The following is a 237,239-nucleotide window of genomic DNA, read 5'->3' on the forward strand; positions in this document are numbered from 1 at the left end:
AGGGACTGCCTATGGGCCCCTTGGCACACCTCTCCTCCTCCCCCAGCAGGACACTGGGCATGGGAGGCTGTCGGGGGGGTCTGCTGAAGGTGGCTGTGGGCCCCTCTGCCCACACACAGGGCAGACCTGCATGCAGGCCCTTGGAGCCTGGGCTCACCCTGGACTGCCCCTGCCGGCCCGTCCCCCGACTCCACCCAGGGGCCAGCCCTCAAGGACCGGGGGTCTCTGCTGGCCTCGTCTCCAGGCCCCGCGACGCCTGTCCAGTCTGGTCTCTGTGTTTCTCACACTGCGGCGGCGCGCCCACCCTGATGCCACAAACCACACAGGCCCCGGGTGATGTAAAGAAGCCTTCATTCATTGTGCGAGTATAATGTCCTTCCTGGAGGGCAGGAATGAGCCACCCACTGGGGCCCACCACCTCCTGGCTCCAGACTGCACCCAGGGAGTCAGCATGTGCCCCAGAGGCGGGGTGCGCCGGGCCCCTCCAGCTGCTGCATAGGGAGAAGTGCAGGACGTGCCAGCCTGGTCTGGGTACTGGGATTCTCCTTGAGTGAGTGAGCACGTGGTGGGGGAGAGAAGGATGGTTTACCAGAGGCCCCCCCACCCACGTGGCCTAGGGCCCAGGGCAGCTGCCCGGCTGGGGGCTCCATCTGTGCCACCTGGGGCGGAGGCTGGCCAAGCTGCCAGGAGGCCTCCTGCAGGGATGGGACAGGCCAGGACAGGTCAGGGCAGGCTGAGTCGGGTGACACCGGCCCCTGTCTGTTCCTGGCCCTGGAGGACCTTGAGCCGAAACTGCGGACGTGAACCTGTCACAGGCTCACCACGCCCAGGCCCCTGCCCCGTGGCCTCGTGGAAGGAGGGAGAAGAGGGATGCTCGAAGGTGGATGGGAGGAGGAGGGATCCTGAGCAGAGAGACAGCAACAAGATGCCGCAGGTTCAGGGAGCCGAAGTGGGGAGAGAAGCCTCGGGCAGCAGAAGAGCATGAGCAGGAAGCGGCCTGGTGGACGGGCCTCTCAGGCAGGGTGCAGGCCCGAGGACTTGGGCTGCGCCCTGCGGGCTGCCAGCTCCGACAGCTTCTTCAGCCGCTTCTTCAGCTCCAGCGGGAACTTCTCGTAGCACCGCTTACACACGGGCTTCATGTCAAACTCCACAAACTTGTTCCTGGGGAGGATGGGCAGCGGTCAGGAGGGTGGGATCTCCTCTGGGCCCCAGCCCTGCGCACACCGCCTCCCACACAGCAGCCTGTCCCCTCCTGGGTGTGACTTTGTGATCAGAGGTCACGGTAGACCTCTGGAGGTAGGAGATGGGCCTCCAGGCCTCCCTTTCTGCCTAGAGACTTTTCTTGAATGCTGACACTCCAGAACCTTCCATGGCTCCCTGCTGTCCTGGAAACCAGGCTCCAGCTCTGGCTGTCCTGCCCCTTTCATTCTCCTAGAGGAGATCTGCTTCCTTTGGCTCTGAGTGTGCTGCTCTGGGCCCTTCCTTCCCCAGAGCTCAGTGTGACTCTTCTTCCCACTGTGTTCTGAGGGTCTCTGGGCCTCTCTGCTCGGGGTTGGGGCTGCCCCTGTGCCCACTGCATCCCCAGGGGCCGATCTCAGTGGGCGTTCAGGGAAGGCCCAATGAAGGGGAGAAACCACGGAAAGCCAACTCCAACGGGAGTCCCCAGCAGGCTCCAGGAGCAGGAAGGGGAGGAGGGGGTGCTGTGTAGGTCTCCACCCACTGCGGTGCCTCTCCCGCCCAGGGCAGGGGGACTGCGGTGGGGGGTGGGCACGCCACTTACTTCAGGGTGAGCCGGCTGTTGCAGGTGGAACAGGAGAAACAGTGCACGCACCAGGCCTTGTTGAGGGCTGACACCACTGTGAAGGGCAGACGCAGGCTCGGTGACCCCACAAGTCAGCCACAGGGCTCCCTGGGCACACAGCTGCAGGACCCACAAGCCCAGAGAGTGTGGGGGACAGGGGCTGGGGCAGGAAGCGGGCACAGGGACGGGGGGCCTCACCATCACCCTCAATCACGTGGCTGCAGGTATAGCAGACATCCCCAAAGAGCTGTGGACAGAACAGGGTGTTAAACATGCTGCGGGCATTCACGCCCGGCCCTGGGCCAGGGGTGTGGCCCCACCCCGCCCCAAAGGGCAGTCCTGTCATCCACCCGGGCCTCCTGGGCCTCCTGGACTAGGGCACAGTCTCGGGCCTGAGGGCTTGTCAGAATCACTGCCCCCCAGGAATCACAGGTGGAGGTGCTGCCCCCTCTGAGGCCTCTCTGCTGCCCTGGTGTCCTGAGGAGCGGTCAGGGCGGGAAGCCATCCCCTGGGCAGTTTTGCAGGGCCTGGTAGGAGGGAGGGGACTGCGGCACGTGTCACCCCGAGAGCCCAGGACCCCACATGCCATCTCACGCAGTCCCCGCGACAGGCCTGGCCACAGGGCACATCTCCCAAACGGGGACACTGAGGTCACAGGGGCTGCCCAGGTCCCGAGACGCTCAGCACACAGGCCTGGGGCACAGCGCCCGCTCGGCGCCCAGCACGGGGCTCCCGGGGAGGAGGCTGCCCTGCGCCCTCTCCGCAGCCCGCCCTGACTGGCTCCCGCAGCGCCGCGGCCCGCACCTGGTTGTAGTGGGTCTCGCAGTAGGCCAGGCCCTTCTTCTCATAATGCCGGTGCCCCAGGAACGGCTTCTCACACTTGGCACAGACGAAGTGCTGGGGAGGGGAGAGGGCCAGGGGTGGCAGGGTCGGGGCCGGAGCCGCCTCCCCAGGAGACAGCCCAGAGGCTGATGGGGCGGGGGGCCCCCGCAGGACCACAGGAGGGCCGTGGGGCCGACCCCTCTGTGAGCTGCCCCTGCTCAGCAGACCTCGCTCCTCGCTGCTAGGCACCCGCAGCCCAAGGGGTCAGGTGCCGGCGAGGTGCCTGGAGCACGGAGGGCTGCACTCCCGCCGACTCCTGTCTCCACAAGCCCAGAGTCACCGGACACGTCTTCCCATTCAGGGAGGCTTTTCGGTGTGATGACTCGCCTTCCCATGGGGGGCTGTGGGCCAGGGGCCACATCAGGACCCTCACAGAGGGGCCACCCAGGCAGAGCCTGTGGGACACAGAGCTGGCCTGGCCACAGGCTTGCATGCCTCTCTTCCAGGTAGTGACTGTGAGTGCCAGAGCCCCTAGCAGAGGCCTGGAGACCCAGTGGGGCACACCTGACCGTCTTGCCCGCAGGTGGGCTGGACTCCGCTGTTTGCACAGCTGTACACACAGCCACTTCCATCAACCACAATCCCACAGGGCGCCCCGGACCAGTGTCCCCAAGGTGTTCTCATGACTTTGGAATCTTCTAGGCCAGGAAAGGGAGGAAGGGTGGGGGTGTCCCAGGACTTTGGAATCCTCTAGAAGGCCAGGAAGGAAAGGAAGATTGGGGAGTGGTATGCCTGCTTGGCCCTGCTCCATGTGGTCAGGTCTCTGGATCCCATAGACTGACCTGTCCCCAGCCAGGGCCAGGAAGGGCAGCACCCAAGAGGAAGGTTGGTTGTGGGAGCCGGCCACATGGCCTGGGGGTGGGAGGGAGTGTGGAGGGGTTGCAGCAGGGCCAGACTTTGGCTGCGAACATGAGCCGGGGCCCCCACAGTGGGTCCACAGCGGCCTCGCTCACCTCCACATGCCACTGCTTGCCCAGAGCATTGACCACCCGGCCCTCGATGGGCCGGCGGCAGGCCCCGCAGATGGGGACCCCCATCTTGTCGTGGCAGGGCAGGCAGTAGAGCTCGCCCTTCAGCTCCCGGGCCTCTGCGGTCAGCTCCTTCCTGGAAGACAGTGCAGAGCCCCCAGTGAGGGCGCTGCCCAGCTCCCACCCCTCCAGACCCAAAGAAGCAGCTTCCGGACAGCCCCCCACCCCAGCTCTGTCCCTGCAGAGCCCCTCAGGCAGGCGTTGCTTTCATCTCTGCTCTCTTTGGAGACTTCCTGTGCCCCAGACAGGCCTCAGGGCATGGGATTCCCGCTCAGCCCTCGCAGAAGGAGGCCTGTGTTTGGCACAGATCTGTTCCCAGCCCCTCTGCCCCTAGATCAGACTGGGCATCTGGGACAGATCCGAGTTGGGGCTCTGCAGCCTCTCCTCCCTCTCTCGTCCCTCATGCACCTCTGAGTCTCCAGTCCTTCCTGAACGGAGCCCCAAAGAGAGGAGTCTCCTGCACGGTTGCCCTCGGGCCCCCATTCTACCTGCCCCTGCACCCCACTCTCCCGTCACCCCTCTGCCCACCTGGTCTTCCTCTCCAGCCCCATCACTGCCCTGGGCGGCTGTCCCACATCCACCCAGCTCCCGCCCCCTACCCGCAGTGGGTGCAGCTGAAGTGGTCAGGGTGGTAGGCATCATTCTTGAACATGAGGGGCTGCTCGTCGATGACCAGGTGGCAGCGCTGACAGACGTACTTGCCCAGGCCCTTGGCCTTCTCGCGGTTGTGACAGGGTCGGCACAGGTGTCTGTGGGGAGTGAGGCAGGTGTGAGGAACACAGCCTCCCCTCCGCAGCCCCCCACCCCCAGACAGCTGGGCCACCTCCCTGGAGAAGATATCCCCAAACAACCCAGACAAAGGTCTGTCTAGTCAAAGCTGTGGTTTTTCCAGTGGTCATGTATGGATGTGAGAGTTGGACGGTTAAGAAAGCTGAGCACCGAAGAATTGATGCTTTTGAACTGTGGTGCTGGAGAAGACTCTTGAGAGTCCCTTGGACTGCAAGGAGATCAAACCAGTCAACCCTAAAGAAAATCAATACATTGGAAGGGCTGATGCTGAAGCTCCAATACTTTGGCCACCTGATGTGAAAAGCGGACTCATTAGAAAAGACCCTGATGCTGGAAAAGATTGAAGGCAGGAGGAGAATGGGACGACAGAGGATGAGATGGCTGGATGGCATCACCGACTCGATGCACATGAGTTTGAGCAAGCTCTGGGAGTTGGTGATAGACAGGGAGGCCTGGCGTGCTGCGGTTCATGGGGTCGCAAAGAGTTCGACACGACTGAGCGACTGAACAACAACACCTCAGCCCCAGCCCGAACAAATGCCAGGAAGCCTTGGGGGTTCAGCCCAGTGGGCCAGAAAAGCCAGCCAACAATCCTGCTGCTGGGAAGGCCACAGGTGAGCCCTCTGATAGGAGCCTCGGCACAGGACAAAGAGCAGAGGAAACACGGCAGCACGCTGGTGCTGAAGTCTTTGAGCAGCAAGGAAGAGTGGTGCCTTCCTTCTTTGTGCTTTTTCTGAGCCCAGGACATCATGTGGACAAGAGCAGCTCAAAAATTCGCTTTATTTTTCAAATATCTTTCAACACATAAGAGTAACTGTACACTGTGTTACCATCCCACTGCGCCCAGTCAAGGAGCCAAGGAGTGCCAGGCCCGTCGGGCACTCAAGGCCTGCTTCCTCAGGGGTCCTCCCAACAAAGAGGAACCCGGACGTCTACAGGCTCGCTCTGTCTCCAAAGACAAGCACGGTTGTGCCAGAGGGAGGTCCCCAGACCCAGGAGCTGTCATTACAGAGTCTTTTTTGTAAAGACCTCCGAGTAATTTCTGATGGTACTTTCTCCTCTGGGGAACAGCTGCGGCCTCTACTGAGAGAAATCAACATGGTTTCTGTCTCCTTGGGCCTCACAGGTGGCAGGAATTTAGATTCAGGGTCCCTGGGCAAAGACGCATTAATACAAAGGCCCCAGTGCCCTGCTCCCATCCCCCACCTGCCACCTGATCTGCCGGTCTCTCGGCATCTGGGCCTTCCTGCCCTCCTTTTTCCAGGCCCCCAACCCTCCCACCAGCTTCCTGCCCACCTGATACCAGTGTTGGCCTCTTTCAGAGGCAGGTCAGGTAAAGAATCTGCCTGCCAATGCAGGAGATGTAGAGGACTCGGGTTTGATCCCTGGGTTGGGAAGATCCCCTGGAGGAGGAAATGGCAACCCCCTCCAGTATTCTTTCCTGGAGAATCCCATGGACACAGGAGCCTGGTGGGCTACAGAGTCTGACACGACTGAGCATCTGAGCACGCACAAGGAGTCTCCTTGAAAGATTAACTCTCGGACTCAGGACTGTGCCGCTCCCCCCCACACACACACCCACCCTCACCAGGCAGGTGTGGTAGGCAGATCCTAGATGCCAGGGGAGCTAGCTCCCTGCCCTTGACCGCAGCGTTGGCCACTGCATTTGGGTCTGGACTGCCCTCTGCTTGCCCTGAGTGTGTCTCAGGGCTAAAGGGCAAGGGCCCAAGGGAGTGCCCAGCAGCCACCTGCTAAGCTGCTGACGGGCCCCCAGCTGTACTGCTCTGAACCCTGGGTGCCCGCACAGGGCGGAGGCTCGGGAGGCATCTTCTGAGGCGTGAGTACGTGAGCAACAGGGAGGGGAGGACAGCAGGCGCCATCTCCCCAAGATATGATGGCCACTGGGGCCGGAAGGCCGGCTCCTGGCCTGGGAGCCCCGTCTCCCTCTACCCGCCCAGGGGTCACAGGTGTGGCCTGGACTCTAGTCTCCATCTCCTGGGCGAGGCTTTGCCCCCCTCTCCCCCAGATCCCCGAAGCCCAGTGGGCTCCCCCCACCCCACTCTCCCTGAGACACCCTGTGCCCCAGCCCCACCCCAGGCCTCCTGCCACGGCAGAGCCTCCCCACCCCACACCTGCCACCTGCTATGTCGCTGTCTCGGAGAGAGTGTTTATTCCCCACAGCCCCACTCCAATTCTGATTACTCCTCTCAGCAGCAAGACAACATTCAACCCATATGGAAAGATTTTTGCCTCGAAGTTTACAGAAATGAGTGCAACTCCTCAAAATCTGGTTGCAACACTGAGTGCCCTTAAAACCACTGTCATCAATCATCCGACAACAGACATGTGCACTCAGGGAAGCCAGCCAGATTCCCATGTTTCAAGCCACCATGAGCCAGTTCTCCCAGACCTTGGGCCACAGTGGGGAAGGAGCCTCACACCCCCCCAGCTCCACGGCGAGACAGAACTGAGGAACCCTCTCTCTCAGAGGAACCCAGATGTGAAATGTCTTTTCAACAGACCTGAACCCAGCACCAGATCTAAGGACAACCTGCAGAATTTTTCCAAGGTAGAATGAAGATGGAACCTAGGAACTCTGCCATCGAGGTGCAACAGAAGAAGAGAACAAAACACATACACATGCAGCCTAAGTTTCAGAGTGACACAAGCTCGAGTCCAGATCCTGGCTCACTGGTTTGTGGTTTGCCAGTCAGGTCACCTCTCTGAGCCTCAGTTTCCTTGTCTGTAAAATGGGCAGTAATCCCAAGTGCACAGGACTGTGTGAAAGAACACATTTCAGAGAATACTTGTGGGAGGTTCCTCCCAGTGACAGCGTGCATTATCTTTGAACATCTTAACTAAAAAGTTCTAAAGGCTTTTGAAACTACAAATAGTGGTCTGCTGCCCTGTGCTACTGGGTGTATCATTTTGGGAAAGACAGAGAGAAACAACTTTGCTGGAGTAGCCACTGTCGACATCCAAACAGCCACCCGCCCAGACTCCCAGGAGGAGCCTTGGGGGAGCAGTAGGGGCAGGCGGCAGTGGCTCTCTTCCCAGGCCTCCTGTCCAGAAGAGGAGCCCGCACAGACGAGGGCCAGGCCTCTGGGTCCCCACAGGCACAGACAGCGCCCCATTATGAGGCAGCCTGCAGCTGGGCCCCGCCGGAGATAAAGGCCATGATTTACTCCACACACCCAAAGGGGGCCTCATTATACAGGGCAGGACACAAGGACCCTACAGCAAGTGTCCTGAAAGAATCCCCTCTCATTTGACCAAACAAGACTCCTCGGCCTAACACCCTTCCCCATTCACAAGCCCCCCGCCTCTGCCGATGGCCAGTGCAGGCTTGGGCGCCCAGGCCCGTTGTCATGGCAACCAGCCCCTCCCTGGCCCCCTCCCCTCGGTAGGAAATTACCCTGTTCTGAAACGTCCTGTTGTCTGTCGGTCCCCGCCAAGCCCCCCACCCAACCGGCGCCCACTCCACGGCTTCGTAGACAGCCACACACTCGGCCTCTGTGGCGCTCGCGGCCCAGCTGGGGGCTGGCGGCGGGGGGTGCTGGGACACACTGGAATATTCACAGCCCAGAGGCAGCAGAGGCAGCCGGGGGAGTGGCCCGCCACACAGGGGGCCCCTCAGGAATGAAGCAGCCTTTCAGGGCCCACGGGGGGTGCAGCCTCCCCGCCTCTCCTTAAATAGCCAGCTGGCCTCTACCACGGCCACACGGAGCCACCACCCACCCACAGGCTGCAGCCCACCTGCTGCCCCAGACCCGCTGCGAGAGGTAAGGGCAGGGCTGGGGAGCGGGGGACCCGGGTGCGGGCAGCAAGCGCAGGCCCAGCACAGGCAGAGCGGGCTCATCTCTGCCATCCGCTTCAATCTATTTATCAAGGCCTCCTTGGTCTGAATTAGAGCAGCCCATGGGCGGTGCTCCTGCCTCACTGTGGGGGCTTTTAAAGGAAGAGTGGGTGCCCAGTCTGTGGCCCCACGGCTGCAGCGACAGCCCCCACTCTTCTCCTCCAGCCAGGGCACCTAGAGGGACCCAATGAGGAGGCAGGACGGACAGGTGCCGGCGACACCGAGAGACCGCCTGCCACCTCAGCCTCCTCCCACTGCATGCCCGCCCGTGTCCCCTCCACAGAGGCCGAGCCCTGCACCTGCTCCATGGTCGGGGCCCGCAAGCCCCCCAGGTCCAGCCATATTCCGCGCAGCCCAGCCACCCTGTCCCGGGCAGAGCGAGAGTCGAGAGACAGTGAGAGCAGGCATCTCCAGGGACAGGAGAGAAGCGGGAGCCCCCAGGCCCACTGCAAGTGAAGTGAAGTCGCTCAGTCGTGCCCGACTCTTTGCGACCCCATGGACTGTAGCCTACCAGGCTCATCCATCCATGGGATTTTCCAGGCAAGAATACTGGAGTGGGTTGCAAAGTCAGCATCAAAACTCATAACACAGGGGCAGGGTGGAGACCGCAACAAACCTGACACAAGCCTGAAAGCATTCTGAAATCAAGTCTGCACCCAAAGAGAACACGGTGCATGCAGCTTTTAGTGGTGGGAGCAGAAAGCCAGGTGCCAGGCAGCCCACAAGGTGCCACCTGCGCACACGCAGGGCCCCACGCTCAGTCCACTGCTCTACTGCCACCATCTGGAAAGTCTTGCTTCTTGAACAAAGGGTGGTGCAAACTGTGTCTCTGTTCCTGGGGCCAGGCCCCCAGGGGAGGCACTGAGCCTGGGGAGGCAGCTCCCCACCAGCCCTGGCAGCAGGGACCCATCAGCCCCTGGTGGAAAAGCAGGTGGAGGTGCTGGCTGTCCCTGCTGGGTGTTCCGGATCTGGCTTCCTACTCCTGGGCTGTTGCCCTGGCCAAATGACCCTGGGCAAGTTAGTTGATGCTGAGCCTCCGCGTCCTCATCTGTAAAATGAGGCAGTAGACATCTGTGCCTGAGGACTGGTGGGCAGCACCCAGGCAGGCCTGCTTCGCGCTGGGCCGAGAAGGTCAGTACCTGCGAGCAGACCTCGCGGAGAGGCTGGGTGATGACTGTACCACCAGGCGGGTGGGCAGAGTCTGGGCCTCAGGGCAGCCCAGAGTGGTGGGTACCCAGCTCAGCCCTTCCCTATCCCCATCAAGACCCCTCCCTCACTTGGCCTCCAGGCCTCCTCCACATACCCCGCTGCCTCAGGTCACACACACTTGGGAGCAACAAGAAATAATCTCTGTATTAGAATTTTAGGGAACCTGAACCACTCTGGGTCCAGGAGAGATTTGGGCAGGGGGACAGCCCTGGATCCCTTCAAGAATCAAAGTGTGGTGTGATCAGGCGAGCGCCTCTGCTGGCTTGAGAATGACTGGCCAGATGCTCACCACCCCTGACTTCCTCCCGCTCAGCCACCTGTGGGGCAGCGGGGGTACCTGGGGGTGTCCAGGGACTCCAGCGGTAGTTGATGAGGCATGAAGCGGAGGGTCAAGCTGCTGCCTGGCCTGACAGCTCCTCACTACCCACACTGCCCTCCTAGCTGCCAAAGTCTGAACCTCTGGCCCTGCTCCGTGTGCTTCGGGAACCCACACCTGGGGATGGCGCCCAGCCTCATACTCAGGGACTGCCAATGCTAACGTCCTGGCGCTCCCGGAGCACTCGTCAGCCCCCGCCAGGACTATTATCTTGGTCATTAAAAGGAGAGGACCTGAGGACAGAAGTTTACAAGGAACTTGCTCCAGGCCCTCTGCGGCACCTGTGTGTGACTGCTGCTCCCCGCCGCACTCCCGCTGCTCCTGTGAGCCCCTCTCCTGCCCCCTCTGCAGCCCATAGGCGGGGAGTGGGGCTGCTGGGAGGCGGGTTCACTGTAGGCAGAGGTGCCCTGAGAAGAAACAGGCAGCCGCCCCCTCAACCCCACGTGGGGCGGCGGGCTGCATGGGGTCTGGCCTTCTCCTGCCCACACCTGTCCAAGGCCTGGGGGAGGCAGGGCGTTTGCACCTTTCCTCTCCTTTGTGAATCTCCTGAGTCGACCAAAATCAACATGGGAAATCTGTCACTCCCTCTGCTGGGGAGGGACCATCGGTGACCCACTCAGAACTGGGGTCACCAGACAGAAATGGTTTGTTTCCAAGGCCAGCAGGGCTCCGAGCTGCGGCCTGTGGTTTATGCTTAGGGTAAACCAGGCAGGCAAGGCTGGGCAGATACAGGCTGCCTCCCTGGGTCCCGGCCTCTCTGGGGCTGCAGATCTTGGCCAGAAAACCACGGCCAGTTTCTCCGCCTCTGGGACATATGGCTCTTCCTCTCCTGGAAAAGAATCTGCCTTCTGATAGTTAAAGCAACCACATGGACTGTAGCCAATGAGCTTCCTCCATCCATGGAATTTTCCAGGCAAGAATACTGGAGTGGGGTGCCATTTCCTTCTCCAGGGGATCTTCCCCACTCAGGGATCGAATGCAGGTCTCCCACATTGCAAGCAGGTGCTTTTACTGTCTGAACCACCAGGGAGGCTCTAGTTACATTACTCCAGGTAGTAAAATACCCACTGCAGGCCTGGGCCCACAGGCTTTCTAAGACACAAGTCTCCACCCACTAACACACCTGAAGCAGGGCTGGTGGCTGAGTTCGAAAAGCTCAAGACCTTGGGATGCTGGCCCGGACGGCCTTCAGGTGCTGTAGAGAGTGGGACACTGCATTCCTCATGAGGCCCTCCAGGGCTGGCGCCGGGAGCACGGGGGAACCCAGTGGACAGGCGGGCCAGGGAGGCTGAGCAGGGCTCACCCGATGCTGAGGAGGAGTCGGCCGAGCCCCCCACACTGGGCTCTCAGGACTAGGTGCCCCACCCATGAGCAGCAGAGCTCAGGGGGCTCATGCAGCCCACCGGTCAGACAGCACGCTGGGGAGAGGGACAGAAGCTGCGGGCCCCTCCCTCAGCCCTCACACCCCCCAGGGCCTCAGACAGACAGACAGGTCACCATGCTGTCTCTCCCTGTGGTGCTGGCTCTACCCCCCAGGCCTGAGAGGTGGCCTTCAGGGATGCCAGGGCCCTGCCCAGACCTCTCCATGCTCGACAGGGACACGGCCGCAGGGTGGGGAGCTGACCCCAGCAGTAGTTTGGCACCCAGGCCCTGGTTTTGGTTTTGCTTTCTGCAGCCTTCCAAAGCAGGGGGTGCGAGTTCGATCCCTGGTCATGCCTTGAGGTTAAAAAATAATAATAATAAAACATAAAACAGAAGGGGTTTCATCCCTGCGTGGGGAAGAATCCCTGGAGAAGGGCATGGCAACCCACTCTAGTATTCTGGCCCAGAGAATTCCATGGGCAGAGGCTACAGTCCATGGGATCGCAAAGAGTCGGTCACGACTGTGACGCTGGCCCACCGCCAGCTGGACACGGGAGGTGCCCTGTAGCCCCTGAGGCAATGCCGAGCATGGCACAGCCTATCCAGGGGTTAGGGGTTGGCAGGTACTAAAGGCTTCCAAGAGCGCATGTCTGCAGAGGGTGATGCCTCACCTGTCCCAGGCTCTCTGAAGCTGGCCTGTCTGCTTGTTCCCTCCAGGCTCAGTGCCTCTGCCTCTGGCTGAAGCATGAATGGCCTCGAGGTGGCCTCCCCAGGTCTACTGGCCAACTCTTCCCTGGCCCCTATGGAGCAATGCGGCCGAGAGACGCCCCTGGAGAACGTCCTCTTCGCCTCCTTCTACCTCCTGGATTTCATCCTCGCTTTTGTGGGCAACGCCCTGGCCCTGTGGCTCTTCATCCGGGATCACAAGTCTGGCACCCCGGCCAACGTGTTCCTGATGCACCTGGCCGTGGCCGACCTGTCGTGCGTGCTGGTCCTGCCCACCCGCCTGGTCTACCACTTCTCAGGGAATCACTGGCCGTTTGGGGAGATCCCGTGCCGGCTCACGGGCTTCCTCTTCTACCTTAACATGTACGCCAGCATCTACTTCCTCACCTGCATCAGCGCTGACCGCTTCCTGGCCATCGTGCACCCCGTCAAGTCCCTCAAGCTCCGCAGGCCGCTGCACGCCCACCTGGCCTGCGCCTTCCTCTGGGCGGTGGTGGCGGTGGCCATGGCCCCGCTGCTGGTGAGCCCGCAGACCGTGCGGACCAACCGCACGGTGGTCTGCCTGCAGCTGTACCGGGAGAAGGCCTCGCGGCACGCCCTGGTGTCACTGGCCGTGGCCTTCACCTTCCCGTTCGTCACCACGGTCACCTGCTACCTGCTGATCATCCGCAGCCTGCGGCAGGGCCCGCGCGTGGAGCGGCGCCTCAAAAGCAAGGCGGTGCGCATGATCGCGGCGGTGCTGGCCATCTTCCTGGTCTGCTTCGTGCCCTACCACGTCCACCGCTCCGTCTACGTGCTGCGCTACCGCGGCCGCCGCACCTCGTGCGCCGCGCAGCGCGCGCTGGCACTCGGCAACCGCATCACCTCCTGCCTCACCAGCCTCAACGGCGCGCTCGACCCCGTCATGTACTTCTTCGTGGCCGAGAAGTTCCGCGACGCCCTGTGCAGCCTGCTGTGCGGCAAGCGGCTCCCGGCGCCGCCGCCCAGTGCGGACGGGCGCACCAACGAGAGCTCGCTGAGCGCCCGCTCGGAGCTGTGAGCCTGGCCCGGCCCTCCCCGGCCCCACAAGGGCCACCCCGCAGACTCGCCGAGGAGGAGCCCACCTCCCCCAGAAGAGAAACCGAAGCCTCGGCCGGTCACCGTCACCTGCTTCCAGGTCCCAACTCGGCGGCCAGCGCCGTCCTGTCTCGGCCGTCAGCAGGTCCCTGGCGAGGCAGCCCCGAAGGGGCCAGACGGCCGCTCCTCTGCGGGGACCGGGCTGACCCTGCTCATTCACAGCCACTAGACACTCAGTGACTTGGACCCCCACCCCACCCCCGACCCCGGGGAGGGGCAAGGAGGCCAGAGGAACATTCCTGAACAATGAGCGGCTCTCTTTCCCAAGTGCCCCCTGCGAGGCTCCCGGCCTCCTTCTCACAACAGAAACGCCTGGCGGCGAAGCCTGGCAGAGAGAACACAGGAGACAGGGGGAACGGCCTGCCAGAGGAGGGGGCACGGGAGGGGACAGCGCTCGGTGGAGGGTCAGGAGAAGGCGTCTAGAGATTTCCTCTCAAGTGCAAGGTGCTCTGAGTTCCGTTTGTGGCCCCTTTCCCAAAGGCCCCTGCGTTTAGGGGACACAGGCAGTGCATGAGAGCCGAACATTGGAAGCGCATTTCAGGATGATCTCCAGGTGACCTCAGGGCCTGTGGGTCCCTCCTGCCACACACAGACCTGCATGTGCCGACAGTCCCCAGCGCTTCTCGGCAGCTGCCCTGTCCCTTCTGAGTCCTGAGGGAGCACAGGCTGGGGGCGGGGCATCAAGGGGAGCCCAGCTTTGTCACTGCCGGGTGTGGGGGGCCCGCAGCCTGGCCCACGAACCTATCTCCCCCTAACCCAGACCCAGCAGGGGCAGGGTCCCACTCCTCCCCAAGACACCTTCACCTGGCTGGCCAAGCTGTGAGCTGTTTTGCTTAGAGGGTGGCCTGTATGCCCCTCACGGGTCCTTTTATGTACTTGGCTATACTGATCATAAGGGCTTCCCTGGTGGCTCAGCTGGTAAAGAATCTGCTTGCAATGCAGGAGATTGCCTGAAATGTAGGAGACCCACATTCGATTCCTGGGTCAGGAAGATCCCCTGCAGAAGGAAATGGCAACCTGCTCCTGGATTCTTGCCTGGGAAATCCCATGGACAGAGGAGCCTGGCAGGCTACAGTCCAGGTCACAAAGAGCTGGACACGACTGAAGCAACTTAGCATGCATGCATACTGATCATAAACATAACTGTACTTTAATAACTGAAAGTTATTCTGTTTGGTAAATGCAACTCCCTCCCCAGAACTTCTTTTCCTTCCAACCCAAGAACAACAAAGTGGCGGTGCAGGCAGCAGTGTGGGCTGTGGTTCTGGTGGCCCCACAGCCAGCCCACCCCACACAGACTCTGACGTTCTGCCTTGTGGGCTTCAGAGTGCCAACCTGGGCCACAGAGTGCCCCACCTGCCTGTCACCACAGCAACACTTTACTTTCCTGAACAAGTCCAGCCTCTTCTGGATTTTTCCAGCAACACTAGAGCAGGAATCCCAGCGTGAGCTGCAGCTTAGGCTCACACCCGGCAGGTGACCTCAGGGAGCAGCTCGGGACCCCTGCTGCACTGTCTGCCCCCCATGGCCACTCATATCAGCACTCAACACTCAGGCTCCTAGTGAGCACCCTGCAGACACCAGGATGAACAACACACGTCTCTGGTGGAGCAGGCAGACGGACAAGGTCACTACAGCAGCGTTAAGGAAGTAGGGCTCCAACAGGGACAGAGATGGTGCCCAGCGCACAGATAGGGAGGAAGCCGGGGGCAGACAGACAACTGAGGTGTTGCTAGTGAGGCAGGTGTGTGCTTCCGTGAGGCCTGACTGCCAGCAGAGGAGAAACTCAAAGTTGGCTGGTTGGGTTCTGTGGCATTTGGGATGCCTGCCAGACACTGTGGAGATAGCATGTGGGCAATGGGGTATTCCGAGGGAAAGGTCTAGGGTGGAGGCCTACATCTGGGTGGCCCAACACAGACGCGCCATTTGGGCCAAATGCAAAGCCCCAAAGGAGCCCGCCATAGAGAGACGGGTGGAGGAAGGGGAACGGGGACAGGAGAGGGACAGCACAGCCAGGAGGCAGGAGACCACCAGAGCATGGGTTCCTGGGCTCCCGGAGAGAAGCGGGAGTGGCAGTGACGGCTGTGGGAGCCCCGACCAGCTTGGGCGGGGGGAAGTAGGTGGAGGAACTGGCTGGGCACTGGGAAGGGCTGCAGGGAGTCACCGTGCAGCGAAGGCTGACAGGGCGCCTTGAACCAGGGGCCACCACACCTGAGCCATTAGAAAGGGGCCAGCGAGGTCCAGAGCTGTGAACCCTGTTGGAGGAGCGGGAAGTGAGCAGGGCTTTGGGTGCAGGGACACGGCCCCCGCTGTGACAAGGGAGGGAAGCACAGGTGCAGGGCAGGGGGGGTCAGGGCGGGGAGAGGAGCGGAGGTCCTGGCTGGGGTGGGGGGGGGGGCGGCGTGCAGAGACAGTGAGGGGAGGGGAGGGGAAGGAGGAAAGAGCAGGTCTTAGTGAAAGGTGACAGCTTAGCCTGCTAAGGGAAACCGGGCCTGAAGTTTGGAGTGCCCCTGGGCCGCAGCTGTGTGCTTTCCCCCCAGCAGCCCCCAAGGGGTCTGAGGACGGCTGCGGCCCAGGTGGCCAGGCAGGCAGGAGCTTAACTCACAGCTCCTCAGCCTCACACTGCACCAACAGCTCCCGCTTCAGCCCCCTGCCTGCAGGCCGTCTGCCGTCAGCCTGCTCCCAAGAGCAGCCCTGAGCCTGTGGCGGCCCCGATTCCTCACCCTTCACTCTCCAGCCTCCGTCCTCACCCATGAACCAGACAGAGTTCTCCTGCCTGCCTCGCAGGGCCGGCGGGGGTGGCAGCCCCGCTGGCAGCCCAAGGCGCCTGGACCAGGCCGGGGCCTGCGGTGAGGCCCATCTCACCTGCCTGCGTTCCTCACAAAGCCCAGGTCAGCCAGCTCCACGTCGCAGAGCTCACAGCGGAAGCATCCAGGGTGCCAGTTGCTGTTCATGGCCTTGATGACGCGGCCAATGATGAATTCGCCTGGAGGAGAAACGTCCCTGCTGGCCTTGTGCCCTCCCCCTCCAGAGTTCCTCCGCACTGGAGCCCCCCTGGCCCCAGAGCTTGGGAAGGTAATGAGCACAGGGATCTGAAGGCCAGTGCTCAGAGAGACAGGGCCCCCACTCTCCCACCCCCACTTCACAGGCATCGCGGAAGCCTTACCGCAGGACCCGCAGCACGGGGCGAACAGCATCTGGAAGTCGTGCTCGCAGTACTTCCGACCTTCGAACTGCAGATGGGACCAGCAGAGAAAGGACAAGGAAGGCACTATCATTCTCTGAGCTGCACTGCTTGGTGGGGTGAGGACCTGCCCTCGGGGAGGCTGGATAGCACCCCACTTTGTATACCTGCTACCACCACAGGAAGCATGGGTGGGGGGCTTCCCGGAGGAGGTGATAAGGAGTGGAAAGACAGAAGGGGAAGGGGTACTAAGAAGAGGGATTTCCGCACAGGGAGCAGTCAGTGCAAGGCCTGAGGGCGGGATGCGACTGGCCTATTTGACTTGGGGAGAGTGCAAAGTGAGGGACCTCGAGGCAGCTGGCAACTTGGCAAGGCTGGCCCCTCAAAGGGCCACAGCTGTTTGCTGAAGATCTTGGCCGTGTTGGTCCCAGGGGCAGGCTGAGGGCTGGCGGTGGATGTTTATGTCGGGAAGCCCAGGGATCAAGGTTGAATTCTGTGTGTCCCTTGGCCCTGTTTCGTGTGTGAGAGGTCCACTCCCCCAGGGGCGACAAAAGATGTAGGGAAGGGATCCAGAAGAAGAGGCGCAGGAATGGGGTGCAACAGAGCACCCCGAGTCCTGCATGCTGTCCCCATCTGGGCAAGGAGGACCCTTGCACTGGCCCCAAGTGTGGCCAACACCTACCTCTGCCTTTTCCTCCCTTGACGATTTTATCTGGTTTTCCCCTGTTCCCTGAGAGTGTCTGATTAAGCTGCACCTGGCTAGAGCCCTACCCAGCAGGGGCAGCGGGAATTTAAATCATCATAGGCACATCCACAGAGCCCTGTCCCACTCCACCTCTTTACCGCACCTCCGCCACTGGCCAGCAATTCTCAGGAAGCACCGTGGGGAACAGTAGCTCCTGTTCAGTCAGGCAGATCACACACCTCCCAGCAGTCTGTCAGCCAATCCCCTCGGCTTCAAAATCTAGCCAGCCTCTGAGCGTTGCCGCGGTGTGCCTATAAACGCTTAACAGGCAGCCCTGAGGCGACCTGGCAGCATCTGCCCATGTCTGTGGTGTAAATAATCCCACCGCGGTCAGTCTGGAGTGACGCTGACATGGAACTGGGAAGAGGTCAGTAGCCGCCACGGCACTGCGCTGGCAGCACACACACGATAACAGGCAGTGGAACATAACAAAACAATTAGGAAGTGACGTGTTTTGAGTATCTGCTACTTTTGTCTTTAATGAAATTTTGCCTCATTGTATGTCTACGTCATTTAACTTTTAATAATGACTGTATTTAGCAACCAGTATGCAGGATTGCTGAAAAGTTAACAATCTGCTCTCGGGACCGAGGGCAGCTCAGCCTAGGTCCCTTCCCTTCCATCTGGATTACCAAAGAAATAACTGGCTTCTGGTGCCATCTGTTCTCCTAGCTTCTGTCCCCACCCCTGCAGTCTCTCCCCCGCACAGCAACCAGAGAGGAAAGGCCCCATGAAGGCCCGCAGGGTTAAGCCGTTCTGCCTGCCCTCCCTCATCTTCTGCTGCCCCCTCTCATCTCCTCTGCTTCCATCCCACCAGCCTCCTACTGCCCCAAAACCCACACGCCCCAACCTCAGGGCCTTTGCACTTGCTGTGCCCTCTGCTGAGAGCTCTTCCTGCAGGTACACATGTGCTCCCTCACCTCCTTCAGGTCTGCTCAAACGTTACCTCCCTGCTCAACCCCCCACCCCACCAGGATTCCTCATAGCTTGGGCACTTAGCAGCATCAGGTGTGTGTTGGCTATGATTACTGTCTGAGCCCAGGGCCTCCCTGAGATGATAGGATGGACGGTGACTCCTTCAGCACCACGCACACTGGGAGAGCACCGTTCACAGAGGTGAGTGCTGGGCCCCCGCAGAGTGACCAGTGAGGTTCTGGGCTGGCAGGGGCACCACACGGCTCAAGGCCCGGCACATCTGCCAGTCCGTCACTGGAGGACCGCAGCCAGGCGAGGCCCGCAGGCTGCCAGAGGGCAGACCCTGAGCAGGGTCAGGGGCCTGGGCTCCGAGAAGCAGAGGCAAGGGTTAGGGAGCACTCTCACCTCGTAAAAGAGCCCCTCGGGGAAGGGCCGGAAGCACTGTGCGCACACGAAGCAGTGCTCGTGGAACAGCTCTCCACCGCTGTTGACGATCCGCTCAGCAGGGGCGAAGCGCGCCTGGCAGCGCTGGCACACCGCGTTGGCCAAGGCGTTGGACATGTTACTGAGCAGGAACAAGGAACAGAGGTCAGGACCTGCGGGCCGCACTCAAGGGACGCGCTTTCTGGGCCAGCGGACAGCACCATCCTCACCCCAGGCTGGCCGTGGCACCGTGGAGTCTCAGTCATGCAGTCACCCACGCTGCCCCGCACTGGCCTGGGTCACCCCGTGTGGCTGTCACCCATCCCTGTAGCCACCGTGTGCCAAGGATACGCCAGGTGCCAGTGTGTGCCAGGATGTGGTGGCCTTCCCAGATGACACCCCTGCGAGCCCCGCACAGCATCTCCAGCTCACAGACAAACGAGCGGAGGCCTGGAGAGAGTGACCCCCCCAGGGCCAGAGTGGGCAGAGGCAAAGCCGAGATTAGAACCAGTCCCTCACCCCGGAGCCCCGTCTCTCCCCGTACCCTGCAGCCCCCAGTGCCCTCTATGGAGGGGCAGGCACAGGTCAGGCCATCGCTGGGCTCATGCCAGTCAGAGCAGTCAGGGCTCGAGACTAGGCTCCCACTCGTGGTGCAGCCGGGGCTGGCCCTCGCTCTCCAAGCCCAGGCACCCCGCCAGAGAAGGACCCTCATCACGGCCGTGATCGTGTGTTCCGGCCTTTAGATGACAGACACACAAGCTGTCTATGGGGTGCGCGGCCCACCGCAAGCTTGCAGAGGACAGTGTTGTGGCTGTCATTGTCACTGACCTGGCTCCCAAGCTGCTCAGGCGTGGTGCCGGGCCATCTCGCAAGACATCAGGGACCCCCGGGCACTCTCCTGCCCCTCCTGTCTCCCACTCAGGGAACCAGAGTGCCTCGAGTACAGAGCGTCATCCGGGCACAGGGGAGCAGCCTGGGATTCACATACTTACTTCATCCCCGAGGCCACCCTGCTTTTCTAAGACTCAGAGAGATTGAGTAACTTGAGCAAACTCACAGAGCGTATGACAAAGTCCAAATGTGAACTCAGGTTGGACCGAGTTCAATGGCTCTTTCCCCTGCACCATGAGTTAGATTTATCCCTGCCCCACCCCCCTCCAAACACAAAACCACCTTACCATGGATAAGGTGAGACTGTGAATATTTGGGAATGGGAGCAGGATGGGGAGCGACCCTCGTCATCCTTGCGGACAACTGCTGTCCCCAGGGCAAGTGATGGCTGTCTTTATGGGAGGCGTGAAAGCCAAACTGAACTCCAGGGGGAAACCGCCACAGAGACACACGCTGGCTCCAGCCTAGGGCCCCGGTTCAAACAGGAGGAGGAACCTGGCGGTCAGCCACAAGCGCCTCTACAAATTCCCAGCACCCTAATGCCCGCGACCTTGACTACAAGGCGGCAGACAGACTTTGTCTCTTGTCAACTCCGGTGGATTGTTGGTGGCTGCCTGGAAGGGCGGGCACAGAAGGGAGGTCAGGCTCAGCGAGGAGAGACGTGGCCAAACGGCCTTGTCGTGTAGACTCGTGCAGTGGCACCCGGCCCATCTCTGGAGGATGTCTTTCCAGCCTGTCCCGCCTCCCGCCATGCTGAAGCCCACCCATCTCTCAGGGCCACAGACTGTGAGCAGTCTCAAGTGACACAGCTCGTGCTGGAGCCCCCAGGCGGGAGGAGCCCGGGGGGCGGGCGAGGGCACTGCCTCTCAGGGGTGGACTGCACACAGCAGGTCTAGCAGACGGCGCTGCTGCAGACGCAGAAGGGGAGCTGGGCTGGGGCACCCTGGCAGGACTTCCTCTCTGCTCTGCCAGAGGAGCCCTCACGGCAGGAGAAGGGCCAGAAGGCTCTTCAGCAAGCCGACCTCCGCCTGCCGTCAGGTATCCTTGGGGGACCAAAGCCACCTCCCACGTCCACATTTATGCCAAAGGGGCGAGGAAGCAGGACAGAGGCAGGAGGGCTTGGGCAGAGCCCAAGGGAGGCTCTGCATGCAGCGGCCACCACCTTCCTTTCCAGCTCACTGCTGGTCACCATGTAGAGGAACAAACAGAGCAGGGACTGATCACCCAAGCCGCCAGGAGCTGGGCTGGACTCTGTCAGCACAGGCACAGTTTCCTGTCCCAAGGACACCGTGAACCTGGAGGCCTTGTCCTCCCAAAACACACACCCAAGGTAGCTGGGAGGAAGTTCCAATGCCTGGCCACGAACAAGACCTTGGCGGGTCTTGGAGAAGTCAGAAATCAACAGGAAATCCTGTGACTCTGGGCCTGGAATTCCCCACCCAAAGAACCCAGAAAATGCAGCCAAAACTTGTATTCAAGTCCAGCCCCAGGCCTTCAGATTGTTCCAGACATCTGGACCCTGACCAAGTGAGCGTGCAGCAGGCCCATCGTCAGTTTGCCCCTGCAGAGCCCGGGCCTCACCCCAGGGCAGACATTTGGAGACAGCATCTCCACGTGATGGCCACGGCAGCTGGCCCCTAAGAGAGTGCCTGGCTCCTCACTGTGCCTGGGTCCAGCTCCCTGCTGGGGCCCTAGGAGGCTCAGGTCAACAATCTTGGCATCTGTCCCCTACACACCTCTCAGGTAGGTGGGGCACGGGGGAGACCACCCACCTCCCGCCCCGCTGGTTGCCCCAGCCCAAGTCTTGGTCAGCAGCGCCCCCAATGACACTTCCACGTCTGCATCCCCACGGTCCTTGCTTGGAAACACAGCACTCCAACCCACTGATCAAAGACGGGGGATGGACAGACAAGCCCGTGTGCCCGATAACTGGGTCACAGCCCCAACAGAGACGATGCCAGCTGTCCCCTGCAGGAGGCAGCCGCTCTGGGCTCAACCCCACGTGTTTAAATCCTGACAGCTCTAGCCACCTTGTGCCCCTGGAGAAAGGTACTAGCTCCCTGGGGCCTCATTTCCTCATCCGTGAGGAGGTGGCCAGAGGAGCAGTAACTGCCCCCCAGAACTGAAGTAAAGAACTTGCTGCCTACAGCAGACAGCACGCGGAGCACAGGGCCAGGCAGGCCAAGCGCTGGATAAAAGAGCTGTTGTTTCCAGCAGCCCAGGGACCTCCCGCCCAGCCCTGCAGTGCTCCCTGCAAGAGGGCAAAGAGAGGAGGCAGGCATTCCACGTCCTCCTTCACATTCTGCCCGAGAACGGGGAGCGCAGTGTGCCCAGTTAACACCAGGGAGACACCACCGCCCCGCTAGCACCTAGAAGCCAAACCCCATTGCTGCGGGCAGGGTGCAGGGGCGGGCGTGGAGACTCACCCACAGGTGTGCACACTGCCTGAGACGAACGAGCTGGGGCACCAGGGGGCCGGAGGTAGGTGGTCACCCCACCCTGGCCCCCTCTCCGAGCCTCCCCAGCATCCCAGACACCCTCAGTCTTCATACCCAACATAAGGGAATCTGATGCAAGACATCTGGAGCTCTAGCCTGGGGTGTGGTGGGTGGAGTCCTTTCCGAGCCAGGTCCTCATGAGGGGAGGTTGCCGGTTCCAGATAAGGAAACTAACCTACCAAGAGGGTCAGAAACCTGCTGAGGTCACACGGGATTGGATCTGTGCTCTCTTGTCCCCTCAGCTCCTGGTGGCATCATGCAGGCACGACCTTTCAAAACTCTTGATTCTCCTACAACCTCAGACCAACCTCCATTGCAGCCTCCCACCCACCCAACCCTGGAAAGCCAGCGAAAGGGCCTGGGCACAGGCAGGGCCAGCCACAGGGGACTTTCCACACTCAAGGGTGAGTCAGTGTTGGTGAGGCCAGGTCACCAGCCAGAAGCTCAAGGCAATAGGAAGTTGAGGTTGGCATATGAACATGTGTGCGTGCGCGTGTGTGTGGGACATTCCTGATGCCTGATCTTCACTGTCAGCCCCGTCCTCCCTGCATTAGACCAAGTTCTTGTGCTGCGTTCATACCATGAAACCAGCCTCCACAATGGCCTCTGGCCCATCAGTGCCCTGTCACCCGCTCCCTGCCCCATGGCTCCCTCCACTCACAGCTAGGGTCATCCAGAGACCAACCGGTGAGGGCTTCTGTTCACTCGGGGAAGTCGCCTGGCCTCCCAAGCCCCAAGTTCCCCACCGGAGCAGTGGGCTTATCCAGTTCCTGCCCTGGTGTGGCCTCTGGCGAGGGACCTGCAACACTGGTGCGGCTACAAGTCCAGCTGCAACACGTATCTGGTGGGTGCCTCTCTGCAGCCTCTGCTCTCCACTGCCCACATGACAGCCTCTTGCTTGCTGTGTTCTTACTCCCAGACGTCCTTGCGGGCTCACTCCCCTCCCGTCCACCCAGCACAGTGCTCTGTGGCCACCGCTGGGCATCAGTCTCTAAACCTCCTCCTCTTCCTGGGTCCTCCAGGCACCCCACCTCTATGACTGCTGCTCTGTCTCATCCCTGAATCCCTACCCCTTCCTCCCAACCTTCAAGTCCTCCCCCATACTCTGCCCCCACACCCTAGGGTTCCCACCTGCTGCTGCTGCTGCTGCTAAGTCGCTTCAGTCATGTCTGACCCTGTGCGACCCCATAGACAGCAGCCCACCAGGCTCCCCTGTCCCTGGGATTCTCCAGGCAAGAACACTGGAGTGGGTTGCCATTTCCTCTAATGCAAAACACAACAAACCCACAGCCCCCACTGCTCTCTTGCCTCAATTTCTAGCAGAGCTTTCCACCCAGATGGCCCCTGAGATGCTGCAAATGCAAGGAGTCCAGGACCCCCTCCCCCAGCTCCACTTTCATTCCGAGGGCTCCACTATCTATGTGCCCTTCAGACTGTCTCCACCCCAGATTAACTCATCCTCAGAGACACCTTGAGGTGCATCCTGAGCCCCAGAGGCTCCCCCTCCCAGTCCCAAAGGAAGCGTTCATCATTGGTCTACCCCAGCAGTTCTCCCCAGGATAGAGCAGTTCTGGCTTTTGAGTCAGTCCAACCTGGCTTCAAGTCACCGCTTAGCCCCTTTTATAGATGAGTGATGTCCAGCAGGTTCCTTGACCGCTCAGTTCCATCCGCTAGAAAGCGGCCAAAAAGTTTCCAGGAGCCTGAAAGCGGTAGTGGCGGTTACTTCGACAACTTATCTGAGCGCCCCATGCTCAGCGCCCTGCCCAAGAGTGCTGATCCCAGATCAGTAATCCCGGCTGGATGAAGCCGCGCCTTGCCCCAACTCTGGCCGCCAAGCCAGGCGCTGTCCCCACGCCCCGGGCTGCAGGCAGCCGGGCGGCCGCCGCCGTCGGAAGGGCCAGGCGGGGTGTCCGAGGAAAGGCCCGCGGCCGCAGCTTTCCGGCCATTGTCCCCCGCGCCCCTGCCCTGCCCCCAGGGCCACCTACCCTGGCGCCGCGGGCGGCGGGCTCTGCCGGTGCTGGCGCCGCCGGTACAGCCCCGACGCGGCGAGCGCGCCCAGCCGGGTGGCCATGGCACGGGCCTCCCTCCCTCCTGCCGCCCGCTCCGCCGGGTCGAGGGACCCCAGGCTCGGAGGGCGGGTGCGGCGGCGGGCAGCCACCAACGACCGGACACAGCGGCCCGGACGCCCGGCTTGCGGGAGGGGGCTGCCTCGGCACCCACCCCTCTGCACCGGAGCTCACGTTACGCACTGCGATCTCCAAAGGGCAGCGGAGTCAACTCCAAATAGAAAGGATATTGTTCCCGCCGCGGGGGCAGCGCAGTGAAAGCTGAAGCTAGCAGGATTGGGTTCCGACTGGGGAGGGGACGCGCTGGGAAGATCCCAACCAGCACAGAGGTGAGTCCACAGTGGCAGGGCAGGCTGCCTAGAGATCCCGGGCTGTCAGGAGCCCCCGAGGAAATCCTAAGCCCCCTGAGGATGGTATGTCCTCCTCTGAGGAAGGTAGTATGGAGCTGAGTCAGCTTAGGAATCCTGCAGTCAAGAAGCTGATGAGGGATTCACACATGTGCCCACTTTCCGCCTTGGCTCCTTCCCTGAGAAAGTGCAGCCACCTAGGAGCCCCAGGGAGACCCAGCTTCCCTGGTAGCTCAGCTGGTAAAGAATCCGCCTGCAATGCAGGAGCCCCCAGTTCAATTCCTGGATCAGAAAGACCCCCTGGAGGAGGGATGGGCTACTTACTCCAGTGTTCTTGGGCTTCCCTGGTAGATCAGACGGTAAAGAATCTGCCTACCATGTGGCAGACCTGGGTTGCATCCCTGGGCTGGGAAGATCCCCTGGAGGAGGGCATGGCAACCCACTCCAGTATTCTTGCCTGGGAAATCCCTTGGACAGAGCAGCCTGGCGGGCTACAATCCATGGTCTCAGAGTTGGACACGACTGAGCAACTAAGCACAGCACAGGAGACCCAGACCAGGGCAGCCCAGTCCCTGGACCTGGCCAACAAATAACCATCCACTCCAAAAGAAGTTCACACGGTCAAAACCTGGAGGGCATGCAGTCCCCCAACTCTTCACGGAGAGCAGAAACAGCAGGATCTTATGGAAGACCCCCAGGAAGGCATGGTTTCCATGCATTTGTACCTAAAGGTATTTATTGGTGGGGCTACTGTGATCTATGTGCAAACACCCATGACCAGCATCTGAACTGTGGCCACTGATGGCCAAGAAAGAACCACGATCAGCATTTAATAAGGATCCACAGCACTCACAGAAATCTATCACGTTGATTCCATTTCCCTGAAAAACCTCTCTAGTGAGGTCAGAAAGCATGAGCAGTACCTTCCCCTGACTTCCATCATTCCAGACAGCAGGATGCTGGTCTTCTGACACTGGGGAAGGAGGAAACTTTAGAGGGGATCCATCAGCACTCAGATGCCAGGCCTACACATCAAAGAATGAACATCGCCCAATAAACTCAAACTCAAGGAAGTGAGTACTCATTAACCGCTCTGGGAGTCAGCCCCCAAACACAGCCAGGTGACTACAAGCATTGTGAGCAGTACAGTTTGTCAATACACCTTGATTCCAAAGGTACCAAGTACTGATCAATTCAATAAATATTTTCTTAAAGGCACCAGGGGCTAAAAGGGCATAGAGAAGCTGAGCCTGGAACCAACAAGTAGAAGGATCACCTCCTGCCTTCTGATTTAGAGCTGAATGCTTAAGAAAGCTAGGGTATAGAGTTTTCTTAGGGAAGCTTCAAGTTAATGGCCCAGGGCCTATGCCCCTCTTACCAGCCTCCATTCAACCTGACCCGTATGGAAATTCTGATCTCTAGAACCAAGAGCTCTCAACCAGAGACACAGTTACATTTAATGAGGGAACATGTCACAATGGTGGACAGACCTGGGAGGGAGGCTATAGCCACAACTGTTTTGCACATCATCATTTTAAATGAAGTTCAAGTTCAAGATTACCAAACACTAATTGATTCAACAAATATTTACTGTAAAAGGGGCACCAGAGGCTAGAAATTGAGAGAAATTTAGTGACTAATTGAGTCCAAATCCCAAATCTCTGCATAGCCTTGTTTTCCCATTCTGCAGCCTCTCTTTCAGGGTGAGGGTGCTAGTCATGCAGGCCTCCCTGTCCAGCATTCTGGCTCCAGAGAACACAGTTGCAAAAACACAGCAAAAATGGCAGAATAAGGACCTCTGAAAGTCTGTCCTTCTGTAAAAGCAATGAAGGATTTCCTTGGTGGCTCAGCAGTAAAGAATCCGCTGGCCAATGCAGGAGACATGGGTTCAATCCCTGGATTGGGATGATCCCCTGGGAAAGGAAATGGCAAACCACTCCAGTATCCTTGTCTGGGAAATCCCATGGATGGAGAAGCCTGGCAGGCTACAGTCCACGGGGTCGCAAAGTGTCAGACACAACTTAGGTTCTAAACAACAACAACAAAAGCAATGAAAAAGCAGTACAAACTGTCAGAGTCACTTTTTTCAGAGCTCTAAAAATTAACCAAAGACTTGCAGTAACCAGATAGCAAAAAAAAAAAAAAAGCTGAGAAGACATTGGATGACCAAAAGGTACAGGAAAATATGCTCAATATATTATAATCATAATCATTAAGAAAATGTGACTCAAAACCTCAATGGGATATTGCCTGTCACCTGTCAGAAAGGCTATTACCAAGAAGACAAGAAATAACAAGTATTGGTGAGGATGTGGGTAAAAAGGAACCTTTGCGTACTGTTCAAGGGAATGTAAGTTGATGCAGCCACCATGGAAACAGTATAGAGTTTCCTCAAAAAAATTTAAAAATAAAACTACAATATGATCCAGCAGTTCCACTTCTGGGTATTTATCTGAAGGAAACAAAAACGCTAATTTGAAAAGATAGACACACCCCTATGTTCACTGCAGCATTATTTATAAAAGCCAAGGTACGGAAACAACCTAAAGTGTTAATCCCCAATTCCTAACTCCATAGCTGCCTAGAAAAGTAACTGCCGATATTCCCAGTAACGGGAGAGAAGAGGGCTGAAATTCTTTCAAGCCTTCATTCACAAAGAATGACCTGGTCTTCCCCTGAAGATCACACTTGAAGGCTTTTCTTTATGTGACCTCACTCATACCAACCCAGTGCTGAAAGCCTCTCCTAGGGAGAGTTTTTCAAATATATGACTATCATAACCACCTGTGATATCATTGTTACAGACAATGGATAACAGTTGGGCAAACATGACTAACTTAAAGAAGTTTAAAAGGAAAAACCAAGAAACTAGATGTGCTAGGAGCTCTGAAAAGAACTGACATATCCCTGGGAATCTAGAAGGCCATGCACATGCCCAGGGCTGTGTATATGCTCAGAAAGACCTTAGAATGTCCTAAGCTCTCACTTCTGACAGATCCTTTTAGCTCTGTACAGCAGGAAGTGAGGACTAGGGCAGAGTTGTAAAACGTCTGGTTGAATGTTGAAAACATGCCCGAAAATACATTCAGAGCCTTCAGTAAAAGCTGGGGGACACTGACTTTGTCAACTACAAATTTTGGCACTTGCCATCTACCTCTACAAGGGTTAAATCAGGTGCTGCTGTATCTGCTAACTTTCAACACTCTCTGAAAGGAGATTAGGATGGACAGCAGAAATGAGGCACTCTGTGCTCTGAGAAAATCTGGCAGAACAGGTACTATAGTTAGATACCTTCTCATATCGAGAAGTGCACTAAAATCCTTCATGGTGACAGCAGTTACTCATGACTAGCAGAAACCTTTTGCCCCCCCCAAAAAAGTGCTTAATAGCACATGTTCTCCTGTCACCAAAATCCTATGCATACTGTCCTTCCTCCCTACCCCACTGAGAGCAGTTTCTCAGAGCTATCTGAAATGCTATCTCCCGGGGTATAGCCTGCATTTTGACCCAGATAAAACTTAACTCACAACTCTCACACTGTGCATTTGTTTAAGTCAACAGTTTCAGGCATTCAAAAATATCTCTATCCAAGAACTTCCCTAGTAGTCCAGTGGCTAAGACACCAAGCTTCCTATGCAGGGATGCTGGGGACTCAGGTTCAGCCCCTGATCAGGGAACTAAGATCCCACAGGCCATGCAGCATGGTTGAAGAAAAAAAAAGAAAACCTCTGTCCAGTCATTAGCTGGCCACTAAACTAACCAGAAGAGACTGCAGTGGCCACAAATGACAGAGATACAGACTTTACATAATAAGTTCAGGAAAGTCACTAAACAAACAAATCATAAGCAGCACCAACACCACCCAGGGATTAGGGAGAATCTGGTTTCCAGAGCTGCCACACCACATTGTTTTATTTGAGAAGTTCAGTTCTCAGCAAAAGGTAAGATGCATGCAAAGAAACAACGACAAAAAGTGACCTAAATGCAGGAGGAAAAAAGAAGAGCAATCAGGAGAAAGGAAGCCCTGAGGAGGCCCAGACGTGAGACTTACCAGACAGACATCGAATCAGCTAATGCAATATGTTCAAAGAACTAAAGGAAGCCAGTTCTAAAAGCCTAAAGAAAAGCATGAAAACGATGCATTATCAAATGTAGAATGTGAATTGATAGAAATGATAAAATGGAACCAGACAGAAATCCTAGAGTTAAAAGGAAATACCAAAGAGATTTCCTCAGGATGAAATGAAAGGACACTAGACAACAATTCGAATCCACATGAACAAACTAAGAGCAGTAACGGTAACCATAAGATAAATATAAAAGACAATATAAATGTACTTTTTGTTTGTAAACCTTTTCTCCCATTTGGCTTAAAGATGACTGCATAATGACATAATGTAACACAAAAGAAGGCAATGGTGCAGGAACTGAGAAACAAAAAAAGACATGATACATAGAAAAAAAATAGCAAAGTGGCAGATGTAAACCCGTTATGAGTAATTACATTAACATAAATGGATCAAACCAGTCCATCCTAAAGGAGATCAGTCCTGCATATTCACTGGAAGGACTGATGCTGAAGCTGAAGCTCCAATGATTTGACCACCTGATCAAAGAACTGACAAATCGAAAAAGACCCTGATACTGGGAAAGACTGAAGGCAGGAGGAGAAGGGGATGACAGAGGATGAGATGGTTGGATGGCATCATGGACACAATGGACATGAGTTTGAGCAAGCCCTGGGAGTTTGTGATGGAGAGGGAAGCCTGGCATGCTGTGGTCCATGGGGTCGCAAACAGACACGACTGACAGAACTGAATTGAAATATATTAAACTTTCCAATCAAAAAGTTTTTTAACTTTTTAAAAATAAATATTTTAAAACATGATCCAATTATATGCTTTCTACAAGAGACTCACTTTACATTCAAAACCACAGAAAGCTGGAAAGTAAGAGAATATCAAAGATATACTATACAAACAGCAACCAAAAGAAGACAGGAATGGCTATGTGTGCATGCTAAGTTGCTTCAGTCGTGTCTCTTTGTGACCCCATAGACTGTAGCCTGTCAGTCTCCTCTGTCCATAGGATCAAATAGCATCAAAAGGAAAAAATACTTAGAAATAAATTTAACTAAAGAAGTGTAAACCTTAGGTGGCGCAGTAAAGAATCTGCTTGCCAATGCATGAGGCACATGATACGTGGGTTCAATTTCTGGGTCGTGAAGATTCCCTGGAGTAGGAAAAAGCAACCCACTCTGGTATTCTTGGGCTTCCCTGGTGGCTCAGTCGGTAAAGCATCTGCCTGCAATGCGGGAGATGCCGGTTCACTCCCTGGGTCGGGAAGATTCCCTGGAGAAGGAAATGGCCACCCACTCCAGTACTCTTGCCTGGAAAATCCCATGGACAGGAAGCCTGGTAGGCTACAGTCCATGGGGTCACAAAGGGTCAGACACGACTGAGCGACTTCACTTTCACTGGTATTCTTGCCTGGAAGATTCCATGGACAGAGGATGCTAGCCCAAGAGGTTGCAAAGAGTCAGACATGATTGAACCTGCACACATGTTATACATACTGATAACTACACAACATTGTTGAAAGAAATTAAAGAATACCTAAATAAATAGAAAGACATCCCATGTTCATGGATTAGAAAACCTAAAGATAGCAATATTTCCCCCTCCCACACACCACCGATGGATTCAACACCATCCCTATCAAAATTCCAACTGCCTTTTTAATAGAAATGGACAGGGTAATCCTAAAATTCACATGGAAATAAATGCAAGGAACTCAGAATAGTTACTGAAAACAACTTGAAGAAGAACAAAACCAGAGGACTCACGTTTTCCAATTTCCTTACTTACTACTGAGTTACAGTAATCAAAACAGTAAGGTACTGGCGTAAGGACAGACAGATACATCAATGGAATAGGACTGAGAATTCAGAAATAATCCCACACATCCATGGTCAGCTGATTTTTTAATTTATTTATTTTCTTTTGAGGCTAATTACTTTACATATATTGACATGAATCAGCCATGTTTGTACATGTGTTTCCCATCCTGAACCCCCCCTCCCACCTCCCTCCCCATCCCATCCCTCAGCGTTGTCCCACTGCACTGGCTTTGAGTGCCCTGTTTCATGCATCAAACTTGGGCTAGTCATCTATTTCACATATGGTTATATGCATGTTTCAATGTTATTCTCTCAAATCCTCCCACCCTCGCCTTCTCCCACAGAGTCCAAAAGTCTGTTCTTTACATCTGTGTCTCTTCTGCTGTCTCACAAATAGAGTCATCGTTATCTTTCTAAATTCCATATATATGTGTTAATATACTGTATCAGTGTTTTTCTTTCTGACTTACTTCACTCTGTATAATAGGCTCCAGTTTCATCCACTTCATTAGAACTGATTCAAATGTGTTCTTTTTAATAGCTGGGTAATATTCCATCGTGTAAATGTACCACAGCTTTCTTATCCATTTGTCTGCTGATGGACATCTAGGTTGCTTCCATGTCCTTGCTATTATAAACAGTGCTGTGATGAACATTGGAGTACATGTGTCTCTTTCAATTCTGATTTCCTCAGTGTGTATGCCCAGTTGTGGGATTGCTGGGTCCCAAGCCTTTGACTGTGTGGATCACAATAAACTGTGGAACATTCTGAAAGACATGGGAATACCAGATCACCTGACCTGCCTCTTGAGAAACCTGTATGCAGGTCAGGAAGCAACAGTCAGAACTGGACATGGAACAACAGACTGGTTCCAAATAGGAAAAGGAGTACGTCAAGGTTGTATATTGTCACCCTGCTTATTTAACTTATATGCAGAGTACATCATGAGGAACGCTGGGCTGGAAGAAGCACAAGCTGGAATCAAGATTGCCGGGAGAAGTATCAATAACCTCAGATATGCAGATGACACCACCCTTATGGCAGAAAGTGAAGAGGAACTCAAAGCCCTCTTGATGAAAGTGAAAGAGGAGAGTGAAAATGTTGGCTTGAAGCTCAACATTCAGAAAACAAAGATCATGGCATCTGGTCCCATCACTTCATGGGAAATAGATGGGGAAACAGTGTCAGACTTTATTTTTTGGGGCTCCAAAATCACTGCAGATGCTGATTGCAGCCAGGAAATTAAAAGACGCTTGCTCCTTGGAAGGAAAGTTATGACCAACCTAGATAGCATATTAAAAAGCAGAGACATTACTTTGCCAACCAAGGTCCGTCTAGTCAAGGCTATGGTTTTTCCCGTGGTCATGTATGGATGTCAGAGTTGGACTGTGAAGAAAGCTGATCACCGAAGAATTGATGCTTTTGAACTGTGGTGCTGGAGAAGACTCTTGAGAGTCCCTTGGATTGCAAGGAGATCCAACCAGTCCATTCTAAAGGAGATCAGTCCTGGGTGTTCATTGGAAGGACTGATGCTAAAGCTGAAACTGCAATACTTTGGCCACCTCATGTGAAGAGTTGACTCACTGGAAAAGACTCTGATGCTGGGAGGGATTGGGGGTAGGAGGAGATGGGGACGACAGAGAATGAGATGGCTGGATGGCATCACCGACTCGATGGACATGAGTTTGAGTGAACTGCGGGAGTTGGTGATGGACAGGGAGGCCTGGCGTGCTGTGATTCATGGGGTCGCAAAGAGTCGGACATGACTGAGCGACTGAACTGAACTGAAGGCAGTTCTAGTTCCAGTTTTTTAAGGAATCTCCACACTGTTCTCCATAGTGGCTGTACTAGTTTGCATTCCCACCAGCAATGTAAGAGGGTTCCCTTTTCTGCACAACCTCTCCAGCATTTATTGCTTGTAGACTTTTTTGATATCAGCCATTCTGACCAGCGTGAGATGGTACCTCATTGTGGTTTTGATTTGTATTTCTCTGATAATGAGTGATGTTGAGCATCTTTTCACGTGTTTGTTAGCCATCTGTATGTCTTCTTTGGAGAAATGTCTGTTCAGTTCTTTGGCCCAATTTTTTGATTGGGTCGTTTATTTTTCTGGAATTGAACTGCATGAGCTGCTTGTATATTTTTGAGATTAATTATTAGTCAGTTGCTTCATTTACTATTGTTTTCTCCCATTCTGAAGGCCGTCTTTTCACCTTGCTTAGTTTCCTTTGTTTTGCCAAAGCTTTTAAGTTTAATTAGGTCCCATTTGTTTATTTTTGCTTTTAATTCCATTACTCTGGGAGGTGGGTCATAGAGGATCCTGCTGTGATTTATGTCAGAGAGTGTTTTGCCTATGTTTTCCTCTAGGAGTTTTATAGTTTCTGGTCTTACATTTTTAAAAATTTATTTATTTTAATTGGAGGCTAATTACTTTACAATATCGTATTGTTTTGCCATACATTGACATGAATCCGTCCCGGGTGTACATATGTTCCCCATCCTGAACCCCCCTCCTACCTCCCTCCCCATATCATCCCTCTGGGTCATCCCAGTGCACCAGCCCCGAGCACCCTGTATCATGCATCAAACCTGGACTGGCGATTCATTTCACATATGATAATATACACGTTTCAATGCCATTCTCCCAAATCATCCCACCCTCGCCCTCTCCCACAGAGTCCAAAAGACTGTTCTATACATCTGTGTCTCTTTTGTTGTCTCGTATACAGGGTTATCATTACCATCTTTCTAAATTCCATATATATGCATTAGTACGCTGTATTGGTGTTTTTCTTTCTGGCTTACTTCACTCTGAATAATAAGCTCCAGTTTCACCCACCTCATTAGAACTGATTCAAATGTATTCTTTTTAATTGCTGAGTAATACTCCATTGTGTATATGTACCACAGCTTTCTTATCCATTTGTCTGCTGATGGACATCTAGGTTGCTTCCATGTCCTGGCTATTATAAACAGTGCTGCGATGAACATTGGAGTACATGTGTCTCTTTCAATTCTGGTTTCCTTGGTGTGTATGCCCAGCTGTGGGTTGTTGGGTCCTATGCCTGTATGCAGGTCAGGAAGCAAAGTCAGAACTGTACATGGAACAACAGACTGGTTCCAAATAGGAAAAGGAGTACGCCAAGGCTGTATATTGTCACCTTGCTTATTTAACTTATATGCAGAGTACATCATGAGGAACGCTGGGCTGGAAGAAGCACAAGCTGGAATCAAGATTGCTGGGAGAAATACCAATAACCTCAGATATGCTGATGACACCACCCTTATGGCAGAAAGTGAAGAGGAACTCAAAAGCCTCTTGATGAAAGTGAAAGAGGAGAGTGAAAAGGTTGGCTTGAAGCTCAACATTCAGAAAACGAAGATCATGGCATCTGGTCCCATCACTTCATGGGAAACAGATGGAAAAACAGTGGAAACAGTGTCAGACTTTATTTTTTTGGGCTCCAAAATCACTCCAGATGCTGATTGCAGCCAGGAAATTAAAAGACGCTTGCTCCTTGGAAGGAAAGTTATGACCAACCTAGATAGCATATTAAAAAGCAGAGACATTACTTTGCCAACCAAGGTCCGTCTAGTCAAGGCTATGGTTTTTCCCGTGGTCATGTATGGATGTGAGAGTTGGACTGTGAAGAAAGCTGATCGCCGAAGGATTGATGCTTTTGAACTGTGGTGTTGGAGAAGACTCTTGAGAGTCCCTTGGATTGCAAGGAGATCCAACCAGTCCATTCTAAAGGAGATCAGTCCTGGGTATTCATTGGAAGGACTGATGTTAAAGCTGAAATAGTAATACTTTGGCCACCTCATGCGACGAGTTGACTCATTGGAAAAGACTCTGATGCTGGGAAAGGTTGGGGACGGGAGGAGAAGGGGACGACAGAGAATGAGATGGCTGGATGGCATCTCCGACTATGTGGACATGAGATTGAGTGAACTCCGGAAGTTGGTGATGGACAGGGAGGCCTGGCATGCTGTGATTCGTGGGGTCGCAGAGATTCGGACACGACTGAGCGACTGAACTGAACTGGACTGAACTGATGGCAGTTCTATTTCCAGTTTTTTAAGGATTCTCCACACTGTTCTCCATAGTGGCTGTACTAGTTTGCATTCCCACCAACAGTGTAAGAGGGTTCCCTTTTCTCCACACCCTTTCCAGCATTTATTGCTTGTAGACTTTTGGATAGCAGCCATTCTGACTGGCATGAGATGGTACCTCATTGTGGTTTTGATTTGCATTTCTCTGATTATGAGTGATGTTGAGCATCTTTTCATGTGTTTGTTAGCCATCTGTATGACTTCTTTGGAAAAATGTCTGTTTAGTTCTTTGGCCCATTTTTTGATTGGTGGTCTTACATTTAGATCTTTAATCCATTTTGAGTTTATTTTTGTGTATGGTGTTAGAAACTGTTCTAGTTTCATTCTTTTACAGGTGGTTGACCAGTTTTGCCAGCACCACTTGTTAAAGAGATTGTCTTTTCTCCATTGTATATTCTTGCCTCCTTTGTCAAAGACAAGGTATCCATAGGTGTGTGGATTTATCTCTAGACTTTCTATTTGTTCCATTGATCTATGTTTCTGTCTTTGTGCCAGTACCATACTGTCTAGATGACTGTAGCTTTGTAGTATAGTCTGAAGTCAGGCAGGTTGATTCCTCCTGTTCCATTCTTCTTTCTCAATTTCTTTGGCTATTTGAGGGCTTTTTTTGTATTTCCATACAAATTGTGAAATTATTTGTTCTAGTTCTGTGAAAAATACCATTGGCAGCTTGATAGAGGTTGCGTTGAATCTATAGATTGCTTTGGATAGTACACTCGTTTTCACTATATTGATTCTTCCAATCCATGAACGTGGTATATTTCTCCATCTATTTGTATCATCTTTGATTTCTTTCATCAGTGTTTTATAGTTTTCTATATATAGGTTTTTTGTTTCTTTAGGTAGATTTATTCCTAAGTATTTTATTCTTTTTGTTGCAATGGTGAATGGAATTGTTTCCTTAATTTCTCTTTCTGTTTTCTCATTGTTAGTGTAGAGGAATGCAAGGGATTTCTGTGTGTTAATTTTATATCCTGAAACTTTACTATATTCATTGATTAGCTCTAGTAATCAGTGGTGATGTATTTAGGGTTTTCTATGTAGAGGATCATGTCATCTGCAAACAGTGAGAGTTTTACTTTTTCTTTTCCAATCCAGATTCTGTTTATTTCTTTTTCTTCTCTAATTGCTGTGGGTAAAATTTCTAAAAATATGTTGAATAGTAGTGGTGAGACTGGGCACCCTTGTCTTGTTCCTGACTTTAGGGGAAATGTTTTCAATTTTTCACCATTGAGGATAATGTTTGCTCTGGGTTTATCATATATGGCTTTTATTATGGGTCAACTGACTTTTGACAAGCCTGCCAAGACAATTCAATGATAAAAGAATAGTCTTGTCAACAAATGATGCTAGAACCACTGAACAGTCACATGCAAAAGAATGATTTTAAACCTCTATTTCAGGTCATATATAAAAACTGACATAAAATACAAGAATTGAAACTGACTCAGGTACTGAAATCTGAACTATTAAAGAGTTAACACTAAAAACTCCAGGGAAACAAAAGCATATGTGTAAATATTTACAAATTAGGTATATTTCCTAGATATGACACCAAAAACTCAAGCAATCAGAAATAAATAAATAGGGACTTGCTGGGTAAGCATCTGCCTTGCAATATGGGTGCGCAGGCTCCATCCCTGGTCGGGGAAGTAAGACCCCACGTGTGCAGAGAAACTCAGCCCATGTGCCACATCTGGGGAGCTCACTGCTGCTGCTGCTGCTGAGTCGCTCAGTCGTGTCTGACTCTGTGCGACCCCACAGACCACAGCCTACCAGGCTCCTCCGTCCCTGGGATTCTCCAGGCAAGAGCACTGGAGTGGGGTGCCATTGCCATCTCCAGGAGAGCTCACACACAGCAACAAAAGACCCCGCAGCTGCAGCTCAGACTCTAGGCACAAAGAAATAAGTAGGACTTCACCAAAGTTTAGAACTTCTGTGTATTTAAGGACACTACCAAGAAAATGAAGACAACCCACAGCAGAAAATATTTGCAAATTATATATCTGACAAATATCTGGTATCCAGAATACATGAACTCTTACAATCCAGCAATAAAAAGAACCCAATCTTAAAACAGGCACAGAATTTGACTAGACATTTCTCCAGATAAGATCAACAAGCAGCAAATAAGCTCCTGCAAAAGTGTCCAAGATCACAAGTCACTAGGGAAATAAAAGTCAAAACCATAATGTGGTGTCACTTTACACCTACAAAAACAGGTAACGGTAAGTGGAGAAAACGGAACCCTCAGACATTCTTGATGTGAATGTACAATTGATGCAGTTACTTGGAAAACAGCTTGGCAATTCCTCAGTTTAACATAAAGTTATTATAGGACCCCAAAATTCCACTCCTAGTTATAGTCTCCAGATAGTAGACAATATATGTAGGAATATTCACAGCAGCACTTATTCATAAGAGCCAAAAGTGGAAACAAAATTTCCACCACAAATGAATATACAGATAAAATGTGGTTTATCCACATAAGGGCATATTATTTGGTCAAAAAAGGAACAAAGTACTGATTCATACAACAATGTAAATGAACCTTGAAAACATTATGCTAAATGAAAGAAGCTAGGCAGAAAAAAAAAAAAAAGAAGAGGCCACATAATGTATGGCTCCATTTATACGAAATGTCCAGAACAGGCAAACCTGTAGAGGCAGAAAACAGACTAGTGATTGCCAGGGGCTGAGGGAAGAAGGGATTAGCTGCAAATGGATTTTTTGGGGGGTGATGAAAATATTCAGAATTAGTGGTGATGGTTGCATAACCTGGTAAACATACTGTAAACCACTGACCTGCACACTCTGATAGTGAATTTCATGGCATGGGATTCATATCTCCAATGTCAAAGCAGCACACACATAGTGAAGAATGCAACTATGCTGCTTACTAAGAGACAAGGGCCCCAGAAGCAGCAGGGAGCTGGGAGGTGGGGTTGCTATCTCTTTCTGGGCGGTGAGTGCCATCCCCAGGGCAGCCAGCGACACCACCACAGCCTCTCTGCCAGAGCCAGTCTCACTGGGGGGCTGAAGACAACTTGTCCAGATCCTCTGGCATGGCTGAGATGAATGATAATTTCATCAGGACAGTTTGACTGACTGTATTTTCTTACTGTGCATATATGTTTGGTTCTATATACACACATATGAGACATCTCATCTTAGTGAGATACGGTCATCTCACGTGAGCATCTCATTAAGATCATCTTATTAGGTTATCTCGAATGAACAGTCATCATCCAAAATTTAGAAGATCTGAATAAACCGAACAAGGACTGTCAGGTGCCTCCCTCTGCTCCCCTACCTTCCTCCCCAACCCCCTTGGCAGAAATGAAGCCCTAAGGATGGTTTAAGTGTGACTGCACATAGCAGGTGGGAGCAGAGAGTGGCCATGTGGCTGGAGAGGTAGGTAAGCTGCTGTGCAGGGAGAGCCCAGAACCCCGCTCCCCCCGCAAGCAGTACGCCAGCTCACAAGTGCTGAGTGCTCAGTTTTCAGGAATTCCGGGGACTGGTTCACATCACCTTGGTAGCTTGAAGTGAGCCCAAGTAAGAGGTGTTACAGCATGGAACTGCGCACACCCTATAGATCAAGCCCCATAGCACTCCCCTGGCCAGCCAGAGAGGGGAGTCTCCACCAGAAGAAGAAAAGGGAGGAGGTGAGGGCCATGGGTGAGGCCCCATCAGGCCCAGTCTGGGGCTCAGGGCCTAGCTGCACATCCCCTGCCACCTGCTTCACACTTTGCCTAGACCCCTGAGTCCATCACAGCCCCATGTGCTGTCCCAGGTGCTCTGGCTGCCACACTAGCTGCTCCTTGGCAGGCTCCTCCGCTGAGGGAGTCACTGGGCATATTCCTGAGGAGGGTAGGGACCATCTGGGAGCACTGGGGGGATGTGGTGGACAGGGGGAGGGTGCTGCTAAGTGTGAGGACAGGGGTCCGGCAGCCCCGCTCTGCACTGTACCAACTGTGGGGCCCGGCTGTGACCTGGCAGCCTCTGTGGGTGTCGGTCATGTGGCGGGTGGGCCTCCCCTCCAACTGGCCAAGCCACTGAGTCACAGCTGTGCGCACCATGCCCCAGGCTCCCTCTGGAGGACAGCCGCTGACAGGTCAGCTCCCTGGGCAGGGGAGGAAACCCACCCAAGGTTGGAAAACCTTGACGTCAAAGGTCCCTTCAGCTGGGACAAAGACACGGTGTCTTTAAGGCCAGAGTTCTCAGGGCTGCAGCCAGGGCTGAGCCTCTTCCCACAGCACGAAGGCTCCCTGAATAACCACGCCCATGTCCCAGGCCTCACTCACTCTTCTGGCCTAGCTCAGCCCTCTCCTGGGCTACAGGCCCTCATGCCCAGTCTCAGGGTTTCCCCCGAGACTTACCACCACTCTCCAAATGCTTCATCACCCAAACTAGCTCTGTGTCCACTCCCACACCTGCCACCACAAACTGGGCACCTGCCCTGGGTCCAGACTCCACCTCCCAGGACCCCTGAATCCCTCTCCTCTTCTCTTTCCCCACGGCTGCCAAGGCGAGGCTTCATCACTGCTTGCCACCTGGCTGGTCTCCTTCCCTATATCTTCCTCAGCAGCCCCTTTCCTAACAGTACTCAGAGGAGTAGTTCCAAAGTGCCCAGCCATGCATGGCACTCCAGGTCACGTCAGCGGCTCCCCCACTGACCTCCCTCTTGTCTCGCCTGCTTGGAGGGCTGGGGCTGTACACTGTTGGCAGGGAGAGCCCAGAAGGTGCAGGAGGTGTACAAGGAGAGGGTAATTTCCAAAAATCAGTCTGGTCTGGACAGCAAGGGATGATGTGGGGAAAACCAGCATCCAGGTGTGAGAAGCGCCCTGGCATCTCATGGGGGTAGTGGATGTGTAGAGGGCACGGTGGCATGAAACAGAAAGAAAATGAAACTCCACAGCTTCTGAGACAGGGAAAACCTCACCCACCCCAAAAGTTGGGTCGGATGTCCATTCCTCTGCCAGGCTGGCCCCTATGCCTGCGTGTGGAAGGGAGGTCAGCCAGCCCTGGCACGGATGCTACATGCGGTAGGCCAACTTCAAAGGAGCATGGGCTCACAGACCACTCACAGCTTGTGAAAAACAAAAGAGCAGAAGAATACACAAGAAAAGAAGAAAACCACCAAAATGTTACTGAGGGCATTTCTGAAGAGTGGAACCACAGGCTATTTTCTTTCTTTCTTTCTGTTAATGTTTCTGTTCCCTCTTTGTTTCTGGGTTTTTCCTGGTGAGGGAGTGAAATTATTAGTTGCTCAGTTGTGTCCAACTCTTTGCAACCTCAGTGGATTGTAATTCGCCAGGCTCCTCTGTCCAGGCAATTCTTCAGGCAGGAATACTGGAGTGGATAGCCTTTCCCTTCTCCAGGGGATCTTCCTGACCCAGGGATAGAACCCAGATCTCCCACATTGCAGGCACATTCTTTACTGTCTGAGGCACCAGGGGAGCCCCTAACTCCCTAAGATGAGCAGTTTTACTTTTAACCCAACTCAGAGTTTTCCAAGGCTCACTCCAGTCCCTGTGTCATTTGATGACTAGTGTCTTTCGGGCTCAGGGTGCCCACTGGAGCCAGGCAGCAGCTGGAGCAGGCTGGCCCCTGTTCCCACCCTGGCCTGTATTCCCAGCTTCTCCTGCGGCACTGCCCTCTGGCCAGTCTGATTCCCACCTCTCCCTGGAAGACCCCTGGGATTCGGGGGGAAAGAATTCCTGCTGAGGGAACAGAGGTGTGTCTGGGTTTCTGCCTCTCCCCACCCCAGGGCATCAGAGCTGAAGCTACTGTGGAAGCTGACATCCTGCAGCTCGGCCTTACACGATCTCTGCTGGGCCTGGAAAACCACCTGTCACACATCCCAGCCCGACACCAACACCCATCTGCTGCTGCTCCAGATTCTGTCCCTGTTCTCTCCCCCTTTTTTTCCTCTGGAGCTTAGAGAGTGGGGAGTGAGGCAGCCGGCAGGGGTGCCCTGCGAGGGACAGGAAGGCAAGAGCACACTGGGAGGGGTGGGCACTGGGAGCGGCTTTGTTGGCAGACCTGGGCTGGGGCGGGGGTCTGGGAAGTGGGCAGTAAACCGCATGTGAAGCTTAGGACTCCCCAGATAACAGGACATGTGCTGGCTCCTGGGACTGCCCTAGGACTCCAGGCCATGGCCTTCATAGCGATCTGTGTGACCCTGAAGGCTGGGTGACTGCCCTACACATCACCTAGGTTTTGGGGCCACCACTCTGCCCTCTATGGCTGCTCCCCATTTCTGGGTACTGCCTCTCCAAGCTCCTTTCCCTAGCAAAGCCACCGGGTTCCCTCCAGCCTCCAGCCCCAAGTCAAGGGGTCATAAAGAAGAGCATCCTCCTCCCAGGGCTTGGCTAGAAGGGGGCCTGTGGGCCTCAGAGACCAGCCCCTCCCACCCCTGAGTCATGCACTTGTACCCAGCCAGGCTCCAGAAAGGGTTGCTGGGGGCCAGCACTGGCCAGACACTGGTGGACGTGTGACTGGCCTGGTGAGTCACTTGGCCTATGGGGCGTCAGTCATCTCATCTTTGAAATGGCCACAAGGGATATAAAAGTGGAAACCAGGCCAGGCCTGGGGGAATTTCTCGGGTTCAACCCATCCCTGTGCAGCCTGTGTTTGGGGGCAGGTCTGGCTAGGTCCCCAGACCGACCATTGACCATTTTTACCACCCCCATCTTACAGAGCAGGAAACAGAAGGCTCCAGAGGTGACCTGCCACCAGGACCACCCAGCTAGGGGACGGGGAAGCCGGTGGGAGCCGACCGCCTGGGTTTTGACGCCGTGCCTTTCAGTTGGTAGTGACCCTGAGCAAGTCCCTGGCCCCTCGGAGCGCTAGTCCTCGGGAGCAGGGGGCGGGTGTGGTCATGGCTCCATCGTCCGGGACAGGACAGACCCTTCACCTGCCGCTGCCCGGCGCCGGCCACAGGGCTGGACGCGCGGGAGCCGGGCAGGCGCCCCTGACCTGACCCGCGCTGCCACCCGGGGAGCGGCGGAGGCGGAGGGCCGGGGCCTGGTGAGGCCGGGGTGCCCGCAGGGGTCCCGCCCCGCAGCCCCGCCCAGCCTGGCGCCCCAGGTGCCCCCTCCCGGGCCCACGGCGCCCACCACCCAGGGGCGCGGGGAGAGGCAGTTACCTTCCCGTCATGGTGGCCGCGCGCGCGACCCGGGCCGCCCCGGGACCCCTGAGCCGCCGCCGCCGCGCCGCCGAGCGCCCGCCGGCAGGTCCGCGCCCGGAGCGAGGAGACGCCCAAAAAAGGCCGGAGCCGCTGGGCCCGCCGCGCCCCGCCCCGCCCGCCGAGCCGGAGGTGGGGGCTCGCCCTGCAGGCAGGGCGGGGTGGGCCGGCCGCGCGCTGGGGGCGGGGAGGGCGCTGCAGGCGGGGAGGGGTCGCTGCAGGCGGGGAGGGCGCGCTGCAGGCGGGGAGGGGGCGCTGCAGGCGGGGAGGGCGCTGCAGGCGGGGAGGGCGCAGCAGGCGGGGAGGGGGCGCTGCAGGCGGGGAGGGCGCTGCAGGCGGGGAGGGCGCTGCAGGCGGGGAGGGGGCGCTGCAGGTGGGGAGGGGGCGCCGCGGCCCGCGCAGCCTCGCCTCCCCGGACGCCCGAACTCGGCCTGCCGAGCGCGCGGGTCACGTCCTCCGCGCCGGCTTCGCTCGCCACCTCCCGGATTCCGGGCATAGCTTTCCTTTAAAAGGGAGTGAAGTTATAATAAACACGAACGAGCCCCTTGCCCCGCTGGGGCGCCCCGCCCCGAGCTTCCCCCGCCGCGGCTGTCCCAGGCTGCCCTGGAACGCGGACACGTGCGGGGGAGGGAGTAACGGGGGACAGATGCTGAAGCCACCAACCCCGAGTCCCCGCTGCGGCCCCGGGCAGGAGACGGGGTCACCTTCACGCTTTAATTCTGCAGACAGACGCATCTGGACACCGACTCCCTCCCGGGGCACTGGGGACTCCCAGTCCACGGAGTCCCGCTTCCAGGAAAGTCAAGGTCGAGGGGCGCCCCCTTTGAGTCAGGAGCCTCATTCTGCATACTTACAGGCCAGTGCCCTCCCCCCGGAGATACCCAAGTCATCCGAGTCTGTGAGCAGCCCCCTAACCTAGCAGAAGTTACTCTATAAAGATGAACCAAACGCCAGAAGTTGAGGAGAACCAAGGAAAGCTAGAGACGAATATTAAACTGACCTGGAGAACTATAAAAATTTAGGAAACATATTCTGAATAAAAATGTTAAATAAACAAAACCTTTACTCCACCTAAAAGCAGAAATTTCTAGCGTGGCAGTGCAGTGTAGCTCGTAATTCAAGGCAGCCCAAATACCACGGCTGGGATAAAACTGAGCAGCCTGGTCTGTTAAACCAACTGAACACTGCCTTAATTCTTGGAAACAGACAAAAACTATCTAGAAATGGCCATGCAAAGTAGCAACCCACATATGAACAGTGGAATTCAGAGCGATGAGTTGATAGCAGTGTGCAGCATTATACCTGCAGAACAAGCTTGGAAAAGGCACCTGTTCCTAAGTAGCTGATATCTTGAAACTACTGCGGTTTGCAGTTCTTTTTGCAAATATGTCTTGGCTGGTTCTGATTAACTGCAATTTGATGATTAAGTGGAAAGTATGGATGCGTTCTTGGGTCATCCACCTGTTGATAGAGAAATGCTTTTCATAATTGCCGACACAGAGACGCAAATGTGTTTGAGGTTGTGCACCAGCAATGGACCGGAGGCTTAATCGAATGTTGGGGTTTTGTGGGAACCAAAGGGGATGAAAAGTAGACAGCAGAACACCAAAGGGAACTGCTCCCCACCTGGGGATCCCATGCCTGCCCTCCAGCCTTCTAGCCCCGCTTTGTATGGTCACTGAGCAGGAGGGGATCTACCTGTGGCCAAACCATAGCTCTCTGCAGCTTACTTGTCACTCAGAGTGCCTCCTCTCTGGGCCAGGGCAAACTCAGCAAGAGCCGGGTGGCGACTGTGCCATCATTCAGCCCTGCTAGAGAGGTGGAGCCTCAAGGAGCTGTCTGCCAGCCTCCTGCAGTGCTGCCACAGGTCAGATTTGCAGGAAAGAGCTGGCAGTGGCTATTCAGATTTCACTCACTCATCACCCCTTCATTCAAGACTGTTTATGGTTTATGAGCACTGGGGGTTCGGCTGTGAAAAGAGGACCGGGGCCAGGTTCTCACCGAGTTCAGCTGGGGTGCGGGACAAACTGCAAACAAACAAATACGCTTTCAGTCAGGAACAGTATTGCGAAGAAAAGGCAGTGTACAGGGCTGCTTCAGAGTGCAGAGGCACGTGGCGGTGGCGACTGAATGGGGAAAAAGTTGGCGAGCGCAGGGGCTGTGAGGTCAGAAAGAAGCTGATACGGAGAACTCGAGGGCGGGGCATCGGCAATAAGGGAGAGGGCGGGGCCCGAGCCCAGGCGCAGTCAGCGCCCGACACCAGCGTGCGTGAACCCCAGACATGACCCAGAAAGCAGCCTTAAGCCAAAGAGGCCTGCTCCATTATCTCAAGCTCCCTGAGGTAGCCACCATCCTCAATTTTTTCCACCGCCGACTAGTTTTCCTGCTGCAGTCAGTCGCTCCCTGGAATCTGACTCTGCGACCCCGTGGACTCAGGCCACCAAGCTCCTCTGTCGATGGAATTCTCCAGGAAAGAATACTAGAGTTGGTTGCCATTTCCTTCTCCACGGGACCTTCCCCATCCAGGAGCTGGACCCACATCACCAGGGAAGCCCGCGTATCTGAGCATTCGCGGTAAAATTCTTTGAGCTTCGCTGAATGCTTGACTGGGGTGTTTGTGGTGGGTGTGGATGTGATTTCTGTTAGACTCCAGATGATCGCCAGGTTTTCTTTCTCTCCTGCTTGTTGGCCATGTGGCAGGACAGCTGGGCAGGTCAGATGAGGGGTATGTGACACTGAAGATACTTTTGGGCATCCCAGGGAAGGTAGTAGGGGAGTGGGTGCCATGAACCTGGAACTCAGCGAGGTCCCATCTCTGCAAAGATGTGGACGGTTTTGTGCAGAGAGGGTTTCCACCCTGGGGCTCATGAGGTCACTGAAGGTGTCTGTGCTGACTCAGAAGCCCTCTAAGGATGAGAGGTCAGGGGTCCCAGTGAGGGAGGGAAGCCAGGATGTGGAGGTGGGGATGAGGTGTCACAGAAGCCTGGAGAGCACGAGTACTCTCTGCTCCCTTGAGCAAGCTGCTTCAGGTGCAGGTCAGCGAGGGACCTGGGTTTGGTGTCAGGAGGAGACCCATGGGAGTGAGGGGACAAGCTGGAAGGATAAGGCAATGCATGCATTCTAAGTCGCCTCAGTCGTGTCTGTCTGACTCTTTGCAACCCTATGGACCGTAGCCCTCCAGGCGCCTCTGTCCATGGGATTCTCCAGGCAAGAATACTGGAGAGGATTGCCATGCTCTCCTTCAGGAGATCTTCCTGACCCAGGGATTGAACCCATATCTCTTACATCTCCTGCATTGGCAGTTAGGTTCTTTACCACTAGTGCCACCTGGGTAAGGCAGGGCCCTGCAATGCCCTCTCCCAGAGTCCTGTGGTCCTGCAGACAGCGCTCCCTGGTGTGGGGAACACAGCACCCGATGGGGGCAATGGAGGTGGCAGAGAACTTTATAACTGCTTGGAGAAATCCCGCTCTAAAGAGAGCAGAGAAGTGGGCAGTTGTCATGTGAGGGAGGGAGGAGGAAAGGGTGCAGTTCGGAGGCTGGAGTTTGACAGGGAGAGAGCTGCTGACACTCAGAAGTGAGGACTGAATCACCCACTGCATGTGATGAATCACAGCAGGACAGATGAGGCTCTGAGATGTCAGAGGTCAAGGCTGGGCCACAGAGCAAGCGGTGGGCGACGTGAGGACTGGGAGGTGCAGGGTCCCTCTAGGTGCAGGCCCCGTGCCCTCTGGGTCTCCAGTTCTCTGTGAGCACCGCCTTCCCAGGGGATTTCCTTGGCTGCCCCACACCACCCTCTCACTCCCCACTGCCACACCTGAGCTAACTCAGTTCCCTGGAGGTCCCATGGCAGGTGGAGAGGGAGGCGGTCATGGGGGCCAAAGGAGGGGTTGGGCCTCCCTGGACCAGCATGGCCACGTCAGCAGCAGTGAGAACTGGGGCCTCCAGGTGCCTTGAGCAAACCGCCCTTTCACCAGAGCCACGTGGGGGTGCGGTGTGAGTGGAGAGGGAGGCGGTCTCAGGTCCCCCTCAGGAGCAGACTGCCTTCCCAGCAGGCAGGACCAGTGTCATGCCTGGTTAATAACGGCCCCTGTGATGTGAGCGCCCCAGGGGCTCCCCCTCCCTGGAACTGGTCTGGGCATTTCTCTCTCAGGGTGTTGGGGATGGTTCAACACTGAGCCTCGTAGAGTAGAGATACAGAACACAAATCATCCAGCTGCTTCAAGCCTGAAGTTTGTTCCGAAGGGGCCTGTGAGAATCCCTGGGGAAGGGCAGGGAAGCACCTGGCCTGTTCCAGTGGGAGCCTCTCCCCAGGCAGAGAAACAAACAGTGGGCGGCACACCCGCCTTTGTGCACCCACACACAGCAGGGCATCTGTCATTTTAACAAACCCATTTTTCTATTTTAAATATTTCTTTTTGGTTGTGCCATGCGGCATGCGGGATCTTAGTTACCCTACCAGAGATCGAACCCACGCCTTCTACAGTGCAAGTATGGTGTTCTGACCATAGGAAATTCCTAAGTTTTTCTATTTTAAAATGTGAGCATGCCCTCAGAACACAGCATCTGACCAGCACAAAATGTACTTACTTCTTGGACCATGCAGAACTCAGTGAAAGAAGCTGGTGGTATCATAACCCACTAATTCTTTTAACAGTTGTAGAAAAACAAAGTTGTTATTTAGTCGCTAAGTCATGTCCAACTCTTTTGTGACCCCCATGGACTATAGCCCACCAGGCTCCTCTGTCCATGGAATTTTCCAGGCAAGAATACTGGAGTGGGTTGCCATTTCCTTCTCCAGGGGATATTCCCAACTCAGGAGATATTTCCGACCCAGGGATCAAACCCACATCTCTTTCATCTCCTGGAATGGCAGAGCAGATTCTTTACCACTGAGACCCAGAGATGTTTTTCAATGTAAAGAGAACACAGGACCCTTATTCAGAGTCTGGTTTACTCAGGGGTGGAGCTGAACCAAGGAGCTGTACAGCTCATGGCTCTGCTTCCTTTCCAAAGACTGCCTGCCTTGAACTTCGAAGAGAGAAATGTATTTCACTCTTACCTTAGCTCTGGGACAGACTTCACTCAACTCCCAGGTTTGGACCAAGAGTGGCCGAGTTTGGACCAAGAAATGCCTCTAGCTGGCATTCAGCAAAGCCACATTTTTGCACCTCAAAGCATCCTGGCCTCAGTGACCCAACAAGAAACCACCTGTGCACAGCGACACAGAGCTCTTCACCAGCCTCCCCTGCTTCCAAAAGCACCATTCTTCCACACGCTAAGGTTCACATTGCTTCCCCTCTCTCGTGAGGACAACCAACCACTAACCTTCCCCTTGAAGCATCTCCAGCCTGTGTCTAGAACAAAGATTAGGTGCTCCCCAGCCTCCCCCCGCAACCTGTCCAGACTTGCAGGAGGCCCAGCATCCAGCCAAGATGAGCATCCCCGCTGCAGCCGGTCCTTTACCCCAGCAGCAGCATGACCACTTAGAAGCCGTAAAGAGAACGGCAGGGAGAGCCGGGCTGGGCCCCACACACATCTCGAGAGCAACAAGCACCACTCAGTGGGCACTGTGGAATGTCTCTACCTCAGAGGGCTGAGCTGCCCCTCGGCCTCCTCCTGTGGCTCCCTGCCCCGAGTGGAGTGCTGCCAGTCACTTCTCTGGGGAACAGCAGCTGCCCGGCCCTCTTGGGCACGTGGAGAAGCCTGGGCAGCGGCTGGGAGTGTCCAGCCACCACCAGGTACCCAGGCATTTTGGCCCATCTCTCCCTGGACAGGAGGCTGGGCTAGAGCTGGAGGCGGAGCCAGAGGCACTTTGAGGGTCCAGAGAGGATGGAGGAAGCCAAGGAAGGAAGGGCTGGCCTCCCTGGGGAGGTGCCTGCTGGGCGGGCCATTGAAAGTCTATTCCCCTGCAGGCCAGAAGCCAGGGCTGCAGGACAAATGGAGCAACAGCTGCCCTCTGAAATCAGAGGAGCCGGCAAAGGTACAGCAGCCAGGGTGGCCTCCACATGCAACCACTAAACTGAGCGTTCGCTAAACGGGGTTCATGAGCCCCTGGGAAGCCTGATGCTTAGAGCAGGTTCACACCATAAAGCTGCCCCTACAGGACATGAGAAGAGAGAATCTGCAGTCACTTGGAGTAACCTAAGAAAAGTTACTGAGACACCTCCCTGTCAGTTATTGTCCCCAAAGAAGGGAATTCTTAGGATTATTTCTACCTCATCAAATTAATTATAATTTTCTGCTACAAAAATTTCATGTATCAGGAACCACCAAGAGGCAGTAAGAAGAACACTTACCTTGAGCTGCATCACCCAAGATGAGAATGACACTTTGGTTCCAGTCTTATCTGGGTAGAGTAATTTCGTGATCCCTTTGCAGTTATTTTCTGATCCTTTTGCAGTTATTTTGTGATTCTTTTGTGTTCCCAGTTCCACGTTCTGTGTCTTCGTGGCAGATGTCCACACTGTCTGGCCCTGAGCCGGACTGCCCCGCTGTCCAGCGCTGAGCATTAGTCACACTGTGTTGTACAAAAATGCTGCCCTGGGATCTCCCTGGACTCGTGCTGCTTGCAAGGGATGGGCCGGCATTCATGAGCGCTATGTGTACGACTTTTATGAGGATAACTGGTTTTCATTTTTCAGTCAAACGTTACACACCCAACACAGCACCCAGCAGAGGGCTGGCCAGACCCAGAGCAGGCGCGCGGCTATTCACTAGAGCCAGCGATCTTACGCCATAGTGCCGTGTTGTTTAGGATGCCTTGTCTTCATGCCATAAATGTGCTATACACCAGAACGTAAACTCTCCAAGGATAGACTCCTGTTCACCAAGGGCAGGGTTCTACTCAGAGAAGCTGCTCAGCACTATTTTGAATATTCTTGGTCAGTTTTGTACATATATGATAAGCTGCCTAATTGTAAACTGCATATCACATTCCTGTTGCTGGAAGCATCTCAGATACCATTTTACTCAACACATAAATTCCTGAACTGAATTTGTATAAATAAAAAAGTGTACTTACACCTAAGTGAATCTGTAATTTGAAGAAGTCTTGATGGAAAGTATTTTTTTAAAACTGGAATCTGTTTGAAAATGCAGTTGATGCTCAAATTCATCTTACACATGCTGGATTTTCATAGCGGTTCACTGGTCTGCAATTTGTCCCAGGAGAAGCAGGTCTGGGGACACACACCGCACCCCCCCACCAGACAAGGCACAGTCATTTCTGACCAGCGCTAATGTTGCTTCACTGACTGACCAGCTACAGGGAGGGGCAAGGCCTCTGGCCAGTGCCATGCAGAGAAGCTGCAATTCCACCTGCACGTCCATCAGTTAGGTTTGAGTCCATTAATGTGGGGTGGCATGAGGGCAAAGCAGAAGTCAGCTGTACATCTTTTTCTCTAGGGCCACCAGAAAGATGTCCATATGAAGACACTGGAGCCCAAGGATTCTGCTGGGCAAGAAGGGTGCAGACACCTGGGGGGAAAGGGCTAGGCCTGCATCCAGTGGTCACTCTGAAGCTTAGAAATGTTGTAACAAGTGGGCAAATCCATGGTCTTAAGAGCAGTGTGGCTTAGTGACTGGGAGAGCATAGACCACGGAATCAGGCTGCTGCTGCTGCTGCTAAATCACTTCAGTCATGTACGACTCTGTGTGACCCCATAGACGGCAGCCAATCAGGCTTCCCCGTCCCTGGGATTCTCCAGGCAAGAACACTGAGTGGGTTGCCATTTCCTTCTCCCCTACATGGGGTCAAATATTGTCTGGCACTAACTAGCCATATGATGGACAACTGCTTCCCTGCTCTGGGCCTGTCTCCTCACCTATCAACAGGGTTAGTAACTATAGTCCTAATAGAGATATCATGGGGATTAAATAAGCCCATATGTGTAAGTGATTCTTCAAAGTATTGAGGATACCAAAGATACTTAGGTAGCCTGGATATACCAAGGTATAGCAAGGATGCTTTTATTTATGTGGGTCATATCTATCAATATTTACCATATTAAAAATGAAAATGAAAATGTGTGATTAGTTATCAATTCATTTAAGATCAATAAGAATATTGTTACATATTAACACAATATATGTTTATAAAAACTATGTTTTCCAAGACAAAGAATAATTACTAAGACTTCTATGCTCAACCAAGATGAAGTAGCAGGAACCAGACAAAATATGTAGAACAAGAGACAAAATATATGAAACAACTGTTTTCCAGAAACTGAACAGCAGGTAGCAAAGGACGGTGATCCGTAAGAGACAGGAGAACAGACCGGTGGACAGTGGTTGCCCCAGCTTATTGTCTGGAGAGTGCTCCCAAACCCACGCCAGAAGAGGAACCCAAGCAGAGCTGAGGGGATTCCCGTAGACATGGCGTGGAGAGCCCAGGGACACCAAGGCGGCTGCACCTCGTGGAGCTGGACCCTGGGGAGGAACAGAGAACTCCGAGGTCAGAGGGTCGCCCTCAGGTATCCAAACAAGTGCTGACAAGCATGTGTATATGAGAAACAACTCCTTGGGGGGAGAAAAAACACCCAAAAGAGTAGGCAGAAACAGTGCCAGGCACCCACATTGGGCCAAAAGTAATGCCTGTTCCCAGCAGCCAGATTGAGAAAGGCCAGGATAGAGGAGGGTAAACTACCCACACTGAACACAGTTACACTGACAACATGCAGAGCCCCCTAGGAGCCTGTAACACTATCGCAAAATGGCAAAATACTGACCCTAGTACACCATGATAAGTTATGTATACACAACTTTTTAGAGCAAGTACTAAAACATCTATACAAAGAGACACAAACAAAAAAACACTGTAGAGGAAGCAACATGGAATTCTGAAAAAACGTTCAAGGGTTACAGAGAGAGCAGGATTAAAACAAATGATACACACACAATGTGGACATATCTCAAGAGCATTTTTCTGAGTGGGGAAAAAAGCCAGTCTTAAAAGATGACATACTGTGCAATTCGTATAACAACTTTGAAATTAAAAATTGCAAATAAAAGCTATGACACACCTAGACAGCATATTAAAAAGCAGAGACATTACTTTGCCAACAAAGGTCTGTATGGTCAAAGCTATGGTTTCTCCAGTAGTCATGTATGGATGTGAGAGTTGGACTCTAAGGAGATCTGAGCACCAAGCAATTGATGCTTTCGAACTGTGGTGTTACAGAAAACACTTGAGAGTCCATTGGACTGTAAGGAGATCAAATCAGTCAGTCCTGAAGGAAATCAACCCTGAATATTCATTGGAAGGACTGATGCTGAAGCTCCAATACTTTGGCCACCTGATGCGAAGAGTCGACTCATTGGAAAAGACCCTGATGCTGGGAAAGTCTGAAGGCTGGAGGAGAAGGGGACAACAGAGGATGAGATGGTTGGATGGCATCACCGACTCAATGGACAGGAGTTTGACCAAGTCTCAGGAGATGGTGAAGGACAGGAAAGTCTGGCTCACTGCAGTCCACGGGGTCTGAAAGAGTTGCACAGGACTGACCGACTGAACAATAGAAACAACGTTAGGAATGGTTGGAGAGGGGGTACGTGGAAAGACTAGAGATCTCTTCAAGAAAATCAGAGACACCAAGGGAACATTTCATGCAAAGATGGACTCGATAAAGGACAGAAATGGTATGGACCTAACGCAAGCAGAAGATATTCAGAAGAGGTGGCAAGAATACATGGAAGGACTATACAAAAAAGATCTTCACGACCCAGATAATCACGATGGTGTGATCACTCATACTCACCTAGAGCCAGACACCCTGGAATGTGAAGTCAAGTGGGCCTTAGGAAGAAGCATCACTACCAACAAAGCTAGTGGAGGTGCTGGAATTCCAGTTGAGCTACTTCAGATCCTAAAAGATGATGCTGTGAAAGTGCTACACTCAATATGTCAGCAAGTTTGGAAAACTCAGCAGTGGCCACAGGACTGGAAAAGGTCAGTCTTCATTCCAATCCCAAAGAAAGGCAATGCCAAAGAATACTCAGACTACTGCACAATTGCATTCATCTCACACGCTAATGCTCAAAATTCTCCAAGCCAGGCTTCAGCAGTATGTGAACTGTGAACTTCCAGATGTTCAAGCTGGTTTTAGAAAAGGCAGAGGAACCAGAGATCAAATTGCCAACATCCACCGGATCATCGAAAAAGCAAGAGAGTTCCAGAAAAACATCTATTTCTGCTTTATTGACTATGCCAAAGCCTTTGATTGTGTGGATCACAATAAACTGTGGAAAATTCTGAAAGAGATGGGAATACCAGGCCACCTGACCTGCCTCTTGAGAAACCTATATGCAGGTCAGGAAGCAACAGTCAGAACTGGACATGGAACAACAGACTGGTTCCAAATAGGAAAAGGAGTACTTCAAGGCTGTATATTGTCACCTTGCTTATTTAACTTATATGCAGAGTACATCATGAGAAACGCTGGGCTGGAAGAAGCACAAGCTGGGATCAAGATTGCCGGGAGAAACGTCAATAACCTCAGATATGCAGATGAAGAAATAAAGAGCCTCTTGATGAAAGTGAAAGAGGAGAGTGAAAAAGCTGACTTAAAGCTCAACATTCAGAAAACTAAGATCATGGCATCTGGTCCCATCACTTCATGGCAAATAGATGGGAAACAGTGGAAACAATGACTGACTTTATTTTGGGGGGCTCCAAAATCACTGCAGACGGTGACTGCAGCCATGAAATTGAAAAACGTCTGCTCCTTGGAAGGAAGGTTATGACCAACCTAGACAGCATATTAAAAAGAAGAGAGATCCAGCAATCGCACTCCTGGGCATACACACCCAGGAAACCAGAATTGAAAGAGACACATGTACTCCAATGTTCATTGCAGCACTGTTTATAATAGCCAGGACATGGAAGCAACCTAGATGTCCATCTGAAGAAGAATGGATAAGAAAGCTTTGGTACATATACACAATGGAGTATTACTCAGCCATTAAAAAGAATACATTTGAATCAGTTCTAATGAGGTGGATGAAACTGGAGCCTATTATACAGAGTGAAGTAAGCCAGAAAGAAAAACACCAATACAGTACACTAACACATATATATGGAATTTAGAAAGATGCAAATGATAACCCTGTATCCGAGACAGCAAAAGAGACACAGATGTATAGAACAGTCTTTGGGACTCTGTGGGAGAGGGTGAGGGTGGGATGATTTGGGAGAATGGCATTGAAACATATATGTTGTCATATGTGAAACGAATCACCAGTTCAGGGTCGATGCATGTTACAGGATGCTCGGGGCTGGTGTGCGGAGATGACCCAGAGGGAGGATAAAGGGAGGAGAGAGGTGGGAGGGGGGGTTCAGGAGGGGGAACTCATGTACACCCGGGGCGGATTCATGTCAATGATGGCAAAACCAACCAATATAATATTGTAAAATAATTAGCCTCCAAGACAATATGGTACTGGCATAAAGACAGAAATATAGATCAATGGAACAAAATAGAAAGCCCAGAGATAAACCCACGCTCCTATGGACACCTTATCTTCGACAAAGGAGGCAAGAATATAAAATGGAGAAAAGACAGTCTCTTTAACAAGTGGTGCTGGGAAAACTGGTCAGCCACTTGTAAAAGAATGAAACTAGATCACTTCCTAACACCATACACCAAAATAAACTCAAAATGGATTAAAGATCTAAATGTAAGACCAGAAACTATAAAACTCCTAGAGGAGAACGTAGGCAAAACACTCTCCGACATAAATCACAGCAGGATCCTCCAAGACCCACCTCCCAGAATATTGGAAATAAAAGCAAAAATAAACAAATGGGACCTAATTAATATCAAAAGCTTCTGCACAGCAAAGGAAACTCTAAGCAAGGTGAAAAGACAGCCTTCAGAATGGGAGAAAATAATAGCAAATGAAGCAACTGATAAAGGATTAATCTCCAAAATATACAAGCAGCTCCTGCAGCTTAATTCCAGAAAACTAAGTGACCCAATCAAAAAATGGGCCAAAGAACTAAACAGACATTTCTCCAAAGAAGACATAAAGATGGCTAACAAACACATGAAAAAATGCTCAACATCCCTCATCATCAGAGAAATGCAAATCAAAACCACAATGAGATACCATTTCACACCAGTCAGAATGGCTGCTATCCAAAAGTCTACATGCAATAAGTGCTGGAGAGGGTGTGGAGAGAAGGGAACCCTCTTACACTGTTGGTGGGAATGCAAACTAGTACAGCCACTATGGAGAACAGTGTGGAGATTCCTCAGAAAACTGGAAATAGAACTGCCATATGATCCAGCGATCGCACTCCTGGGCATACACACCGAGGAAACCAGAATTGAAAGAGACACATGTACTCCAATGTTCATTGCAGCACTGTTTATAATAGCCAGGACATGGAAGCAACCTAGATGTCCATCTGCAGATGAATGGATAAGAAAGCTTTGGTACATATACACAATGGAGTATTTCTCAGCCATCAAAAAGAATGCATTTGAATCAGTTTTAATGAGGTGGATGAAATTGGAGCCAATTATACAGAGTGAAGTAAGCCAGAAAGAAGAACATCAATACTGTATATTAACGCATATATATGGAATTTAGAAAGATGGTAACCTGAACCCTGTATAAGAGACTGCGAAAGAGACATAGGCATTTAGAACAGTCTTTAGGACTCTGTGGGAGAGGGTGAAGGTGGAATGATTGGGGAGAATGGAATTGTAGCATCTATATTATCATAAGTGACCAGTCCAGGTTCGACGCATAAATTTTCCTCTGTTCATTTCTTTGCATTTGTGCTTTTTCAATAAAAATACTTTTAACTGATGTAAAAAAAATAAATAAAATAAACATGAAAAAAAATAATAATAATTAGCCTCCAAAAAAAAAAAAAGTTTAAAAAAAAAAAAGAAGAGACATTACTTTGTCAACAAAGGTCCATCTAGTCAAGGCTATGGTTTTTCCAGTGGTCATGTATGGATGTGAATGTTGGAGTGTGAAGAAAGCTGAGTGCAGAAGAATTGATGCTTTTGAACTGTGGTGCTGGAGAAGACTCTTGAGAGTCCCTTGGACTGCAAGGAGATCCAACCAGTCCATCCTAAAGGAGATCAGTCCTGGGTGTTCACTGGAAGGACTGATGTTGAAGCTGAAACTCCGATACTTTGGTCACCTGATGAAAAGTTGACTCATTTGAAAAGACCCTGATGCTGGGAAAGACTGAAGGCAGGAGGAGAGGGGACGACAGAGGATGAGATGGCTGGATGGCATCACCAACTCGATGGACATGGGTTTGGGTGGACTCCGGGAGTTGGTGATGGAAAGGGAGGCCTGGCGTGCTGCAGTCCATGGGGTCGCAAAGAGTCAGACATGACTGAGTGACTGAAGTGTGACTGTAAAGGAGTTTTCTGATCGATTAGCATGAGTTGTGTCTCCATTTATCTAGATTTTATTTAATTTTATTTAACAATGTTTATTGTTTTCAGTGAACAAGTCTTGCACTTCTTTATTCCCAAGTATTTCATTCTTTTGGATGTGACTGCAAATGCAATTGCCTTATTAATTTCCTTTTCAGATATTTCATTGTTAGTGTATAGAAATACAATTAAAATATGTATACTGATCTTGTATCCTATAATCCTGTTGAACTTGTGTTTTAATCCTCAAAATTTCATAGAGGATTTCTTAAGTTTTTCCACATACTAGATGTCATCTGCAAATAGAGATAGTTTTACTTCTTCCCTTGCAATCTTCATGTTTTTTATTTTTCTTGCCTATTTTCTCTGGCTGGAACCTCCAGTACACTGCTGAATAGAAAATTTGTTCTTGCTGTTAGCCTGAAAGTATAGTCTTTCTCCATGAAATATATTAGCTCTTATAAGCTAATATAAACCTCCTTTATCATGTTGAGCAATTTCTGTGCCATCTTTAGTTGTTTATGTTTTATCATGGAGGGGTGGTTGGATTTTGTCAAATGCTTTTCCTGTATCGATTGAAAGGATTATGTCATTTTTGTTCTTTATTCTATTAATGTGGTGCATTACATTGATGTTCATATTTTATTCCAAGCTTACGTTCCTGGGATAAATTATTCTTAATTATGGTGTGTAATCCACTGTACATGTTCCTGGATTTGGTTTTCTAATAATCAATTGAGAATTTGTTTATATGCTCAGTTGTGTCCAGCTCTTTGTGACCCCATGGACTATATGGCCCATGGAATTCTCCAGACCAGAATACTGGAGTGGGTGGCCTTTCCCTTCTCCAGGGGATCTTCCCAACCCAGGGAATGAACCCGGGTCTGCTACATTGCAGGAGGATTCTTTACTGAGGTCCCAGGGAAGCCCTTATATATTCATGAGATGTTGGTCTATGGTTTTCTTTGTGCTGTCTTTCTCTGGTGTTGGTACCAAGTACCTGATCTCGTAGTAGAAGTTGGGAAGTGTTCCTTCCTCTTTTATTTTTGGAAGAGCTTGCAAAGGATTTGGTGCTAAATCTTCTTTGCACATGTGGTAGAATTCCCCTGTGAAACTTCTGGTCCTAGGTTTTCCTTTGTGAGTAGTTTATTTGTTTGCTTTTTTTTTCTTTTTTGCCATATAACAGCTTTTTTGAGATAAAATTCACATGCCATAAAGTTCACCCACTTAAAATGTATAGTTCAGTGATTTATACTGTACTATTCAGAGCTGTGCAGCCATCACCACAGCCAATTTCTTAAATTAATTTAATTTTTACTTTTGGGCTCCGCTGTGTAGCATGTGAGATCTTAGTTCCCCAACCAGGAATGGAAATCATGCACCCCTGCATTGGAAGCATGGAGTTTTAACCACTGGACCAACAAGGAAGTCCCTATTACCAATTTTAGAACATTTTATCACCCCCCAAAAGAAATCCCAAAGATAGGAGGAAATAACTTGTAAAGACACTTGGGACTGTGACATCTGGCTGCAGTCCATGGGTTCGCAAAGAGTTGGACACAACTGAGCGACTTCACTTTCACTTTTCACTTTCATGCATTGGAGAAGGAAAAGGCAACCCACTCCAGTGTTCTTGCCTGGAAAATCCCAGGGACGGGGAAGCCTGGTGGGCTGCCGTCTATGGGGTCGCACAGAGTCGGACACGACCGAAGTGAATTAGCAGCAGCAGCATGTATATAGGTGGCTGATTCACTTTGCTGCCCAGCAGAAAATAACGCAAAATTGTAAAGCAATTATATTCCATTAAATTAATAATAATAAATAAAATCAGCCTACTCATACTTCTTAGAAAAACAGAAATTGCACACACTTTAGCAGTCACCCCCTCATTTCCTCTACCACCCCCCACCCCTGGCAAACACTAATCAGACTTCTGTCTCTATGGACGGCCTATTCTCAATTCTTTGCACAATTTATGGGCTCTGGGATTGTCTTCTTTCACTGAGCACAATGTTTTCAGTGCTCACCTGTGTTTAGCAGATGTCAGTACTTCATTTTTTTTTGCTATACTGACTGAATGGATAAACCATCTTTTATTTATCCATTTCTATTTATTTATCTATTCATTATTTAATAAGTTGTTGCTACTTTTTAAATATTGTGAAGAGTGCTTCTATGAACATTCAGGTGCAAGTTTTTGTTTGAACATATGTTTTCAGTTCTTTGGGGCATTTATTTAAGAGTGGAATTGCTGGATCATAGGGCAGCTTCATGGATCACAGCCTTGTCATGGCAAAGGGCCTTGTGTAACTCAGTGAAACTATGAGCCATGCAGTGCAGGGCCACCCAAGACGGACAGGTCATAGTGGAGAGTTCTGACAAATCCTGTCCACTGGAAGAGGGAATGGCAAACCACTCCAGTCTCTTGTAAGAATCCCATGAACAGTATGAAAAGGCAAAAAGATACAGCACCAGAAGATGAGCCCCCCAAGTAAGAAGGTGTCCAATATATTACTGGGGAAGAATGGAGGGCAATTACAAAGAGCTCCAGAAAGAATGAAGCAGATGGGCCAAAGCGGAAATGACACTCAGCTGTGGATGTGTCTCATGATGAAGGTAAAATCTGATGCTGCAAAGAACAATATTGCAGAAGATTCTGGAAGGTTAGGCCCATGAATCAAGGTAAATGGGACATGGTCAAGCAGGAGATGGCAAGAGTGAACACTGACACCTTAGGAATCAGTGAGCTAAAGTGGACAGGAATGGGAGAATTTAATTCAGATGACCATTATATCTACTACTGTGGGCAAGAATCCCTTAGAAAAAATGGAGTAGCCCTGATAGTCAACAAAAGTCTGAAATGCAGTACTTGGATGCAGTCTCAAAAACGATGGAATGAGCTTGGTTCATTTCCAAGGCAAACCACTCAACATCACAGTAATCCAAGCCCAGACCCCAACCACTGATGTGAAGAAGCTGAAGTTCACTGGTTCTATGAGAACCTATAAAACCTTCTAGAACTAACACCAAAAAAAGATGTCCTTTTCATCATAGGGGACTGGAATGCAAAAGTAGGATGTCAAGAGATACCTGGAGTAACAGGCAAATTTGGCCTTGGAGTACAAAATGAAGCAGGGCAAAGGCTAACAGAGTTGTGCCTTAGCAAGCACCCTTTTCCAACACACAAGAGATGACTCTACACCTGACATCACCAAATGGTCAATACTGAAATCAGACTAATTATGTTCTTTGCAGCTGAAGATGGAGAAGCTCTATACAGCTGGCAAAAAGGAAACCTGGCTCAGATCATCGGCTCCTTATTGCAAAATTCAGACTTAAATTGAAAAAGTAGGGGAAACCACTAGGCCATTCAGATATGACTTAAATTATACAGGGGAGGTGATAGATAGATTCAAGGGATTAGACCGGTAGACAGGGTACCTGAAGAACTATGGACAGAGGTTCATAACATTGTACAGGAGGCGGTGACCAAAACCATCCTAAAGAAAAAGAAATGCAAGAAGGCATTTGTTGTCTCCTCAGTGGTTGTTTGAGGAGGCCTTTCAAATATCCGAGAAAAGAAGAGAAGCAAAAAGCAAGGGAAAAAGGGAAAGATACACCTGACTGAATGCAGAATTCCAGAGAACAGCAAGGAGAGATAAGAGAGCCTTCTTAAATGAAAATCCAAAGAAGTAAAGGAAAACAATAGAACTGAAAAGACTAGAGATCTCCAATAAAATTGGAGAAATCAAGGGAACATTTGATGCAAAAATGGGCATAATACAGGACAGAAATGGTAAGGACCTAATAGAGGCAAAAGAGATTAAGCAGAGGTGGCAAGAATACACAGAAGAACTACACAAAAAAGCTCTTAATGATCAGGATACCCAAGATGGTATGGTTATTCACCTAGAGCCAGATATCCTGGAGAGTGAAGTCAACTGGGCCTTAGGAAGCATTACTACAAACAAAGCTAGTGGAGATGATGGAATTCTGGCTGAAATATTTAAGATCCTAAAAGATGATGCTATTAAATAAAGCTCTGCACTCGATATGTCAGCAAATTTGGAAAACTCAGCAGTGGCCACAAGGACTGGAAAAGGTCAGTTTTTACTCCAATCCCAAAGAAGGGCAGTGCCAAAGAATGTTAAAACTGCCATACAATTGCACTCATTTAGCATGCTAGTAAGATTTTGCTCAAAATCCTTCAAGGTCGGCTTCAGCAGTACATGAACCACAAACTTCCAGATGTACAAACTGGACATAGAAAAGGCAGAGGAACCAGAGATCAAATTGCCAAAATTCCTTGGATTATGGAGAAAGCAAAGGAGTTCCAGAAAAACATCTACTTCTGCTTCATTGACTACACTAAAGCCTTTGACTGTGTGGATCACAATAAACTGTAGAAAATTCTTAAAGAGATAGGAGTACCAGACCACCTTATCTGTCTCTTGAGAAACCTGTATGCAGGTCAAGAAACAACAGTTAGAACCAGATATGAAATGACAGACTGGTTCCAAATTGGGAAAGGGGTAAGACAAGGCTGTATATTGTCACCCTACTATTTAACTTACATGCAGAGTATACCATGGGAAATGTCAGCTGAATGAATCACAAGCTGGAATCAAGATTGCCAGCAGAAATATCAACCACCTCAGATATGCAGATGACACCACTCTAATGGCAGAAGGTGAAGAGGAGCTAAAGAGCCTCCTGATGCTGGTAAAAGAGGAGAGTGAAAAAGCTGGCTTAAAACTCAGCATTCAAAAAACCAAGATCATGGCATCCGGTCTCATCACTTCATGGCAAAAAGCGGGGGAAAAGTGGAAACAGTGACTGACTTTATTTTCTTGGACTCCAAAATCACTGCAGATGGTAACTGAGGCCATGAAATTAAAAGACACTTACTCCTTGGAAGGAAAGCTATGACAAACCTAGAAAGTGTATTAAAAAGCAGAGAAGGTCCATCTAGCAAGGTCCATCTAGTCAAAGCTATGGTTTTTCCAGTAGTCAGATACAGACAAATGTGAGAGTTGAACCATAAAGAAGGTTGGGTGCCAAAGAACTGATGCTTTTGAATGGTAGTGTTGGATTCTTGAGAGCCCCTTGGACTGCAAGGAGATCCTAAAGAAAATCCTGAAGAAATCAACCCTGAATATTCATTGGAAAGACTGATGCTGAAGCTGAAGTGTCAATACTTTTGCCACCTGATGCAAAGAAACACCTCATTGGAAAAGACCCTGATTCTGGGAAAGACTGAAGGCAAAAGGAGAAGAGGAGGGCAGAGGATGAGATGGTTAGATAGCATCACCAACTCAATGGACGTGAATTTGAGCAAACTCCCAGAGACAGTGGAAGACAAAGGAACATATTGTGCTACAGCTCATAGGGTCACAAAGAGTCAGACATGACGTGGTGACTGATAACAACAGTCTGTGGGAAGTGGCATCTCCTGTGGGTTTTTTTTTAATATTTATTGGATGCATAGGGTCTTAGTTGCAGCATGTGAGTTCCTCGTTGCAGCACGTGGGTTCAGATGTTTCAGTGCCCTGGCTTAGTTGCTCCTTGGCATGTGACTTCAGTTTCCTGACCAGGGATCAAACCCAGGTCCCCTGCATTGCAAATCTGCATCCAGATTCTCAATGACTGGACCACCAAGAAAGTCTCTCATTGTGATTTTAATTTGCATTTTCCTGATCATGAGCATCTTTTCATGCAATTATTTGTCATTCATATACCTTCTTTAGAGAGATATCTACCCAATACTCCATTCATTCTAAGGTTGGACTATTTGTCTAAGTGTTCTTCATATAGTCTAGACCCAAGTCCCTTATCACTTTTTTCTCTTGTTACTTGTGCACTTTAGGTGTTATATCCAAGAACCATTGTCCAATCCAAGCTCAAGAAGATTTACACCTACGTTTTCTTCTGAGAAAACTTCAAAGTTTTAGTTCTTGCATTTACGTCCTTTATCCATCTTGAGTTAAATTTTATATGCGGTATGAGAGGGGTCCGACTACATTCTTTTGCTGTCAGACATCTGGTTGTCCCAGGACCATTTGTTGAAAAAACTCTTTATTTCCCCATCGAACCATCTTGGCTTCTTTGCTGAAAACCACCTGACCACAAATGTATGAGTTTATTTCTGGTCCTTAGTTCTGTTCCGTTGCTGTGTCTGTCTCTATGCCAGTAACATACTCTTAATCACTGTGGCTTCACAGTGAGCTCTGAAATTTGGAACTGTGAATCTTCCAATGTGGTTCTTCTTTTTCTAGGTTATTTTGATTATTCTGGGTCTCAGATTTCCATATAAATTTTAGAATCAGCTTTGTCAATTTTGGTAAATTAATCAGCTCTTATTTTGACAGGAATTGCATTGAATCTATAGATCAATTTGGGCAATATTGCCATTTTAGTAATATTAGGTCTTCTAATCCACGAATGCAGATGTCTTTCCATGTATTTAGATATTATTTCAGTGAAGTTTTGTAGTTTTCCATGTATCTTGCACTTTGGTTAAATTTATTCCAAAGTATTTTTGTGTTATTTTAAATGTAATTGTTGGGTAACAATTTACAGATTTTTTTCTTGCTAGTTTATAGAAACACAGTTGATTTTGGATAGGAAGGCCATATTTAGCAAATGAAAAGCAAGAGCTAAACCAAATTTGAATTTCAGACAAACAACAAACAATTCTTTTAGTATAAGTATGCCCCAAATATTGCATGGAACATACTTATTCCAAAACACTAATTATTGCTTATCTGACATTCAAATCAGCATCCAGAGCATCCCATATTTCATCTGTAGGCAACCCTGCATCTGGCAAAATGAACCAGGAGGCTCTGGACAGGGCACTGAGGGCCAGCTGAAGATGGGGAAGTTATAAGAGACTATGAGAGTGAAAAATGAAACCCCCAGTGCCATCCCCGTCTCTGCTCCCAGAACCCTGGTTGGCAGGTCTGCACCTTATCCACACCATGTCCGTTAAAAGAGTCCAGAGGGGAAAAAATGAGAAAACATGCACAAGGAAAGTGCCATCGGAATGGCTTCAGACTTCTCAGCAGCACTGGTGACAAGTTTGAAATTTTGAGGAAAAAAGATACCCAAACTGGGTTTCTGTACAGCAACCAGACTTCACACGAGGGTGAAAGCAGAATAAAGACATTTCGGTCACACAGGGTCCCGGGGGCACTGCCTTAGGATGCTCTGGAGGAAGTGAAGTATCCACCCACACCAGGGAACCAACCAGGAAAGAGGAAGAGGAGTGTCTGAGAAGGGAGACATGATGGGCCCTGCCAGGTGAGGAGCAGCCCCAGGAGGGCAGGTAGGGGGCAGGCCTGGAGGGTGCCCATCCCAAGGAGCAAGAGGAACCCTGTATACGAGACAGCAAAAGAGACACAGATGTATAGAACAGTCTTTTGGACTCTGTGGGAGAGGGCAAGGGTGGGATGATTTGGGAGAATGGCATTGAAACATGTATATTATCATACACGAAACAAATCGCCAGTCCAGGTTCGATGCACGATACAGGATGCTCGGGGCTGGTGTACTGGGATGACCCAGAGGGATGGGATGGGAAGGGAGGTGGGAGGGGGTTCAAGATGGGGAACACATGTACACCCGGGGCAGATTCATGTCAATGTATGGCAAAACCAATACAATAATGTAAAGCAATTAGCCCACAATTAAAATAAATAAATTAAAAAACAAACAAAAAAAGGAGCAAGAGGGAAATCTAAAGAAACAAGAAGCAGAAATGCTTGAGATGATCTGCTTTTATCGTACTGTGTGGAGAGGTCTGATAGAACCTGTCAAAGAACATGGGGATAACATAGCAGTCACAAAGCACTTACAAAATCAAATAAGTGAAAATATATGAACTGTTACTATAAAAGAAAAAAGAATCTTAAGAGAGAGGTGGCACCATAACACACTGTTTTGCTTCGCTGTGAGTAGTATGTATACAGTCATTATGAGATCGGCACTGAACTGAATAATCAGCAAAACTGTTACACAGCTACACCGGGATTGTGATGGGGTCGGGGAGGGGCTGTATGGGTAGATGTGAGAAAGAACCTGATCTGCAATGACAGGAACTCAAAAAGTGTCTAATGTTAAAAATCAAGAGTTATAAGCATGTCATATGGAGACAAACACCAGAAGAAAAAGTTAAACGAGTTGATAATGGTTGCCTTTGAGAGGTCCAGTGCAGAATGAGGGCATGGGATTGTCTTTCATTTTAAGACGTGGTGGTTTCAAATCTGTACGTGTATTACTGCCATCAAAATAAAGTCACTACCTTACACATTAATCAAAAACTAAGTCAAGATGGATCACAGACTTAAATGTAAGTGCTAAAACTATACAAGTTCTAGAACCAAACATCAGAAAAAATTCTGGGACCTTGTATTAGACAAAGGTTTCTTAGATGTGACACCAAAAGCACAATCCATTAAAAAAGCACACACAAACTTGATGAACTGGACTTCATCAAAATGAAGAACTTACGCTCTTCAAAAGACACTGTTGGGACTTACCTGGCAGTACAGTGATTAAGACTCTGAGCTTCCAGTGCAGGAGGTGAGGGGTCAGCTCCTGGTTGGAGAAAATTCCACACACTGTGTAGTGCAGCCTTTAAAAAAGGACACTGTTTAGAGAGTAAAAAGGCAAGCCAGAGACGAGGAGAAAATACCTGTAATATTATAGATCTGATAAAGGATCTCTAGCTGGAACTTATAAAGAACTCTCAAAACTCAGCAATAAGAAAATCCAACCTCCCTTTTCTGAAGATTTTTTAAAATAATTTTATTTATTTATTTGTACCAGGTCTTTGTTGCTATGCCGGCTTTTCTCCGGTTGCGGCAAGCTGGGGCTGCTCTCGAGCTGTGGGCCCTGGTTTCTCCGCGGTGGCTTCTCTCGCTGAGGAGCACAGGCTCTGCGGCACAGGGCTTCAGATGTAGTAGCACGTGGCTCAGCTGTTGCGGGCTGGGCCTTAGAGCACAGGCGGAATAGTTGTGGGCTCAGTGGCTCCACATGCACATGTGGGAGCTTCCAGATCAGGGATCGAACCCCGGTCTCCTGCGTTGGCAGGCAGACTCCTTACCACTGAGCCACCAGGGGAGTCCCCCTATTTTTAAACAGGCAAATATTTTTAAAAACCATATTGGATGGCACATATGCACATGAAAAGAGTCTCAATATCGTTAGTCATTAGGAAAAGATAATTTTAAACCACAACAAAATACCACATTAGAATGACTAAAAAAAAAAAAATTTTTTTTTGGCTGCACTGCAAGGCTTGTGTGATCCTAGTTCCCTATCCAGGAATTGAACTTGGAACCACCACAGTGAAAGCACTGAGTCCTAACCACTGGACCACCAGGGAATTCTCAAGAATGACTATAATTTTTATAAGAAATTGACATGACCAACTGCTGATGAGGATGCAGAGCAACATCATTGGTGGGGTCACAAAAGGAAAACAGTTTTGCAGTGAAGCCTATGACCCAGCAATCTCACTCCCAGAAATTTACCTAAGAAAGGCAAAAACTTAGTTTCCTTCAACTTGCACACAAATGTTTAAAGTGGTTTTTCTCATAATTACCTAAAGCTTGAAGCACTCCAAATGTCCTTCACTTGGAGAATGAATTACTGTACAATGAAGCACTACTCTGCCCTGAAGATGATTGAACTATGGAGACTCCTAAAACATGGATGAATCAAAGGAGTAGAAGGAGCCAGTGGAAAAGCCGACACACTACATGATTCCATTTATATGGCTTAATAGATAAGATAAAACTGTGGGGTACAGAAAACGTATCTGTGGTTGACAGGAGCTGAGAGTGGGGGAGGGGCCAACCACAAAGGGCCACAAAGGGAAGTGGGATGATGAAACTCTTCTGTGTCTGGATTGTGGTGGTGGCCACAGGACTGTACAGATTTGTCAAAATTTGCAGAACTGGGGGAGGTCTCGAAACTGGGAGCCACACAGGAAGGCACTGAGGGCCTCTGTCTTGGTCTTGGATGTGACCACCCAAGTCCAGACACATGCACACATCTTTCATGCTATATCCATTACTTAGGGTAAGCCGTACCTGCCTTGGCCTCCTTTGCAGCTATGTGTGACAACAGATTGACTTCTGGCCTGCAAGATATACGTGGAAGTTGCCTGTGCAATTTCTAGAGAGGGCCTTTAAAGGAAGGAATGAGTTTTCCCCTTCCTTCAGCCTGCTGGCTGGAATGTAGATACATTCTACATTCTGCTGGCACTTGAGCAGCCATATTGGACGATGAGGATTCACACATGGCAGAGCAGTAACACAGAAAGAGCCTGGATTTGTGAGACCATGGAGCCTGGCAGCAGCCCTGGAATGGCTACTTCCGGACTCCTTGAAAGTGATGGAAATGAAGTGCCTGAGCGGTTGTAATTTAGGGTTTTCTGTAACAAGCAGCCTAACCTGATCATAAGGGATACAAACACCATGGAGGACAAGTGAGCAGCAGACAGGAGAGTTTCGACCTCTGTGGAGGGTGGACTGGACAGGGCCGTGCGGGAGGAAGGAAGGGCAGTTACTGAGCAATGCATGTGTTCTGGCAGAGGACACTGTGCCCAAACAAGGGCAGTGATGATGGGGGATAGGCCAGAAGACCCCGAGGGGGGTGGTACTGAATGTGGACACGATAACCACAACAGATCAATGAGGGGGGCTCAAATCTCTGAGCCTTTTCCCCACTTTGTGCTTATTCTAGTTTCACTGGCTCACAGAAGGCCACGGACAGAGGCCTCGCATCCCGCACTTCAGAGCAGAGCTCCTAGGAAGCAATGGCGCCGTAAACACCTCAGCTCTGTGTGCCACATGCAGAGACGCCAGATAGGGGTTGTTTTTAAATTACTAATTCAAGAGAGAGGTTGCACCAGGCCAATGGTTAGAGCTCCAAACTTTCACTGTCATGGCCAGGTTCAATCCCTGGTTGTGGAACGAAGATCCCGCAAGTCGTGTGTCACAGCCAAACAAACAAAACACTTCAAAAGTTACTAATTCAGTCTCTTTGTTTGATATGTATCTATTCAGATTTTCTATATTTCCTTGAGTCAGTTTCAGTAGTTTGTTTCTATGAATTTGTCTGTTTCATCTGGATTATCTAATTTATGGGCATAGAACTGTTCATAATACTCTTATAACCCTTTTATTTCTGTAAACTTGCTAGTGGTTCTTTTCTTTCATTTCAGATTTTAGTTATGTGTGTAGGGGGGTGGTTGGTTTTTGTTTTTTTGTCAGTTTGGGTAGAAGTTTACCAGTTTTGTTGATCTCTTCAAAGAACCAACTTTTATTTGATTTTTTCTCATTCTCTATTTCCTCTCCTGTTTCCTTCCTTCTGCTTGCACTCGATTTAGTTTGCTCATGTTTATAATTTCATAAGGTGAAAAGTTAGGTTATTGATTTGAGATCTTTCTTCTTTTTTAATATATAATTTGACAGGTATAAATTTACCTCTCAGAAAACTAAGACCATGGCATCTGGTCCCATCACTTCTTGGCAAATAGATGGGGAAGCAATGGAAACAGTGAGAGACTTTTTTGGGCTCCAAAATCACTGCAGATGGTGACTGCAGCCGTGAAATTACAACACGTTTACTCCTTGGAAGAAAAGCTATGACCAACCTAGATAGCATATTAAAAAGCAGAGACATTACTTTGCCAACAAAGGTCCGTCTAGTCAAGGCTATGGTTTTTCCAGTGGTCATGTATGGACGTGAGAGTTGGACTGTGAAGAAAGTTGATCGCCAAAGAATCGATGCTTTTGAACTGTGGTGCTGGAGAAGACTCTTGAGAGTCCCTTGGACTGCAAGGAGATCCAACCAGTCCATTCTAAAGGAAATCAGTCCTGAATATTCATTGGAAGGACTAATGCTGAAGCTGAAACTCCAGTACTTTGGCCACCTGATGCGAAGAACTGACTCATTTGAAAAGACCCTGATGCTGGGAAAGATTGAAGGTGGGAGGGGAAGGGGATGACAGAGGATGAGATGGTTGGATGGCATCACCGTCTCAATGGACATGAGTTTGAGTGAACTCTGGGAGCTGGTGATGGAAAGAGAGGCCTGGCGTGCTGCAGTCCATGGGGTCACAGTCAGATACGACTGAGCCAATGAACTGACTGAAATTACCCTCTGAGCACTGCTTTTTCTTCATCCTACAAGTTTTTGCTTATTTCTCTTTTCATTCATCTCAACATATTTTCTAGTTTCCTTTGTGATTTATTCTTTGACCCTTTTGTTTTTTAGGACTATGTTTATTTCCACATATTTATAAATTTCCCAAATTTCCTTCTGTTACTGAGTTCTCATTTCATTCCATGTGATTAGAGAACTTATTTTGTATATCAGTCACCTTACCTGTTTTGAGATTTGCTTTATTGGCCTAGCATGTGATCTGTCCTGGAGAACGTTACATGTGCCCATGCAGAGTGTATATTTTGCTGCTTTGGGGTTGAGTGGTCTACAGATGTCTCCTTCTCTTCTCGTTATTACTGTTATACATATTGCTGTTCAGTCACTCAGTCGTGTCCAATTCTGCGACCCCATGGACTGCAGCACGCCAGACTTCCCTGTCCTTCACCATCTCCGTTAGCTTGCTCAAAATCATGTCCCATCGAGTCGGTGATACCATCCAGCCATCTCATCCTCTGTCCCCTTCTCCTCCCGCCTTCAATCTTTCCCAGTATCAGGGTCTCTTCCAGTGACTCAGCTCTTCTCATCAGGTGGCCAAAGTGTTGGAGCTTCAGCATGTCCTTCCAATGAATATTCAGGGTTGATTTTCTTTAGGATTGACTAGTTTGATCTCCTTGCAGTCCAAGGGACTCTCAAGAGTCTTCTCCAACACCACAGTTCAAAAGCATCAATTCTTCACCATTCAGCCTTCTTTATGGTCCAACTCTCCCATCCATATATGACTACTGGAAAATCCATAGCTTTGAATAAACCGACCTTTGTGGGCAAAGTAACGTCTCTGCTTTCTAATACGCTGTCTAAGTTTGTCATAGCTTTTCTTCCAAGGAGGAGGCCTTTTAATTTCATGGCTGTAGTCACCATCTGCAGTGATTTTGGAGGCCGAGAAAATAAAGTCTGTCGCTGTTTCCATTGCTTCCCCATCTATTTGCCATGAAGTGATGGGACCGGATGTCACGATCTTTGTGTGTGTGCATATATATATACTATATATATATGAAGACTACACATATTACCTCCATATATATTATAAACCCAACAATACAGTCTTATAGGCCTATTTTACATAATCCTCTGTCTTGAAGAACCTGTGAGACAAAAGTGGAGCAATTATATATTTAGAGTTTGTTACACTGAATTTCTTTTTCACCATGTCTGATTCTTCTGTGGATGTGAGTTATCACTACCTTACCCCAAAACAGCTTTGCTCCCACCTCCCTCCTTTGTACTGTTATTGTCAGATAACATTTTGATAAAATGTTGACACATTATGTTTCTATAAGTGAAAATCCTAACAATACAATTACATGCACACATCCTAATTATTTTTTAAATGAGAATAAAAGAGGGAAAATGTGCAATTACACTGTCTTTTGTAATTATGCATCTTTACCAACAATTTTTTTTTCATGTAGATTTGAATTACTCTCTTGTGTCATTTGCTTTTAGTCTGAAGAACTTATTTTAGCACTGTAAGTCAGGCTTGCTAGCAATGTATCTTCTCAGCTTCCCTTAATTTTGAAATGTCTTTATTTTTGAAAAATAATTTTGCTGAATATAGAATTCTTGGTTGACAGCTTTTTACTTTAAGCACTGGCGGGTCTCCATTGTTTCTGATGAGATGTCAGCTGTTAATCTTATATGTAATGAACTGTTTTCCTCTTACTGCTTTTTAAGATTTTCTCTTTGACTTTCAGTGTTGTAAGTGTGATACATTTCAGTGTGAATCTCTTTATATTTATCCTAGTTGAAGTTCATCATACTTCTTGGACATATAGATTAATTTCTACCAAAATATTTGGGAAAATTTCAGCCAAGACTCCTAATAATTTTATGCCCCCTTTCTCCATTACGTATATGTTGGTGCACTTAATAGTGTCTCAGATTTTTTTGTGGCTCTGATTATTTTTCTTCTTTTTCTTCCTCTGTCTTTCAGATTACATAATCTCTACTGAATCTGTCTTCAAGTTCACTGATTCTTTCTTCTGCCCACTCAAATTTGTAGAAATCCTCAACGAATTTTTTCATTTTGATTAAGTGTACCAAAATTTTCATCTCCAGAATTTTTTTTAAAAGTTCTCTTTCTTGATAGTCTCTATCTTATGAAGCAATGTCATCAAGTGTTTTTGTTTTTTTGTTACAAGGCGTGGTTTGCAGGATCTTAGTTCCCCAACCAGGGAATGAACCTGGTCCGTAGCAGTGAAAGCACTGAGTACTAACCACTGAACTGCTAGGGAATTCCCACGTTTTCTTTTTTTTTTTTTAAGATTTATTTATGGCTGTGCTGGTTCTTTGTTGCAGTGAGCAACGGTTACTCTTCATTGCAGTGCAAGGGCTTCTTATGGCAGTGACTTCTCTTGTTCCCAAGCATCGGCTTAGTTGTCCCATGGCATGTGGGATCTTCCAAGACTCATGATGTCTCCTGATTGGCAGGCATGTTCTTAACCACTAGACCACCAGGGGAGACCTTTTTAAAATTCTTTGAAAGTGATTTCCTTTAGTTCTTTGCAAATATTTATAATGGCTGCTCCCTGTATGTGTCATGCATTATTGTTGTGTGTCAAATTGATTTTGTTGAAAACTGGATGTTTTAGATATCATGCAACCTTGGATACTATTCTCTTTATCCCTCAGGAATTGATGTTGTTGTTTGCTTGGTCATTTATTTGTTCAGTGACTTGCTAAACTAATTCTGTAATGTCTATTTCCCCTGTAGTGTAAAACTTCTGAAGTCCCTACTCAGATTTTGTTTTTAATCTGGTTTCCCGGGGGTCACCCCTGAGTCAGCATAAGCCACTTACTGGTCAAAGGTTGTACTTAAGCCCCGTTGAACAGTTAGTATTTTTACACTTTACCATTGGATGTATGTATGGTTTGGATGCTGCTATTATAGTTTGAGGATTTTTTCTTGGCCTACGTTCAGCTAGAGACCAGTAACTTGGATTGTCCCTCTCTAACCACCTGAAGAATGTTCAGATTTGGCCATGCAGTCTTCCAAACTTCTTTATGTTAAATCTTGACTTCCTAGGCACTGCCTCTGCATTAGAGTAGCTTATTGTACAATTATCGTTGTTTCAGAACTTCTGCTTAAGGCCCTCATGCCAGTGAGGCTTCCACATTTTGCTTAGTTTGCGAACTGGAAAGTGTTTCCAAGTCCGCTCACATCCTGCTGTGATTGCTCCTAAGTGGTTTCACTCTAAGCCTAATGTTTGTATAACAGAATTCCTGACACCCATGGTTGACTGTAATCCCAGAAGCATTTTTCTTGGCTGTTTCTTTCCTTGGTTTTCTCTATCAAGTATCTGGCTGCTCTGCCATTTTGCTTATTGCTATTAGTATCATAGAGCTATGAGTCCCCATTTAATTGCTTTCAACCAAAATCGCCCTTGTTTTCAACAGCACTCTTAACATGGGATCTTTCACCCTCTGCTCTGAATAAAATCAGTCCCCTCAGACAGATCAGGGAGTTCTTAGTGCTTACAGACTGACTCTCCCCTGGACAGAATCTCTGCACCATTGCACAGGATCTAGGCTTAGGGACAGCAACCCACTTATCTTAGAATCAACACGTCTTCTGTAAAAGTGGGCTCCTGGTCTTCTTGGGTTGCCCCTCTTGGTACAGAATCTCTCCCCTGTAAGCAATTTTGGGTGTGCATTGGGAGTTGGGAATGAGGTCCCAGGATTCTCAGGCTCCTCATCTAGAGTAGATCTTCTGGTCTACAGGTAGAGTCTGAGGGGAATCCCTCTGTTTCCTGGTTGCACCAAGTACGGTGCCTGAAGCAGTTTCTATAAGATGGACTTGGCAGGGGAGGGAGTGTGTTTTAGCTTAGTTGCCAAAGAAATCTTGGTGAGATTTAGATTTTCTTGAATGAATGTTTCTGTTTGCTGTATGCCCTTAGGACAATTTCCAGAGACTTTTAAGAATTTTTCCAGTTAAATGGTTGTTGGGGAGAGTCCACCTGTCTTCACTCCAACATTCTGGAAATAGATCCACTTCTGTGATTTTTTAATTGACTTTTCATCCAGCAATATTGAATGCATAGGCTTTATTGGTCTCTCAGTGTGTACCTCTCTAGTCAAAGCTGCCTGATAACCTAACCTGAAGGTATGCTCTGGTAGTTTTTAGTACCCAATTTTAAAAGCTGGGAGAGATACGATTTGTCTTTCAAATATTTAAATCGTTCAGTTCCTTTCAGTTCTAATAAATTGTTGGTCTGAAAGTGATAATGCAACTTAACTGGCACTATTGGAAAATGTTCTACTGCATAAGTGAGTGAGTCACTCAGTCGTGTCCGACTCTGGACTCCTGCAGGCCAGAATACTGGAGGGGGTACCCATTCCCTTTTCAAAGGGATCTTCCCAACCCAGGGATCAAACCCAGGTCTCCCACATTGCAGGCGGATTCTTTACCAGCTGAGCCACCAGGGAAGCCTGATCTACTGCATAAGACATAACAAATTAAAACTTTAACACTGTGGAAGACAAAATGTGCTGGATAATTAAAGAGATGATTCTGTTCAGCCTTTTGCACTAAGGAAAAGGGTTCATTAATGAGGAACATCTCAAAGAAGTAGAAGGGGGTCTGGGACTTTACAGAGGCAGATAAACAAGAGAGTCATAAGACAGGGTGGAGAGGGGTCCAGTCTGGAAGCACTGGGTGGTCCTTCACAGTTAGCTGTCTCCCAGAACACTAGAGGGTCAGAAATTTCTCAATCATCACTGCTCTCCAGGAGCACAGATTTCAAATAAAATTCAACATGGCTATTCCCTCAAATGTCAGTTGTTGAACTCAGAGGCAATCATAAATCTCCCGTGTAGGTGAAGAGGGGCCCAAATGATTGTATCTCAGGCATTTGTTGGTGTCACTTTATGAAACCAGCTGAACCATCTGTTGGAAGCTGGTGGCAAAGGTCAGTTGTTTTTGGGTCCCAGATATCAGACATCTTAAAAGAGGGAAGCCTAAATGTGAAAGGGGAATATTAATACAGAAACTGTATTAAAGAGCTGCAAGTTGAACCTGAAAGTATCTAGTACAGTGGATTCCAAGAAATCAGTGGAAGAAAAGCTTTCAGCCATGCAGCAGCCCCGCTTATTGAGTTTCTTAAAGCCCCCTTACTAGATGTCAATGTTCTTGATGATAGTGTTGACAATCTCGGTTGCCTCCACATAGGACATGTGTGACACAAGCCTTTTGCCCACCTGTCCTGGGAAATCCAGCTCATGAAGGGTCTCCTGCAGTGGTGAGTCCTTCCAGATTTGTAACAAGTCATCAGGCTTCATTGCACAGGATCTCTCCAGAACCTGGGGAGATGGCCAGGTGACCCAGAGATCCAACAGAGATCTGGCTGTTCAGGTTTTAGCCTTGCTGATGTTAAGTCAGGTAGAAAAGAGGAAAACGGGAAACATTCATTTGGAAGGTTGTGGCCAGATATGCATGCAAACTGAGAACACTGAAAATGTAGTAAGGTTTGACAGTTTGGGAAAGGAAGCAGGATCCAGTTCAGTGTGCAAGTAGGTGCCAAAACTGATTCTTCTACAGTGTTGAAGAGGTCAATTAATCTCTGCCAGGTGAGATAAGGTTCGTATCTCCATCAGCTACCCGTAACTTACAAAGGAGGTGCAAAGTGGCTCAAAGACAATGAACAGGGCTAGAATCTGAATACCTAGAACTATACACTGTGCATAGTTTTCTATTGAAACATATTTTTTTCCCATTCAGTCTCCAATCTCAGTTCAGTTCAGTCGCTCAGTCTTGTCTGACTCTCCACAACCCCATGAATCACAGCACGCCAGGCCTCCCTGTCCATCACAAACTCCCGGAGTTCACTCAAACTCATGTCCACAGAGTCGGTGATGCCATCCAGCCATCTCATTCTCGGTCGTCCCCTTCTCCTCCTGCCCCCAACCTTTCCCAGCATCAGAGTCTTTTCCAGTGAGTCAACTCGTCGCATGAGGTGTCCAAAGTATTGCAGTTTCAGCTTTAGCATCAGTCCTTCCAATGAACACCCAGGATTGATCTCCTTTAGAATGGACTGGTTGGATCTCCTTGCAGTCCAAGGGACTCTCAAGAGTCTTCTCCAACACCACAGTTCAAAAGCATCAATTCTTCGGTGATCAGCTTTCTTCACAGTCCAACTCTCACATCCATACATGACCACGGGAAAAACCATAGCCTTGACTAGACAGACCTTTGTTGGCAAAGTAGTGTCTCTGCTTTTTAATATACTATCAAGGTTGGTCATAACTTTCCTTCCAAAGAGTAAGCGTCTTTTAATTTCATGGCTGCAATCAGCATCTGCAGTGATTTTGGAGCCCCAAAATATAAAGTCTGACACTGTTTCCACTGTTTCTCCATCTATTTCCCATGAAGTGATGGGACCAGATGCCATGATCTTTGTTTTCTGAATGTTAAGCTTCAGCCAACCTTTTCACTCTCCTCTTTCACCAAGAGGCTTTTTAGTTCCTCTTCACTTTCTGCCATAAGGGTAGTGTCATCTGCATATCTGAGGTTATTGATATTTCTCCCAGCAATCTTGATTCCAGCTTGTGCTTCTTCCAGCCCACCATTCCGCATGATGTACTCTGCATATAAGTTAAACAAGCAAGGTGACAATATAGCCTTGACGTACTCCTTTTCCTATTTGGAACCAGTCTGTTGTTCCATGTCCAGTTCTAACTGTTGCTTCCTGACCTGCATACAGGTTTCTCAAGAGGCAGGTCAGGTGGTCTGGGATTCCCATCTCTTTCAGAATGTTCCACAGTTTATTGTGATCCACACAGTCAAATGCTTTGGCCTAGTCAATGAAGCAGAAATAGATGTTTTTCTGGAACTCTCTTGCTTTCTCCATGATCCAGGGGATGTTGGCAATGTGATCTCTGGTGCCTCTGCCTTTTCTAAAACCTGCTTGAACATCTGGGAGTTCATGGTTCACATACTGCTGAAGCCTGGCTTGGAGAATTTTGAGCATGACTTTACTAGCGTGTGAGATGAGTGCAATTGTGCAGTAGTTTGAGCATTCTTTGGCATTGCCTTTCTTTGGGATTGGAATGAAGACTGACCTCTTCCAGTCCTGTGGCCACTGCTGAGTTTTCCAAATCTGCTGGCATATTGAGTGCAGCACTTTCACAGTATCATCTTTCAAGATTTGAAACAGCTCAACTGGAATTCCATCACCTCCACTAGCTTTGTTCGTCGTGATGCTTTCTAAGGCCCACTTGACCTCACATTCCAAGATGTCTGGCTCTAGGTCAGTGATCACGTTATCGTGACTATCTTGGTCGTGAAGATCTTTTTTGTACAGTTCTTCTGTGTATTCTTGCCACCTCTTCTTAATATCTTCTGCTTCTGTTAGGTCCCTACCATTTCTGTCCTTTATCGAGCCCATCTTTGCATGAAATGTTCCCTTGGAATCTCTAATTTTCTTGAAGAGATCTCTTGTTTTTCCTATTCTGTTGTTTTCCTCTATTTCTTTGCATTGACCGCTGAGGAAGGCTTTCTTATCTCCTTGCTATTCTTTGGAACTCTGCATTCAGATGCTTATATCTTTCCTTTTCTCCTTTGCTTTTCGCTTCTCTTCTTTTCACAGCTATTTGTAAGGCCTCCTCAGACAGCCATTTTGCTTTTTTGCATTTCTTTTCCGTGGGGTAGAAAAGATAGACTAATTTTGCCCTTGAAATAAGTCTAGTCTCATTAGATCTGGCCTGGTGTTTTCACAGGTGCAGCAAGGCTGGTCACCTACCATCAGCCTTCCTCAGTTTCCTGGACGTTTTCATACAGAATCTCAGACTACACTTTTCAGGCCTTCTCCAGTTGTGATGAGCAGAGGCTCACGGTGCAGGGGCTCTCCCTGAGGTGGCCCCTCTTGTGGAGCGCAGCTCAAGGTGTGTGGGCTTCAGCAGATGCAGCGCGCGTGCTGAGTACCTGCCTGCCGGCTCTGCAGCACAGGCTCTGTACTTGTGGTGCATGGGTTTCAGTTGCTCTACACCATGTGCAGTCTTCAAGGACCAGAGATCGAACTACTGTCCCTGCACCGGCAGGTGGATTCTTATCCACTGTACCACCAGGATTGCACTTTTAAAAGCCTCTTGAGGCTAGAAAACCAAGCGAAGAATTTGCCACCTCACCTGCAGTACCTGAATACCTCTCTTCTCAAGGTTCCCAAGATATCTTAAGTTTTCTGAGCCTTCCAGAAAGTGACCTTCCTTACTCACTTGTAAAGCTAGGGGACCTGTAAGCCAGGAACCAGCCTGGTGTTTCAAAGGTTTTATAAGTATTGGTTCCATAAAGTCAACCTGAGCTTCTGAAAACTGTCTGGTCATATCTGATTAAATGATCATCATTCTCAAACATGGTATTTCAAGCAACACTTTGGTTTTATAACCAATATTTCCAGCTATTTTATATGATGAAGACAGAATCTTATTGAATTTACAATAACTCACATTGCTATTAAAATAAGAGAACTCAGTAAGAGTTTCTGATTCTGGAGGGGTCAGGTAGGAAGAATAAGATTATTTTATAAATTACATGTTTCTGCTTATTAAATAATGGTCCACTATACTGTTGTGAGTTACAGATAACTGAGAAGAACAGAGGAAGTAGTTCCTTATACATCAGATAATTTTCAAAAGTTAAAGACTGGATGAGAGTTCATTGCCAGAACCATGCAACTGACAAGGAAATCTGATAATTTCTGCAGCATCCAAGACAAGATAATTAAGTGAGCCCCCCCAATCTAGATAAAACAATTATACACATTATTAACCCTATTTCCAAAGAAGAATAAACAAGAACAAATGATTTGTGATTTGCCAGGTATCCTTGGAGAAATTCAAAGACAATTTTAAGTGTAAAAGATATCTTGAAGGAATGGCATTCTCAAATACAACATTCTCGGTGAGATCTTGGAATTTTGCAATTTTTATTTCATTATTCATTTAGGATTCCAATATTGAGAACATAAAAATCGAAGTTGTCAGATTTGAACACTTACGATAGGAATCAATCATGGGTGCCTGAGAAACAATGTTTGGCCATTCATTTCAAAGTGACAGGAAGACAAATAAACATAGACGACAGTATGATTGCAAAGACTTGCTCATGCTCAGTTGCTAAGTCGTGTCTTGACACTTTGTGACCCCATGGACTGTACAGTCTGCCAGATTCCTCTGTCCTTGGGATTTTCTAGAGAATCCTGGAGAGGGCTGCCATGTCCCCATCCAGGGGATCCTTCTGACCCAGGGATAGAATATGCATCTCTTGTGTCTCCTGTCTTGGCAGGTAAATTTTTCACCACTAAGCCACCTGGGAAGCCCTGCAAAGAATATTAACCCATTCTTAAATGAGGAACTTTGGCTCCTAATTAATCAAAGACATGATAAATCAATACAAATTATAGAAGGCTTTTCTGGTAAGATGCACAATTTTTGTTGTTTAGATAGATTAAATAACAGAATAAGTGATCCTTTAAGTTTTAGGTGAAGGTAAACCAGTAAAACAGTAAACCAAGGAAACAAGCCCATGAAATTGAGCAAAGCTAACATTTTAACTTTTCAAATTCTGGTATTATAAATCAAGGCAAATAAAATTCATTTCCAAACTTTTTCTTTCATTGAACTCTGATATTCTGGGACAAACGGGCACTATACTCTAGACCAATCTCAAGATGTCCTAGCTCATGCAGGCTGCTGTAACAAAATACCACAGACTACATTGCTTGCAAACAACAGGAATGTATTTCTCACAGTTCTAGAGGCTGGAAATCCAAGATTTAAGTGCCAGTGTGGTGGGATGAGGACCCTTTTCCAGGTGGCAGACCTCTCCTTATACATGTACATAACTGAAAGGCATAGGGAGATCCCTTGAGCCTCATTTTTCAAACAAATATTTATTTATTTGACCCCACTGGGTCTTAGCTGCAGCACACAGGATCTTTGGTTGCAACATGCAGGACCCAGTTCCACGACCAGGCATCTTACCCAGGTCCCCTGCACTGAAGTGCAGAGTCTTAACCTCTGAACCAAGAGGGAAGTCCCTGCTGCTACTGCTGCTAAGTCACTTCAGTCGTGTCCGACTCTGTGCGACCCCATAGATGGTAGCCCACCAGGCTCCGCCGTCTCTGGGATTCTCCAGGCAAGAACACTGGAGTGGGTTGCCATTTCCTTCTCCAATGCATGAAAGTGAAAAGTGAAAGTGAAGTCGCTCAGTCGTATCCAACTCTTCGCGACCCCATGGGCTACAGCCTACCAGGCTCCTCCACCCATGGGATTTTCCAGGCAAGAGTACTGGAGTGGGTTGCCATTGCCTTCTCCAAAGTCCTTGCAGTCCCTTTTATAAGAGCACTAATCCTTTTCATGAGTTAACCTCCTCCCAAAAGCCCAACCTGCTAACACCATCATCTCGAGAAGACAGGATTTCACCATATGTATTTTAGGGGGTGGATTTTCAGACCACAACACTGGGTGTTCACATGGTCAGAACTAATTTCATAGCCTCACTAAGATATCACTAATGTGCAGCGTGCTCACTGTTGCTATCGTCAAATCAATCAGTGAGTAAGCGTGTCAAAGCTTCCTCAATTTCCAAAACAGGGGATGTCAGTAGTTACATGCACAGAGAAAGGTTCTGGGGTTCCCAATAAGCCTGAAGAGTGCAGGAAGGGGTGGACACTAACAAACATACTTCTTTAGGGTAAAACTACTGGCTTCCTTGAAAAACAGATGTGTGTACTCAGATGAGTTTCTCCAACTTGGTCTAAACTACACATTAATGGCAACTTTTACCAAAGCAACTTCAGTTCAGAGATAGGAGGGGACAACTGTGCCCTGCCTAAGGCACACCAGCGGTTGCAGACCAGCAGAGCCCGTGAGGACACACACACAGCTCGGCACGGCCTCAGCCTCCCACAGTGAGAGATGAGCGGGTATGAGCACACTCCCTGCAGACACAAAGACACAGCTCTCTGCAGCAAATACAAGTCAGAAGCAAAAGAACGTAGATCTAGGTGATTCCCTCTCAGTCCAGTGGGTAAGACACGGCTCTTTCTCTGCTCGGGCCTGGGTTCAGTCCCTGCTCAGCGAACTAAGATACTGCAAGCTGTGAGAGAAGGAAGGATGAAAGGAGTACAAAATCTAAATTACGCTTAGCAACAAGGTCTCAGCATTCTCTTACTAAGTGATGATCTAGGTATGTTTGCTTAACTAATACAATATGCTCTAAATCTAAGGATTTAAGTTACCTAAACATTTTGGCAATTATCTTCAGGAAAAATAATTACTGTTGAAATAAAGTTTGTCAGTATAATGATTTTTGGTTAAATACAAACATGTGTTTTATAATCTTAAACAGTTAACATAAGTAATGCTAGCTTATTTGATCACTAAACTCATACAAATTTAAGAAATATATACCCAAGTAGAATAAAAATGTAAGCACTTAGTGGTCAGAGAAGACATAGCTGTTTTTATTAAACCAAAAACATTAAACTAGTCTCATTGCCTAAATAGTGTGAACTTATTCTTAAAACATTTGAGTTAATTTCAGCAAGAATGCATTCTGTTCTTTGAAAGTATCAGAAGTTCAGTTTCCTTAACTTCTGGGAATTTTAAGAATATTGCATCTATAAGGTGCTTATTTATTTCTAAGTCAATCAAACTAGAGCTCCTTTAATTTAAGCAATTTCATAATATACCTTGGCAATACCACCCAGACAGGAAAACATTACACACAATGAGAATTCACAGCCTTTCTGGATGACCAACACAGACTGAGGGCTTAGCGCTGCCATTCCAACATTTCAGCCCGGGCACCAGTCACTACAGACTAACAGAAATCACTAGTCCACACCAAAGAGCTATTCTCTTCCCAGCGGATATGAAACTTTAACTGATAAGCTCAAAGCAGATGAACAGGGAAGAGTGACAAACAAGACTCCCTGCCACCTTTCACCCAACAGAGACAGGATCTCTATACCCCAAATGGTCAGACCATGAAACCAAACGAATCCAGCACCAGGAACCAGGTGAGCACTCAAAAAGAATCAAAATGGAATCCTCCCTGTGCTGAGGATGGACACGAGTCCAGAGCACAGGAGCAGAAGTCAGATCACGCTGGTCCCAGATCTATGGTCAGGAGTGAAGAGGCTGCTCGTGAGGGTGGAGGAAGCAGGGATCCAAGCACAGGCTTGGCACCAAAACAAGTCATGACTAAATAAGTCATGGCACCAAAACAAGTCATGACTAAACAAGTCATGGCACCAAAACTGTCAAAGACAAAAGGCACTGACACCTAAGGACGTGGCTTTACTTGGGCTGTTGTGCGGGGGTGACTGTTCATTAATGAGGAATGTCTCAAAGAGGAAAGGGTCTGGGGTATTATAGAGGCAAATGGTGGAGGAGGGGTCATGGGGATGAGGGGTAGAGGGGCCTGTGTCTCAGACATAAAGATTGGATGCAAGACCTGGGGATTTCTCAATCGTCACTGCTTCCAGGAGCACAGGGCCGAGACAACACTCAAACATTTTTAAAGCTGACTTCCCTTTTGGCTCAGTGGTAAAGAATCTGCCTGCCAGGATCCTCTTCGACCCACCTCCCAGAGTAACGGAAATAAAAGCAAAAATAAACAAATGGGACAAAACAAAAACAAAAGCTTTTGCACAATGAAGGAAACTATAAGCAAGGTGAAAAGACAGCCTTCAGAATGGGAGAAAATAATAGCAAATGAAGCAAATGACAAAGAATTAGTCTCAAAAATATACAAGCAGCTCGTGCAGCTCAATTCCAGAAAAATAAACGACTCAATCAAAAAATGGGCCAAAGAACTAAACAGACATTTATCCAAAGAAGACATACAGATGGCTAACAAACATGAAAAGATGCTCAACATCACTCATAATCAGAGAAATGCAAATCAAAACCACAATGAGGTACAATTTCAAGCCAGTCAGAATGGCTGCTATCCAAAAGTCTACAAGCAATAAATGCTGGAGAGGGTGTGGAGAAAAGGGAACCCTCTTACACTGTTGGTGGGAATGCAAACTAGTACAGCCACTATGGAGAACAGTGTGGAGATTCCTTAAAAAACTGGAAATAGAACTGTCATATGACCCAGCAATCCCACTCCTGGGCGTATACACCGAGGAAACCAGAATTGAAAGAGACACATGTACTCCAATGTTCATCACAGCACTGTTTATAATAGCCAGGACATGGAAGCAACCTAGATGTCCATCTGCAGACAAATGGATAAGAAAGCTGTGGTACATACACACAATGGAGTACTACTCAGCCACTTGAATCAGTTCTAATGAGGTGGATGAAACTGGAGCCTATTATACAGAGTGAAGTAAGCCAGAAAGAAAAACACCAATACAGTATACTAACGCATATATATGGAATTTACAAAGATGATAATGATAACCCTGTATACGAGACAGCAAAAGAGACACAGATGTATAGAACAGTCTCTGGGACTCTGAGGGAGAGGTCGAGCGAGGGTGGGATGATTTGGGAGAATGGCATTGAAACATGTATATTATCATATGTGAAACAAATCGCCAGTCCAGGTTCGATGCATGATACAGGATGCTCGGGGCTGGTGCACTGGGATGACCCAGAGGGATGGGATGGGGAGGGAGGTGGGAGAGGAGTTCAGGATGGGGAACACATGTACACCCGGGGCAGATTCATGTCAATGTATGGCAAAACCAATACAATACTGTAAAGTAATTAGCCTCCAATTAAAAGAAATTTTAAAAAAAGAATCTGCCTGCCAATGCAGGAAACATGGGTTTGATTCCCAATCCAGGAGGATCCCACATGCTTTGGAGCAATAGGTCAGTATGCCACTATTGAGACTGTGCTCCAGAGCCCACGAGCCACAACTGCTGAGTCCACAGGCTACAACTACTGAAGCCTGCACACCCTAGAGTCCTTGCTCCACAAGAGGAGCCACCGCAATGAGAAGCCTGCACACTGTAACTGGAGAGGAGCCCCTGCTCGCCACAACTTGACAAAAGCCTGCACAGCAATGAAGTCCCAGCACAGCCAAAAATAAATAAAATTGTTTTGTAAAAAAATATTGCAGAATAAGTAAACAATTGGTAGCTGCTTGATCCTTCTTTCCACTTAAGTTCAAGGAAAACATCAGGATTTCACAGACTATTAAGTGGACAATAATGAGATACAGAGATTGTGGCTGGTGTACCGGAAGAGACTTAGGAAGAGCACGGCATGAGCCCTGGACAGACAGAGCACAGCACGAGTCCTGGACAGACAGACAGAGCACAGCATGAGTCCTGGGACAGACAGAGCACAGCACAAGTCCTGGACAGACAGACAGAGCACAGCACGGGTGCTGGACAAACAGAGCACAGCACGAGTCCTGGACAGACAGACAGAGCACAGCATGAGTCCTGCACAGACAGAGCACAGCATGGGTCCTGGACAGACAGACAGACAGAGCACAGCACAGGTCCTGGACAGACAGACAGAGCACAGCATGGGTCCTGGACAGACAGACAGCGCACAGCACGAGTCCTGGACAGAGAGACGGAGCACAGCATGAGTCCTACACAGACAGAGCACAGCATGGGTCCTGGGACAGACAGACAGAGCACAGCACAGGTCCTGGGACAGACAGACAGAGCACAGCACAGGTCCTGGGACAGACAGACAGAGCACACCTCCTGAGATAAACTGAGTGAAGTACCCTAAAGTCACACATTCACACATCAAGGATTTTCTCCTCAGAAAATCCTAGAACACACACAAACGTACCCTTCCATGAGCCCCTTTCCTGGGAGAACTCCTGAGGTCCTCAGACGGCACCGTCCCCTGGCCCCTGCCTCCAGTCACTGGGCGCTCCTCTGCTCCTGACTGGGCCACACCTCCTCCGCCTCTGGGCCCGGGCCTGTCCCAGCCAGGCTACCCCGACAGGCACACTTGTCACGTCTGCAGCTCCCTCATCCTGTCAGCGGGGGTGACATTCTTCGTCCCTGGCACCCTATGCTCTCAGGCCCCGACACAGACCACCCTGCCTCCTCTGCACCCACCAGGTCTCAGGCAGGGGCAGAGCTGTGGCCCCTTCCAGGGCACCAGCTCCCACTTCACCCTGGGGTTCTGAGTGAGAAATGAGCCAAGGTCTAGTTTGGGGATCAGTGCGGGGGGGAGAAGTCTGCTGGACTGCAGTCAGATCAAGCTGCGAGTGACAAGTAAGAGGTCCTGACGAATCCTGAAGGACAACAAGCATTTGACACGCAAGGTCAGCACTGTCACACTGTGGCCACAGAAGGGCAGCAGCGCCCAGGGCAGCTGCCCAAGGCAACAGCACGGGGACGTCTCAGGTCACGCGAGCTGGACATACAAAGCCCTGCGCAACAGTGAGACACCCTACGATGGGCCCTCATGCTGTCATGCGGGGCTCCTGTAAGTCCGCCTGACTACCCAGGAAGCTTGAGGAGACAGCCCAAGGAAAGGACGCCGACTCGGGCAGCCCAGTGCTGCAGCAGCAGTGAGGTGTGCAGAGCTGAGCTGAGAAACCCACCCAGCCAAGACACCTGGACTTTTATCAATGCCTGACCCCACAGGCACCACGGAACAGAGCCACCGGTGTCCCTGCTCAGGTGCACACACACAAGAGCTGTGTGTGTGCTGAGTCCCGTCAGTCGTGTCTGACTCTTTGGGACCCCATGGACTATAGTCCTCCAGGCTCCTCTGTCCATGGGATTCTCCAGGTAAGAATACTGCAGTGGGTTGCTGCGCCCTCATCCAGGGGGGTCTTCCTGATCCAGGAATCAAAACCCACACCTCACTGCAACTAGCACCAGCTGAGAAGCACCCCCATCACGATGAGAACCAAACGCCCGTGTTTCTAACACGCTCCAGACACTTCAGTACAGGAGCCATTGGCCACATGTGGCTCTCATGAATACGACTATATAATGATGATATATAACAAGTTACAGTTTAAATATTATGTATGATAACATATGTAAATTTTAGTATATTATAAATGCAATTCATTACAAATAATGACTTAATTAAAATTTAAAATGAGGTTCTTCTGTCTCACCAGCCACCTGTCAGGCTGTTCACAGCTCCATGTGGCTAGTGGCTCCAGAACTGAACATTCACCAAGAATCTCGCCCCATTTTTAAGCCAGTGAATTTATTGCTGGACTCTGGCTAGACTCCCTGCCCTTGGCCCATAGATACAGCCCAAACCTACAACAGACTCCCTTGTGGCTGCTACAGTTTATTTTTCCCCAAATGCAATTCTTCTGCTGTTCCTGAATAAATTCAATTTCTAGTAATTTGAGCTTGCCTCAGTTTACCCCTTTATTTATATTGACACAAGTGAGATAACAAATTGCAATGTATTTTGAAAAAGCATACTGAAACCAAGCAAGATGTTTCCTGGAACAGACCTCCCCATGTCTCCCGGCCCTTATCTGTAGAAGAGCTTCAGCCTTTCAGGTGTCCCCCAAGTTCCAAAGAGCAAATATAATCAGAGAAATGAGAAAACGCAGAAACAAAGGAAAGGAAGCAAGCAAGACAAAATAGTAAGTTTAACCATTAAAAAGGCTGAGAACCTTTAGTTCTTCAAGGGCTGTAGATAATACCCTGAGCCATATCCTTGAGTTGTTTCGCAAATACTAAGACCCCCACCAGGTGGAAGAAGTTAGCTGCAAGCCCACCACCACCAAGAAGACCCCAAACCAGTAGGAACCAGAAGGCTGATGACTGTACCAACATAAGGAAAAAAATCAAAACCCACAATGTGAGAGCTGTAAGTTTTATTTGGGCAAAGTAAGGACTACAGCCTGGGAACAGTTTCTCAGAGCTATTGGATCTCAGAACACTGAGGATCACTTATCTAAATCATCTCTAATTCCTGAGACATAAAAAAATCTTTGTAAAGGTTCTGGCACAGAAAGAGAAAATCAAGTTTTCCAGGTAGGACTTGTTTCCTCAGGGTCAGAACTCAAACATTTTTCCTTCAAGCTAGTTTTCCCTACCCTTTGGGAATTAAACAAAAGTTGGTTAACCTTCCACTGACATTGTGTACTTAATTGGTGCGACTAAGATCATGGCATCTGGTCCCATCACTTCATGGGAAATAGATGGAGAAACAGTGCAAACAGTGTTAGACTTTATTTTTTGGGGCTCCAAAATCACTGCAGATGGTGATTGCAGCCATGAAATTAAAAGACGCTTACTCCTTGGAAGGAAAGTTATGACCAACCTAGATAGCATATTAAAAAGCAGAGACATTACTTTGCCAACAAAGGTCCGTTTAGTCAAGGTTATGGTTTTTCCCGTGGTCATGAATGGATGTGAGAGTTGGACTGTGAAGAAAGCTGATCACCGAAGAATTGATGCTTTTGAACTGTGGTGCTGGAGAAGACTCTTGAGCGTCCCTTGGACTGCAAGGAGATCCAACCAGTCCATCCTAAAGATCAGTCCTGGGTGTTCATTGGAAGGACTGATGCTAAAGCTGAAACTCCAATACTTTAGCCACCTCATGCGACGAGTTGACTCACTGGAAAAGACTCTGATGCTGGGAGGGATTGGGGGCAGGAGGAGAAGGGGACGACAGAGAATGAGATGGCTGGATGGCATCACCAACTCGACAGAGGTGGGTTTGAGTGAACTCCGGGAGTTGGTGATGGACAGGAAAGCCTGGCGTGCTGTGATTCATGGGGTCGCAAAGAGTCGGACATGACTGAGCGACTAAACTGAACTGAAGGTTCATAATTTTCATAGATAACGCTTTTCCTTCCTTTTTTAAAAAAATTTTATTTATTCATTTACTTTTGGATGCTCTGGGCCTTTGTTGCTGTGTGTGGGCTTTCTTGGGTTGAAAAAACATATTCCAAATGTTAATTACAACTAGTGAGTTTTACATTGTGATATGTGATTCACGACTAACTTTAGAAAATGAAGCTATGAGATCTCTCCTTTTGTTTGTCTGTATGTTTACCTATGCATTTATCTTTGTTTTTACCTCTCTATGGGATTATCAAAATTCACAAGTGAGCTCTATTTAACTGGATTAAAGGAAATTAAGGGCTTATATAAATTCTAAAAAAAAAAATAACAGAGGAAATAACTGGGCACAATTAATTTCAGGCTCATATAAACTGGGAAATATCCAGCGTTAAATTAATAAGTGGAATACAGACATGACTTTAGAGTCATCAACATTAAGTATAGTACTTTTATATAACCTAGATTTAACTTAAATAGTCTTGTAATATCCATAGCAAATTTGTCAACAAAGAATGTAATTTTATGTGAAGAAAGTTTTAAAGAAAGATAATGTGAGATAAGAGCTTTGAGATACTCTGTTAAGAATAATTATGCTTTAGAAATGTTTATCTAAAACAGTCTTTCCAGATTCTGGTATCTTGAAACTCTAGAGATGTGCTAAAATAAGTTAACTGATGGAAGTTTACTGAATAGCTTAATGACCGATAGAAGCTTACATCATTTCCAAATAAAAGATACTGAAACACTGGTTACTGAACACTGGCTTCCTTTTACCTAAAAACAAAAAGTATTTAGGACTATTAATGAGTATGTCTCGTGCCATGTTCTCTATAAGAAAGCAAATGTGTTTAGATATTATCACTGGTATTTATGTTCCCGAAACTACAGAATGCTAATATAAAATCAGTTCATAATTGCTTACTTCTTAGTTTTCACAAGAAATCGAGGTTTTAAGAGCTGAGGATTCTACCATAAGACCCAGCAATCCCACTACTGGGCATACACCCTGATAAAACCACAACTGAAAAGGACACATGTATCCCACTGTTCACTGCAGCGCTGTTTACAATAGCCGGGACATGGAAGCAACCCAGATGTCCACTGACAGACCCATGGATAAAGATGTGGTGCATATATACAATGGAGTATTACTCAGACACTGAAAGAAACAAAGTAAGAGTCATTTGCAGGTGTGGATGGACCTAGAGCCTGTCAGAGTGAAGACAAAACCAAACACCGTAAATTCATGCGTATGTGTGGCATCTAGGAAAGTGATGCAGGTGAACCTATTTTCACGGCAAGGACAGAGCCACAGACCTAGAGAATGGACATGCGGACGTGGGCAGGAGGAGGAGGGTGGGACACACTGAGAGATGGGGACTGACATATACACACCGCCATGAGGAAACGAGCTGGCAGGAAGCTGCTGTAAAGCACAGGAAGCTCAGCTTAGTGGTCTGTGATGACCTAGGCAGGTGGGATGGGGGGGTGGGAGGGGGTCAAAGAGGTCACATAGATCAATACAGTGACTAACTTCATTGTACAGCAGAAACTAATACAACATTTTAAAGGAATTATATTCCAATCTAAAGAAGAAAAAAAAAAGCTGAGGATTCTAATTTTTAAATGTAATTAAAGCTAATAGACAAAATATTTTTGTATACAGTAGCAAAGTAGGATGTATATTTTCAGTAAAGAAGGCATGAGGAATGAAACTGCATTTTATTAAGTGACAAGTAAGTAGGTCTGACTTAGAGCTGGCTGTTTCTGAATGGAAAAATAAAGTGATAGATACAGAAAGTGATAAAAAAAAGCTTTGTGGAATGTGGACCCCGCGCAAAGAGTTCTGTGTATGGTCAGGACTAAGGGATAAATTCATTTGAGTAAATAAATTTTAAAAGTTGGTGCTAATCCTGGGTGTTCCTTGGAAGGACTGATGCTAAAGCTGAAACTCCAATACTTTGGCCACCTCATGCAACGAGCTGACTCACAAGAAAAGACTCTGATGCTGGGAAGGATTGGGGGCGGGAAGAGAAGGGGATGACGGAGAATGAGATGGCTGGATGGCATCACCGACTCGATGGACATGGGTTTGGGTGGGCTCCGGGAGTTGGTGATGGACAGGGACGCCTGGCGTGCTGTGATTCATGGGGATCGCAAAGAGTCGGACACGACTGAGCAACTGAACTGTACTGAACTGAAACTTGAATTTGGCTTAGCTTTTCTCTCTTGTTAAGAGGACAAGTTTTCTTAAAATACTGAACTGCCTTGGGTAATAGATTTTAAGCTTCTTTACCTTTTAAGTGATTTGTTCTGTATTTGAAGTCTTTTATTCTTATTAATACTTTGACCAAGTGAATAACTATTGTTTCACAGTGAACTATGATCCTATCTGACTGAGTGTTCTAAACCCTTTTGATATAGTTTTATTTCTTTGACAAAACTTTCTAAATCAAAGTTAAATGAAGTCCTTTGATCTCTAGCTAACTTTGGGATGCCTCAAATGGTCCCTAACACTTTCCAAAGAGATATATTAAACAGTTTCATTTAGTATGTTAAATTACATAGGAAGCATTGTCAAATGCTTAATAAATCTTCTTACAGTGTATGATGAATATTAATATAGGTATTCTAGAAACTATATAGAATTCCTAAAATTCTGATATGTCGTATAAAATATTGTTATAAATCTAGTTACTATCTTTAAGTGGTGTATGTTACAACAGTAACTAATTTAGTCAATTGGACTGTACTGTAATCAGATTTTAAACATCTCTTAAATCTTCTGTCATAGACAGTTACAGTTTTATTCTGTTGCCTCTGCAAAAATGCTTCCTCCTCAGGAACATTTATAGAAAGGGTTTTTGGATAAATAAAAGTTTCTGACTTTCACACCATAATGCTGAACTTCATAAGAAATTAAAGGGTTTCAGTGAAAAATCTGATGGCTTCATAAAAAGTTAACAAAAGCACTGAGTGAATTGGTGAATAGGGTTATAATTTTTATGGTTTCTATCTGAAAAATTACAGGCTGGAATCTGTGTTTTCCAAGTGTAAAGAAAACTTTTCCCTTTAATTATGACTTACAGTAATTTGGCAAATTATACCTTTGCAAGAATTGAAGCATTTAACTTCTCTGTCTGATCCCTCCAGAGATTAGAAACTCTTAGGTTCCCAGCAGCTTTATCAAATAAATGAGGAAGGCTACCTCTCGAACAGTTACAGAAACCTCAAGGTATTTTGGGGTCCTTGAAAAGGGATGAATTAACCCAAATCTAGTAGGCGAAATCTGTGACAAGCCCTTGGTGTGACTTTCCTACCCCTAAGACGTCTTTTAAAAAGTTCAGTCCAAGAGTCCTCATAAAAGTTTCAGCAATCAAAATGTCTATCTGATCAAGCATACTTATGTAAATCAGGCCAAGTTTACTGAGACCAGACTTATTTGGCAAACGAGCCTTAATCTGGTTATACTTGGTAAAAATGAGGGTAATTTTAGAGAGGAAAAAGAGTATGTTTCAATGAATATTAAATTCCAATTTTGTTAATGGGGATCTGTACTTACTAGACTTACCTCCCAGATAGTTCCTTGCTGTTAAGTTATATTGATATAAAGTTAAATTGAATTATTAAAAGGACACTCTAAGTTTGTTTCTAAAGCGTATCTCAATAATCTACCTTTGAGATGCCCCTGCAACCAGGGGATTATACATATTGGCAAATATATCATTTAAAGGACTCACTACAAGCCAGGTGGGAAGGTTCTTACCAGGCATTCTTAACTAGCTCATGTGCAGCAAAACTAAAGGGAGCTGACTCTTGGGTTCACATTTTTCACTTAAAGAGGGCCTCCGCATTGGGCTGGCCTCTAGAGAGGACTGCTGACCTCAAGCTCACTTTAAAACAACATCCAAGCAGAGGACAAAGCCAAGACAAGAAGACACCGTCAGCAGACAGCTTACCCAAGACGCTGGACCTGATTCGCATAATCATTTACGTTTTCTTAACTTCTTGAACCTTTACATACAAATCACAGGTCTTTCTATCATGGGCATGATCCTATGCTAGTTTTCAAAATCAATCCAATTGCTGGGTTTGTGGCCAATTACCTGTGTCTAGTACTTCTTGGTTACCTTGGTGGATTTCTCACCTCCAAGTCTCTGACTGGCCAGCCCTTAGGAAATTCATTTTAGAAGAAAGTAAGCTCACTCCTCGGAGAAGGCAATGGCAAGCCACTCCAGTACTATTGCCTAGAAAATCCCATGCATGGAGGAGCCTGGTAGGCTGCAGTCCGTGGGGTCGCACACGACTGAGCGACTTCACTTTCACTTTTCACTTTCACACATTGGAGAAGGAAATGGCAACCCACTCCAGTGTTCTTACCTGGAGAATCCCAGGGACGGGGGAGCCTGGTGGGCTTCCATCTATGGGGTCACACAGAGTTGGACACGACTGAAGTGACTTAGCAGCAGCAGCAAGCTAACTCCTGCTGCTCAGACTACTCTTGATATTACTAGATGGGATCCTCTCATCTGGCCAGTTAATAATACCTGCTCTGACCCTGGCCATATATATGAATTTTCTTTTAGGGTCACTCAAGCTCAATCAGAACAAGCTAAGTTTCAATTAAAAGTTGTAACTTTCCATTTATTAGAAGGAAACCTCCCACAATTATGGGATTGATTTTTGTAGTTAACACTATGGCTATGGTCATTTAGTTTAAAAGTTCCTCTCTGGTGGGAACAATTAAATTGTACCAAGGATGATCATCCTAGTAACATTAGGAAATTTGGATGGGTGCCTTATGAACAATGCCTACATATTACTGCCCTTAAAGATAGTGACAGTATGGAACCAAAAAGGTCAGATGACCAGGGATTCACTGGGTTGTACCTAATTGGATTTGTGATACTAGTCCATGGCCTTCCACTGGGATGGACAGGAAGATGGACACTAGGATTTCCTTGGACTCAGGGTCATATATGTAACAATTTAGAGATGACCCCAGCCAATTTACCATTAGTACTAGCCCAGTAACAACCAGTCTACCATTGGTATGAGCCTGATAAGTCAAGAAAACTATATTTCACTGGTATGATTATTTAGCAGCTATTTTTGCACCTTCAGTATGTTACATTCTTCAACAGGACTGGAGAATGTAATCAGCCATACCAAAGCCTTAATAAAATTCACTCAAGAGGTTTTAAATGATAGTAACCAAGCAAAGAATGCTCAAACTACCGCACAATTGCACTCCTCTCACACACCAGCAAAGTAATGCTCAAAATTCTCCAAGCCAGGCTTCAGGAATACGTGAACCGTGAACTTCCAGATGTTCCAGCTGGATTTAGAAAAGGCAGAGGAAGCAGAGACCAAATTGCCAACATCCACTGGATCATAGAAAAACCAAGAGAGCTCCAGAAAAACATCTATTTCTGTTTTATTGACTACATCAAAGCCTTTTACTGTGTGGATCACACCAAACTGTGGAAAATTCTGAAAGAGATGGGAATACCAGACCATCTGACCGGCCTCGTGAGAAATCTGTAGGCAGGTCAAGAAGCAAGTGTTAGAACTGGACATGGAACAACAGACTGGTTCCAAATCAGGAAAGGAGTACGTCAAGGCTGTATATTGTCACACTGCTTATTTAACTTATATGCAGAGTATATCATGAGAAATGCTGGGCTGAATGAAGCACAAGCTGGAATCAAGATTGCCAGAAGGAATATCAATAATCTCAGATATGCAGATGACACCACCCTTATGGTAGAAAGTGAAGAAGAATTGAAGAGCCTCTTGATGAAAGTGAAAGACGAGAATGAAAAAGTTGGCTTAAAGCTCAACATTCAGAAAACTAAGATCACAGTATCCAGTCCCATCACTTCACGGCAAATAAATGGGGAAACAATGGAAATGGTGACAGACTTTATTTTGGGGGGGCTCCAAAATCACCACACATGGTGACTGCAGCCATGAAATTAGAAGACGCTTGCTCCTTGGAAGAAAAGCTATGACCAACCTAGACAGCGTATTAAAAATCAGAGACATTACTTTGCAAACAAAGGTCTGTCTAGTCAAGGTTATGGTTTTTTTCCAGTAGTCATGTGCGGATGTGAGAGTTGGACCATAAAGAAAGCTGAGTGCTGAAGAATTGATGCTTTTGAACTGTGGTGTTGAAGAAGACTCTTGAGAGTCCCTTGGACAGCATGGAGATCAAACCAGTCCATCCTAAAGGAGATCAGTCCTGGGTGATCATTGAAAGAAAGACTGAAGCTGAAGCTGAAACTCCCAATACTTTGGCCACCTGATGCAAAGAACTGACTCATTGGAAAAGACCCTGATGCTGGGAAAGATTGAGGGCACGAGAAGGGGATGACAGGGACGAGATGGTTGGATGGCATCACCGACTTGATGAACATGGGTTTGGGTGAACAGTGGGAGTTGGTGATGGACAGGGAGGCCTGGCGTGCTGTGGTTCGTGGGGTCGCAAAGAGTCGGACACAACTGCGCGAATGAACTGAACTGATGCTCTGGGAAAAACTGGCAGAACAGGTCTTCAGGTAGATGTTTTCAGGAGCCAATTTTATGAGCCCAATTCTTGTGTCCTCTCATATCTAGAAAAGCACTCAAATGGTGCCAACTGCTCATGACTAGCAGAACCGTTTTGCAAAAAAAAAAAAAAAAATGTGCTTGTTTCCATATTTCCCCTTCAGCAAAATCACATATATAATGACCTTCACCTACCTCTCTGGAAGAGTTTCTCAGGGCTATCCGATATACTGTCTTCCAGGCTATAGTCCTCACATTTTGCCCCAAATAAAACTTCATTCACAACTCTCACATTGTGTACTTTTTTTAAGTTGGCAGTTGAGATTCCCATATCACCCAGTTACCTCACCATCAACCAATCAGATAACTGTGCATGAGCTGACCATGCACCCTGTGACACTCTTCCTCACAGTTTCAGAAACCCGTCCCTGAAAGCCACTGGGGAGTTCGGGTCATGTAAGCAAGGTGCTTGGCACCCTACAATAAACACGATACTTTCCTCCACCACAATCCAGGGTCAGCAGATTGGCTTTGCTGCACATTGGGCAAGTGGAACCAAGTTTGCTTGTTCAGTAACAATAGTAAAGATCCAACCAGGAAAACAAAGTATTATAGGGAATAATTTAACAGGGGAAAACTGGTTACACAGGTAACAGGAAAACTGAAAAGTCAGACATGACAACAGCAGGAAATCATTAATACTTATCTTGTCATAAAGGACAAAGGAGGGTCACCAGTCATCAGCTGGAGTTGTGCAGGGGAAGCCAGTACCAAGGGGGTGAGGGGGGCTAGCACAGACAGAAGAAACAGACACAGGGAGACACCCTCTCTTCTCCTGCAGTGCCTCCAAAGGCAGGGACAGAAGAAACAGCCTACAGAGCTCAGCCCTGCCTCCCGTCCCCAGTGCTTCTGGGGCAAGAAAATCAAGAGACCTGTACAAGCACACACTGCTGTAGTACTTAACTGGGTTGCACTTTACATCACAAGAAGGCTTCCATGCCATCATATTTCAATTCACAACAGACACTTAAAAAATAGGTTTTTCAACCGAAGGCTTCTACATCTACAAAGGCTTTCAAGCACCTTTACCGCACTCAAATTGACAGCTGTGTCAATCAGGTCAGCGTTCGTTTGAGCGCCTTTGCTGTAGCCTTCCAGGTCCGAGGAAAAGGGAGATGAAAGAGAACTTGTCCTCAAGCTGCTGGCACTGCCTTGAACAAATAAACGTTCACAACTAGGAGAGATGAGAACTCAGAGAAAGCGCACCTAGGTGAGAGACGTAAACAAGAGGTGCAGCTTACTCTGAATGTCTGCGAACAGGAATTAGCCAAGCAGAAACCAGAGAGAGCAGCGAAACCAAAAGTCCCAGCAGACACCCAGACGGCTGTGACCCACAGAACAAGCCAAGGAACTTCAAGGAGGATCTGAAAAAAGGGCAGGGCTGTGGGAGGCACGTCAGAACAGACCAGAATTTAACCGGACCGTGAACAAGCTCTTCTGAATTATCTGATGGGTCAAGAAACCTGTACCCAGAGGTGTGTAAGAAGCATGACAATGTGGGCCAAAAATACAAATACATGACTTGGGGCTTGAAACAATAATATTGCCAGACCTATGCCGAAACGGGTAAGAAACTAGCAGCACATCAGTGGGAGTGTGCGGTTAACTCTGCTTCGGCTCTGTAGCTTTCCCAAAGAAACCTGCAGCGTGACCTTCTTAATTAAATTAAAAATTAAATGACAGATTAGCATAGTTTTAAGATCGTATAGCCTTTCCCCATTTCCCCCCAATGGCCAAATATTGGAAAACTACAGCACAGAATCACGATACTGATATCCACAAAGTCAAGACACACAAGTTTCTTTCATTTATAGCCACAGGGGCTCACGCCCCTCAACTAACTTCTAATTCTGGTATAATTCACCCAAGCCCTGTCAGCGGCTACAGCGGACACCGAAGAAAAGCGTCCGGACGCTACACGCAGTGATCTGCCGCGGTCCCAGCGCCAGCGCCAGTCAAGACCACGGAGGCCGCGGCGCCACAGGCCCCGCCCCTTCCGTCCCGGCGGCCTAACAGCCGCCCGAGGTCCGAGCCGACCGGGCAGAGCCGGAAGTGGGCGGCAGCCCCGCCCCCACTGCGCGGACGCCTCCGTCCAATATGGCGGACCTCAACCGCCAGCTGCAGGAGTATCTGGCGCAGGGGAAAGCGGGCGGCCCGGCGGCCGCGGAGCCGCTGCTCGCCGCGGGAGAGGCGCAGGAGCCGGCGGCGGGGGCCGGGCCGTGGCTGAGCCGCGCGGGCCTGCGCTGGACGTGGACACAGAGCCCCGCGGAGCCGGCGGCGGGGCAGACGTGCCTGCCCAGCGTGACGCGCACTCAGCGGCTGGCGGCGAGTGGCGTGTGCCTGCTGCTGGCTGCGCTCTGCTTCGGCCTGGCCGCACTCTACGCGCCCGTGTTGCTGCTGCGCGCCCGGAAGTTCGCGCTGCTGTGGTCGCTGGGCTCGGCGCTGGCACTGGCGGGAGGCGCGCTCCTGCGAGGCGGCGCAGCGTGTGGACGCCTGCTGCGCGGCGAGGAGGCGCCCTCGCGGCCCGCGCTGCTCTACGTGGTCGCGCTGGGCGCGACGCTGTACGCGGCGCTGTGCCTGCGGAGTACCTTGCTCACAGCGCTGGGCGCCTGCGCACAAGTGGCCGCTCTGCTGGCCGCGCTGCTGGGCGTGCTACCCCGGGGTGCGGGCACCGCTCTGCGCCTCACGCTCGGGCGCCTGGCCCCGGGCGCCGCCCTCGCCAAGGCGCTCCCCGTTTGAGGCCCGCGGCCCGCGCCGTCGGAAGGACGCAGAATCCGTCCCCAGGATGCGCCACCGAGAGGACAGGGGGAACCGGCTCTAGGCCCAGCGCCAGCCAAGCCAAGGACTGCGCCTGCCCGATCCCAGACCGCATGGGGTAGAAGCTGCTCCTTTACTGTGCCAGCGAACTGTAAACTGAGACACGAGCAGTTGGGGAAGCTCCTCGATTTCAGCATTTTGTGCTACACTCGGCAGCAAGTGCTGTGAAAACCAGATTTTGTTTTGAATTGGTGATACGCTATGAAACATTAGTGATAAATTGCTTTTGCGTTAACCGTGGTCTTAGATTACACTCAGTAAAAAAAAAAAAAAATAGCTTTTCCCATTTGATTGACTGCCCTTATTTTCCCGGATTTCTCTTTCACGTTTTGTCACCTAAAAAAATCCAGTGGTAGATCGCACTAGCTTAGTTCCAGTAAACTTGCTTTCTTTCGCTCTTGGAAGTTTTTTCCCTTATTCTTCAACGTGAGTGTATCCATAGGAGTTAGCAGACTAAATGCTGACTTTAGCCACTGGAATTTTTTCAAGTGCTTTAGTTAATACGGTTTACCTCAGGTTTTTCTTGTTTTAGTGAAATTTGTTAACATGATGTCTTATGTTGGTTCTGAATTACATAAGGAAACCATGGACCAAGAAGCGTGGTATCCAGTAAGGTGCACGTAAATGCTCAGAGGTCCATGGACAGAACTCAGCTAAGGAAACGCCTAGGAGACAGGAAGATAATTCCACGTCCAGTTATCCTATTGGATGGAAACCATGGATTCCTACAAGGTCTAGTTTTTCATTCCTAATTTTATGGTGTGCTTTTTACCATAGTTTACACTTTATATTCTGATTTTAATGCAATTGTAAGGTGCTTTTCATATCTAATTACCAAATTTTCTTCATTTTTAGATTTAGCACCTTGGTCTAGAACTTCCCTTAATTTATTGCCAGAAAGAATGGGTTCAGTATTCTGGTTAAGTCCATAAATAAAACAACGTTTTGTCACTAGCTACATATTAACTAGGAAGTAAACTGAAACTGTATTTTAAAAGTTTTAATTCTATGCCAGTGGTTCTCAGAGGTACTTGAGCCAAATCTCAGTCCAGTCAGAATCTCTGGGCGGGGTGGGGGCAGGGGGAGATTGGCATCAATTTTTTTTTTAAGCTTCCCAGATGATTGATTCCTTTTTCTGCTAAGGTTGAGAAAACTTGAAAGTAATTGTTTCCTGGGACTGGATTAGCATTGCTTAAACAGGTTGTCAGGCAAGAGTTTTGCCTCTTGCTCCAGCCTCAAAATTTATATTTATAGGTCTTGATCAGTGTCCTAAGCCCTGCTCCAAGAGGTGGAGACTAAAGTAGACTTACTCCCATCCCCCTTATTTTGAAAGAAGGCTGCTTTTCCCCCCTATCAGTTAATAGGGTTACCTACCTCAAGAGGCACAACTACTGGGTATTTGTAAAAGCAAATCCACCTTTTTGGGGGAATGATTTATTTTTTTGACTGGAAAATGTACCATTGGCTGCTTTTTCTACCCCCTAGTTAAATCTGTATTTTGGTTCTAAATTTTAGGCTGAAGATTACCACGTTCAGCCCATTTTTATATTGATGCTATTTTTTTAAACTGTTTTTCCAGCATTTTCCCAAGAATTCACTGTTGGGAAACCTGTTTTTATAAAATTCAAAGCACAATATATTGTATGTATGTTGACAGTGATGATTTAAAATGCAGATATATACATTAAGTAATAAATAATGTTGAGTTTTCAGTTTTCTCTAAATGAATTCATTCTCAAAATGTGACCTGGTTATCTGCTTACTGAGGTAGTTTTTTTGAAGTTAAAGCCTTAAAATCTTATATAAAGTTCTTACCACATGAGTCTCAGAAAAAAAAAAAAAGGAGCCTAATCTCTAGAAAAGTCAGAGGAACCAGAGATCCAATTGCCAACATCCATTGGATCATAGAAAAAGCAACTTCTACTTCATTGACTGCGCTAAAACCTTTACTGTGAGGATCACAACAAACTGGAAAATTCTGAAAGAGATGGGACTACCAGACCACCTTACCTGTCTCCTGAGAAACCTGTATGCAGGTCAAGAAGCAATAGTTAGAACTGGACATGGAACAACAGACTGATTCAAAATTGAGAAAGGAGTTCATTAAGGCTGTATACTGTTACCCTGATTATTTAACTTACATACAGAGTAGCATCATGTGAAATGTCAGACTGGTTGAATCACAGGTTGGAATCAAAATTGCCAGAAAAAATATCAACAACCTCAGATACGCAGATGATACCACTCCAACAGCAGAAAAGTGAAGAGGAGCTAAAGAGCCTCCTAATGTGGGTGAAAGGGGAGTGTGAAAAACTTTAAAACTCAACATTCAAAAAACTAACATCATGGCATCTGTCCCATTACTTCATGGCAAATTAATAGGGGAAAATTAGAAACAGTGACAGATTTTATTTTCTTAGGCACTTGCTGCTTGGAAGGAAGGCTGTGACAAACCTAGACAGTATATTAAAAAGCAGAGACACTAGAAAGAAAAACACCAATACAGTATACTAACGCATATATATGGAATTTAGAAAGATGCAAATGATAACCCTGTATACGAGACAGCAAAAGAGACACAGATGTATAGAACAGTCTTTGGGATTCTGTGGGAGAGGGTGAGGGTGGGATGATTTGGGAGAATGGTATTGAAACATGTATGTTGTCATATGTGAAATGAATCACCAGTTCAGGGTCGATGCATGTTCCAGGATGCTCGGGGCTGGTGTGCGGAGATGACCCAGAGGGAGGATAAAGGGAGGAAGGAGGTGGGAGGGGGGTTCAGGAGGGAGAACTCATGTACACCCGGGGCGGATTCATGTCAAAGTATGGCAAAACCAACCAAGATAATATTGTAAAATAATTAGCCTCCAATAAAAAATTTAAAAAAGCAGAGACATCACTTTGCTGACAAAGGTCTGTATAGTCAAAGCTATAGTTTTTCCAGTAGTCATGTCTGGATGTGAGAGTTGAACCATAAAGAAAGCTGAGTGCTGAAGAATTGATGCTTTTGAGTTGTGAGGCTGGAGAAGATTCTTCAGAGTCCCTTGGACTGCAAGATGAAACCAGTCAATCCTAAAGGAAATCAACCCTGAATATTCACTGGAAAAACTAATGCTGAAGCTGCAATACTTCGGCCATGTGATATGAAGAACCAACGCACTGCAAAAGACCCTGATGCTGGGAAAGACTGAGGGCAGGAGGAGAAGGGGGCGACAGAGGATGAGATGGTTGGATGGCATCATTGACACAATGGACATGAATTTGAGCAAATTCCAGGAGACAGTGGAGGACAGAGGAGCCTGATATGCTATAATCCATAGGATCGTAAAGAGTCAGACACAACTTAGCAACTGAACAACAATAAACTGTCTATTATGGTTTTGCTCTCTGGATCCCGTTTTATCCTCTTAGAATTTAATTTCTTTTTAAGCTATACCAGTAGAGGACAAATAAAGAATATCCACAAACCTAAAGCAATCTTGAGCCTCCTAAAGGTGTGTTTAGAGCAAGGTGCTGAAAAATAGGATGTTTTAAACTGCAAGGTAAAGAGAAAATCTCTTAGACGCCTCTAGGTCCTAACACCCTAAAAAAAAAACAGTGTTTATGTGTGGTGAACATTTTATCTGCAGAAGTAACTTAGCTTTTTACCATTTTTTAAATTAATAGAGAACCAATTAGGAGTTTTTATATACTCCAACTATGCCAATATCCCTTTCCTAAGCAACTACTGACACTTTCCAGCACCACTAAATGTGTCAAACAAACCTGTCTCCGATGCCCAACTGAAGTTGTCAAAGTAGTGAGGGTGACCACAGGATGTCCTCTGAAGAATAAAAAAGCCTTTTTATAAAAACAAAGTAAGGGGTCAATATAGAAAGTATCCTGGGGTTATCTCAAACTGAACTTTTGGCTTCCAATTCAGAGTGGGCCAAATGTCCCATTCCTTTAAAACTAAATGAATCTGCTGTGGATGAGACCTTCCTGGCTTACTTTTAATTGAACAATCCTCCACCTTAAACACTGGTGTTTCCACATAGCTAGTGTGGAAGAGGAAGACATTGTTTAAATTTTGAAGAACGATTTTAAGAAAGATTTTGATCCATTCCTTTTCGACTTAAAACCATTTGTGAAATGATTTACAGTATTCAGAAGGTATGTGTAGATGATTTCTAGCTTATGTTCCTCTCATCAGAACAAAGCAACTCAAGTCTAAGGTGTAATTACTAGAAGATGCAGCCGAGGGAGACCTCTACTTGGACATCCAAATTTTTTTTTCTTCGGTGTATAATTTTCCATTTGCCACAGCAGGTCTAACTAATAATGCTTTGAATCTAAGTTCAAACCACATTACAGTTTTGAAGTATTTTTCCCTATGCTACAAAGTGTGACAGAATGGCTAGATAAGAATTTGTTTAAAAACAAAATTCACAGATGAGTTAATTTAGGTGACTTAGAGATCCCCATCAAGGATTTCACAAATGTAAGCAGTAGTTGTACACCCCTCAGCAGACCGGATGCAATGGAAACTAAAGGTTTCCTTAAGGCAAGCACTTGACGACTAGTTGTTTTCTGTTAATTCTTGCGTAAATCACATTCTGTATTCATACAAAAACAACTTAATGTTTTTTCTCTGACAACTGTACATATAGAAACAAATTTCGATTGGACATGAACTTAAATTTGTGGAGGTGCTCCATGTCTCGTGACACTTAAAAAAAAAAAGATTCCAGCTTGTATCTCCACAAACCCATGTGGGATTTCGGGCAGTGAGGGTGGACAGGACACAAGGCCAGCCACTCTGGGTAGCCAGCAGCAGTCTCTTCATCTTGAAGACCTCAGTAGGGGCGCCTGGGATTCAGTTGCCCCAGAGAGTTCAGGGCTACACGGTGCAGGTCTCCTTTGCTTTCTCTTGGAAAGTCCACAAGAAGTTCTTAAATACTGTCCAGAGAGGCCTAGGGGTTCTGAGCCCCAGCTTCTACCGACCCCTCCCACCCCCCCTCGAAGCTCCTCGCCGTGGTGGGCCAGAGTTCATGTTACTCCCTCTACCCCAGTTACTGCCACTCCGGCCCCCTCTTGAAGGGGTACCACTGCCTGGAGGGCCCCCAAAAGGTTCATCCCTGTGGTATCCATCATGGTGGTCTCCATCCAAGGAGCTGGAACGTCCGGACTTAGGCACTCTCTGAGAAGGTCCTGGGCCCCCTCGGCCTGAAATGAAACAGTGGTTTTACATGTGACTTTTATTTCAACTTTTTAATAACTTCTGGTACAAACATTTACTCTATGATGACAGACAGTGGAACATTTCTGGCTTTGTTTGTTTTTTTAAACAGAGTTCTCAAAACATTAACATGGTACTCAGAGCAGTAAACATTGTGCCTCCACTCTTCCTTTTCCCATTCCAGTCTGGCTTGTGGCTGTGCCCCTCAGCATCAGCTAGACACAGTGTTCCCCAAGGCTGTGATGGAGCCACTGGGGAGCCAAGAGATACACACAGAGCCCCTTCTGGGGGTCACAGACCATGCTGGACTGTGCCTACAGTCTACGAGAAGTCTATCTTCACCTTCCTATGCCACCACGGCTGTTCTGGGGGAAGGTTTGAAAAGCACTGACTTAATATAAGAAGCAAGTAAATACAAACTGCTGATGATGTTAATTACAAGTGCTCTACAGAGTAAGTATTTACTATGATTATCCTACAACTATATGGCACTTTTGATTTCTTGTTAAACAGCTAGATAAAATATTCCCTGAAAAACAAAAATACAAAAAGAGAAACACTAGCTTTTAGTGCTTCTCCCAGGGATAGTTTTAGTTGTTTCAGGGTTAGACACACAAACTTCTGCTGCTGCTGCTGCTAAGTCACTTCAGTCGTGTCCGACTCTGTGTGGCCCCATAGACGGAAGCCCACCAGGCTTCCCCATCCCTGGGATTCTCCAGGGAAGAACACTGGAGTGGGCTGCCATTTCCTTCTCCAATGTGTGAAAGTGAAAAGTGAAAGTGAAGTCGCTCAGTTGTGTCCGACGCTTAGCGACCCCATGGACTGCAGCCTACCAGGCTCCTCCATCCATGGGATTTTCTAGGCAATAGTACTGGAGTGGCTTGCCATTGCCTTCTCCGACACAAACCTCTAGGTATCATTAAAATTCTGACTTTTAAAATTTTTTTTTCCTGAGATGACAGCGTTTGGTCACATCTCCCATCGTGCACTATCAGAAAACTATTGGCAACTTTGTCTTAAATTTTTGAATGGAATCTGAATCCAGCTAAGACAAGGTGAGGAAAGATAGCGAAAGGAATTTTGGCTTCTTTTCTTACAAAGCTCAGTCTAGGCCCCCTTATGGTACCCTAGCAGAGAAGCTATCAGTTAGGCTATCACTTCCACACTAGCCATGTGGACTCAGCCTGAGACCTACAAGGTGTGTCCTGAGTGCCCACCCCAGCCAGCAACAAAATGTATATGTGGGTGGGCACTGGTGACACGAAGTTACCTCTGAGAGCTTTGCACTTAGAAGAACCAAACTACCAAGAACAAAAGGCAGAACTCTGTAAAGAAGGGATTAAACAGGAGGCAGGTGAACTGGGGAGTGGAGCACAGGTTGGGGCGCATGGCACTCTTTCCAGCGGCCTCCAAGGTACACTCCACGTCTATCAGCCCAGCCTCACCTGAGACCACAGCTGTGCTTAGCATTCAGCAGCTACCACTCCTGGCTGAAAGTCAGTGCTGCCTCTATAAAGATCCAGAGTTTCAAGCGGCAGAAATAATCCATTGCCCCCCTGAAAAGAAAACCACTTCCAGACCATGTTCCCCAAAGTCTGAGACTCTGGCCACAAGCAGAGCTCCTTCTGGGTCCAAACTAAAAACAAAGGCACAGAACCCCAAAGAAGACAACCCTCCCTGCCACTGAGAACAGCCTCAAGGGCTCAGAGCAGCCATTACAAGGGCACATCTGCCAATCAGAGCAAGATTCTCACAGATTAGCAGAGAAAGTGCTGGGACAATCTGAAAAAGAGCTGGAGTGGAAAACGTGAACAAACCAGGCACTCCTGGAAGCAAGTGGAGGAGACCTGTGCAGAGACTGAGCTTGCAGTCACCCACTGGCTATACCACAATTGGGAACACGTACCTCTGCAGTCTAAGCCCTGGAGGGTAAAGGACCCCTAGTACCCAGTGGGGGGTGCCCCAGTAGGGACAGACAGAACAGGCACACACTGGGATGGGGCTTCCGGTAACCCTGAAGCCTTCTTGGCAGGGCTGTAGCACCCACAGCTCCCAAGCTGTAATCACCAGCCTCACTTACCTTTGCCTCCTCTATCCTCTGAAGGACCTCCTGGGGCATCCATTTCTCTGTGCTCAGAGGTTCCCGGCCCATCATGCCAGGGGCGCTTTCGGGGTGGTAAAGATGCCATGTCCATGCCTTGGAGAGAAGAGGACCGTTCTCTGCTAGCTGGGGAATGACCATCATGAGGGGGATGATCAGGGCGGGGAGCATCACGGAAATGTTCATGTCCTGGCCCTAAAATAGGAAGCACAGATCCACAAGGCTAAGAATCTGACAATCTCATTATATTTAAGTACGTTCATGCATGCTCAGCTGCTCAGTCATGTCCAACTCTTTGCGACCCCATGGACTGTAGCCCGCCAGGCTCCTCTGTCCATGGGATTCTCCAGGCAAGAATACTGGAGTGGGTAGCCATAACCTTCTCCAGGGAATCTGTCCAACCCAGGGATCGACCCAGATCACCTGCATTGCAGGTGGATTCTTTACCACTGAGCCACCAGGGAACGCCATATTAAAGTACAATGTGACCAAAAGAAGACAAAAATTATACTATTAAGTAGCAACTTGAAAACAAATATTCATTCATGCAAGAAACATTTCCTAAATACCCACCATAGGCCAGTGACATCATGAGTACACAGAAAGGTCAAGATTAGGAATCAACATACCCCCTAAAATAAGAGGACTTGGTAAGGTCCAGAAAAGTGGTTCTCAGATTTTTCAGTTTCAGAATGTCTTCACACTCTTAAAAATTATTGAAGACCCCAAAGAGATTTCATTTATGAGAGTTCTAACAACATCTGCCATGTTAGAAATTAAGACTGAGAAAACTTTAGTTCATTTAACTATATTTTCCAAAAACAAAACTTTAGTGAAACGAGTGACATTTTGACCAATCTCTTTAATATCTGGCTCAGCAGGAGAAAGCTAGATTCCCCCACCTGCTCCTGCATTCGGTTCACACTGTAGGTTGAAGATATGAAGACAACCCAGCCTCCCAGGGAGAGGTGAGTTGCTGAAGAGAGAACCCGATCCCTGGGAGAATCCTCAGACCACACTCAGAACTGTCAGTCAGAGGAACCCTAAGGCACAAGCAGCTCTACTGCCTCACCTGGCTCTCTATTTCCATCCCAGGAGTCTGGTTTCCGTCCTCCTTCAAAGCGAGGGAACTCGTCAGGAGTGGGAAGCAAACCCTTCCGTCCTCCTACACAATGAAACAAAACACCACCACACTCACAGACTATTCCAGGTGTGCTCACAACAACCTAACCCTTCATCCCTGTCCTTCCCGGACCCACGGCTCTCAGCTTACCTCGTGGGGTACCCCGACCTCGACCTCTGAGATCTCTTCCTCGGGCTGTTTCGTCAGAAGCATCAAAATTCTCCTCTGGTCCAAAGTCTTCGGGGCCAGGAAAGCCATCTCTTCCTCTGGGGGGAGCACGGCCCTCATGTCTTGGGGGTGCCCCTCGTCTGAAGCTGTTAGGAAAAACAACAGGATATCCATCTAATGTAATACCTTGTAGCTCCAAGTTCATGTTTCAAAAAAGCCTAATTATGTGAGGAAACATGATACAATGTTGAATGAGAGAAAAACAAAACACAATTATGTATTTTTTAAAGTACCCATTTTATAATATGGCAGGTAAAAACGGACAAGAGGGACATGTACTAGAATGTGGGGTTATTTTAATTTTCTTTTAGGTTTTTAGGAATAATAACAGTGAGCATTTTTAAAGTGCTTATCTCATGCCAAGTGCTTTACAGTGCAGTATTTCATTTGTTTTATCCTCACAACCACCTTATGAAAATGACTCTATTCTACCCATGTGTATTTACATAGGACCCAGAGAAGTTAGGTCACTTATTTAAGGACACACGGTTAAGTGTTGGGATTTGATCTCAGCCAGTCTTGACACTCAATGCAGGCTCTTTACCACTGCCTCCCAAATATTTTTCATTTTACCATTCACATTTTTATATACAAACATGACTTACATAATCAGAAAACAAAGGAAGGGGACAGAGATCATTAGGGATCATGCCTACTCACTGTACTTGACTTGCTTGGGGCGTCTGTTCTGCCATCTGCCCTGGCCCACCTCTCTACTCAAGGGCAGGCCTAAGGTCCGTAAGCTGCACCAGTGGCCCCAGCCACAGCTGACTGATGGACAGGAAGGCATCGGGTTTGTGGGTAGCTCACCACTGCCAAGCTGACAATCTCGTGCCTGGGCTAGTGGACCATTTCACCACCTCCCAAGAATTCTGGGACTGGGAAACTAAGTGGGCCAGGAGTGCTCCTGAAGCAGGACTATTAATGAGGGGTGCCAGAGCTGCAGCAGGAGCCTGTGAGGAAGCAGAAAGAGGGGCCGGCCAGCAGGAAAGGCACGTGAGGAACCGAGAGAGGCCACGGAAACTGGAGAAAGGATCAGAGAGGGGCAAGGGCTTAGGGCCCACCAGGCCGTCTGCTTTCTCCTGAGTTTCCATCTGTTTATCTTACACCCCAACATTTTGAAAACTTTCAAATGTAAAGATGAACACAGAGCTACAAATGCCCATACATTCTTCACCACAATTCATTAATCGGTTCTTAAGATTCTGCCACACAAACCCTGTCTTTTCACTATCTATTTACTAATTCACTTTCTAAGCCTTTTCAAAACCAGCTGTGACATATGCTTCACCTCTTCATCCTTCAGCAGATTTCTTCTAAGAATAAGGACTTTCTCCTACACAACAACACTACTAGCATTCTAAATAACATGTGATAGTATTTAAAACACAATCCAATTTTAATTTCTCTATCCTCAAAATGTCCTTTACAGTTGCCTTTATAGTTTTCAATATACACTGTTATTTAGTGGTCCCATCTCTTTGGTCTTCTTTAATCTAGAACAGTCCCCCTCTCCTGTTTTATCTTTTGTGACCTTGACTTTTTAGTTTTTATTGGAATAGACCTTGACATTTTTGAAGGGTCCATACAGGGGTTTTACATAACATTCCACAATTTGAATTCTTCTGATTTTCCCATGACTCGATTCAGGTAAAATGTTTCTGGTAAAACTTATACCTTCACAGTGATGCCAGTCAGTCTCACTGTTTAGGATGTGAAAGTGATATGGCAACCAAATTTCATTGTTGTAAAGGTCCGCTTTCTCATTTGCAATTAAGTAATCTGTGGAGTGATACCTGGGCAGTGTGAAAATACACTGATTTTTCCACAATCCTTTTACTTGATGGCTTTCCGCATCTGCTGATGATCCTTGCCTGAATTATGACACTGGTTGCTTAAAATAAGTGATTTTCTAAGTCTATATCTGTAACTTGCTGTTTTACTGTAAAAAGAGCTTTCCTTTTTCACTCCACCATTCCAACTATCTAGATACGTTCTTAATACCTGTTTTGGAACTTAATGAGCCATACTGCTGCAAGCCAAGGAGGGGCACTCCAGATGGGTGAGGGTGGAATTGACAAGGGGAGAGAAGTGGGACAGGAGTGTCAGCAGAGGGCGCTCCTCCCCCGAGGCAGGTTCAGGGAGGAGCCCCACACACGGCAGGACTCTTCCCTTCTCCAGGCATCCATTATACAACTGCCCTGACTACAAAAGGACAGAGGGAACCTACTCTGCCCTAGTTAGAAAACAGTTCCTGTTCCGGACTAAATGTTTTTGTCCCCTCCACAAAATTCATATGCTGAAGCTCCACCCCCAAAACTGACTCTGGAAATGGACCTCTGAGAGCTATTTCGGGTAGACGAGGCTCTGCAGGTGGGGCCCCATGATGGGATATATGCTCTAAGAAGAAGAGATAGCACAGAGAGCTTGCTCAGTCTGTTTCCATCATGCAAGGACAAGGGGAGACGGTGCCTGTGTGCAAGCCAGGAAGAAAAATCTCACCAGAAACCTACACTGCTGGGCCTTGATCTGGGACTTCTAGCCTCCAGGACTGTGAGAAAAATCAATTTCTGTTGTCCATATTTGTTAGTTGAGTAGTGCACCTGCTAATGAGCTGACCCCTCTATAATCTGTCTCCCTCTGTAACAGACTCATTCATTCAGCAGTCACCGAGCACCCACAGGGTGTCACCACTACTGCTCTCGGTTCTGCGGCCCTTCCTTCAGGAGTGTGTCACGCTTCTGCGAGACACAATACACAGACAAACACATCACTCAATGTCAAGGACTGCTAAGCGCTCTGAAGGAACATAAAGCAGAGGAAAGGGACATGAGGAAAGATCGAAGTGCACTGAGCCACAAACACCCAGGAGACTGTATTCCTGGCAAAGGAAAAAGCAAGGACAACATGAGCAGGACATGGCTGGCATGTCAGAAGAGGAGCACAAACTGTGAACAGCACAAGTGTCCAGGTGTGGGCCTGCTAATGACAGATGAAATATAACACAAACTGAAACAGAGTAAAATCTTAAACTCTGCCCAGACACAGAGATTCAAGAAATCAATCAAAGTTATGTTGGTGCCAAAGCCACTGGAAACAGGGCTCCTGCAGACATAAAAAGCCACTTCAAAGAGTGAATACTTGGATATCATTTAGTGAGCTCTTAAATGTTTTTATTAAAAACTCCCCTCCGAGAGCTGCTTCCCCTGAACCCTCCATTTCACCCTCCCTGGATGTTTTATCAGCCACTCTTTTCTAACATACCCATGAGAATGGAGATCACCAACCTTTACCTCAATTACCTACTAGCAACAATAATAGCGTGATGAGCAAAGACATGGGAGAGATGACTGGCAGGAGGACAGGGGTGCTGGGCAGCACAGCATGGCTCTGCAACTGGATGGCCAGACCGGGAGCTGCTCCTACACGTACCATGCGTGGGACCTTCCAAAGTCAAGCAACTGCTCTCTCAGGGGCATCCCCCACCTGTACAGGCTGCCAGTAACACCTAAACTCACAGCTCACTGCAACAGTCAAATGAAGTAACATCCGGCACACAGTACATACTCAGTTATTATCATTGGTTATTTTGGGTCTCACTTGAGATTTCACTAATTCTTGTTTCTTACTCCCTACTTCCTCTATTCATTTTTTTACCCCAAACAAGTCAAGTGTCCAAGCCTGACCTCAGCCTATTTGAAAAGCAAGATTCTTCTTCAGCTTGATTAGGTTCTGTTAAGATCTTTAAGCAATTACACAAAAACTATCCTAACTCAACAATTCCTTTATTCTCTGTCTAGATCTCTGTCTCATATTTCATCATTCTAACCAAGAGAACCTGGAGATTTCTATTCAAATCCAAGAAACTTTATAGTACACAGGCCCACCTATCTAGTTTAAAAAGACCAAAAAGTTAAGCAAAAAGAAACAGATTTCTAACCTTCAGAGATAATGAAGAACCACATAGCTGTTGAAAGGCATATTACATTAGGTCTAAACACAAAACCTACAGAGGGGAGGCACTCTCCCCCAGTGGAGGAGAGAGAGCCACGTGGACAGAACAGATGGGGAGCTCCAGGGAGGAGGACATGGACCCACACAGTGTCTGGCCCACCTTTCTTCTCTGCGCCCTCGGAACCGCGGGTCCTCAGGGTCCCGGGGGAAGCGGTCGTCTCCAGGTCTGCGGCCTTCCCACGCCCCTGGGGGGCCCCGGGCTGCACCCCGGGCATCCCCCTCACTGAACTCCCTGTGGTCAGGGGGGAACGGAGGCCCAGGGCCCCCACGCCTCCACTTCTCTTCTTGTGGTAAAGGGCCTCCTCGCCCCTCAAATTCTCGTAACCGGTGGCCAAAGCGCTTGTCGGGGTGGAAGTCGTCTGGTCTGCTGAAGTCATCAGGGAATTCGGGGTGAGGGCCGCGCCTATCAGGGGGACCCCTGCAGTCCTGGCTGCCCCGGAAAGGCCCCCTCTCGGGACCGTGCTCGGGGCCGCTGCTCTGCTCGTGCCGCCTCTCTGACATTGGGCCCATGTGATGGTTTGGAGGGCCGCGCGAATCACCTAAAGGAAACAAAACTGATGTTTACCTTGTCTTCCAGAAATCCTGTCAACACAGGTCTGATTTTCAGCATCTTAAAATTTCAGAATGCATTCTTTTATTGAGAGTGTTTTCCCTCCTTGGTTCCCAGCGTACTTAGGAGACAAATGTCTCTAAGACATCATATAACGAAAAGAACAAGGGTTTGCGGGTACAGATTTCAACTTCATCAGTTCACTGGCTAAGCAACTCAACAGCTGCAGTAAAGGCTCATTTACAACACAAGAACATCACAGGTGTAAGGATAAGCCTCCCTTCCTGCCCCTATTCCTTCAGAGTGTTGGGCCCACTGCTCCACACCCAGGGAACTCATGCTGAAGGTCAGCCAGGAAGCCAAGTAGACGGAATTCACCTCTGCACTTCTAACAGCCTGCAAAGCCCACCAGAGGGCCACTGGGCCCACACTGCCCTGAGGTCTTTCCTTTAACTCCTAGTCCATCTAACTTGATTTTTTAACCGATGCTTTGTTTCTTAACAAAATCCTCTGCAGCGTACGTGGAAGCATGGGCCTCTCTAATAACTGCTGGGTGACCAAACAGCCCTGCTGTACTTCAGTTTCAGGGTTTATATAAACACTTTTCTGCCCCTTTCTATGAATATTCTTCATCTATTGTATCATCACCATTCTTCACAGTGTTTGGAAATTAAAGATTTTTTTAAAATATTTTAATATATGCTGTATGCTGCTGCTGCTAAGTCACTTCAGTCGTGTCCAACTCTGTGTGACCCCATAGACGGCAGCCCACCAGGCTCCCCCGTCTCTGGGATTCTCCAGGCAAGAACACTGGAGTGGGTTGCCATTTCCTTCTCCAATGTGTGAAAGTGAAAGGTGAAAGTGAAGTCGCTCAGTCATGTGAGACTCGTAGCGACCCCATGGACTGCAGCCCACCAGGCTCCTCCATCCATGGGATTTTCTAGGCAAGAGTACTGGAGTGGCTTGCCATTGCCTTCTCCGGATAGTTACTGAATAAAAATGGAAAGAGACCAATTACACTTAGTTTATCTCCTAAATGTAAAGGGGTTTGTTTTCCTGGCTACTGAATGATGACTGCAGTCATTGTAAATGTACAGCTCTTTTTTTGTCAACATACAATTTAAATCAAATATTTTTTTAAGGTACATAGCAAAAGGGACACCCTTGCTTCTAACTTCTAAAAATGTCATCCCTGCACTTTCCCAGCTTGAGACTTTTACTGTTTTTTCCCAGCAATAAAGACAAACTTCCTTTCCTTACGTCACAGTCAATCATAATCCTTACCCTCCCAACACCTTCCTCTTTCATTTTTACTCATTTCTCTTAGCCATTTCAATTCTTCTTCATCATTCAACATGGGTAAAAAACTTGAAAATCTCAGTATAAAAACACACCATGAGAAGTGTTTTTCTTCTAAAAACACCATTAGACGAGTCTCTCTTTTCTTTAGCTTTTTCCATCCCCTCTGCCTTCTTTCCTTCCATTAAACCAGTCCTCTTGTGCTGAGGAAAAGTGTCTTCTAAGCTGTCTTTCTGTTCAAATACCCCAAGGCTCATTTCCTCCTGGTAAACAGCCCCTCACTCCCCAGTGTGATCCTGCAGCTAATGGTTCATTCTCTGACGTCACAGACTTCTGAGTGATGTGACCTCAGACACTGCAGACCTTTGACCTGAAGAAGCTGAACACATTCCATTTGGACTTACCCATGAATAACAATCCTCCCATTACCTCTACCTGCTTAAAAGTACCCTGGCTCCTCCAAGGAAAGAAACCCACCACTACAAATTAGAAGGAATGTAGCCGCCGGTGACGGGGCGGCAGCGCTGGTTAATCCAGTAGGGGATGGCAGGGCCACTTTCTCAGCTCCCCCTTCTCCCTTTGGTCCCTGGGAGGAGAAAGAGAGGAGGAAGAGGGAGAGGCGCGGGGGCTGGGGGGGAGTGAAGAGAAAAGGGGAAGAGCAAGGAGGAAAGGGAAGTAGGTGGAGACAGACACAGGAAGGGGAGAGGGAGAGAGGCAGGCTCTCAGTTTGCTGATGGCTGTACCTTGTGGGTAACAGACTTCTTTTCTCAGGGTCCCCAAATCCAGAGATTGGCTCTTGATGCTTTCGTTTTCCCTGGTGGTCACCACTTCCACATGGTAAGACTAAAAGAAACATTCTCCTAATTCTTTTACCTCTCCCTTCCTATTTCTAACAACTCCCATAAATTCACAACTAAGCTTTAAATTCCCAAAGTCCCATCACTGAATATGCTAACAAGGACTCTGCCTAATCAGATCAAATGGGGGCAGAACCCTCACATGTACTACAAGGTGCTGTGGGCTTAGCCAATTACAATGTAAAAGGGGTCCAATTCTCTGCAGTGATGTCTCCACGATATTCAGGATTCTCTGGTATGTTCCTCCCGTGAAAAGGTGCACTGAATGTGCAACTCCATCCATCCACGTCCCTCCCAGCTCCACCCTCTAACTGCCTCCAACTGCTGCCCCTCCCCACTGCACTCCTGTGAAGAGCTGAACACCTTGAAAAACAAGACTCCTGCACGTGCCCTCCTTTGATACTTAGCGTTGATTCTTAACTTCTACACTGACAATTCTTAACTCTGTGCTTTTCATAGTATCAACAACCTGAGGCACAACACATTGGAACACAGCTTTCTTCTTTTCAAAGGGCACAGAACAATGCAACCAGGAAACACTATATGACACAATTTGAGGGGAAGGAGGGGGTAATATTAGAAACACTGCTAAAATGTCTGAATTCTTTATCCCATCAAAAATTCAAACGGAAACAGTTCAGTTTTCTGGCATGGTAAAAAGATACACTTGCATCGGATTAACACAGGAACCACTCCCATTCCCAGGAGGCTGGCTTGCAGCACAGGCCCTGCTCCTGGTGGCTATCCAAGCGGTTTCATCACCCGCCTCTGGTAGTGAGGAGTTGTGCCCTCTAGGTAGCATTCAGGCTAACCAAAGCAAATCTATGAAGACAGCATAAGGCAAAGCTATGACCTGAATTGACTATGCTCTTTATTTTTCCTAGAGGTTCAAATGATCACATTCTATCAATTACTTACCAGTAAAACTATTGAAAGATTTACCCAAAGGAGGTAGAATATAATCTCTTATTCAGCCGAGCAGATATTTACCTTTGTTAGGGCCAGGTCCTTGTCCAGGGTTAAGAGGGGGGATGCGACCTTGTGCTCCCTGCTGCCCTAGTCCTGGTATCAGGGGTGGGGGGCCTGCATTCTGTCCTTCCTGAAAAGATGTGTTTAAAGCGGGGGTGTGAAATCAAAGGCTTATGCTTCATGAACAGCAATTTTATAATGTGACAAGATAAAAACACTAGGTTGCCGCAAATCTTCCAGCAGTACATAAACAGCTAGCAGAACTGTCCTTATATCAAGGGGGAAGAAGATACTTCTCTGACCATAATAAAAGGAAACACATATTTTAAACCTGCTGATAGGTTTATTTAAAGCTAGATCTTTAGTTGTAATCCCAAGCCAAAACCTCAATGCAAAGTCGGAAATCATACCATAAAAACAACACTCTGCACAGAGATGGGATTTCTGGCAAAAGTAAAGACCTGGAGACCTTCCAGGACAGGTAAACTCTGCTCCTGCATCCATGATCCCTTTCCAGCTACAGAAAATAATTCATCCTCTCAAAAGGTTATGACCAGGTTTAAGAGACGGGGAGCAGGAGGGTAGGAAAGGGGTCCCTGATAAGCAAGGCGTTCACTCACTGCTCTCTCACTGCCTTCTCTCTACTGTCTAACTCCGCTGAGCCCAGCACCCACTGCTCGCTCGCAGCTCTGATCCCCGGGACTATGGGTTCCTGGGTTCTCACAGCTTCTGTCTGACATGTACTTGCTGCTCTGATCCCCCTAACCTCCTTGCTCTACAGCCCCAGAGCTCAACCCTAGCTTGTTCCTAGTCCTAATATTCTGTATTTTTACCAAGCCATTTCTAAATTCTGATTCCCCACACTGTCCAATGATCTTGGATCTGGACTCTTGACAAACAAATAATCAAATATACATCTAGTCATTCCCTCATATAAAAAAAAGCATTAGTGACTGAACCTACCATCAATAGCAAAACTGCTTTCACATTCCAAACTAGCTACAAGAGCAGCCTTGACAGGACTCATTTATAGCTCTGCAGTTATAAACTGCCACCAGGAACTCAATACCAGTAACGTCCACACTCCTTTGTTTCCTGTGACTTTTACTGGAGGGCAGCTCTTTTCAACATCTTTCATGTCATTACCTTAACACTTGAAAGCAATTCCATTAAATTTAATCAATTAGAACGACTGATTTAAATAACTGACCTGATCAAGGTGAAGAAAGTCAGATATCAGCATGAGAAATATAAGCAAAGCTTTTCATCAGACAACTTCTGAGACGTGAAATGCCCTCTAATGTATTAACCCTCCATTTCACTCCAGTATTTCTACAGGTAAATTAAATTTTAGAGCCATTTTGCTTTTCATGTATAAAATCTTCTACTATATGATACAATAAAAACATTAAATTCTTCCCACAGACCCGGAATCTGGAATCTGACATGTTTATGTAATTTCAGTCGCAAAGTGATAGCTAAAGTTCATCGTATTTTTAGCCTACAAAATGAAAACTGTTCATTCACTAACATAAGGTTAGGTAGGTAAATATTATAAATATTTATAATATAAATATAAAAACTCTGGGAGTTGGTAATGGACAGGGAGGCCTGGTGTGCTGCAGTCCATGAGGTCATAAAGAGTCGGACACGACGGAGCGACTGAACTGAATATAAAAAATACACACAAATATACACTGTATTACTAAAATATAAAATATTTTTAAGTTTTAGGACAGTTCTGGATGGTAAACTTAGATTTATTAAACATCCTAAGTTCTGAAATGTGCCCAATAAATTCTGGAAATAGATTCGAATGCCATCAAATTCTTCATTGCTATGCCATTTTTAACTTCTGGAAGATGTGCTGAAGAGGAACATAATCTAGTTATTTTAATTCGGTGAATCTACTGGTCACCTTCACATTACAGACACTCAGAGGTGGTGTATGTTCTATGCACAGCATCCACAGCAGGCCCTTTTCCGCGGGAATCAAGTGCTTTCAAAAGGTGAAGACCCAGGGAATCAACAGTGGCTCATTCACTCACTTTGGTCCATGACTGACTTCAAGGACACAAACCAAGTTGTTCGTTCCCAAATAATTCTTTCAGACTATGAAATTCAGTAAAACATAAAAACCCACAGAGCCAAACAGTGTTCAGTCCACTCATGCCCATGCATTTTTCTGTAATTCGGCCCAAGAAAACTGAACTTTCACTACCTCTCAAGCACAGCTCAGCATGGGTTTAAAAAAGCTTGGCTGACAATAATAGAATTCTCTAGAGGGCCAAGAAAACTTCTGCAAAAATACTTCTTGAAAATATTCTTTGTGTGAACTAAAAACAACTTGAATAGAGTTTCATCCAAAGGGTCACCATTTGAAAACGTGCAATTCTGAACTCACATCTCTAAGAGTATTCAATGAAATGAAAATAGTGAGAACATAGTCTACAGTATACTCAAGAGTTAAACATCCCAGACTATCTTAAAAGTAGAGCCGGCAGGCACATCACCAAGTGGCTCAGTTGTCTGGAAGCCCATGAAACACCAGCCTGTGAAGTAAAGAGCCCAGAAAAGGGAGCAGGATAGACCCAGAGCCCCCCATGCTCCCTCCTCAGCAACCACAGCTCTTTTAGAGCCCTGGGACAAATACGAACTGTATTCAATCAGGAGTTTGTCTTTTCTGGAAGAGGCTGAGAGTAAAGATTCTGTTGCAAGATATTTAATGATCTACTTAATTCCTCTTATTTCTTTCTTCAGCCATGATGCTATTCTCAAGCCACTGTCACTACTTGAGATGTCTACACCAGCTGTTTCTTCCTTTCACAGCATTTGGAAGTGCCGCCTCAGCGCAGAGTGTATTTTCCCAAAGCGTAATGCCTACAAGTTGGAAATAAGTAATACCTGGTTGAAGGGGGCCCGGGGCCCATCACCTAGCAGAGCTGTTTTCTGCTGCTGGAATGGTATTGGCCCTTGAGATGGATGTGGCCCTCTTGCCGGGTTCTGCTGTCCCTGAGGTCCAGGGGGCCCTTGCATGCCACCCTGGGGTGGAGGTCCCAAAGAGCCCTGGGGCGGCCCCTGCTGACCTTGTGAGCCTGGAGGGCCCCTCAATTCCTGGGGAGGGCCCAGCATCGATCCTTGGGGTGGAGGGCCCTGCATGCCTCGCATCTCCTGAGGACCTCGCATCTCCTGAGGGCCATGTCCCAGAAGTCCACTTGGAGGATGAGGTCCTCTCATCTCTTGAGGCGGGTGACCCAGCATCATCCCTTGGGGAGCAGGACCCTGGTTCTCTCGGGGGCCTGGAGGACCCTGCATTCCTCTTGGATTCAATCCCATCAGAGGTCCCTGAGACACAGGACCTTGGATCCCTTGAGACCCTGGCCCGCCTTGTATCCCGTGAGGATGGGGAGGTCCTTGCATTCCTCTGGGACCAGGTGGTCCCTGCATACCTTGAGTACCAGGAGGTCCCTGAGGGCCCAAGTGACCCTGGGGACCAGGTGGGCCTTGGGGGCCTATGTGACCTTGGGGGCCAGGTGGGCCCTGAGGACCCATATGACCCTGAGGACCAGCATTACCCTGGGGTCCAGGTGGTCCTTGAGGTCCCAGAGGGCCATGAGGTCCAGGATGCCTTTGTATTCCCTGGGGCCCATGCATGTCCTGAGGCCTCGGCAACCCCTGGGGCGGTCCCTGGGGCCCTTGTGGTCCCATGAATCCTTGCGGCCCCCCACCTCCCTGATGCAGTGGAGGGCCTTGTGGTCCCATTTGTCCCTGTGGTCCAGGGGCTCTAAACTGTCCCTGTGGACCTGGAGGCCCCATTTGAGCCATGTTCATTGACAGCTGCTGAGATGGATGAGGCTGTTGAAAACCTTGAGGAATCTGAGACATTGGACCTTGTCCTGGAAAGGGCTGGGGTCCCAGGAGAGGGGTGCCAGATGAAGGAGGAGGCTGAATCTGTTCAGCCTGTTTCTGTGCAAGTCTTTCAATTTTAAGTTGCTAGAAAGAAAGAGAGAAAAGGCATGCTAATAAATATGACATTATTACTATCACTTATTTTGTTTGGGGAATCTCAAAACAAACATAAGACATTATTGATTGACCTGTTAATGCCCCAACAATAACTAGAATCCATATGATATTCCGATGTTCTGAAGGTACTCAGGCTTCCAGACTCTAAAATGCTTCTTCCAGGTGCTGGGAAACAGCAGCCAGGACTATTTCTATCCATCTTGATCAGGGAAAGCCCAACAAGTTACTAGTGTTTTATCCTGCCAAGGTAGGAAAAATAAGAACAAACCACCTGCTCTAAAGCTAACAGAAAATTCTTTTTATCTATGGATAAATATGTGAATCCAAATTAAAACTGTTGGTTTTACCTTGTCTATTAAAAACGTATGTTCAACTGAGGTCTACTCATTGCTTGACTGGTCTGGTTTTAAAAGTCTTAGAAACAGGATTCTGCTAGAAACTAGCTTCCTAACGTGGCAATAAGAAATGATACTGCTATCTGACCCATGCAAGAGTTCCTTTCCTTCTCCTCAGGAGCATATCAATAAAAAAACATTAACTACTACTTTCTTAGATCATCTTGAATTCCCTCAAAACTGTCACATACCTCCAGAAGTTGTGGGTTAGTATACTGTAACGTGGCCATCTCTTGTTCGATTTCTGCTTGTGTTTTTTTCTTCTCTTCCAATTTAATGTCTTCTTTTCTGTCATTCAATACCTCATTTGGGGCAGGAATTGGAACTTTATTTTGCATCCATGCCTTGAGAATGAAGAGAACATTAAAGTATACCCTAAGTGTGTAAATTGTAATGACAGAATGAGAAAACCATTCTATAATATCACCGGCTCATTCCAACCTGGTGAATACAAGTTTGTGCTGCTGGTGAATTATCTTTATTTCTAACTCTAATTCTCTAATTCTTAGCGACACAGGAATAGACTTAAGCAAAGCACATTACTAGGTAGAAATTGCCAAGTTGAAAAAGCTGCAAGATTTCACATTTTATTAAGATGCAAAGCCTGCCAGCCTCTTCAAAAGGGTATGTGCACTTTTGCACATTGTGTGAGGGAACAAACAAAGTGGAAGACAGAAAAAATATGTTGATGAGGGTCAACATACTCTTTCCACGCCAAGTCTCTTTTCTTCTTCCAATAGCTTGGATAATAACAAGGAGGTGAGAATAAAAGAATATCCAGAGAAGATTCATGGGAAACTCAGCACTAATTGCAAAGCAGCAGATGGAGACTATGACTAATAATGCCTGAAATATGTGAAGAAAGCTCCAGAAAGTCTATAGTACAGACAGACATACCTTCAACAGGTGAGATAACACAAGGGAAACCTATCCCTGCGCCTCAGTGAGACTCACCAGTTCTCCAGCGTGTGAGGAGGGCACGGGGAGGGGATGAGGGTGCACCAGGAGTTACTCACCTGCTGGAACTGAGCAGGGATAGGTTTTGCATACGGAACCTTCTTTTGAGGCACTTTTTTCTGATCCTTCTGCATCACCTCCTCCATTCCCCAGTCTAAACCTGGAATTGTCATTTCAATTTCATTTGATTCATCTTTCCCTGCAACCAAGAAGAGAAGCGGTTAGCCAAGGAAATGAAAGAAAGCGGCCCTCTCATCAGTGAGTGTATTTTTGAAACAACAAATTCTAAATGTTGTACAGCTTATATCACTTTTATCAATGTTTCTCAACATACATCATTTTGACATTTTCAAAATAACTTAATGTCACAATTATAGGAAATAGGTAAAATTAAAGAAAAAGTTAAATTTATAGGTACAGCTTCTCTTACCCATCTGTTCTTGTTCCATAGCTAATTTTAGTTGTTCCGGTATTCCCATCCCTGGAATTACTGCCAGACTATTAGGTTCAAGGTCATCTATAAATAGGAATATAGCCATTGTCAATAGAGATTTCATAAATGTAGTGGGCCAATAAAATTGACACTTTATAAAAATTATTGTTAGAGATTCATAAATCAATAAACTATAAAACTAAAATTCATTATATATAATATTCTCAATACTTAACACTTTTATTATAGAATATCATATTTCAAAGAAGAATAAACATGCAAGAACCTCACCATATTCCACTCCATCTTCAGACATTCCAGGTAATAGGTTGAGGTTGTATCGATCTCGCATTTTATCACCTGGTCGGTTTCGGGTCCAAAATTTGCTGTCAAAATAAAAGTATTTGGAGGGAGGAGGAGAGAAGCAGAGTTTCAGTGTATCTCTGGGCACTTAACAGTAGTACTAAGCAGTCCTCTGGCAAAAACAACAGAGTTTTAAAATGCCTTATTCTAAAAATTTTTAATGTAGAAAGATACCTTTTTAAATTAGAAGGTAAAACAAAATTCAAATAAAAATTCAAATAACAAAATCATATTCAATACTCAATCTCCTTGTAATGTATGTATTTATAAACCACTGAGAACATGTCCTTAAAAGTTAGAAAATAAATAAATACATTCATCTATGAATAAACTAAATATACATTTATCTCCAGCTGCTCCATAATAAACACAGCAATTCCTTGTTACTTTTGACATAAAGCTTACCTAGTATGGTCGTTTGAGCCTGAGCAGAGAATATGTCCGAGGGGATGCCAAGCCAGACTCCAGATCATTCCTTCATGGGCCATCTCCATTCCACCCACTTCTTTCTCTACTCTGTAACAGCACCACAAAATCCAGTCTTTTTCACAAAAGTTATTCAGCTTCTCCTCCTCCAAAGAAGGTACTTTCTTTTAGCATAATACAAAGCTACCAAACTTGGTAACTTTGAATCTGGTCAATTCCACATGTTTCAGAGGTACCCAGTTGTGATCAGTAACATTTTTCCAAAGAGCACCTCAGAGGGGAAATGCCTTAGAAATTACCTTACCACAGGAAACAAGGAGGCTGGCCTTACTCTCCCTTTATGACTTCCATAGCCAGAAAGAGAGGTGCTATGTTTTCTATTCCAAACTGGGTTTACAGATACAGGACATATGAACACTCAGACACAAATACAACACACTATCATTTTTTTCACTTTCGGGTGTGGTCTTCATAAAATTTACAACTTCTTTACGTAGTAAGTGCCACATACCCAACATGCCAAAATAACAAAGAGCCATCAGACCCTCCACTGGCAAAAAGTCCTTCATGAACAGGATGCCAGGCCACAGCTGTAAACAAAAACATAGAGAAAGACAAAATTATTAGGATGTCAGAATTCTACAGTAATAGAATGAGAAGCATATCATAGCCACTGACCTGTAGCTTCTTTCTTATGACCTCGGAAGACTTGAAGCTCTTCTTTCAGATTTCGGATGTCGAAAAGTTTACAGAGGTGGTCACGTGATGCTGTGAGTAGCCAGTTGCCATTGAGATTTAATTTCACTTCCATTACTGTGTTTTTATGGGCATGACTAGAAACAAAGTACCAAGAAAATAATCCTTGGTCAGAATTCAAAACAAGTGTAAATCAATGGTCATCTTTCTTAAAAAGCACATGGTAGTCAAGATGGCAAGAAGTTTAGCCTAGAAGTAATAACACATGTAATATTACAGGACTACAGTTAAAATATACATGAAAGAAATAGGCCAAAGACAGAAATAATGTCCATTATCTAAGCAGTTTTTACTGACCAATTTAAAACAGCAGCAGAACTTCAACTGGGTAGAAAATTTTATCGGTGAAGCAAGGAAAGCACTTGAACACATAAATTTATACTCAGTACAGCTCATTAAATTTCAGAAATTCAATAAGCTGCTCTTATTAAGTCAAACATTAAAAAAGAACTTGAGATAGTTTGAGGGTTAATTTGAACTAAAGACTCTGCAACTGCTGAGGCCAGGACAATACACGTCTGCTAGGAGCACCATTTACAAGGTGTTCTATTTGCTTGTGGCCACTGGAGCTCTGCAACAAGGCAGCCTTGCTACCAGCCAGCTCACTCTGGACATGGCTCAGTTCTCAATCAGAGGGAGTAGGAAACAGCTGCTTAGACGGAAAAAAAAAAATCAACAACATATTAAATGAACTGTGAATGTTCACAGATGAGTCAAAGAGAAAATTTTGCGATGTGGCTGTATTGTAACTACACACCTCAGACAAAAAAATGAGAACTGATTTAAAAATGGAGGGAAAACTTCTCTCTCTGAAGAGCCGCAGGGAGGAGAAAGGTGGGCTGTCTAACACACGGCACACATATCAATTCCATGCAGTGCCAAGTCTATCAATGATACGAGTAATCTAGAGTAGTAGTAATAACCACCTCCTCCCTACCCCTCACCCCCACGGTGCCCAAATTAAATTTATATGTATGTGGGAGAACAAACATCAAGCCTGATTTTATGAGGAATTTAGAGAGAAATCACATTTAATAAATAAAAGGCTTATAGATAAGAGTTTATCTATTGTCTACACTACTTTTTCAGGAATACATCAGAGGAAGGAAGGCTAATTAGTTAACAGTTCAGTCAGCTACGCTCCCCTTTTTTTAAGGATCAAGGTGGGGTTCCTATCACTTACAGTGTTGCAAGACTCTGCCCAGTCTTGGGATCCCAGAACTTGATTGGCTGTTGACTGTCTTTACTTCCTGAAACAACTAACCCTTTCGTTGGATGCCAGTCTACACACTTCACATCAGCACCATGCCCTGTCGGAAACAAGATAAAAACCTAATCAGCATAGATATTTAAAACAGGACTCCATTCTAATTTAAACCAAAGTAGAGAAATCTATTCGGAGAAGGCAATGGCACCCCACTCCAGTACTCTTGCCTGGAAAATCCCATGGACGGAGGAGCCTGGTAGGCTGCAGTCCATGTGGTCGCTAAGAGTCAGACATGACTGAGTGACTTCACTTTCACTTTTCACTTCATGCACTGGAGAAGGAAATGGCAACCCACTCCAGTGTTCCTGCCTGGAGAATCCCAGGGACAGGGGAGCCCGGTGGGCTGCCATCTATGGGGTCGCACAGAGTCGGACACGACTGAAGCAACTTAGCAGCAGCAGCAGAGATATCTATTAAATGTTTTGATCCTAGTGCTCAGTCTTCTTAAACTTTAAAATGCAACCTCCCCTTCAATGCCACAATGCACAGGAACCATTTCTCTTCTGGAACTATTCTCACCTACTTGCTGATAGGCCAGTCAAGACTTTTTGAAAGCTTTACCTCTCAGGCCCCTGTATATAAAGCTTTTCAAACTTTTCATGGTCTTCTATGTATTATCCTAAGTGTTAGAAACAACTCCTGTTTACTTTAGCTTCCCACTTTGCAGTAGTCCCTACAGATCGAAAGTTATAAATTCAGACATCATCACTTTCTAGACGTGACAACAGGAAAAGCATTCCATCTTTCTGATACCATTTCCTGAGATATAGAATGAGAAAAATAATCCCTGCTTCACTCACACTTATGTCAGATGAGATGATAATAAACGCTAGACAATAAAGTGCTCACTGTATGATAGGCAGTGTATGAAGCACTTACAAGCATCACCTCTTTAAATCCTCACAAAATCCTGAGGAAAGCTGTTCTCCTCAACAAGAACAGGAGTTGGAACCTGATTAGTCTCCTGGATTAGGGATAGTAGTTCTCTTAACCACTATGGTTACTTCACAAGCATAATAAAGTAAGCGTACTAAAAATCACTGAAGCAAAAATCAGAATTTACAAAACTGAAAAAAAAAAAAAAAGAGCAGGATTTTCGAAAACTTGGTTGCTATACAAAAAGAGCCTCAAGAGTATTTTATACAGCAAATACACTGAGAACCAAGTGGAGAGAGGTAAACAGCATTTGAAATAGCTCCTTCTCTACCCTGGATCAAATCCGGCTTCTGTGAAGTGGGGAGGAGAGATACAGAAGAACAGAGAAATCAGGAAGGAAGGAAGAAGAGATGGTTCCAGAGGCACTGGAGAGTGAATATGCACCACGCAGAAAGGGAACTCACACCTCAAATAGGCAAGGACTTAACTAGAGACCATCCCTGTGCTAGCAAGCACTCGGAAGATACCACCTATCTGGAGAACAGTTTGGCAATGTGTATGAAAAAGCATGAAAAAGGAGTATGTTCTACAACCCAATAACTCCACGTCTCACAAATGATCATAAGGATATCATGTGTGTCCATAAAATTTGACTTGTAAGGATATTTACTGATACAGTTGATTTTTAAATGCTCTTGAGTAGGAAATATACTACAAATTAAATTTCAGTATGGCACATGTGCTCAATGGAATATGATACACCTGTTATAAATGATTTTATAGATAACAGCATGATTAAAATGACCATGATATTAAGTTTATTAAAGAAAACAACTGTGTATAGCATTCCTGATGCCATCACTATAGAAGGCAAACAAATTAATAACATGAGGGACTGTGTGTGCACAGCTACATAGAGAGAAAAGGCAAGAAGCCTAGATACCAAGCTGTTACAATATTAAACTGAATAGTAATTTCAAGGTAATTATTTCTGTCTTCTGCTTTTATATTTCCTACAATAAATATATATTATTTTATAACCAACAAAGGGAAAGGGGAAAGAGGTTTTGTTGTTCCCTTAATTTTTTTTATTAAGAACTGAGGATGGAAAATTTGGATAGAAATATAAATCAAGCTCCCAGCCCCTTGTTTGCCTTAAGAACTTTAAATGTCATTAACAATTTTATCCTTAAAAGATATGGCCAGAGAATTTTTAAACTTTATGGGTCACTATCACCTAAAATTAACTATCAATAGATATGTATTTTCACCAAATCTGAGTAGAAAGCGCATGAGAAAGCATTTTTTAAATGTGATGCACTATGCAAAAAAAGTTCACATTCTCAGCAGTCACCTTTACCTCACTTTCTCTGAGACAATTTTACTACATAAAGTATATCTGTTTAAAAACGTATATGCAGAAACAACACCCCCCCAAAAAACCCTATCAATCCATAAGAAAGGAACAACACAGTATATTTTAGTTGCTCTACTTTTGTTTTTTGAAGTTTTCTAAAATATTTAAATAGAATTCAAACAAGTGAGAAATCCCATTCATCCCTTTTTGTTAAATGAACTTACCCATATTCATACATATCACTAATATAAGTCAAATTGATCTGGACTGATTCTTGAATATTATTTTATTGGTCACTGTCCCTAATAATAAAAATAATACCACTAGCAAACATATATACTCCTTATGTGTGGTACTACTCTAAGCAGAGTATGTATCAGTTCAGTTCAGTTCAGTTCAGTCGCTCAGTCGTGTCCGACTCTCCGCGACCCCATGAATCACAGCACGCCAGGCCTCCCTGTCCATCACCAACTCCCGGAGTTCACTCAAACTCATGTCCACAGAGTCGGTGATGCCATCCAGCCATCTCATTCTCCGTCGTCCCCTTCTCCTCCCGCCCCCAACCTTTCCCAGCATCAGAGTCTTTTCCAGTGAGTCAACCCGTCGCATGAGGTGGCCAAAGTATTGGAGTTTCAGCTTTAGCATCAGTCCCTCCAATGAACATCCAGGATTGATCTCCTTTAGAATGGACTGGTTGGATCTCCTTGCAGTATAAGGGACTCTCAAGAGTCTTCTCCAACACCACAGTTCAAAAGCATACTGAACCATAATTTTACATGTGATAACAAAGCACAGATAGGCTAACTAACTTGCCCAGAATTATACACTTGCTATGTGGCAGAGCAGATATATGAATGCAGCAAGCTGGCCCCCAAGCCACTGCTCCTGTCGCCTATTCCACACTGCCTCATTACATGTGAAAGGTCAGTTTGAGAGTTAAAGAGGAAAGCAAAAATATGTACCTTCCTACTGAATATTTGCTTTTCTATGCATAAAGACTCACCCAAGGACGGTATATTTCAGACAGGGTACTGAAATACAAGGGGGGCTACGCAAATCTTTACATTATTTTATCTTTGAAAAATGTACATATATTATCTACTTAAAAAAATAAATACAAAAAATCCAAGAATATATGTACAAAAAGTATGTGTAGCTTGCTAACATTTCTGGCTTAAGTAAAGACACACAAACATACACAGAAGACACACATACATTTGCTCAAAAATGCATAAAATGTGTCTGAAAGGATATGCAAGAATCTGATAATATTAACTGCCACAAAGAATGAGAACTGGGTACTGAGAGAACAAGAGTAAGGACAGTTCACTGTATATTATTTGGTAATTTTAAAATATTGAAAACAAATGATCTTCAGAGAAAAAATTTTAATTAAAAAATTTAATTTACTTAACGGATTGATTACCTTTATGAAATCTTTACAAGTAGCATAAGTCATTTTCATAATTTTTCATGAAAAAGAAGAAAATAGATTGAGCTGGCATAGAAGGAAACTAATATGCAACTGATTCCTTCCCCAGGAAAAAAAGTTACTGAATTCCCAATGAAGAGACAGAAACTTCAAATGATGAAATTCTACCCTCTCCTGTCAATATGACACATTTAGATCCAGAAGAATCAAACAAGTAGAAATTTATCCTAAGAAAATAATTTTAAAGGATTTTTTAAAACTTATTTTCAAAACATGGTATTTGAAGCCTTGTTCATAAAAAAGGTATAAAACAGTTTAGCAGTGGAATGACGAAATCAACTGTGCCACAGTCCCAAACAGAACAGACATACAACTACCACAATGAAGCTTCCGGGAACAAAGGAAAACGCTCATGAAATAAAGTGGGCTTTTAAAAAGCAAACAATACATGCACAAACTGTGCATATGCTGTAAGGATGATTATAAACATGCACGCAATCATTATAAAATTGTACACACAGATAAGCAGGAAAGGAAAATTATATTGGAAATTGTGAGAATAAAGGTAAGATTTTTCTATCCACATTTCCTAAAATATTGTGGTTTTAGTCATAAATAACATGGGTAGATTCTGTATATATGAACTTTCTGATATGCCTTTAAAATGAGAAAAAAAATGCAAGCTACTTCGCTAGGTAATATCTTATCCATCAAATTGGCAAAAATTAATTTTGGTGACACAGTGTTAAGATAGTTATTTAGTCACTAAGTTGTGTTCGATTCTTTTGCAGTCCCATGGATTAGCTCTCCAGGCTCCTCTGTCCGAGGCACTTCCCAGGTAGGAATACTGGCGTGAGTTGCCATCTCCCTCTCCAGGGGATCTTCCTGACCCAGGGATCGAACCCATGTCTCCTGCATTGGCAGGCGGCTTCTGTTAATGAGTTATAGATACTTTATACAGAACTGGTTGAAAAGGAAATTAGCACAACTTTCCAGGGGCTTTTGGCCCAATCAAAATGTTATATGCTTACAGCCTTTAATTCTGTAATCCCTCTGGTAGGAATCTACCATATGTTTGCAACTATAAAAAGCACACCAAGATTTATATTTAAAGGTATTTATTGGACCTTATTTGAATTATAAAACTGGAAACAATCTATATCAATAAGGGGCTATTTAGAAAAATTTAGATACATCAATATAATTGAATACAGTACAGCTATTAAAATTGAGGTTGGGACTGAAAGAGGAAACGTTTTGAAGTGATAGACTATATCTTGATTATGGTGGTGGTTACAAAAATGAAGCAGTAGGAAGGAACTTTTTGGAGGGACAAAAATGTTATATATCTTGTTACATATCTTGATTATCAAGCATGATGCTGCTGCTGCTGCTGCTAAGTCACTTCAGTCGTGTCCGACTCTGTGTGACCCCATAGACGGCAGCCCACCAGGCTCCCCCGTCCCTGCGATTCTCCAGGCAAGAGCACCGGAGTGGGTTGCCATTTCCTTCTTCAATGCATAAAAGGAAAAGTGAAAGTGAAGTTGCTCAGTCGTGTCCGACTCTTAGCGACCCCATAGACTGCAGCCTACCAGGCTTCTCCGTCCATGGGATTTTCCAGGTGAGAGTATTGGAGTGGGCTGCCATTGCCTTCTCTGATTATCAAGCATATATTTGTTAAAATTCATAGAACTGTACACCTAAACAGGATAAATGTTACCATACGTAATTTATATCTCAATAAACCTGATTTCTAAAATCTTAAGCAGAAAAGCAAGGTGTAATTTAGCTCCATTTGTAAAGAAGAAAACATAAGCTGTTAATAGGTCAGGGAGAAGAAATGGTATGGGTTTAAGAAGCAATTTACTCTTCTACACTGATTGAAATTTCCAACATGTGATTCTATTACTCTATATAACGGCAACTGCCTCTGGTTTCCTTCTATTCAAAACTCAAGGGACTGACTTGATGCCAGTTAGCACCTGTGGTTGCCAGTACAGAACTAACCAGTGCCTAGGGTCCCAGGGAGATACACTTCAGAGCCTCGGTGGGAATGCAAGTTTTCATTGAAAGCTTTTTTACTTGGTATGACTGAATTAAGTTCAAAGATATTAAAGGCTGTGTGACCTGGCATGCCATATATAAAAACTTAACCTTATGTAAATTATTATCTCATGGAAAAATAAATTGAGTCCCAAACACATGGCTTATCAATTTCAACCATTAACCCTACAGACGCCTTTACAATAATTTTTATCATTTCAAAGATCCAGAATTTCAGGATAGAATCATTCAAAGTGCTTTGTTATCCACAAACATGGAAATTTCAAGAATGCAGTATTTTTAATACTAAAGCAATTAATACATCCACATGACAACTTTTTATTGGCCTAGTGACCTAGATATTTTAGAAACATCTTGCTAATGGCTCAAGGTTTTAGGACTAAAAACTTCTGGACAATGAAAGACCAAGCATTTTTTAAAGTGACATTTAAATGTTTCAGGTTTAAGCTCATAAAAAATACAAAGATAAAACTCTCAAACCTGCTCCAGATACTATAAAGGAACAACGTGTACACCTGTAGGGGACTGACATGAGTCTACAGGTAGACTGTAGTAAACACATGCAATTATCATTAGGATGGCAGAGCTTCAAGAAGCCAGTGATGCAGGCACATGGTTGCCAAATAACAACTCCAGGATCCCTGAGAAAGGTGACAAGCACCTAGGTTGTAGTAGCAGTGTTAGTCGCTCAGCCGTATCCAACTTTTTGCGACCACACAGACCACACACAGACAGAGCAGCCGGCCAGGCTTCTCTGTTCAGGACTTCTCCAGGCAAGAATACTGGAGTGGGTAGCCATTCCCTCCTCCAGGGGATCGTCCTGATCCAGGGACTGAACTCAGGTCTCCCGCAATATTATAGGCAGATTCTTTCCTCTCTGAGATATCAAGGAAGCCCAGCTTGGCTGTATTTGACAGCAACTAGAAATGGAGGCTGTGCTTGAAGAAAGATTTCAATATTGATACTTGGAGGTACAACTGCCAAATTCTAATATATCCCAGTTGCAACTTATCAAATGAAAAATAAGACTGTCATGATAAATCTACACGTGAGACTCCCTTTGAATGCTTATAATACTTAAGAATTTAACTTGCACTGCTCAACATAGTAGCTATTAGCCACATGTGGCTATTTAAATGTTTTAATAGGTTCCTCAGTCACACTACCAACATTTCAAGTGCTCAACAGCCCCATGTGACTAATGACTAGCATATCGGAAGCATAAATATAGAATATTTCCATCACCACAAGAAGTCCTATTGGACAACACTGATTTAGACAGTCATTTAAAAAAAAAACTTTCTTCTTAAAATTCCATAATCACATTATTTTTATTTACTATCTCAGTTACAAAATGAACAGCAACAACAAAAAATTATCTTCAATCAATACTTGAGCTAGTGAAGACCTGCAAAGTTACATATTTGGGTTAGTCCACTGACCACTGGTAGCCAGGACTGCCTCCTTCCCATTTCCAATCTTCCCTTCACCTCACTAAACATAAAACATCTATATAAAGGGGCAAAGAGTTTCTTTTGTTTTTTCAAATTTTGCCTGCACAAATGTAAATGAGGAGGGTGCAGAAGGAAAACTTCTAAATATCTTTCCATCTTGAAAATATGGAAAGAATTTAGGGGTGAAACCTAAACACAAAAATAAGAATTACTTTTAACTGAGACGTAATCACATTGACCTTGAAGATCAAGGTCCTGTTAAATGTGGCAACCATGACTCAACTCCACCCAAAGAAATTCCAAATCAATCTAATCATACTGGGTTACTCTGAGGGCAGTGAGTTCTGCATCATTTCTTTGGTAGCTAAACATTCCTTCAGGATCCTCACTAAATGAATAGTGACAGAATTAGCATCTCTGGAGACAGGTGGCATTTGCTTTGTGGGTTAACCAGTGTCTGACATCCAGAACTGTTTAGCTTATTACTTCATAATACTTGTTTGCAAAAAGCAATCATTAATTGTGCATTGGAATTTATACTGAATGGGGAGATTAACAATAATTTTAGTTATTCCACCTGATTATTCTTTCACACATTCATCTATCCTTCACTTGTTCACTAATTCAAAATAAAAGTGCTCAACAGTACTTATTGGGCTCCTATTACGGGTGCTCAGTCTCTAAAGTAGGTGATCAGCAAACGAAACAGAACTGAACTCGGGATGTATCTGTGGAACCACAAAGTCCAGGCACAAAAACTTTCATGAAAGTTAATGCTTAAAAAAGTTTTCTGAATATAGACGGAAATTAAGCCAGCAAAAACTAATACAGGTTTTTTAGATAGCTGTCCACAAAACAAAGTACCTTTTAAAATAAATGTTACATAACTATCTTGAAATAAGGTACAGAATGCAGGAAAAAAAAAATTTTCCTAATGATAAAATGTTTAGATGCTATTGTTCTTAAACGCTATCCTAGAAATATAATGCAGAGACTCCTTAATAAATCGTAAAATTTTAGGAATAACAGGATAGATGTACTTAGCTATTTGGTGAACAGCTCTAGGCATATTTTTGTAGAAACTGGAGCCTTCCTGTTTATTAATCATTTCCTATCCCAGAATCGTTTAGTGCAGTGAAGGCTAGAAGCCGACAAAGGAACAAGGTCTGTTTTTGGATCTTCCCTTACAGGAGATTCCCTGGCCTCTGTGAAACTGTATGTGAACTCAGTGCCCCTTTGCATTTTTCAAGAACCTCATCTCTCCTTCACAGCCTCACCAGACCCTAAGGGACCTATTAGCCCAAATGGGTAAACAGCCCTGCCTTAAGACAGTGCAGATGTCCCAAGGTTTGGTGAACAGTCTGAAAAGCAAGATACAGAATTTTATTTGAAGGTCAGAAATAGTGTCCATTTTCCCATTTTATTTTTCCTGGATCAGATCATTATACGAACAAATCTTAAGAAAGTTTTCTTTCATACATAGCTTACAAAACACCACGATTTTCTAATACAGGAAGGAAAAAAAAGCAAACAAAATTCAAGTACCACTTTGCACATTAACAGTTGAAGAACTGCTATTCAAGAAAGTGTGTCAAACATTAACAACAAACTCAAGCTACTTTCAGCCACAAGAACAGAAAATATTAACAGATCAGTTTAAGGCAAAGGGAATGTGTAATCATGGTCCATAGCCAGACATTTCAGCAGATCAGCAGAATTAAGAATTTTAAAAATTAAGGAACATTAAGTTACTTGTACACTGGTCAATGAATATGCAATTTATTAGCACTTTTACCTTCCTTTTTTGTAGAATGATTTTAAATTTGATCCAACACTGAACATCAATTGGGAGTAATTACTATCTTTGTCATTTATATCCAGGAAGGTACATTAGCAAAAAAACTAAAATTAAATGGAAAATAAATTTTGGAAAGAGTGCACCTCTAAGCAGTGCTTACACAAAGCATTTTCTAAGCAACAGCAGTGCACAGAATCACGGGTGAAGGGTTTCTCTGGTCAAATAGCTGGGCAATGCCGAATTTTAAAAATTGACAAGTTTCTTTCCATGTCTGAGGGCCTTATAAGGCTTTCAATGTATATGACACAACTGTAGGTGAGAATTTGACCATGAGTCTTTCTTCCTCAGAATACTTCCAAGTCCCTCAAAAGACCAATCTGCAAAATTCTGAAATGCTAGCTGAAATGATGAATGTAAATTCAGGTCAGCAGAGAGTTTTGGAGCAGGAGAGGAACAAGTAAAAGGCCCTTTAACCATATCTGTAATGTGTACTTCTTTTTAAAATTCATAAATATGTAAGCCAAAAGGTAAAGGTTTGACAGAGCTGAATGGGAACACAAAAGTGTTTATCAGGTTATAAAAACTGTGGAAGATATAGTGTCAGAATAGCATCGAGTATACAAACAGAAAAACTCATCTGGAATAGGAGGTAGATACATCTTAAATTTGCCAACCTTCTTAACTTACACATTTGATTTGCATATGTAAGGAAAATGGTTTCTGTACGTTTGTACCATGTGTTTACATAGTACTGACAAAAGCTGACCTAAAAGAAATTGTCAAGTACATTAAAAATTGAAATCAAAATTAATGCCATGTAACTACTTCTGACAAAATGAAAAAAAAAAAGAATATATGACTAAGTGCATAATTTGAGGCCAATTAAAATTTTAAAGTATTCAAAAAATACAAGGCTATTTTGGAGAATATTTATCAAAGAAGATTAAAGGGAAGGAATGCAACAACCAAATATTCTTTCAGCCTCATTGCTGATATACTCCCCCATTGATGAAGGTTAACAATAAATATTACAAAGCACTTCAGTCATTTATTTGTCTAAGACAGGAGATAACCGGTGTCTCATACAATGCAAAAACCAGCAGCAAAGTCCTTTTTAAGAAAGGGTACACTGGTGTGTGTGTGTGTCTGTGTGTAATTAGTCAAAGGTTCTCTAGTAAACATTTCTACGCACATACATAATTCAATAGTAATATACAGATGGTACAATATTCTTTTAAAGGGTCAAGAAAAAAGCATATAGTCATTGCTTGAAAAATTAGAAAGAAAATGTAAAAAAAGAAAAAAAACTTTAAAAGAATCAATAGGACTACCAGAAAGAGAAGTCCTATGCAACATTAATAATAAAGCTATTAGTGCCAGAAGATACCTTGGCCAAGAATGAAGAGAACTCCTAATTGAAGCTCCTAATAAAGAAGAAAAAACCATTTACAATGATACTTTTGGGTACTTCAAAGGTAAGCTTTCCTTCTGAAAACAGGTAAAACTATGATTCACCCAGCTGGACATATTAAAGAGACCATTTTGTTAAAGTTGAAAGTTTAGATAGATAAAAGCAACACATAATCCAGGTCAAAGTACAGTTTATTAACCCCAGGGCAATCATAGCCATTCACAGTATCAACCATCCTCTGAATCTCTTGAGGTTTGCCAGAATCTTTTTGGGAATATTTGCACACTTTTGGTAAATGTGGTTCCCTATATGATTCTGCCCACCTACTATTACTCATGCCTTGGAAGAAAGGAAGGTTAACAATGGCAAAGTTAAAGAAATTTATCTATATCAGAACAAAAAGGTTATGTGAACCCCTAAATACTGCTGGGGTAAGTGTATATCACATGAGTCCCTACAGGCTGTGTAATTTCTAACTATAACTCAGAATTTTTTCTACAAAAGAATATTCAGATACAGCTGTACACTCCAACTGGATCTTGATCATTATTTTCATTTCTATTTCAAAGCAGAAATAAGATGATGGAGAAAACCTCAACTGAAAGCTTGGTCATGTTACCTAGTTTCCATCATAATGAAAACACATTCCAATAAAATAAATATCCATTAGTTCATAGTGATATAAATAAGAGGAGGAGAGCAGCTGAATCACTCATATATGAAAATTCCAAACAACTTAGGTTTACCCTCAAGGATGTGGAGCATAATTCCCAATCCTTTAGGGGTGGGCTGTGTTTCATGACTTCCTTTCAAAGAGAACTGTATGGAGAAGGGGGAAAGAAGTCGCCTTACATTGGAAAACTGACAAACACTGCTTCAACATGGTGATCAAAGTCAACATTAAGTCATACTGACAGTATACACCTCATATTCTGATGTGACAGAAGTGGCACTTTACCTCTGTGATCTTCCTCCCTAAATTCCAGAACACCACACCAAAACCAGTCATGAGAAAAATATCAGATAAATCCCAATTGAGGGCCATTCCACAACTACCATAAAACTTCTCATCAAATCACTGGCAGCAAGAAGACACAGAAACAAAACCTTGATAGACTCATTATAAATGAAGGCATATACTAAATTTTCAGAATTTCACTCACAGATCTCAGAAATAAAAAAAATTAACTATTCCAGAAATGTGGAAACCAAGTAATGCTTATTAGGAAATGCAAAAATACAAAACAGCTCAAAATTAAATGTAACATATTATAAAGAACACCATGATTTCCTCATGGAGATGTTTAAAATTTGCCGCCATCTTGTACTTTGTTGAATGAATGATGAAAAGCCCAGAGTTCAAAAACAAACAAAACAAAAGAGTGTTTTGGGGGAAAACAACAGATCAATGTTTAATTTTGCCTCCCTCTCTGAGCAGTGTCAAGAGTGAATCACAGAACAGATTCTCAACTTCACGTACAATCTACTATATTTACTTCCCTCTGGAAGAAATAATCAAGAGATAAAATGAGATTTGTCCAACAGGCCCACAGGTACAGTGTCAGAACAGTTTCATTTGGAATCAAGGATATAGTAAATATAATTTATGTAGGTACTATGTTTAGTGTTCATGTGCTATACAACGGTTAATAGTGAAAAGATTTGTAGTAAACCATCTGTTTAAACCTCAGATATCATTTACCAGTTCTGGCCTTATATAATTTACATAACCCTTGCTAAACTTTAATATTTTCACGTGTAACATGGATTACTCAATTATTGGGGCAGTTTCAAGAATGAAACGAAATGTATGAAGCACTCAGCACCATGTCTAGCACACATTTTGAATGGTCAAATTATACAAATTCTTACTTTGATCCAATCTCTGCCTGGAAAAAGCTCACCACAAGGACAGAGATTCCCACGTAGAGTTAGTTGTTCAGCAAGAGCTGTCACTACCATGGACAGAGTATGGGAAAGCAGAAAATGGTTCCATTTGAGAGTACTTCCCAGAAGTCAGACTTCTTAAGATTTTCCTAAATTTCAGTCTTCAAATAACCCATGAGTTCTAATTACCAATACCCAACCTAAGTATTAGACTTGACCTAATGCCATTATTCTCTCAGAACTGGAAGACATACAAAATTGAAGTCATCATTGCCTTTATTATTTTGACTGTATTTTAATTAACTAAGAAAAACAGGTACTACTCTTTATGACAGATAATAAAATAAGTAAAATTATGTCCCAAGCTCCTTCCTAAATTACTTTTAAAAAATTTACAGTGGATGTACTTATTCCAAGATTGTCACTGACCACAAACTTTATGAAAATTTCAAAAAACTTCAACCTAAATGTTGACATGTTTCAAAAACAGATGGGTTCAGTGATGAATAAACCAGAGCAGAAAATAAAACCATAACACATAATGGGATGTTAGGGCCTTAAAAAAAAAGGCTCCAGGATAGCTCAGTGACAGAGGCTGTGATGCTATAATGAGGGTAACGACAGAACTCTCCATACAGCAACTTGTCCAGGCCTCTCCTCCTGCCTTCCCACTTATATAGAACAGCAGCATTCAACTAAAGCCAGACAATGGCTTTCTAAACAAAGCAAAAGGTAGTCTGGGAAGAAATCCCAGACAGGACTTAAAGTTGGGGAGGAAAGCGCAAAACTTGTGCCAATGCCACACTATGACCCTGGAGAGAAGAAAAAAGAAAGGAGAAGTGAAAAAGAAAGAAAGGAGAAGGGAGATTCGATAGAAGAGGAGGAGGAAAGGGGAGGGGAAGAGCGGAAGTCCATCCAACCAAGAGTGAAATAAACCGAGTACTCCACCTCAGAACACAATACACTTACTCCGGCAATTGTGGTAGTTGCCTGTTTACTTCAAGATTGTTCTTCCCCATTCAGCTCACTACCCACAAACATACACCCGTGAGTGTGGCACACACAGACAGAGTCTAGAGGGAGGTCTACTATGGACAAAGGAGTGTTTTGGGCAAGTCGACTTACTCAACTGCAAAAGAAATAAGAGACTGTGACTTATATTAACCAACACAAATTTTCACTCAAATATTTGGCCAACCAAGCATCACTGGACATTTGAGAAAAATCAAACAGGAAGAAAGACCAGGAAAAAGAAACAAACTTAAGTGATTCTAGGGAAAACACAGGAAGAACAGACCCAATCAAACTAAACACACATATACAAACACCTCAATTACTATGCGAAGAGTTTTAAAGGGTACATGCATTTCAAATAAATAACAAAACAGACTACCATTAAAAATGGAAAGACCAGAGAACCAACGCGAGGTCTTGGAAACTAAACATGCAGTGGATAAAATAAAAATTTCACCAGAAGGGTTGAGTATCAGATTGGGCATGAATGAAGACTGTATTCTGGAAGATAAAACAGAAGAAATCCCCCAATACTTAGAAAAAGGACAGAAACGAAAATATGAAAGAAAAGGTAATACAAGGTAGATAGCTCCAAGAGGTGAACACTGAGCTCCCTAAGACAGCAGAGATAATGGGAAATGATAATCAAAGACAGACAAAAACCATTTGAATGGAATAAAGATTTGAGACTGCACACCAAAGTGAGCAAAAGAAATGAAATTTAAATTAAAAAAGAAAAAAGTCCACAAAGAAAAAGAGATGATTTAAAAAACATTCAGAAGGGAAAGCCAGGTTACATACAAAATGAGAACTGGAATAGCATATGACTTCTCATCAGCAGAACTGAGGGAAGGCAGTGGAGTCCTTTAAAATTCTGAGGGAAAAGGATTTCAAATTTACAATTCAAAACCCAAACTATGAGTCAAGTATGATGGCAAATTATAGACCTCAGACATAATTTGGTATTTACCTCTCAAGCACTGTTTGAAGGTGGTGAGCAGAGTGTATCTTTAAACTGGGAGGCGGGGAGTGGACTTAATAAGAAAAGGCAAAGAAATCCCAGTGCGTCTGCAGTTGCAGACACAGAAGACAATCAGTCCAAATTAGAGCAAGAAGTCAGAGAACCAGGTGAAAAGTATCTTCAAAAGCAAAAACAAAATATTGACTGTCACTGCAGAATTTAAAAACTTCCTATGATAAAGGCTTTTAGTGCCATTAAGAAAAGAAAGTAATTAGAAATTTAAAAAAAAACTAAATTATGACATTATTTTAACAGTTTATAAGTCAATGGTTAAAACAGACTCTCACTTGATCTTGACATTCAAGTAGGACAACTGTTAACTGCCAACAGTTTATTATAAATCTGATAACACTATTTGTTTCTGAGATCAGTAGGATCATTCATAGTCACAATTCTACTTATTGCTTTTTTTTTTTTTAGAATGTTCAGTAGTTAAAAATCCTTGGGAGTGTTTTTAGTGTTTATTTTTAAATAGACATACAAGAAAAAAAGGTAGAAAGACACTGAGGGCATAGATTTCCTTAGGTAACAAAATAACAAAATGGTGAGTCAAGGAATGTTGTATAAAAGGTGATGGCCCCTAAAAATCAAGAACTAAGAACATTTAAAGCTATATGAGAAACTATCAAAGAAACCATAATTCATAACAAAGGCATGACTGGTGGTGTCAGTACTTGAAATTGTTCACCTTTCATGATAGGAAGTAAACAGGTACTGTGTCAGGCAGATATACCAAGAAATGTATTATTTTAAATTCTGATGGTAGCCACAGGAACAGTTTAAAAAGACTGTCCAAATTCCATCCCTCTATGGTGCTGGAGAAAATTTTACATGTGCGTTTTATTTATAAATTTTAAAAATAAGGTTAGGAACTTCCCTGGTAGTCCACTGGTTAAGATTCTGAGTTTCCACTACAGGGCGAGTGAGTTTTATCCTTGGTCAGGGAACCAATTAAGAAACCACCTGTCTCGAGGCACGGCAAAAAATAACTCCCAAAATAAACGTAAATAAAATAAGCTTACATTTTTAAATGGTAGAAATTTTCTAAAATGTTAAGCCTACAGAATCTATAACTTTTGGCTGGACCATAACATTCTTAATCATTAATGACTCCAGGATGGTGAGGAAATCTCAGAAGTACCTTTCAAAAGAAAGTTTGAATGTTCATACTCTGATCCATTAAGCTGACTGTTAGGATTCTATCAGAAAGGAAAATTTATGTAAGTGGGAACAACCATAAAGGTACAGGAAGCTTGGTGCAAAACTATGTGAAAACTTGCAATTCCTAAATGTCTATCACTGATAATGGTGAAATAAGCTATGATACATTCAAGCTATGAAATGTTATAGAGCAGTTACCTGAGAAGACTGGAATAGTAACATGAAAAGACGATCATGATATACTGTGTCGTGAGGAAAGCAAACAGCCAAACAATACATGTAGTATAATCTCATTTTAGTAGGTTTTCTTCAACCTCTTTTTATATATGCATAAGAGTTGCGGAAACATTCACACCAAACTATGAATGAAATACTGATTACCTCTCAAGACGAGGAGGGGGAAGACACTGACTTTTTACTTCTAAGTGCTTGAACTTTTTATGAACCTTTATTACCTTTGTAAAAGGCAGAAAATTATAAAGAAAAGCTTCAAAATTAATCCCACCCAATTCTTTCCTTACCTTTCCACCCCTCCCTTCCCCCAACACTGATGTATCATAGATCTCAGCCTCCATGTGGCACAGGGTGGGAATGTGTGAATCCAGACATTACAATTCTCTCCAAAGCTCACCTCCATGTGTTACACAGAACATACTTGTTGCCATGTACGACTGATGGAAAAAAATGCATCTTAATGTTGCATGTGGTCTTCAGCCTGGTTGGTTAGGGAATGGTGCTGCTAACGAAGCCAAGGTTGCAAATGATATCCACATGTAGGTTCAGTAAGTGTTATGAAGTCAGCCTGAATTTGTATTCATCATTTGTAATCTTTCTGGTGACAGGACAAGATGTGGAAAAGTCAACATAAACCCATTTTAACTAGTGAGGACACCTCTTAGAAGGTAAATACTGACAGTGGGCTCCAGTCTCTTGATTGTATTTTAGACACATTTGTGTACATGCATAAACACAGTTTATGTATTTCTTTGCCAGCCAACCACACTAAGTTGTATCATCAGTGTTTCCCAGAGAGAAAACGTAGGTTAGCCAGGTATCTGCAGCAACACCGTCTGTCTGCAGTCTGTGGGCCCAGTGTGACAGTGAGGAGTGTGGGACCACGCAGTTCTCAGTTTCTGGTATTTAATTCTCATCTCTAGCCATCACACCAAACACAAATAAAAGCAATGTGGCAGAATGAAGGTTTCTCAACCTTACTGTGCTTGAAGAATGGTTTTTCATTTACTACTAATTTTCAGAAAAGGCAAAAATAGAAGGAGAAAATCAAAGACTGAAGAAAAACAGAATAAGGACTTATAATGTGACCATATTGCTAGTTATATAAATATCTCTAAAACTGGAGAATGTGATTTCGATCTAAAGTAAAACGTCTATTTAAAATGCTCAAATAACTCACACCACAGAGATGTATCATTTTTTTAGCCTTTATATTTTTTCAAGATATTATAATCCTAGTAGTAATAAGGTTGAAAAAGAATATTCTGCTGCATCTACGGAATATCTCAGTATATTTTATATATTCACCAAATATAAATTTACCTAACCAGAACTGAAAAAACCAGCTAGTGATTTGTGTCTGACTCTTTGCAACCCCATGGACTATACAGTCCATGGAATTCTCTAGGCCAGAATACTGGACTGGGTAGCTGGTCCCTTCTCCAGGGGATCTTCCCAACCCAGGGATCGAACCCAAGTCTCCTGCATCGCAGGTGGATTCTTTACCAGCTGAGCCACCAGAGAAGCCCAAGAATACTGGAGTGGGTAGCCTATCCCTTTTCCAGGGTATCTTTCTGATCCAGGAATCGAACTGAGGTCTCCTGCATTGCAGGCAGATTCTTTATCAGCTGAGCTACCAAGGAAGCCCAGTGATTCTCAAGAAAGATTCAAATATAGTATCTATTCAAAAGCCAAACAAGCAACCAAAAAAAGGAAAAGAACAGAACTTTGGAGACAGTGCATGGGGAATAATGGAAGTGAACAACTGCCTTAAGGTAGTGCTGTGGTTCTAAGATGACAGTGGAAATAAAGTATGAGAACTTATATAAATAAAGCTTCAAAAAATAAGTCATACTTCCATTTCAGTAGAATGTTATTTATTTAAATATGGCTTACAATACAATTAATTTTATCAATGACACTTCTAAACCTAAGAATCACTACCAAAATAGGATAATCTTATATAACCCATCCCAATTCTTGATCTAGTAATCGCCTCATAAATAAACCCTTTATAATATCTTTCCTCATCAATTTCAACCTCCTCTTAAAATAACTTAAATGTTGCGTTCTTTATATCCTCCATGCTTTTCCCATCTTTCCTAGCACATATATGATTTAAACAACAAACATTTGCTTCAAGCCTACAACATAAGAAGTGCCTTCTGTGTACTTCTGGGACCCTCACAACAACCCTGTGAGGTAGGTATCATCAGCCCCACTTTACAGAGGAGGAATGCATACAGAAGAGACTGACTTGCCCAGCAGCAGAGCTGGGGTTCAAAGCCAGACCTGCTGCTCTCGAGTGAGTAATGTTTAAGGTACTCTGCAGGAAAACCAAAGACTGCCCAAGTAGAAACTGTAACTGTACCCAGAATTTGGAACAGCTAGAAGGAGGTTCAGTAACATTAATGATTTCTTCTTCCTTGTCCCTTAACCACTGGAAATAGCAATTACACTATATTCTCCTATATTTTAAAGGTTACAATACACAAAGCAGAGAATTTATCCCTCTGTTTTTTATAGAAAAAAAATGATATTACAAATAAGATTTGCACACATCATTGACTATGTAAAGACATAGTATACTTGTACTATTCTGGTACTTCTGGTAAGTGGATAGCTACAAAGAAAACATAAATGCAAATCTACTGGTTACAGTAAACAATAGAAGAGTCAATTTTGTGGGGATCACGAAAGTGGGATGCTGCCCAGATAAATTATAAAAGCTTTAAATAAAGGTTACTTTAAATCAAGAGAACATATTATAAACCTTTGTGTCTAAATTACAAGGAGATATATTCTGACATCTACATGTAACTTACACACAGATTAAAAATGGTACCATAGTAAGTTCCCTATCAATCTTGAAATCTGTGATAACTCTGGAATACTCTTTCCCATGCAAGAATATTTATTGTACTTACGAAATAAAATCTAAATAATAGTTCATTATAGAGTGTTTAAAACCACAATCAAACACATTTTTTTAAAAACACATTTTTTGATGTTTAATGGTCTTGAAGAAAAAAACCTTATTTTGAAAAGCTATCGCCCTTAGTTTGGTCCAAATCAACCATATTTTTTATGCTACTAACTAAAAGCATCAAGATGTCAAAAGTTTTGCAATCTAAATTCTTTCTTAAAGGTTTTTGAGATTCTCATAAACATTCAAAGCGAGCATGACGATTTTAATGACAAAATGTGATTATATTCTTTGTATCTACAGGGAAATTCTATACACCAATGGCAGAACCAGTAATGTCACATGAAGAGACTAATTTACCTACAATGTGTCTTGCTTGTCTACTGGAGCTAAACATTTTTAATTCTATCATGTGACACTATCCAAATGTGCTCTATACTTTTAATAAACTCTTAATTACAAACCTAATTTTTCCAGTATTAAAACTTACTAAGCTATTACCAAATGATAAAAAGATTCGGTGTTAAGGCAAATACTCTTAGTTTATTTTTCAAGGTAAAATACAACAGAAAAAGCCTATTCTGCAGTTTCCGAGGAGGCCAATTTTGTTCTGAAGACCTTCAAATTTTAAAAAGATTATCTCCAGGCTTGCATGAGCAGATGTTCTAAAATATCTGATTTTAAAAAGTTACCACTTTCAAAATTACAAACCTGTAAGAACTACCTCAGGAATCAGAGGGATACTTCTTTATGCACTACGATAATGCAGTGCTTACAGGGAGCTCAAACAGGGACTCTGCAACAGTCTAGAAGTGTGTGTGGGGGGAGAGATGGGAGCGAGGCTCAGGACGGAGGGGACACGGGTGTACCTATGGCTGATTCTTGTTGATATTTAACAGAAAACAATAAAATCCTGTAAAGCAGTTATCCTTCAATTAAAAAACATATTGAAAAAAAGACTTGGAAGAGGAAAAAAAAATGCAGTGCTTGCTTTAGAATATATATGAAGATACATTAAAATATATGCTTTTAAACCAAAAATCTCCAGCTATCACTTGTATTGCTCATGAAAACAGGAATGAATAAATGAATAAATATAAATCTCTTTTCAGTGACCTTCGATGAATATGACTAGAGTGGAGTTATGAAAAACATGGTCCTTTTATTTTTGCCTTGAGAGTTCATAAAGAGTTTTACAATTACTGTAATTATTAATTGTAAGGTTCCAAACAGTGTTTTTAAGTCTTTAAAACCTTTACAATCCCTTTGATGTATATTATGTATTAACATAGACAATACAGAAAATAGACAGTCGACTCTTCCCAGATGTAAGGAAAGAACTCCTGAAGTACAAAAAACTAATCCTGAGATGCTAAATTTAGTAGAGTAAACCCTTAGGATTCCCAGAGAGATTAATAAAAGTTTATTCATCTTATTTCTGAAAAAGAAAATGTTTTCACCCACTACAGGTATCCCCTGCTTTTCCAAAGTTCACTTTACACCGCTTCACTTTTATGAAAGACCTACGTTAGTATAGGCATACCTCAGAGATGTTGTGGGTTTGATTCTAGAACACCACAATAAAGCAAACTACACAAACCTCATGCGACGAGTTGACTCACTGGAAAAGACTCTGATGCTGGGAAAGGTTGGGGGCGGGAGGAGAAGGGGACGACGGAGAATGAGATGGCTGGATGGCATCACCGACTCTGTGGACATGAGTTTGAGTGTACTCCGGGAGTTGGTGATGGACAGGGAGGCCTGGCGTGCTGTGATTCATGGGGTCGCGGAGAGTCGGACACGACTGAGCGACTGAACTGAACTGAACTGAACTGAACACAAACCTCTGGTGTCCCAGTGCTTATGCTCACACACACTGTGGTCTATTAAGTGTATTACAGCGGTGTACCTAAAAACACAGTGTACATACCTTAATGAAAACTGATGCTGTTGGAAAATGGCATGACAGGGCTTGTGCAACACAGGGTTAGAAACAGACCCTCAACGTGTGAAAAGCACTAACAGAAGGAAATCCAAAGAGAATTTCTGCTTTTACAAAAGAGGCAAAAGCATTCAAGTTTTGCAGCAAAGCCAATATAGAAAAGTGGTCTCCCTGAACAACAAAAGTGGTGCCGTCAAGCTCCTTCCTTAGGAACTACACTCAGCATCTCTGCATCAAGCCATGGTAGCTGTGCACTGCAACTTTGAGCATCCATGCTTTGTCTCGATTTATTTTGTACATCTGTTCATAAGCTGTGTCCTACCTTAGGACAGTGGGGGAAACCTATAACTACTTATAACCAGCTGAAAACTGGCAAGCTTCCCAGCTGCTGTTTTATAAAAATATCCCTGTCAATATCATCGCAGCTTGTTCAAGTGACAGACCCAATATGTCACTGCTATTAAATCTTGGCCCCCCCCAGCTGGTTCCTACATAATGAAAGGCCACTTGGACTTAAAATCTGTGGAGGCCGGAGGGCGGAGCAGTCACTTCCACTGAGAACTAACCTGATGCTCACAACTAAGCCTCAATGTTATTACAAACTGACCTGACAATTACAGCTAAACCATTCTGTCCTGTTGGACAATCTCACTAAACATCTATTAAATTAAGTCATTCTGAGGTCATGATGAGGTGAGACAAAAATAAGGTCCTGCATAAATCACAAAATACCAAACGTCTCTCTTATGCGAAAAGAATGACAGCCCTCATGTCCTTAAACCCTCGTCCCAATGATCCAGTCCAAAGCCTGTAATATAACCTTTATAAGATCCTCTTACTGAGACACCTCAAATTCCCTAAGGCCTATGTTCTTTGCTGTGCTCAGTAATAAATACAACTTGTTAAACTACAAACTGGTGGTCTCTGACTGCAGGTATACTTGTCAATACTAACTGCAGAATAAAATCAGACTAGGTCTTCTAGGGTTACAAAATGACTCTCAAACATGGCTTATTAATACTCATTTCATTATTCATAAGGAAGGCCACTTTGGATGATTTTGGTGTAAGATTTCTTCCATTTTGGTTTTAATGTCAAAACCATGATAAAATGTGTCGAACAATTCAGATAAAAAGCATTACTGCCAGTCATACTGAGAAGGCATAGGAGAAACCTGTCTAGCCAAGCTGATTAGGAGAATAAGCAGGAGTTTATCAAGAGTCATTTCAAGTGGAGGCATGCACAAGTGTCTGGGTACATCCAGATTCAAAAGCAGTTTAAAACCAAGGATCCCATGGAAATACACAGCAATAATAAAACCAAAGGTATATATAAGGAAAAGGTGAAAGAAAATAACTCTTGCTTGCTTTTTTTTAAACAACAGTGCTCATCATAACTACTGGAAAAACCTAGATAACAGGTTAGCTATAAGAAGAAAAAGAAGATTTTTAATATGTACTTTCTCACTGAAAGATTTTTTTAAATGTGTGAAAAACTCTCACTTCACAGCTGAATGTTATTTTCATAAGAATTAATCTTCCAACTTAGAACAAACAAGTTTCTACAATAGAAACAAATCTACCACAGACACTAAAATGAGGATTCTGTCAAAAAATATTTTAAAGTTAATCTATTCATAACTATATGTTTAACACAAAAGTTAAAAACTATTAAGTCTTGAAAAACCTGAGGATAATAATAATAAAAAAGAAGTTTCTGGACCAAAGAAAAAAACAGAAAATATCTTTTAATTTGTCAACTATAAAATCTGCTTTTCAAAAAAAAAAAAAAAAGCCCTATATAATGAAACAAACAAAAAAATCACCCATTACTTACTTTCCACATAAAACTGGAAGATTGCCATGTCTAGGGTTGGGGACAGAGGGGAATGCATGCAGTTCCCAGGTGTCTACTGTGTCCTCCCTGGCCACAGAATACATGCCAGGAACTTCAGTCTTGAGGTCTCAAACATGGAAGTCGCTGTCTGCAAAGGCACATCGTTCCTTAGGAACGTGCACTGTGTGGGCATTCTGGTTGAGAAGAAACACTTTCACCACCACTGCGTCTATCCGCGTGCTACACGCGTTACCATCTGATTCCCCTTGTCAGATTCACTTTTTGCAGGCCATGAAAACCCAGTTACTAAACAAGCAGGACAAGCAATGATTTACACTTATCTGAGGGGGTCATGCAGTTAAAAACCACAACTTCTATGTATCAATAAAAAGTGTTCAAAAGCATGTAATGCCAGTGTAACTTAGAGTAGGAAAAGGAAGCTTGTGGTCTCCCTTGAGTCCACATGGTAAATGAGTCCACAATGTTTAGAGAATATTGGTAAATACTCATGTTACATTTTATTTATTTTTATATCCTTTCACTAACATTTGTACCAGAGTATTAGAAGTAATCCAAGAAGGCTGACTGTTCTGCCAAATCCAACCTTCTCTGTAAATCTCTTCTAAATTTAACTCTTTCAAGCAATGTGAATTAATGACCCATTGGATTTTAACATATTTATTCACATGTGACTGTAAAATAATGATGAAGGAAACATCACAATACTGACTACTATTCTTTTTACAGTCTAGACCTTAACTACAGTGCCAAGCCTTGTCCCTTTCAATCATCGCAGTCCTTGGTGAGCTTCCACCAGGACTGAAACTCTCCTCTAACACAGTGAGTCTTTTAATACCCATCATGCCACAGGCTTCAATCTCTAATATCCAATTCCCAAAATCAGAACTGTGTCATCATCTTATTTCCTCATGGTGGGAGGACAGAAAATTTTCCTTTTTAAAAATATGGTCCAAAATATAAAGGAAAAAACTAAAAACACTTAATTGAAAAGGTTATTTACAACAACATCTATGTAACATTTAATGATGTTTTTGCTAGAATTGAATAAACCAAATAACTTGCCTAACATATACTCTTGAATGTTTGTTTTAATAAACCTTTTATTTTTACCCAGAACATCCTTGGTGATTTATATTTGTATGATATATTAAAACATTAAATCTGTAAAACTAGAAATATCCTCAAAAATTAGATTGACAAGCCACTTGGAAACTATGTAAATCAAAGTTCCATAAATCTCTGAGAACTAAATAAAATGACCTGATTTGACCATTACAAAAAATATGCAAAATATTAAAAACACCAAAGTTTTGGTTGAAGTATTTAAAAACATTCAGGGCCTACTATCCAGCATTAGTCGCTCAGTCATGTCTGACTTGTTGCAACCCATGCACTGTAGCCTAACAGACTCCTTGTTCCATCGGATTTTCCAGGCAAGAATACTGGAATGGGCTGCCATTCCCTTCTTCAGGGGATCTTCCCAAACCAGGGATCAAATCAAACTCCCCCATGGCAGACAGACTCTTTCCCATCTGAGTCACTAGGGAAGGCCGAAACTACAGGCATTAGCTGGGAGAGAACACTACAGGGCCTACAGAGAGCATTACAAGTGAGCATTGTACTATGCGACCTCGAGAGAAGCAGGCTTTACACTCATAAATCATGGAACTTACAATGCTCTTTAACTTCTAATATGTCCTATAACATCATCCTGTTTGCTCACTTTATCAGCTGGGCCCATATCTGCTCCACATTATGTAAAGATTTAGTTCCTACCCAGCAAATAAGCCTTACCCCAGCCAGTCTGTTGTCACCTGCCAAGTTGGATGGGACAGGGAGAGAGCATGATCAGGAAGCCCAAACAGACGATACTAGATTTCTGTGTTTAAGTCTTGTCTACTGTGAAAAAAAATATGTGGAATATTCTTTCCCCAAGACTTCTAACTTACTGCTGGTCACATTATTCATCAAAGATGACCAAAAAAGGACATTTTACTAGGGCTATCACTAGCTCGCCCAACTTTATTACGTTGCTAAATGGAGTCTGAAGTTTAAAATTGTGATCAATTTGGTCATTACGTAAAATACCTGTTCTTTCCTCAGAGAAAAATAAATGCTGTCTTGATGAAGCTGTCTAGACACCAATTACCGCAGTCTACTGCAATGTGATAAACTGTGAAGACTGAATAACTTCAGTTATTTTTCAGTTATTCAGCACTCTGAATTGGTTCACCATGGGACTAGGCCGATTTACAAAACATCTGAAAAAATAAAAGAACTAGGGAAATGTTGAAAATGAGGCTTAAGTGTCAAGATCATGCCATGTATCCGCAGAAGAATCAAGCACAGAATCTTGAACAGTGGGTAGTCATTAGACATTCAGTTCATCTAACAAAACAGAACCTTGAAGTGTTTCCATGTGTTCGTGCTCAGTTGCATCTGACTCTTTGTGATGCCACAGACTGTGCCTCACCAGGCTCCTCTGTCCATGGGATTCTTCTGGAAATAATACTGAAGTGGGAAGATCTCCTCCAGGGGATCTTCCTTGACCCAGGGATTGAACCTGAGTCTTCTGTGTCTCCTTCAATGGCAGGCAGATTCTTTACCATTGAGCCCCCTGGGAATCCCTTAAATGTTTCCATATGAGATCCTAAAAAACCCAGTTCTAAGTGCTGACTTTTTTATACCCGAAAACATTAGAAAATCATGACAACTGTGTTTAAACAAGTACTCCTATTTACGGATGACCTGTAAATAAAACCTGTTCTACTGAAACACCAATGACAATGGTTGAAAAACATTTAACAAGAAAAGTAAAATACACTTCTGAAACAACCATTTTTGTCCTTAACTAGGCAGAGCTAGGGAAACAGGTTCTGAAATTAGCTCTGAAACTGACATACAGCATTCACTGAACACTTGTTATAGCACTAGTTAAGTGCTTCTTCTGCTAACCCATTTAATTCTCACAACTTAGTATAAGTCGGCACTATTATTAATCCCCATTATACACATGAGGACATACCAAAGCAATGTGATTCACACAGTTGCTAACAGCTAAAACGGTGACCAACATTCAGATTCCAGAGCCTGTGATTGTGGTAATACATAATACTATCTCTTTATAAACTAAGTTTTGTTATGTAACAGGAAACTAGTAAATGAAAAACTAGTAAAATCAGAAAAAGTAAACAGACATTTTCAAAAGAACAGACACAAATCAAGGAAAGGAAATTAAGAAAGCTGTACACAAGACAAGGTGAGATGACAGAAACTACAAATCGACAAAGTACAGTGGGGAAAAAGGAAAATAACTTAATGAAAATATCTTTGACAGCCTAAACTACTTAATAAAAGGCTTAGGTGGAAAAGAAGCATGAAGGAATCATTAGAATGCTGAAAATTTTGATCTAAGAGGTATGTTGTTGATCTAAGATGAATGTTTAAGTATGTAAAAATACCTCATTACTGTAAACTTAAGATCTGTATACTTTACTATATACACATATGTATAATGATTTAAGAGTATAAATACTTTTAAATATTTTTAAAAACATGAGGTGACTTTGAGGCTCTATTTACTACTTCAAACAATAGGATTAATTAAATGACCTACCGTCTTACCAAAAGTGTTTTCAGAGCAAAGTGGCAGCATCTCCTCATGAGATATACCCTACCCATTTTAACCCTTGATAATGAATGTATTCACATGTTTGACTTTCAGGCTTTTGGGTCTGCCTTAAAACAACAAACTACAGGAAACAGACAATCTAATCCAGGTTAATTATTTTAAAATAGAACCATCCACCCGAAAAGGCAATGCCTTCTAAAATCTCCCTAAGAGCTGGCAAAGCTAAACATGGCAAAATCTCAGCAAAGGAAAGCCTAAAAAAGGATAAAGGATAGCTCACATAATAGCCCATTATCTTATCTTTCTAAAAAAAAAAAAAATTCCATAATTAACTCCAAATATGAAGTCCCAGGGCTTCCCAGGTGACACTACTAGTAAAGAAACAGCCTGCCAATGCAGGAGATGTAAGAGATCCAAGTTCAATCCCTGGGGTTGGGACAATTCCCTGGAGGAGGGCATGGCAACCCACTCCAGTATACTTGCCTACAGAATTCTATGGACAGAGGGGCCTAGAGGGTTGTACAGGGTCCTTAGGGTTGCAAAGAGTTGGCTACTTCTGAAATGATTTAGCATAATGATGATGTCCTAATTTTCTCCCTATCTCCTTAATAGAGCTATATACAATAAATCCAATCCTACTCCCATACAAAAGCCTTTAAATATTTGAAGAAGACAAAAATTTTTCCTCAGATTCTCTTATCCAAGCTGAATACTAAACTTCCCTGTACTTTTCCTCATGATTTCGAGATTCTTCTCCATTCTAATCATCTCCCATAATAACTATGCCCCATCATTCTGAAGGACTTCACTGGTGACTCAGTCGTAAAATCTAACTACAAGCCTGCAATGCAGGAGACATGGGTTTGATTCCCATGGGTCAGGAAGATACCCTGAAGAAGGAAAGGGCAACTCACTTCAGTATTCTTGCCTGGGAAATCCCTTGGACAGAGAAGCCTGGTGGGTTCCAGTCCATGGGGTCACAAAAAAGTTGCACACGACTTAAGAGACTAAACACACACACATATCATTCTGAAACATCCATTTTTTACAAGTGAGGGATGGCATGACACCTCAAGAATTCACACTTATCAGCTAAAACCCATGGTTATTTTTATATGAACTCTCATATACCAATCTAGTAAACTCCAGAATTGAGATGGAAAACCTAAATACAGAACTTTACATTTATCTCTATTTAAAATTTTATACAATAATATTCTATTCACTAGCTTTAACACAACACTATCCTCTTGAATATGGTAAGAGTCAATGGATTCTCCCTAGATGAGAATTTCTGCTTATAGTTGTGAATCACCTGTTAACTTGCAAAAGCCATCTTTAATAAAAAGTATTAAACAGGACAGAGGCCAAGTAAAGGATCTTGCAGCACTTGCTGCATACGTGCCTCATAGAAAACAAACATCCAATGAACTTTTCTGGAAATACCAGTCAGTCATGCAGCTATAATGCCATGATCTACCATGACCTACAGATTAATTCAAAAGACTGACTATGGATTGAAACAATGCCTTTATCTCCCCCTCTGGTAATTCTATAAAACTAGGGTTGCTTTAGCATGTCCTATTTCTATTCCAAACCACTGGTTTTCAACGGAAACAGTAATGTCTCTTCATAAGCATTCTGTAGACTTTTCTTCTCAGAGTCTGTTTGGATGTGCACTAGTACCTTTTTTTAAAAAAAGTTTTATATGTATGGGTTATTATCAATAAATTTCATTTCAGAAGAGTAAAACTATTTATTTTTTAAAAGCAATTAGTGGGCTTTATAGGACTAAGACCAACTACTCTAACCTATGGTGACTCCTGGTATCACAAATTACTTTTGTTTTATGTAAGAAGTTTCTGTTGCAGATAAAATATTGAGCTCCCAGGTATGAAGTCTCTTGGACTCACCTTAGTACTCTTTAGGCTTCCCTAATAGCTCAGTTGGTAAAGAATCCACCTGCAATGCAGGAGACCCTGGTTCAATTCCTGGGTCGGGAAGATCCGCTGGTTAAGGGACAGACTACCCACTCCAGTATTTTTGAGCTTCCCTTGTCGCTCAGCTGGTAAAGAATCCACCTGCAATGTGGGAAACTTGGGTTCGATCCTTGGGTTGGGAGGATCCCCTGGAGAAGCGAAAGGCTACCCACTCCAGTATGCTGGCCTAGAGAATTCCAAGGACTGTATAGTCCACAGGGTAGCAAAGAGTTGGACACGACTAAGCACCTTGCACTTTAGTACTCTTTGGTCTGCATTCATCTTGATTTCCCTCAGTACTTCCCGTTTTAACGTAGCAGAATACTTATGATTTAAACAGCAGCAACTCAGCCACTTTTAAAGTTATATAACCTAAATTGGATCTCTACACGATATCTGTACCTTTGCCTGTTCAGAACTACAAAGGGGCATGCACAGTCAGGACAAGGCTATCATACAGCAGCACATTGGGCTGCACACCGGTAGAGAAGCTCTACCAATCCCTGTTCAAAGGACCTTGTGGTGGCTGGGCCCTTCTTGGGGTTCCCTAGAAACCAATTCAGTAGTTAAAAACATCAAATTAAAGTAGATACACTTCACTGGGATAATGCAAGTAATGTGACATTCTAAAACCAGGCTAAGACGGTAAAGTTCTCTCAGAGAGAACTATATTAAAATATATTCACTGGAAAAGAAAAAAAAAAAAAAGAAGCCTCAGCAGATTGAATCATAATAGTGTGTTTTGGACAAATTAAGACTATTTTATGACAATAAAAAAGGATAAATGACCAAGAAACTACCATTTCTTCCTTCAAATAGAAATTCTTAATCTCTTATAACTAAAGAGATCACAGCACTGTACGTGCTTCTTAGAAATTCTTAAGATCTGATATAAATCAAATTTTAAGATGGCTTTCAGTATATAATAAAAGTGAGTAAAGGAAGAAAGTGACTATGAAAAAAACAATATTTGTTTTGGTACTTAACCTCCTTCACTGGCAAACAACTTACTTGTGGTGATACCATATTTTAATTATACTATTTTTATTAAAGGATCTACCCACTGAAAATGAAGATGCCAAAAGCATATTATACCTTTACTTTTATCAGCTCTTTCCAATGTTCTGAATTTTAATTTTAATAAATATAAAAATCTTGATCAGCCGAGCTCTAGAGGGTAACTAATTCACTGGCAAACAGAAACTTAAGCCACACGCAAACTGAAGCAGACAATTACAGAATATTTACTAAATGCAAAGATAAAAACTGACTGCCTAGATGACAGTCAAAGTGATTTGTTGCTGTCAAAACTTTGGAATCTCTATACACAAAAGAATGTCTGGAAATTAAAATGCTGCTGCTGCTGCTAAGTCACTTCAGTCGTGTCCGACTCTGTGTGACCCCATAGACGGAAGCCCACCAGGCTCCCCCATCCCTGGGATTTTCCAGGCAAGAACACTGGAGTGGATTGCCATTTCCTTCTCCAATGTGTGAAAGTGAAAAGTGAAAGTGAAGTCGCTCAGTTGTGTCAGACCCTTAGCGACCCCACGGACTGGAAATTAAAATGTCTCTTAATTAAAACACAGAATGACTGTAACAGTGTGCAGCCCTGGCATCCCAAGAAAGCCAAGATCTATTTTCAACAAGTTTTTGGAACATATGTGCAATATTTTAAATAAGTACAGAGTTAGAACAAAGCTCAGTATAAAAACCTAAAATGACACTGTAAAACATGAATGGATCACAGTAAATGAATACTTCAGGATCCTACTATACTAATTTCTTCAAACAATTTGCTTTAGACACACATATTAAGTCTTCTTCCCTCTCATGATATACCCAGATAATTATTTACGTAGGAAAACATACCATGATCCAGTCTGTTCAGGGGAGCAGGGGGAAAAGAGCCTTCAATAAACACTTCCTCAACATAAGGAAACACAGGGAAAACAGGTTATCAACCAATATATTTATGGGCCCACGTGAGTGACTGGATGATTATATAAGATGTGCCCTAAGTTCTTTTAATATTAAAACATGCTATGTTAGTGAAAGGAGTTATTCTGCTACAGGCTATTTTAAAGGAAGCTGAGTATTTGCTTTTCATCTTGGGGAGAACACAAAGGATTCTGTGGAATGTCTTGTGCAAATACATAAAGTTCCCTTAATCGCAAACTTCATGGTTTGCCAATCTGAAATAAAACATTACCAATAAAAAAGCATCAGAGACTTTTTTGAACACTCACGACTTTGTAAATATGTCTTCACACAGTTCAGAAACACACTGCTAAACCAAAAGATCTTCACAGAGGGGCTTATCTCATTAAAGAACCACAGTCACATGCAGTCAGGCAGAGATACACAGAGACTTATCAAAAATACTAACAGTACTATTTTTTTATGCTATGTATACTCAGGGGTTCATTTCCTCTCCATGAAAGGTGTTTTTTAAAACTGAAAACAGATCTTACCTCCTGAGTAAGTCTAACTCCTTATGTCCATGTTTATTTATTTTACCCAGTATATAGCTTGTAACTCATTTGCAGTTTGAACTATTCATTGTGATTGAAAACTTATACCCTATATGGACAGCTTTAAAGTAGAATGGCAAAACAAAACTGAGAATCTATAGTTCTCTCTGCCCAATACTTCTCTTCTTTCCCTGCAGAAACCTTTATTCTACAATTCGATCTCACAGCTCAGGAAGACATTATTATATCCATGCTGATGATACTTTTAAAACATAAAATAGGCAGTTTAACATAACGCTTCAGAGAATGAACCCTAGAGTTGAGATAAGAGGGGTTCAAATCTGAGCCTCACCTCTTCCAAGTTACATGACCATGGGGAAGTTCACTTTTTTCTAAAACGTGGAATAAACTATATTTATCTCATAGAGGTATTGGTAAGATTAAATGAACTACTTAGAATAAGTAATGTGTCAGTTACTGTTGCTAAAATCAAGACGGTAAAACAATTCACACTAAAGCTAGTGAATTGGATTCTTCTATAGTATATATTATGCTGGCAGACTACAGTCCATGGGGTCACAAAGAGTCAGACACAACTAAGCACAAAAAAATAAAATTTAGCTTCTCATTAAAATTAACTATTCTTATTGATTCTGTATCTCCAATCTTTATCATTTTCATTTTAGTCACAAATGATCTGTTTCTAACTTTATACTGATAAAAGCACACTTCTAAGACTCTCATTGACTCTTTCCCCCAATACCCAACATTTTAAGTTTGTGAAAACAAACTTTAAGAAGCATGAGGGTAGAAGACATAATACTTTATTTTTTAAAAATGTGTTCTACCTATGATAGCATGAATACAATATATGCTCACTAATAAATAGATTTTAATGCCTCTATTTCACTTGAAGTCAAGTGCATAAATACCTTAGAGGCTCATTTAGACACATATTCTTGGTGCTTAAGGGTTATTTTAATCCCAGTCCCTAAATTGAGTGCTGTAATTCATACTAGAAAAGAAAGATAAATGTGTGTAAATTATGCTGATTTGCATATGCTTTGGAAATGGGTGGGCACGCACATGGTATTTCTCAATGCTGCAATATATTCAACTTCACAAGTGTTTCCTTTTCCCATCTATGAAACAAATATGACAACCTCAAAGTAGCAAATCTGACAACAGATCGATGCTCATTTAAACATTAAAAATACTGATTATTTTCTCTTGTGTAACATCTTCTTTTTCCAAGAAGCTTAAGAACAATCTCAGTAAGGACATGCACTAAAAAGGAACTGTAAATTCTGTACTCAAAAGTGCCATATAATGGCCTCTGCCACACACAGGGACCCTGTAAGCTTACAGCTACAAGACATTAGGAAGATAGGAGAGCTGTCCTCAAGCACCTGAAGGGCTGCCATGTAGAAGAGCTCAGATTTAATTTTTTGTGTACCAGAGGGCAGGACAAGTTATAAGAAAGTAGGCTTCTGATTTAAAGAGAGAACTTTCTGAAAACTAGAGCTATATAAAACTGAACCTCTTTTGAGAGGTTCATGTGAGGTAGTGAATATTGTATGGGTTTCTCTGGTGGCTCAGTGGTAAAGAATCCACCTACCAATGCAAGACAGTCGGGTTCAATACCTAGGTCAGGAAGATCCTCTGGAGGAGGAAATGGCTACCCACTCCAGTAATCTTGCATGAGAAATCCCATCAGCAAAGGAGCCTGGTGAGCATAGGGTCGCAAAGAGTCAGACACAACTGAGCAACTAACCACGCACACATAGTAAATACTGCATCACTAAAAATGTTTTTTGAGTAGAAAAATGGTTTGGGGGAATGATGTAGGAAAGTATTCAATAAACAGTTGGACTATGTGCTCACAAACATCCCCTTCAATCAGAATGTTGTTGGATTTTCTTAACTTAATCCCAAGTGATAGTCTGATGCACAACACTAACATGCCACAGAAGTGTGCTTACCTGCCTGACGTCACAGAGCCTATCGTACCTTAATAAAGGGCAAGAGACATTTTAAAAGCCTCCTATTTGCTTAACTTTGGGATTCAATTCTCTATGAATAGAACTAAATTAAATTCACTTCATTTTTTAAGAATTTCACCTCATCCCTTGAGACAACTTGAGTTCCATAATCCCCTGATCCCCAACCCACCAAGTGAATAGGAAAATTATGACAACAGTGGTTTCGTTACTTTATAATCATGTCTAAAATTCAGAAAATTTAGAAAAATGAGGAATGATAGTTTTCTGTCAGATAATTAGAACCTAAATAAAAACCCATCCACTACACCAGATCCACTATCAGAAGTACTACATAGGTGGTTTAATTAACTTGGTTGACTGTATTTCTATTTCTCATGTACTCACTAAGGTACTTAAGAAAAAAGTCATGACCATAAAGAAAATATAACACTGTTTACAGGAAGACAACAGCATGAGTAAGCTAGAATACAGATCCTAAAAGGGCATGGAGGTTCACTGCATTTTTGTGCATTTTTAAATATTCATAGTAAAAACTTAAAAGAATACCCACATAAAATATAAAATTCAACTCTCAATTAATACAGACATGATACTGGTGTGTTTTTTAAGTTATATGAAGAACAGGTAATGATTCAGCAGTCACGTAATTTTATCCAAATTCACCTGGACTCAAATTTGAAAATATTTAACTGCTAATTAATACCTAACTTACACTCTAAATCTCAGAAGAATCAAGTTCTTAAGCACTGTTTAGAAACAGTTTCATTAATAATACTGAGTAACACTTCATTGGCACTTGGGGTTAAAAACACTATCTTGTATTAGTTTTTCTTCTTTATTTAATACAAGATGCATAGTGGTATTATATCAGACTTCATGGTTATTACAGTCTAGGCCAGTGTAAAATTAACGGTTTTGATCCTTTAGAATTACATCAATATATAAAATTATTTGGTCTCCTCTATATTTCTTAGGATTTTCAAAGTCTAGAAAAAGCTACCATTGTTTAACAGCTAAGACTTCTCATAGTAGAATTAGGATAGGTGTCAAGTGATAGGATGCTAATCCTGGCTCTGAACTTATTTTACCTTGACTGTTCACTTAATCTCCTGGGTCTTGGTGCTCATCCATAAAATAGCGCAGATTAGATGATTTCAAAGGCTCCTTCTAGTTTCTGAAGTTGTCAATATTATGATCTCATCATGAGTATACCCCTTCAATAGGACAGGTACGATATCCTTATGCTAGCTATCACAATACATTACTGTGGATAAAACCCACAAAATGTGCAAAGCCAAGAATGTTTAAAAATTGTGATTAAAAAAATACACTGGCTTGAAATATGGGTTAAATATCAAGAACACTAAACTTCTTGTCTAGAAAGCATCAGCTCTATATGCTGTAAATAAAACTCTGAAAAGGTGTGAGAAACAAGTCAAGCAAGATAACTCACTTTACCAACTCTTGAACAAAAAAGGGCAATCTCTGAATCGTAATTTCTTGACACCCAATGTCTGTGGCACCCATTCTCTCACTATGCATGTGCGTGTCAGAGGAAGATGATACTTTTATGGCAGAATGGAGTCAAGAGTATGGAAGACAATGTACTCTTTGTTAATACCCGAGAACACTACCTTCCTAGTTAATAATAAACTGAGATGGACGTAAATGTTTTTTGTGTCAAAATTTATATTGAATATATAAAACACACAGTTAATTCCTTAACTCTAACACTATTAAATTCACATCAATAGTGCTGATGTACTACTGTGAGTTATTTCAACAGCCCCACCTTAGAAAATTAAGTTAATCCAAGTGAAAATATGGATTTCTTTTCTAGGATAGAGTAATTCACAGATGTTAGTTTATAACTATGAAACCAATAAAAGTAAATAAAAATCCCTCCAATACTTAGTAACAAGTGGGCCATGTAGTATAAATGTGGTATACTGAAAAACCACCTCCTTTCAGAAATACCAATATTAAGAAGTGTAGCTACTGAGACTTTGGTTAATGCCTATTGAAAAAAGGAATGTCAGAAGAATTTGAGTTACATAAATAAAATTACAGTGTCAATATGTTGGAGAAAGCCAACCTGGGTACAAGGCAGGAAAAGGAATATAGCCCTAACAAATGCGTATGTGTTTAATTTATAGCTCAAAATATTAATAGTAAAAATAGACAAAAAGTGATTGTGAACCAGAAAGAGTTCAGGTTTCTTTAAAGAGCCTGGTTGAGATGGCGTGTATGTAAAACAACTGAATGAAGATGTAAGCTGGTATTGTGGTACTGTGATGATTTAAACCACAGATGCCTTCCCTATTTAAATATTCCAATCAGTACTGTTAGTACACGTACCTCGGAGAATTCTTTCCTCATGGCAACGAAGAAAGTCCCAGATTCTAACAGTGCCGTCATCAGAGCATGTAGCAAATTTATTATCCGTGGGTGAGAAACTGTTACATGAAGACACACAGCAGGGGAAAGAAGTCAGCATTTAACAGATTATCTGCGCTTCTCAGACAGGGAAAAATAAAACACTGTGCTGCGTTATAAACAGGAGAGGGAAGTATCCAACAGTGAAGAGCCCTTAAAGAGAGTGTTGTCAGCTAACAAACGTATCTCAACAAAAGAATAATTCAGAGTAGTTGCTTCGTAGTTTTCAATCATCAATATTCAGAGAACTTAATGAGGATATTATTAGTACTAATGCTATCCAGACTCTCCACAGTAAAGTATTTCCTATGGTATCAACAGAAAACATAGAGCTGATTAAGTATAGAACTAAACAAACTCTTTGCAATATTCCTGTAAAGTCTTTTAAAATCACATAGGAATACTGCTCAAAGAAAACGAGCATCAGCTTCTGCTTTGAACTTCATATTATGATAAGCTGAAAAGTTTCAGGCAGGCTGTTTTAAGACTAGTTGTTAAAATATTCCTTCATATGATGTTTCTCACTTATGTAAAGGGTTTGTGGAAAATGTTCACACCTTCTTTCAGGCAAGTTATCCCATAAATGTTACACTTTTTGAAGAAAACTAACATGGGGACATTCCGACTGTTTAAAGCCAAAGAATATGCTGCAAAGGAGGGATCCATTTCTCCCTCCCTGTAAAAGACCATCAAGTTTCTCATTTAACTCTAAGAACTCCCCTGAACTTCTGAACCTTATGCTTAAGAAAGGACCACTTTCGAAAACTCAATGTATAGTCAGGAGAATAAGGAACAGTCTTTGCAGATGTGTGTTTATCCAGTAAGTCGTTGTTAAGATTCTGAAAGTAGAAACAAGTGACTACAGTGGATGATGTTTCTGTAAAGATGTCAGCCTCCTCCCTCGTGTGGGTGGCACAACCAGAAAGAATGCTGCTTGGCTTTCTTCGGAAGCTGCAGCATTTCTTCAAGCTTGTTTCTGAAACTTTTTCTTTTCCATTTCTACTATACATATCTCACTGATATGTAAAAGTATACAACTTAATGAAAATATTTTAAACTCCCACTTATCATACATTTGCATTACTGATGTCGTCAACAGTGAATCAGAAGGAAAGTCCTACAGTCTTCTTGACAATGGTCTGCTTACAGCTTCAAAGCTTGAAAGAACCCGCTCATTAATCCATTAACGTTTGCCAACCCAGAGTTACTTGGAGTTTTTAGCCCTACTATACTTTCCTTTTGAAGTCGTGGCATAACCAAGCCAACCAGGTCTTCACTTAAGCCTTTTTTTTTTCTTGTATTTTGTGAGAGCTCTGAAGGTGTTTTCTGTAGGCTTTAGATTTTATTCAGTTGTATAATTAAAGACTGAATTCTTTATTTGGAATGAAATATTCTTGTCTTACATAGTAGGTAATAAAAATGAATAACGTATACACATTATTAACCATAAATGAAAAGAGAAAACCAGTGCAAAATGCGGCAGACAATACATCTCTAACATATTGCAAAGGCTCATATTGGGACAACACTACTTCAGAAAAGTGCCAGCAAAATGGTGAATGTGTGAAAACAAAGAAAAATATTGTGTTTATATGGTGCAAAAGGTTTCCCAGAATCTGACAGAACCCATGCATCTCTGCACCCAGAATACACTGAGAGAATAATTTAACCATGACAATAGGGACTACAGAAAATGGTATATTGTGTATAAACCTGGCCTCTCTAATCGCCTCCTTATGTGCCTGGAACATCTTGACGTTGTTCATGTTCGACTGCCAATATTTCACATAACCGCCGTGGTCTGCTGTCAACATCCACATGTCATTATGTGACCAGGTCATGGCTCTCACTGGGCTATCATGAGCCTGTAAAAACAGAGAACAGTTATAAACATCGTATCAAAGACTATACGAAGGAAGGTAATGATCTGTCCAATCGTAAGTTTTAAAATGCCATTAACACAGAATGATGCTACCATCTGATGATTACTGTTACCTGTAATATTGTTTCAAAATTGAAAGTGAGTCCATTCCACAAGGTGAACTCCCCACTAGAAGCTCCAGTGACCAACCTTCTTCCTTCTGGAGTCCACTGGGAAAGAAAAAAGGACATTATACAAGGTCACAAATCCACAACCTTAATTAATTTTTAAAACACACAGAAAGGCTATAAAATATCCAACACCTGACATTAAGTGGACAATACTTACACTTCAGAATATGGCTCAGATTTATAAGCAAATACGTAGCCAGAAAAGAAATTAACACAGTTCAAGGAAAGCTCTAGCACTTAGCTCATTAAGTAAATTAAAAAGAGTAAGTGCATTACAATTACCTGTTAAGTTACACACACCTAGGCACCCTAAAGAGCATTTCAAAACAGAATATCTAAAGATCTACTTTTTCTAGAATACACGGAAGATCAACATATTAATAAATAAGATCGTCAGTCACCAGGAAAACTCAGAGACTGAATGAGTGAAAGATCTGGTTTATTACAGCTGCCAGTGGACCATTCAGGCAGAAGAGTTACCAGCGTTTTATGAAAATAACAAAACAAAATAGTATAACGTAAATATCAATTTAAGGAAATCAAGGCTATCAAATTTTTCCTGGAAACTAAATGTACAATACATATAAAGTTCTTCATTCACAATATCAAGCAGTGACAAGTCTCATGCTAATCTAGTCTCAAACAAAAAAAAAGCAATACAACAGAGGCATGACTAACAGTACCCCAGTACTTCAACGCCATAATCTGCATTCTGAAGGAATCTGTGGCATATGTTTATCAACTCAAAACGTAACGTACTTTTTCTTTTATTTTCAAGTTTCTATGACAGATTACACATGTTTTCCACAAGAAATATCAATACAACAATCCTACTTTCCCCTGTAAAAAGTGTGACACAGGGCTGAAAAATACAAGGGTGCTTACAGGATGAGACATACGAAATCAAGTTTACTTGGAAAATTACACAGATACACATGATAAGCCAGCCTTTTACTGCTTACCTGAAGATCACGATTTTGATGATCATTTTAAAAAACCCTTCTACTTTCCCAGTTTCTGTTATCTGCTATGGATCCCAACTCGGTAAAGACTAAAGGCAACCACACTGTAGACACAGGACCCACAGTCTTTATGTCTTTAACACCTGTAATCTGGACTTGTCTCCACTACGTGCAAATTTCCTAAGACCTTACAGCTTGATTCCCAAATGAGAAATTTACCCATCTAACAAGACTCAAGACATGGAATGCTCAGATTCTATTCACCTCAAAAAGGTTTTCTGTGTTATGCTAACAAATTAAAATTAGCTGCACATTGGACTGCAAGGAGATCCAACTAGTCCATTCTAAAGGAGATCAGTCCTGGGTGTTCACTGGAAGGACTGATGCTAAAGCTGAAACTCCAATCCTTTGGCCACCTCATGCGACAAGCTGACTCACTGGAAAAGACTCTGATGCTAGGAGGGATTGGGGGTGGGAGGAGACAGGGACGACAGAGAATGAGATTGCTGGATGGCATCACCGACTCTGTGGACATGAGTTTGAGTGAACTCCGGGAGTTAGTGATGGACAGGGAGGCCTGGCGTGCTGCGATTCATGGGGTCACAAAGAGTCGGACACGACTGAGCGACTGAACTGAACTGAACTGATACTCCTTTTACCAAATCCTCTATCATACAAAATTACACTACAAATTGGTTGGCTCTACTGATGCTAAAGCTGAAACTGCAATACTTTGTCCACCTCGTGCGATGAGTTGACTCACTGGAAAAGACTCTGATGCTGGGAAAGGGTGGGGGCCAGAGGAGAAGGGGACGACAGAGAATGAGATGGCTGGGTGGCATCACCGACTCTGTGGACACGAGTTTGAGTGAACTCCTGGAGTTGGTGATGGACAAGGAGGCCTGGCGTGCTGTGACTCATGGGGTCGCAAAGAGTCGGTCACGACTGAATGACTGAACTGAACTGAACTAACACAAAAGCCATTCAAATAATGTTCCTTTTCTATTGTTTTCTACTGTAATAGGCCTCTGAAACAAAGAGGAGGCCTGGATGACTGTCACATTTGTCTGGAGCTGAAACCAGCATCTCTTCCAGCCCTCTCAGTTCTCTGGGCTGTCTATCACACCTCTCTAATAAGAAGACCTGCTTATTTTGCTCATTTGCCACAAATGTCTTTCCTCTGTCCTATTATTTTTTCAATTCTTATTCGCTCAACTTTGACTATTAACTATCTTACGTTTCTGGACTTGATATACTCCTAACAAACAAGTACTTTCTTACTAGCAAAACACATACACAAAAAGATTATACTATTATCTGTAGGAATATTAGCTGGATGCCTGGGACACAGAGATGGGAAGACTTCTTTATCACAAACCCTTGAAATTTTAATAATTTGGACCATGTCAATGTACTGTTTATTTTAATATTATATTTTAAAAATTTTAGCGAAAATGTATTGAGTACCCACAATGTACCTTCACTGACGACAACTATGGTCTACCATTGAACTTCAGCTCTTCTTGGGTATTTCCCTTCCCAGTAACCCTAAGAGTTGTGATTCACCTTGAGGCGCTGTTTTCTAAATTGCAACAAAACATTTCTATTCAAGAGCAAGTCAGACACCTGCTGCAATATATATCCATGGCTAGCTCAGTGAGAATTCTACAGAAATTGCAACACAAGAGCAATCCAAAAGTACTACCTTACTAAACGTGGATATACTACATAAACTGGATATTCCATCATAAAAATAAAAGCAATATACTGATTTTTATCCCAGTTATATATTTTAAACAATGCTTCATTTTCTTTGTCCTATTAAATATATTTGCAGGCTAGTTTTTCAAAATTAAATTTTCCAAAAAGTATCAAACAGAATACTTACCCTGACAACAAATACTGGACACTTTACTTTATTCGTTGATGTTCGAACAAACTTTGTTGTTACTGCATTCATAGGATTATTCAACATCCCAATAGGTGGAACCAGCTACAAAAAAAGAAAATTAGATTTAAAGAGCTTCTGATCATGCACACGGTATAAACCAGGGACATGGTAAGGTAATCATTTCAACATTTAAAGACAAATTTAGGACCATACAGGACAGTATTGTAATATATTAGTCTATAGTAATCAAATGAAGAAAACTAAAGTACAGGAAAGTTAAATGCCTATTATTTATTACTAAATAAACAATAAAAGCAAGTGCCAGTTTTCCCAAATCACTTCTCAAAGTCAACACACTTGAACATATTCATAACAAGCAAGGTTAAAATTAACTTCTCTGTTACAAAGACTCTTAGGCAGTGCAACCTTTTGCTGAACATTGCTTTAAGCCCCAAATCAAAAGTTCGCCCATCATCAAAGAAAAATTTAAATGCAGGTTAAAAAAAAAAACATGGTTTATGCAGATACACTATCCTTTCAGGAATGTTTTAATTATAAAAAACAAAAATGTAAAAAGAAAAGTCCATGTTTACATGAGAGATCTCATAGTTCCTAAGTCCAAGCAAAGAGGATTTTATTAAGCTAATATGACATATCTTATACTTACATCATTATAATAACCTGCATCAGGCTGAATTGCTCGCATATCTCTCTGGTCTCTTTGCCATATTCTATTCTGTTAAAAATCAATCAATCAATCAATCAATATATAGTCTAATTATACTCAACTTGAAACTTAAGTAAATATTTACAAAATGTAAGCTGTCATCAAATGGGGAAAAAGAAAAAGAAAATTTTTTCACCACGTTCTAAAACATAGATAATAGTGTTTATCTTAAGAGATTTCCCCCTTTTCCTACTGACATTGCTTAGAATTTCCTCTCTTTGCTCATATTAAGCCCAACCAATCATCCAAGATGCTGCTGACCCCAACCCATTCTCACAGACAGACATTCCCAATTCCGTCAAATTCCTCAGCAAAAACAGTGCCTCTTATCCTGGTCTTGGCTTTCTCAACTCCTCCCAAACTCTCTTAGTCTAGTTTTTCAGCTGAAATATCTGACAAAACCTAAATCTATCTTTACCTCTGAATGAATATTTTTCTGCTAAGTCCCTGCAACACACTAATTATGCCCAACAGCCATATAGATCTTTTAGTAATTTGACTCAGGTAATGAAAAGTAGACAAATTTTCTTCATAAGAAGCAAAACAGACCAAAACCTGATTAAAGTGGAGATGGTAATAAAAAGCAAATCAGAGACTTAAAAAAGGTTAAGACAAATAAATAAAGAACTCACAGAGGAGATCTGTCAACCTGAGCCAGGCTTAGGTAGACCCCCTACTCTGCCTCCACATACCCTATCAGAGTTTCACCTGAGAAGACTGTAGCACATGCTCAACGGTCTAAGTAAACAGAGGCCCGTTCCTTGAGGGGCTTGGAGAGCCCCACATACTGGACATACACATCACTATTCTGAACACATGTTCTCGCAGAAATATCCTTATGTTGGTAATCTCTTAACATTTTACATACACTATAAGTTTTTTTACAACTGGAACAAAAGTACTCTCTTCTGATACATGTTGTGAACCTTTAGAACAAAGTGTGTTTTTAAACTAGAGTCTTTAAAATTTTTTGAGATTATGCATGCATTCAGAGGGGAAAAACAAAACAGCCAGTACTCTATTTAATTGAGGTGACTGGCCTCATTTGAAATGTTATTTCATCCTCCTAATGCAAAAAACACAGGTATACTCATTACCCTACATTTTAAAACTTTTCTTCTTTTTAAAAAACTGAAGTTTGGACATCTAAAGCACATTAACTGAACTTACCTCCAAATACTTAATTACAGATGGATTATAGTCTATGGTTTTTCGGTTTACTGCTTTTCTCATTCGTTTTCCATCAAAGGTGAGCTGCTGCATTGCTTGCTGCTGTGCAAAATCTGGTCGCTTATAAAACAGCTGTCGAGGTGCCTGGTGTTGGAACCTTGGCATATGGAAAAACCGAGGCGGAGAACCAATTTCTGTAGCCATGGCGATGTTTTCGTTCTACGACACCTGGGAAAGGAAAAAGTACTTTCACTACAAATATGTCAGCACTATAACACTACCAGAAAACATTTTCAAATGAACATTTTTTTACACTCCTGTACCTTTTTCTAATATGCATCATTTCTATCTTTTATTCAACCTATTTACAAAATGAACTATTTGACTTAATGGCAGAAACCAGTTATAACTGGAAAAAAGGTCAACTCACACATTAAGTGCTAATAAGTATTTGTTGTAGGGGTTTCCCTGGTGGTCCACTGGTTAAGAATCCACTTGCAATGCACAGCACACTGGTTCAATCCCTGGTCCAGGAAGATGTCATATACCATGGGACAACTAAGTCCGTTAGCCACAACTACTGAGCCCACCCTCCAGAGTCCAAGAACTGCAACTATGACTCCATGTGCTGCAATTACTGAAACCCACGCACCCTAGAGCCCGTGCTCTGCAATGAGAAGCCTGAGCACGGCAACTAGAATATCCCCTGCTTGCCCCAACTAGAGACAGCCCATGAAGAGCAATGAAGATCCAGCACAGCACCCCCAAAAAATAATAAATAATTTAATAAGTATTTGTTGTAAAATTTAGCCTGGTGGAAGGAAACATCTGTTTTTTAAGAGCTTGACGCAAGTGTATTTTGTACATGTGGGGTGGCTAAACTGCAGGGGGAAGGAAGGTAAAATCACTGAGAACTGCTCACATTTTTAAAATGAAATTTTCATCAGATGTTTGATGATAAAACAGATCATTTTAAGTTTATTGTAAGGCCCTCATTTTATACAACAGTCATTAAAAAGAACTTAAGCTTCATTTCTATCCTCTTAAATTTCTTAAGTAAAGTGAAGTCGCTCAGTCGTGTCCTACTCTTTGCTACCCCGTGGACTGTAGCCTACCAGGCTCCTCCGTCCATGGGATTCTCCAGGCAAGAATACTGGAGTGGGTTGCCATTTCCTTCTCCAGGGGATCTTCCCGACCCAGGGACAGAACCCAGATCTCCCGCACTGGAGGCAGATGCTTTAACCTCTGAGCCACCAGGGAAGCCCCTAAATTTCTTAGGATGAGTGTAAAAAGTAGAATAAACTATCTTATTTCATATAAATACTAAAAGTATGTCTATCTAATTTCAGGATCAAAGTAACAACCACAGAAACGAATTTCTCAGTATGTACATCTACATTTCTATACAGGCAATATTAGGCTAACATCTGAAGAAAAAAATGTTAGGGGCTTAGTTTTTTAACTTTAGTGCTCTCCAATTAAATTTACATTCCAATAATACAAATTTGCATGAATTAAAAACACATTTCAAGCATATTTTAAAAACCAGATCATGAAAAATACATAAAGGGTGTTAGCATTTCTGCATTTTTGTTTCAAAAAGAGCAACGATTATTTTTCTATATTCTTACATTTGCCTTTCTTAATTCAAGACACTAAATTAAGGGCCTGAAAATAAATCTGTGATTTCCTTTGGATGAAAATCAGTAAAATTAAAAGACGCTTAGTCCTTGGAAGGAAAGTTATGACCAAACTAGATAGTATGTTAAAAAGCAGAGACATTACTTTGCCAACAAAGGTCCGTTTAGTCAAGGCTATGGTTTTTCCAGTGGTCATGTATGGATGTGACAGTTGGACTGTGACAAAAGCTGATCGCCGGAGAATCGATGCTTTTGAACTGTGGTGCTGGAGAAGACTCTTGAGAGTCCCTTGGACTGCAAGGAGATCCAACCAGTCCATTCTAAAGGAGATCAATCCTGGGTGTTCATTGGAAGGACTGATGCTGAAGCTGAAACTCCAATACTTTGGCCACCTCATGAGACGAGTTGACTCACTGGAAAAAACTCTGATGCTGGGAAAGATTGGGGGTGGGAGGAGAAGGGGATGACAGAGAATGAGATGGCTGGATGGCATCACCAACTCATTGGACATGAGTTTGAGTGAACTCCAGGAGTTGGTGATGGACAGGGAGGCCTGGCATGCTGTGATTCATGGGGTCGCAAGGGGCTGGACACGACTGAGCGACTGAACTGAACTGAATACATCCTTGTCACTTTAGTGTCTCCTGAAACCATCTGATAATGCTAACAGAAAGGAAATGGAGGAGGAAAGTGGGGAGTGGGGAGATAAAGTCCTAACTCCCACGATACCAAAAATAAATAGGAACTTCCCTGGAGGTCGAGTAATGCAAGGGACTTGGATTTACTCCCTGGTCAGGGAACTAAGATCCCATATGCCTTGGGGCAACCAAGCCCATGTGCAAGAACCAGAGAAGCCCACGTGTCGAAAAGAGGACCCAGCACAGACAAACTTTTGAAATTCAATGAATTTTTTTAAATTTGAGAAACAAAACATGTTGTTGTGGTTGTTGCTGTTCAGTTGCTAAGTCATGTCCAACTATTTTTAACTCCATAGACTGCAGCACATGAGGCTTCCCTGTCCTTCACTACGTTCCAGAGTTTGCTCAAACTTGTCCATTGAGTCGGTGATGCCATCCAACCATGTTATCCTCTGCTGCCCCTTCTCTTCCCGCCCTCAATCTTCCCAGCATCAGGGTCATTTCCAGTGAGCTGGCTCTTGAAGTTTTGGAGCTTCACCATCAGTCTTTCCAAAGAATATCAGGGTTCATTTCTTTTAGGCTTGACTGGTTAGATCTTGCAGTCCAAAGGACTCTCAAGAGTCTTCTCCAGCACCACAGTTCAAAAGCATCAATTCTTCAGCATTCAGCCTTCTTTATGGTCCAACTCTCACATCCACACATGATTAATGGAAAAACCATAGCTTTGACTATATACACTTTTGTCAGCAACATGATTTCTTTGCTTTTTAATTTGCTGTCTAGGTTTGCCATAGCGTTCCTTCTAAGGAGCAAGCGTCTTTTAATTTAATTGAGGCAGTCATCGCCCACAATGATTTTTAAAGCCCAAGAAAATAAAATCTGTCACTGCTTCCACTTTTTCCCCTACTACCTGCCATGAAGTGATGGACCGAATGCCATGATCTTAGTTTTTTGAATGCTGAGTTTTAAACCAGCATTCTCTCTTTCATCTTTCACCCTCACCAAGAGGCTCCCCACTCCAGTACTCTTGCCTGGAAAATCCCATGGATGGAGCCTGGTAGGCTGCAGTCCATGGGGTGGCGAAGAGTCGGACACAACTGAGGGACTTCACTTCAAGAGGCTCTTCAGTTCCTCTTCACTTTCTGCCATTAGAGTTGCTGGGAGAAATGTCAACAGCCTCAGATATGCACATGATACCACTCTAAATCTGAGGCTGTTGATATTTCTCCTGGCAATCTTGATTATAAGTCAATCAAGACTGTAAGTCATCCAGCCTGGCATTTTGCATGATGTACTCTGCAGAGAAATTAAATAAACAGGATGACAATACAGAGCCTTCACGTACTCCTTTCCCAGTTTTGAACCAACTCATTGTTCCGTGTTCGATTTTAGCTGTTGCTTCTTGACTGGCATATAGGTTTCTCAGGAGATAGGTATGGTAGTCTGATATTCCAATTTCTTTGAGAATTTTCCACAGTTTCTCGTGTTCCACAAAGTCAAAGGCTTTAGTGTAGTTAATGAAGCAGAAGTCGATGTTGTTCTGGAATTCCCTTGCTTTCTCTATGATCTAACGAATGTAGGCAATTTGAACTCTGGCTCCTCTGCCTTTTCTAAACTCAGTTTGCACACCTTGAAGTTCTAGGTTCACATACTGCTAAGGCCTAGCTTGAAGGATTTTGAGCATTACCTTGCTAGCAAGTGAAATGAGTGCAACTGTATGGTAGTCTGAACATTCTTTGGCACTGTCCTTCTTTGGGATTGAAATGCGAACTGATCTTTTCCAATTCTGTGGGCACTGCTGAGTTTTCCAAATTTGCTGACATATTGAGTACAGCACTTTAACAGCATAACCTTTGAGGATTTTAATTGAACAGCTCAGCTGGAATTCCATCATCTCCACTAGCTTTCAGTTCAGTTCAGTCGCTCAGTCGTGTCCGAATCTTTGTGACCCCATGAATCACAGCACACCAGGACTCCCTGTCCATCACCAACTCCAAGAGTTCACTCAAACTCATGTCCATCGAGTCGGTGATGCCATCCAACCATCTCATCCTCTGTCGTCCCCTTCTCCTCCTGCCCCCAATCCCTCCCAGCATGAGTTTTTTCCAATGAATCAACTCTTTGCATGAGGTGGCCAAAGTATTGGAGTTTCAGCTTTAGCATCAGTCCTTCCAATGAACACCCAGGACTGATCTCCTTTAGGATGGACTGGTTGGATCTGCTTGCTGTCCAAGGGACTGTCAAGAGTCTTCTTCAACACCACAGTTCAAAAGCATCAATTCTTTGGTGCTCAGTTTTCTTTATACTCCAACTCTCACATCCATACATGACCACTGGAAAAACCAAAGCCTTGACTAGATGGACCTTTGTTGGCAAAGTAATGTCTCTGCTTTCTAATATGCTGTCTAGGTTGGTCATAACTCTCCTTCCAAGGAGTAAGCATCTTTTAATTTCATGGCTGCAATCAGCATCCGCAGTGATTTTGGAGCCCAAAAATATAAAGTCTGACACTGTTTCCACTGTTTCCCCATCTATTTCCCATGAAGTGATGGGACCAGATGCCATGATCTTAGTTTTCTGAATGCTGAGCTTCAAGCCAACTTTTTCACTCTCCTCTTTCACTTTCATCAAGAGGTTTCTCTTCACTTTCTGCCATAAGGGTGGTGTCATCTGCATATCTGAGGTTATTGATATTTCTCCCGGCAATCTTGATTCCAGATTGTGCTTCTTCCAGCCCAGCGTTCCTCATGATGTACTCTGTCCGTCCGTCCGTTCAGTCGCTCAGTCGTGTCCGACTCTTTGCGACCCCATGGACTGTAGCCTACCAGGCTTCTCCATCCATGGGATTCTCCAGGCAAGAATACTGGAGTGGGTTACCATTTCCTTCTCCAGGGGATCTTCCCGAACCAGGCATCGAACCCGGGTCTCCCGCACTGGAGGCAGATGCTTTAACCTCTGAGCCGCCAGGGAAGCCCATGATGTACTCTGCATATAAGTTAAATAAGCAAGGTGACAATATACAACCTTGACGTACTACTTTTCCTATTTGGAACCAGTCTGTTGTTCCATGTCCAGTTCTAACTGTTGCTTCCTGACCTGCATACAGGTTTCTCAACAGGCAGATCAGGTGGTCTGGTATTCCCATCTCTTTCAGAATTGTCGACAGTTTATTGTGATCCACATAGTCAAAGTCTTTGGCATAGTCAATAAAGCAGAAATAGATGTTTTTCTGGAACTCTCTTGCTTTTTCCATGATCCATCGGATGTTGGCAATTTGATCTCTGGTTCCTCTGCCTCTTCTAAAACCAGCTTGAACATCTGGAAGTTCATGGTTCACGTATTGCTGAAGCCTGGCGTGGAGAATTTTGAGCATGACTTTACTAGCGTGTGAGATCAGTGCAATTGTGCGGCAGTTTGAGCATTCTTTGGCATCGCCTTTCTTTGGGATTGGAATGAAAACTGACCTTTTCCAGTCCTGTGGCCACTGCTGAGTTTTCCAAATTTGCTGGCATATTGAGTGCAGCACTTTCACAGCATCATCTTTCAGGATTTGAAATAGCTCAACTGGAATTCCATCACCTCCACGAGCTTTGTTCACAGTGATGCTTTCTAAGGCCCACTTGACTTCACATTCCAGGATGTCTAGCTCTAGGTGAATAATCACACCACTAGCTTTGTTCACAACAAAATAATAAAACATGAATGTAGTATTATTTCCACTATTCTGGAACAATTCCAGGAGACCCTAACAAATGTTAATTTGAAATGAGATGAGACAGGGCTTCCCTGGTGGCTCAATGGTAAAGAATTCACCTCTAAATGCAAGAGATGCAGGTTGGATTCCCTGGATTGGGAAGATCTCCTGGAGAAGGAAATGGAAACCCACTCCAGTATTCTTACCTGAGAAATCCCAAGGACAGAGGAGACTGGCATGTTATAACCTACGGGGTCACAAAGAGTCAGACACAACTTAGCAACCAAAAACAACAGTGCAATGAGACACATTCTGTCTGTCTTTTCAGGCTGTGTATGTATGAATTAAACAGACTGCAACTGCCTCAATAAAGTTGGTGAGGGAATCTATTTATTCAGCTATCTTATGAATCCAATTAGGTTTCAGCTTCAACTAAAGGCTTTAATTTCGATGCCTCTGTCAATAATTCTAAGAGTGCAGATTTGGTAAGTATGCTTTTAAATTACTATTTTTTCACTTTATAATCATCAAATTTCTGATTTTATTAAAATAAAATTATTCCAATATTCTAGTTTTTATTACTGATATCAAATGAGAATAAAGGTTTTTACACATATCAAAAGAGGCTTAATTATTCAGCCAAAAAAACAAGGGAATGAAGTGCTGACATATGCTACAACATGGACAACTCCCAAAACCACTATGTAAACAAAAGCAGCCAAGGGTAAAAGGTCACATAATATATGCCTTCGTGTATGCTCAAATCCAGAACAGCTTAACACACAGTGACAGAAAGCGCATTAGTGGCTGGCAGGTAAAGAGAGGAACGGGCAATGACTACCTAATGGGAATGGAGCCTCCTTTGATGATGATGAAAATATCTGGAACTAGGTAGAGGTGACAGCTGCACAACACTGTGTATACACTGAGGAGTACTGAATCAGACACTTTAAAATGGCTAGGACAGTGCATTTTGTTATATGACTTTTACCTCAGTTAAAAAATAGGGGTTTAGTCCACTGGAAAAAAATATTATATGGAGTAGAGGAAACACTGGCAGGCTACAGATCACAGAGTCACAGGCGTCAGATGCAACTTAGTGACTAAACCACCAATACCACAGATGACACATTTACAGAAAGCTGATGGTATTAAAGTTGGGTGATGGGTACATGTATATAAAGCACTAATCAAGAGCCAAACCTAGGATCTACTGTACAAATATGAGAAAATATTTGAAGTCAATGCTGAAGTCAAATGCAAAACAATCAATATGTTGTTACTAACACTTTTAAATAATTCACTTGTTAAAGCTAGAAAAAAAAATATTACTCTTTCATTTAAGACATCACAGGTACTTCCTGGCAGTCCAGTAGTTAAGATCCATGCTTCCAATTCAGAGGGCACAGGTTCCATACTTTGTTGGGGAACTAAGACCCCACATGCCAAGACATGTGGCAAAAACAAGACTGAACTAAACTCAGTTCAGCTCAGTCACTCAGTCATGTCCAATTCTTTGCAACTCCATGGACAAATAGAAATAAGAATTTCAAAAAAACTTTACAGAGGGTGGGAGGAAATATATTTCCAAATACTGATCCACTGTTAAAACTTGTTCAGAACTTTCACTTTTCCGTAAATGGTCAAGTACCACTTGTGTTCTAGAAATAAAGGTCCAGCATGAAGTAAAAGAGAAAGAATAAAAAAAGTATATTCCAAATCAAAATCCAGCCCTAAACTAAAACATAAACAAACCTCCTGACAATACAGTAATCAGTCTTCATAAATGCCCTAACACACATCAGGGTCACTTCCTGCAAACCACTACAACTTGTCCAAAGTCAGAAACAGAGCCACTTAGTGGCTGCTACGAGCTGAAGTGCGCCCCTTCACAAATTCCTGTGTGAAGTCCTAACCTCCGATACTTCAGAGCTCTGATCCTATTGACTACTACCCTCATCAGAAAAGGAGATTATGACACAGACATGCACGAAAGGGGAGCCATGTGAAAACAAGGGAAGGCAATAGCCACCTACAATCCAAGAAGAGAGGTCTCAGAAGAAACTAACCCCCTGCTCACATCTGAATCTTAGACTTTTAACTTGCAAACTTGTGCGAAAATTGTTTGCTGTTTAAGCCACCCAGCCTATGGCACTTTGTTCTGGCAACCCAAGCAGATTAACACAGAGGCAGAGCAAAGCCCCTAGACCTCTTGATCCTCCTTCAACATGGGTTGCCAAAAGATGTCTACAATAATGATATAACAGCTCTCTTTGATTGCAACAGCAGAAAACTTGATATATGAGGTTAAAATTGAGTGGCCTACAAAGAAAGAACCATCAATCAAATCACTGAAACTATTCTTTCCAAGCTTCACTCAGGAGACTGTAATTCAAGGAACCATATAACTAACCAAATACAAAAAAAGAAGAGCTTTACCTTTCCTAAAAATAATTACTATAATTTCTACTCATTGCAGTATTCACATTTGAGCTACACTAACAGAAACGACAAATTTAAACCAGTAGTCAGGGTCATCCCCAAAGCGTATTTATCTCCCACTGGGGTGGAGCATGAGGGAGAGATACAGGAAATGGGGGAGAGGAAGGAGGCTGTAGGGAAGACAGAAACTGAGGCAGAATGAGAACCAGAAATCTGCGTATGATCATTAAACACATACCAACAACAGAACCAAACAGCTAAGGAAAAAACTCCACCTGAAACACTGAATTCACACTGACCTTCAACACTTCAAGGAATCGGCACAATCTTACCAAGTGCCTACTTTTTATTATGCCTTGCATCAGGTACAATATATTGTTCTGATTCAACGAATATCCCTTCTAAGTTCACAGAACAGATTTCGTACTTCGTGGTGTCTGGTCCCCACCTCTATTTTCAGCAAATACAAAGGCTCCTGAATCCATAAAACCAAGCAGCATATTCTTAGCCTTCGAGCTTTCTCCAAAATTAGGCAAGTCATGCAACTTGTCTGCATCTGTTTTCTCAACCTGGACAACAAGTTTAATGTAGATAACTCCAAAGATACTTTTTGCTCAAAGATACTATTTTGTATGAAATTTACTATTCTTTTAGCCAATGTACTGATTAGTCTGTGAACAAACTGGAATACCCAGACTTAGTTCTCAGATGCTTGGGCATGCAAATCCATACAAGCATTTTAATTTTGCTTCTTGTCCCAACTGTTACAAAATAACCTCTTTATAACCTTTCAGTTCAGTTCAGTCACTCAGTCGTGTCCCACTCTTTGCGACCCCATGAATCACAGCACGCCAGGCCTCCCTGTCCATCACCAACTCCCGGAGTTCACTCAACCTCATGTCCATCGAGTCGGTGATGTCATCCAGCCATCTCATCCTCTGTCGTCCCCTTCTCCTCCCGCCCCCAATCCCTCCCAGCATCAGATTCTTTTCCAGTGAGTCAACTCGTCGCATGAGGTAGCCAAAGTATTGGAGTTTCAGCTTTAGCATCAGTCCTTCCAATGAACACCCAGAATTGATCTCCTTTAGGATGGACTGGTTGGATCTCCTTGCAGTCCAAGGGACTCTTCAAGAGTCTTCTCCAGCACCACAGTTCAAAAGCATCAATTCTTCGGTGATTAGCTTTCTTCACAGTCCAACTCTCACATCCATACATGACCACTGGAAAAACCATAGCCTTGACTAGACGGACCTTGGTTGGCAGAGTAATATCTCTGCTTTTTAATATACTATCTAGGTTGGTCATAACATATAACCAACATTACAAATGAAGATAGGAAAAACAAAAAACAAATGCTCTTTTTTTTTGGCCACACTGCACAGCATGTAGGATTGTAGTTCCCTGACCAGTGACTGAACCATGCCCCTTTCACTGGAAGGCAAAGTCTTAACCACTGGACTGCCAAGAAGTCTCTACACAAAAGCTTTTCTTAAAGAAGTCATTACAAGTTTCACGCTGTAGAACTGTGCTAAACAATTACTCATTTCACTGAGACTAACGTCTGATTAAAGTAATAAAAAACTATCAAAAATGTAAAAAGAAAAACTGTATAAACAAAAACATGATCTGAAAGGATATATGCACCCCAATGTTCATTACAGCACTGTTTACAATAGCCAAGATGTAGCAGCAACCTAAATGCTCATCAACAGAGAAATGGATAAAGGAAATGTGGCACATATACAATGGAGTATTACTCAGCCATTATAAAGAATGAAATACTGCCGTTTGCAGCAACATGGATGGTCAAGCGGGCCTTAGGAAGCATCACGATGAACAAAGCTCGTGGAGGTGATGGAATTCCAGTTGAGCTATTTCAAATCCTGAAAGATAATGCTGTGAAACTGCTGTACTCTATATGTCAGCAAATTTGGGAAACTCAGCAGTGGCCACAGGACTGGACCCCATTCCACTCCCAAAGAAAGGCAATGCCAAAAAATGCTCAAACTACCACAAAACTACACTCATTTCACACGCTAGCAAAGTGTACTCAAAATTCCCCAAGCCAGGCTTCAACAGTATGTGAACCGAGAACTTCCAGATGTCCAAGCTGGATTTAGAAAAGGCAGAGGAACCAGAGATCAAATTGCCATCATCCGATGGATCATGGAAAAAGCAAGAGAGTTCCAGAAAAACATCTGCTTCATTGACTATACCAAAGCCTTTGACTGTGTGGATCACAAAAAACTGGAAAATTCTTCAAGAGATGGGAATGAATACCAGAACACCTGACCTGCCTCTTGAGAAATCTGTATGCAGGTTAAGAAGCAACAGTTAGAATTGGACACGGAAGAACAGACTGGTTCCAAATCGGGAAAGGAGTACATCAAGGCTGTGTATTGTCACCCTACTGATTTAACTTAGATGCAGAGTGCATCATGAGAAATGCTGGACTGGATGAAGCACAAGCTGGAATCAAGATTGCTGGGAGAAATAGCAATAACCTCAGATATGCAGATGACACCACCCTTATGGCAGAAAGCAAAGAACTAAAGAGCCTCTTGATGAAAGTGAAAGAGGAGAGTGAAAAAGTTGGCTTAAAATTCAACATTCAGAAAACTAAGGTCATGGCATCTGGTCCCACCACTTCATGGAAAACAGATGGGGAAACAGTAGAAACAGTGGCTGACTTTATTTTTGGGGGCTCCAAAAATCACTGCACATGGTGACTGCAGCCATGAAATTAAAAGATGCTTGCTCCTTGGAAGAAAAGTTAGGACCAATCTAGACAGCTTATTAAAAAGCAGAGACATTACTTTGTCAACAAAGGTCCATCTAGTCAAAGCTATGGTTTTTCCAGTAGTCATGTATGGATGTGAGAGTTGGACTGTAAAGAAAGCTGAGCGCCGAAGAATTGATGCTTTTGAACTGTGGTGTTGGAGAAGACTCCTGAGAATCCCTTGGACTGCAAGGAGATCCAACCAGTCCATCCTAAAGGAGATCAGTCCTGAATATTCATTGGAAGGACTGATGCTGAAGCTGAAACTCCAATACTTTGGCCACGTGATGAGAAGAACTGACTTATGTGAAAAGACCCTGATGCTGGGAAAGACTGAAGGCAGGAGAAGGGGACAACAGAGGATGAGAATGGTTGGATGGCATCACTGACTCAATAGGCATGAGTTTTTGAGTAAACTCCAGGAGTTGGTGATGGACAGGGAAGCCTGGCGTACTGTAGTCCATGGGGTCGCAGAGAGTCAGACACGACTGAGTAACTAAACTGAGTGACTAAACTGAACTGAACTGTCACAGAACTTGGAGGGGATCTACACTGAGTGATTGAAAAAAAAAAAAAAAGACCAATAACAAAATAAACACCTTATTCTCTCTTTGATGTCCAATCATTGATAAATATGAATCCTGAACAAGTCAGGAGACATTATTCTGAGATCATTTCATTAAAAAAAAAAAAAAAAACAGGAAACTGTTTAAATAAGTAGTTTATAAAAGTTCACATGATTCTAGACTTGTGGGCAAAGTGGGGAAGGGTCAGAGTGGAACAAAAAGAAAAAGTAACATCAACATATATACACTATTAGCTGTAAGATGGATGGCTGATGACCACGTGCTGTGTAGCACACAGAGCCCAGTGTGGCGCTCTGTGATGACCTGTAGAGACAGGATGAGGGGAAGGAAGGGAAGCTAGGGAAGGAGAAGAGGTATACACAATATGGCTGATTTGCATCATCATACGGCAGAAACAAACACAACGTTGTAAGCATTTTTAAATATATTTACATTTAAAATGGGGACAACATAAAATCAACTCTCCACTAGAAAAATAACTTCACATGACTCTGTATCTTGTTGGTAACTAAACATGACATTAAAAATCAATTTCAGTTAATCCTCAGTGCAGTTTTCCAACTTTTATTGCTTTCAGCCTCAGATTTAACTGTACAATTTTTTGTAACTCGGGGTAAGCAACTTTGTTTGTATACCTAGGTACAAGGTTACTGAGACATTTTAGTGGATATTGCACTGGACCAGCTTAATGAATGTTTCCTGATACTGTATCTGGGCTTTTACATTCAGTTTTCTGTGCTATTTCAAAGGCATAGAAATATTAAAAATAATATGAATATGACCACAAATCTGTCTACTTAATTAGACAGTACAACTTAGTATTTCAAAAGTGTGATTCTGGGATAAGGAACCTGTACCATCAACTGTTTTCAATGGAGATAAAGTCAGTGGTTATTGGGTGTGTTTTTCCCCCCTTGTCATTACCATAGAAAGAGGGTTTTCCCATTATTACAGTTTTTAAAACTGAATTATACATTAATTTATCAACTGTTTAAATCAATAAAAACTAAGCAAACCAATTCTCACTGGATTAGTGAATCATCTTTGCACAAGTAAACAAAAGTTATGCCTCAGCTAAGGTAACCATAAAGTGACCTCCCAAATTAAATTAAAGACAAAGAATTCAAACACTCAAGGATGAGCTGAAGTCAGCAGTTCCTAAGGTTAGACTTTAAGGCTCTCATCTTCATTCTGATTTGATAGTATGGGATATGAACTGGGCAGCTCAGAGATTTAAAAACTTCTAGGTGATACTTTAGTGTGAAAAAATTTGGGAACCACAGAACAAAATAACTTGGATAGCCTAGTTCTAAAACAGCTGCTTGGTCTTTTTTTTAAAAGCCATACTCAGCATCTTGTGGGATCTTCGTTCCCCAACAGGAATCAAATCCAGGTCACAGCAGTGAAAATGCCAAATACTAACCAACAGACCGCTACAGAATTCTCTGAAAAGAGTTTGCTTACAGTAGCAAATTCGTATTTCAGGGCTCCTTTACTTTTAAAAATTGAGGCTTCCTTCCCACCCAATTTTTGTTCACTGTGGTATTTACAGCCATAGATACTTACCATATTAGAAATTAAAGAAATTAAAATTTAAAAATTAGAAAAATTCAAAGTATTTAAACTATTTTAGAACAAAGATAAACTCATTATAATAACTATTTTCCCTTCACCAAAAACAACCAGTGAGAGATGCACTGTGTTTTACATTTCTGCAAATCTCTTTAATGTCTAGCTTAATTGAAAACAGGTAAAGTCTCATGTTTTTTAAGTTGGACCTTTTTAAGAAAATTACTTAGTTTCTGGCCACACTGGGTCTGTGTGAGGGCCCTCTCTAGTTGCGGTGTGTAGGCTCTAGGGCATGGGCTGTGTAGTTGTGGCACATGAGCTTATTAGCTGCTTCGTGGCGTGTGCAATGTTCCCAGGACCGAGAGACAAACCTGTGTCCCCTGAGTTGGCAGGTGGATCCTTATCCAGTGCCCCACCACAGAAGTCCTCTTGTCAGCTTCTGGATTCAATCTGTTACAGTACACTACTTAAAGTACAGGAGAAATGTCTGGGCACACAGAGATATGTATCAGGAAACAGGAAGAAAGTTATAGGTACTCTTTGATATTCCAACAAAACCTGACGAGTGATAGTTTATTAAATATTAACTATAGTGCAACATCAGTAAGTTTTATGTATTGTTATATTAAAATACACTGGTTTATTTTGCACTCTGAAACTTTAAACCATGGGTGATTTTACAACATCATGCACTCATCACTTGGAAAGCAATGGTTCCACAAAATTAGCTATTTCATCTGTCACACTTCTTATAAAACCTATGTAATTTTTATTAAAATCACCACTGACCTCATCATAAAAACTACTAACTACTGGGAAAGTCAACCTCACAGACACAAGATTTCCGAAACTGTAATTCCTGCTTGAAAACTAAATTTTTATCACTGGCAACAAATACTTACATTCATTGTCAAGAAGTCTGAATGCCATAGCTCGTCACCCTTTCCGTTTAAATTTATTTAATACTCTACATACTTTTTAAAATTATAGTTGATTTACAATGTGTGTTAAATTCTGCTATACAGCAAAGTGATTCAGTTATACTTACACATACATACATGCTTCCTAATGTTCTTTTCCATTACACTGTATTACAAGATACTGAATATAGTTGCCTGTGTGACACAGTAGGAACTTGTTATTTACAGTCTGTATAATAGTCTGTATCTACTAACCCAAACTCCCATTCCACCCCTCCTTCTCCCTCAGCAACCGCCAGGTCTGCACTCTGCCTCTGAGTCTGTTTCAGAGACAAGTTGAGTCATAATTCAGAGTCCACAGAAGATACCAGATGCTATCTGTCTTTCTCCTTCTGACTTAACTTCAATGGTATAATAATCTCTAGATCCATCCATATTGCTGCAAACAACATTCCTTTTTATGAATAAATAGCATTCCACTCTATACATGCACAAATCTTGTTTACGCATTCATCTGCCTATGGACATTTAGGTTGTTTCCATGTCTTGATTACTGTATGAACATAGGGGGTGCAGGTACTTTTTGAATTATAATTTTATCTAGATAATATGCCCAGGAGTGGAATTGCTGGATCTATGGCAACTCTATTTTTAGCTTTTGGAGGAAGCTCCATACCATTTTTCCAGAGTGGCTGCACTAGTTTATACGCCCACCAACAGTGTAGGAGAGTTCCTTTTTCCCCATACTCTCTCTGGCATTTTTTAATTTGTTCAGTCACTCAGTCGTGTCCAACTTTTTGCGACCCCATGGACTGCAGCACACCAGGTCTCACTGTCCATCACCAACTCCCAGAGTTTACTCAAATTCAAGTCCATTGAGTCGGTGATGCTATCCAACCATCTCATCCTGCCATCCCCTTCTCCTCATGCCTTCAATCTTTCCCAGCATCAGCGTCTTTTCAAACGACTCAGTTCTTCACACCAAGTAGCCAAAGTACTGGAGTATCAGCTTCAGCATCAGTCCCTCCAATGAACACCCAGGACTGATCTCCTTTAGGATGGACTGGTTGGATCTCCTTGCAGTCCAAGGGACTCTCAAGAGTCTTCCCCAACACCACAGTTCAAAAGCATCAATTCTTCGGCGCTCAGCTTTCTTTACAGTCCAACTCTCACATCCATACATGACTACTGGAAAAACCATAGCCTTGATTAGACGGACATTTGTTGACAAAGTAATGTCTCTGCTTTTTAATAAGCTGTCTAGGTTGGTCCTAACTTTTCTTCCAAGGAGCAAGCATCTTTTAATTTCATGGCTGCAGTCACCATGTGCAGTGATTTTGGAGCCCCCAAAAATAAAGTCAGCCACTGTTTCTATTGTTTCCCCATCTATTTCCCATGAAGTGGTGGGACCAGATGCCATGATCTTAGTTTTCTGAATGTTGAATTTTAAGCCAACTTTTTCACTCTCCTCTTTCACTTTCATCAACAGGCTTTTAGTTCTTCTTTACTTTCTGCCATAAGGGTGGTGTCATCTGCATATCTGAGGTTATTGCTATTTCTCCCAGCAATCTTGATTCCAGCTTCTGCTTCTTCTAGTCCAGCATTTCTCGTGATGCACTCTGCATCTAAGTTAAATCAGTAGGGTGACAATACACAGCCTTGACGTACTCCTTTCCCGATTTGGAACCAGTCTGTTCTTCCGTGTCCAATTCTAACTGTTGCTTCTTGACCTGCATACAGATTTCTCAGGAGGCAGGTCAGGTGGTCTGGTATTCCCATCTCATGAAGAATTTTCTACAGTTTGTTGTGATCCCCACCGTCAAAGGCTTTGGCGTAGTCAATGAAGCAGTCTGGAACTCTCTTGCTTTGTCGATGATGCAATAGCAATGTCATCTCTGGTTCTTCTGCCTTTTCTAAATTCAGCTTTAACATCTGGAAGTTCACAATTCATGGACTGTTGAAGCCTGGATTGGAGAATTTTGAGTAGATTTCTTAATGAAGGCCATTCTGACCAGTGTGAGGTGATACCTCATTGTGGTTTTGATTTACATTTCTCTAATAATTAGCAATGCTGAGCATCTTTTCACATGCTTGTTGGTCATCTATGTTTTCTTCAGAGAAATGTCTATTTAGATTGTCTGTCCATTTTTTTGACAGGAGTTGTATATTGAGTTGTATGAACTGTTTATTTTACAAATTAATCCCTTGTTGGTCACATTGTTTACAAATATTTCCTTCCATTTCATAGGCTGTCTTTTCATTCTGTTTATGGTTTCCTTTGCTATGTAAAAACCTGTACGTTTGAATAGGTCACATTTGTTAATTTTTGTTTTAATTTCTATTGCCTTGACCTAAGAAAACACTGGTACAACCTGTACCATACATACATACATCAATGCATGTTTTGCCTACGTTCTCTTCTAGGAGTTTCATAGTGAAGTCTCTTATACGTAGTCTTTAAGCCATTTAAACTTTTGTGTGTGATGTGAGCATTATGTTCTAACTTTATTTATATGAAGCTGTCCAACCTTCCCAACACCATTTGCTGAAAAGACTATCTTATCCCCACTGTATATTCTTGCCTCCTTTGTCAAAAATTAACTGACTGTAGGTGTGTGTGGGGGTTTCTGGGCTTTCTGTTCTATTCTATTGATCCATATATGCTTTTGTGCCAATACCATGCTGCTTTGATTACTATAGTTTTGTAGTATTGTCTGAAGTCTGGAGGGTGATTCCTCCTGCTTTGTTCTTTTCCCTCATGATTTCCTTGGCAATCCTGGGTCTTTTATGGTTCCATGTAAACTTTAGAATTCTTTGTTCTAGTTTTGTGAAAAACATAATGGGTAATAAATATGACAGGGATCATATTAAATCTGATTGCTTTAGGCAGTATGGTGATTTTAACAATATTAATTCTTCCAATCCAAGAGCATGGGATACCTTTTCATATCTCTGAATCATCTTTAATTTCCTTTATTAGTTTTACAGTTCTCAGCATATTAAGTCTTTCACCTTCCTGGTAAATATACTTTTTAAAAAAGCAGTTTTTAGCGCCACAGCAAGTGAGCAGAAAGTGCAGAATTCTACACATACACACACACACGCACACACACACACACACACACAGTGCCCCTCCCCCAAAATATTCAGCATCAGAGTGAAAGTTAAAATCAGTGTATCAACATTAATGCATCATTGTCTCTCAAAGCCTGAAGTTTATATGAGGGTTCATTCTCAGTATTGTACATCCTATGAGTTTTGAAAGACGTATTCAGATTGGCTTCTTTCACATGGAAATATGTATTTAAACCCCTCTAGGTCTTTTCCAGGAGAAGGCAATGGCACCCCACTCCAGTACTCTTGCCTGGAAAATCCCATGGACGGAGGGGCGTGGTAGGCTGCAGTCCGTGGGGTCGCTAAGAGTCGGACACAACTGAGCGACTTCACCTTCACTTTTCACTTTCATGCATTGGAGAAGGAAATGGCAACCCACTCCAGTGTTCTAGCCTGGAGAATCCCAGGGACGGGGGAGACTGGTGGGCTGCCGTCTGTGGGGTCGCACAGAGTTGGACACGACTGAAGCAACTTAGCAGCAGCAGCAGCAGGTCTTTTCCACAACAGGTTAGCTCATTTATTCTCAGCACTAACATTACATTGTCTGGATGGATCACATTTATCCACTTACCTATAAAGTACAGCTTGGTTACATAAGTTTTGGCAATTATGAATAAAAGTACTGTAAATATTCAAATGGAGGTCTTTTCTATGCACTTACTTTTAACTCATCTGGTTAAACTCCAAGGAGTGTGATTACTGGATCCACTGATAAACAGTATAATTACTTTTGTAAAACAACTAACTGTCCAAAGTGGCTGCACCATTTTGCAGTCCCACCAGCAATGAATGCAACTTTGTGTTGCTCCATATCCTCAGCAGCTGTTACTGTTTTGCTATGAACATTCACAGTAGTTTCTGTGTGAACATAAATTCTCATTTTTCTTGAGTAAATATCTAGGATTGAAACTACTGGGTCATGTAAGTTTAACTTTATGGGAAACAAACTGTTACCCAAAGTGGTTGTACCATTTTTGCATACCCAACAGCAGTGTGTAAAAGTTTCAGTTGCTCTCTGCTGTGTGGTCAGTAGCTCAGTCCTATCCAACATCCTCACTATCACTTGGTAGACCGTCTGCTAAGTGGAGGACAAGGTTGTCTGTTTGGCTTCTAAGTCATTCTAATAGTTGAGAAGTAGTAAAAGACACACACACACACACACGCTAAAGAAACCACCTGCGAAGTAGTAAAGGACACACACATGCACGCACGCGTGCGCGCACTTCTCAGGTGGTTCAGGGGTAAAGAAACCACCTGCTAATGCAGGAGACGTGGGTTTCACTCCTGGTCAGAAGATCCCCTAGAGAAGGAACTGAAACCGCACTCCAGTATTCTTGCCTAGAAAATTCCACGGACAAAGGAACCTGGTGGATTCCATGGGGGTTGCAAAGAGTCAAACACGACTTAGCAACTAAGCAGGCATGTAAATAAAACTACACATATAATTCTGGTTACTTTTGGCTGTTCTGGGCACTCACTGCTATGCAGGCTTTTTGTAGTTATGGTGAGCAGGGGCTACTCTATGGCAGCGGGCTCCTCACTGCAGTGGTGTCTCTTGGGAAGCATGGACTCTTGGGGAGCACACGAACTTCAGTAGTTGCAGCTCCCAAGCCCCAGAGCACAGGCTCAAGAGCTGTGGTGCTTGGCCTTAGTTGCTCCGCTGTATATGGGATCTTTCAGGATCTTTCAGGGATTGAACCCATGTATCTTCTGCATTGTCAAGTCCCAAAAAGTAGTATCTTGCTGAGGTTTAATTTGCATTTCCCTAGAGACTAATGATGTAGAAGTCTTTTCAGGTACTTACTTGTCACTCAAATCTTTTCAGCAGAGCTTCTGTTCAAATCTTTTGCCTACTACAGTTAAAGTGCACTGTTTTCTTTACTTCTTTTAATTTTTGGCCCCACTCCATGGCTTGTAGGATCTTATAAGTTCCTCAACCAGGGATTTAACCCAGGCCCTTGGCACTGAGAGCAGGGAGCCATAATCACTGGACTTCAATGGGATTCCCTGGGGCTGTTTTCTTACTGCTGAGTTTCTAGAGAGTTCTTCCAACAATCTACAAACAAAAGCTTTATTAGATATGTGATCTGCAAGTATTTTCTGTCAATCTAACACTTCTCATTCTCTCCATCTCTTTCAGAGTAGAAGTTTCCATGTTAATGAAACCAAATTTATCAATTGATTTTGTGCTTTTGATTATATCTAAGAAGTCTCTTGAGAAACCTGTATGCAGGTCAAGAAGCAACAGTCAGAACTATACATGGAACAACAGACTGGTTTCAAATAAGAAAAGGAGTATGTCAAGGTTGTATATTGTCACCCTGCTTATTTAACTTATATGCAGAGTACATCATGAGGAACGCTGGGCTGGAGGAAGCACAAGCTGGAATCAAGATTGCCGGGAGAAATATCAATAACCTCAGATATGCAGATGACACCACCCTTATGGCAGAAAGTGAAGAGGAACTCAAAGGCCTCTTGATGAAAGTGAAAGAGGAGAGTGAAAAGGTTGGCTTGAAGCTCAACATTCAGAAAAAAAAGATCATGGCATCTGGTCCCATCACTTCTTGGGAAATAGATGGGGAAACAGTGGAAACAGTATCAGACTTTATATTTTTGGGCTCCAAAATCACTGCGGATGCTGATTGCAGCCATGAAATTAAAAGACGCTTACTCCTTGGAAGGAAAGTTATGACCAACCTAGATAGTATATTAAAAAGCAGAGCCATTACTTTGCCAACCAAGGTCCGTCTGGTCAAGGCTATGGTTTTTCCAGTGTTCATGTATGGATGTGAGAGTTGGACTGTGAAGAAAGCTGATCGCCGAAGAATTGATGCGTTTGAACTGTGGTGCTGGAGAAGACTCTTGAAGAGTCCCTTGGACTGCACGGAGATCCAACCAGTCCATTCTAAAGGAGAGCAATCCTGGGTGTTCATTGGAAGGACTGATGCTGAAGCTGAAACTCCAATCTTTTGGCCACCTCATGCGACGAGTTGACTCACTGGAAAAGACTCTGATGCTGGGAGGGATTGGGGGCGGGAGGAGAAGGGGACGACAGAGAATGAGATGGTTGGATGGCATCACCAGCTCGATGGACATGAGTTTGAGTGAACTCCGGGAGTTGGTGATGGACAGGGAGGCCTGGCGTGCTGTGATTCATGGGGTCGCAAAGAGTCGGACACGACTGAGCGACTGAACTGAAGAAGTCTCGATCTAAGACTATAAAGATTTTTCTCCTGTTTTCTGTGTCAATTTTATTGTTTCACATTTCTCAATTAGTCTGTAACCAATTACAAAAAAGACTCTTTTCTTTTTTTTCTTTTTGGTGCTTTAGAGTTATTTTATTAATTTAAAAAAAAATTTTTTATTGGAGGCTAATTACTTTACACAGACTCTTTTTTCTACTGAACAGCCTTTTGAATTTTCCAGAGGTCTACCTTGACACCCTGATTACTCTAACTGTAAAGAACCCCTTGAAATCAGCTAAATTTCATATCAAATTCTCCAACGATGTTGTTCTTTAGCAAAAGCCTTTTAGCAATCTGTGTTTCTTTGCCATTCTATGATTTTCTAAAAGCAGCTTACCATTCCTTATCTACAAAAAATGCTTCTGATATTCTGATCTGGTGGACCAATTTGAGGAGAAATTACATCTTAATGTTTAGTCTTCAAAACCACAAGCAGGTAAATTCTCTATAATTGGACCTTCTTTAATTTCTTTCATCAGTGTTTTATACTTTTCAGCTCAGAGATCCTGTACACATTTTGCCAAACTTACACCTATTTTTTTGGTGCTACTTAAATTTTAACCAGTTTTGACATAATTCCATTGCTGGTATACAGAAATACAACTAATTGTATACATTGTCTATATATGCTGAAATTGCTAAACTCACTAGTTCTAGAAGCTTTTCTGCAGATTTCTTGGGGATTTCTGCATAGACAATCAAGTCATTTGCAAATAGAGGCAATTTAATTTCTTCCTTTCTGTTCTGAAAGTCCTCTGTACTTTTTTTTTCCTGTCTTATTGCATTGTTCTCAATTTTAAGGGCAAAGCACTGTCTTTCACCATTAAAGTATGTACCATTAAATATGATATTGTGTTACGACACTCAGTTGTGTCTAACTCTTCGTGACTCCATGGATTGTAGCCCTGCCTGGCTCCTTGGTACATGGGATTTTCCAGGCAAGAATACTGGAGTAGACTGCCATTTCCTTCTCCAGGGACCTTCCTGACCCAGGGATCGAACACAGGTCTCCTGCACTGCAGGCAGATTCCTTACTGTCTGAGCCACCAGGGAAGCCCAAATACGACATTAGTCATAAACTTTTTACAGCTGCCCTTCATGAGTGAATGGTGCTTCCTAGATGGTGCCAGTGGTAAAGAATCCACCTACCAATGCACAAGATATAAAAGACAGGAGTTTGATCCCTGGGTCGGGACGATCACCTGGAGAAGGAAATGGCAACCCACTCCAGTGTTCTTGCCTGGAAAATCCCATGGACAGAGGAGCCTGGTGGGCTACAGTCAATGGGGTTGCAAAGAGTCGGACATGACTGAGCACGCACACATTTCATGAGTAACAGAAAACCCCTTCCATTCCTTCCATGGCATGCCAAAATGCAGTCTGTAAGAATGTTTAGCAGCAAAGTATGAAAAACTCTATCAAATGAGTAACCTCTACAAAGATAGCCTATTAATAAGATAAATTACCCCTAACTGATTTTCAAATGGTGAACAGCCTTTCATTTCCAGAATAAATCCCATTTAGTCATGACTTACTATTTTATAACTGGCTATATGTGAATCACTAATATTTTGTGACTTTTGCATCTATGTTTGCAAAGTGTACTGATACATTTTACTTTCTTGTATATCTTTATTTGGTTTTATATTAAGCCTTATACACTGAGTTGGAAAGCGTTTCCTCTAACATTTCCTGGAAAGTCTATAAAGCCTGTATCATTTCCTCTTTTTTTTTTTTAAATTGGCTGCTGGCATGCCAGATCTTAGTTCCCCAATCAGTGATTAAACCCATGCCCTCCGCAGTAGAAGAGCAGTCTTAATCACTGGACCACCAGTAAAGTCTAATGTATTACATCCTCCTTAAATGCTTCATAAACTTCATCTGTAAAATCATCTGAATCTCAAGTTTCCTTTTTTGAAAGGATTTTTAACTAAGAAAAAAAATATGTTTCTTTCAAACATATGGACTATTCAGGTTATCTATTTCTTCTTGAGTAGGTTTTAGTAGTTTGTGTTGTCACTGCAATTGATCATTTTCACTCAAGCTATCAAATTTTAGGGCACAGAGTCTTCCTAGTATTCCCTCATTGTCATTTAGTGTCTGTAAACTCTGTAGTGATAGCCCCTCTTTCATTCCTGATGGTTAATTTAGGCCCCTGCCCTCTATACTTGCCACACTTCTCTATGAACAGCCTGTCATTCTTTCATGTAAAAAATGGGTTCTATGGGAAAAAGTGAGTATGATCACTACATAATTTTCCATCAAGAGAAATGCCATACTTTCCTAAGTGGAAAAACTGCTTTATCCACAGTTCTCATTTCATTACACAGTATGTATCTGTCTGCTCAGGCTGCCATAACAAACTACCACAGACTGAAAGACTTAAACGACGGAATCTTATTTCCCCACAGCCATGCAGCTGAAAACCAGAAACCAGGGTACGAGCACAGGCCAAGTCCCAATGAGGGTTCTCTTCCTGGCTTGCCAACGGCCACCTTCCTGCTGCTCCCTCATAGGACAGAGAAGAGACAGGAAGTTCGCTGATGTCTCTTTTTGTAAAGGCACTAATCCTACTACAAAGGCTCTACCTTCACGATTTCATCTAAACCTAATGATCTTCCAAAGCCCCAATCTCCAAATGTCATTACACTGGGGGTTACTGTTTCAACACACGAATGTCACAGGGACACAATTCTGTCCACAGTACACTACACTGTATTTAAAAACCAACATTCAACAATTAACATTTAAATAAATTTTTACTGCTTGCCAATACCATACTTAAAGCTTTCTTCACTTAGGTGTAAGGTGACAGTAAACATAAAATGACTACTACCACAGTTGGTGCCACCGCCTTGAATCATGTTAAGAGTCAGCATTTTTATCCATTACTGCCTTTTATACCAGAACTGCATATTTCAATACAGAAAAAAAGCCTAGTAATATCTTGAGTGCTAAGTCGCTTCAGTCGTGTCCAACTCTTTGCATCCCCATGGGCTGTAGCCCGCCAGGCTTCTCTGTCCATGGGATTTTCCAGGCAAAAATGCTGTAGTGCGGTGCCATGTCCTCCCCTCCAGGTGATCTTCCCGACCCAGGGATCGAACCAGAATCTCTTACATCTAACCTGCACTGGCAGGTGGGTTCTTTACCACTAGTGCTACCTGAGAAGCGCTAGTTCTGACTTCTCTTTGAGAACTCACCACTGCCTTACAGAGTTGAGTTCAAATAACTAGCATAGAAAAAAAGTTTATAAACTGCAAAAATTGTTAGGAATTTAAGGTATTCACATAGTACTCACAGCAGATACAACTAATACTAAAAAACTGATCCATTCCTAATTCCACTTTCAAATTCACTGATGAAAATGATCAAGTTACACTTTCATCTGATGAAATAAACCTTAGAAGGAAACAAAGTTCTACGGACCTAAAAAAGAAAAAAAAAATAAACTTGGTTGTGATAAAACAATAAAGAAATAAAGAAAGTGGGCTGTTTTATACTATAAGTGAACTCATGTTTTTATAGGATTATATCACTTATAGACAAATACACCAGAAATATTATCAGTGATGACCTCAGGAAGGGAATTAGATAACTCGGGATAAGAAATTTAAACTATGTTCCCTTTAAGTTTTATAGGGTCATATCTTACATCTACAGCTTACATTTTGAGTTTATTTGTGTATATGATGTGAGAGAATGTTCTAATTTCATTGTTTCACACACAGCTGTCCACCTTTCCCAACACCACTTGAAGAGACTGGCTTTTCTCCAATATATATTCTTACCTTCTGTGTTGCAGATAATAATTAGCTGTAGATGCAAGGGTTTATTTCTTGGATCTCTCAGTCCCAGAGATCTATCTATGTATGTGTTTTTGTGCCAGCAGAATACTGTTTTGATTACTGCAGCTCTATAGTATAGTCTTAAGTCTGGAAAGGTTACACCTCCAAGCTTTGTTCTTTTTTCTCAGGATCGCTGTGGCAATTTGGGGTCTTTTGTGGTCCCATAAATTTTAGGATTATTTATTCTAGTTCTGTGGAAGACGTCATCAGTGTTTTGGTAGGGATTACACTAAATCTGTAGATTGCTTTGGGTAGTATGGCCATTTTAACAATATTAATTTTCCAATTCAAGAGCACAGAATATCTTTCCAATTCTTTGAATCATCTTCAATTTCTGTCCTTAGGGTTTATAGTTTTTGGTATATAGGTCTTTCACCTCCTTCATTATATCTTTTCCTAGGTATTTAAGTTTTCTGATGCAACTTTAAACAGGATTTTTTTTCTGACAATTCATTATTAGTGTACAGACGTTCAACAGATTTCAGTGTATTAGTCTTAAATCCCATTACCTTGCCGAAATCATTTATTAGTTCTAATACAGTTTTTTGTGTGAAGACTTTAGGATTCTGTATATATAGAGTATCATGTCATCTGCAAATATTGACAGTTTCACTTCCTCCCTTCCAATTTGGATACCTTTTATTTCTTAGGATTCTGTATATATAGAGTACCATGTCATCTGCAAATATTGACAGTTTCACTTCCTCCCTTCCAATTTGGATACCTTTTATTTCTTTTTCTTATCTGATTGCTGTGGCTAGGACTTCCAACACTATGTTAAATAAAGGTGGTAATAATGAGCATCCTTCTCTTGTTCTGAATTTATCAGGAAGACTAAACTCCTAGAAAAGAACATAGGTAGAACACTCTTTGACACAAATCATAATAATGTTTTCTCAGATCAGTCTCCCACAGCAAAAGAAACAAAAGCAAAAAATTAAAAAAAAAACACACACACACAGGACTCTAATCAAACTTAAAGGTTTTGCACAGCAAAGGAAATCATAAATCAAAAAGACAAGCTAGGAATGGGAAAAAAGATTTACGACTGATGCAACTAACAAGGGATTAATTTCCAAACAGCTTATACAACTCAGTATTAAACAACCCACCCCATCAAATACTGAGCAGAAGATCTAAACAGACACTTCTCCAAAGAAGATGTATATGGTCAACAGGCACATGAAAAGATGCTCAACATCAGCAATTATTAGAGAAATACAAATCAAAACCACAAAGAGGTATCACCTCACACCAATAAGAATGGCCAATGTCAAAAAGTCTACAAATAAAAATTGCTGGAGAATATGTGGAGAAAAGGGATCCCTCATACACACACGGCTGATGGGAATGTAAACTGGTGCAGTGACTGTATATATACATCTGGAAAAAATAAAAATTCTAAAGATTTGAAAAGATACATGCACCCCAACATTTGTAGCAGCACTACAGCCAAGACATGGATTCAACCCAAGCACCCATCAACAGACAACTGGCTTAAGAAAATGTGACAGATTGCCCAATCATAAAAAAAAGAAGGAAATATTGCCATCTGTAGCAACACGGACAGACCTGGAAAATATTAGCCTTAGTGAAATAAGTCAGACAGAACAAATTCTATATGATAAACTTATACATGCAGTCTAAAAACCAATGCAAGTGAATCTATATACAAAATGGAAACAGATGTAAAAAACAAACATGATTATCAAACTTATGGTTATCAAAAGGAAGGGGGAAGGGACAAATTAACAGTACAGGATTAAGAAATACAAACTACTATACAGGACTCCCCTCTTGATCCCATGGTAAAAAAATCCACCTGCCAATGCAGGGAACACAGGTTCAATACCTGGTCTGGGAAGATTCCACATGCTGCTGGGCAACTAAGCCCATACACCACGACTACAGAAGCCCATGTGCCCAAGAGCACATGCTCTGAAGCAAAAAAGCCACCACAATGAGAAGTCCAAACACTGCAACGAGAGAAAGCCCAAGGGCAGCAGGAAAGGCCCATCTCAGCCAAAGACAATTTTAAAAAAATGTTTAAGAACTACGTACATAAAGTAGATAAGCAATGAGGATTACTGTAAAGCTCAGGGAATTATACCCAGGATCTTGTAATAACCTATAATAGAATATAATCTAAGAAAAAAATTGAATCACCATGCTGTGTATCTGAAATTAACACAAATAACACAAATCAAATTTTAAAAAAAAAAAAAGAAAGAAATTCAGTTAACACCGTTTGAATTTAGACTATATATGTATCACCCCAAAAGCAAATGAAATTTCTTTCATAGTTAATATATAATGATTTGGTACATTAAAAGTTCAATTTAAGGGCTTCCCTGGTGGATAAGAATCTGCCTTGTAATGCAAGGGACATCAGTTTGATCCCTGGTCCCGGAAGATTCCATATATTAAGGAGCCACAAAGCCCATGCACCACAACTACTGAGCCCACGCACAGCAACCACTGATGCCCGAACATCTAGAGTCTGTGCTCAATGAGAAGCCACCACAACATGGCAATGCACAGTAGTACCGTAACTACAGAAAGCCCACATGCAGCATCAAAGACCCACCACAGCCAAAAAATAAACATATGCGTCTATTTTTTAAATTCCATCCTCTCACTCAACTTGGGAAATGGAAGACAGAACTTTTATTTTTTTTTTTAATGTTTTTCCATTCCAGTATATGCTATGTATGTCACCGACTCAATGGACATGAGTTAAAGCAAACTCCAGGAGACAGTGAAGGAAAGGGGAGCCTAGCGTCCATAGAGTCGAACAGAGTTGGACATGACTTAGCAACTGAACAATATAATCTTTCTAAAACAAAAGGAGTCTAACAATCTCCTTTAATGACAGGACGGTATCAATTTATGTGACAGAAATATAAATTCAGTTGTGAACTCTCTGTTGGACTGAGTTTTCAATAAAAAAACCTGAGATAGTTCTTACCTGGAAGTTCTGTAAGACTGAAAAACAACATGCATGCCATATACAGAATTAGTCCCTCCAAATGAAGAATTCAGTCCAATATAGGACTGACAATCAGCTTCATTACAACATTATTTTAAATGAGTAAGGCACAAGTCTAATATTTAGAGTTTACCTGAAACATTTTTTACCAAAATTAACTTAAAACAGGAAGTACAACTTTCAAAAAAGTTGTCCTTTCCTACATGCTTAGGCAATACTTTCTATTCCCAAAATATAAGCTACCAATAATATAAAAGCCTCTGGAGATTGATGATTATCACTACAAGGTGAGTAAGCTATAAAATGGTGTGGAGGTTCCCCACAAAGTTAAAAACAGAACTACCATACGATCCAGCAATCCCACTTCTGAGTATTTACCCAAAGAAAACAAAAATATTAACTGAGAAAGATATACGCACCCTCATTAACTGCAACATTATTTATTATAGTCAGATACAGAAACAGTGTGTCTACAGACACACACATGTATGTATCACAATATTATTCTCAGTCACTAAAAAGAATGAAATCCTGCCACTTGTGACACCATGGATGAACCTTCAGGGCATCATGCTAAGTGAAATAAGTCAGACAAAGACAAATAATGTATGATTTCACTTATACGTGCAATCTAAAATACAAACAAAAAACAGAACTCATGCGGAAAATACACTGGTGGTTGCCTGGGGGGGGCATGTGCAGTGCAAAGAAGGTGAAATGAGTGAAAGAGGTCAAAAGGTACAAACTCTCAGTTATAAATGTCATGGGAATGTAATGAACAACACTGTGATGGCAGTTAATAATCCTACAGTGCATACTTGAAAGTTGCTGAGCGAACAGACCTTAAAAGTTCTCATCAAAAGAAATATAACTTGTGACTAAATAAGGTGAAAGACGTTAATCAGAACTATTGTGGTGATAATTCTGCACTGTAAACATATATGAAAACATTATGTTGTACACCTGAAAATAATAAAATGTTATGTCAATTATACTTCAGTTTTTTAAGTTCCAACAGTTATATAAGATAATTTATTCAACTGATACAATTCAATTAGGCAAATTTGGTAAACAGACCTTATTAGTTAAATTAGAGTAAGAATTAGATAATGAGGTAATTATTGCTAATTTCTTGTCTGATAACATCATTATAATCATTTAAGAAAATTTCTTTATTCCTACAGATGATGAACACTGAAATTTTAAAAGTCTGTATCTGTTTATTATACCCAGGACATGGAAGCAACCTAGATGTCCATCTGCAGACGAATGGATAAGAAAGCTGTGGTACATTTACACAATGGAGTACTACTCAGCCATTAAAAAGAATACATTTGAATTAGTTCTAATGAGGTGGATGAAACTGGAGCCTATTATACAGCGTGAAGTAAGCCAGAAAGAAAAACACCAATACAGTATATTACCACATATATATGGAATATAGCAAGAGGATAACGATAACCCTGTATACGAGACAACAGCAGAGACTTGGATGTGTGGAGCAGTCTTTCAGACTCTGTGGGAGAGGGCGAGGGTGGGATAATTTGGGAGAATGAACTGAAACATGTATATTATCATATGTGAAACGAATCTGACGTGGTTGGGGGCTCCCCACCTCAACACTCTGTGGATTCAAGAGGCCGTTCCTTCTTGAAGTGTATAAATTAGCCTGGGATAGAACCTGCACGCTGAATTTGCTAATTAAGAAATGAGAAACCAGAACTATAAAGGTGGCATAGAAATACAAGAAACCATTCTTAAGTAATCTTTTAAAACTTTGAACAGAGTTACAGATTTTACCATTTGTTATAAACTGGTATATATTTTCCCGTAGTCATGTATGGATGTGAGAGTTGGACTGTGAAGAAAGCTGATCGCCGAAGAATTGATGCTTTTGAACTGTGGTGCTGGAGAAGACTCTTGAGAGTCCCTTGGACTGCAAGGTGATCCAACCAGTCCATTCTAGAGGAGATCAATCCTGGGTGTTCATTGGAAGGACATATGCTAAAGCTGAAACTCCAATACTTTGGCCACCTCATGCGACGAGTTGACTCACTGGAAAAGACTCTGATGCTGGGAGCGATTGGGGGTAGGAGGAGAAGGGGACGACAGAGAATGAGATGGCTGGATGGCATCACCAACTCGATGGATATGAGTTTGAGTGAACTCCGGGAGTTGGTGATGGACAGGGAGGCCTGGCGTGCTGTGGTTCATGGGGTCGCTAAGAGTCAGACACGACTGAGCAACTGAACTGAACTGAACTGAAAAGAAAATTAGTATTGTGTGAATTCTGAAGCACTTTCAACATGTTGTAGGAATAATGTGGACTTTCTTGAGTTTTACACATTCATAAGTAAATGGTCTGTATCTCGTGCCTTTGCTGGCTTTCTGTGAGCTGTAGTTTCTGGGAAGTGAGCAGCTCTCATTTCTGTAACTCTTGTAATCCAGTCATTCGTGTGCCTCCTTCATGAGGATTCAGTACGGCTGTGGTGCTGTTATCCCTCTGATAGGAACTCTAACTCGGTGTAAAGCCCCAAAGGTCTGTTACTTATTTTATTTTATATTGTACTATATTTTATTTACAGTGTGTGTTTGTTTCAGGTGTATAGCAAAGTGATAGTTATATATACATATATATATATATGAATTAACAAAAGCAGTTCCCGTCTTTTGATGGGGTGCTCATGGTTTGTAACATAAATGGCATTATTTTGAGAGGGATAACTTAGGTATGGCATTGGGTTTTTCTTTCTTTTTGCAGCCTGAGGCAGTTGTAAAGTAGCTTTTTACAACTGTGTATTCTATAGTATTTTTTCATTTGGTGAAATTTTAACTGTTAATGTTTTTGGCATTGTGCTTTGTACCATTAAATAAAAATTTAAAAAAATAAATAAAATAATACATACTATGTAATAAAAAAAAAGTCTGCATCTTTCAGAGTTCAGGAAAAAAGAAAACTAAACAAATAAATGAAAACCATGCTGCAATACACAGCACAATTTAACCTCTTCCTAATGACTATTAGAAGGCACTTGAAGATCCTGTTTCATCTTAGTGTCAAATTAATACAGACACTAATGATACGTTAATACATATTGTAACCCAAATCTGCACTGAAAGTCCCTCAGTCGTATCCAAGTCTTTGCGACCCCATGGACTATACAGTCTATGGAATTTTCCAGGCCAGAATACTGGAGTGGGTAGCCTTTCACTTCTCCAGGGGATGTGCCCAACCTAGGGATCAAACACAGGTTCAGGTTTGAATGCGGGAGCATTGCAGGCAGATTCTTTACCAGCTGAGGCACAAGGGAAGCACAACCCAAATCTGCATTGCTTATCAACAATTTGCATATTTTTAAACCTTGATCCACTGTGAAACAATATATGGTGATGACAGAAATCTGGAAGAAAAGGAGAAAGTAAGGACAGAGAAAGCAAATCCACAAGTTCTACACCCCCCAGATTCAACCAAGTGTGGATGGGGAAAAAACTTTTTTTAATTCTTCAAAGTTTCAAAAAACTTGAAATTGCCACATAGTAGTAACTATTTCCAAAGCACTGGTCTTGCTATTCATATAGCATTTACATTTTGTATAAGTAATCTAGAGATGATTTAAAATATAGGGGAGGATGTCTGTAGGTTATATGCAAACACTATGCCATATACTAGGGACCAATCCCTCAGAGACTTAGAGACAACTACACAGCACCACTGTTACTCGGTAATTGTACAAGAATCATGGATTATACCTAAATTATTTACTTTTTCCCCCTTAATAATTATACGTTAAGAGTTTTCCATATTACAGAAGGCTTTGCAAATATTTTTAACAACTTCCTAAATGTTCCATTAAATATGACATGATTTACTTAAGACAGTAAAAATGCAGAAAAAGACCAAGCTGGTTTTTTGGGTACCATTTTTTAAGCAGTTCAAATCTAAGCTTAGAAGAAAAGTTTAGCATTAAGTACTTTACCTTCATGGATAAGTTTCAGCTTGCTCTTGCCAAGAGAAGAGTGTCTGAGCTGGAGAAGGCATAATTAGTTTGAAGAATTCAGCCTTTCTGCAAACTTCAGACAGAGTTTTTGTAAATTTCAAAATAGGATTTGATATATAAATGACTATTATGAGATGACACTGCCTCTGTATCTACAATCATTTCACCTGATCTAATCAGTTCTATGAATGTATCCATAAATGTGATTTTTGAAAACCAAATTGCTGTCTCATGACAATTAAGTATCTGTTATTTATGGAGGAAAATATATTAAATTTTGAATTGAGTGTGCAAGTTCCCTAGTCAATGACTTTAACCTTAACTGTGTATGTTCTCCTGCATTAAACATATTAAATAATTTCATCTACTTTGAAAGAAGAGAACAAAGAACAGACAGAAGCTGGGCACTCCTTCATATGCCTATGAGTCAGTAAAGATTGAAATAATGTCCCATGTAGAGACGGTTATTTTGAAATATGATAAAGATTATCATTGAACTGGGCTTCCCAGGCTGTGCTAGTGGTAAAAAAAAAAACCCACCTGCCAATGCAAGAGACATATTAAGAGACTCAGGTTCAATCCCTGGGTCGGAAAGATCCTCTGGAGGAGGGAATGGTAACCCACTCCAGTATTCCTGCCTGGAGAATCCCACAAACAGAGGAGACTGGAAGGCTACAGTCCATACTGTTTCAAAGAGTCAGACATAACTAAAGTGACTTAGCACGCAGGTACGCACATTACTGAGGTAAAACCACTCTATTAACTATAGTTACAGTTGGTAGGCAAGAGGTCAGGAGAACATGGCTGATGAGACAAAACTTCATAGCCCAATATGTTCAGCTTTTGAAGCATTGGCTGTATGATGTCTCGTCAGGAGTTGTCACAATCTCTCGCCAACCATCATTTCTTCAAGCATCTCGACAACTTTTTGCAGGGAAAATGCTTCCACAACCAGAGGGAGGCAGAAAACACTTCCCAAGAGTTCCCCAAAGCATAGATCTTTATGCTACAGGAATAAACTTATTTCTCACTGGCAAAAATGTGTTGACTCTAATGGTTCCTATTTTGATTAATAAAGATGTGATTGAGTCTAGTTATAATGATTTAAAATTCAGTCTGAAACCACAATTACTTTTGTACCAATCTATTAAAAACTAAGGTAATCTTTAAAGGCTTCCCACATGGCTCATTGCTAAAGAATCTGCCTGCAATGCAGGCGACCTGGGTTCAATCCTTGGGTCAGGGAACATCCCCTGGAGAAAGCAATGGCAACCCACTCTAGTATTTTTGCCTGGAAAATCCTGGCAAGGGATTCTCCCTAGCAGGGATCCCTAACAGCTACAGTCCAGGGGGTCAAACAGAGTCAGATATGACTGAGTACAACACAAGGTATCTGTAAACAGAAGCACATATATAGTAAGGATACATTTTGGTAGACTGATTGAACTACTGTCCCAGAGGCTCATAGGAATCTGAAGTTCCTAGGAACAATGGCTCAGTATTTGCCAGTACAGTGTTTGTGGAAACTTCATAGAACACAACTTTGATTAATTAGTTCAGTTCAGTTCAGTCGTTCAGTCGAGTCCGACATTTCACAAACCCAAGGACTGCAGCATGCCAGGCCTCCCTGTCCATCACCAACTCCCGGAGTTAACTCAAACTCATGTCCACTGAGTCGGTAATGCCGTCCAACCATCTCATCCTCTGTCATCCTCTTCTCCTCCCGCCTTCAATCTTTCTCAGCATCAGGGTCTTTTCAAATGAGTTAGTTCTTCGCATCAGGTGGACAAAGTATAGGAGTTTCAGCTTCAGCCTCAGCCCTTCCAACGAATATTCAGGACTGATTTCCTTTGGGATGGACTGGTTGGATCTCCCTGCAGTCCAAGGGACTCTCAAGAGTATTCTCCAACACCACAGTTCAAAAGCATCAATTCTTCGGCACTCAGCTTTCTTTGTAGTCCAACTCTCACATCCATACATGACTACAGGAAAAACCATAGCCTTGACTAGATAGACCTTTGTTTGCAAAGTAATGTCTCTGCTTTTTAATAAGCTGTCTAGGTTGCTCATAACTTCTCTGTCAAGGAGCAACCATCTTTTAATTTCATGGCTGCAGTCACCATGTGTAGTGATTCTGGAGCCCAAAAAAATAGTCCGTTTCCCTATTTGCCATGAAGTGATGGGACCAGATGCCAGGATCTTCGTTTTTTGAATGCTGAGTTTTAAGTCAACTTTTTCACTCTCCTCTTTCACATTCAAGAGGCTCTTCAGATCTTCTTTGCTTTCTGCCATAAGGGTGGTGTTATCTGCATATCTGAGGTTATTGATATTTCTCCCAGCAATCTTTTTGATTCCAGCTTGTGCTTCATCCAGCCCTGCGTTCCTCATGATGTACTCTGCATATAAGTTTAATAAGCAGGATGACAATATACAGTCTTGACGTACTCCTTTCCCGATTTGGAACCAGTCTGTTTGCCCATGTCCAGTTCTAACTGTTGCTTCCTGACCTGCATACAGATTTCTCAAGAGGCAGGTCAGGTGGTCTGGTATTCCCATCTCTTGAAGAATTTTCCACAGTTTGGTGTGATCCACACAGTCAAAGGCTTTGGTGTAGTCAATGAAGCAGAAGTAGATGTTTTTCTGGAACTATCTTGCTTTTTCAATGATCCAACAGATGTTGGCAATTTGATCTCTGGTTCTTCTGCCTTTTCTAAATCCAGCTTGAACATCTGCAAGTTCACGGTTCATATACTGTTGAAGCCTCGCTTGGAGAATTAAGAACATCACTTTGCTAGCATGTGACATGAGTGCAGTTGTGCAGATGTTTGAGCATTCTTTGGCATTGCCTTTCTTTGGGAATCAGAATGAAATCTGACCTTTTCCAGTCCCGTGGCCTCTGCTGAGTTTTCCAAATTTGCTGGCATATTGAGTGCAGCACTTTCACAGCATCATCTTTCAGGATTGAAATAGCTCAATTGGAATTCCATCACCTCCACTAGCTTTGTTCATAGTGATGCTTCCTAAGGCCCACTTGACTTCACATTCCAGGATGTCTGGCTCTAGGTGAGTGATCACACCGTCGTGATTATCTGGGTCATGAAGATCTTTTTTGTACAGTTCTTCAGTGTATTCTTGCCACCTCTTCTTAGTATCTTCTGCTTCTGTTAGGTCCATACCATTTCTGTCCTTTATCGAGCCCATCTTTGCAAGAAAAGTTCCCTTGGTATCTCTAATTTTCTTGAAGAGATCTCTAGTCTTTCCCATTCCATTGTTTTCCTCTATTTCATTACATTGATCACTGAGGAAGGCTTTCTTATCTCTCCGTGCCATTCTCTGGAACTATGCATTCAAATGGATATACCTTTCCTTTTCTCCTTTGCCTTTCGTTTCTCTTCTTTTCATAGCTATTTGTAAGGCTTCCTCAGACAACCATTTTCCCTTTTTGCATTTGTTTTTCTTGGGGATGGTCTTGATCACTGCCTCCTGTACAATGTCATTGAAACTCCATCCATAGTTCTTCAAGCACTCTTGTTTATCAGATCTAATCCCTTGAACCTATTTCTCACTTCCACTGTATAATCGTAATGGATCTGATTTAGGTCATATCTGAATGGTCTAGTGGTTTTTCCCTACTTTCTTCAATTTAAGTCTGAATTTGGCAATAAGGAGTTCATGATATGAGCCACAGTCAGCTCCTGGTCTTGTTTCTGTTGACTGTTTAGAGCTTCTCCATCTTTGGCTGCAAAGAATATAATCAATCTGATTTCGGTATTGACCATCTGGTGATGTCCATGTGTAGACTCTTCTCTTGTGCTGTTAGAAGAGGGTGTTGGCTATGAGCAGTGCGTTCTCTTGGCAAAACTTTGTCAGCCTTTGCCCTCCTTCATTCTTTACTCCAAGGCCTGTTACTCCAGGTATCTCTTGACTTCCTACTTTTGCATTCCAGTCCCCTATAATGAAAAAGACATCTTTCTTTGATGTTAGTTCTAAAAGGTCTTGTAGGCCTTCATAGAGCCTTTCAACTTCAGCTTCTTCAGCATTACTGGTCAAGGCATAGACTTGGATTACTATGATATTGGACAGTTTGTCTTGGGAGCAAACAGAGATCATTCTGTCGTTTTTGAGATTGCATCCAAGTACTGCATTTCAGACTCTTTTGCTGACTATGATGGCTACTCCATTTCTTCTAAGGAATTCCTGCCTATAGTAGTAGATGTAATGGGTTAAATTCATCTGAGTTAAATTCACCCATTCCAGTCCACTGTTAGTTCACTGATTCCTAGAATGTCTACGTTCACTCTTGCATCTCCTGTTTGACCACTTCCAATTTGCCCTGATTCATAGACCTCACATTCCAGGTTCCTGTGCAGTACTGCTCTTTACAGCAATATTGCTCTTTACAGAGCAGCGCTGGAGCGACTGTGAGGAGATACCCCACCTGTAAGGGCAGAGAAGCCCGAGCAAGACGGAAGAAGCTGGAACAACTTTGAGGAGGTACCTCACATCCAAGGGCAAAGAAGCCCCAGCAAGATGGTAGGAGGGGCGAAATAGCGTTTAGAATGGAACCTCACACCATCCAGAGACGCTCAGAGGCTCAAACATGCCTTGCGCACCAGGACCCAGAGCCCCCAAGGCTGAGCAGGCCATGTGTGGGCGCCTCCCGAGGGGGGCAGGCCAGCAGGGCTGCCGCAGGGGCGGGGCGCTGGGTGTGGCATGAGCCCTCTTAGAGGAGGTCGCTGTTAACCCCGCCACAGAGCCAGGAGAACTTACACAGGCTGGGGAAACAGACTCGCGGAGGGCACAAACAGAACCCTGTGTGCACCAGGACCCAGGAGAAAGGGGCAGTGACCCGCAAGAGACTGACCCAGACTTGCCAGTGCTGTGAATAACAAGAATCAACTGGAGTTGGCAGCACTCACTATTCACAAATGAAAAAAAGATGAGCAAGACAAAGAATTCAAAGATGTTCTCAAAGACGTTCTCATTATCTTTTTCTCTCCAAGAACTGAACCGGGCCTGTCAGCACTGAAAGCACTGAATCCTAATCACTGGATCACCAGGAAATTCTCATTTTTTATAAAACTCCTTCAACCGTAGAACCCTTTCTTCAAGTTACATCTTAAAAGTAAGTTCAAGAAGGACTTCCCTGATGGTCCAGTGGTTAACAATCTGCCTGCCAATGCAGGGAACATGCAGATTCAATTCCTAAATGGGGAACTAAGATCTCACGTGCTGCAGGGCAATTAAGCCTGAAAGTGTCACAACTAGAGTCCATGAGCCTCAACGAAAGATCCAATATGATAACTACTGAGCCAATGCAAAGCAACTACTGAAACCCACACACCCTAAAGCCTGTGCTCGGCAACAAGAGAATCCACCGCAATGAGAAGCCTGAACACCACACCTAGAGTAGCCTCCACTCGCTAGAACTAAAGAAAACCCACAGCATCGAAGACCTGGTGCAGCCAAAAATAAATGAAATTTTTAAAAAATATGCAGCAAAGTTGTACTACTGTAATGCTATTCCCAAGTCCTCCACAGAACCCCTAAGCCTTGGGGGAAGGGCATACTGTATCATTAGGTGCAAAGAACAACCAACTGGGGAAGACAGGACTCTATTTAAGGCTCTCCTACCCTGAAGAAATTTGTGACACTTCTGGGTCTTTTTTCCCTTAATTTCGAAAATGAAGGAACAGCATTAAGAACCATTAATACCACCCAATAGTTAAAATTTGTAAAGCACGGAATGACTTCTATCTGAAATGCAAGAACGCTTCTGCAATTTTTAAACCATGCTGTACCTGGCTGTGCCAGGAGTACCTTTATATACTTATAAATCTCAGAGAAACGTTCTGTGATTTAATAGAGATTCACACAGTCAACTAAAAATTTCTTACAACAAAGTTCAGTTCACAAGCATAGTAGCCAACCAGAGTTATGAAACTTTAGATAACCATTAAAATGCTTGAAATATTTTAGAAAATTGCACATGATCTAACATTAAGTGGAAAAATCAGACTGTGCAACAATTACAATTATTTTAAAAGAACTGTACACTTTTCCTCAAAAGCCACAAAATGAGAAGGAACACATAACGAAGATAGAGAGCATGGACTCTTGGGAAAACTTTGTTGTCTTCTTCACACCGTGAGTTTTCCAAGTTGTCCACAATGGACAAGGAGGTCTATATAAGCAGCCAGGAGTGGAGCTTTTTCCCTTCACTTCTGTGTTTCAATGCTATTCTGAAATCTCTAAGTCTGCCACATACTCTCACATCCTTTGCTGGTGTATTTCTATATCAATGTTCTCAATTACTTTTGTAAACTTAGGTTTATTTATTACACTTAAATTTACCCAGCAGTCTGCATTTCCAAAGTATATTATGCCATAATCATGGAAAAGCATACATTATACTAGTAAAAACTATATGTCTGCCTATTTAAACTATAAATTCCTTTTAAGCAAGAACTGAATGTTTTTAATCTCTGTATTCCAGTGTCTTGCATACAGCCTGACACACTAAACATGGTAATAAATATTGGGCTGGCCAAGAAACTCATTCAGTTTTTTCCATAAGCTATCTCTAGGATCATTTAGTTGTCTTTAACTTCATTGAAAACAGTCTTGTTAGCCTGTATTGTGACAGCTGTCATATCAACATGCGTTTAAAAAAAATCAACATTGGTGAATTTCTGTGTAGCTATTTTAATATTAAAGATGAAAGAAAAAAGCAATATTTTAAATGTGCATTAAAAAATCAAAATTGGTGCATTTTTGTGTAGCTATTTTAAAACTGAAGATGAAAGAAAAAAACAACACTTTTAGCATGTGATGCTAGTAAAGCAATTCTCCAAGTCAGGCTTCAGCAGTATGTGAACCATGAACTCCCAGATGTTCAAGCTGGTTTTAGAAAAGGCAGAGGAACCAGAGATCAAATTGCCAACATCCGCTGGATCATAGAAAAAGCAAGAGTTCCAGAAAAACATCCATCTATTTCTGCTTTATTGACTATGCCAAAGCCTTTGACTATGTGGATCACAACAAACTGTGGAAAATTCTTCAAGAGATGGGAATACCAGACCACCTGACCTGCCTTCTGAGAAATCTGTATGCAGGTCAGGAAGCAACAATTGGACAACAGACTGGTTCTAGATAGGAAAAGGAGTACATCAAGGCTGTATATTGTCACCCTGCTTATTTAACTTATATGCACAGTACATCATGAGAAACGCTGGGCTGGATGAAGTACAAGCTGGAATCAAGATTGCTGGGAGAAATATCAATAACCTCAGATATGCAGATGATGCCACCCTTATGGCAGAAAGTGAAGAACTAAAGAGCCTCTTGATGAAAGAGAGTGGAAAAAGCTGGCTAAAGCTCAACATTCAGAAAATAAGATCATGGCATCCGGTCCCATCACTTCATGGCAAATAGATGGGGAAACAGTGGCAAACTTTATTTTGAGGGGCTCTAAAATCACTGCAGATGGTAACTGCAACCATGAAATTAAAAGACGCTTACTCCTTGGAAGGAAAGTTATGACCAACCTAGACAGCTTATTAAAAAGCAGAGACATTACTTTGTCAACAAAGGTCCATCTAGTCAAGGCTATGGTTTTTCCTGCAGTCATGTATGGATGAGAGTTGGACTATAAAGCACCAAAGAACTGATGCTTTTGAACTGTGATGTTGGAGAAGACTCCTGAAAATTCCTTGGACTGCAAGGAGATCCAACCAGTCCATCCTAAAGGAGATCAGTCCTGGGTGTTCACTGGAAGGACTGATATTGAAGCTGAAACTCCAGTACTTTGGCCACCTGATGTGAAGAGCTGACTCATTTGAAAAGACCCTGATGCTGGGAAAGATTGAAGGTGGGAGGAGAAGGGGATGACAGAGGATAAGATGGTTGTATGGCATCACCAACTCAATGGACACAGGTTTGGGTAGACTCTGGGAGTTGGTGATGGACAGGGGGCCCTGGTGTGCTGCGGTTCATGGGGTCACAAAGAGTAGGACATGACTGTGGGACTGAACTGGAACTGAACCCCAACACAAAATGTTTTTGGTGTCAAAAAAAAATTAAAGACAAAAAGGATTTCAATGATCTTCCCACCTCATAATTACAGATAAAATTCTAATATGGATATTCACTTCTTTTTCTAGGAAGAAATATATAACTTTTGTCAGATTCCTATGGGGTTCAAAAAGTATAGAAAGCACTACTGTAGGTAATGATAAATCATTCCACGAACGTACATCACATGAAAATTATCAAAAAGGGTCAAATTAGTGATTTTAAATTACCCTTGTTATTCATGCTGAAAATGACTCATCATTTACTAGGAAGCAACATCATTCAAGAAAGCATAAACTATGATAATAGAAGTGATAGTCTGGTGTGAGAAAAACAATGTCACACATTGACAGTACTCATCCTTTGACCAAGCACTTCCATTCCATGCATTTATCCCTACATGTGTTCACACATGCACAAACACATATCCATAAGGCTATTCAATGGAGCACTGTTTTTAATAATAAAAGACTGGAAACTACCCACATCTATTAATTGGAGAACTAGTTAACATGAAATACCCATACAATACATATTAAGCAACTATTATAAAGAAGGTAGTTCTATTTAGAATCTCCAAGATGTATTAAGTAAAAAAAAAGTACAAAACAGTGTACAGACTACTACCATGGATGTGAAAAGCAACAAAAAAGGAACACACACATGTGTAGTAAATACATCTGCTCTGTGCTGTGCTTAGTCCCTCAGTCAGGTCTGACTCTGTGATCCCACGGACTGAGCCTGCCAGGATCCTCTGTCCATGGGGATTCTCCAGGCAAGAATACTAGAGTCGATTGCTATGCCCTCCTCCAGGGGATCAAACCCAAGTCTCCCACACTGCAGGCGGATTCCTTACCATCTGAGCCACCAGGGAAGCCCATGAATACTGAAGTGGATGGCCTCTTCCTTCTCCAGGGGATCTTCCCAACCTAGGAATCAAACCAGGGTCTTCTGCATTGCAGGTGGTTTCTTTACCAGCTGAGTTACCAGGCAAGTCCCACATTTTCTATACATATAACACAAATTATCTCTGGAAACAATCACAACAAACTGATAACTATAGTTACCGGATAGATGAAAGAGGCCTGGAGGACAGACAGCCCCAGGGAAGAGACAGATCACTGTATATCCTCTCATACTCTTCACTTGTTTTGGTAATGAAGCTAGTGGTAAAGGACCCACCGCCAATGCAGGAGACATGAGAGATGTGGGTTTGATCCCTGCGTTGGGAAGATCCCCTGGAGAAGGACATGGCAACCCATTCCAGTATTCTTGCCTGGAGAATCCCACAGACAAAGGAGCCTGGCAGGCTACAGGCCACAGGTTCACCAAGTCACACATGACTGAAGCGACTTAGCATGCATGAAGTGTAAAAGCCAATGTATGAATGAACAAATGCATAAAGACAAAATAACTTATACATAGCTGCAAATGAGCACTGTGGGCAAAAAAATGTGGGTGGAGAAAAGAAAAACCCCTTCATGTTATAAACTATAACTCGAGAACACCACACGTGTGAGGGAGGAACCTAGCTACTCATTTGGGATGTGGCATGTTTGGATAAAAATATCTATCAAGAGGGGATTCCCCAGTGGTCCAGTGGTTAGGACTCTACGTTTCTACTGCAGAGGCCTCAGGTTCAATCCCTGGTCAGGAAACTAAAATCCCACAAGCCTCACAGCATGACCACATAATTTAATTAATTTCTAAAATATCTACCAAAAAATATTCTGTCAAATACTAGATTTAAAAGTTGAAATCATTGTTACTAAAATAGAAGTACACCAAAGTCCAAGGTGGTAATCAATTTTGAACAAAGCTAGATATAACAACTTCAAGATCACAGAATGATATGATCACTTACTTCCTGATGGAAGATCTTCTTATTTTAGACTTTTCTGGCTATGTAAACTTATAATTTTAGCTCTCTCACGAAGACAGTGAACAAAAAAGCTCTGCAAAGTTACACTGAAATGTTGAGGGGTTTGGGGGATTTTTTTAAGGTGGAGAAAAGAACACTACACAGGTATTCAAGTGACCTGTATTCTTCCACTGAGTGACTTCGAACAAATTTAATCTCTTCAATCCTGCTTCTTTAAGAGTCTAGATCTTACGACCTCTCAAGTTAAAATTATTCTAAAATTTCAAGATTATACAGAGAGCAGATGAGAATTTTCCAGTTTCTCTTCAACTCATTTTTAAATTTAGCTTAACAACTAAACTGAATGTAAAAACATTTAACAAAATACACAATCAATACCAAAGGCAGACTCCTGAGCAGATGGTCCTGAATATTTTAAATTTGTCAACAGCAAGATAAAATGAAAAGCTTAAGGCTGTGGGTGCCTGCTGAGTTTGGCACGGTGATTTTGCTTCTGCTTTTACTACCCACTGTGGCCTCAAGCCTAACTAGTTCCTCAGTCACTGGCATTTGTGGTGTCTTTACCTTACACATACTGTCTTTCCCTTCAAACCAATCTGTCTGGATTTCGAAAATACAGTGGTTATTAAGGATATAATTACTGAGTGTAAAAGTAAAGTTTAAAAAAACTACACCAATGAAACATATGTCCTTTATTTTTTATGTGAATCTCCCCTTCATAAAGGTTCAGTACAGTTAAGTAAAATTGCTTTTATTACAGCTAAAACTAAAGCTTATTAATTTCTAACTGTTAGGTAGTTAGAATAGGGAAAAGGAGTCCAAAATGGCAGTGGCTAAAAGACAAGGAAGAAAAAAGCCCGGGAAAATAGAACAGAGGAAGGTCAAAGGAAGGTCTGAGGACCAGAGTGAGGACCTCAGGCAGAACAGCACTCCTGACTAAGCCCAATTTGCATAGGGCAGGCCTAGGGGGAAGGAAAAACTTAAAAAGAGGAGCCAAAGGGCGCGCTCTCTCTCTCTGTCCTCCCCACCCCCCCCCCACCACCACCACCCCCGCCCCGCGCGCTGGGGCGCTCTTCTCTTGCTCTTCTCTTCGTGTCTTTGGACTGACGTGCCCTCATGCCTGGAAGGGGCTTCCCTGGTGGTTCAGAGGTTAAAGTGTCTGCCTCCAATGCGGGAGACCTGGGTTCGATCCCTGGGTTGGGAAGATCCCCTGGAGAAGGAAATGGTAACCCACTCCAGTATTCTTGCCTGGAGAATCCCATGGACAGAGAAGCCTGGTAGGCTACAGTCCACGGGGTCGCAAAGAGTCGGACACGACTGAGCGACTTCACTTTCACTTTCACATGCCTGGAAGAGGGATTTTCCTGCTCTCTTCTAAATAAAACAGAGGTGTAACACTGATTTGTCTAATAGCTATAACACGGTCTGTCCAAGACCCGAGAGCTGTGACACTTAATGTGACAAAACTGAGGAGCATACACTCGCATGACATAACCATAAAGGCAAAGTCACTAGAGCTTTCTAAACAGTCAAATTCATTTTCTTAGGCATACTCACGGACAACAATCTACATTTTTCGTACAATCTACATTTTTCGTTGGGAAAATCAGTTGTTTGATCAATTACTAACTGCACTAAGTACAGCAAATATATATATTTGTGACTCAGGTTCCGTTCCGTTCGGTTCAGTCGCTCAGTCGTGTCCGACTCTTTGCGACCCTGTGGACTGTAGCCTACCAGGCTTCTCCGTCCATGGGATTCTCCAGGCAAGAATACTGGAGTGGGTTACCATTTCCTTCTCCAGGGGATCTTCCTGACCCAGGGATCGAACCCGGGTCTCCCGCATTGGAGGCAGACGCTTTAACCTCTGAGCCACCAGGGAAGCCCAGGTTAGGTGAAGCCTTTTTAAGATGCAACACCAAAAGCATAATCAACCCAAGAAAAAATGGACAAACTGGACATCATCAAAATTACAACGTTTTTGTGCTTCAATAAAACCATCTTTAAAGTGAAAAGACAGGGCTTCCTTGGTGGCTCAGTGGTAAAGAATTTGTCTCCAATGCAGGAGACACGGGTTTGATCCCTGAGTCAGAGGGATCACACATGTGACGGGGCAACTAACCTCATGTACCACAACTACTGAGCCTGGGAGCCGCGACTACTGGAACCCATGCGCTCCAGAGCCCGTGCTGCACAACACAAGAAGCCACAATGAGAAACCTGAGAACAGCAAGCAGAGGAGCCGCCCCCCACCCCTGCTTTCTGCAAGTGGAGAAAGTCCTCGCAGCAACCAAGACCCAGAACAGCCAAAAAATACAGAAGTATCAAAAGAAAAATAGAAAATGAAAAGACAATCCACATAATTAGAAAAACATTCTGCAAATCATGTATCTGATAAGGAACTGGCATTTAGAGTATATAAAGAACTCTCACAGCTCAATATTAAAAAGACAATATTTTAAATGGACAATAGCTACTTCTCTAAAGATAACAAATGGTTAATAACCACATGAAAAGATGCTAAGCATCATTAGGAAAATGCAAATCAAAACACAAAGGGAAAACACTTGATACCCACTAAGGCAACTAGTCAAAAAGAAGACACTGACAAGGGGTGGTGAGAGTGTGGGGAAACTGGAGCCCTCATGTACTGTTGGTAGGAATGAATATAAAATAGTGCAGCCTCTTAGGAAACCAGTTCAGATTTCCCTAAATTCTAAGGATATAATTACCATAATACCCAGCAATTCTAATCCTAGGTACATTCCCAAGAGAACCAAAAGCATTATATCCACACAAAAACTTGTACATGAATGTTCATAGCAGTATTATTTGCTATAATCAAGAAATGAAAACAAGCAAACATTTTACTTACTAGGTTACCTCTTTATTATAAACAACAGAAATCAGAAAAAGCCAGGTAGAAGAGATACACAAGGTAATGTATGGAGGAAGGGTCTCAGAGTTCTCAGAGCCCACCAGTCTTCTTGAGAATCTTCACGTGGTCACCATTCCGGAAGCTCTCCAAACCACGAGCCATGTTCTTTCAGATGAATGCTTCCTAACCTGGGCATGTTTGACTAAATAACTGGCAATTAATTCAATCTCCAGCCTCCCTCCTCTCCTAGAGGGTGGAACTGAAAGTTCTAATCTTCTTAACATGTTTGGTTTCCCTTCACCCCTAGGTGCTTTCTAAAAGTCACCTCATTAACATAAACTCAAGCATGATTTCAGGGGTTTGTCATGAATATCAAAACACCTTTATCACTCTAATCACTTAGAAAATCACAAGAGTTTTAGGAGTTCTATGCCAGAAACCTGACAAAGACAAAATACACACTTCTTACTATAAATCACATGGGGGATGGGGGAGCACTGAACTGATATAGCATGATTTCTTGGATATATTGTTAGGAAAAAATAAGGGTCCCAGACACAAATGAGAATATAATCAACCTTAAGAACTTTTGTGCAGTAAAGGACAAAATCAACAGAGTGAGCAAGAAATGGAAAAAAACATCTGCAAATCTGATAGGGGTTACTACTCAGAATAAATGAAGAACTCCTACAACTCAACAACAAAAATCAAACCACCCAAGCTTCCCTGGTGGTTCAGTGGTAAAGAATCCTCCTGCCAATGCACAAGAAACGAGTTCGACCTCTGGTCTGGGACGATCCTGCCGCCGTGGAGCCACTAAGCCCACATGCCACAACCACTGAGCCTGTGCTCTAGAGCCAGGGAATCACAACTACTGAGCCCCTGCACCGCCACTGCTAAAGCCCCAAAGTCTCAGACGTCTCAGCAACAAGAGCAGTCACAGCAATGGCAAGCCCATACACTGCAACTAGAACACAGCACCCAAGGCCACAACTACAGAAAAGACCCAGGACAGCCAATAAGTAAATAAGATTATTTTAAAAAAATAAGGTTCACAAGTTTTTATAGTATGCCTCCTTTGTAAGAAAGAGAAAATAAGCATGCAGACAACACACTATACTCTGGATGGGTGAGAAAGGAATGTCTATCCCTTGCTTAGAAGCAAGATTTACAGACTCTTTCAATAGTGTATCAAGTTTTGAGCCATGTAAATATTTACTATGTTAAAAAGTTAAGTAAAGAAAAAAACACACCCAATCATGAACAAAAAGCAAAAAGTCCGACTTGATAGTCAAAACTAATCAAATTGATCAAATAAAAAAGTGTCATTTCAAGTAACTTTTGAACACAGTTCTTTTTTTGGTGGGCGGGGGCTGGGTCTTTGCTCCTGCAGGCAGGCTTTCTGTAGTTGCAGTGATGGGGGTAGTGATGGGCTACTCTCTAGCTGTGGTGCGCAGGCTTCTCAGTACAGTGGCTTTGCATTGCAGTGGCTTCTCTCATTGCAGAGCACGGGCTCTAGAGCACATGGACTTAGCTGTCCACAGCATGTGGAATCTTTCCAGCCCAGGGATTGAACCAGTGTCCCCAATACTGGCAGAAGGATTCTTTTTTTTTTCTTTAATTGGAGGCTAATTACTTTACAATATTGTATTGGTTTTGCCATGCATTGACATGAATCTGCCCCGGGTGTACCTGTGTTCCCCGTCCTGAACCCCCCTCCCACCTCCCTCCCCATCCCATCCCTCTGGTTCATCCCCATGCACCAGCCCCGAGCACCCTGTATCACGCATCAAACCTGGACTGGCGATTCGTTTCACATATGATAATATACAAGTTTCAATGTCATTCTCCCAAATCATCCCACCCTCGCCCTCTCCCACAGAGTCCAAAAGACTGTTCGATACACCTGTGTCTCTTTTGCTGCCTCGTATACAAGGTTATCGTTACCATCTTTCTAAATTCTATATATATGAAAAATATGGAACGCTTCACGAATTTGGGTGTCATCCTTGCGCAGGGACCATGCTAATCTCTGTATCGTTCCAATTTTAGTATATGTGCTGCCGAAGCGAGCACTGGCAGAAGGTTTCTTAACCACTGGACTACCAGGGAAGTCCTGTTTTTTAGTGGAATACAGTCTAAGGAAAAAGGACTGAAAAGAAATCAACTGCACTCAGTTCAATCTACTTTCTTTGTAACAAATCCCAATAATAATATTCACTTTAAACTACCCGTGGCGGATTCATGTCAATGTACGGCAAAACCAGTACAATATTGTCAAGTAGTTAGCCTCCAATTAAAATAAATAAATTTATATTTAAAAATAATAAATAAATAATAAACAGGAATTTAAAATACTAATATAAACAGATGGTTTCTGAAAACATATTTTCTAGCTCTGTCCAATGAAGGAAGCCTAGAACACAGACACTCTAGTAGCAGTGTATATACTACCAAGCACCCAAATCTTAAATTTATAAATATCATTTTCTATCAAAAGAAAATAAGACTTTTTGGAGAAATAGAAAAACATAAAGAACAAAAAAGGAAATCACAGAAAGACGTGGGTTATTTTGTTTTGCTAAAAAAACAAGAAAGAAGCTCTCAAAGTTTAATTAGGTTCAGCCAAAAGGAACACAAGAGAGAATTCCCTGGTGAACACAGAGCTTCCACTGCAGGGGGCATGGGTTCTATCACTGACGTTGGAATAAGTCACGTGGCATGACAAAAAAAAAACAAACACAGGTTGGGGGTGGGGATACAAGAACCAGCTTAAAGAGGGACTCACACTAGCCATGTCTACAACAACTTAAGCATGGAAAACAGTAACAACTACAGCTAACACATCAAAAAAAAACCAAAACAGTAATACTCCAAAAATCAGGAGAAAACAAAACTAGTAGACTAGACTCTTAAAGAAAACTTAGTCATTAAAGAAAGAAAGGCTACAGAAACGACTGAAAAACCAAAGACTTAAAGAGGGCTTCCCTGGTGGCTTGGTGGTAAAGAAATCTGCCTGCCAATGCAAGAGACACAGGTTTGATCCCTGACCTGGGAAGATCCCACACGCCTCAGAGCAACCAAGTCTGTGTGCCGCAGCTACTGAGCCTGTGCTCTAGAGCCCAGGAGCCGCAGCTAGAAAAAAGCTCACTCAGCAACGAAGACCCAGCATAGTCAAAAATGAATACATTTTTTTAAGTTTAAAAAATTTATAAAGACTAAAAAACTATGACAATACAACGTTCAATTCTAGACGGGAACCTAAATTACAGAGGAAAAAACTCTGTAAGGGATGTTATTGAGACAACTGGAAAAACTGGAATATGAAATCTGAATATCAGATATTGTACCTACATTAAGTCCGTCAGTTCAGTTCAGTCAATCATGTCTGACTTTTTGCAACCCCATGGACTGCACAACATCAGGCTTCCCTGTCCATTCCCAATTCCCAGAGCATGCTCAAAACTCAAGTCTGTAGAATCTATTAAAATTCTGGGTATTTAAGAAAATGGTGTTCTTAGAGGAAAGATGCATAGTGGTTATCAAGGACTCCAGATGTTTCAGGAAAAAAACACACGGAATAGGGGGAATTCCCTGCCAGTCAGCTGAAACTACTGAGCCCAAGGGCTGCAACTATGGAAGCCCACATGCCTAGAGCCTGTGCTGTGCAAGAAGAAAAGCCACCGCAATGAGCAGCCTGTGCACCACGACCAGAAAGCAGCCCCTCCTTGCCACAACTAGACACACAGCAACAAAGACTCGGATCATCAAATTCCATAAATCAATAAAAGTTTAAAGACTGTAAAGGAGGGGGAAGCACTTTTTTTAAACAGAAAATAGCCAAGAAATAACAGAGCTGTGAGGATAATTTTTGTAGCAAGTTCACTTATTCAATTTTTATAACTCCAAATTAAATGACTGGGCCAACAATCATCAACCATTAGATGACAGGGGAAAATGTACCTTTTCAATGAAGAAATTCAATGGACACCACACTAACCAAGTAAATCTAGCACTGTAAACAGTGGGGCAAACATGTGGAAATCCTCACCACCTTATTAATAGATCACTAGAAACAGGAGAACCAGAATTCTGTCTTTCCTGATGCAATGCAATGTAAATTACATACTACCATCTACGAAGTATCTGTGCCAAAAATACTGACCCAAATTTAATTAAACCTCTCTAGATCTAACTTTCAATTTATAGGGAATTTAAAAATAGAGTAACAAATTAAATGACATTTTAAGCGTTCAGTCAGAAAATCCAAAGTATGGCATATTCTCTAAAAAGCCCCTGCCAGAGACGTTAGCTGAAAGTGAAGTCGCTCAGTCGTGTCTGACTCTTGGCGACCCCGTGGACACCAGGCTCCTCCATCCATGGGGTTCTCCAGGCAAGAATACTGGAGTGGACTGCCATTTCCTTCTCCAGGGGATCTTCCCGACCCAGGGTTAATGTTAACTGACTACAGCATAATAAAGGGAATTGTTTTTATAGTTTCAGCCGGAGGCTGGTTGGCAATAAAAATATATAAAGTGTAGAAAAATAGCATTAGTTTAAAGAGGTATTTAGGGAACAAATAGCATGATATAAGCATTTAATTTCAACTGGTTGTTGAGGGGAGAGGTATGCTGAGAGTTAAAGCAAAATGATAAAAATGTTAGTAACAGATAAATCTAAATGAAAGGCAATAGGTGTTCACCGCATTCTTCTTTCAGCTTTTCTGCATGTTTGCAATTTATCCTAACACACAAAGAAAAAAAGTTACCAGAACAGCCTACACGCAAATAAAGGGAAACTGCTCCTCAACCGTATCTTACTAAGTGGGGACAGTAAACAGAGCAGGTGGCTATGTAACAGAGTCAGCCTTAAAGCACAGCTGTGCATTGTCAAACCACCCAAGGACCTGCTCAAAAGGTAAGGCATCGTGTCAGGTGCTAAACTAACAGAAGGCAGTCTCACAGACCTTAGGTTAACCAGAGACATAGCTGAAAATAAATATTCACTGAAGACCTCACTAATGGGACAAGATGTAGCTGGACTTTGAGAAATGGACAGGATATGCAGTATGAAAGGAGGGGGATGGGCAAACAGCTCACCAGTAAGGGCAAAGGAGCAGAAATAAACCCAGTCTGTGTGAAATACAGATCTCAGGAGAGTCATGATGAGAATTTTTGTAGAAAAATCATTCACTCAATTTTTATAATGCTGTAGGCTTTACGGAGAAGGCAATGGCAAGCCACTCCAGTACTCTTGCCTAGAAAATCCCATGGACGGAGGAGCCTGGTAGGCTGCAGTCCGTGGGGTCGCTAATGGTCGGACGTGACTGAGCGACTTCACTTTCACTTTTCACTTTCACACATTGGAGAAGGAGATGGCAACCCACTCCGGTGTTCTTGCCTGGAGAATCCCAGGGACAGGGGAGCCTGGTGGGCTTCCGTCTATGGGGTCACACAGAGTCGGACACGACTGAAGTGACCTAGCAGCAGCAGGCTTTATGAACACAAAAAATATATACGGCACTGTAGCATCTGCCTTCTAAGAGCTGACAAAGTCGTGTAGAAATTATGCTCCAATCAAAATACATTAAATAGGAAATCCCTGGTGGTCCAGTGGTTGGGAATCGCCTGCCAATTCAGAGTCCCCGGGTTCCATCCCTTGTCCCGGAAAAAGCCACATGCCATGAGACAACTGAGCCCTTGCGCCACAACTGAAGCCTGCGCACCCTAGAGCCCAGTGCTCTGCAAACCACACCTAGAGAAAACCCACGTGCCCAGAGTAGCCAAAAATAATCAAATAAAATTAAATTTAAAAATACATTAAGAGGAGATATACACAAAACTCTTTAATAACACAGGAAAGGGAGTATTTACTTTACCAGAGGAATGAGGTTGATCCAATCTTTGTTTCCAACAAAGACATTTGAGTTAGTTTTTTAAAAGTAAAAATGGGGAAGGTAGAAATGGACAAAATGGATGAAAGGAGTCAAAAGATACAAATTTCCAATTCTAAAGTAAGTTAAACACAGCAACTACAGTTAACACTATATTGCACATTAAATTTTCTAAATGAGTAGATCTTAAAAGTTCTCATTACAAAACTATTATAACTGTATGGTGATGGACTTATCGTGGTGATCATTCTGCAATACATACTAACAGTGAAGCATTACTGTACATATGTACACCTGAAACTAACATCTCAATTAAAAAAGAAAAAGGACTTCATCAAATTCAAGTCACAAAAGAAAAATGCCAAAATTTACTGAATGCTTACTATGTACTAGACACTTTTTTTTACCTTGGAGATAACTACTATAACTATCATTTTTAAACTGAAGTTCAGCATGTAAGTGATCAAATGTAAAAAAGCTAGGTAGTGGTGGGACTAACCAGTAGATAGACCTTCAAACCTAGGTCTATCTACTGCTAAAACCCAAAGCCTTTCCAATACTACCCAGATCCCGCCGCCAACCTTTCCCAGCATCAGAGTCTTTTCCAGTTCGGGCTCTAATTAATACTACTTTATCTGAAAGTCCTATTTTTTGCTAAGCAACCTCAAAAAGATTACATAAACACATTCTTAGATGAAAAATCTTCACTAATATCTTTGTCAATATATTTGTGACAGTTATAAAACTTTACGTTGCCTTACTTCCTTCATTCTTATTCTGAAATGTGAAAGTTTCAGCAACAATTAATCATTTTTCCCTAAGTAGTGTAAAAAGTACACAGAACTTGTTACCTAGCATGCAAAGCTCTGAATAAGCACCTTAAATGGTTATTAAAAGTGTAATTAAAGCCTTGCTGCTGCTGCTAAGTCACTTCAGTCGTGTCCGACTCTGTGTGACCCCATAGACGGAAGCCCACCAGGCTCCCCCGTCCCTGGGATTCTCCATAGAACACTGGAGTGGGTTGCCAGGTCAGGGTAAAATCGATGGCAAAATCTGCGTTTTTCACCAACCAAAGAATGCAAGTTAAGCCATCAACTTCAGAGATAAGGATTTATCTTTTTCCTAAAGCACTGTGATTTAAGGCCAACTTTCTACTAAAATTCTTCCCCTAAATACCAAAAGTTAAAAATTTTCTCTAAACTTCAAGAAAAAAGGCCAAATACAGAAAGTAAGGCCTCAACATAAATACAAATTGATACAGTATTTTGTTTTCTTCTAGGCAAGGAAACCAATTAAAAAGTGCAAAAGTACTTTACGGTAATAAGAGAAGTCAAATGCAATTAAGATTAGTGGAGGGGGGGGCAGGGAATGCCATCAGGAAACAATGAACATGTTTCTGTTTAACTAAAAGTTTTTGTTTGAATTAAATAGGTCTACCTCTGCATCCCATTCACAGACAAAAAATACTGCGTGCGCTAGATCTCCAAAGGGTACTTAAAAGTCCAGTCAGGCTTCCTAAGAGGTATTCCTTTTACACAGGATTTTTGTTCATATTCTAGTCTTCCAAGGTTCCCGAAACACTCAACATACTGTCATCTGAGTAGAAAATACTTCAAATCATTCATGACAGGTTTTCTAGAAATAATCCATGCTTTTCTGATTTGATTTAAACAGGTCCAATTACCTAATTCCCTATCGACCCGCCTCCTTCTTTCACCGGAAGGACCACCAATTACAAGGGTTTACATGCACATATCAACAGTTTTTACATTTCCTCAAAAAAAAAAAAAGAATGCCTTCTATGATCCTCTCTAAGTGCCAGAACTCAAAATCAGAAATGTGCAGACTTACTAACGGCCGCTTGCAGAGAGCACGATCTAAACCAAACAAAACAGCAATAAAGCTATTCCAAAGGAGCAGGAGCAGGGGTTTTTTGCCTATCTAGCTGTGGACTTATATCTGTTAATTAGACTTCAGGTCACCATAAAAACGAGGCTAAACCTTCGCCGTTTTACAGGTTTCGTATTAACTAACTTCCCATGACCTCTTCAACCAACCACTCAAACCATTCAACTCTCGGCCCAACCCCTTCCACTCCCGCCCCCAATTTCAGTTTTAAGGCGCTTCACTGCTCCAAACTTCAGTGTTCTCCGCGGCCTAGCCTACCTACGTCTTCGCGTCGCCACAGATCCCAAGTCAGGGCCTTAGCCTTACCATGTCCGCCACTCCCTGTATGCCTCAAGCTGCTAGCCCCCTCCCGTAAGGCCCAAACCCGCCTCAAAGAGCCCTCGGGAGGTCGATCCTCCCAGCTCTTCCAACTCGTCCACAGGCACCCCTGAGGTCCCCAAAGCACGCAACGGCCGAGCATGAAAATGGCGGAGTGCGGCCGCCTGCTGCAGGTGAGCGGTCTCATGCCGCCGCCGCACTCACCCTCGGGCGCTGAGCAGAGGTCCTAATGACTGGCGAGCGATACGTTCGTCTTCACAGCCAGGAATGTCTCTCCCGTCGGGCCCCCTCCCTCCTCCCCTCTCAATCCCACTCCTCCAAAGGAGCAGCCGCCATCTTCCCCTATGAGCCACCGAGCGCACGTCCGTGCGTCATCACGCACCGGCGTACGCCTCTGCGTCACGCGCGCCTGGGCCGAAAGGCTCGGTAGGGCTAACTGCGCATGTGCCTAGCTGAGAGGCGGGGTCTGACCGGAACTTCCCGCGGCGTCTCGGAGCGACTTCTTTGTTGCTGGTGAGAGGTGGTCAGCACTCCTTGGGGAGAAGGAAGTAGGGGAGGTGGTGCCGCCCTACTTTCTTCACCCTGTGAGCTAACCCTGATGCTCTTAGAAAACCCCTTTATGGAAAATTTGAATGAGAAATTTGTTCGTGGGCGGTACTGCAGTTGCTAATATGCTTATTCATCCCTGAAATTAGGGGGTCTGGCTGACAATATCTTAAGAATTTGAGGAAACGCACCGAGCTGAGTCAAGCATGTTTGTGTCGTTTGTGCATTCCCAGTGTCTTTTAAAGTATCTCTTTTCTAAATGACAGTGGATGCTGAGTTATAAAACTTTAGCCCTAGGGTACAACCAGTTTAGAAAACTGTTTCCGCAGTGTCAATTAAAGCTAAGCATGCTGCTGCTAAGTCACTTCAGTCGTGTCCGACTCTGTGTGACCCCATAGATGGAAGCCCACCAGGCTCCCCCCGTCCCTGGGATTCTCCAGGCAAGAACACTGGAGTGGTTGCCATTTCCTTCTCCAATGTGTGAAAGTGAAAAGTGAAAGTGAAGTCGCTCAGTCGTGTCCGACCCTTAGCGACCCCACGGACTGCAGCCTACCAGGCTCCTCCATCCATGGGATTTTCTAGGCAATAGTACTGGAGTGGCTTGCCATTGCCTTCGAAAGCTAAGCATGCACTCACCCTAAAACGCAGCAGTTCCCCTGCAAGAGAACTGAATGCACGTGTCCACCAAAGGTTTACACGAGAATGTTCATAGCAGCTTTACTTGTAATAGGGCTTTCCTGGTGAGTCAGACAGTAGAGAATCCGCCTGCGTGCAGGAGACCTGAGTTCAATCCCTGGGTCTGGAAGATCCCCTGGAGAAGGGAATGGGTACTTGTCCCAGTAGTCTTTCCTGGAGATTTCTGTGGACAGAGGAACCTGTGTACCAGTAAATAAATTGAGGTATGGTCATGCCATTGATTGGGACAGTAAAGGGACAAGTGTGCTCAGTCACTCAGTGGTATGGGACTTTGCAGTCCCAAGGACAATAGCCGGACAGGCTCCTCTGTCAGTGGAATTTTCACAGTAAGAACGGTGGAGTAGGTTGCCATTTCCTTTTCCAGGGGATCTTACTCACCCAGGGATTGAACCCTTGTCTCTTGCCTCTCCTGCTTTGGCAGATGGATTCTTTGCACTGTGCAACCATGTAGGTGATTAAATAGTTAATCCCACTAGAGAATTTTAAGTAGAAAAAATAGGGGAGACCCCTGTTAGTTAATGATTACTAAAGAGAGTTGGTTTCCCCTGGAGAAGGAAACGGTAACCCACTCCAGTATTCTTGCCTGGAGAATCCCATGGACGGAGAAGCCTGGTAGGCTACAGTCCACGGGGTCCGCAAAGAGTCGGACACGACTGAGCGACGGAACGGAACGGAACGGAAAGAGAGTTGGTTTGCTTAGCAACAAAACCATGCTAGGGAAGCGGAAGACAGGCCTGAAAGCAATAAAACAATGGTGGCATGAGACCCACATCCTACCCAGTGAGCTCAATAAATTAATGATCTCTAGGACATGCTCTCTGCGCTTATAAAAAACAACAATTTGTGGACCTAACTTGACTATGTAGGGATAAGAAAACCCATGCCCAACCGGTAGAAGGAGCGGATAATGAAAGCATGACTTATACTCAAGACAAAGTTCTCTCCCTCCCCACTTTTCCTTTGATTATAAAACTGTAGCCCACTAAGTTCTCAGGGCACGGCGTCCCCTTGCCCGCCTGTTGTAAACCTCAGGAGCATCCTGTTCTAATCAAGTCACTTCTCATCTACCACTTTGCTCTTGCTGAATTCGTTCTGTACTGAGACATAAAGGACTGTGGTACCAGAGCACTTCAGAGCCCCTGAAGTGACACCTAACAGTTTCAGAAGCAATTAACTTAACCAAGCTGATGCAGGTGATTTTTTAGTGCTTGATTTAGATATTTTGAGTATTTTGGCTGTGTTTCTCATGGTGTAACGTTAATGGTTCTCAGTTACTGCAGCTGGTCTGCCTGACCATGAAGCATCATGCAGCAAGAAAAAATCTCCAGCATGAAACTTGGCCAACCACTTTGACATGTTCAATCAGTCACAGCACCTTCACCATACATTAACCAAATCCTTTTTTTTTGGCATTTCAATTGTGCCTTTACCTTTGTTTAAATAATAAAGCATAATATGCCAAAAAATGTTGCTTTTTTCCTTCCATCTTCAGTATTAAAATGGCTACGCAAAATTCACTAATTTTGATTTTTTTTAATGCAAGGCTAATATGACAGCTATCACAATATAACCTAACAAAATTGTTTCAAATGAAGTTAAAGACAACTACGCACTACTAGAGCCACCTTACAGAAAAAGCTAAATGAATTTCTTGGCCAACCCAATACATACCTTAATTATAAAATTATTATTTCTTTCTTGGTAAAAAGTGCTAACCATCATTTGACAATGCACGAACTTGGAAGCAACAATCAAACACTTAGGAAATCTACACTACTCCAGAGTAAAATTAAACTGAGTAAATTTTAAAGATTTTGACTGACTATTTAATGATTCATGAATCAGGCAACACGCGATCTAACAGATGGAGAGGCGCTCCAAGGAGAGCATAGGCAGAAGGGACAAGGACATTCTCCTAACAAAACGTAGAATGGCGGCCAAGTCACTTTCCTTCATGGGATGAGGTCTGTCACGTAGGTTGCTACTTAACTAGAGCTGTTTATGCGATTCTTGGTTGACTGACTTAGGATTGCATTCCTGGGAGAGCCAAAAGTGTAATTAATTCTCTGCTTGGTGCTGTGAGACTTAGCATGAGTGACTCCATTTGGGGCCTGTTGTCTTGTTTTTATCAATATCCCCCTTTCAGTGAGAGGCTCAGACTAACTGAGATGTGATCAAAGGAATTGGCATTACTCCCAGCTATTGCTCTGCAGTTCTCTAAGTTTTCGCTGAATCTCTCTGTGGTGTTTACAGGCTGCAACATCCGATTCACATACTTTAAGTCAGTAGTTCTCTTCATTCCTTTTCTGATGCTCTGGTTTTAGGGAGATCTTTTGCTAGCTCATTAGTGGCTGCAAACATGCATTTGAAGATTTTCAGAGAACACTGAGCCCTGGGAAGACTACTATGATTACCACAAGCAGGGTAATTCCCAATACCTGGCATGTACTTTGGAGCTGCAGCCCCCAAGACCCAAATAAATCAGAATCAAATAAGTCAGAGAAAGATGACATTGAAGGAGTCATTTTCTTAAGATAACTGGTTTGTTCGCTGATCTTATATAGCCGAATCTTAGCTTCTTCAAAAGTGTCGATCCAAGTGCAACAAGTCACATTAGTCTTAACACAAGCTCCTCCTTACCCAAGAGATAATCAAGATTATTCTAGTATCAAAAGCCACTTCTGCCAGAGAGTCTAGGGGTTTTTAAGAGACAGCTATGGCTTTAGCAGCAGATTCTACAATATCTTCAAGAGTTGAGGAAAGGTTCCTGGTCACAACCTCATTTGCACTTACCCCTAGCCAAGGGAGTAGGAACCTGCCATAGGAAGTGAATTTGAATCAAAAATGCCTCCTGGTAATTGCCATTTGGGTCTGTGACTCAGAACTGAAAAAGTGATGGCCATGGAGCTAAGTAAAATTTTAAGAGTGTGTTAAAGGAGCTTCCCAGGTGGCGCAGTGATAAAGAACCCACCTACCAATGCAGGAGACATCCCTGGGTCAGGAAGATCTCCTGGAAAAGGAAATGGCAACCCACTCTGCTATTCTTGCCTGGAAAATCCCTGGAGAGAGGAGCCTAGTTGGCTACAGTCCATGGTGTCGCAAAGAGTCAGGCATGACTGAGCAACTGAGCATGCACCCACAGACTGCACAGGCAGTTCTTTTCATCCATTCTGGTCTGCGTCTTGTGACTGATGTGTTTAGACCATTCCTATTTAAAGTGTTATGGAGATCGTTGGATTAATATATGCCATGTTTGTAACTAGTTTCCATCCTTCGCTCTTGTTCTTGCGTTCTGCGCTACTGTCCACACCCCTTGAGCTGAGTGGGGCACAGGAAACTTTAAAACAGCTCTGACTTCCTAATCATCACTCATACAAGTCGATGTTTTCCCCAAGATCTGCAGAGTACAAACATGTGAGAATTATGAAAAACAACAAGAATAAGGCTTGATTGTAAATTATGAAGAAGACCCAAGGGTCCTGAGATAAAAATGGGGAGAGGGGTTGAGAGAGGGGTTGAACCTGTTGCACTCAGTAAGAGGACTGCCTGCTGTGTGCCTGAAGGGGACAAGACAAGGGCTTCTGTCTACGGACAAGAGCCACAAACTACCCACTTTTGTGGAAAACTGCAGAGCAGGGGGTGGGAATGCTGTATCTCTGGGTGCCCACTTGCTCCAGTATCACAGAGGTCAGAGCTGCACATGTGTATCTCATTGAAATGGGGCTCATACAAGTTCCAGCCTGGAAAGAACATAGACACGGACTACTTCTCTAGGAAGCGCTATTCACTCAGGCTAGCATTCACCTCTTAGACCCCAAGGAAGGGAGTGGATCCTAACCTGGGGGAAAATGACTTGGCTAGCCCAACGGTTTTGAGTCCAACCAAACCCTGGCAGGAGATGGAACCTTAACAGCAAGGTTACTCCTTGTGCCTGCCTCATAGGCAGGGTTCCTAGGGGTAGAGACTGGGATGAACATGCCCCTAAAGGCAGTCTTGCTGGCAGTGCTACTCGGCTCTTGGCTAGAAGAATGGGGGCTCTACCAGGGCATGCCCCTGGGGATGTGACTTAAGGTAGGGGAAGCAGTGTGTCCAAAAACGGGGTTACTGTTTTTCTAATGCTGGGTCCTGTGGCCACCATGGGGGTTCTCTGACCAAAGAAGCCCCAGGCATGGAGGCCAGAGCTTCCCCCATAGTGGTGTTTTATACACAGCCCCTTGACCCCTTGCCTCTACTACAATTCCGAGTGTTGCAAATCAGTCCAGATCTGGGGTAAAGCCCGTACGTGTTCCTGAAACCCTCAACTTGAAGGAAGCTGGGCTTGTGCTGCCAAGCTCCTGGCACATACTGGCCCCCAGTGCCTTTCGTGGGGGTGAGGGGCAGAGTCTGCCCAGGTAATTGCCCATGGAACACTTGGATGAGGTCAGTCCTCGGATAGAGAACTGGGCTTCAGGCGCTCTCCTTCAGTTCCCAACCTCTCCAGGTGAAACGGGCCCTGTTTGGCCGGCTTCTGGGGTGCAGCTCTTGAGTAAAGGAGCCAAAAACAGGTGCGGGTGCATGAGGCTGCCCCGCGCAAAGGTCCTGCAGAGACAGCGTGTGTGCAGAGGACACTCAAGGACTGGAGGCAGCAGAGCGCAGTTCTCCTCAGACTCTGGCGCTTCCCGGTGTCCTGGGGTCTAAGGGCTGGAGATATTTGCCTTAAGGATAGTGAGCTTATTGGCAAGGCAGTGGCCCTTCTCCCCAGGCCAGGCCCCGGAGCTGTGGGGCAACTAACTGTACAGGAAAGAGCCCTCCGTCCCCACCCAGCAGAGAGCAAACTCGAAAGCAGGTTTCCTGGTTCAGCGCCCTAAGCAAAGTAGCAAACTTGGGATCACCAACTGTGTGTCCTCCTGCCCTTCCCTTGGTGCCCACACCATCCAGATGCTGCTGGTGGGGAGGGCAACTGAAGTGGCAGCCAGGCAGGCGAGGACGGACACGTGCACCACATGTGTCTGTGAGAGGGTAAGGAGCCTGACTTTAAATGGTACTAAATAGCACACACAGATGTCCTAATCACAGGAAAGAGCCACTGCAAACTCAGGAATGACCCAGTGACCTGGACTCACCCCATAGATCAACATAACCTCAGCACTTAAAACTCTCCTACCTTTGGATTCAGTGAAACCGAGCTCAGGCTGAGTTCTGGTCTCTTTCCCTTACTGCAGTAATCTTGAATAACATCTTCCTTGCCTGTTTAACATTCTTGGGTGCAATCTTTGTTTTGGCAAGAGTAAATTGTAGGCCTTATGGCAATGTAGTCTTTTACTCTATTTTTTATGCTTTAGTTGTCATATGTCGGAGAAGGCAATGGCAAGCCACTCCAGTACTGTTGCCTAGAAAATCCCATGGATGGAGGAGCCTGGTAGGCTGCAGTCCGTGGGGTCGCTAAGGGTTGGACACAACTGAGCGACTTCACTTTCACTTTTCACTTTCCACTTTCACACATTGGAGAAGGAAATGGCAACCCACTCCAGTGTTCTTGCCTGGAGAATCCCAGGGACGGGGGAGCCCGGTGGGCTTCCGTCTATGGGGTCACACAGAGTCGGACACAACTGAAGTGACTTAGCAGCAGCAGCAGCAGTCGTCATATGTATAACATCAACATGAATTGAACCCCACCCTCAGATTATGGTATAATATTTTTTTCATGCAAAAGTTATATACATATATTAAAAGACTTTAAGAGGAGAAAATAATTGACTATCACATTTACCCAGATACTACCAATTCTGTTGCTCTTCCTTTGTCCCTGAAGTTCCAGATTCGGGACTCTTGTGTGTTTTCACTTTAATCTGAAGAAATTCCTTTGATATTGTTTTGTATCTAGTTGCCTGAGGGTTAATGCCTCTAGGCTTTTTTCAGCTTCATCAGCCCTTTCTTCTGCCTTCAATTGTAAGTATATCTTTGTGGCATATAATGTCCTAGATTGGTAGTTTTTTCTTCCAGTATTTTAAATATATTTTCTGGCCCTGTTTTCTGTTAAGAAATTGCAGGCCTGTGAATTGATATTCTTTTATGTATAGTGTGTCATTTTTCTCTGACTTCTTTCAAGATTTTTCTTCACCTTTGATTTTTAGCAGATTAATTATGACATGCAAGGTTGAGGGTTTTCTGAGGTTCCAAGATCTGTGTTTTACAAATTGTGAAGTTTTTGCCATTTTCCCTTACCTATTTTCTTCTATGCTAACTTCCTTCCTTCAGTGGAATGGAAATTATACCTTATTTTTTAACTGAAGTACAGTTGATTTACAGTATCATATTAGTTTCAGATGTAAAGTATCAGTTCAGTTAAATTGCTCAGTTCAATTGCTTTGTGACCCCATAGACTGCAGCACTCCAGGCTTTCCTGTCCATCACCAACTCCCAGAGCTTGCTCAAACTCATGTCCATAGACTTGGTGATGCCATCCAACCATCTCACCCTCTGTCAGCCCTTTCTCCTCCTGCCTTCAATCTTTCTTATCATCAGGGTTTTTTCTAAGGAGTCAGTTCTTCACATCAGGTGGCAAAATATTGGCATTTCAACTTCAGCATCAGTCCTTCCAATGAATTTTCAGGACTGAATTCCTTTAGGATTGACTGGTTTGATCTTCTTGCAGTCCAAGGGACTCTCGAGAGTCTTCTCCAATACCACAGTTCAAAAGCATCAGTTCTTCAGTGCTCAGTTTTCTTTAGAGTCCAACTCTCACATCCATATATGACTACTGGAAAAACCATCACTTTGACTAGACAGACCTTTGTCAGCAAAGTAATGTCTCTGTTTTTTTAATATGCTGTCTAGGTTGCTCATAGCTTTTCTTCCAAGGAGCAAGCATTTTTTAAATTTCATGGCTACAGTCACCATCTGCAGTGATTTTGGAGCCCCCCAAAAACAAAGTCAGCCACTGTTTCCATTGTTTCCCCATCTATTTGCCATGAGGTGATGGGACCGGATGCCATGATCTTCGTTTTTTTGAATGTTGAGTTTTAAGCTAACTTTTTCAGTCTCCTCTTTCACTTTCATCATGCGGCTCTTCAGATCTTCTTTGCTTTCTGCCATAAGAGTAGTGTCATCTGCATATCTGAGGTTATTGATATTTCTCCCAGCAATCTTTTTGATTCCAGCTTGTGCTTCATCCAGCCCAGCGTTTCTCATGATGTACTCTGCATATAAGTTAAATAAACAGGGTGATAATGTACAGCCTTGACGTACTCCTTTCCCTATTTGGAACCAGTCTGTTGTTCCATGTCCAGTTCTGACTGTTGCTTCCTGACCTGCATACAGCTTTCTCAAGAGGCAGGTCAGGTGGTCTGGGATTCCCCTCTCTTTCAGAATTTTCCACAGTTTATTGTGATCCACACAATCAAAGGCTTTGGCATAGTCAATAAAGCAGAAGTAGATGATTTTCTGAAACTCTCTTGCTTTTTCAATGATACAATGGATATTGGCAATTTGGTCTCTGGTTCCTCTGCCTTTTCTAAATCCAGCTTGAACATCTGCAAGTTCACGGTTCATGTACTGTTGAAGCCTCGCTTGGAGAATTTTGTGCATCACTTTGCTAGGGTGTGACATGAGTGCAATTGTGCGGTAGTTTGAGCATTCTTTGGCATTGCCTTTCTTTGGGATTGGAATGGAAACTGACCTTTTCCAGTCCTGTGGCCACTGCTGAGTTTTCCAAATTTGCTGGCACATTGAGTGCAGCACTTTCACAGCATCATCTTTTAGGATTTTAAATAGCTCAGCTGGAATTCCATCACCTCCACGAGCTTTGTTCATAGTGATGCTTCCTAAGGCCCACTTGACTTTGCATTCCAGAATGTCTGGCCCTAGGTGGGTGATCACACCATCATGATTATCTGGGTCATGAAGATCTTTTTTGTACAGTTCTTCTGTGTATTCTTGCCACCTCTTCTTAATATCTTCTGCTTCTGTTAGGTCCATACCATTTCTGTCCTTTATTGAGCCCATCTTTTCATGAATTGTTCCCCTGGTATCTCTAATTTTCTTAAAGAGATCTCTAGTCTTTCCCATTCTATTGTTTTCCTCTATTTCTTTGCACTGATCACTGAGGAAGGCTTTCTTATCTTCAATACTTTGCCCACCTGATGTGAAGAGTTGACTCACTGGAAAAGAGTCTGATGCTGGGAGGGATTGGGGTGGGAGGAGAAGGGGACAACAGAGGATGAGATGGCTGGATGGCATCACCGACTCTGTGGACATGAGTTTGAGTGAGCTCCGGGAGGTGGTGGTGGACAGGGAAGCCTGGCGTGCTGCGGTCCGCCGAGCCGCAGAGAGTCGGACACGACCGAGTGGCTGGCCTGAGCTGCACTGAGAGTAGGAGCATGTTGGGTCACACAGGACCCACACCTCACCGCAGAGCCATCCCAGGTGGCTGTGCATGACTCAGGTACACCACAGGTCGCTCCTGAGAAAACGGTACTCTTGTGGATTGGACAAAAGGCACGGTAAAATGTGCGCATCTCAAGAAAGGGGACTGTCAGACTCTGCCTGTGAATGCCGAGCGGTCCATCTCACATGAAGCAGCTGGTATCCTTTGCTTGCTGGACTAGCTTTATGATGGTCACAGTTTCAATGCACAGAGTATACCTCTTATCTAGGGCATGGCAAGTGCTGTGATTAGAGGGCCCCTTCTGCATGGGCTCATCATGTAGACTTACAGCTGTAAAAGCAAACAATAGGCCCCAAATGACTTCCTGGATTTTTTAAAAATATTGATTTATTTATTTGGCTGTGCTGAGTCTCAAGTGTGGCTTGCTGGATGTTTTGTTGTGGCATTTGGAATCTAGTTACCTGACTAGGGATTGAACCAGGCCCCCTGCATTGGCAACATGGAATCTTAGCCACCAGGGAAGTCCCAGCTCATTGGGTTCTCCTCTCTCAGTCTCACCTTATGGGTCTTAAGGATGAGAATTAAAAACAGATTAATTAGTGATTGCCCAGGTGGCCCAGTGGCTGAGACGCAGAGCTCCCAAGGTAGGGGACCCAGGTTAAGTCCCTGGTCAGTGAGCTGGATTCCACAGTGAAGAGTGAAAATCCCGGGTGCCTCAGCTCAGACCAGGAGCAGCCAAATAAATAAGAAAATTTTAAAAACTAGATTAATTAACAAAAATATGTAGAGAGGCAGAAAGGAGTCTGAAGGCACTCATCCCAGCAGAATGGAAGCCCCTCCATGGTTTGAACAGAATGGGCTGAATAAAGCAGACATAGTGGCACTGAAACAAAGGTCTTCATGAAGCCCTGTTGAAGGACAGTGGACCGATAGGACCTCCTCAGGGCCCCCCCAAAAGTCTGTCCATTCTACTTAACCCAGTTTGGAGGAGTTTTAAAAACCAGAAGGCACAGATGACAGTTGATTCCAGTTTCCAAAGATTCCAGTTTATTAACCTGGAATCAACTGGGGCAATTGTCAGCAGATTTATCAAAATAAAGGTTGACAAAAGAGCCAGGGTATCTTGGCTCAACCCTTTGCTGGGACATAAAGCCTTATGCTCCTGAGTTTTGGAATGATGAGGGAGTAGAGAAGTTTCTCAGACTCCTTGATAAGGGAACCTCATAAACTCTGAGCTACTAAAATCTGTTGGGAAAATCCTAATGGAGCCTACAATTAAATTGAAAAATGTAGAAATACAAGAGTTGGAAGGATTAAGGTGAAATTTTGGGGTGAAGTTTGAAATGTTTATTCAGGCTCTGTGTGAGGTGGCTGTGTCTGCTTCACTTCAATGTATGATGGGGATAGTTATTGTGTCTGACTAGAGAATGTTTCCCCTCCCTGCTAGGATAAAGCAAAGGCACAGAAATCTACCCTTCAAGAAGTATTAATTAGAAATGCTAATGAGAATTCTTAAAGAGATGGGAGTACCAGACCACCTTACCTGTCTCCTAAGAAGCCTGTATGCAGGTGAAGAAGCAACAGTTAACACCAGACATGGAACAAAGGACGTGTTCAAAATTGGGAAAGGAGTACATCAAGTCTTTATATTGTCACCCTGCTTATTTAACTTATATGCAGAGTACATCATGTGAAATACCAGGCTGGATGAATCACAAGCTGGAATCAAGATGGCCAGAAGAACTATCAACAACCTCAGATATGCAGGTGATACCACTCTCATGGCAGAAAGTGAAGAGAATCTAAAGAGCCTCTTGAAGAGGGGAAAAGGAGAGTGGAAAATGCTGGCTTACAACTCAGCATTCAGAAAACTAAGATCATGGCATCCAGTCCCATCACTTCATGGCAGAGATATGGGGAAACGATGGAAACAGTGACAGATTCTATTTTCTTGGGCTCCAAAATCACAGCAGGGCTTCCCTGGTGGCTCAGATGGTAAAGAATCTGCCTACAATGAAGGAGAACTGGGTTCGATCCCTGAGCCAGGAAGATCCCCTGAAGAAGGGCATGGCAACTGACTCCAGTATTCTTGCCTGGAAAATCCTATAAACAGAGGAGCTAGTGGGCTACAGTCCATGGGGTTGCAAAGAGCTGAACACAAATGAGCAACTCACACACAAAATCACTGCAGATGGTGACTGCCACCACGAAGTTAAAAGGCGCTCCTTGAAAGAAAAGCTATGACAAACCTAGACGTCATATTAAAAAGCAGAGAATCACTTTGCCAACCATGTTAAGTATAGTCAAACCTATGGATTTTCCCAGTAGTCATGTACACGTGTGAGAGTTGGACTATAAAGAAGGCTGTGTAGAGTGCAGACTGGGGATTATGGCAAAATCCTCTGGGCCCCCACACACTCCCCTGCAACAACTCCTGGCATCTTGGACTAAAGAATTTCCATTTGAGGAGCAGGTATGACTTGAATCAGATATTTATTGACTCTGCCCTACAACTGAAGGACATAAAGTAGCTGAAACCCGAACTACCCCTCACATCTTGGGAGATGACAGAGAGACACTGTAGTGCGAAGGGCAATGCCCAGATGCTGCAAGGGGAATGTAGAGGGTGAGCACACTTGTGAGTGAGCGCGACCCTTTCCTTCAGGACTGACTTGAGAGCCGTATGAGGGGCTGCCTGAGTCCACTGCCACTTGGACGGCGCCCTGTCAACAGCTCTTGATTGACCAGCACAGAGCTGCTTAGCTTTTTGATGGCAGTTCTTTTTTGTTTTGTTTTTTGTTTGTTTTTTTTTTTTTGATGGCAGTTCTAAGGTCAACAGAGTGTGTTCTGTTTGGAAGACTGTCGTGTTGATCAAAGAAAGTAAAAATTAATTAGCTCAGCAGGTTAAACTGAATGGTGTTTGCCCCTGCTTTTCACTGATGGGATGTGACCTAGAGCCAGGCCAAATAGTCAGGCGTGAGAGTACTGGAAAACAGTCCTATTAGAAGGATGCCCATGGACTTCCCTGGTGGCCCAGTGGCTTAGACTCCACGCTCCCAATGCAGGGGGCCCAGGTTCGATCCATGGTCAGGGAACTAGATCCCACATGCTGCAGCTAAGAGTTTGCATGCGGCAACTAAAAAAGATCCTGCATGCTGCAACATATATTTTTTAAATATATATCTTTTAAAAAGGGAGGAGGGAACAAGATGGCAGAGGAATAGGACGGAGAGACCACTTTCTCCCCCACAAAAAAGAAAAACACTGATACAGTATACTAACGCATATATATGGAATTCAGAAAGATGATAACCATAACCCTGTATAAGAGACAGCAAAAGAGACACAGGTGTATAGAACAGTCTTTTGGACTCTTTGGGAGAGGGAGAGGGAGGGATGATTTGGGAGAACGGCATTGAAACATGTATATTATCATATGTGAAACTAATTGCCAGTCCAGGTTCAATGCATGATACAGGATGCTCAGGGCTGGTGTATTGGGATGAACCAGAGCGATGGGATGGGGAGGGAGGTGGGAGGGGGTTTCAAGATGTGGAACACATGTACACCCGGGGCAGATTCATGTCAATATATGGCAAACCCAATACAATAATGTAAAGTAATTAGCCTCCAATTAAAATAAATAAATTTAAAAAAACATATATATATATATATATATTTAAAAAAGAAGGATACCCAAATAGGATGTAGCCCTATGGAAATCACTGGAAATTTGAAGAGTGTTTTAAAGGCGGGTGTCTCAATGCCCATCAGAGAAACCCTTTTCTTAAGGTTGTTTGGAATATACTAGTGGATATATCAGTGTGCTTCCTTGAGGTGGCCATCTTGTCCATGGACTGCAATAAAACAGAAGTGGATGAATCTACGTGTTTTCTTCTTGCACCCTTTGAGACACGAAATGCCAATAAGAACTGTTCTGTCAGCCAACAACAGTGATGGAAACTGCAGATGGCCACAGGGCAGATTCCCCAGGGGGAAAGCTGGTATGGGACCAATGTCAGAGTCCCAGGGGGCTCTCCTTGCATCCTGATGGGAATAGACCCTGACTTTGGACCAGACTATATAAGTACCAGCTGGTAAGGGCAGATGCTCAGTATACAACAAAAGAACCAGAACAGAAGGTTCTGGACCAATTTAGAACACCCAGTTAGATTCTCTTAGACCAAGGAACACACACTCATTCTCAGAATAGTGACCTGATAGAGAATTGGGATGGGCAGTTAGATCATTAATTTCCCAAAAACAAAGGGCACGCATGCGTGCTAAGTCGCTTTAGTCATGTCCAACTCTGCGACACTGAGGACTGTAACCCACCAGGCTCCTCTGTCCATGGAGTTTTCCAGGCAAGGATACTGGAGTGGGTTGCTGTGCCCTCATCCAAAGGATCTTCCCTATCCAGGAATCAAACCTGCATCTCTTATGTATTCTGCGTTGGCGGGTGGGTTCTTTATCACTAGCGTCGACTCAGAAGCCCCACAACACAGGAAGATAGCTATGACAGGCTTGCTTACTCACCTTTACAAGTTTTGCTCACACTCACCGTGACCGGCGCTGAGGATGTGTCCCCACTAGATGGGTCCTTCTGCTTTCTGATGGATCTGGGAAGAGGCTGTGGGAGAGGATGCTGGTATGACTGCGAAGTTTCTGTTACTGTTCCGCTGCACTGGGTCTTCATGGCCGCGCACGGGCTTTCTCCAGCTGTGGTTCATGGGCTTTAGAGTTGAGGGCTCTGCAGTCGTAGTGTGTGGGCTTCGTTGCCCTGCAGCATGTGGGATCTTAGTTCTGTCCCCGGCCTGGGAGGCAGGTACTTAACCAATGGACCACACAGGAAGTCCCTGTCTATGCACTTCTTCCCACTGGGGAGAGATGATGGTATGTCTATATATGTTTCTTTCTTCCCCTATCACCTCAATTTTTTGTTTTCCTACTGACCCAGTAGTTCCAGGATTGGGTTGCAACTACAATTGTCAGAATCAGGCGTGGTTTCTAGATAAGAAATTGTAACTATACCTTTATATTTTTATGTCAGAATCCTTAAGGACCTGATTGAGTGAGTTGTGCTTTCACTTCCTCTGGCCAAAATGGGGTTCACAGCAAATGCACCTGTATTGTCTAGTGTTGAAACAGCACATTGGTTCTGTGTCAGAGGAGAGAAGGGCAGTAATACTGAGGGTAAAGGAATAAATACATAGATTATGCAATGGAAGAAGTCTTGTATCTTCAAAAAAAGCTCTCAGTTCAGTTATTCCAGATGCCAGAAAGAATGAAGCGTAGATAGCTGAGACGGCTCCTTTCTGGGACCTGACAATCTCAAATGGAAGTCTGCACGGTTGTGTGACCCTGGCCCATGGGGACATCTTGGATATACACCATGATGATGGGCTGAACTAATTATGAATGACTGAAAAGAACTTTAGTAATGTGTCAGTATCTCTTGACTTTTATTTTTCAGGTTATTATCTGCCATTTTGCAATACGGTCTAACACTGGCATTATTAGTAAAATTATAATTATTGCATTGATAGACACATGTATTAGGAAGTACACTGGAGCTAAAAAACCTGTAACCCACACTTGCTCCTCCAAATGTTAGTTATATTCATGCTGATACTCTTGCTGTATTTGTTATATAAATGCTATGGCAAATGTCGATGCTCAGACAGGTATGATCATTTTGCTCTAAGGAAACCATGGTCAAAGACTAGGAGAGGGGAGGGCAGACAGAGATCAACTTTAATCATTTGGGCAATGCTTTAGTCAATTATGCCTACATAATGAAACCCCAGTAAAAATTAGACACTAAAGCTCAGTGGAGTTTTTGTTTGGTGAACACAGGAATGTGCTGGAGGGTGATGTACTCTGACCCCACAGGGAGAGGTGATGGAAGCTATGCTTCCAGGATCCTCTCACAGACCTCACCCTATGTAATAAATATTTAATAGTAAATAATAAAATAAAACTTCAGTAATAAGTATAGCCCTTTCCTGAGTTCTGTGAATCATTAATAGTAAAGTATCAAACCTGAGGGGGTCATGCTGCTGCTGCTGCTGCTAAGTCACTTCAGTCGTGTCCGAGGGGTCATGGGGACCCCTAAATTTATCCCCAGTCTTTTGGAAGTACCAGTAGTTTGGGGACCACTGAATTGTGGCTGGGTGTCTGAAGAAAGGACAGTCCTATGGAAGAATTTATTCTTAACTTTGGGGTCTGATAGTAACTCTGAGTGGTTACAGTCATAATGGGATTTCAAGACACCCAACTAGGGTGGAAAGAGGATGCACTCATACCCAAGAGGTAATGGTAACAGGATTTTTAAAAAATGCTTTATATATTCATTCACTTATCTATTTGGCTGTGTAGGGTCTTAGCTGCCACACACAGGGTCCCTGTTGCGTGCTGGGGTATCTTTCATTGTGGTGCACAGATCCCCAGTTGTGGCTGTCGGGCTGAGTGGCTCCACGGCACATAGGAACCTAGTTCCCTGATCTGGGATCAAACCCACATCCCCTGCATTATAAGGCAGACTCCCAACCACTGGACCACCCAGGGAGGTCCCAGGTGACAGAATTTTTTACTGAAAAAGTTGACACTTGCAGTTTTGCTGTGGAAGGGAGATGTAATCTAGATCTAGGGGAAAGACACACCACACAAAGTGATGTGAAAATGTATCCCAGACCCCATGACAAACCTGTACAATCTGAAGGGAATGCAGCAGCTTACAGAAACACAGCCGTAGTTCTTTACCTAGAAAATCATTTTCTTTTGCCTCCTCTCAATCCTCACTTCTACCAGAAAGTTGGAATAGGGTTGGTTCTCTAGATAAAAGCTAGAAGGAAAAACCCACCTTTCTTATCATCTGGATTTTTTTCCCCAGCAAGTAACTGACCCAGAATATGTACAGTTTGTTTGTTTGTTTGTTGCTTTCTCTTGAGGCCCCCTGCAGTTATAGAAATGAAAGCACCATGAGGATCAGGTCACACTGTGTTCGCACAGATGGTTTGCTCTCCTTCTGACTTTAGAGATTCAGATGAGAAACAGTGGTCAAGACAAGAAAACCTATAAGCAAGAATAGCAGACACCTGCTGCTGCTGCTGCTGCTAAGTCACTTCAGTCGTGTCCGACTCTGTGTGACCCCATAGACGGAAGCCCACCAGGCTCCCCCTTCCCTGGGATTCTCCAGGCAAGAACACTGGAGTGGGTTGCCATTTCCTTCTCCAATGTGTGAAAGTGAAAAGTGAAAGTGAAGTCGCTCAGTCGTGTCTGACCCCTAGCGACCCCACGGACTGCAGCCTACCAGGCTCCTCCATCCATGGGATTTTCTAGGCAAGAGTACTGGAGTGGCTTGCCATTGCCTTATTTGAACAAGTCACTACTAAGCAAGATCTAATTCTTTATACATCTCCTCAGCCATTCCTGATCCTGGGGTGGGGGGTGGGGTGGGGAGGGGGTGGTGTGTGGGTGTGTATGTGTGTGATCCGTATGTGGTGTGAGTGGGTGTGGTGTGTGGGTGTGTGGGTGTGGGGGTGTGGGTGTGTGTGGGTGGTGTGTGTGTGGGGGTGTGGGTGTGTGTGGGTGGGTGTGTGGTGTGTGTGTGTGTTCCCCGACTCTTTGCAACGCCATGGACTGTTACGTGGCCCACCAGGCTACTCTGTCCCTGAAATTTGCCAGGCTAACATATTCTACTCCAGGGGATCCTTCTGACCCAGGGATGGAATCCATGTCTCCTACATCTCCTGCAATGGCAGGCAGATTGTTTACCATTGCATTCTGCCTTCCTCCTCTGGGACACTATTTCTCTATTGTTTCATCTGTCAACATGGCCTGGAATTGTTTGTATTTCTTCTGTTAGATTGTATATTACCATTTCCTGAAGGCTGGAAACCACACTTCATTCATGAATATGTCCTTGATGTATACATGTGCTCAATGATACTTACTGAAACATATAATGATATTATTTACAAATGGCCACAATCACTCACTGCTCTTATCTGTTCAGAGAAAACCTGTATGTTCAGGCACATACATTTACTCCAAAATAATAAAAGTATATACTTAAAAAATCAATCTTAGGTTTCTCAAAATGTTAAACAGAACTATATGACTTGAGAATTCCACTTTCAGGCATCTACCCAAGAGAAATGAAAACATATGCCCACATAAAACCTTGTGCACATTCACGGCAGCATTTATTCATAATATCCCAAAAGCAGAAAACAATCCAAATGTTCACTGACTGATGCATGGATAGATAAAATGTGGCATTATCTATAAATGGGGTAGTATTTGGCAATCTGAAAGAATGAAATACATGGTACAACACAGATGAACCCTGAAGAGATCACGTTAAGTCTAAAAATTCAGTCATAAAGGATCACATACTGTACGATTCCAGCTATAGAAAATGCCCATATTGGCAAATCTATACAGGCATTCCCTAGGGTTAGGGAACTTGGAGAGAAATAGGAAGTGACTGCTAATGGGTATGGGGTTTCTTTATGAGATGGTAAAATGTTCAAAATGTAACTGAAGTAGTGACTGCACAACCTTATAAATGCAGACAAAAACCAATGAACCGTATACTTTAAATGGATGAATCTTCAATACATAAATTATATCTCAATAAAGTAGTTTTTTAAAAAATCAGTCTTGGGTTTGGCAATGATTTTTACAAGCAGACACCTAGAAATACCAAAAGACATTTCCTGGAGGATGTGTCTCAAGTCTGTCCTGATTGTCAATTTCAAAAGTGTTAATTGAAGAGGAAAAATCACTTATGGAGAAAGGTCTCCAACCAACAGTTTATAACCGGATACTCTCATATTTTAGTGCCTCTTAAGTGAGAAACCTGTATGCAGGTCAGGAAGCAACAGTCAGAACTGGACATGGAACAACAGACTGGTTCCAAATAGGAAAAGGAGTACGTCAAGGTTGTATATTGTTACCCTGCTTATTTAACTTATATGCAGAGTACATCATGAGGAACGCTGGGCTGGAAGAAGCACACGCTGGAATCAAGATTGCCGGGAGAAATATCAATAACCTCAGATATGCAGATGACACCACCCTTATGGCAGAAAGTGAAAGTGAAGTCACTCAGTCATGTCTGACACTTTGTGACCCCATGGACTGTGGCCTACCAGGCTCCTCCATCCATGGAATTTTCCAGGCAAGAGTACTGGAGTGGGTTGCCATTTCCTTCTCCAGGGGATCTTCCCGACCCAGGAATCGAACCTGGGTCTCCTGCATTGCAGGCAGACGCTTTACCATCTGAGCCACCAGGAAAGTGAAGAGGAACTAAAAAGCCTCTTGATGAAGGTGAAAGAGGAGAGTGAAAAGGTTGGCTTAAAGCTCAATATTCAGAAAACTAAGATCGTGGCATCTGGTCCCATCACTTCATGGGAAATAGATGGGAAAACAGTGGAAACAGTGTTAGACTTTATTTTGGGGGGCTCCAGAATCACTGCAGATGCTGATTGCAGCTATGAAATTAAAAGACGCTTATTCCTTGGAAGGAAAGTTATGACCAACCTAGATAGTATATTGAAAAGCAGAGACATTACTTTGCCAGCCAAGGCCCGTCTAGTCAAGGCTATGGTTTTTCCCGTGGTCATGTATGGATGTGAGAGTTGGACTGTGAAGAAAGCTGATCGCCGAAGAATTGATGCTTTTGAACTGTGGTGTTGGAGAAGACTCTTGAGCGTCCCTTGGACTGCAAGGAGATCCAACCAGTCCATCCTAAAGGAGATCAATCCTGGGTGTTCATTGGAAGGACTGATGCTAAAGCTGAAACTGCAATACTTTAGCCACCTCATGCGGCGAGTTGACTCACTGGAAAAGACTCTGATGCTGGGAGGGATTGGGGGCAGGAGGAGACGGGGACGACGGAGAGTGAGATGGCTGGATGGCATCACCGACTCTGTGGACATGAGTTTGAGTGAACTCCGGGAGTTGGTGATGGACAGGGAGGCCTGACGTGCTGTGATTCATGGGGTCACAAAGAGTCGGACACGACTGAGTGACTGAACTGAACTGAACTGAAAGTCAGAAACAGTTGACAAAAGAGCGGGGGAAGAGATGACAAAAGAGAAGAGGGGGCGCTGGGACTTTGGGGTTCGTAGATGCAAACTGTTACATTTAGAATGAATAAACAAGGTCCTAGCCTGGTAGGCTGCAGTCCGTGGGGTCGCTAAGGGTCGGACACGACTGAGCGACCTCACTTTCACTTTTCACTTTCACACATTGGAGAAGGAAATGGCAACCCACTCCAGTGTTCTTGCCTGGAGAAACCCAGGGACGGGGGACCCTGGTGGGCTTCTGTCTATGGGGTCGCACAGAGTTGGACACGACTGAAGTGACGGAGCAGCAGCAGCAGAGTAGAGCACAGGAAGCTATGTCCAGTCTCCTGGTATAAACCAGATGGAAAAGAATATAAAAAAGAATATATACGTGTGTGACTAAGTCACTTTGCTGTACAGCAGAAATTAACGTAAACAACATTGTCAATTAACTATACTTTGATAAAAAGAAAGAAGGAAACATTTGGCAAGAGACTACCCTTCCAGTCCTCCAAGGAAACTGTAAATAAACTCTCTGATGCAAATGATCAGATCATATCTGAACTAGACTGATTAAGAAAAAAATCAAGAAAGCAACATTTCTGCCTCAGACAAAGACAGTCTTACCTTGGCATTAGATGGCCCCCTTACCTGCTCTGCTCACTGGCCCTCTGGGAACTCAGAGGATGTAGGTGAACTTTCAGTACACTGCTGGGTCTGCTCACTCACTGCTTTTACTTAGCTATATGAGGGAGTTGCAAAAAATGAGTTGGACGCCAGTGTTCCTCTGAGCTCTTATTTGTCCTCTTGTTTTGTATACCCCACTATTTGTGCATTTCTAGGGCTTGTGGTGACAGCGAAATCAAGTAGCACTAAACTATCTCCCCAGTTCTTTATTTTGGACGAGATACTAAGGAACAGGCCCAGCAGTGGCAGAGGTTGACCAGTTTGCCCTTCTTGCCTGCAAACTCTCAAAATCTGCAAACTGACTGGAAGCACCTGAAATTTCTATGTGCTTTTTGCCCATTCCCAGAATGGCTGATATAACATTTCCAGAAAATACCAATTGTGGGTGAGGCTGGGCAGCAACCAAACCAACCAAATGCCCTTCCACAGCCAGTGTGAGGGTTAGATGTACACTCATTCCGTTAGGAAAAACTCTCGGCCAGTATCCCCTGAGGATGAACTTAGGCATCACTGTGTCCCAGTAGTTCTTCTGGCAGAGGAATAAAGAATACAGCAGAAATGCACACACATGTTCCCAGAAGACATTTACAGGAAGGTACATAGCAGCATTATTCTTAAATTTCCCTAAGGTATAAACTACCCAAACCCTCCTAACAGTAGAATGTGTGAACCAGTTCTAGCATATTTCAGCAAGTGTATGCTATAGTTTCATAGGGAAGAAGGATCCTTAAAATATACAGTTATATGAGTGAGTTTCACCAAATGTAGAGCAAATGAAATAGACACAAAAGGAATTATTATTTCCTTTATTTGCAAGTAGTTGACAATGGTGACCCCTGGTACATAATGCGAAAGAGGTCTGAAAGAACTTTGGGGTGCTGGGTTCGAGTCATGTATTCTGGGTTTTGTCTTTATTTTTTAATCTAGGGGGTGATTACATAGTTTGTGGAAATTCATTGAACTAAGCAATCATGTTATGAAAGATTTTTCAATATGTTTATAATACTTCAATTTAAACATTTTTTAAAAGTATGTTTCGAAGATACTTTGAAAATCTCAGCAGTGACATGTTTGTTTCATGCATACTGCACTTCTGAGGAATTCTCACACACACAGAAAATGAAAACTCAGTAATACAGTGGTGGACATTACACCAGTGGCTTACTCCTTCCTCCATCCCCTCTTCTACCTTAATAAAAGGGTTCTAATTATATTTTAGGTAAGCAATGTGCTCATCTGAAATAAGTACTGACACATAACTAAGTTTATTAAAGGCTATAATCAGACTGTTTATGATGACAAGAGCAAATAATTTGTTTGGTATGTTCAAATATGAGTAAACACACACTCTGCAAAAGGTACATTTGTAATTTCATTCTACTTTATGATGCAAAAATAATTAAAGGAAAGAAATGAGGACTGGAAATGATTAAGATCCAGATACCAGAAGACAGAACGCATGCATTTTCAAATACCTAGAAATTTACCTTCTTTCTTCTGTCAAGGGCTGGAGATTCTAGAGTTGTCGCAATCACAGGTATATTTAAAATATTTTTAAAAGTAAGTGTAGAACTAAAAGCATGGTCACGGAATTACAGATTTTCAAACATGTCCTGGCAGATTATTAAAGGAAACAATTGGAAATATTAGAAATAAAAAAACACAGAAATTAAAACTAAAAACTCACTTAATGAGCTATCAAAGATTAGAGATAGGTAAAAAAAACCATAGAAATGGAAGTTAGATCTGACATATTTTCCCAACTCAGCTATACAAAGAAATGAAGGAGATTAACATAAAAAAAGATAAATTAAAAAAGAAATAGATAAATAAAAAGGTTAAATAATATGAAACAGGATGAGATCTGACAACCTTCTAATTTTATTTCAAGGAGAAAGTAAAGAGAATGGAGGCGAGAAACCATTGAAGTGATTACAGCCAAATGTTTCTTAGATTTGATAAAATCTATGAATTCTCAGCTTTAAGAAAGAGGACGAAAACCATGGTGTGTGGAGAAATTAAAAATTCACATACAGCTATATTGAGATGCAAGGAAAACAAAGGGAAAGATGAAAAAGAACTGTTTTTACCCCAAAAGAACAATCAGCAACAGTAAAAATCAAAGGAACTGAAATAACACCTTAATGTGTCAGAATTCCGAAGATGATCAGTATAGAACCATATACTGCAATGTGTGCTCAAACAACAGTAAAAATGAGATGGTTTCTCAGAGACAAACTGAGGCAATTAAAGGGAGAACGGTCTCAGAAGGAAGGTTCAGCAAACATTGATACACATACGTGTAGGCAGAAATGAGAGATTCACTAGCAAAGACAAGCAGTGTTTCCCAGGCTTCCTTGCTGGCTCAGTGGTAAAGAGTCCACCTGCCAATGCAGGGGACAGAGGTTCGATCCTTGGTCTTGGAAGACCCCACATGCCAAACCACAAATACCGAGCCAGTGCTCTAGAGCCCATGAGCCGTGACTACTGGAGGCCCACATGCTCAGAGCCTGCAGTCTGCAGCCGGAGAAGCCACTTCACTGAGAAAAATGGTAGAATGTATGAATTCCATAACAGCACAGTGATAAAAATTACAAAACAATAACAATAGTGAGTAAGCCTGAAAGAAGGAGAAAGGAAGCATGAAACTGCTGTCAACTAAAAAACGGGGCAGAATGTGCGAGTGTGAGCTAAGCTTTATCTGGGGCGAGACGAGGACTGCAGCCTGGGGGACAGCAGCTCAGATAGCTCTGAGAGACTGCTCCAAGGAGGCGGTGGGGAAGGCCAACGCACACGATGCTGGTGAAGGGGGAGTTCAGTGTGATCAACCGCTTGTATTACAAAAGGTTCTCTGCCAGTCACAAGGAGCTGAGCTCACCATGAAGAGATCTAGTGCTTTTTGGATATGAGGAGACGCAGAGATTGGGATCACGAAATCAGTTCCGAAAAATATCTATTTAAAGACTTATTCCACCAGTTTCCTCGGAGCACAGAGTGCCTCATTCTCCACACTCAGCTTCCCTCAGGGCTTGTCGAAGGTCAACAGCTGCTGCAGTACAGGGTTCAGTCTCCACAGAGGCAGATGGCAAATGCCCTTGGCAAGTGCCAATTTGTAGTTAACACTATCAAGACAAATAGCCAAAAAAAATAGTTTTACATATATATAAATATATATATATAAGCTTGCTGTTATTGGTTAGGTGCTAAGTCATGTCTGACAATGAGGACAGAGGAGCCTGGTGGTCTACAGTTCACAGAGTCTCAAAGAGTCAGACACAGCTGAGCGACTAACACTTTCATTTCTTCACAGTGGAGGTTTGGAGATTGATTAAAAGGATAGGTAGGATTTGAATCACTACAGACCGTGACTACAACCATGAAATTAAAAGACACCCTGGAAGGATGTAAGAGCTGGACCATAAAGAAAGCTGAGCGCCGAAGAACTGATGCTTTTGAACTGTGGTGTTGGAG

At 43.9% G+C, this 237,239-nt stretch overlaps 4 protein-coding genes and 1 non-coding gene across 12 annotated transcripts; 2 read left to right on the forward strand and 3 right to left on the reverse strand.

The window, feature by feature from the left end:
* Positions 1-334: 334 nt before the first annotated feature.
* Positions 335-47,111, reverse strand: LIMS2 (LIM zinc finger domain containing 2). Of its 7 annotated transcripts, none has more exons than XM_088831001.1 (10): positions 47,002-47,111; positions 18,395-18,554; positions 16,312-16,378; positions 16,011-16,131; positions 4,311-4,460; positions 3,637-3,787; positions 2,606-2,698; positions 2,000-2,048; positions 1,781-1,856; positions 335-1,161 (listed from the first exon to the last, which is right to left on the reverse strand). In XM_088831001.1, exons 2-10 carry the CDS (start codon positions 18,548-18,550, stop codon positions 1,014-1,016), a joined length of 1,011 nt encoding a protein of 336 aa, XP_088687127.1. In that variant the 5' UTR covers positions 18,551-18,554; positions 47,002-47,111; the 3' UTR covers positions 335-1,013. The 7 variants fall into 7 exon arrangements, with proteins under 7 accessions (XP_088687127.1, XP_055253368.2, XP_055253370.2 ...); XM_055397393.2 differs by lacking the exon at positions 47,002-47,111 and adding an exon at positions 41,378-41,598; XM_055397395.2 differs by lacking the exon at positions 47,002-47,111 and adding an exon at positions 23,787-23,918.
* On the forward strand, positions 12,005-13,068 carry GPR17 (G protein-coupled receptor 17). The gene has a single exon (XM_055397398.2). The coding sequence runs from the start codon at positions 12,049-12,051 to the stop codon at positions 13,066-13,068; it is 1,020 nt and encodes a 339-aa protein (XP_055253373.1). The 5' UTR covers positions 12,005-12,048.
* Positions 47,112-93,495: 46,384 nt separating the features above from the next.
* On the forward strand, positions 93,496-94,304 carry SFT2D3 (SFT2 domain containing 3). The gene has a single exon (XM_055398667.2). The coding sequence runs from the start codon at positions 93,523-93,525 to the stop codon at positions 94,162-94,164; it is 642 nt and encodes a 213-aa protein (XP_055254642.1). The 5' UTR covers positions 93,496-93,522; the 3' UTR covers positions 94,165-94,304.
* Positions 94,305-95,522: 1,218 nt separating this feature from the next.
* On the reverse strand, positions 95,523-213,754 carry WDR33 (WD repeat domain 33). Of its 2 annotated transcripts, XM_055398653.2 has the most exons (22): positions 213,603-213,754; positions 160,984-161,211; positions 159,754-159,822; positions 159,084-159,188; positions 156,177-156,272; positions 155,895-156,046; positions 154,104-154,201; positions 119,144-119,270; positions 117,883-118,037; positions 117,716-117,794; positions 117,184-117,294; positions 116,707-116,801; positions 116,413-116,499; positions 116,042-116,181; positions 115,217-115,369; positions 113,509-114,597; positions 110,626-110,734; positions 107,030-107,468; positions 102,838-103,001; positions 102,637-102,729; positions 101,544-101,759; positions 95,523-99,450 (listed from the first exon to the last, which is right to left on the reverse strand). In XM_055398653.2, exons 2-22 carry the CDS (start codon positions 161,185-161,187, stop codon positions 99,221-99,223), a joined length of 4,011 nt encoding a protein of 1,336 aa, XP_055254628.1. In that variant the 5' UTR covers positions 161,188-161,211; positions 213,603-213,754; the 3' UTR covers positions 95,523-99,220. The 2 variants fall into 2 exon arrangements, with proteins under 2 accessions (XP_055254628.1, XP_055254629.2); XM_055398654.2 differs by lacking the exon at positions 110,626-110,734.
* Positions 207,252-207,355, reverse strand: LOC129538801 (U6 spliceosomal RNA). The gene has a single exon (XR_008682336.2). It is a non-coding gene; the product is annotated as a U6 spliceosomal RNA (small nuclear RNA).
* Positions 213,755-237,239: the final 23,485 nt, after the last annotated feature.

Source organism: Moschus berezovskii, chromosome 2 (assembly GCF_049115385.1).
Source record: "Moschus berezovskii isolate FMDL1 chromosome 2, NW_MosBer_1.0, whole genome shotgun sequence".
Taxonomy (NCBI): Eukaryota; Metazoa; Chordata; class Mammalia; order Artiodactyla; family Moschidae; genus Moschus; species Moschus berezovskii.

What these genes read in the sequence shown, in the direction of transcription:
- GPR17 (XM_055397398.2), top strand. Translation starts at nt 12,049, where the DNA reads ATGAATGGCCTCGAGGTGGCCTCCCCAGGTCTACTGGCCAACTCTTCC.
- WDR33 (XM_055398653.2), bottom strand. Translation starts at nt 161,187, where the DNA reads ATGGCTACAGAAATTGGTTCTCCGCCTCGGTTTTTCCATATGCCAAGG. An exon ending in ATGCAGGTTATTATAATGAT is followed by an intron (nt 159,189 to 159,753) that starts GTAAGTATAAGA and finishes CTTTTTTTGTAG; the next exon opens with CTGGTTCCACCTATTGGGAT. An exon ending in TGAGGAAAGAATTCTCCGAG is followed by an intron (nt 119,271 to 154,103) that starts GTACGTGTACTA and finishes TGTTTCCGACAG; the next exon opens with GGCATGGTGCTGATGTGAAG.
- SFT2D3 (XM_055398667.2), top strand. Translation starts at nt 93,523, where the DNA reads ATGGCGGACCTCAACCGCCAGCTGCAGGAGTATCTGGCGCAGGGGAAA.
- LIMS2 (XM_055397395.2), bottom strand. Translation starts at nt 23,872, where the DNA reads ATGGCCACCCGGCTGGGCGCGCTCGCCGCGTCGGGGCTGTACCGGCGG. An exon ending in CCGCCGCCCGCGGCGCCAGG is followed by an intron (nt 18,555 to 23,786) that starts GTAGGTGGCCCT and finishes GTTCCTGCTCAG; the next exon opens with TAACATGTCCAACGCCTTGG. An exon ending in CCACGTGATTGAGGGTGATG is followed by an intron (nt 1,857 to 1,999) that starts GTGAGGCCCCCC and finishes TGCCCTTCACAG; the next exon opens with TGGTGTCAGCCCTCAACAAG.